This window comes from Anser anser (assembly GCF_964211835.1).
Source record: "Anser anser genome assembly, chromosome: 4".
NCBI classification, from domain to species: Eukaryota; Metazoa; Chordata; class Aves; order Anseriformes; family Anatidae; genus Anser; species Anser anser.
The window spans coordinates 68757960-69046317 of NC_139724.1; the positions used below are offsets into that span (position 1 = coordinate 68757960).

General features: G+C 39.5%; 4 protein-coding genes and 2 long non-coding RNA genes across 23 annotated transcripts; 1 reads left to right on the forward strand and 5 right to left on the reverse strand.

The window, feature by feature from the left end:
• Window positions 1-8366: 8366 nt before the first annotated feature.
• On the reverse strand, window positions 8367-76629 carry DOK7 (docking protein 7). 3 transcript variants are annotated; one of them, XM_083832749.1, is made up of 12 exons: window positions 75301-76629; window positions 75121-75166; window positions 72301-72531; window positions 68176-68376; window positions 59385-59504; window positions 51779-51886; window positions 48346-49220; window positions 25281-25323; window positions 18041-18106; window positions 16844-16915; window positions 12428-12580; window positions 8367-10997 (listed from the first exon to the last, which is right to left on the reverse strand). In XM_083832749.1, exons 1-12 carry the CDS (start codon window positions 75352-75354, stop codon window positions 10861-10863), a joined length of 2106 nt encoding a protein of 701 aa, XP_083688875.1. In that variant the 5' UTR covers window positions 75355-76629; the 3' UTR covers window positions 8367-10860. The 3 variants fall into 3 exon arrangements, with proteins under 3 accessions (XP_083688875.1, XP_083688874.1, XP_083688876.1); XM_083832748.1 differs by having other exon boundaries at window positions 72301-72546; XM_083832750.1 differs by lacking the exons at window positions 8367-10997; window positions 12428-12580; window positions 16844-16915; window positions 18041-18106; window positions 25281-25323 and adding an exon at window positions 33559-39078 and having other exon boundaries at window positions 72301-72546; window positions 75301-76183.
• Window positions 76630-76768: 139 nt separating this feature from the next.
• HGFAC (HGF activator) lies at window positions 76769-120661 on the reverse strand. Its single transcript, XM_083832751.1, has 14 exons — window positions 120311-120661; window positions 118801-118855; window positions 116890-116986; window positions 110947-111020; window positions 105388-105501; window positions 104209-104340; window positions 102721-102831; window positions 90999-91173; window positions 88580-88665; window positions 87406-87646; window positions 84708-84847; window positions 82416-82556; window positions 81213-81361; window positions 76769-79310 (listed from the first exon to the last, which is right to left on the reverse strand). Exons 1-14 carry the CDS (start codon window positions 120374-120376, stop codon window positions 79140-79142), a joined length of 1752 nt encoding a protein of 583 aa, XP_083688877.1. The 5' UTR covers window positions 120377-120661; the 3' UTR covers window positions 76769-79139.
• Window positions 120662-123142: 2481 nt separating this feature from the next.
• LOC310899353 lies at window positions 123143-126547 on the reverse strand. 2 transcript variants are annotated; one of them, XR_014584228.1, is made up of 4 exons: window positions 125688-126547; window positions 124978-125086; window positions 124374-124862; window positions 123143-123375 (listed from the first exon to the last, which is right to left on the reverse strand). It is a non-coding gene; the product is annotated as an uncharacterized lncRNA (long non-coding RNA). The 2 variants fall into 2 exon arrangements; XR_014584229.1 differs by having other exon boundaries at window positions 124978-126547.
• Window positions 126548-131363: 4816 nt separating this feature from the next.
• On the reverse strand, window positions 131364-221938 carry RGS12 (regulator of G protein signaling 12). 5 transcript variants are annotated; one of them, XM_083834763.1, is made up of 18 exons: window positions 221641-221931; window positions 214846-216788; window positions 198848-198967; window positions 177911-177932; window positions 169479-169648; window positions 166170-166262; window positions 164812-164955; window positions 161864-162043; window positions 160473-160626; window positions 159162-159238; window positions 158199-158399; window positions 156894-156967; window positions 154865-154991; window positions 153822-153918; window positions 152353-152432; window positions 151685-151838; window positions 148429-149007; window positions 131364-137109 (listed from the first exon to the last, which is right to left on the reverse strand). In XM_083834763.1, the coding sequence occupies exons 2-18, from the start codon at window positions 216700-216702 to the stop codon at window positions 136745-136747; spliced, it is 4494 nt and encodes a 1497-aa protein (XP_083690889.1). In that variant the 5' UTR covers window positions 216703-216788; window positions 221641-221931; the 3' UTR covers window positions 131364-136744. The 5 variants fall into 5 exon arrangements, with proteins under 5 accessions (XP_083690889.1, XP_083690887.1, XP_083690888.1 ...); XM_083834761.1 differs by having other exon boundaries at window positions 148390-149007; window positions 221641-221929; XM_083834762.1 differs by lacking the exon at window positions 221641-221931 and adding an exon at window positions 221202-221554 and having other exon boundaries at window positions 148390-149007.
• Window positions 198979-201329, forward strand: LOC310898960. The gene is made up of 2 exons (XR_014583875.1): window positions 198979-199194; window positions 200073-201329. It is a non-coding gene; the product is annotated as an uncharacterized lncRNA (long non-coding RNA).
• Window positions 221939-233012: 11074 nt separating the features above from the next.
• MSANTD1 (Myb/SANT DNA binding domain containing 1) lies at window positions 233013-283380 on the reverse strand. Of its 11 annotated transcripts, XM_083832998.1 has the most exons (7): window positions 283241-283380; window positions 282662-282846; window positions 279674-282081; window positions 268525-268617; window positions 254468-254732; window positions 243910-244194; window positions 233013-234052 (listed from the first exon to the last, which is right to left on the reverse strand). In XM_083832998.1, exons 3-7 carry the CDS (start codon window positions 279687-279689, stop codon window positions 233812-233814), a joined length of 900 nt encoding a protein of 299 aa, XP_083689124.1. In that variant the 5' UTR covers window positions 279690-282081; window positions 282662-282846; window positions 283241-283380; the 3' UTR covers window positions 233013-233811. The 11 variants fall into 11 exon arrangements, with proteins under 11 accessions (XP_083689124.1, XP_083689121.1, XP_083689127.1 ...); XM_083832995.1 differs by lacking the exon at window positions 279674-282081; XM_083833001.1 differs by lacking the exon at window positions 268525-268617 and having other exon boundaries at window positions 279674-282846.
• Between the last annotated feature and the right edge of the window lie 4978 nt (window positions 283381-288358).

Sequence of the window (288358 nt, forward strand, 5' to 3'; positions counted from 1 at the left end):
GAGAAGCTCAGTCACACACACATTGCAGAGCTGTAGCATGCCACATGAGGAGACTATCTTCAAGACTTGCTTGCCATACCTATTCTGTGAGAAATAGCAAAAAGATGGTCAATCAGAATCAACCACTGTGTGTGTTACTTAGATAAGTCCTGGGTCCATGGTGGGTTAAAAGTAGGATGATTTTGCATATAAAGATTATTCTGTAATGTGCAAGTGACTTGAACTGAAACAGTGGTAGCAGTCCTACTTTGAGATCCTGAATGTCTTATGTTGCATCAGTAAGCAATTTTTTTTTCTTTACCATTTGTTTTAGTGTAAGCTGTTACTTATATTCCAGAGAACTATAGCCCATCAGTAGAAACACGGGCTTAGTATTAATAGTAGCAGTGAGTCAGTAAGTTCTTAATAATAGAATAATTTGAGCACATGCACTATGTACATCAGCAGAGAAAAGGAACTAAGCAAGCACCGAAATCTGAAAAGTTCTATGTTCAGAGTTAACACCTGCTTGTGTTTGGATCAAGTGATAAAATGCTAGCTGGGTTGTATGTGAATGGAAAAAGCTTTTACTGAAGTGTGTTCAGAGGCTCCTGCTGGTGGAAACCTGTCGCATGAGGGGAAATGCAATGTTCAGTATCTCAGCCTGCACTGAAGGAGGGCAGAGAAGCTGTATGCTCTGCATGAGAACATATAGCACAAAGATGGGCTTCACCTTTGGGGTGTGCCTGAAATAGAATATGCTTTCTGAAGAGTTCCTGAAGAGTTTTGGAATAGTAGAAGGTGCTGGCTTCACAGAACGTGTAACCGGGGTCAGAGCAGCAGTGGTGATGGCTCTCTGAGTGCACAGCTGCTTCATCAGGCTAGCAGCTGCTGCCCTGGTGGGAAGGCACTCCCTGTAAACAGAGCTGATGCCTGTACCACCAGTGATCAGGCTCAAAGGCCAGGTAAGCTCCAGCAGAGAGAGAGAGAGAGAGAGTGCTTGGCAAGTGCTTCAAAGTACAAGAGACTGACAATATACTTACATGTCACTGTAATTTAAAACTAGGAACAAGACACAGGTCATTAATGGCACAGGTTGGAGATTGGGATTAGTATAGTCACCTCGCTTTAGTTTGAATGCTGCTGTAAATGAGTCATTGGACCCAAAGATTGCTCATACAAACCTGGAGGTAAAAAAAGACTAAGCTGCAGTTGTTGCAGCCCCCAAATCCAACTTCCTTCTGAAATACTCTGTAGCTGAATCATGCTGTGCAGTAGCACAAAGAAGCCATCAGGAATGGTTTCCGTTCCTGCCAAGGCTCTTTGATGCTTTCTGTACTTTTTGAGATCTGGAGACAGTGCACAGGCTAGTGAGTTATAAAGTCTGATTTCCCTTTTTTCTATAGTCTGTGCCTTCCACGTATCGACATATGTACATCAGTTAATTATTGCAGTTTTTAAGCCATCAAAACGTTTCATGTGGTAAAAATAACAAGAGTGGGTAGTCTGAGATGGTAAGAAGTTTTAAAAATAGTTTGAATCACCACTCATGTTTCTGTAAAAAGTAACAAAAATTCAAAGCCAAGAAAAAAAAAGGTATAAATGAAATATTTAGATCTACATCCTGCCTAGTTCAAGTATACAGTTCTGTGCTTGGTGCAGGAGTTCATAGGTGAGACTGCCTGGAAAAGACGACTGAATAGGAAAGCTCTAACAGCTTTTCCTGAGTGGTTGAACTTTCTGCTTCTTTTCCTTAATTGGTATTTTATCTGATTCTTTTGTAATTATTCAAATTACAGTTTTTCAAACCACTCTGAGAAACAATTTGTAACACAAAAGTGGGAGCAGAAGAGGGAGGAAAAGAACTGTATTTATTAGGAAAAAAAAAGATTGGAACGTTTTGTCCTTTATACAGACTGTCAAACTCCGCCCTGAAAAAGAACCTCAAATTAAATAAATGTGTCAGTGATTTCATATAGGACAGATTTTATTTATTAAGCAGGTTGGGAGGTAGGAAGTGAACAGGTAATAAATACACAAGGCATTGCATACAACAAAAATAACCAAGCCTTTCTTAAAACAAACACCATGTCCTGTGTGCTGGTAAAGGAGCTCAGATCACATCATCCCACCATGACAAACAATGGACATCCACTACAACAAATGTAATGCTGTAACGAAGTCCCCACTCCCCTCCCAAGGGGTTTTCATGCCTAAGAGATCAGGCAATAGCAAGAGTTTCTAAATTCACCACGTAGAGACCATTTGCATTTCGTAAGCTGCAGGTGAGGTGCCAATACCTCCCAGCCCCAGGGATCCAACATGCTGCAGTGCCCAGAAACCAGACTGGCAGCTCAGCTGTAAGCCATTCAGCTCAGGAGTAACCTACACAGAGGTAACACACAGCTCTCATGCTTGGTTCGCAACACACTCATCGTCCACAGACCTTCCCTGTCATCATTTGCTACTGCTTTCAGAGGTATATTTGGGTTTGGGTTTTGTTTTGGTGTTGGCTTTTGTGTTTTTTTTTAAGGTGCTGTTTCACATACAAAAATCTACCTGTAGTACATAGGCAGCTCTAAATGCATATTAAAATATAACTATTCTTTCCATAGTATTTAATTATATTAGAAAGTCATGAAATATGTCAAGACATAGAGTGTTACTTTAAAAACAGATCTATCCCTGTAACACAGAACAGGGAGCTATGAAAGACTAAGACTGCATTTTCTGTAGACACTGTTATCTAACAGAAAGCCTCTAAATAGCAGAATCAATGTTCTCAAATACAACACACGGTTAACATATAATTTCAGGCCATTCACGTCAGGAAGCAGGTCATTAATCTACAGAAAAAAAAAGATTTTTTGCTAGTATCAACAGTCATAAAATAGAAAAAATCCATCCAGTTGAGCCAAAATAAATTTATAAACTTTCATCCTCAGGAAATACTTCAAGTTGAGTCATATTTAGCACAGCAATGATTGTAACTCAAATGTTATCAATACCCCCTAATGCACTCACATATCCAAATCCTCACCTTTATTATCCCACCACTCAACAAGAGTGCTTTCCTAAATCAAAAAGAAAAGACTACACAGATATTAATGGTTAACTTGTGAACATAAAAATGATGGGTATGTTAATATAACATGTAGATAGTTTGTTACTTCACTGATGTGTTAACTTACCAGAAAGCTACACACATCTGTTTTAATAATATTTTTTATAGTCTCAAAAATTGCCTGTCAAGAATGGATCTACCATAATTTAAACCTGGTGATTTTTAAAGGGCAAAATGTGTGTTGAATTTCTTTGAAATAAACCTCTTACTAAAATAAATTGATATATAATGTTCTGCAGTTACAATTTTCCAGGCCAGTTACTCCAAAGAGGGAAGGGAACCGCATTGTTTTAGGAAACATGCTGAGAACTGGAAGCCCACATATGAAACCAAATAATTTGCAATGCTTGGCATCGGATCTGGGTGTCTAGCATCAAATTCAAATTCTTAGTTTCTAATTCAAGAAGACATCTGAACCAGAACCATTACCCAAATGTCCTTCAATGGGGAAAGAGTTCATTCTCCAACCTCAATTGAGATCCATGCTCTGGGACTCCCACTTACCTTGCTGGATGTGCAAGTGGTCAGTAGACCACTAGTGAAACAGTCTTCATCCGCACCAGTTCGTGGGGCCATTGCCGATCTAGTATTTGTTCCATTCTGAAGAAACCGAAGGGGGAGTGAAACGAACTCTGTGCAAAACCAGACATCTCCGAAAGAAGAGACTTCCATGGCAAGAGAAATCATGAGTTACTGGATTAGGAATCACAAGTTACTGCTCCTTTCAGTTCAACAGCAGGCTGCTGGCAGTGGGAAATGCAGCAAGTTTTGCCTGATTTTTGTTAGGAATTCTTCAGATTATACCTTGTTCCTAGTCCATACCAAACAGGCACAGATTCTCACACACAAAAATAAATAAATAAATAAAATTCCAACAATCTGAACAGCATCCACACAGGCAAATATAGCCTGGAAGACTGAAGTTGCCTTTTTCCAAGCCCTTCTTCAAACAGCTAATAACCATGATCTATACAGGATGCATACATCTTGGGCAATGTTTGCATTAGCCACGGTTTGCTGGTGTGTCTCTAATCCCTTGTTCCGATTGCTTCAGGTCTTGTGCAAACTGACCCTCATTCCCCGGCGGAGAAATGAGCCTTGCAGAACTGCAAAGCAAAGTCTCCATTTGTGATTTTTTTTTTTTTTTCAGAGGTGTTCTTAGCAGTTGTTTGCCTTCTCATTTTATTGCCATCTGTAGAAATAGCTATGCTGGATTTTTTGGAATTAAAAAAAAAAAAATAGCCAATATACCCAAATAGGGCAGTCAGAAGTTCAAATCAAAGCAGCTCTGCCACACAGAGCTAGGATTACAGAAGGAACAGGAGTGAGTGTATTTAGCTACAAGAATACAGTGCGATTAAAAACGAGTTCTCTTTAGCTCCTTCAAACCAAGGAAAATAAAGAATCCTGTTCAGCTTTGACCACCTACAGCTTTCCAGTAGAGCCTGAGAGCTCGGGCCTTTTCATACTGACAGCCTGAGAGCAGGGGGTAGCGCAGGCCTTTTTGTACTGTCAGCCTGAGAGCCGCGGGTAATGCAGGCCTTTTTTGTGCCGACAATCTTGCTGCTTGGCCACCAAGGTGTGTTTTATCCACCCGGTTCCAGCTCCTCCTGCGTTGCTCAGGGCAAGCACCTTGGCAATGTACAGACAGGGTTCCAGTGACAGACCCATGAACGGGAACCAGACTGAAGGTGTGAACGGCTGCAGACCATAACTTGCACCTTGACAGTTCCCCAACCAGATGGACAGCCGTGAGAGGGTCCAAACTCATCAAATTCTGTCTTGTTCCATCTCCAGTAAATCCCCCACCTATCGTAAACAGCACTGACATTGCTGACCGCAGAACCAGGTACACCTCAGCGTCAGGCCAGGCAGCTCTGCACCAGCACTCACCCAACATACAGACTAGGCTTTACACATACGCCTCTCCAAGGAGAAAAACCAGCCACTGAAGATGATTTTCTCCAAGGACCAAGCTGTATATTCAGGACAGATTTGAGCCCTTCACACGGCTGATGCAGGGACAAGGGGTCACATGTTGTCACACGTGCAGCATGACAGTCTGGCGTTTTAGAGTGGACGCAGGCATTTAACCATCCCACGGTTTCTACTCCATCTCTGGTAGAGATGTCACAGCAGATCTGTTTGAGGACACAGCCGCAACCTCAGCCTGATCCAAGAAACTTCACATCCTTGCTGCATCCACGAGAAGCAGTAATGCAAGTGGCAGACTCCAGCGCCCGTCCAAACGTGACGGTTCACAGACTTGAACACGCTCCTGCTGCTACACTACTCCTCTCTCTGCAATCACTAGCAAAGAAAAACTTGCTTTCCAGCTCTCTGCTGACACCTACCTACTTCTCTGCCAAACTCCCAGCAGGAATTTTTGCTGTGCTTCTGAATTTGTGGCCAGTACTGCGAAGTATCAGTTGTAAAAGGACAAAGTGCATGCAGCAGCCAAGGGCACACCACAAGGCACATCTTTCAGCAGCAGCAGAGAGACACTGATCTGTGATGAACCCGAGCAACTCCTTACATAATAAAACTGTGGTATCCAAAGGCCAGGTTCCCTTCTGAGCACACAATCTGCTCTATTTTCTGTATGTTGAACTACCCATAAATTGCTAGCTCAGCCCACAGGTAAGTAAAACTTAACTTATACAATAGCAAGTGCTAGGATTTTTTTTTTTTAATTTTTTTTAGGGATTTCACAACAGTACAATGTAATGTAGAGCTAAATTACTGTCAGGCTAAATCTGCTTTCTGATCCCACCCCCCCACTACACATTTCTCAAATAAACTGACACATTATTTCAGTAAAACGGTGATGTTACATACGCCTCGGTGTACACAGTGGGATAATAAATTTGAATTATTTCTAGATGCTCTGATGCAGACAAATGCTTAAAAGCAAGTAAATTTTAAAGTTAACTTCCCCTCACTCTGAAGTCCTTACCAAACTCAAAGTTCACTTGGCAGCTGCACTTTCCCAAACCTGCCCACTGCATATTTTATTATAATCCAGGATGTGAATTATTTGTATTCTAGTCTGTATCCACTTGATCATCACAGATCTAAGCATCTGAGTGAGGCTACCATGAAGCCCGTCATCTTTCACGGAAGAGCATGAAACCGCAATCATCAGAAAAAATCCAAACCGGAAAAAAAAAATAGTACTTTTCTTTAATTCTACTCACCCACACTGAAAAAACATGTTTACATAGCTAGTCCTTACAAAATTCCACTGAATAAATTTTAAGTCTCCCATCCTTACTCTGTTTTGTTTGGTCTTATTGCTGCATGATGTTAAAGTAACATTTGTTTTCAACCTCGACTGCAAAGTAATGCTCGTGTAACTGGCAGAATGATAGCTGAGGATCTTCCCAGGTAAACAGGGACACAAAAATGTAACACTGTCATCTAAAAAAATGCAGAATTTTCACAGAAATGAGCAGCTAGTAATCTAAAAAAATCCCATGTGTTCTTCCCGTGATCATTTTAGCAAAGAATGTGTATGTTGTCCTGGCCAAACTGGAAAAGGTACTGGAAAAGGAGCGTGCGTGTTGTATCACCATTTTTATAAAGTGTAATCATCCATAATTCAAATTCAAGTATAGTTTTCCAAGCTACAATAATTAAAACTTGTTTAAGTCTACAGCAGGGAGGAAAGTGAGGAATTTTTCCAAGCTATTTGCTAAAAACAACTCTTGGGGCAGATTTTCATGCACATTTAGATACCTAAAGGCACCTACTGGCATTTTCCCTGCAGGTGCCGCAGCGCTGTTAAAACACAGACAACTACTTGCGTCGTTCAGCAAGAAAATGCCTCCAAACCCCAGCAGCACGTTTTTAACTTGGAGAAATTCCATCATCCAAATATAAAACTGTTCCATAACGGCTTACGAACAGCACCATAAAGACACACTGGAGCAGTAGTTACATTTGGCAGTAACCTACAGAGAAAGACGACCAGAGCGAAAGAGGCACACACGCACACTACACACAGATGTGCGAAACAGATGCATGGCAGAGAGAGCTCGGAGATGGCATAGGCTGGTCCAGACCTAACTGTTATGCCCAGACACTTCGCTTGCTGACAGCCTGCTTTCTCATCCCTCAGAGCACTGTCCCAAAGCTGGCACTTCTGGCACGTTAATATACTTCAAGAACATCCTACAGAAGCACCAGCAGCATCACATGGTTTTGTCCTTCTGGTAGTTGATTCCCATACTCCTGGCAAGGGCAGGGGGAGAGAAGGGGAGAGCTCACTAAGAGGAGAATGCTAAATTAAAAATGAGCAAAGCCTTCATTTGTGCCAGCAGAAGTTACGAGTCACATTTATGACCAAAAGTATTGGAGGTTTTTTGTTCATTATTTTCTTTCTTTTTCTTTTTTTTTTTTTTTTTTTTGTGCAGAGTTCTCATACTAGAATCATCCTACAACAATCACAAACCGTATTAAACTGTATTTCAGACCACTTACACCAGATGTGTGAATAAACCCCCAACTATTTGGACATTATCAGCATTACTGGTGTTAACCAATGGAAGCTACATTGTGAGCACAAGTCTACTCGTAGGATTGCAATTTGGCTTTCATTTTTCCCGGTTCACCCCTGGAAACTGAAGGCACATTATTTTATTTATTTAGGAAAATAAAGGTTTTGCATTTCTGTGAGTTCTTGTTATTCCAGTGAGAAAATTGTAATTTCCTCAACTAAAATGTCAAGCCTGTAACATGATAGAGAGGCCTGCAAGGTACTATAAAAATAAAAAGCAACCATTTTTTAACAGGCACAACAGTAAGGTTTTACTTGCTGCTTCAGCCTCCTGAACATTTTGCAATGTAATTTAGTGCATGAGAATAGGAACCAAATTTAAAAAACAAGTGAAAGTCATCTTTTCTATTTGACTTATTCAAGGTAAGTACAAAAAGAGAAGTAGAAATCTGGAAAGCAAATTACTCCATTTGTGGAAAGCCTTATAGGATAATTATGTTAACATTAACAAAGACTGTAAATATATCCAACCATCTAGATAATCCTAGCTGAAATTACTATGGCATACACAAATACATACACACAGAGAACCACGTGAATGTGTTGATTCACACCCCCTTTAACCTGAAAAAAACACATTTTAACATTGTGACTCCTCCTGTAAGGCCAGGAGCAATCCGATGACCTTTAGCATCTCATCAAATCTCCACCTGTGCTGCAAAGTCCCAGTGCAAGCAGTTTTAAGCAATCTACAGAAAGGCAGCCTTTGCAGAGAACCTGGCTGATATATTTTCCTGGTAGATATGTTTTTACAATAGAAATATTGCAGCTTCATTATATATCACAATACTGTAACCATTACAAGTACAGCCCTGTAGATCGGTTGCTAAATGCTGAGTCCGTGCAGGTGAAAAGCTCTGCTCCATGCAGATGTCAGATCAAGGCCAATGTATGACTTGGAGACACTAGACAAGGGCATTTGCTTCATCCTGTTGTCACTCATCCTGCAACTATAGGAGGTAGAAAGCAACTCACTACATCACGAAAACAGTTTTGCACCGGCACAGAGGCTATGGTACAGCACAAGGAAATCCACTACTTACATCTAAACACCGGCCTTCTGAAACCCCAGCTTTTTACTCCAATATCAGAAGACAGCTCTGAAACACTGACTAAACAGACTGAAAGTGGAAAACACTGCATTTCAGTGCATCAGGCAAGCAACACACATTTTAAATATTAAGTATAAATAGGAACATCACAAGGCACATCACAAGAGTTTTGTCCCTGCCAGTCCTCCAGTGGGGAGCTCTTAATGGAACAGCAGCCTGGTGAGCACTGGGCCCTGGTAACCTGCTCCCAAGGAGCTTCAAGTCCAGGCTACTCCAGTTGTACCAAATGTGTGCTTATAAAGTCGATCACCACTGCCCATTTGTCAAATAATAATAATAATAATAATAATAATAATAATAATAATAATAATAATAACAACACCTCTTAAACTGGGAGTCTCATAAAAAATATTCCCTTTTTCTTTCAGAAATAAGCTAGGCTGATAAAAAGGAAAGTACATCTCAGCACAGAAAAGACGACAATGGCATTAGTCAACTCTCAAATGCGTATTTTTTTATTTGAGAGATTTCTGATATTTTACATTACTATTGAGACTACATTCAAATAAATTTAAAGCCATTCTGAATTATGAATATCTAAAAAACAGAATTGGGCTGTGATATTGTACCTTATGAAGGCGCAGTCAAAAAAATAATACCCAAGACATCATTCTTGATAACCTCTGGAAGCCAAAGATGATACATTATTACAGGCCAAAACTTTGTTTTCTTTGTAAGTACACTAATTTTTAGTGTAGGGTAACTGCCATATTTATATTCACGTTTTATGTAAATAACATTTTGTTTTGGGACAAATACACAGAAAACAAGAATTACATAGACAAAGCAACACAAGAAATTAAGTCAAGTTTTGTATCATACAATCTCACTGTACAAAAGCAAGTTGGCAAAGACTTGTGGATAAACCTATATTACAAGAGAACTTTTTTTTCTGTCAATTCTGTAGCATCTCTGAAGACATCATGCTCTTACCCAGAACTGTTTTTTTGCTATTTAGGGACAGTAGAGAACTATTTGACAAAAGTTTTAGCGTCAAGGTGGATGATTCAATTTTGATGCTGGTACATTAGGCATAGTTTTGGAGATATAAATAAAGAACTCACATTCAAAGTGACTGTTTCTTTTGAATAACTTGTTTTTCAGCTTTGCTGTATGAGAAGCCTGAAACCTCATTTTATAAGTCACATGTATGTTCAGATTCAGAAAAACTTGATAAGAAATATAGGTACTCAGCAGCAAAGAAATCAACACCCCTGTTGTCTAAAACAGAGCTTTTAAGAACAGAAGGACCCTAAACATCCCTTCAAATTACTAAGGTTTATAGGTATAATTAAATTATGTTATATTTGCATGTATGTTTTCTTGTCCGTGTGTATGCACCCTTGTCTGTATGCACCCCTGACACCACAGCTTTTAAAGCTGAGCAATTCTAGCCAAAGCGACAGAACTCTTGGTGAGGTATAAAACCTAATTACCTATAGATATTTTTAAGCATGTCCATAAATGAGCATATAAATTGAAAAAAACTGTGCCTGCAAAAAATCAGGCACTGAGTTTTCTTGCTTTTGTACGATTTCATTAATATATTAATAAAGGTTTTACATAATTTATACACTCAGATATATACATATATTTTATCTGTAATGTGTGCTTACATATATACATATGCACGCATGCAAACATATGTGTACACATACCACACACACACTCACATTCCCTTATCTGCACACATTCAAGTTCTTTATCTTTAAAGAAAATGCCACCATTTCATAAACACTGGAATTTGTTCCAGGTTCTTACATGACTTTAGACTTACACAAAAAGGTAACTTACATCTATTGTATATGGAAAAAAATCTGGAATTTACAACCAAATTTTAAAAAGACTGAAGGGAGAAAAGAACGAAAGGAAGAAAGAACGAAAGGAAGAAAGAACGAAAGGAAGAAAGAACACGCACACACCCCTCAAGCTACCAGCTATCCAATTAGGAATCAATATGTTGGAATGAATCTGGTATAAATGCAATATGCAGTGGCAGCTTTTGTATTTTTAACAATAAATGTGAATCTTTTGGAAGTTAAATTAGTACCAACTTATGGTGAGCAAAAAGTTCTTTGCCAGACAGGTCACTGCTGAGCCCCTTTCTTCTTTTGCTCCAGCTCCTGCAAGCGTTCCTCCCTGCACTGCGCGTGCTGTGTTCCCACTTTGTGGGCTGTCTCAGTGGCCGTGATGTCAATCTGCGCATATCGGGATGATCCACTCCCTGAAACACCAAACAAAATGGTATAATAGACTATACCACACAGTCCAGGGTAAGTGACCCAGGGTTAAGCTATTGAGAGACTTCTTCCTTAGATTTTCTATGTGGATCTTGGTCTGGCATTACAGCAGCCTATAAAGGGAGTAAGATGATAACCACAACTAAAAAAATCTCAGAAGCTTTGTTATCTACATATTTCAGGTATTTGCTTTTCATCAGATAAGAATCTGAAATGCTTGTATTTCTGCTCCAAGTTTTAATCTCCACCCTTGCTCCTCCCAGTAGACGACAAAATTGAACAAAATGGCAATCTAGTCCAATAATTGGCAATGAGGTAGATAAAAGCTGCTCAGTCTGTTCAAGAGAAGAACAGCTCTGTAAGGGTGCAGACATACAACTCCAGAAGCTGGGAAAACTTTGATAGGAAAGATAAAAATAGTTATTATCATTTGAGGCACCTTCAAAGTTACACAAGTTGACCATGGGTTAGCATTTGACATTTAAGAAAGTTCATGTCAGTTTATGGAAATAAATCTCTTCATTCTTAATGCCTTGGTTTACTGTCTTTAAAATAAAATTAAAATACCACTCTCATATCTCAACAGGGTGTTATACAGAGACCTATATTAAAAAAAAAAAAAAAAAAAGTGCTAGCATTTCAAAGTTGTAAACATGCTGATATTAAAGGTATTAAAATTAAAATGTCAGTAGCTGAAAATTAAACATGGAAAATCTATCAATACTAAGGAATTTAATTCCAAATCCTGATTAGGAGCTGTCTGTAAGGAATTCCTCCTTACACCTCTAAATGACCGTACGTGGTAGCTATAATGCACATCTATGTGCTAATTCTCCAAATGAAGCATTAGAAGTAAAATACCCATATCCAGACCAAAGAATCAGGGGGTGAAGGGGAATCAAATGCTTCTGCTAGCTTCCTCTCTGCAGCACATTCACATGGAAAGCAGACAGAACACCATGTTTCTGTTCTTAAGCATTTGCTGCATGGCTCTAGAGGCAGTGTCTTCTTCAGTACCTTTAGAAGCAAGCCTTGTACACCTACACCCACAACCCTGTCTCTGAAGCCAAGCAAGGAAAATTAAACAAGAGCAGTCCTAATACATGCAATGAAACTCTTGAGAACACGAAGCAAATTACTGTCTGTCAAACTCTACAGACATAGAAATGTTCACTTTAGGATTGCATATACAATGCACCTGTCAGAAGGATGCAACATCTTATAGAACCTTGTTAGTTCAAAATCTTTCCCAAAAGAGTCAGCAACTACAAGAAGTGCTTCACAAATGTACCTGCGTACAGCTCCTCAGTTAGCCAGAGGCTATGGGTAGATGAGAAATTAAGATTCCCCATACCATGTACATTCTGCATTACTGCATCCTTTGCTGTTTAAATAGTACTGTAGACTTCCTTACCTCTTATGCTTGTAGTAGGTTCTTGAAGTTCCAGTTCCATGTAATGAAGTTGTTTTTTGGAAGTCGGACTGACAGGAATATTAACATAGGTGGCTGTCTCGCTGTGGGGTCGATCTGACGCAGGGACATCAGCTGAATAACCTACTGCCCCTTCTGAAATAAATAACATGTTATTATAGACATTGTTTGCGATGACCAATGATCGATTTCATAAAACACACTGTTCTGTCAAATGTTCTGAAAGAAAACATTTAGCAGTAACAACTCAGCTCACCAAATAGTATATTTGTCAATCCTAAATGGGACATGAGAAGACGAAAGCTTCTACAGAAAATATTGTCAGAGACTGATCAAGTCAGGATCTATGAAGAAGACCACTGCCAGTGATCTCATTGGGTTGTGACAGAAAACAAACACAATGCAGAAATTTTCTAACAGATGCAAGGTATACAACATTACTCCACAAGGCTTTCAGCTCCAACTCAGATTAATAAAGCCTTACATGAAGCAATCTGTTCTAAGAAGATATGGGCTATTATAGCATCTTCAAGAGAGCAACCAAAATCAGTAGAAGTTCGGAAAGTATGTCACAAAAACAGGGACTGTTTAAGAACTGCTTAAAACAAGGGGAAGGCAAGCTTGTGCAGACGGCTTTCCTAACAAAAATGATGCCAAGTGGGCACAGACCAAGTAATAAAAGATTTCAACTGTAAGGAAAAAAAAAAAAAAAAAGTAAATTAGACAGTTGGAAAAATGTCTTTAATACTTAAGATCACAAGAACTCTAGAGGTAATCCCACAGAGGCTGAAGAATTTCTGCATCTAGAAATTTCTGAAAAAGACATAGATTAATGCCTACCAAGAAATAGTTCTCTATAGAATGATTGTGACTTAAAGCAGACTATATTATCTATTGGACGACTTCTCAAGACCCCTACTAGCCCTACTTCCAATTATTCTAATCTTGTCAGAAGTGAAACTATGAGAAAAGATAAAAGGTTAATGTTCCATTCACTGGCCAGCCAAGCATTTCAGCCTTCAAACCCTTCCTGAAATCAGGCACCTACATCAAGCTTTTCAATCTCGATGAAATACCAAGAGAAAGGCTTCCCAGAATTACTTGGGCTATAGGAGACCCAAATACACAGCTGTATTCTGTCTGTGCCTGGGCAAGGCTTTGAGTCCCACCCTTACTGTATTGTTCAGAAAGCTAGTAATCACCTGTCTGCCCAGGCCTGTTGGAGTTCTTACCATTAAACACTTTCTAGGGCAATGCTCAAGCTTACAGTACCATAGCTGCTACATTCTCACAAGGCATGGGTAACTTAGAATTTATAGTTCAGGTCAGCACAGAGAGATGACAAACTGCAAGTTTGCATGCTACATAAAAATGCTTATCACCAGGACTCACATATGCACACTCACTCCCATCATTTGTTTTGTGAGTTGTACCCAACTCAAGTCACCTTATAGGCCAAAATGGAAAGCCTGTTTTGAGAATCACAGAACGACTGAGGCTAGAAGGGACCTCTGGAGGTCATCTTGCCCGATCTCCCTGCTCAAGCAGGGCCACCAAAAACTGCTTGCCCTGGACCATGTCCAGACAGCTTTTGAATATCTCCAAGGAGGCTCCACAACCTTTCTGGGTAACTTGTGCCAGTGCATCCTCACAGTACAAAACACATTTCCTGATGTTCAGAGGGAAGGAACCTCCTTTGTTTCATTTTGTGCCCATTGACTCTTGTCCCATCACAGGGCACAACTGAAAATAACATAGTTCTATCCTCTTTGCACCGTCCCCTCAGGTATTTATATATTGATAAGATCCCCCCTCAATGCTGAGTAGAGGAAGGACCACCTCCCTCAACCAGCTGGTCATGCTTTGCCTAACGCAGACCAGGACACAATTGGCCACCTTCGTGGCAAGGGCACATTGCTGGCTCGTGTTCGATGTGGTGTCCACCAGGACCCCCAGGTCCTTTTCTTCAGCAAGTATTGGTGCCTGGGGTTGTTCGTCTCCAGGTGCAGGTCACTGCACTTCCCTTTGTTGAACTTCAGGTTTCTGTCAGCCTAGAATCCTGCTTCAGGTTCTCCAGATCTTGCATGAAGGCTCTGAGCAGCTTGCCTGTACCAAGAGGAACTCTCTACTTGCTGGGTTTTGTTTGTGACCAGCAGCATCAGGTTAGGTAGTCAATGAAGGAAGTCTGGGGCATAGAATTTGCAAGTAGCTGAGCAAAAGCCCTGAAAATATCAATGATATTTACACAGTACAATCACACGATAAAGATGCAAACATGTAGTCCTCAGTGTCCCAAGAAGTCATAATTTAACTAATTACTAAGTGAGTTACTGCCACTGCCTCTTACTTCGGTAGTTCCAGGAGGAATGCTTCACAGCCTGCAGAGGTCAGTAAGTACTTAACATTAAAATGCCTCTGTCAAGTGAGTTTCCAGAGAAGATGGGATTTGACTGTTGTTACTACCTAAATGCCATCATCCATTACATTTTATTTTTTTAAAAAGTTTGTTAAATATATATTTTTAAAATACAATGATCACTACTGATCATTGATTGCTATTGCATCTTAAAGCAATACATTTCTGATTTTCTTTCTTCCATGTTTACCTACGACAACAGTATGGGGAAAGGGAAAGATGAAGGTGGGTTGGTTTTGCTTTTTTAAACATTTTGGTCAATGATTAAAGCTAGCTTTCTTCAGAACCAGAGCAAAATAATTCCACAACTATATATTTACATATATCTGAGTAAGCTGGTGGAAAAATAGTTGTCATAAGCAAGCAGAAGACTTAGTGCCACAAGCTCTCTGTCATCACTTAAGAAAGGAGTACTAAATTGAAGAAGAGGTAATAAGATGCTTTTGTATGGTTCATCAGCTGTTATGAAGGGAAGAAACTTGATCAAATTATGACAACTGTAAAGTCCATCTCAAATGGAAATGTAAAATCCAATACCAAATAAGGCATCATAAATCACTCCTGCGTGTTCCCTAGATTGCAGGAGTGACAGCTTCTGAGTGCTAAGAACTAGAGAGAGGTCACTTTAAAATCTGCTGTTAAGCTGGGACAGAGGAGTGCAGAGGAAAAACGGTATCACTTTCAGGTTCTTCCTCTCCCTGAAGTTCCGTTCCTTGTCCGCACATAATACTCACATCAAAACTTTATTTGTCCAAATCACTATTTTTCTTTTCATCCAATCCAAACTTTGTTGGGATATAAATGGAAACGCAGTAGGTGGTCAAGTCCTTTTAGAGCACAGAAGAGGATGACTTCTTATATCCAACCAGCAGCAGCTGTTAATAAAAGGGAACTTTTTCTTCTTCTTGGACTGCATTATGAACAGCAGAGAGAGCTCGTACAATGTTGGGTAACAGTAAGAGTTGTCAGAGGTTACAGTAGGATCCAGGATAATGTAATCTCTCTAGACGTAAGCTATTTAAATCAAAGGAGTCTACTGTACATTCCAAAAATTTTAAAGACTTGAAAACTGACCGGTTTTCTGACAGATTTTCATTTAAAAAAACAAAACACACCCATAGGAACATTCAAGAAGTAACCAACCAATTTCTGACTATCAGACAAAGTTGTTGTTCCAAAGCAAGTGAGCAAGTGTTAAAAACAATAGGAAAACAAAAGCAAACTAAAAAACAAGAACAACAACAAAGGAGAAATCTTTAAGTCTGCACCAAACTTCATTATCAGAAATAGCTAAATGATTCTGTCTAAAGTATTTCAGAGGAATTTGGCAGATCCATAGCACTGAAAACCTGCACCCCAAATAGTTAAAGTCATAAGCAAATGACAATCATAAGGACTAATACAGCACAATAGCCATTAAGGAAAAGATAATTTTTGAAGTCTTTCTATACACTGTTAAAGTGATGTAGCAGGAGTTTAAGTCAAGTATCCTCAAAGCTAGCATGCATGAAAACTAGCAAACTCCTCTATAGGGGTAAATAGGTGAAAGACTTCAGGAAGCTGAATGTCATACCTGATGATTTTCCTGAGAAAGGGAGAAAAGGTAGAAATAAAAGAAAGATTTAAATCAGTAACAGGAGAAGAATAAAAACAGGAATTGGAGTAGCATTGATAAGAGTGAAAAGAAAGGAAAGGCAAACATAGGTATGATTGGGGAGAGAAGAGAACGATATTTGAAACTGGTGTTTCAGCCTTTCTTTCAAAAAGTGTTGTTCACAGAAAGAACACCAACACCCTGAGATAACTGTGTGCACATGTGTGTGTGTATGAACATACATGTAAAACTGACATGTTCAGAGGCCATCACCTCAAAAAAAATCAACATTTAGAAGAGATCACAACATAAAAGCAAAAAATAAAAAAGAAACAGGAGATGTTAGTGTAGTCCTCTGATGCAACTGGTTGCAAAGATCTTTACTCACCAGGTTCCTCAGGGCTAGTAGGAGTGCCAGGTTCTGAAGGAAGTGTCAGCATCTCATAACCACCTTTAGGACCTAGAATACAGGAACACCATCAATGGCTTCAAACGTGTGAATTTGCTTAATGAAAACACAATTTTCGGTTTGGACTTGTAGCCTTCTAATCTAAATAGTCATACTGAAAAAATCTGAGAAAGGATGAACAGTGGCTAGCATTGACTTTTCTGTGATGGTGATGTCAGAATTTTCTACGGAGTGCAACAACAGAGAAATAAACAATAGGGCGTTTTTAAAAGTATTCACACTGAAGGTCACTAAAGTCAACAGCATGTTTTGCTATACATCAACGTGGGAGCGAAGCTGTCTTGAATGCATGAATCAGGGAGAAGCGCGTGGGTTATCTTGGGAGCATCTGGAAGACTCTTGTTAAAATTCCACCTCCAGTATGATGGATAACTTCTTGATTTCTGACAAAGCTCTGTAGAAAGTGCCTAAACTAGCCCTTCCAAAGATAACTTCTCATTCCAAGCGCACATCGTCATCTTTGCAAGAAGCCAGGTTGCACAACATCACTGGTGCTTCCAGAGCTCTAAGCTGTAAAAAGATGCCGATGTTCCATCATGATCTCAGACTCCACCCCAGTTCAAGTAAGGCAAGCTGAAAAGCTATGCCCATAGTATGAACATAATGGTATTAAATCTGAATGACAAATGCTCACAATTTTACCTGCTAATGTTGGTTTTTCCTCCATTATCATGAAGTATCTTTAAATGTGTTCGTTTTTTTTCCCAGCATCTCTTTGCTAGGGTACAGAATATCTCATGGCCTGAGGTGGGTTTTTTGTTGTTGTATTGTTTTGGGGTTATGTTTTTTGGGTTTGGGGGTTTATTTTGTTTTTTTGTTGATTTTTTTTTTTGGTGGGTGCCCTTTGCTAAAGTGCTGGCAACATTTTACTGCTGTGAATAAAATTACTGCCTATGCTCTGACACTTATCTCATCTGTCACTGCCTCTTCTAAACTTATCCCATCTGTCAATGCCTTTCTAACAAAAACCTGCAAAGCAAAAAACCCAAAGATATGTAAGTGTTACAATAGGGAATCATACATTACTTTTTACATTTTCTGAAGTTTAAAATATTTTAAGTTGAAATTAATTTAAACTTACATGCACACACATACCTCATAACCAGTTGTACCTACCAGCTTGGAGACTGTGCCCTTTATGTAGTTTCAGAGACCCAGAAGCTGCCATGACAGAAGAAGCACCTGTTTTCAGAGAGATATTCACATTAAACCTAAATACCTGTTGCTATTATTAGATATCTGCTGTGCATCATCATTCTTAGTGTTTCTGAAACATCAAGAAAAATTCCAGTAAAAATTACAAGTCTCTGTTCATCCTTCAAGCAACATTTTTTTTTCCTTTTTTGCAAAATTCTTTATCCTGAGATGATTGTGGCATTATAATCTAAATTTGCTATTCTTTTTTTAGTTGGTTGGTTGGTTAGTTTTTAGAAAGAGAGGATGCCTTCTATAAAATTTTGAGGTATCTGGCCTCCCTATTCACAGAGAGCAGTACCTTACTCATGGAGATGGTCATCTTCAACCGAGAAGTAAAATGGCAGTAAAAAACTGAGGAGTTGCCTTTGCAATCCATAACATAGCTTTGGTAACAATTAAACATAAAGCTGTCATTAAGATCTCACCAGACTGGATCCAAAACCTAATAAAATTAATGGGAAGAACTGTATCCCACTTCAGTAGTCTACTGTCCAGTGATATAAGAATACATGAACTGGGGCAAGCTGAAGGCTAGGTGAAGGATCTAGCTTTAGAGTGCTGCAGCCAGGAAAGCTTTACCAAGGGCATGTCAGATGGCTCAGTCTTCTTTCTTCTGCCCTATTCAGATCAGCATGAATGTCCCAAACACAGTTCTAGATAAGAAAGCTTGAGGGAAGATGAGCTAGCAGCTTGGAAACATACAAAGTGGTATATGTTTCTCTGCATCCCCATAACCCTTCTTCAGGCAACCAGCAAAATAATCAGGATTATACCTACCTGTTCAGTTAGCATTATTGTTATCCAGCCATGAATTTCTTCTCTCTGCTGTTCTTACAATGGGCACCTTAATCAAGGTGAGTGGCATTTACTTCCTGACATGAATAATTTCAAGGGAACTTCTTGTGCAAGTAAGTAGTACTTAACAGAAATGAGGTAGGAGGCTGTGCTTATGAGTAACCCTGCCACTGGTGACAGGGCAGCTGTGCCATTTGCTGCTGGGTGTTTGGGATCAGGTACAAAATTAACACTGTCTTCAAAACTGATGAATAGTCTCTGAGCAGGTTAGACACTTCTCTGCAAATTGTTTTTAAAATAGCATCCAAAAATTAACATAATTCATATGCAACATGAAGAAATTATGTAAGATAAATACAATCTCAAGTGCTTAAGAAATCTGCATGACCTAGGAACCAAAAGAAAATGGTAATTCCTTATTTTTTCCCTGCATAAAGTATATATTCATTTATTTTTTTATATAGTATACATTCATTTATTATATAAAGTATACATTCATTTATTTTCTAATTCTAATCATTTTCATGCTTATGAAATTATTCCCACACTATTATAAAATAAATCTAAATAAAGTACACATAATTTCACTTAATGAGGATGATAGGTTAAAAAATAGTGAACATATTTCAAAAGCACAAGACTGAACTAAAACCTTTGGTTTTGCATTTTTTGCTTTGTACTCAAAGGCATGTCTAGGGTAATCCAAGGTTACAAGAATTTTCAAGCATGCCATCCTGAAAAAATGATTTTGTATTTTAACAAATGAGATCAGATTGTAGAATCTTTACGTATCCTGAAGAGAGCTTAAGCACTAAAAGTATTGTTTGAACTTTTGTTTTTAACAAGGCTGCTGATACAAATAAATGCAAAAATAGGACAGAAAAGTATGACATCCTGGACTAGCTGATTTACTTGTATTTTCACTGTGACTGATTTTCCTTTTTCTCACCTCAGAACATTCTGTCCCTGCATTATTAAGTATATCTGAATATACTTCATGCAGCTGAAAGTCTCATCTCACTTTGAGAAGAAGACTACAGCTTTATGCTAATTGCAGCTTCATCACAAAACTGGTATTTTTTTCCCTCAAAAACTTTATGCAATTCAATGGAAATCATTCTACAGGAAATATGGATTTTTAAGCAACATTTTTAGGATTTGTAAAGAGCACACACAACAGGAAAGGAAATTTACAACCATAAAATGTTCCAGTCCATTTATGGTCAAGTTGAAATTTTCCGATTTGAAGCTGCTTTAAAACAGTCATGTTAATGTTTCAGGATTTGACCTGTTGCATTTTCCTCATTTTCAAATCTGGCAACTAACAAATATTTACACAGTCAAATCTCTCATGGAATTCTTGTGAAGCTTTGAACTGCACTGTCTAAACAGACGTCAACAGTTTGACCTATTTTCTTCCTTCTTCTTTACAGCTACCACATATACTGGCTTGTTTCTCATTTGTGAATCCTAGGATAACACTTGCAGGAAAGGAAACGCTAGCAAGATACCCTTCTGAACATATGAAACATCCAGTAGGAGACAGAAAATCCCTTCCATCGCTGTTTTCATCTTACAAGGGACTGTTAAGAATAGATTTCTGCAGTTTCCTATGCCATCCAATTCTGTGGCTGACTCGCTCACGTCTTTGTTACAACTGAATAGTTCATCAAGAAAGTTATTTGTATTCTACTTCCTTCAATGTATAAAGAGACAATGGTATTCAAAATGTAAAAAAGTGAAAATAAGTTGCCTCCTTCCAGAATATTTTGCATTCCTATCTATGATTAGACTTAAAAATCCAGTGTAGCTCAGTGAAGACAACCACTATTTGAAAGTTTTTCAAACCGCATATTCATTTCTTTATGTCCACTCTTCAAAAAATAAGCACAACGTACAGCACACATATCACGAGAAACAGCCATGAAAATGGCTCTTATGGCTCTTGTAATGCTTAGCCGTGCAATGTATGGTGGACACTGTTCAGCACACAGCCCTTTACTGGCTCAATAAATGTATCATTGCGGATATTATTTTCCTACAGCTGAAGAACAGATAACATTTATCCTATACAATTTTTGTGAATTATGAATTATTTCCAAACTAAGCAACAACAACCAACTCAGTATGAGCCAAATTCTTCTTTCTCACCACTCTCAATTAATTCCTTGAAACTCCTAAGCTTGGAATAGAAGCATCAAGCTGAGTATGTTTGCAATAAAAGTATTAAAAATGCCTGGGAGAAAGCCTGTTTTTCCATCATAAAAGCTAAGCTGTCAGACAGACAAGTTCATTTTCAGCATCCATCACCCATTATATACTTAATTTTATTCTTTTTTCTTATCTCCCTACCTTGACTCCCTATCTACCTAAGAATAATGTAATAGAGATGCTGTGTTCATAATCAGCACCCTGACTTTTCAGCTGAATTCCAATCCACAGCATTGTTTTATGTTTATTCCTTAATTCAGCCTCTCAGAACATCTTCAGTCAAGCATTGTGTAGGTATTACAGCAAAGAGGCTGACAGATAGCAAGAGCATCTGTCGCAATGCTGATGAATTTGCTTGTTTACAATATGTGGAAAAAATGGAACTGCACAGCCAAAAAATAAAAATAAAAAATAAAAGAAATTTAAGAGTCACAAAACTGTACAATATCCAAGTACACAGCTTCCAAGAGAGGACATTTTTTGACTTATTTTCCTACTCAGCTATTGATTTTTGTAATACCAGAGCCTGCAGCACAGAACAGGGAGACCAGAGCTTTCACTTCAGATGTTTAATCTGGGTGTTGAAATGCCTGAGGTTGGGTCTAGCTCCTGGGAATCCCTGAACATTCAGATTCCCTGATGTTAATGGTAAGGGGTTAAAGTTTCTGAAAAATAATGCATAGAGCCTGCATGAAATGCCTTCTCCAGGAATCGCAGAGGATCCCTAAGCACATCTGCAACCCCATTCCCGTTCTCAATTTTGCTTCTCTAAATAGGAGGCTTGGGAATCAGACTGCTCAGTTGACTTGGAAAGGTTGGCATTGAAGGACAGAAATAGTGCCCCTTTTTTTCTCTTCCACAGAATAACCTAGTGGTTTAAACATAATTGATAAAACAGAAGATCTGTGGCTGACTTCTACTCAGCTGAGTAAAATTCAAATATTTTAAATGAGAGCATGAAGATAACAGAAGTAAGGGATTAATGTTCCCATCTAAGTTGTTACTATGAACTAGAAAAGAGCACAAGGATTAACTGACAGACCTCAGTTACAGCAAGAAACACCTCAACTATTCAGAAATACATTCTAAATGTAAGAACAGTAAAGGACTTCAGACAATTTAGATGGATTAAGAGTTCTCATTGCAGAACATGCTAAACAAACACCTAGCAGACACATGCTCAGAAGCGTATCCTAGCCTTGGGACAGAGATTTGAACTAGACAAGCACTTGACCCCTGTTTTTCCTACTCCCTATAAAACACATCACAGTGATTTATAGCACCAGAAGGACAACCAAGAAAACAACGAGCTCTTTAGCTCACCGTCCTGTGAAGAAAAGTGCTGTCCTTTGATTCCAGCTCTCAACACTGAATGTGCACTTCATTCATGATCCCTTAATTCAAAATACATATGGAGAACCTGAGAAAATGACCTACATACATATCTCTGACATTGCATCCACTAGATCAGGCTACAAAATGTCTTAAGCAGTCATGAGAAACTCTGTATAACCTCTCGAGAGCTTAGACCAAACTGTACTTAATCTAGGTGTCTCCACAATCCAGTGTTCTCAGAAATCAGGAAATCTGAATCAAATTCTCATCTCCTGTCAAGGTATTTTAATGTTCATAATGACCATAAATATAGCCTATTATACTTAAGAGCAGGCATATCCACATCATACAACTCCAAAGCATCTCTTATCTGGATTTCTATTATAAAGTTATGATAACAATGGGAACACTTTACTCCTACAAATGCAGGAAATCTATTTCAGTCTCTCTTTCTAATCAATCTTTATGAAGTTATTTATAACAAAGGCAACAGAATTATTTAAATCAGGCTTTAATGATTCACCTGATTTTTTTATCTAGTAATAAAATTCAGAATTGCTGCCTTATTTATGAACACTCTCCAGCTTGCCATTAGAACTAGACACATTTCTCTGAAGTAGCTTAGTCTATTGCCCAGCATACGTAACTGAGAGTAGAAGAATATCATTCCCCACATTCACAGACAATATACTGAAAAACGTTTAAACAATTTATCCTGATTCTGTAACTCAATTTGGTGATACAAAACTGAGGCACTCAAGAGCAAAAATTGCTGAACAGTTCATGTGGACACCTGTAGCACTAAAAGAGGTGTGTTGGCATTTGTATGAAAAAATAAAAAAAAGTATGAAAAAAAAATACACAACCCTTTATGTGATAGAAATAAAATATGCTTGTGAATACTGGTACTAGCAAACAATAAAACTGTGTTGGGTCACTATAACATTGCACACACGTTAGTAAAGGTAACTTGCCATGTAGTGTGCAAGCCAATTTTGAAAGTAGTTTTCTCAAATTAGTATGCTTCTATGTTATCCACAAAAAATGGATTAAAAAACATGAGAGGGACAGAAAAGTTCTAATGCTGCTCCTTTAGTCCAATATAACTGTTTGCATTACAGCTCAGCACCAAGGGCCATTAAGTACATGCCCAGAATTACGCAAAACACTGAAAGGCTACAGTATTATTTTGAAAGCTTTGCAACACCAAGTTTAACTACACTTGAAATGTTCACATATATAAAAACAATACTTCCAAATAGAACATTTGAGGATAATAAAATGAGACAATGAGAGAAACCATGTTTTTTCCTTCTATTCTGAAAAACTGTAAAGTATTGAAGAATAACGTTCTACAGGTATACAGAGTAACAGAATCACATGAGACTATTTGAGAGCTGAAGACCCCACAAAGATGGCTAAAAACTTCAGCTGCTGTATCCACCTAAAGCATTTTATATGCATTCCAACAAATATTTGTTTCTTTTCCTAGTGTACCAGATATGAAAAATGACCCGTTTTTTTCCAGTGTTGCATCTTCCCTTTTTGTTGATCTTAAAAGCTGCCTTCTATCTGCATTTCCAGTTTGCTTTTGATAAGTTTTTTCAAAACACCTAAATCCCTCACCTGCATTAATACCCTGAGATTAAGTTCTCAGCAGATCTTGTTTGCATGCACACTTAATTTGCCACTGACCTCAATGTAGAAATAATATTGTACCCACCACACCTAGCTATAGACGCAAGTTCCCCTACGTTTACACACACATCATAAGAATTGCTCTGGTTTCCTTGGGTTGATTAGGGGACTAGAAACCTGAGTATTAGATGGAAAAATAAAATTAGACGTAATGATCCAATTTGTGCTTCTACTTAGACCTCTATAAATCAAGAGTAATTCCACTGACTCGAGTGGAATAACTAGGAATAAGATCTGCTACATGCTTCTGGATTTTCTCCTGCTAAGGCAAACAAAGGAATAGAATTACTTACGACCTTCTCCAAAGACACCTCCTGATCCTAAGAATCTTACTGGATTTGTTCACACAAGCATCAGTCAGCTACTTTTTTTTTTTTTTTAATGTATTTGCCAAGGTTTTTAAATTAATAAAGAAACCCAAGCACGAAGGAGTGTTTTTTGGAAGTAGGGTACATGATAAATTTAGTGTTTCTATTGAATTATCAAGTAAATAGTTAATGAATACAAAGATCTTTAAGAAACCAAACAACTTCCCTGCACAGATCTCTCAAAGAATGAAATGGAAACAGTATACAAAACCAAGCATACTTAAAGCCTTACAAAATGTTATGTGTGAAGCAAAATGATGATATAATTTACTGACTGTCTGTCAGTCAGCAGTTTCATGGGCATAAGAGAAGCCACTCCATATTGCCTCTGGTAAGCATCCATTCCTGTGGTTTTGTGTTATTTAGAAAACTAGTTATATACACAAAACATATAAATCAAGCTTGCCTTTGATGTTAGTATAGCCTAAAAGAACTTCATCTTGACTTTGAGAATGTAAGCAGGAAAAGCAATAAATAACTTTCTATAGAAACTGACAAGTCTGAACCTCTTTACATTATAAAATGATGGGAACAATCAAATACATTAATCTTTACAACAGAAGATACTACAGATTACAATGTACTTCATAAACGTCAGTCTCAGGAATAGCAGCAACAAAACCCACCACAAGCAGGATGCTTCTCAATACAGTCTTTAGTTCTACTTCCATAAGCCTGCTGTTTTGCTGATCACCGTTTGGGACCATTTGGGCATCATTTTTTAACAAAACAAATAACTAAGTGGTTCCTACCTGGTATAGCTGGTAAGACTCCAGACTGTAATATTGCTGATCCCTAAAGAAAACAGAAAATTTTAGAATGAAAATCTTTACATGCAATAGAAATTTTACGAAGTATAGGAAGAATGGCAGAGAAAACACTTCACCGTTGCAAAGGCTTAACACATGCTGTTCAAACCCAGAACACATGCAAAAGTGTTCACACCTGAAGGTGTTTAGAACAGGAATAATTTGTGAAGCCCTCATGTACCTGAGTAAAAAGCAAACTAACTTTGCTTTGGTTGCTTTGCAACTGCTGCAGCAAGCTCAGTGAGGCTTAGCACAATTGGATCAGTCCTGAACCGAACTACAAAAAGCAAAAAAGTTTGGTATTCAGACACAGCTAGCACTGAGTTGGAGTAACAGATTAATGAATTAACAGATTAATTAAGGCCATGTCTATATTTGCTTAAAGTGGTAGGTGGTGTGAGCAGACCAAAGTTGGGTGTGCTTGTCCCAGCTGTATAAAACCAGCACATTTTATTTTGCAGCTCAGATCAATTTCAGACTGCCTACAAATCCCACCAGAGACATCAAGGTCTTTCTAGAAAAGCTTTGGGCCATCTCAGCTACTTTACATTACTGGTATCGTGGTGGTACAATGGCAGCTGAGGCACATCAAAGCAGGCAGCCTGAGTACCAGTGCCCATCCACACCCAACAGTAAGCACCAAAATATGCAGGCCAGATTTTTCTCAGCTACTCTACGCCATTTAAAGATGATCTGGAGGATGCTCTGGCACTTTGATCTCCAGACAGCATCAAGGCTGCTCCTGCACTAAAACATCAAGGTAGGCTGTGAAGCCAGCCCGCTCTATGCTGCAGATCACCACTCTGCCAAGATCTCTCTTACTTCTGGGATATTGGCAAGAGCAATAATTCATCATCACGAACTATTCTTTTTGATTAATAAATGCATCTTTTGGACTTCAAAGTGGAGAAACACTATATGCTTCCTAGAGCTGAGCAATAACACTGCTTAATTCCAAAGCAGTAAAATTTTGTTTTATGTTAACACCTGGCATCGGTTCTCTTAATCTAAACACACAGACTTTCCTGTGACCTCTGATATGTTTTCTGTGCTTTCCAATGAACTGGTAGCTTTTGAGAAGCTATCAGGACTTTATATGTACTACTTATCTTCACCTCTGTACAAGCACTGTGTTAACTTTCCCAAAATTTCCCAATAGAAAACAAAATAGTTTATTTATGTACTAAAAAGTTCAAGCCATACTAATTCCTGCACAAGGTCTTCTTAGAGCAAACATATTAAGATGTAAAGCTTATTACATAATGCATTGCTTAATTCAGAACAAGGTGACACCACTGAACAGCGAGATGGAAGGAAAAGAATTTCACAGGATTCATCCCACCTGAAAAAAATAAAAATAAAAATCTAAGCACAGAAATTCCCAGAAGCAATATTTTCTGTGAAATTATGTGTCAGGATGCTTTCAAGTGGTGATGTAGCTTCTGATTCAAGAATCAGAGATTATTTTCTTGATGGTATATTAATCACTTTAAGGCTTCCTTTTGTTTACTACTTCAAAAACTCTTTTTCTGAGCTGCCTTCCATTTTTCAGAAACTATAAATGTGACATACAAGAAAAACTGTCAGAGTTAGCAACTCTATCCAACTTCACTTAATGCAAGTGGAAAGACTCTTTGGCTTTGATGGAACTTGCACTGAAGTGGAAAAAGATTAGAAAAGATTACTGTGATTCTGCTTCACACAATAAAACACACATTAAAGGAGCTTCATTGGACCATTGGGGGTGTAAGGATTTTTCTGAATGCCATTTTGATATCCGCAACACAAAACAGCCTGGAATAGTAGCATAGCACACATCAGACAACAGACCAGCCGGATCCTATTGCAGACGTGGAATCTCCAGCCTCAGTGTTTATGCAGCTTTTATGCTAGCAGTATGTTTTAACATAAGAGACACTGAATGTGAGCAACTGTTTAGAGTGGAAAGGGGGCGGAGGGATCAGAAACATAGCCCAGATTTCATTTCTGAAACAACAACAAAAAAATCATCCTGCAGTATTTTGGAAAAAAAATATTAAAAAAAAAAATAAAAAATAATAATAATTTAACCATATGGGATGTTTTTTGTTCCTATAGTTACTGTATGCCATCACAGAAGATGCTGATTTCAGCAGGGGAGTATGCATACTTATCTGCTCAGGTAACATACAGAAGACTTTGTAATCCAATGTAATATCGTGTATATGTAGGTAACATAATATTTTTCTGTTACAATAGAATTTCTACATTTTTTGTCTCTTTTTTTATATCAGACTTCAAAAATACATTTCTCCTGTCTCCAATAATTTATTATGGGTATATTAATATAGAATACAAAAAAAACTGACTTTTTTTGTGTCTGTGGATGTAAAACAGATTACGTTGTCTTGAAGGAAATACCTGCTAGTTTAGTTAATGAAATAGAAAGTGGCAGGCTGCAGTGCTGAAATGCATAAAATTCAAATCTTGCTAATGAGAAAGGATCTCACAACTTTCTTGCAACTTTTTGCTTTGACAAACAAAGGAGTATTTTTGTAACTTGGGGGGTAGGGGAGAACCATATGTTTATCATTTCACAAAGTCAATCACAAATTGTTTGGGGAGGGGGAAAAAGTCTTTATCTTCCTCCCTTTTTCCTCTAGACTCATTATCTGCACAGCCTTGCTGTCATTCAGGGCTTGTGCTTGATGCATGAAACTAGATAGCAAGTCTGAAAATATTTTTAACTCTTTTCCCATAAATGCATTGCACATCAGAATATCATAAACTATGGTAAAAACATGGATAGAAATAAAGGATAGAAAGCAGAAAACCTGCAAGGAGATGGAGAGCTCTTTAAAGAAAGAAGGTACTTGGAGTCTTTGTTTATTCTTTGAGCCTTCCAGAGAGAACTCTTTCAGCATTACAGATCTTAAAAGCAACAGTGATGTAAAGAAACAAATATTTTTACTAGAATTGGTTTTCTCCTCAATTTATAGCAAAGTTATTATTTGCAAAATAGCACTGCCTCCTACTCGCTAACTATCTCTTTTCCCCCTGTAAGTCCAAATTGTAACTACTTGATTTACTTGCAAATTAAGTTTTGCTCTTTTTCCCTCCTCTCAACATTGAGTAAGTATAGTACTTCTGCAAGAAACAGAAGGATTGAAAAGTTAGCAATGCTGAATGTTTCAGCTGCAGAAACTTTGATTTTTAACTCACATTAAGCAGCACAATGCCAAACAAAATAAAAAAATCAACATGAAGTTCAGACCTCTGAATGTGAGTGCAGCATTCAAACCATCATTTTCTATTTATTCTGCACATCATATATCATGTGGAAATAGCCAAAAATTAAAGAGATTACACTTTGTTAACATATGTACAGTTTGTTCAACAATGGAGTCTTATTTCATGACTGGGATTCCTAGTCACTCTTACAAAATAAATTCTAAATAGTTTTTCATAAGAATGTATGGGTTAGGTGGGTAAGATGAGAAAACTGATGAAGACTAGACAAATAATATCAAACAAATATACCTTCAAACTCATTGTTACAAGATTAGATCACACCTGACAAAAAGATGCAAAAGGGCTGGCAGAAGTTAGATGTGTGAAATTTCATCAGATATGGGACACTGATAAAATATTGTTGGAATTATAGTGAATAGATGGAAGACAACAAATAAACAGAAGAATCAGATGTGATTAGATTAAAAAAAAAAAAAAGTCAAAGATAATAACAAAAAATAAAACCAATCTTTTGTTATCAAGTGATTTTTCCAGACTATAAAGTTCTTGTTTTCATTTTCATTTCACTGCATTTATTCTATTATTTCTGCAACTATGAGGCCTACTGTCCCAATCCTTAAAAAGAGAGAAACTCCACTAACTTACAGTGGCTGCTGCTGAGGCAACCCAGTAGAAAGAATGAGATTAGAGACTTAAAAGTTTTTTTCATTCTACATAACAAAGACAAAACATGCTTTGGTCTGTAGGAAACAAAAAAAAATAAATTATTATAGCATAATGTACAGGTGTAAGTGCATGGTTTTCAAATGCAGAGTATAATACAGAACTCAAACTACCATTAAGCCAAAGAAGAAAATGAGTAAGTGACCTCACTCAGATAACATGCTTTTGTTATGCCTGATATGATATTCAGACAATAACTAATGATGAGAGTATCTAAATCCTGGAAATCTACTGCTACTTATAAAATAATTTAGGTTAAACATCATCCTAATGTGGATTCTTTTATCTGTGACCCACGAGCTGAGTGCTGAAATATGTGATGCTTGGTTGTTAGTTCAAACAACCTCACCACTACAACACCCACAGTAAACGGATATGTACCACTTGTATATCACACATCATGAACTACATGTCCAGGGCTATTTTAACTCTGGTAGTGATCTGGCTGCTGTCAGATGACATTCATTTTTGATGTTCTGCTTCCAAATAACTTGGGTAGGGTTCAATGATAGATGTTAAGAGAACCACTAGTTTGATACGCTGGATCATTACTCATAGATTAGCTCTGTTGCCCGAAAGAGCTGAACAGAATCTAAGCTTTGGCATTTATTTGTGTGTGTGTGTGTGTGTGCGTGCAAATAACCATCACAATTATTTTTACAATCAAAAATGGATTATTTTTTCTTATGCATATTTGATATATCTCTCTCCTTTTTTTTCTTTGTTTTTTTTTGTTTCATTTGATTTTATTCAAAGTTTGATTCACTTTACATTCCATGAAATACATGTTTTTCTAAATCAGTCCTCATTTAAACAAAAAAAATAGACACAAATACTGTCCCATTTAAAGAGCAACACGTCTACATTTCTCTACATACACAAATCACTCTTAAGGCTAATTCCTACTACTACTGGCTCTGAGGGTATAAAACATATATTCTCAAAAAGCCAAAAGATTTTTGTTTCATATTTTTAAACATGGCCGATAAAAAAGGAGGAAGCCATGCTTCCAAGAAAGAGTAGATCAGCTTCTGTAGTTTGCAATGCTGAGCTGGTCTCCATCATCACTGGCAAGAGAAATGAAATGCCATTTGCCTGATTACTGTCAACATTTCAGACACACCTCATCAGCCACAGCTTATGTCATTCCCTTTGTGTATCTTTGGAACTAAAGCTTTGCTTTCAGCTCATCTAAGTTTTTTATAGCTCCGTTATTCTGAACCTAGTAAGAGCTAGATGTACAACGGTTTAAGTGTCATTTGCATTTGTTTATGCATATCTATGAAGCTTTGCCACAGCCTGGATCCTCAGGCTGGAAGAAAGGCTCAACATAAATGAGAAGACTCCATCTTCTTTTTTGGAAAGAGGAAGCGGTGATAGGAGCAATTATCTGCACTCAGATTTTTATCCTGCACATATCAAAAATACACTCATAATTGGAGAAGATGGATTGCAACACTGTCCAGCTGCTTACTTTTCAGGAAGATTATGATCTAGATTTTTTTCTCTTCTCCCTCCCCCTATTTTTGAAGCCACTGTGCTTTATCAATGCCATGCAAAACATCCATTTATTCAATAGAAGACCATCAAAATCATGACTCAGAATCCATGGGATGGTCACTGAAAAGAGAAAAACGAAGCAGACTTCTCTAACAATGAACATTCTCATGCCTGCTGTATACAGCTGATGGCCCTTCATCGGTATCCCTGTGATTGCTTCACATAATTTGTATGTAGAAGGAGGCAGCAGATTGCAGTTATGTTTATGACTATAGCATCTTGAGCTGTGGACAACTTCAAAAAGGAAGCAAAGGATTCAGTGGGAAATCCTGAGTGAGGATTTTGAAATTAGCATCACAAAAATACAAAATTCTAAACTGCTTTTAGAAAATGGAACAGAAAATGCCTCGAACGTGTCCAAAGTTCTGCAAAGCTCAAATACTTCAGCAAAAATAAATCAGTTCCTAATGAAACTCACAGCTAATGTACTTTTGTCATGAGGATTAAAGGCTATGACTTATTCTTGGAGCAAACCAAAAGAAATGTTTAAAGCTGAAATGCCTAGGCTGCCACAGGAAAAAAAAAAAGAGTTCCCAGGAAAGGTCAATAAATATGGACACGTGGAGCAACCTTTAAAGGTCATCTGCTTTGCTGGGCTGTTTCACAATGCCCAGCAGTTGATCAGGTTCTGAACAGACAATACAAAATTATTAAACTCTACAGTCTTTCGTAACAACTCCAAATGAAACAGAAACTCCGGACCATGGCATGCTTCAGGTGCAGGGCTCCAATTTCAGCCGCAAACTTCTGATTACTCAGCTTCATCTGTCGCAAGCCAACTGCTGGCTTACGGAAGGATTGCTGAAGTCAGTTCAGAAACATCTCAGTTTGCTCAGCCAAACCTAAACATCAGCTATTTTCTGAAGCATGAAGCTGATGATTTTAGTGGCACCGGCAAGCAGTGCCCTGTGTCGCGTTAAAATATGCCTCCTAAAACCTGCAGAACAGTCACAGCCCAACTAACCCACAGGTTAGAGGTGTCGTTTAAACTAAAAGAGATGAGAAAGAATTAAAAGTACTGTTTAGTGCTAGTCCAGATCTGTGCGCTGTTCTTATATTTTTACAGAGGAACACTTCAGTGGTGACTTCAAACTACTGTGCCAGTCACAGGCCTTTGTTGAGAGGGGCCCTCTGCTTCTTGCTGTGGGCCGTGAGCCGTTTGCCAGAATACGACCACTGACATCATACTGCAGCTCTGAAACAGCTCTGACACACTACAAGATCATAGAATATCCCAAGTTGTAAGGGACCCACAAGGATCATCAAGTCCAACTCCTGGCTCCACACAGGACCACCCAAAACTCAGACCGCATGTCTGCAAGCGGTGTCCAAATCCTTCTTGAACTCCAGCACCTTGGGGTCGTGACCACTGCCCTGGGCAGCCTGTCCCTGTGCCTGACCACCCTCTGGGTGCAGAACCTTTCCCTAACACCCAGCCTGACCCTCCCCTGTCCCAGCTCCATGCCGTTCCCTCGGTTCCTGTCACTGTCCCCAGAGAGCAGAGCTCAGCGCCTGCCCCTCCGCTCCCCTCGTGAGGGAGCTGCAGGCCGCCATGAGGCCCATGAAGGTACTGTCACCAGCATGCAACAGTCCAGCAGGACAACAAAAACAATCCTTCCCTTTATTATCCTCTGTTTGCTTAAGACAGTAAGAAAGCCTGGGCTGAGCCCTCTGCCATGGCTGCCACAAAAGCCAGTACCTGGACCCAGCTGCCCAGCTTCCACCTGGAGATGAAAGCCTTTCCCAGCTGGTGGCCATAGCCCCAAAATTCAGATGATAGGAGTCTGGGTTGCGATGCTGAAGGGTCAAATTTCATGCCCTGCTACCAATATGGTACTGGCACGAGGAAGCTGACACAGCAACAAGTAACATGGTTTGTTCTTGTTTTGGTATTCAAAAATGGACCTAGGATTAGTATATACCAAAGAGTCACACTAGTCCTGTGCCAAACTGGACTGTAATGCAATTAATTACATGGTCACATATCATCTTTTCCATGGGACATCTGCCCCATTCACTGCCTAAGAGAGACACGTGTTGGTAAAATCAAGACAGCAGGAGCAACTGTAAATCTGTCAATTCCTTAACAGTAAAGGGTTTAGCTTTTCAACCTAAATAACTTCCTTTTAACATCACACATTACATGCAAAAGTGTTTAGGCAGAATGCTAAAGGAGACAGCTATGCAATCCCAACCAGTACATATAAAATAGCTGGTGTAAACACATCAGTGAAGTTTGTGTCTGTTTCCAGGCACTACCACAAGTCAAGCTTGCATATTTCTAGGCTAGACCAAAAAAAGTCAAGGGCACGAATAGCTGACACAAAACAATAAAGCTCACCCTGAGCAGAGTATGAAGGCACACAACGCTAAACCATCAGAAATGGCCCTAGCACCGGTATCAGTTTTCTGTGCTTGTGGTTACAGAGAAATGTCCCAAAGCACAACAGCTTTTGAGATGTAACCAAAGACATTCCACCACCTCCCTCAAACAGAGATTCAGGGTATTTTTAGTCTTACATTTTTGAACTAATTTCATAAGGTTTATTTTTAAGGTTTATTTTTCTTACAGCACTTAATAATAATAATAATAATAATAATAATAATAATAATAATAATAAAGCTATGTTGGTTCCAGATGATTGAATTCCCCTGGGAATTTGATCCATCTGTCCTTAACCACAGGGAAAAATCAGAAGCACTGATTTCTATGCAGGTAGAAGCACTTCTTTCTCTCAGGGAGCTGTTACAAGGATGGGTATGGTACAGTGACAAGCTGCAGAGAGAGATACTGCAGTAGCAAATCCTCAAGGTGGATCTATATAAGCCACTCCATTCAGAAGGCAGACAGTAATGATTATGAGTATTCCAGAACATAGGATCTCATCTAAGCTTCATGACAGACCTCACACCACAAAGACATTGGATTATGATCAGGACACCTTTCACCTCAGAGGACGGCTTTCATAGCAGGAGCTATGGCCGGGCTGAAGAATTCAGCCAGCCAGAAGAAATGGCTAAGCAAGAGACAGCAAATTGCCTCTAAAATAATTTTTGTTCTCTGTATGTGAGAAACATGCCAAGAATTGATGCAGGAGTTAGAAAGCAGGAACTAAAAACAATTCTTCATAAGAAATAAAAACACCATATGCAAATGTCATAAGGTATATTCATCAAACACAACAATGGGGCATAGTACTTATCACCTCATTTCAGAGCACAGAACCCTGAACAAATACACCTATGAGCTGATGCTAGATATAGAATAAAATGCATTAATATCAGTCTTTACTGCCTCATCTTTCACCATTGCATAAAATCATTCTGCCATTCAGGACAAGAAAGACTCCTTACACAATTGCCAATAAAATAAACCATCAAGTACATTCAAGCTCTGAAACGGTAACTTTTTTTCTCCAGCTATGAGATTCCTCTCAAGAGACATTCAGATCTAAGATTCAGGGCGGATACTCCTGATATAGTCTTAAATTCAGCATATAATATATTCCTAAGGCCAAAATAAATACAGCAAATTCTTCCAGGCAGTAAAAATCAGGTATGTTGCCTTCCCCCTGACTTCTCAGCTGAGCTGTGGTGATTCAGAGTAGCAGAAGACCTGTTCTGGAATTTTATAAAAAAGAACACTTTTTAATTTAAGCATAAGACACTCAGCAGTTTTTCTAACTTGTGATAGTTTTGTCAACTTTTTAGGGATGTTTTCATAATAACATTACATTCCCTTTTCCCCTTTCAGAGCCTTGCTCAGCCAGCGTCTTGTTAGTTAAGCCACTCTCCTAAGCTACATACAGAAACTCCAGCTGTGATGTTTAAGCAAAAGAGTTCAAATATGTATTTGTTCTGATTGTTGAAGGCTCAGCAGTGCACCCACAGCATTGCTTTAACCATTCACACTGTCACGGGTGAACATGAGTGCTGTTATTTGTAACACAGCTGAATTACAGTGTGTACAGTAACTTCAGCCATGCAGAAAGACAGAATGTGTTTCTCTTTTAGAAGTGGTAAGGACTTTATGAATGGATGGATGTTTATGAACAACAGAAATCAACATGGCTATAGGAGGTTACATATTGGTGTCACATCTATCTTACCAAAAAAAAAGAAAGAAAAACACCTATGTTAACATGAAAAGATTATTTCAAAAAGGATTCAGTTCTGATGACGTGGCTTGGGGGGAATCTTCTATTTATGCAAAAAAAAAATCATATGTATTTATATAAGTTATATACATATATATATGTATATAATAGAGACTGGCACTTCTAAAGTCCTATCAAGTATAATAGACAGAAAGTCATACACACAAAGTCAAACACTTCCCTGTATTCCAGTTTAAATTCATATATTCTAATTTCCAACAGGGGGTAGCATTACACTACTGCAAGAATATTTTATATTTAAAATACACTCAATTTCCCCACATTTGCTGGTCTGAGCTTCCTTGTACAACAGATGTGTTAAATTCCACTCATTCTGTACCAAATGAAATCCACTCAGGGTAGAGACTCAGACAAAACTACTGTACCACTGAAAATAAGCCCCAGATGGGGCCCAAGTAGGTCCAAGTAAAAGCAGATTTTACTGCTCAGATAATAAGCAGTTTGGTCTCCTAACCCCATTCTTCTTGCTCTGTATGTAAAAGACACGGAAGAGGCAGGGCGTACACAGACAGGATGCAGCACCTCACACGATCCATCTCTTTCGTATTTTGAAGTTCACAAGATTGACAGTTCCACCACTGTGGATATCAGTAGCGCAGAAACACCTGTGAAATGTGGACAGCTTGACAAATGGAAAGTGTTTTTCTACATTTTCTTACAATAGCACATCCCAGAAATAACTGAGCTCTGCTGCAGCAGGAACACTATCCCATTTCAAGATTTTTAAAGTCAATACGAAAGCACTGCTTAGCAGGAAGCTTGCAGCAACTGAACATAAATGCAAAGGACAGGCATTAACATGCACACACAAAGGGATTCAGATATTCTTGCCTTCTCAATTAGGAAAGGGTGCCTTATGGCAAATTTACACAGGAAGAGATGTATAAAACAAAAGCTCTAATAATTCATTCAATTCTTGACCCAGAACCATTCCTTCTCTGATGAGGAAGGGGGATGACTTCAGCCAAAATGTGTAAGAGACATTTTACATGTTTCAAAGGAGTTCTTATGCAATGGCACTGAGAAGCATTCTAACTCACCACAACTATGCTTGTTAAAAAGTTCCCGATTAGCAGAAAATTAATTCCACATATTATACAAAAGTGCAGAAGGTTTTCCTTTTACACAGCTTTCTGCTTGCAACAGGACTGTAAAACCAAGTCATCTGTCCTTGAAGAAAATAAAGGGAACTCATGGATTCAAGTACACCACCGCAGCTACAGTGAAAAACAAACAAAGAAGGGCTGAAATATGGAAATATCTCAACGGCTAGCAAAGTAAAATCTCAAACATCTATGACAAATTAAACCTATGTCTACTGATTCTTACAGATGGAGAAAGTTTATTTTAAGCTGTAATTACCATTTTGAAATGTTCACCTAGGGACTGCCCTAAGAAAGCTCTGCTGCTTCTTCCACTTCCCTCAAAGTGTTCGACAGTGAGAGCTTAGCTTGTACTTGCACTAAAAATACACTTGGGCCTGTTCTGTAGGCAAAGGAACCATGCCAAGTTGCATTAGACTAACTATTTGATTCCTTCCTCCCAGCCCATTCCACATAAAGACATGAAGAAAAGAATCCTTGCTATAACCTGTGCATCCTGCTCCACACAAAGAGAGAACTAGAGTGGGCTTAATTATGAACCTATGAAGAATAAAGATTAAAGCCTTGCATACCATCTTTGCATTCATTTTCCTTCTTTTTCAATTGCAATCCCACATTTATAGCTAAGGTTAGTCAACTTCTGCCAGAAAAATGATTAACAAGATAATCAGTGATCAACACTAGAAAGAAATGGATGGAACTAAAAGGACAAACAAGGGAGAGAAAGCTCAAAATAGTAAGATTAAGACAAGCCCAGCCATCACTGAAATTATGGTTTGTCAAAGGTAATGAAACTATAATTAAACTGCACAGCTTCAAAGGATACAGATACTTAACTATGCATGGGGGCTGCTCACAGGCTTTTCCTACCTCGGAAAGCACTGCTATAAATTATTAGGTATAATTATTTCTGTAGCTTTCCAAAGCTTTCTATAGCAGTTATCTCCATAGCACATGTGTTCTGCTTAACTTTCAGTCTCAAGGAACGAGTTGAATTTGCAAACTTCATCTGGAAAAGTTTTGCCAGTGCTGCAGAGGATTCAGGTATACAGTTACGAGCCCTGATATAGCCCACTTAACATTTCTCTGTCCTTGCAATAAACCAGCTCTGGAAAAGGTTTATATTTCCTTAATATTTTCCGGTCTTGAATTTCTTGTGCATTCAAAATTGCTTCCAATCAGCATTGAATTAGCAGAGGATTCCACAGAATCCAAACTACTACAAAGGATGTGGCTAGGGGAGAGGGAACACGGCCAAAGCTCATGTCCCACTGATTCCCAGCTGTTGAAACAGTCATTTCAGTTGACTGACAGCTGGCTGCTGCAGTTTATGCTGCGAATAGCGCAATATCCTCATGTGACAAGACTTAGGAGCACAAAGTCCCTTTCAAAGCCCCTTTTCCATCCACCCTTTGGACTTGTGTGGGAATGTGCTGCATCAGACAAAGTCTCATGGACCACTTTCTTTCATCTGTCCTGGTTTAGGAAAGGCAGCATGGAAGCACATAAAAACTAAAGCAAAGGGAGGTATAAATGCAGAGCAACAGAGAGGCTTTACTGCAGCCTAGAATCTGTACATAACACTCTGGCATTCACTTACCACATCCTGGCTGTCATTTATCACATGGATCACATTAACCGCCACTTGTTTTGATCTTAACAGCCCCAACCTACCCCAGCAAGCTCAGCCTAACTTTTACATGCACAAAAAATGTGTGCTGTGGCAGACACTGATGCACCAAACTTCACTGGAGCTGAAGCAGATGGGATGGAAAAGGAACAGTAGTTGCTCCACGTAACATTTTTCCTACACTTCTGTCCTATGCCTGTGGGTGGGATTACTCCCTGAAGCAAGTTCAAGATTTTCAAGGGATCCTTCAACACTTAAGATGTTATTACCCTAGCAAGGATGGCCAGAACGCTGGGAAGTCCATCCCTCCATAACATCATTTAAGAACGGTACAGAAAGGTTGTGTGCAACTAGTAAAACGTGGGGTAAATACTATTTTTTTACACTGTAAAAGGATTTGCTCAGTTGCAGTAACTTTAAGGTTTTGTTGTGTCACCTTAGTTCTGGCTTAGATCTGAGTTTAACCAGCACCAAAGAAACTCAACAGTCAGTATCTACGTACTTAAGATGGGTCAAGCTGACTAGCTGAAATACTCAGCTGCAGACACCTTGAACTGCTCCACAAGTTCCCTGTGGCTCTCACACATTGGAGTTTTACCTATTCCCTAGTCAGGCAAAACTGCTTTTGACCTCAAAGAAAAAAAAATATAATAATAATTAAAAAAAAAAAGATGCAATATGCCTCTCCGTAGTCATTATAGTCATTTAAGGGCATGCGTCTCTAGATTCTGAAAAGACACAGTTCTCCAGAACACAGAAATTCTTTATTGGATAAGGATGTTGCCAGCTTTTATGTTTTTCTTTTCTTCCTCTGTTGTTGCAACTTTGCTTGAACTTTAGTCCCGTTCTCAAGCATGTTCTTGATATCTTAGACCTTTCTAAATGCTAAAAAAATACCTCAACCCTCTAATTAATCCCATGTTTATAAAGAACTGATTTTCAACAGCCATGTCCTCAGATTCTAAATCCACTGAGTGCAAAGGTTCCTGCATTAATAACTTCTTCCCAGTAATGCTGCAGTTCTTGAAAGACCCCATTCTTCAAGTTCTATGTCACACAAAACTTTTCTGTGGAGATAATATATTCGGTGCCACTACTCTGATCTTTCTCATTTACTAGAAAATGGCTCTGAACTATTTCTTGAAGTTATTAAAATTAGTGATAGACTTTCCAGCATGTCAAAAAAAAAAAAATGTAGAGCAGCTGCTCCATCTTGGCAGGTTGATTTTCTTCTTTAGTAACTCTTATTAATGAGTTCCTTCTCTGTTCACAGTTCACGTGAAAGGCAAACAACTTTCTGGCTCTCTCACTGCAGCCTGGAAAACATCAGATTTAATAATAGATTTAGCACTCAGATAGAATTGTCCATATTCAAAGCACTGTAGAAACACCCTCTGATCAATCCTGACAATAGCCTTGGTAAGCAAATATTATCCAGATACAGATTCACAGACTGAAGGTGGTCAGAGCCATAGTAATAAGACCATAATGCAAAATTTCTGGATCAGTCCAAATCTCAAATTTCTTCTCTCTCTTGCACACCCTGGGATTTCCCTCCTGTTAAAAGTGAGAGAAAACTCAAAACACTGTCATCTGCACTTCACCATCACAAAATCCTACCAGGAGTCTGCCTTAGACCACTGGCTTTACAGCATAGCTACCAAGTTTGTAAAACATATCAAACATTAAGCCAGGCAGGGCAAAAACAACAAACTTTAGGATGGTTTCCTTCTGTATTTCCTGAGGTCTGGAACAATAGACCCCAGCTGTCCAGTCTCTGCTATGTGGAATTTTGAAGAACTGCCTTTCTTTTCTCCTGTAGGCACATCCCCTAGCCTTTCAGCAGAAATATTTGTAACTATGATAATAAAGCAATACATGAAATTACAAGGCAACTTTAAAACAGTCCTTTTTGAAAACTGTTGGGGTACGTATTGGTTTTCTTCCTATACTAGAATGGCTTACCCACGTTTTCTGTCTGTTCTACCTAAGGAAAGTGTTCCTTCTGTTATGATCATATATACTCCAGTGATTCATTCTTCAAATTCATTTCAGTGCATTTTTTTGGTGGTGGTGGTGGTAGTCGATTTTTTTGTGTAGCACGTAATAATGTCATCTTCAGTAGGTTTGTTGGCACAACTGCTATCATTTTGCTAACCAATGCAAAAATCACATTGCCCATATGTTGTTACCATGTTATTAAACTTTGCTAAGCCAATATTAGAAAACATTATTTGCTCTTTATGAGCCAAGTAGTATGACTTGGTATAGGGTTGAACATTTCTATTAGAAACAGTAAGAATTTACTTATATCACAACCTCTACACGACAGATAGCTTATGGATCTAATCTGACCACTACAAATCTATATCATAGAACGATCTGGGTTGGAAGGGACCTTAAAGATCATCTAGTTCCCACCCCCCTGCCATGGGCAAGGACACCTCCCACCAGACCAGGCTGCCCAAAGCCCCATCCAACGTGGTCTTGAGCACTGCCAGGGACAGGGCAACCACAGCTTCTCTGGGCAACCTGTTCTAGCGCCTCACCACCCTCTGAGTGAAGAATTTCCTCCTAACATCTAATGTAAATCTCCCCTATTTTAGTTTAAAGCCACCCCCCTTGACCTATCACTGCACCCCCTGACAAAGAGTCCCTCCCCAGCTTTCCTGCAGCCCCTTTTAGGTACTGGAACGCCGCTGTAAGGTTTCCCCAGGGCCTTCTCATCTCCAGGCCTAGCAACCCCAACTTCCTCGGCCTGTCTTTATACAAGAGGTGCTCCAGCCTCTTGATCCCCCTTGTGGCCCTCCTCTGGACTTGTTCTAATGCATCCAAGTCCTTCTTGTGCTGGGGGCCCCAGAGCTGAACACAGGGCTCCAGGTGGGGTCTCACAAGAGCAGAGCAGAGGGGGACAATCCCCTCCCTCACCCTGCTGGCCATGCTGCTTTTGATGCAGCCCAGGACACAGTTGGCTTTCTGGACTGCAAGTGCACATTGCTGGCTCGTGTTGAGCTTCTCATCAACCAACACCCCCAGGTCCTTCACCTCAGGGCTGCTCTCAGTCCATTCTCTGCCCAGCCTGTATTTCTGCTATCAGATATCATCAGCCCACTTGACAGTATTTCCACAGGTATCATGAAGTATTGAGTGTATCGGGCATCTTCCCCAAACTAATTCCCCTCGTATGCGTTGTCATGAATCATGGAAGAATGTAAGCAGTTTGTGTAATTTTGGTAGAACACATTTCATCCTTTTAATTTCCATACTCGCAGTTTTAAGTGGCTCTGTGAGAAGGAGTTGGTAGGAAAGGCCCTACAAGTACTGAGCATCTATTTTCACTCCTCCTATCTACTGGCAGTGAGCTGCTGTCAAACCTCCAGACATCCCATCTGAATGATTGCTATCCAGCTGACACTCACCCATTCCTTCTCTGTCCCATGCAATTACTTTAGTATCAGTAACTTTTAATCAAAGCAGAGTATTTTCTGCTTAGCCTTCTTCAATCCATGATCTTAAAAATATAACATTGATAAAAATTACAATCAATTTACAAAAATGCAAGTCAGTAATTGAGATTTTTTTTTAAGTAAATTTTTTACGACGTTACAGGAGGAAATGAACCACTTGGGAATCAAAGGAACCACTAGGAATCAGTCTGGGGCTGACACTGGAGCTACTCACTTCCCTCTGAGTATGGTGCAACTTAATCCACCCTCTCCCAGTCTTTTTGTGGTATCTGCCTCCCCAGGTGAATTCTACTTTCACCTTGTAGAAAATGAAGATGGAAAATGTTGTCTGCTAACATTTTAGAGGATTCTCTAGACTTTTTCCAGAAATAAATGGATGTATATGAGAAAGAAAAAGAAAGCGAGAGAGAGAAACAAAAAGAGGGAAAAAAATCTTCCACTTTTCCATTTTGGCCACATTCCCAGCAATCTGCTGAGTCTCTCTACAACTGGATCAAAAACAAAAACCCTGCAAATCCTACATTCCAAAAGGAGTAATTTTTTCCAGCTTTTGTTGTCAGATTCCTCCTCCTTCAAAACATTTCTTTCTCTCTCTCTTCAGATAAGCTATTGCTCCCAACAGAGGAAGAAGTAGTCATCAGCTGTAGTAATAATAAAAGCTGTTATCCAGCTCGACTGTATTTAGGGGAGGAGGTAGATTTGCCCATTTGTTCATTCTGATGGGTATGAACAGTCAATACTGTGGTTTATCAGTATCTTCGTTGGCTCTCTGACAGAAAAGCAATCCAGCAACATTTCTGTTTGGTACAGAAGAATGAGTTCTGCTGAGCTACGTTGTCTACATTCTAAGCATGTAGGAAAGATGCTCTCTTCTCTCGAGATTATTAATACCATTTCACTTACCAGTGCTTCTCTGGCAGGTACCTCCTTTCCCACTGCAGACCACAGTGTGTCTGTTTCACTTTAGTGCCTGATCCCAAGAAGTGCTAAGAGCTTAATTCCTGCTATTCTGAATTCAGATTTCAATCTTTACTCCTAGCACAATGCTGGAGATTCTTTTGTGATAGATGAGATGCAGAGTATCTCCAGTATAATTTGTTAAATAAGAGGTAAGTGGCAAAAGCAATCTGCACAATTGTTGTAGGGTGCATATATCTATTTCACCGTAATATCTCAAATCCAGCGTTGTACCCATTAAGTGACCTTCTTAAGCAAAGCCATCTACATGAAAATCTCTATTCTAAAATAGAAATTTCTATTCTAAAAAAATCATTTTCTAAAGGTCATCTATATAAGCCTTTACCAGCAAGAACAAAGTAAAAAGGAAGCTTGGTCTCTGCGTTATTTGGGGGTGAAGACTGTTGCCAATAAGTGTTTAGTATTGTTCTATTGCCATTATTTTGTGCAAGAAAAAAATAATCATCATCCTTCCCCTATGAACTGCTAATAAGGAACATCTTAAAACAGTGCATAAGCAGACCCAACAGCACTTTGGTAAGATGAAGGCTGTTAACTCCATGGCATACCTGGGGTCCTGGCCAAAACCAGAAAAGGGAAAACAAAACAAAAGCTCTGAGCCTGACACTCCCCTCACATATTTTATACTCTTTCCTCTGTCAGTTTGAACTGGAGAACATATTTTTCCTCCAATCTTTGGTTTGCGTGGTGCTTGTATGCGTTTGTCAGGACAGAAAACCAGTTCCAAAAATGACTGCACTTCATTGTCAAGGGCAGCAATGATCATGGATTTCTTCTATTTCAAAAAAAAATGTGTTTTAAAAGAAATCAGTGTTTTTAAAGATTTGTTTAAATCTGTGAAAATTCCAGAAAATAACAATACTTTACTGTAAAAGTTTCTGAGCCTTTTACAATAACTGTAGTAGAAATAATTGTCAAATCATTGTTCAGTGCATACAGTTACTTCATAAAGTGGTGACCCAAGTTACGGCAGATGCACCTCACTGCACATTTAAGTGTCACAGTCAGGACTTAAAGAAAAACAAGTGGAATTAAATCTTAAAAGAAGCACAAATGCAAGTTCTCTAATTCATACCAAAAGCCAATAGTACCCGTAATTAGGGGTCACCAAAGCATAAGAGACCTCACAAACACATCATTACTGAGATCACGATATCTACTTCCACTGACTTCCAGATTCTTCTGAGGTGTGAACTGTTCCTTTTATAGTTTTGACCGTGAGTGTGATGCCTAACTGCCCAGAGCTCCGAGATTAAAATGGAAAGACAAGTAGGAACAGCACCACAGAAGATGACAAATGCATCCTTCTCAACTGAGGATTTAGACAGCCTGGAGCTTTTTGGAAGGTGGGAGGAAGCATAAGATATTACAGCATCACACGTCAATAATATAGAAAATAGCAATAATAATAAAACCTTTGAAAAGACAAGTAAAAGGCGTGTAGCTACTAATAATCGTGTTGCTATGCTTTAAGAGAAAAATAAGGAAATAAACACATTACAAGATAAACATAAAATGTTTGAATCTCGTGGGGAAAGAAGGTAATGGCTCCAGCAGGAGGAAGTAGCTACAATAAAGTTATATATAATGATCTACTGTGGTTCCTTTATTTTAATACTGCTTTAGAAAAGCAAAAATTTAAAGCTAAAAATTTAAAAAAATTAAAAGCCAAAAAAAAAGAAAGTATTTGCTGTTACATCAATGTGACAGTGTAGGCTGCAGCTGCTGTATCCCAAGTCCCACTACAGGAGCTTACACCTTACAGGCCTTCTCTTCTACCCCTTCCAGAAGTAGTGTCTACAGTGAAGGAAGATGCACCAGCAAAATCCACGTTTGGGGCTGTGTACAGGATTTGGAAGACAGAGGCCATATTCCCAGCCCAGTTACAGGCTGCTCGTGACCTTGGTAAGTGAGGTCAAGCAAGACCACAAAGCAGGCCTGGGCTTCTCTAGGCTTCATCTCCCTGGTCTGCAGAGCACGATGGAAACAGAAATATGCACAGCAGCTCTACACCTACCTACGACTCTGCACTCACAGAAGGTTGCATTTGTTTAAGAAGCTCTGCAGGGACCTTGCATGAAATGCCTACTCCAAGATCATAGCACAGACATGCACATGCCCTCTCATAATAGCTATAGTGCAAAATAAAGCAGTTTCTACAGCACAGACTAACAGAGGTGAATTTCCTATCAGCTAATCAAAGCAACTCCCCACGTAAGCAATGCCCCACAGCCCCCCAAGGCAGGTGCCAGGTCTCCCTGTGTTGTGGAGGGAGAGGTTCTCAGCCACTCAGAGCTGTGGTCCTGCTACCTGACAGAGTCCCTAAGCTCTTTTGTGCATGGTGACCGCAGCATCCCTGTGTTTCAGCTTGGTACAGATATGCTGGGCAATTCAAAGTCTGATGCACACAGTTACTGTGGCAGCAGGAACTACATAAATACTACGTAGGGCCCCCACAGAGGGCTTTGGTGGATCTGCTCCTAATCCGGGACCATTGTCTCCAAGGAGGCTTTGGTATTTTTAAATGATTAACTAAAATAGGTGGCTGAGTGCCAGTACAGGACTGATGACAACAGACACATACAAACTGATGCTTTCTTTTATCCTCTATCGTGGCAAGTTAACTACCAAAGCTGCAGTCGAGCCTATGTTTCTACATACGTAAGAACTCCTAACACAGGTATGAGTTTAGGTGAACCAGAAATACATAAAAGTAATTCCTGTTGATAGACACATTCTGAGCTGCCAACAGTGATTTGAGTACAACACTAAGCAGTAAGAAGAGAAAGCCAGAGTCATTCCATGTTAATTCAAATTGCAAGATGATGAAGGTCAGGGGACAAAAAGCGAAGCAAAAATATAAGCAATACTTGTCAGATGGAAAAGGACAAAACCAGTTGGAAAAGAATTTTATTTTTCAGAAAATTTACAAACAGTGGTGGTGTAAAAAAAGACACCCTATAAAAAAAGTTGACAGTTTCTCAAACTACAGCATCAAATGAAGTTACAGAGCAACAAACTTACAGTATAATGCCATTCCTCAAATTAGTATCAGCTAAGTAGCTGAAAATTAAGTCTAATAATAAATCTCTACACCTTACTTAGAAATCCCACAACAATTCAACATTCTGAACTTAAAATATTCTTACAATACACACAGAATTCATCTCTGCATTAATCTATGGCACTGAAATCACCTAGGCAAAAATTACATAGCAAAGGCACACCTTGAGAAGTTTATAATGAGGAACATCTTGTGCACACTACAATAACATAAGATAGAAAGCAAATCACCCTGCATGCTTGCTTATTAATCCCCAATGTCTAATGTGAAATACAATATAGAAATTAAAGAAGCAATATTTAGTGGTTTTATTCATGCTGGTTCTATTCTTCATCCAGAGTCAAACAGAAAGGCTTCCTTCCCCTGTTTTGTTTAAACCCCGGCACACTCCCAGGGTATGTTCTCCCTGTGTTCCTCATCAACCTTGTCATTAGGGGAGCAGGTGGCTCTTAACCTAGTCAATCCCCGTCCCAAACGCCACCAGCCCTTCCACATGTGCACGTCTTCATCCTGCACCCTGTCTCCAGCTCTTCACATGCTGAACTCCCAACACAAAGACAACATCCCCAAATCTAACTTCCATTTGCCAAGGTTTACATACAGGGCAGAAAATAAACGCTTCCATGCATCATTACTGCTGTAGGCTTTCCTCTGTTCAGGCCACCCACTCACTTGGAATAGGAGGCATTAAAAAACCATCAACACAGTTTAATTAACAGCTTAAGTTGAAATTGCAAAGGCACTCCAAACACTGGCACACTAAAGCCTTTTGAACATCAGCTCGAATAAATGTGAAAACCTGATGTCTTCATTAATTCATAAATCAACTCCTTTTGGCCCTAACCGTATCTCAATTAAATGCCGTTCAGAGCATGAGAAATAAGAATTGTTTTTTAGTTACAGCAATGGATTTCTGCTTTCAATGCATTTGCCATAAGAAAAGCCAAACACAGTACCTATTAAATACTGCTAAAAATAACTTGACAATGTATCAAAAGGTTATTTTTTTCTTTCCAAAGTAAAAATAAATTCGTCAATCATTCAATTTAATATAAATTCTTTCCCAAATACTTTCAACTGGGTAAGGGAAAAAAAATGTGCATATGATGCTAAAACAAGAGTTAGTAGAAGTGTTGCACCAGCGTTTCTCTGTCACTAAATTTGCTTACTGATTATTCCTGAGATTCTTGCCAACTGATATTAGTAGGGCTAGCAGAGTCACTGTGAAACCTGACAGCCCTTCACAATAATATATATCTTTTTATACATATACACACATTTAAACATATATATATACACACACACAAATAAAAGATGTGGGTTTGTATGTCATGGGGGTGACCAGGCAGTTAAAGAAGGAGTGGCACAATTTAGTCTTGAATAGCACTGAAGCCGTATAACAGAATGCTTACTTTCAACTGCCTGTCTGCCACAGATGTCCAGGGAAAGCATCGGTAAGATCATCTCTAAACTGACAATTCCGAGCACCCATAAAGATTTAGACCATATGAGCTAACCCCAGCCCAAAAGGTTCTTTCCTTGCTGCACCCCAACAAAGCCAAGCTGGAGGCTGACCACCAGGGAGCACCTCACTGCCCGCACTGCAGAAAGAGCAGAAGTGGGAGGCTGAGTCTCAGGCCCTTGCATCAAGCCAAGCTTTCAAAATTAGGCTAGAGGGCTCGCAGACGGCTGGCTTGGATGGCCTCTGAAGAACACTGATCCTAAAAAGCAGCACAGACACAACCTCTACCTCCTACACCAGCATTCCCCTTCCTCCCAAATGCCACAAGTACACCACAAAGAAATGTCCAAGGTGCTCACGCACTGCTGTTACAGAACCACACAAGCACCTCAGGCACAAAGGATGATCTAGTTCTCAGATGCGAAGGCAGCCAATGATGCAAATACATGAAACATCACATGAGAAGAAAACAGCCCCTAAAGTTTAAAATCTTTCAATTTCTTTCTTAACTCACTCGACATTCAAGTCCTTCTCACAGCAGTGATTTACGTAATCCCACATGCTGAACTAAGAAGTACACACTTCAACAGCAGTACTTAATTCCTCATACAGAGGTCTCCCTTGCTGAATCCTTACTTCACACATTCCTAATTTGAGCACTCCCTCTGACTTTACCAGCATTTCAAGAGCTCACCAACACAGCTTTACCTTCTTCTTGTTTATCAGAAAAGAAAAAAAGTATTCTCCAGAATGGATAAAAAACAGAAATATTTTCTTCATGCAATGTATAAAGCTTACTGCCATAAAAAGTCAAGAATTTAACGGTTCAGAAAACTTTTGGGAACAAAGTCATAGTAACAGATAGTGATAGAGATAAAAATGTGTTTAGGAAGGTACATGAATCTCCATGCTTCAGGTTTTAAGTTTTTCTGTGACTGCTGATCAAAAATAACTTTCCCTGCAAGTATACTGCTTCTGTATACCTCCTCAAAGTATCTGTCAGAGGCCAGTTATAAATACCATACTGGATTCAGTGATCTGTTATGGAGTGCCGCGCTAACTGTGCTATCTTCTCTTTCCCCAGTAAGAAGCTTCACTAATCTGGCTTCTTCTTGTGCAAGACTTGCTCACAAACTGCATTAATAAAGAGAAATATTAACAACATAAAAATATGCACTATGGCCACCCTAAAGAGCAGCACATGCTATTTGGCCTCCCTTCGTTCTTCTTTTGAAGTGCCAGCAGCAAGACATATCAATGACCTCCATACTAAATTATTGTTATTATATGACAAATTCAGCCCTCTCATGTGCCTGTAAAGCTTCCATCTCTGTCACCACAAGCCACTCACATACTCTCAAAGACAAAACTGGCCAATTTAAAAGCAATGATTGATGGCCTATATTATTCAGTGTTTTCTTGATCAGGCACAGATTTTGAGGAACTTGTGTACTAAGCCTCTCAACTCGAGCATAAACGACAAAAGTAAATACCTATTACAATTATAAAGGAAATAATAATATTTATGACTTGCAAGTTAAGCCATTTTAAATTAATCATGCTCTATTATTAAGTAAGGCTTGTTAGCATCTGCTCAGTGTTAGGTATTTACCTTCAGTCCACCACAGATTGGACAAGCGGAAAAAAGAGCTCTTGTCATCCCAAGGTGGGGGCTACAAGTGTCATAGGGGTCAGCTGAGACTCCACTAGGTGGTGCCAACTCACTACTTTTGGAGTCTGACACCTGTCCTTGTGGCTTTGTATCTGACCACCTCGAAACAAAATCCACATGTGTCTCATCAGTTGAGTCCTTGGTGCTTTCTGGGAGTAAGGATGAAGGCCACCCTCGGTCCTGGCTGTGCTCAGGCGCCCTCTGTGCTTCTAGGCGTGGTAGTAGCAGTTTCGGGTCACTAGCACCATGAGGCGGCAGGGTCTGGTCCTTGGGTAGCGTGGAATCTGCACTCTTCGGTTGCACATCTTTAGCAGCTGCCTGTAACAAACTCCTGGGTGTGTCATAAATATGTCTGAGAGAGCTGGGAATCTGATACTCTGATCCCGCACCTCTCTGGGGCTCACTGTGAGGACAAGTACATAAATTCTGATCTGAAGGAAAGTTCAATGGCAGGCTTAGCAACGATCCAAACTCATCACCGTGGCAAATGTCCAAGCTCCCAGCGTAGGAAGAGAAGCTTCCAGAGTAAGAGGAGTGACTACCAGTAGCAATTCCGCTGTCAGAAGAACTCTGACGACCTATTTCCTGTAGCTGTCTGGATCGGAGGGGCTTTGGAGGTGGTTTTGTGATGCCACGTGCCCCTTCTGGAAGGGTCTTTTCTTCCCCAAGATGAATGCCCTTTGCAGCTGCCAGTCCATGACTCTCTTGCGAGGTGCTGGCTGAAGACTGTTCAGGCCAAATTGTCAATCTGCTCCCCACACTAACATCCGAGTGGCTGGTATCCGAAGACGAGCTTGAAAGACTCCTATCGTCTCCTAGAAAAGAAGAAAACAGATCAACCCATGTTTAAAATACAATGGAGGGACTTAAAGCAGAATGAGTATGTACAGAAAAGACCCTAAAATTCTGTCTGCTTTGTAAGGGTAAGTTCTGTCAGAACGCCAGAATTCCTGAAATAATTCCTATCCCCACTGGAAAAATAAAATGCAATAGTATGTTAGCTCACCGTAACCCTAGCACGTTGTGGAATACACTGCATTCGGGGCTAAATTTTTAGAGTTGATGCACCCAGTTCTCCCCTTTTCAAACATATTTTACTCCTGTACAGTTAATTGGCTTTATTTTAAACACTCCTCTTACCGCACAAGCAATAGTCGCAAAGGCCCATATTCTCAGAATAGCAGAGGATGTTTTGAAAAAAAAACTAGTCACTGTATCCCAAAAGTATATAAGAGATTTCAGTATTTCTATTTTATCTGAATCAACCAAATGGTTACTTGTACTTTTCTTTTCCCTCCACTTAAATCTTCTCTGAATGACAAAGTGAATGTTAGAGACAGCAAGAATAAAATCAAACTTAAGACTGTCCTGTCCACTGATGTCTCCTACACTGTACTTCTCTGTAACATCCATACTAAAAGGCAATAATATATCACAGCCACAAACAAAAATGACAATACTGCCATTATGACAAGGCTTACAAATCTACATAGTAAAAGATCTCCCGTGATTAATTTATGTATACATTGCAAGATTTTTTTTGCTCAACGATACTTGCAAGAACACAATTACAGCTATCTACAGCTATCCAAGACAGAAGATGGAAGAAAAAAAAAAAACATTGGCATAAAAGGGCACGAGGACATTTTCAAACATACACAAAACACCACCCCTCTCCTGCAGCAACTCCACAAAGTTATTTTCTTCATTCTTAATAAAACCTATTTTATTAAGACACATACAACACAAGCAGACATCAGGATCACTTTGTAGGTACTAATTTTAATTAATTAATTTTAAATCTTGGGCAAAAAGTTACCAGATGGGGATGATATGTGAGGGGTCCACCACAAAACACAGCGTGAGCTTCAGGTGCTGCTAAACTGTTTCTATTCTTAGTTTAGGGGGAAGTGTTTAGAATAATTTTCATACTCTGCATGGAGTAATTCTTGTTAATACTATCTAATACTTGCTAATACTATCACAAAATAATAACATTTATTCCATGAAATCTAATCTTTCTTTTCCCACAGTGCCCATTGCTTGACAATAGCTTGTGACCCCTACACAAGTGTAACTCCTGAGGTGAAATTATGCTGCCACCTAGACAGAAGGCATGAATTACAAAAAAACTTTGGTGTAGTTCTCAGCAATATGCCCAGTACCTGAAGAAAAATACCTGCTAAATAAAACAGTTAATCTTCTGACAAAAAAAAAATACATTCTTAATTGAAAAAAAATATATATATTTTATTTGAAATCACTTCTCCTAGTCTAATGTTTTAGGTACTTTAGAACTTTGGAAGGGAAGCTCTCCCACAGACTTGCAGAAACTACAACACAGAGCTCCAAGGCAGTGGCAGAACCTAGATGTACAGATTCAGGCAAATGCCCTCCCATGATCTTGTTATTATAATATCCCACAAACACAAATGCTTAATTTTCCAGTGCAAAACTCGAAGAACAGTATATGAAAAAGCTTACTTTGATTCCTCATTCTCTGAGGATTATAACATTATTAGGAAAATGGTGGCAAAAATTCAAGTAAATCTCAAGCAGAGGATGTACATGAAGTTTGGCCACATGTTACCTAACCAGAGTGACTGGGTTGAAAAAAACATGCATGCTTCACTATCCAGTTTCATTTGTTGTATATCAATCTAGTAGATATATTCAAAGAAGCATTAGTGGTATTCAGTCACAAACCACTTTATTCAGCAGTGACTAAAAATCAAGACTAAAGTAGCCATAGACAGATAGAGAAGCAAATAACTAAGCTCTTGAGGTCCTTCACCAGCCATTTTTAGGCTTGTAGACTTTAGAGTCAAGAGCAAAGCAGATGTTTTGAGAATCTAACTTTTGTTATTAAGCAATTCAAATGGTAGTTCGGGTCACAGGCTCTTTTAACAAATCTAGTGTTAGACACCAATTCTTCTTTGATAAATAAATAACTCCAGAAAGGCCATGCACAGATACCACCAGAAAAATAACACAGAACTAAAGCGCAGGAGTCTTCAGATTTACTACAAATATCTGCTGTAAGCCTGCTGCATGCACTACACAAGTCAGTTCATCTCACAGGCTGACATGAGTCAAGTACTTAATCAGATACCAAACTTGTCACAGGCAGTTCATTTGAAGTTACACATGAAGAGTTTCAGCAGGATTCAGCATACTAAAAGATTCTCTTATATTAATACTGTTTGATCCAAAACTCACTCTGCAACAGCAGCTCAAATGAAACATCTTGACCATCGCTCTATTATTTTTCTTTTAAGCTCACCATCTTATAATTATATACACATGGTCATTCCTAAAGCCCAGAAAGGAAGGGAACACCATTTATCTTTATTTAATTAAAGACACTTCTCACCTCCACTGCCCTGGCGACTTGTATGGGACAGCAAGCTCAAGCGCTTCTCTAATTGCAAAGCTTCATGAGCCAATCTTTCTTCTGAATAGGCTGGATTTGTACTTGGATCTTTAAAAGGAACATACAATAAATAAATAAAAAGAAGATGACACAGGAAAATATATAAATAAAAATTTAAAAAGCATTCTTATGTTAGACACTCTATTCTTGTGTTACAGGAGATGGAAAATGCTGATTGGAAAATATATGGGACAATCTGCCTTCAAACACATCCTGAAGAAATGCTACATAACCAGTCATAATTTTAAATGTCAAAGACTTTTGGAGATTATACCCAATGTCAGTAAGATTTGCCACCAAGGACAGAACCCAGAAGAGAACTGTACTGGAGGAAATAGCTACATAATAATTAGCATCCAGCAGGTCTATAGGAGTTAAAAGCTAATACACAACATATAAAACGTGTCCTGGTTTCACCAAACTCACCAGGTATTTTATCATCAAGATAGAACAGAATTTGTCATCCTACAAATTTATAAATCTACTTAATAAAGCTACAATCATAGTGCTTAAACTATTTGATACCCTTACAACTGATGCAGATCACGTATTTGCAAAGACATTGCTTTAAAGTTTGATGTTCAGAACATCACTGAGTTCAGAAGTCAGAGGAGAAGCAGTGTGGTGAGTGTGTTCCTGTTCAATACAAGGTAAAACAGAACGATAAAAAACAATACTAAAATATGCTACAGGGACTTTCTCCATGCATTTTAGCGAATTTGCCATTCCAGCTAAAATTGCTTCGCTGCAGAACACTCTTTCCGTTCCAACAGAAAAACCAGAAGTTACACAGAATGTGGGAGAACTTTCATCAGAAAAACAGACCAGTTTCCTCTAAACCACTTGGTTTGCAACTAGGCATAGCAACAAAACCAGATGTCAAAAGTAATCATAACCATCATCCCAAGAGAAATCTTGCAGATTTCTTCGAACAGCACTAACAATTGTGTCATGTTCAGCAGTTGCAAAGGATATGGTCTGCTAACTTGCTCATCATCAGAAGTTTCAGAAGCCCTCAATTATCCAGGGAAAGGAATTAATGACAGATAAAGCAGATTAGCTTCCTCACAGCTGTGGCTCTTGTATATTTGATCAACTTTGAAATAACAGCACACCACAAAAACATTTAATCACTGAATCATTTAATAAGAAGGGGAAAAGGAAGAAAATGGCTACACATTGCTATGGTTGAGTTAGTAAAAGAAAAAAAAATAGTTGAAATGATGAAAGGACGGTTTCCTTTTCAGCCCAGGTCCTTCCATTTCTAAAGACTTGGGTTTGATGTCGTCAACATAGAAGTCAAAGCAAGCTCATAGTCAGGGGAAGTGGCTTTTCCAGATGAGCTGAAGCTACATACAAGTCCCTATATCACTAATTCTTTCTCTTCCCTGGCCTTATTCACACTTTCTGACCTGTCCTGGACAGATGGGACTGCATCACAGGAGCAAAAGTGACAATGCTGAACTTTCTTCTCCACATAGAGGGGTTTTCCGTATTTAGCTATCTGGATAAGATTAGCAGAACAAGCCAGGCATACACACAGTCCTGCTATAACAGCATATGTTGGAAATCAAAGATGTTCTAACAGGGACAGGACAACAAGGCCTGTGATAGCCTGTGACAAACAGAGTCTGCGACCCCTGTGTCTCCAAGCTGAAACAGCACTTGATGTCAGTGTCTGGCACCTTCCAAACCTACCTTTCAGAACAGAAAAGAGGACTGTTTGATATGGATTTTTTAATTATTATTTTGTTAGGTCTCCATTCCTATTTCCCCTGCAATACAACTCACATTAAGTACCGACTAGTTCAAACCTGCTCGAGTCACTGCTTACTCAAATGAAACCCCCAGTGCTTCCATATGGATCTCTGCCAAAGGCAGATCCGAGATTTGGCCACCAGCACCTATGGTGCAACTCAGACAGGTCTATGCAAGGATCTCCTCGGTGGCAAAATGCGTCACAGGCTGCTGCTTGAATCTGTTTTCAGATGTCCTCGGCTCCAGTTACTCTACTGTATGTAGCTAAATGCTCTCATGTCTAAAAAGGTTCAAAAAGGTTTCACGAGCACTTGGAATGGAAAGTTAGCATAACAGACCCGCAAATTAGTCAAACCAGGATGCAACAGACAGCAATCCTTGCAACAACAAAGAACTATCAGTAGGAAAGATCTTTCCCCTTTCCTCACAAATTTGACTGCTTGATGCATACTGATTTTCAGAATGTTACTAGAGCACATACACAGCTATAAGCTTTTTAATAACTGTTATCCCTCTTGCAGAAGGAAAAGGCATTCGAACTAAAATTAAAAAATAAAAAATAAAAATCACAAACTGGCCAAGAAATTGCTCCTGCAAAAATGGCCTTGAATAAAATACAAGATGGGGAGGTAGAAGGGAATTAGAAGTAAATCATTAAGTTCCACATTTCAGATGCTCAATTGCTTCTTGAAACCAACTTCCTAATCAGCTAATACACACCTACAGACACAGATCCCCTGTGTATAAGACCCTCCTTGCCACATCGCTCGTGAGATAGAAACTGCTATCTGAAAACTGGGTTCATAGTTATGTGCTCTGACCTCTCATTACCCAGTCTTGGGGAAAAAGGATTACAAGAACCCTTTTTCAGCAAGCACTAGAAGACACCTAGAGAAACAACTCAAAAGCCTACAATGTGTACGTAGACCTAAACTCTTAGGCAGATGTTATTAACATTAGTTTGTCAGTTTTACTGCAGTCTTTGTTTCACATTTAACCATGAAGTTCTCTGCTAATAAGCAAGACTTCTATAGAAAACACACAAAATACCATTTCCCAGGAGTGCATTCTTATACCAGAATTTTTTATTATAGACTACCAATCAGTCATCAGGAGGTTTTACTAAAAGATAAGGTCTGAAGTCACTGGCAGCCACCCAGAATAACCTATGCTCTGCTGTTGTATCAACCTATAAATAAGGTTAAGAAGAAAAGAAAAAAAAAAGTAGAAAGTTTTTTTTTTCCTCAACAGTTGTACCTCAAAGCTTCTAAGTAACTGTGGAATAATTTGCCATATTACTAACTCAGGAGGACAGCAGCAGCATGACCGGTACTGAGGCAGCTGTCCAAGGAAGTTCAGGCAGCTTCTGCCCACACAACATCCTACAGTAGTTCCAACGACTCAGGGCAATTTGGTACCTTCATTTCCCAAACTCTAGACAAATGCATCCTATAGTGTGATTTACTCCCATGGAATTTAAGCAGTTAGATTCACTTAAGTCCTTCAATTAAGAAAGCGCTTTTATCATTTCCCAACCAGAAATGGTTTCCTTGCTATAAAGAAAAATCTGTTTGAGGCAGTCACTGAAATTTTCGTAAACCCTGCTTTGGGGCAAAGAGGAAAGGATTACATCAAATTTGGCTGGACTAAAAATGTCTCTGATGGAGACTTTATTTTTATATTACGTTGGTGGTTATTCATTAGAGCCACATCAGCTGCTCATCGTGGGAGATTTTGAATACTTTGGTAATACACAAATAAATTGTCATTGTAATTCAAAGCTCCAAGGTTGTTTGGTAAGCACCTGTCAGGAAGAATGCATCATATCATGTTAAGTCAGCAGCTACCTAAGATATTTTTGATTATATGCATCCTTAAAATGCAACTGGTTAATTACTTTGCTAAACAAAGTTAGATAAATTAGGCTGAACATCTGTCCTTTCTTCCTTTGTAACTGCAGTCACATTTGCAAATCAGGCCTGGCCCCTCACCTTCATGCTAACATCTCCACACCCTGTAAGATGTCTGGAGGAATGCAAAGATGTCCTAAAAGTTTGAGGAGGATCCACTTGGTACAGATAGTGCAGAAGGCAGCCACAGAGCTGTCTTGCAATGGTCAAAGGTGTATCAAGCTTCGACAAAATGAAAGAGCATCAGATAGATCCTCAGCAAGCAGCACTGCACATTCTCCAGTCAGTCACAAAGCAGCCTGAAAAAGCTTCCAAAATTAAAAGAGAGCATCAAGACTATCGACATTACACTTGGAGTCTCTCCAGCCTGCAAGACTAGGCTGTCCCTGAGCCTTAGCCAGGTTTACAGGGTACAGATCTGCCCCATGCAGCAACGAAGGATATTACCAATAGATTGTTGGCCCTTTGCTATGTTCACCTTTGGAATTCAAGATGAATCTTGTTAGTGAAAAGAAGGAATTCACCACACACCTGATAAGCAAACAGTTCTCAGATAACATGCATGTAAATTCAGTATAGATTACAAACCATGCCATCACTGATTCAGTACTTTGTCAATACCTAGATTTCTGTCAAGACAAGAACAAAAAATTCTCTGGCCTGGTTTACTAAATATCCTCTCAAGGGAAAAAAAAAAAAAAAAAAGACTGTGCATGTAGCCAATTACAGCAATTATATCAGCTAGCAGCTGGGGAAAAATAAGCCATCCAAAGACCTCCTGTCACTCAATTAAGTCCTTTATTAAAATATTACACTGCCTAAAAACATCTACAGATACATACACTACCTTTGGATACCCGCTCAATGTCATGTCTTAAAATGTGAGACCTGGTTATGCAGCCTTTAACAAATCAACTGCGTTTTGGTACGCAGCTTCTAAATTGATGGGCTCCCAAAATAAGCACTATACAGTGGTAAACTGTAAAAGAGCTAACGTTCTTTTCATTTTCTATTTTATTTCGTAAGTGCACATAATGGAATTATTTTTATCATTATAATATTCACATTCATTTGCTATCCATTTCAAAAAGAAAATCACAGAGCAGTTCAGGTTGGGAGGGATAACAGGAGTTCTCCAGTCCAACCTGCTGCTCAAAGCAGGGTCAGTTATGAGAGGTCAGACCAGATTTTGCTACCTGCTATAGGGTCAGTCAAGTTTATGAGTTCCACTCTACAGTATTTTCACTTATATTTTATAGATGACATAAATACACACAGTAATCAAATGCATCTATATAAGAATACCAAGCTTTTAAAGAAATAGGGTGTATTTTTTAAAACTACAATCCCGAAATGAAGATGTGAATATAGTACTTGATCAAATTTCCTTTGCACATGCAGTGTACATGTATATATTTATATACTTCAGTGCTCCATTTAACTATATAGTTAAATGAGGTGTTTGTACGTAAGGAGCCACTGGTGTCATTCATTACCCTTTTCAAATGGCAGACTAAACAAATGCTGACTATATTTGTTATGCGTGCACTGGAGCCCAAGAATACTGTTAACATGACTTTTTTTTCACCGTGTTTTTTCTCCATAAGATTGGGTTTGTGTGTTTTCCTTTCTTGGGAATCCCTAATAGTTATTCAAGCGTATTTCATGTTTAAGTTGGAGAGGTACAGTCCAAAGAAACCAAATTCAAATGGCAAACCGTGGAGAAAAGGCTGCTTCCTATGAAAGCTTCTAAGCAAATTAAATTACACAAAAACAGAATATTGCATATACAAAGCACTGTCAAGGGTTTGTAGCACTCTGTACTGCAGTAAATATGAATAACATTGAATAGATGTTTTTTGTAAAAATCCCCAAACTGGGCATTCTATCTAGTTATCTGAGGTGTACAGATGACTAATTTATTTACCATATCCCTTTCAAAAGGTTGCGTGCATTCCAGTACTCTTACCAGATACAGTATGCAGCTGGTAGAAACTTGACCTTTTCAAGAAATACAGCAGGTTTTGTGCAGCAGCATACTTGATAAGTGAGGTTAGTTTATGGATGAATCACTAGTATTGTATATGTGTATGTGCCTTAAACAGGTCTGTGTAAGCTTCTAAATGGGACAATAAATGGAGGAGAACGTGAAAAATAAAAAGTTTCTACAAAGGAGAAGGTATTACTTGGGTAACAAAAAAGTGGAAGAGACAAGGTTAGAGATACAAGAAAATAAAAGTTAGATGGACCAAAGTAGCTTGGAAAGGGGCCACAGAGGAGTATGCAAGAACATGAGCACAGTTCCCTACAGAGCACTGGTCTTGACCAGGGAAACAAATGGAAATCCAATGGCTGACTACATCTCAGTGGCAGGTCCATCAAGCCGAGAAGACAAACGAAACAGACCCCAGAAAAGAGGTCTTCCCTTGCAGAAATCACCAACCCATCCTCAGGACTTTCCACATCCATTGGATGTACTCACTGAGATCAGAACGCTTGAAGGAGGGAAAGGAATGTGGTATGTAGCTATGTATAACAATGCACAAACGATAACTGAATTGATAACTAATGCAAAAGCAAATTTACTTCTACATGTCCCTAAAAAAACATTTTTCAAAGAATGTGCCATCATTAAAAAAATAGTAACAATAAATTTAAATGAAAAAGTCATTGTAAGCATATTTTTTCTGGATATCCATTTTTGTTAAATGAAATATTTGGGGAAAGTTTTAGAAATACAGAAGATACGCATTCAGTGGCAAAGCTTTAAGTATCAGCACTGTTTTAGGGGGAGTGAGGTGGGTTGATTGTTTTTCTGGTGGTGGTGGTTTGTTTTTTAAACGCTCCTCTTAGTTCAATGTAAACACATCGTCATATAAGGAGAATGAGGTCTCATTGCCTACTATGCCACTTGGTTGTTTAATTTACCTTGGTGTTACAATAATGGGAAGAAAAGAAAATGAGCCTTGTGGCTACTTTGTTTACCTTAACTAACTTTTTGCAGTTTATTTTCACAAGTTTCATATCCAGACCTAACATCTTCCATCATATTTCCTTCCTGAAATTGATTATCTTACAACAGTGATAAAACCTTGTAAAACACCTATTAAACGTCTAACACTTAAACAGAAACTTTAAATATTTCCTACACATCCTGCCTTGTCCTTCACCATTCTTTCAGCCTATTTCCACAATATCACATTGCCAATACATTTTTCTGCAATCTTATTTCCACACACTTGCCCTGTTTGACAGGATCATTCCAACTCAACATTGTATTTTTTTCATCTGCTGAAGTCAAAAGGCAACAGGGCTTACTGTGATTCTAATTTCCTCTCCGACCATTACAGTATGTGCAGCATTTACCATGAAATTAGAAAAGGAATTTAATCCTTGCACATCAGAAAAAAGAAAAAAAACTGCAAAACTGAAACTGATATGGAGACCTGACAAAGTTTAAGGTTGGCAAGACTTTTCTAAGTGTTTGCGATGAACTCAAAATACCCCAGAAGTTAGTTTTCCAGGATTCAGTTCATTAAACTATCAAAATAGTAATTCCGACATGGATCCAAGTTGCACTGTGCAAGTTTAAGACCAAAGGTTAGGAATCTTCTCAACTCAAATTGCTATATTTTAGTATCTTTAAAAAAGAGAAGGCTAAAGATAGCAATATCAACAGAAATCTGAATGATCCAGAGCAACGGGGTGAAACTGGGTACATTCAACTGATACATCTGTACTGTGACATTTCAGAATGAAAACCACTTTGCACTTTCTGCACCCTTAGTGTCTGCAAGCTGTTCTTACAATCAGAGCAGTAAGTGCTAGACATGGCAAGTTCCTACTTTGCTCGGTCACGCTGTACTTCCTATATTAACCTGGTAGGACTGGACGCAAACCAAAAGGGCCTTTCGTCGGGGAGATGCCACGGACGATACAGTCGAACAGAAAGCTGATCTGCTCCCCTTCAGCACAAGAAAGGAAAAAAACACCGGCCCCTGCAAGAAAACACAACATAAATACGTGTTTTTTCACCTGGATACATCAGAAATATATTTAGCTGAAGCTATTTATAACATAGCAATCAAAACCATATAAAGTGCAAGCCATGAAAGAAATCCACAAGACATTCTGCAAACAGAAAACCAAAAATGGGTCAGCATACACAGTATGTCATGAAAATACACATAAATTCAACAGCTAACTAATCATTTAAGCTGATTTTCTGCAACGCAGACAGTTAGAGCAATGACAAAACACAAACCATATGCTCTACAGCTGTCTGGGTCTTTTACTCTCAGTTACCCCCAGAATTTTGTAGATCCAATCTTAGCTATGCAAGTGTCAGGGATACTGAAAGTGTCAAAGCAAAATGAGCCAGGTTAATTCTACTTTTACCCAATTTTATCAAAGAACAGTGTTTTATATCCTATATTGATCGGGATTTTGTTATATTGCTGTGTTATATTATATATTTTTCTACTTGTTAAAACAACCTAGACTAAGTCCTATGTGCCTATTATTAACAGAACGTAACACGACTCCACAGGTTGTCATCAGATCTTTACCCTTCACTCTATTCTGATATTTTGCTTTCCATTCATTAAGAATAGCCCCAAGCAAAATTAGAATGAGAATCACTAAATAAACAAACAAGTTCTGAGCTGCATGATATATAGCTACATGGACAAGACACAAGACTAAAAATGCTCCACAGAACATTTTGTTTGAGAACCTTCAGCCCAAACCGTACTCGCATCAGAAAAGAAGTGTAGCTGGCCTTCTTGATGATCTGAAAACATTAGGCAAAATACCCTCCACCCCAGTAATCAGTGAAATTAGAAAATAGACTTTTAAAAAGTGCTGCCAGTTCACCAGAACCAAGCACACTAGACAACCAGAAATCATATCTTAGTCCTGCAAAGAATTTTACACATTACTCTCATAGGAGCTTGGGCCCTTAATCTGGGCATAAATTTGACTTCTATATATTTCTCTAGCCTCTTCTGAGTTGCATGGATATCTTTGTCAATTTTACTTTAAGCAGCAGCACTGGTCTTGACCAGAACACTTCCACCCCCACCACTTCCCACACCTATGCCCAGTCCTATCCAACAGGATATCCACATTTCACTTGAGCAATGGATATGCTTTTGATTGGTTGACAAAGAGCTATTGGATTCAAATAAAGGTGATAATAAAAAGTAGACCACAAAATATTTTAGGAAATTAGATATAGCCAGCAAGGAGTAAACTGTCCACTCCAGGAGAAAGCAATTTCTGGTCCACAATTGTGTCATTCCTAGTTTTTACCACATCTAAGTCTCTGCCTGCTCTGCTTAAATCTGTTCAAGACTACAGTGCTGGCAGCATCTTCTAATTTGCTATATCACACCATCAGATACATTCCTCTTCAGATCTTACTGATCAACACTTTTCTAATCAAAGAAAGAAATCCTGCTCCTGGTCCAGTTTATTTCATTTGGCAAACTGCTATAAACTCAACTGGAATTAGAATTCATTTGCTGGTACTCATTCAGACATACTAGAGAATTGGCTCGCCAACATTTCCAGAGTATAAGGTCTGAAACATTACTTGAGACTCAAGTTAGACAAATATTAAAACACAAAGCTATGTTTAAGCAACTGAATTAAGACTGACACACACATTAGCTCATGAAACATAAACCACAGAAAATCCTACTTTACATTTTTTTGATACTGCTATTTATTGTTGTTTTTAAAGGGTATTTGTCCTGCACTTTCTCACAGCACATACACACGCAATGGCTTCAGTATCAAAAACCATCTAGGAGATTACAACACTACCCATGCAGTCTGACAGGTATGAAAGTTTCAGGTGGTGACTCACACAGTTTTGTCTCATTTCCCCCTCTCCAAGAGATGACAAAGAGTCAGAGAACTCTGTGTTAGAAAGAGTTGGGTGCAAAGTATGCATTCAGAAACTTGAAATTCGGCTCTTGATCTGAGCTCCTTCCTCATTCCCCCACTGAGTAGAAATCAGTTTGCCTCATCTTAAAGGGTACGACTCTTCCCCCATGAATCACGCTGATGCCAAATGACATGCCTTTCTTGAGGAAGCAGAGTGGCACAAGGCTTTGCTGAACATGACCTTCTCATCCCACACACAAAAAGCAACCGGGATACAGAGACAAAATAACAGAGGACGTTCATATCTAAAGCACGGTGATGGACTATGTCGCCTAATATCCCAGCAGAATCCTACACAACCATGTTACCATTCAGGAAAATAAGATAGCTCCAGTGTTTCTGTACATAAAGATTACATCTGGACTGCTTGTTCTTTTATCACTATTGTTAAGAAGAGTCCTTCTTAAACTCCTGAGAAGCTCTACAAGCCTGTAACTTTAAACAAAAAAAGTAAATGTGTGAAGAAATTTACTTCTGTATGAATGGGCTACTTAACTGAAGGGATAATTTCTGTGGAGAACTAATACACATTTGGAAATTCCAAAAACAAACATGAATGCCTGTATGTAACTCATGCAAACAGTGTATGGACACGTGTCCATGGGTTCAAATCCAATATATGCACATATCCATCATTTCTTTGTAGATTCTGTTATTCGCTTGGTCACCATAATTGCTGATCAACTTGCATAAGACATGGGTTTTTTTGGTTTTGTTTTGTTTTTTAGACAGAACTAGAAGGATGGAAGAAGCTTATCAGTCCTTGCAAAATACATCAGGTGAGATGAATGACTAGGTAAGGTTCAAAGAAGTTATGCTCTGAAAACATACATAAACGCCAGCAATTACATTTGTTCTCTGCTTTCTTGAGAAAGTTGAGAAATTCACTACTAGAAATTACACATCTCAGTCATGTGCTGGAACAGATTTGGTTCACAAGCATTTGGAAGCTGAGGAATATGTGGTATGCATCACTGTAATACCATGCAGCTGTTTGCTAGACTGAAGAGCACTCTCTCCCTGTCCCCCCCCTTCCTCCCTCGGGTAAGAGACTTAGTGAAAGAAGTTGCTTGAATTCAATAAGTAAACTTTCCAACCACAGCATGCTATTTTGTACCACAATTAATATGCTCTTTGTCCCTTTGCCCATGCACAGGCAGAGGACAAGATGCAAAAACATCTGGCCCTGGCAACCAAAGGTTCTCAGCTATGCCAGGTATTGAGACAGACACTTCAAAACAAAAAAAGAAACATTATTATGGTGCTCAAAAATATAGTAGGACCCTTTTCAAAATACTTCATAATTCTGGTGGCCTGCAGCCAAAGATTAATTCATATTAAAAAACAGGTACACTGGAGAGCTACTGATAAGCTGCTTTATCTTACAGGGAAGATAAGACAGCTGGGCTTGCTTAGCCTAGCAAAAGAGACACGGAGCATAAATGAAGGCTCTATAAATGTCCTAGAAGGTAAACATCAGAGAGAGAGAAAGAGAATATGATGCTAAAGGGCAATGCCAGTATAACAATCTTGGATATACGAACAAAAAATTAGGCCGGAAAATTTTTAAAAAGAATTTAGAAGACCATGGACATAAATGGCTCTACAAGACTCAAGACCACATTCTAGCCTAATGCACACTTTGATTCTTTCTAAAGGATTAGAGAGTCATGACAACCCCGGTGTTCAAAACAGCATTGGACCTTCAGAAACAGTCGGCAGCCACTCAGAAATTAGATTCTTTATTTGGGTATGCCTCACCACAACTTCAAACACCACTTTAATTAAGGGTATATCAAGAAATGCAGAATATCTTCCTGAAACCAGAAAAGTTTCCCTTGAAAGATAAGGTATCTTATTTGTTCCTTTTTTCATCTGTACCAATTTGACTCATATTTCTGGGGCATACTCCCAATTTACAGTAGTGTAAAAAGGAAAAAAAAAAAAAAACACAGATTATTCCCTTGTTTAAAAGCAGCACCCAGAAATTAGGGTGAGCTTCAAGGGGAGAGGGAAGCTGGGGGGAAAAACTTCAGCATAACGTAGGTAATTCAGTGCTTCAAGCTCCTGGAGCAAATCCATCACCAATAGCTTCACATTTGTATCATCCATCCACATTTCATACCAGACATTCTTTACACAGCTGGCATCCTGGCCTATGAAGCAAACCATTTAGGTTTTCTGCAATGCGGAAATAAGATACAGCCGCAATCAATAAGCCCAAATCAGCTGAAATTCTTGGAGCACAGCAACTGCATCAAATCCAGAACTACTTACAGAAGATATGCCACAATTTAACTAAATAATGTAATTGGAGAGCTATTTATATATCCTATTACTTTGGGGCTTTCTTACACAACCAAGCTTTAAGTTTGGGAGCTAAGCATTTAAGCTTAGGAGCAGTGACCAGAATATGGGTTCTGTCCCCGTAGCTGTGCTCCCAGTTGCAAGGCTACAGAGGCATACTGCACTATTCTCTTCTGATCCCAGTGAGACAGCTTCCAGGCCCCGTACTGAACCTAGACCCTTCTTTCTGCAGGCACCAGCTGCTCCTCAGCGGGAAGAAACCAAAGATTTGAAGCCCTGAAGGAGGCCAAGAACCGAGGTTTCCCACTCCGTAGTAGTATGACAACCAGAAGAGACACGCAGAGCAACACAACCACCACCACTTCAACTGTTCTAGAGATGTTTCAGTGTCCTCTCCAGTAAGGCAACCCAGAAAAAAAAATAAAAAAATTCCAGGTTTGTTTGGTTATTATTATTTTAATGCTTACCTAGGGACCCAGAACATCTTCACTCCCACCTCCCAGAATCAGTCTGCAGGAGCAGAATTTAGCCTGTTCATTGACCCTGAATCTACTTGGAAGAATCCCAAGGTACGCAGTCCTGGAGAGAAGATGGATCCAGGAGAGCTGACTGATTTCAGCTGACTGAGCAACAAGAAGGGTGTCTACAAGTGTATTAGCAGAAAAAGGAAAACTAGGTCAGGCTTCAGCCTACTGCTGAATGGGGTGGTGGACCTGGTGACAAAGGACATGAAAGAGACTAAAATGTTCAACGTAAGTAAAGTAAATGAAAGTTCCTGTATGTTAGTAATGTTGTAATATGTGCTTGCATTTGCTACCTAACCCAATAAGAAAACTGAAACAGATATTCCCTAAACACTATAATGAAAATGAAATACAAACTGAAGGTCATCTATATTCACATACAGGCTACTGACCATTTTTGGTATCGCAAACATGGTTCATATTACTTACTGCTCTAACTTTATTTGGAGAAATACACGTCTTTAACAACATCACGAGTAACGCTTAGAATTACAGGGTGATATACTAGTAATCTAATATATTCCATTCCAATAAAAAATACAGATCATAACAGTACATAACAGTACATAGTCAATAACACAGACCCACTCTGTTTCATTATAAAAAAATCAAAGGAAGAGAAAAGGGTTTTTGTTTGTTTTGTTTGTTTGTTTGTTTTATGTTTGTTTTTTTTAAACCAGTAATTTAGGACTGAGGTCAGTCCTACCAAAATGTACCTTCTTTCTTTAAGCTGAGTATTCAGCAATACAGCACTGGAAACTAGGACTGAGGTGTCCTCAAAACAGTTGCTGTGGAGATACTATACTCAGATTTCTGGACACAGGCAACCCACCAACAGCAAATAAAAAACAAACACTATTTTGGTAAGCTGTACAACCAAGGAGCATGTATTATACTTCACAGAGCAAGGCTCTACAGGACCTTCTAGAAAGCTGTCGTAGAGATACCTGCAAGACAAGAGTCCAGCAGGCAGGAGAGTGGCTCAGGCGTCTAATTTCCTGTTACTCACCTCCTGCAGACCACCTCCTTTGTTGGTCTGCAGCGCTCATAAGGCCACACAGGCTACCAAAGGAGTATCAGTGGTACCCACATCCTCAGGGAATCTTGGCAGGGCACAAGGTCTTGTACTAGAGACACTTCCTTACTCATCCACAGCTCCTGACAGCACAGCATTCATAAACCCAGCCTCACCCCGTGCACATCCTTGCAGCCCTGTTACAAGCTGAGGTGGTCTGACTCTACCAGCAAACACCACAGCAGCAATTTCCTGGCTGGTTGCAATGTAACCAGCACAAATAAGTGTGCAAGTAGCGAACCACACGTTTCCCAAATTTGGTTCAGGCAGACACTAAAGAAAGATACTGCCACACAGGATAGGTGATAAATAAGTCAGCACATGCCATTTTGATCTGCAAATACCCCTTACTTTAATCCTTTCAAGAATGACAGCCAGAACTGAAGTTGTATCCATTCATCAACGTTATAATAAAAACCACACACATTAAGGGGAGCTAAACGTCTATTCTCTATACCCTATCACAATGTCCTCTCAAAACTGCAGTATATCTACAAAGGGACTCTTCAGGAATATGTGGCAAGTTCTTTGCCAGTCAGTGCTGAACAGTCCGTCTGGAAAAAGCACGAAAGAGAAAAAGCCAATTGTGGGGGTTTTGTTCAGTTGTTTTTTTAAAGGAGAACCTAAGTCCCAACATCCATCATTGTTTTCTGCTAGTCGTTTCTACTTCTGGATAGCCCTCAACATTATTTTGTCTTCTTCCATGTTCTAATGAAAGTCTGCATAAAACATGTGTGGGATCCACAGGCACTCCATTTGCCATCATTTATGTACTCCAAAAATTAAGCCATTAATTGAAGCCCTTATTAGTAAGAAATTACTGTCTTCTTTCTCTGAGGCACCTGCTTTAGGATTCAAGGGAAAAACAGAATTTACATATCACAGAAGGTACTGCTCTACCTTCTACTCACTAAAAATTACAGATGCTCTGCTTCCCAAGAGAGCCTCAGGACTACCAATTACCCCTGTAGTTAAGTTTTATATTCTCTCATTGGACAAATTATATAGATTACACAGATTATAAAAGTTATCAATCCATTGCCAATCTTACTTAAAGATTGCTTAGCATTTTTTTCAGCTGCCTATACTTTTTAAATATAAGTTTTCCACAGTTGAATGATCTTAGATTTCATTAGTTCAAAAACTACTACTCTAAAAAGTACAGCAGTGTTAAAAAAAAAAAAAAAAAGACAACACTGTTTTGGAAAGTTCTTCCCATAAGCACTCTGAATGCTTAGTTTAAGATTTTCTATTTTCAGTTAAGAATTCAAAAAGCAGACCCTAATTATGTCTGCACAGAAGTGCACACATTTAAATGCGAGCCGGAGTTCTGATAAAATGGCACTTGCATACAGAGATGCAAATGCTTTATTCTGCATGGAAGAAAGCCTGTTCAAACCAAACTGCAGGTGTTGGCAGATGTACACTAATTGCAGTTGACACAAGCTAAACTTGAATCTGCAGAATCACAGGAGAGGAAAAGGTGACTGTGCTGACTTCCCCTTACCCATTATAACCAGTCATCTAGCTGACAGTCTGAACCATGCCACTGGGGAACAAGACACTCATGTTCCTGTTCCCACACCTTTTAACTGAAACACAATAACCTTAATAAAAAACAGATTTGTTTCCTTACCAGCTGTACCTACAACCCATTCCTTCAGACACTGGAAACCCCTCTCCAACCCCAACCACTATATTAGGCAGGGAAAGATTTAAAGTAGGGTCTTCTGCATTGCAAGCAAGTGTCCTAAATCAGAAATCAGGATACGACTGTTCAGTCCATGCCAACCACCCCTGTAACTCAGCTCTGTGTTTTTCAACAGACAAAGCAAATAACTCTCACTACTGTAAAACAGACAAAACTATTCCCCTTTCCTACACAAATTTTGCTAGAAAATCAACTTGAAAACTTTATGTTTGTTGGTTTTTTTATTTTAGTAATTGAAGAAATCAGTTATTTTCACATTGTATTATGCAAAAGTCACACAACTTCACATCCAATTTGGCAATATGCACATCCATTTCCACTCAAAGATCATCAGTACAGCATAGCTTCAAATTCTGCCTTGGAAGTTAAAATCCGACATTTCCAACTGATGTATATGATATATCTGCTGCATTAATCATCTTTTCTTTTCAGCTCTTGCATAGTTTTTTGCATTTTACCAGAAAATTCCCAAATAAAACACTAAAGAGATTTCTCCCAAACTAAAGGAGTACTTTAGCTACTAGGCAACAGAAATTAGCTTCAGCTTGCTTGCTTTCGTTTTGACCCCATGAATCCTATGGTCCCATAGAGTGACAAAGCTACTAACAAGCAGAAGTTTCTAACTTTTTGGAATGAGTTCCTTACTGGATTTAGATATTAGCATTTACACAAGTGCCTTGATTCTGCAGGTAACTTCAAAGCTTCAGCATCACTTTCCCTCTGCAGGCAACAGGATCAATTATAATTTAATAATCTCAACATTAAACCATTTTGCCTTATCTCTTGGATGACACAGGTCTTAAAATTTCACTACTTTATTCTTGCTCTGAGTCTACCAGCAACAACTGACTGAACATCTTCTGGAGAGCCACACAGCAATGTTCAGCCACAACTCCACATGGTCACGTTGTTACTGAACGCCAGCGTTGAGGCCAGCAGAAACCTACTTACTTACTGGAACGGAACCTCTGACATGAAGCTGACTGTACGACAAAGCTACACAGCTGGTTCCACAAACTCTACATTGACAAAATGAGCATTTGCATTTCCACAAAATGGTTTCAAACAACGTTTAGAAGACAGGTTCCGTTTGTACTTACAGAAGCCGCACCTGGTACCCCCTTCAAAGATGAATCCATTTGGGACAGCTCCGTATCGGCGCAGGTCTGAGAGTTTCCATTGCCCCATGACGCTAGGAGGAAGGTCTTTGGCAAGGACCAGGATGTCATTGCAGAAGTGCAGGGTAGCAGGCCCACTCTCGAGTTTAGTGCCAGGTGCTACAAAAACCTGAAATCTATGAACTATCAAATAAGGAAGAAAAAAATTACTACAGAAAATATAAGTAAGGTAGTGTGATTTATGTAACAAGTCATTCTGTTAAGCTGTAGACTGACCCCTGCACACACCACCAGGCTCTAGCACAGGGATTCTAGGTAGAGCCTGAACAACCCCACGTGTGTAACTATAAGCTCATTATTCTATGTTATGTCAATTTAGTCTAAGAAGAAAACATATATTGGCTTAATACTACAAAAGATTAAGCTGTAATGCTACAACTTAATGCTGTATTAATTTATCTAAAGTCTAACAGAATAATCCCTACCTCAAATTAGTTATCCAGCCCATGCTTCAGTCATACCTCTTCCATCAGTACAGCAGTTTCTTTCTGTCTCCTCCTCCAAAAAAACAGCCTGTGCCTAGCCCTTCCAACTTGTGTGCACACAGACACATAACACAGCGCCCAAAGAGCCCAAAAGTCAAGGCTCAAAGAAGCAGCAAGTTCTAACCAGAGCTCTGTCACTGATTCATTTGCAACCTTTAACAATCTGCTTTAATCCTTTCTGCACTTTGCTTTCCCTAGCAGGCAGTAAAATGGGGAAAGTTACATTTTCCCACCTTTGTGAATCTTTTGCAAGTTGGTGATGGTAGATGCCCAGACATTTCGAATTATTAGGAAATGAAGTGATTCATAAGTAATGTACACTCTTACAAGTCAGTTAACTCTCCATGCTTCACTATCTAAACTCCAGCAGAGTAGGGGAAAAGGGAAGACACCTATCTCATTCGAGTTTATAAACCTCAGGTTCAAATCCCAGCTCCTGTGTCCCCTACACTGCAAGGGTCCTTACCTACAGCAGCAGCTGTTCTAGGCTGGTCTCCCATCTTCTCCAGAGTTGTTGCATTTTGAATTGTAAGCTATTGGGAGCACTTCAGAGGCTCAGATCTCACAGTGGAGATTCAAAGGGAACAATTTCAGTCAGCAAGCACCCAATTCTCAAACAATTGCTTTGACCTCCGCTACTCCTCCAGTTTCTTTCACCATGTGGTCAGACACACACACACACACAGTCAGTCTTGACATAGAGAAGGATTGGGGCTGTTACATTTCCAGCCAGATTTTCAGTAGAGCATTTGTCAGGAATCACAAAGATTTGGACTGTGGTTATTCATCAAAGATCACACAAACAGCTTCATTGCTATGACATCTAGAGGGTAATTTCCAGGCAGTCTGATTTCTTCCCTGCCTCTTGACTATGTTCCTTCAAGTATCATGAATTTCAGCCAGGTCTGAGCCTTGCTTCTCATCTGAATAGTTGCTATATTCTTAGTTACCATCTTAGCTGTAGGTCAGCTCCTCATCCATGACATACATTTGCTAAGTTCCCTAAGGCTCCAGCAGAATTAGCCACAAAGTCATTTGAGTGAAATGTGTAAGGAGCCAGAGAGAGATCTAACTAACCACAGCTCTCCTTACAACTTTGCCAGTGGTGATACTGCTAAGGAGCAAATCAGTAGTCACACAACATCCCCTTTTGGGCTCACAATTATGTTACACAACCTATCTAAACATAAAATATGAAAGAGACAGCAAACCACCTTGACAACTGATGTTCAATATGTCATTTTTAATATAATTTGGACACCACTGCACGGTTAACTTCAGAGGTACTTCACCAGCAATTAAAGCATAAGAGCAGAAGCATCAGCATCGTTTCTGCCTCATAAAAGAACAGACCATGATTCAACACAATCAGTTACAAGGTACCATAGCTGCCAAAAACAAAGAGCTGTTAACTCAGAACTCAGATTCTAGAGCACTGTTAGGAAACAACATACTCAAATCTGAGCAAAAACAAAGTAGAGGGAAAACCAAGTCTGGACATGAAGCTTTTTCCATATGCTGCTTTCTTGGTAAATTCCAATTTTTTCAAAAATCCTTCTCAGACATGTACTACTCCTGCTCTGGGGTAAAAATAAATAAACAAATAAATAAATCAACCACAAGATACCTAGCTCAATACACCTATGAGCAGAAGGTAATACTAAGGTTTTCATTTCCTTTAGCTATTTTTTTTCTCATCACAGTTATTCAGTGGCTCACAGTAGGCTAACTTTCTCAGAATGAGCTGTGGACATAAGCACTCTTCTCACACATGGCTTACGCCTCTCTCACCTAATTCCCCTGCTTTCTCTAATGCTGGTTCATATATTCCCTTGAGCTGTCCTACGAATCATATCCACCTGACCTGGGAAAAACAGAGAAAACAATGGGAATTTCAGTGAACACTCCTTCCATTCTGTGGTCCTCATTCAAGAACAGCATCAGCTCTTCATTTTTTTTGCCCTCTCTTGCTTCCCAGACTCTGAGGTCATCTGTCCACAGTCTATTTTCAGCATCCAGCCACTTTACTTCCAAAGCACATAAAGGCATCCCTACTAGTCTTTAAGGAAAAGTCTTTAAGAAAAAAAAAAGAGATCAAACAGTTGCCATCTTCTCTTTGTAGTCTCTACACTTTTCTCTTTCTCTCTACTCAAGCTAGATTCTGTTCTGTTTGACTTCTTTCACCTACCTGACGCAGCACAGGAGATGGAACCCTGAACAAGTTTTCCATACCCTGGTCTTTCCTCCTTCCCCTAAGCTTTTTTGCAATTAACATTCTACAAATTATTGTCAATTCAACCAATCATACTTGTTCCCTTCGTCTTCACCTCCACTCACACACTGCCCCCATCTGTCTCTACTCCAGGGCTACATGTGAAACAATACCTTCACCCCATAGGCTCTATTCGTCCCCTCATTCAGAGAATTAAAAAAAAAATCCTCACTTCTTCTGCATTTCATCCTATCACAACCATAATTCTCACACCCAGCTTGAGATCAAATACTCTCTCCATCCCAGTACTGCACCAGAGCAAGTTCATGAAAACTAGACCAACTTTGCCAAATCCAAATTCCCCTCCATGCTTTAGGACTAGCCTATGCTGTACAGAGACCCCAAAACTTGTAAAGAAGTAGAACCAGTACACAACACAGCTACGTTGTCAGTGTCCCCACTGCTGCAGCTACATCTGCCTGTATTGTTCAGGGACTCCCTCTAACTTTTCTTGTGCAAGGCTTCATATCTGATAGTTCCAAGCATCCATGTCTCTGATACTCTATATTTTATTAGCGTAAAATTCCCTGATCATCTTTGCAAAGCAACAAGTCTGTAACTACAACAGATGGCAAAGCATATGTAACAAATGATGATGACAGCTAATGAGCATCTCTCCCACACACCTACCCTCCTTTCCTAGTTATGACTTAAAAAAATATAAGACAGCTACTATGGATTACCAATGTTATCACTCTTTCTTCATCACTGTATATTTTAAGGCTGCTAACTAAGAAAAAATAATAGGACGTATAAGAATGAAGATACCTGTAAAGACCATGCCCAACAACATTCTTTATTGAGAGATGTCTCTTCCTGTAAGGAGACGCTAGCAGCAAAATAAAGGATCAGAGGCAACACCTCTAGGTAGGCTAGCAGGCAGCTCAGGAAACTGGGACTGAACTAGCCAAATTCTAATCAGGACTCTCTTTCTCTTAATTCGGACCCCCCTCTGAATCCTGTCATCAAAATCCCAAAGTAAATTATGTTACCAGAAGTAGAGCTCTGATCACTTTGCTTCAAAGCTACACACGTTCAGTACCAAAGTCAAAAACTAAGTTGAATGCTCTCTCAGTTAAACAATGGGACTGGGCACTACAGTAATCACAACTTGTTGGAAGGGTTTACGATTTAACGGGAAGCACAGTCTCTTCACTCAGATGAGCAAGTCTTCTCCTTAACTATACTTTTTTATTTGCATTTTGTCTATGTTTTTATTTGATTTTTTTCCTGGGTGGAGGGGGTGGGAGGGAGGGCGGAAGAGGGGGAGTATGAAAAGACAAAGGTTACCTTCCCCCAGACTGTAGCGGATTCGTACATCCCACGCATACATTGTTTCCTTGTTCTCAAATCCCAGCATCACAACTTGAGAAAGGCAGATGATTGCAAGCGTGTGATTCAAGCCCTCATAGGAGAGCCCAGGATCCAAGCCACAGATGTCTTCTAAGGTCACGCTGCTCCTCTCCTTATGCCCTTTCGCTCGCTCAGATTTATCCTTGTACACCAGCATGAGCAAACAGTCTAAAAGAAGCAAAACTGTCAGAGATGATGAGGCAGAACAGAACACAACACATTTCTTAGTACTCTGCTTCAATACAAAAGTGCTTTAGACAACTACAAGGTCAGTCTGATCAAGTCAATGCAAGAACTCAGTTTCCTTCTCCCACCCTGCACCCAGGTAGTTCGCAGTCCTTGTTTTCAGGGAGCAGACACTGAAGGCATGTTTCAACAGTAACCTGCAGGCTCAGAAAAAGGAAAATAAGTAAAAAGTCTTCCCAGATGTTTTTTATTTTACAAGAAGCCAGTGGTTTTTCCCAAGTCTGGATGGGACCCACTCATTAATTCTGAACATTGGGAGTTACAGTATGATAGCTGTTCACGTTACAAATGCTAAGGACTGAGAGGCTATTGTCAGCTATATTTCCATTAGAACATACTGAACCACAAATGAAATTCTTACAGTAGTTCACAGATTACTCAACTACTAAATGGTGAGCAGGCTGCACTGCCAGAGACTGTGTCAGCTCAGGTTTCCTAGTTAAATGTTACACAGTAGTCATTGCTAAATAATCATTATGTGCCACACCTTTATTTTTATTTTTTTTTAATATTCACATGTCACCATTTGTTTTTAACCCCTTCCTAGAGGTGTTTATTACATAGCAACTAGGCAATGGAAGAAAGTAATTCAAGCATGAGGGTGCCCTAGGAAAAGCACATTCCACAAGCAAACCCTAAAGACAAGAAAAATTGGAGAGCCTCTTCTTCAACCTTCTGCAGGTGATAACAAGAGCATTCATCTTCCCCCAAGTCCCCTTCCTATCACACAGCACTCAATAATAGCCGAAATTAACAGTAAATATCCAAGCTGCAGCATCCACAGCTGCTGCTGACCTGCATACCACGAAGGAGGAAGCCCCCTGTGCACCATTTTATGAATGTTGGGGTGTGGTGCTCTGAGCCCTGGCAAGGTGCCCTGTGCCGCTCAGCTGGGCAAAAGCCTGGCAAATCTCCAAAGAGGTGAAAAATGACTGAAAGACTGAAGCGTCTGCTAACCGAAGCGGAGCTCTGCGCACACTTCCAATTGTTTTCTTGCACCTGTTAGCATAAACAGCTGCAACCACGGTATTTACGCATTCTGTGATACAGTTGTGTGTCTGAAGAAAGAGCTACTGTGGTTTACAGACCGAGTAAAGCAAAGCACAGGATGTTTTCTGGTAGACCTGACTGATTTTGCTAGAACAGTATTTTTGAGGAATAAGGTATGTTGTCAGTAAGTTTTCAAAGAAGCCCCCTCATCTTTCCCGTTCACGCTGATGTTAGGAATCCAGACCCATACTTACATGTCTCGATACTAACTTTTAGGCTCTACAGATGCCCGTTCACGGATAGAAGTTTAACAGATGCAGCCAAGATGTAAGTCTCTAAAATACTAACATCTATCTGTAACTACCCACGCACCAGGGAGGTAGGTCTGAAGAGCTTCAGTTAGTAAAGAAACATCCGCTGTATCAGCAACAGCCTAGAAAAGGCTCCACAATCCAAACTGAAGCAATGCAGGTCCCCATTTTCTGAGTGCAGGCAGCAATTAGCCCTAGAAATGAATACTTTGGAGGCCAAACGCTTTCCCAATCAGAAAGAGACAGGAAAACCTGAAACTTACTTCTCCCTCTCCAACAGGCAAACGTCAACTCTGAATAGCATTTTCAATTATTCCCTTCAAAAACGTGGAAGCGAAGTTTTTAATCCGAGATGTCAGTTTATTTTTAAACCGAAATGATGCTTTATGTCAAAACACAGATCGAAAATAACTACAGAGCTCACCACGCCAGCCTTTTACAGCCACCAGTCACCCTGAAGAAGTAACACGCGCTTTAAACCAAAACCACACAACTACGCTTTGACAGGCCACCTTTTTCAATTGTTTTTATTCAGCACCTGCCCCGAAACGCCCGGATCGGAGCGCGGTTTTGGGGTAGTCTGAGGAAAAACGGACGTTTTCTTGCAGGACGTCTCCCGGCCTCACACCCAGGGCGCCGGGATCGTCCCGCCGCCGAGCCCTGAGGGGGCTGCGGGCTCTGAGGGGGGCACTGCGACCCCTGAAGAAGGGTTGAGGGCTCTGAGGGGGGACTGCGGGCCCCGAGGGAGCCCTGAGGGAGGGACTGCGAGCCCTGAGTTCCCTGAGGGAACTGCGCTGAGGGAGAAGCCGCTCTCCCGCCACCCGCCGCCGCCTGAGGGGGGCCCCCGGCCGCCGCAGCCTCTCGGGGCCGGCTTTCGCAGGAGGGAAGGCGCCGGCCCGAGGGAGCGAGCGGAGGGGGAACACGGGGGTGAAAAGCGAAGCCTCCTCCCGGGGGCTTTCTTATTTCGGTACCCGTCGGGCTATTTCTGGCCGCCTGGCTAGCTGCCAGCTGAGCCCGTAATTTGTGCGTGTGTGTCCCCAAAAAAAGGAAAAAGAGCAACAGCGGAGGGCCGCGGTGGTCTCCCGCAGCCGACAGGGCTCGAGGGGAGCCCCGCAGACCCCACACTAAGCCCCCCCACCCGTCGGCGGGCGGAGGAGGGAGGGAGGGCAGCGGCACCCCGGGGGCCCCCCCTACGCCGCCCGGCTCTTACCTGCCACCGGGGAGGGCTTGCGCAGCACCAGCCACCTACTCTTCCACTGCAACGAGAGGCGAAAAGGACAGGGTTAGGCAGGGCCGGAGGAGGGGAGAGCGGGCTCGCTCCCCCGCCGGCGGGACGCGGGGGGCGTCGGTCGGGGCCCCCCGTCCCGAAGGGGCGCCGCGAGCGGGGAACCTTTTTTCCATCTCTCAACTTGACGTGACCCTCCACCACCGCGGAATCCGTCATCTTCAGTCATGATTCCGGACAGCTGCGCCCGGCTGGCTGCTCCCTCCCCGCGCTCCGGCCGAGGGGTCACTTTCAAAATAGCTTCGGGAGGTCCCCGCACGGGCACACGGAGCGCGGCGGGCGGGCGAGCGGCCAGCGACGCCCGGCCCTCCCCGGCGCCCCCCGCCCCAGCGGGCTGAGGGGAAAGGGGGTCCCGGGGAGCTCCCCGCCGGTGCTTTATCCAATTATTTTATTGTGTTGTGCGCTTATGGTGTTTTTTTTTTAATTATTATTATTTATTTTATTTTATTTTTTCTCCAAGGTTTCAGCACCGCAGCGCGGCACCCCCGCTCCGCCCGCCCCCGCCGATCCCCTCCAGCCGCGACCCCGAGCCGCCGCCCCCCAGGCCGGCGATCCGCTCCGGGCTTTGCAGCTGACCGCGCGGCCAGCCCCACACGGCCGAGGGTCCGCTGGAAAACCCGGACCGGACTTTGGCCGGCCCCCTGTACAACGGAGCGGGGCCCGGCGCTGAAACATCCCCGGTCTCGCAGCATCCCTATAGCGCCCCAATTCTGCTTCCAAAAAGTGCAATTACCACTCCCCTTGGCTCCCAGAAGACATACAGCCAACCACCCCGGATAAAAATACTCTTTTTTTTTTTTTTCCTTTGCAATGCAACTGTCACGAGATAACAGCCCACTTATACCAAGCCCAGAGCTGCTACAATTAATAGAATAAGATGTGCTAATGATGTCCTTAGATTTATTTCAACGAGCGATGGACTAATTAGAGTCCATTATTCTAAAAATACTCCTACTGCATCTTATTTGATGGTAATTAGTCCTTCAGCTATTTTTTAAATGGCACCACAGCACATTTTTCTTTCAATAGCATAATAGAAGGGGTTTTTAGATGTTTGCATTTATTTCTTCTCTTTGAATCGGTCAGTTTGCATGGAATAACATATAATTTAATAAAACCATCTTTAAGCGTGTTTCATAATGAATTAGGGATGTGTTCGTTCAACTGGTTTTGCATTCCAATTCAATTTCAAACTAAACGTTAGGGGAAAAAAATATCAGAAAAACTTCCTCTAGTAAATTTTAGCCATATTTCATTTTAACCTATGTGACAAGCACTTACATACAGGGGGAGAAAGTAGGGGAGGGTTTCCATGGGGAAATGCTCAACAGAAAGGTAGGAGGCAGAAGGTGCTGGAGACCCCATAGGAATGTGACCGATGTCCTCAGGGGTGTGACAGGTCAGGCATGGAGCTCTTGGTAAACCTAAGCATTTGCTTGCCACTCAGGCTGGTGCTCACCACCTCTAGTCAGGGATTGTGGATTTAATGCAGGGCTAGTCACCATACAGCAGAACCCCAAATCAGGAAATTTATTTCCACCAGATTATGCAGTGACAACAAAAAAGCAGGCTATTTTGAAAATCAAAAATTCGATTTTAGTGAATTCGAAGTATGACAATTGAAGATTTGTCATTTGGACCTTTGAGGGCAGAAAACAGAGTTCCACTTATCAACATTCAACGTATTTTTTTTAAATATATATTTTTTATATTACTGTTGCTACATAGTGGTAATAACTATGCATTTTGAAAACAGAAGAATTAAAAAGCTCTATACAAATTGCCAGAAACACGAGTCTAACACCTTTCCTGACAAATAGCCACCATCTTTACAGCAAGAGAAGACAGAGAATATGTATAACACAAATCCAGCAGTTTGAAAGCATGCTCAGTGTGGATGGATATTAATTTCAACATGAAAGTGAAGTCACAGAACAGATATGGATGTGCAGAATGGCATAAGCTTTGTGTTGAAACCTGTTCCAAATGAATCACTTCCAAAGAAGAGTAAATAGTTCCTTCATGCTCATTTAGTACTTGTCTTTCATCAGCAGGTACAGTTAGTCTTGTGAAACAGTCACATTCATTTCACAGTGTTAAGCAAGCCAGACTCATACTGCAAATGGCCAGGAAGGCAAACCCAGACAACAATAGTGTTCAGATTGTTTTGGAATCAAGAACTAAAGACTTTGATCTTAGCATTCGCAGTATTTATAGCTGAAAATCTTACCTAAGCTTTGTGACTCAAGTTTCTTCACTCTTACATCTGTCTACTGGAAATTTTGTGTGACACTTACATAAACTGGGAGCACCACCAGCTGGAAATGATTCTTATGCAGAGCTTTTCAGATGCCTTCTGGCACAGAGAAGTGTTATTTCTTTCTTCTACCAGCTCTCAACCTGTTGAACAACCTACACAGTGATTCAAAGATTTAATTGTAACTATATACACAGCAGACTAAGTCTAAGAAACAGAGGGTAAACATTTTTATTTAATAGTTTATATCATTTATCCAGATTAGCAATGTTATATCTCTGTACTTACCTGAAATCAGATTTTGGTTATTTTTCCTTTCTAAGTTTGTTTTAACTGCAGAAATCATTCACTAATAAACCCATGAAGACACCACCAGTATTATAAAATAAAACACACATCTGAGTATCCAAACACCACTTTACATTTCTATATCTTAAAGAATAGCTTTGTTTGAAACACTTAAGAGAATTCAAAAATGTTTGCTATCAAAGAAGAAAAGCATTTACATCATTACTTCCAAATGTATATATCTGACATGGATAAAGATCTCTGTATTAAGAAAGTTGTAATTTTCTATTCTTCTTTATGAGATTAGACTTCTTTATGCTCAATCATTTTCTGCCTTTTTGCCAACACAGCTGGCTATACAGTCCCTAAACACTTGTATATTGTAATAATTTAATTGTTCTTATAATAATTCCGTAGACCATGTCAGCAGCACGTGGGCTTTATGATTATCACCAACCTCCCAAGGAAAATACCAAGCAGCTCCCCCAGCCATCCAGTTTAAAAATCTGCTAACAGAACCTTCCTGAATTATCTGACCAGTTAAATAACTTGTTAGTACAAAAACTAAGACATCTCCAAAACATTGTCAAATTTAAGAAATGTTTAGTCATTTATCACCCAAGGGGAAGTATTTCCACTGCTATCCTCAGGGTGAGGAGCAGCCGATAGTCTGCAAAAGGCCCTAATGCGTTCGTAGGCAATCAGGTGCACTGACTTTACGCATTTTTCAGCAAAAAACTTGTGCTTTCAGCAGGTGTTGCATTAAACTTTGCTAGAAAATTGCACACCAGACTCAGCAGAGCTCTGAAGCATGTTCCTAATGTCTATGTCAGCAGAACATAGAAATGTGCTTACATATTTTGTTGAATCAAAATCTAAATCCTCTGTTTTCTGCCCAGAGCTGGTTTGCTGTAGTTAGCTGAGGAGCAGCTTCACCTATATTGCTCTGCTAGTGCCTCTCAACCTGCACTTCAGGAAATCACTTCTGAAGGAAAGGGAATTTCTTTTTTGGTGCTCCTCCTTTTTATTTTGTTAAATCATCTGAGAATACAGAGACAACATTGTTACAGATTGGTTGGGAGGATGACAGCTCCACCAGAAACTTTCAAATAACTCTTTCCGTGTAATCCACCAAGCAGATAAACAGTTGTAGATTTTGGTACACTGTCTTGACATGTTTGTTTTATTAAGCCGAATAAAGACAGTCTTATATGTTGAGCATATTGCAGCTCAAAGCTGCTGGTATCATAGGGATGAGGTCTGTTTTAGGTGGTCTGTTTGAAATTTCTAAGAATTACCAGGACAGTTTTCATATAGCTTATAATAAAATATTTATGCTACTTTAATGAAACCAAAAGACTCCAGGACCATGCTTGAAATGTTATCACATTTAAAATGTTCAACTAGTTTTTCGGGGGGATATTTTCTCATTAATCCAATTTACATAGTTTGTCACTCGTGTATACACTCCAGGTTTGTTGACTCTGCCACAGCCATCTCCCCAGCTGATAACTCCATAAAGGTAAGAGATTTCATTTTTCTCACAGGCCAAAGGTCCGCCAGAATCTCCCTGTGTTAAAAGTAACAAAAGATGAAATAATTTGACAGAAAAGAGTTGGAAAAAAGATTATTTGGGGAAAGTTCCAAACTGAAAACGTTTGCATGTGAGGGTTAGATTTTAAAAATGAATATGGAAGCACTTATCTGCTGAAGTTTCGTTGTAGAAAACTATTTTTTTTTAAATTATACCTCTAATATAATGTCTTTTTTTTTAATTTCACATTAAAAAGAAATATCAAAATATCAGATTTTGTTTGAAAGATTTTCTGAAATTCTTCTGGATTCAGACATCTACTGAAGAGCATGAATAATTGGGGTCCCTTTCAGTAGGAGTAAGCAAGTCTTTAAGCTTTACACTACATTGCACTATAGGCTCCGCACAGATTACATAGGCCATAGAAGGTCTGGAGAGTTTCTCAAGACAGTTTATTGCAGCCATCAGAGATCGTTGCACACATACACATTTTTCCACATGACTGCACAATGCTATAATTTTGTGGTGTACACCCAGTTTTGTATCTATTGAATTTAATGCTACTGAGCATTACCTTGTCATTAAAGCCATAAACTGAAAATAAGGTCAAACTAGTATTTGATGACACACTACAGCAAGCATGAATTGGGAACACTTCTACTTATTTAAAACCTTGCAAATATTCAGGGAAGGGGGGGGCTTTTATTATTATTGTTCCTCTGAGAGTGGCTTCCTACAGAAACAGAAATGTTTGGAATGAAACCAAAATTCATGACTGGTGAAAGGAGCCACATCTCAGATATTTGGGACTAAGGATAAATCATTTTTTTCCTGTTTAAAAAGAAAATCCTTGAGATTTGCTTTCTAAACAGGAATGCTTTTGAGACCAAAGTAGGTAGGAAAATTGTATTGCCTTCCTATTAGGAGATTTCTCTGAGAAATCAGGGACATCAAATGAAATTCTCTATCTGAAATTAATTTACTTCTCAGAAACTTGCATGTGTCTCCACAACTTATCTCACTGATTGCAATTTCAGTACCCGTGCACTGATTAAAAAAATATAAAGTTTCCAAGAAAATAGCAGAACACATTGTCTACTTGACTTTTCTTGGTCTTTAAATATTTTTATACATTACAGATGGTTTATAGATAATTTCATGAGCGTATGTTAAGAAAACTCAGAGGTCAGCTACATTTGTTGTGACATTAAGAGGTCTGCACTGTTTTTCCTTAGACCACATTACAAGTTGGCTAACAGGGAAAAAATGATTTGTTGATTCACTAATAATGATTTCATGCTTAAAAAAACTCTCATCTCTCACCACAACAATTCTGAAACCTTATTCAGAGCCACAGTGTGTCATAACTCAAAAAGAACACGAAGTAGTCTGAATCTGAGATCCTTCCGTGAAGGATTGAAGTCATGAAACAGTTTCCATTGGACGGATATCCTACACCATTAAAACCCTTCCACTATAATAACCTCAGGGCATACCTCCTCCAAACTCCACCACTGCTCCCACCTCCTACCCAAGTATCCTTGTTTCATTCAAGCAAGAGGGTTGGGGATTTGGCTTGCCAGTGCATACCTGCCAGCATACCTGCCAACACAGTGCCATCCCTCAGCCAGGAGCTGAAGCACCTCCTCTCCTGTGTATAACCACTAGCTTTTATGAAGGTAGGAGGAATGTAATACCCTGAAAGTATTTTTCCCCCTCTGTAGAACTTGACATTGAATGGGTTAAAAAATTAATGTGGGAGCAAACAGTGCAGTCACATAAATATCTTTTCTTTAGGAACCTTTTTTTTTTTTTTTTTAGGAACCTTCCTTTTCTTTAGGAACACTGTAATGTCAAAAGCAAGCACTGTAACACTGCAACATTTCTTCCAATAATATACATTTATATTCTTCGCTTGGAGATGACTCACAACATTACCTGACAAGCATCAGATTTGCTGTCAAAGTAGCCAGCACAGAACATATTTTCACTTATTTCTGTTCCATATATTTCAGGGCTCTTGCACTTCTCCTCAGAAATAATTGGAATCAGTGTTTCTTGCAGGACATCCGAGTAACCAGAAATATCTTTAAAAAAATCCCAAACAGGGAAAAAAAAAAAAGTATTTTTTATAAAATGTGAAGAGCATAACATGGAAACACAATGCAAGATACAACGTATAAACACATTTAGCACATCTCAGTTGTGAACCTGTTTAAATATAATAATTATTCTAGTGATCAGATCACTTTCTGCTTCTACAGTCAGGTTCCCTGCCCTTTAAAACAGCAGTATTTCAAGTCCAGACGTTAACCCACTTTGGGTTCTCTCATTTCTTAGAGACATGGGAACATTTCCCCAGCACTCCTCTTTCCAGGTGTGATATTAAATCATAAATTTTCCAAGGCTCCATTACCTCTTTTTGCCATTAACTTGCAGAGTTAGATCAGGATGACATTTGCTCATTCTGTCTTTTACCAAAACGAGGCAGCCAGCTCCCTCATCCTTCTCATCTATCTGCATAGGTCTCTGCTATCTCCGCATCAAGGCAGCATGGCCAAGATTTATGATTCTGAAATTCCTTATCTCGAAGGATGGGAGAGAAGCAGTATTTCCTTTTGCTCACCTTTTTTAAATTATACGTAAGCATTTCTTAGCCTAAAGTCCCTCTGGCCCTCTCTAGTAGATGTTTCCAAAGTTTTCTGCCTGGTGAAGGCAAAGACCTCCTCCATCACAGACTAGTAAGTTGAATGTGTTTGCTTTGCAGTCTTTGATATCTACCTTGAGAAACCAGAAGCAGGATTCACTTGACAGTTGCTGGCCCCTACAGCTAAGCTCATTGCTCCAGGTTCCCTCATGGTCCATGGAGACCTAACTAGAGAACAACTTTTCTCATCCTAAATAGATACAAATGTTTGGTCATGGGAACCAAGTTCCAAATTCCAGGGACTACAAAGGAAGTTCAGAATGACTATCTCAGATGTTAACGCTGCAAATGTCTAAAGGCAGGTAAAATGAATCCCACCAGAAGTCCCTTGGAAAATATTTTACAAAACTGTCAGCCGTGTAACATATCCTTGAGCGTTATATTTAGTTATCATCAGGGTTTTCCACAGGTACCAACTCTGTCATTTTACTCACTCTCGTGCCTGTGTCCCCATCCAGAAATCTGACATTTGAACTGTTCGGGGAAAACGGTGTCACTTTCCGGCAGGCAGATGGGCTGAACAAACTGAGACTTGACAGCACAACGCTGGCCATTCTTCTTCAGCTTAATCAAAGCTGCAGAACAGAAAATACATCAGGAATAAAGTGACTGTTCCCATTCTTTAATGGGATTGGCAGCAATGGGTCTCAGATACAACTTTAATTATCCCCTAAGCCTCTCTTAATTAAGATATTTCAATCAAAGACAGACAGACTCATCTCAACAGCACCTGATTTCACACTAAATTGAAGGCTGAAATATTCAGCTACTCCCCTTGTGGGAATATTTATTTTATGCTGCACTCACTGAGCAGATTTTGCTCCACTGCCTTTGTAGAGAAGGGGGAAGATAGAAAATACATGTATCTCCTCCCACCCTGAAGTTAAATAACAGTGACATATCCACAATTTTCAGCTGAAATAAGTGGGATGTGCAAGTGCTCGCTGCTTCTGCAAGTCTGGCCACCTGCCTCATTCCAATTTGATTTAAATAATTAATTACTGCAAGAGCCAGTGTATTTCTGTATTTCATGTTCCTTGTTATCACTGAGTTCAGCAAAATTCAAGTTCTCGAAAATCAAGGAAAAGAAAATTAAGCTATTTCAAAACCAAGCTTCTGAAAGCTATCAAGAGTTACACAGCCTACACAACCTTTACTCTCCCCTCACGAGGCTGAAAACAGTGTAAATGTGGAGCTGTGCAGCATCGTGAACTCGGTAGTGAACAGGGATGTCAAAATAATCAGAAACTTCACTTCCCCTGTAGTGAACCTCCCGTGCTTAGCTGTAGGAAAAGCGAGGGGATGTTGTGTTGGTATAACATGGGCAGAGTGCTGGGTTTGGGCACACCACTCAGAGGACAGAGCTGAGGTCCTGTGGCTACACCTATTTAAACTTCCTATCATGGCTTTCAGAACGTGCAGGTTTTCTGAGCACAGCTGTGTGGAAAGCAAGAGATCCCGCTGAATAATCTTATTTCTCTTCTGACTACATTTCTGGCTTTGGTGGAATGTGTAAGCAGTATCTCACAGGTTGAGAAGCCCACACAAACCACTCCAACGCTCAGCAGCTTGCTCTTCCTCACCTGCCTCCTCTCCCCCACCAACTCTGCCTGTTTCTGATTCCCCCATACTTCCCAAAAAACACTTCTGCTTGTTTCCTTCTGAAAAGCAGTTTCAGCACCAAATAAATCTTCTGCTGCATCAGGAAAAAAAAAATCACTGACAGGGCAGAACGTGCCCACGCATCTTTGCCCCCCGTTTCTGCCTGCTTGTTTGTTTGCTTGCAGTGGGGCATGTCTTAGGAACTCCATCTGCAGCCAACCCTAAATTTGGACACTGTGCGTGTAAGTCATGCCAAATTTCAGAGCAATCTAAAAAGTCAGGAGATCCCAAAGTACAAACTGTGATTTATACCAGGATATTTCAGAGCAGAGCAATACCCCAAATCAAGTTCATTTCTTGGTATGCTCTGACAGAGTTCCCACCAATGTAGGACCTGAATGGTTTTTGCTACATAGTGAAAAATGTTCATCATCTGGGAGCAAAAAAGCCAGTACATTCCTGACCTAAGATATCCCTGCTGCCAGACGATTAAATAGTTTCATAGACAAAGTGCTCACACAGCTTGATACCACAGGGAGACATGCCAGCTTCCGTAACAGCAGATCAGAAAATAAGAAGCAAGTTTCTCCTCTATTGTCATTCTGGCTAATATTATAAGGTCAGTCAGAAGGGCATTTAACTTTTGACTGATAAGACAGCTGATATTTAAATCTATCTCCTTAGTGTAAAAAATGATTCTTAGTAACAGATTTTTTGGAGCAGATGGGGCTATTATATTCATCTAGTCAGATGCTCTATACAATACAGACAATAAAATTTTACCAAGTAATTCCTGCTTCAAGCCCACAGTTTCGGGTTTGGTTGAAAAAAATGCCTAATCGCATGAAGACTTGAAGTGATGATGAATCTGCCACACATCTAGGTAAATTGCTCCAAAGGGTAATTATCATAATTATTGAAAATTTGCAATTTATTTCTCATCTGAATTTGTCTAGCTTTCAGTTGCTGTTATAACTCTGGTAGAACTAAGAACCCTCTGTTCTCAGAAGCCTCTCCTAACATCTGTGATCCTTCCACTATGAAGGCAGCTTTCAACAGATCAGCTAAGGCTGAAACTAAGTCAGCTAAACAGGAAATAAAACTGTAAGAACAAAAATACTTACCAATATCATGTTCAGTAGGGCTGAACACAGAATACTGAGGATGCAAGACGTATTTCTCTATTTCAAATGTTTGTGTTACATCAGTTGTTGTATTAAATATATGCTGACCCAGAACTACTGTAATAGTGGATTTTAGAGGACTGTAGTACAAAAGAGAGAACAAGCAATTCTGTGATTAGAAGGACAAATAAAAACCCATTTCCAATGGCTGTGTGAGCCATGAACTGTTAATAAACTGAGATCCCCACCATGCCCGTTATTTACCCTCTCATTATGCCTTGATCTGTCTGTCACGCAGGCTTCTTACCTACTGTGGGCCAGGAAAAAGATGACTAATGTCACAGGGAGTCCCGTGCTCTGTGGGTCCTAATTAACCTCATTAAAGGCTGTTGCTCTTTGACAGAAGGAAAAGACAAGCCACATGCACTGCTGCCCAACTGTTGTCTGGCCACAAGCATCTTCAGGGTCTGCAACCACTTCTAGTTATATGAACTTAACTGGGTCAACCTTGACCAGACTTTACCAATGAGTACCAAAATAATTGAGGACCAAAGAACAAGTCAGAGGCGGATATCTCATTTCTCTGGGTAATTAAACTCTTAAAAATATTATAGGTATAGATCAAGATTTTAGAGGTGTTGGCAAACTGACAATTCAGGAGCATCTGCGCAGCTTCCACCTAATAACTATCACCACTTCTGTTCTGAGATTAGATTGATCCATGTTTAATCTGTCATCTAGAATCAAAAGCAATCTGATGGAGGAAGGTCCAAAAGCAGAGTGATCTAATGGGAAAAAACACACTCAGAGAATATAGGTTTTGTAATTCACACTGTCTTACTGATTGTTTACCACAGTCTTCCCATGTCCAGTGTCCTATGCCAGAGAACTAATAAGAACCAGTACAAAAGTTGTGAAGAATGGGAAAACTGTGAAAAATCAAGAAGTGTTTGGAAAGACAATAAATTCTCTAGCTTTGAAAGCAATTGAACTCAAATTTCACTCATGCTTTAAAAGCAGTTTAATTTGCACATGCATGAGTCTACAATGAATTAAGCTGGTGTCTTCAACATGGGGAACTCAGATTTTTTGTTATCCAGTGCAGAAGTGGAAAATATCTATCATGCACAGATCCAGTATAAAAGCACTGCAGATCCTTCTCCAGTACTGAGCACAAAGCATTCATCAACAGCTAGGGGAGAGAGATTCTGACTAATTGCAGTGCAGAGAGCAGGCAGCTACCCTGCAATAATTACTATGAGTATGGTTAATGAAGCTTAAAGTTTGGGATTTGTTTAGTTGTGTGTTTGTTTTTGTGTTGTTTTTTTTTTTTCATCTGGAAGACAAGAAAATGATAAAAAAAAAATGCTTCAACCAGTATGTAAGGCCAGGATTTTCTCAGTGTTCTTGCAGTAGTAAACCAATCCCTTTGAAAATCAGATCTGGGGCATGTAAAACAGAGTGGAAGTTTGCTTCCCAGGACAGTATTTAGAAAAGATTTTAAAAGCACTAAATGGTTCCACTGTGACTTACAGGTGATTTATTCAGGAAAAGAAATAAAAAGTGAGAGGGTACAGAAAAGGGAAAAAATAAAAAAGCTAGCTAGCTGCATAAGTATCTATTGTCGCCTAGTGGAAAACAGTTGAAATTGTGGCTAACTTAGAGGTACTAAACATACGGAAGAGTGCAAATTACAATGCAGCAATTATGGAAAATCTGTATGTACCAAACCACCAGCTGGAAGTGGGTGGAAATGTCCTGAATAGCTGCCAAAGTTAGTAGCTATTTCACAACATTTGAAAAACAAATGCGTTGTGGATCGAGCTCCAAATGCTTCAGTACAGCATTCACAATGGTATTATTAGCTCTACAAGCTATCAGTGCATGTATTCTGGCACGAGGTTTTCTGTTTCTCTTGGCTTCTTTACTATGCAAAGGAACAATGGGCATGAAATGATGTAATATTTTTACCATCAATGTGATCAAACCAAAATCAGGAAAAGTGTTCAGCATTTGTGGAAAATTAAATATTTAGAATAAAGTAAGACCATCCTATAGTCAATATTTTCCCCGGTGCCCTGCAGCTGGAGGGGAAAAAAAAAAAAAAAAACCACAACCAATTCACCCCTCAAGGAAATATGCTTCAAAAATTTAACAGCAGTTCAGTTCTTCCCTTTGGATTTTTGTAAAGCTCAGCCTACTCTATTTGTGTCAAACACTAATTTATTGCCTTTAATAAATCATTACTTGGCTGTTTCAGCCTTTTTGAACAAAACACAATAATGAGCGTAGTCATCTCTCTTACACCTCAAAGCAGGCATAAACTTGCAAAAAGGTAACTGAGAAGAGAAATTACTCCTATCCCCCTGCAAATAACTGCATGTGCAAGCTCCATTCCTTGTCCTCCCGTCCTTACACTCAGGGCTACCTTGTTACTTAAGTCAGGTCATTTAGCATCTTTGAGACTCTGTAGGGAACCAGATATGGGCCTGTGGGACAAAAGGACTCCATGCTATTTGTTAGTTTATGGACTGCACTCAAATTACCAGCAAATCCCTGTGAAATATTTGCCTTTTGTAATCTCATTTTCTTTCTCACCTGTTTCAATGCAAGTTTGTCATGATACACAAGCACACAGTGACAATGAGGAGGAGAAGACCTACTGTCACACTGTCACACTAATGGGGTGTGAGTTTACCTGTTAGCAAAGCAGTGTGCTGCTGACACAACCCAGCATGTCTGAATAAGGGTTCCACCACAGAAGCTCCCTCCAATATATATTGCTGCTGTCCAGGGATGAGATCCAGGCAAAGATGAAGATCCCCCAATAATCCTAGGTCTTACAAAACTTCTTTTTTTGTGTCTTCTTCCACATGGTCTTCTGGCAACTGCAAAAGTATCAATCTGGTCTGGAACTGGTGGCCTCCTTTCCCTGCTTTCTAAGATATAAAGGGAAATGGCATCAGACTAAATCTTGTGATTTCTAAGGACTAGAACTTTTAAAGGAGTTTAATTATCATTAAATGTTCACATACAAATGAATCTCATTCAGTTCCTCAGGAAAGCTGCAAGACTGAATGCTATGCCTATTCCCAATGGTCTGGCTACACATGTACTAGTGTAAATTAACTGTGCCTTGAAAAATTCCTGGACGCTGTTTCATTTACCAGTACAGATATAACCTTTAGTGATGGAAGAGGCCCAACACAATGCATAATACATCGCATCATCGCGTTCAGATTCTGGAGCTTTGCCACTGCCATTCTAACAGCAAGGACTAGTATGCTTGTATTAATGTCATCAATCAAATGTATTGGAACCATAAATGGAGAATAAAAGAACCATTTTATAAATTGACTTCAGATTAAATCTCTGTTCTAAAGGTCAGCTTGAACATTAGCAAGAATTTAATATAGCTTTAATATTAACAACTGTTTAATTTAGAGGAGAAACAGAATTTTTAGTTTTCAGAATTACTGTGTCATATGTCTTCAAGATCCAGTCCTCTATTTGCTCAGAGGCTCATTCACCTCTCTGAGCCTGCTTCACATTTGCAACAAAGCATCATTTATTTCTGATGTCTTGCATGTTCTAGCAGAAATTCTGTTCATATCAGGATGATTGCAGAGGAAAGCAGTAGTGTGACACTGCTTATACACACTATTGTAGGGCAAAAATCACAGATTGTATCACGACTCCAAAAAATGCAAAATAAACTTGTTGTTTTCATTGGATTTACTGCAAACAGTAAAATATTCTATACTCCTTGGAACAGTAGGACATTCAAAATTATATAATGAAAGCTTGTTCTAGTATCAATAACTCTTTCTTCATTAATTCATAACATGGATTTTAAGAGAACTTCTACATACCACAAGATGGAATTCTACAATACTCCCAAGACAAACTGTTGTCCTTCATGATGTAACACCATGGCTTCTCATCTTCATCTGGATTTCTAATTAATTAGGGGGAGAACAAATTGCAAGCATTAACCAGTGTTGTTCCAAGCTGCGTGGACATTTTCTGCATTTTCCTCTTGCACCATGCAGAGGACAGGACTCTTGGGTTTGAGCCATCTAACAAAGTGCTGAAGCACCTGCTAACTCTTAAATGGGTTAGTAGCCTTTCAGTAGAGTTCTTTATGCTTAAAGCTAGTAAAAAATAAAGCTCTTTAGGAACTAAAATACAGCCACATGACTAAACATCTGTAGAATTTGCCTACAAGTATTCAGATGCATGAGCATGTTCACTTGGTTTAAATACAGCCCACACTGAAGTGCTTCAACAGATACCAGCGCAGCTATTTTCAGGACTAAGTCCCATGGGAGAGATTCCTTTTTTTAGATGAATTTTTTAAGCAAGGAAATTCCACCACAGGTAGATTCATAGAAAATCCATAACAAGAATAGCTAGCAAAAACGAATTTGAGATGCTCAAGTTCACATTCCCTGGAGAGAGTCTGAGGAAATGAAAGACTACCTCGAGAAAATACTATGCTCCTCAGAAAGAAAGGGGGAGGGGTGGGAGAGAGATATCACAGTCAATTTAGTCCTTTTTTATTCTGATGTTAAAAAGATTTGGGGTAGATTCCACTAGGATTTCTCCATAGTACCATATAATTGTCTTTATCAATGATCAATGTTACTTAAGTAACCAGAAATTTGCCCAGTTTACTCCTCCAAGAATGTAGTGAAACTTTGAAGACCCAGAAAGATCTTTAGTAGGCCAAGAAAAATAGACAAGATAATTCAGGGCTCTGGATAAATCATAATTCTAATTTCAGTTGGATTTATCAAAAGCATTATGTATTATTTTAAGGTTCTTCAATATTTTTTTCTTTTTAACCTGACTGCTATTCAAAAAAAGATTAAAGCACTTTCAAATTTTCAGAACTGAAGAAGCAACACAGGTTGAGTCATCTTCCGCCAACAATGTTTCTAAATTAGACTATTTGAAGAAGAAGATATCTGCAGGATTATATAGTGCAGCAGAGATATCCCAAGAAATTATAACAAGCTGACAAAAAAAAGTGAAAAGCTTTTTTCTCAGCTCTACAGAACATGAACACATCAGCTCCTACACCATTTTATTCTTTGCATTTCAAACCTGCAAGTGAATATTGTGCTTAAATGATGTAAATTTGAAGGGATCGAGATTTATCAAAGCACAAAATAAATGCTGAATAAATTGCCATGATGTGCTAGGACACCAAAAATCTCATACTTAAGAACTTGAATCAGGATCAAGCCTTGGAAAGCAAGCCAATTTGGATTAAGGGAGGGTTTAGGAACTGGTTATTAATTTGTTTTAGATAGAGAAGAAGAGATACTTTGAGCGTGCATACATGCTTTTTATCACCAAACAAATCAGGAAGTGCAGTGCATTCCAATCTTCCTGAAATACTTGTCTAACTTCCATTCAAAAAATTAATTAAAAGAAAAACAAAATCCTAGAAATCAACCAGCAATTTATGGCTATGCATCTAAAGTTTGGTGTTTCTTCCTTTTGCTCAGCTCCAGAATTGTGTCTAAACTGAAACATTTATTTTATTTATGGATAGCCATTGATCTCATGAAGAAATCAGAGACAGGGGAACATAACATGACTGAGGAGAAAGCCTATATACTACAAATATTTTCATTATAAATGAACAGAAAACTTGAGCAGAAATGTAGTTTATTGTACATATGGTTCAATCAAAATTGAAATGCCAAAATTTTACTTTGCAGTAATTTCATTTTGGAAGAAATATAAGAAAGAATTTTGACATCCCATTTCAGCATTATTGAAGTACAGCAGCTTTGATTCTTTTCATTTTTAAATAACTTTTCACTCTTAAAAATGTTTTCCTTTATATTAAATATTTCACAATTTAAATATTTGAAATAAAGGTTAACCATTTCAGTTTGAACAGTGCATTTTTATCTCCTTTTGGATAATCATTTATGAACAATCTCAAAATTTTTGCACTATCGTTTGAATAATAGTCTCATAAAAAAAAAAAAAAGTCTCATTTGAAAACAAAAAAAATCCCAGGAGAAAAACAACCAGGATTTTCCAACATTAGATTGTGTCTAAGCTTCTCTTGACAGATCCAAGTTTTGATCTAGCCTATCTACCAGATCTTGCCTTCTGCAGGCTTACATCTCTTGTTTCAGCCTGCTAAGTCAGTCCAAGACAAGGTGCCATCTGCTCTGATATTCCTGCCCTTTCTCCCTTCCAAATATACTCCCACAATACATCCACCTTATGGTTTAGAAATACAGGGCAAATGAGAACCTTCCTCACCTGCAGTAAGAGAAGGGCCCCAAGCCTAGCTGTACTGCTTCCTCAACACCGTTGATATGAAGCTCTTGGTAGAGTAAGTCTGAATTCCAGGGCAAGCAGCTGTGTCCAGAAACAGTCATGTTGTTGATGCCTCTGTACCCTGTGCCATTGCCACGATAGCACACTTGGAAAGGAGCTGGCAAAGCATAGGAGACTGGTCAGGATTTGGTTCTAATTACCTGTTAAACACTTATTTCACATCTGAGGTCCTAGAGGAGAACCAGTGGGCCCAACCCTGTAGCGCCTTTCATCTTTCCCAGGAATTTGTTATATCAAATTAGGATTTTTACTCTTATTTTTAAAAAGCATTTAAAACTTCTGTGTAATAAGAGTAGTGAGTTAGCCTCGTTTTACGTGTGCACAAATAACTATTAAACAGGCAGAGAATTAGACCTAAAATTTTTGCTGTGTATGGAGGATTTTAGTCAGCAATCTGCAGTGAAGTCAGCAATATGGCTGGGATTCATCCTGTCTAATTTTAGACACGGCTGAGCTCATCACTGGAGATTCCCGTTTCAATTAAGAGAAACAAGCATTTCTAGCACCAAACTGATCTAGCTTGTTTGAGGCGACTTTTCTGAGATGTGATGAGTCTTGATATATGCCCTTGACTATGTTGACTGAATCTTCATTAAAAATAAAGGGAGCTTAAGTCAACCAGTTCAGAGAGAGACATCAGTGCTGTAAATTAGTGAAAACAATCCTGCCCTGCCAGAAAGTGCTTAAAAGTCTTGGTTTTGTAAAATACTTCCTTTTTGGCCTCATACATACCCATACATATATGTACCAAACCCATATATATTATACATATTTTTAGGTAGATACATATTGCAAAAATCAATTTTACAAAAACGAAACCAGCAGGTTGAATTTTCATATTCTAACCCCATTTCTTTGTCACCTGCACATGAGTTATTTCTTCAGATAGGTCTGACACATACTTATTCCATGACCCGTGTACTGAGCTGCCAAGATCTACCAACAGCACGTACCAGCATTATGGCTGAAAAGCATATGGGGATGTATTTGTATACAAATAGCTACACTGAGCAGAAAGTCTACACTTCAAAACATGGCTCAGAGTATCCCAAAGGAAATGCAAAACCATCCAATATACAAAGAGTATTAATTGTGACCAAGCCTGACAGGGTTTCTTATCCCAGCCATGCCAGTATGACTTATCCTTGACATCTGCAAGGCTAGTGGAAACTTCTTGCAAAATTATAAACATGCTGAAATATATAAGCATCACGATACTGCCTGAGTGTTGAAAAACACATTATGAGGATGATCAATCACACTGCACAGTGTGAACAACTACTGCCAAAGATCTGTTTATTTTGACCGAATAAGGTGACATGCGAACCGGGGCATGCAACCAGCACCGAAACAGTGAATTGCCGCAGCAAACTGCTGATGGCAATTATCCTTACAAGTTTTCAGTGTAGCAACAGACCTCAAAACCACAAGCAAGCATATGGCATAAATATGGGAGCTGGAGGTCAAGAAGTTTGGTGGAAGAATGTACATGAGTCAGCATAGAAATAGTTGGCAAAATCGTCTTTCTAGCTTGGCCTACCTAACAAAAGCACCTGAGATGGTGAGCCTACGTTTCCTCCTCCCACCCACCCCTTAAATCAAGCTCCCTTTATTTCAATAACAGGGGAATATTACATTCAATCAAACGAATATTTTAACAGCCATAATCTCAGAGCTCACAGGAAAGATTTTGTCTTCCATTTGTACTGTTAGCAATAGTACCCATTTCTTGGCAACCTGCCATTTATTTTCTGGGCAAGTTGCAAGTTAAGCTGCTTTGTTTGCCTGAAACAGTGTCACAAAAATACCACCATCATGCTGCATGCAAAATTCTTTCATTTATCCAAGGAAATGCCAGGTGCTGTTTTTATTTGTGGTGTATTTATTACATTCAGAAACGATTTAGAGTTGCTTGCTTTTATGAGGATGAAACGAGATTCTGCTTCAGTGCAGAACTGGGGCCATATTCTCCAAAACCAATGGTTTGGACATCTTGCAGATGGTGTTTACAAGTTGTGCTCAACCTTGTCAGGCTTAAAATCCAATGCATCTATGTTTCTGCATGTCTGCCAGTCATTGCTAAAGCTGCCAGAAAGTTATAACTGGAAGAATTTGGCCCCTTTCTAAATCATCCCTCATGTTTCCTCCTCTAAGAAGTTTGGATTACATATTGCACTTGTTGAGAGGCACAGTAATATCTCTCAGACACTTTTTCTTTGGTTTTGGTTTTCTAAAGGGTATTTTTGGCACAGGAGTAAAGTAACTCAATCTCACATCTTGTGGAGAAGCATCTGGGTTAACGGAGTTGTTGTTTCCTTGCATTACTGGCTTGCATTACCACCACAGCACCCCCATCACAGCTCATTATGTATCTAAGGCCACTAGGAAGTATTCACAAAGTTTAGTACATTTTATACCTATAATTCAGGAAAAACAGTTCTCAGAAATGTATTCTGGAATGAATGTAGTCTTATAGATCTTTGGCTTCTAATAGTCTTTTTAGAACTAGAACTGAAAAATCTCCTTTTGCCTCTGTCAGAAATGGTGTGTAGGTGGTCTGCTTTCAGCAGTTCTTAATGGATTGCTCTGACTGGGAGTTGTTCCTTCTGAATGCTTTATAGCTTCTGCAACTTCCCATAACTCTGAAATGTATTTATTTTCCTATGTGGAAGAAAGTAATGGAGGGCATAATATACGTATTTTTCTTGTTCATTCACTTCCCTGAAGTACTGCCAATCAGCCTTAGAGTAGAAGAGGCCTGAAGTTTCAGATGAAACTTCAGTTTGATGAAAACCTAGATCCAATTTACTCTGCAGACCCATACCACTATCATCACTGTTTCTTTTCAGGAAAAAGAAAATCATTAAAATTTTAAAATAATTTCCTCTTATATTTTGAAAATCCAAGAGGTTTAAATAACTCACATAAAACATTCTTATTGTGTTATTGTGGCATGTTTCATCAGCATGTCACACCAATTCATTGCTTTTTAATTTTCCAGTAAAAAGAAGTTTCGGGTCCTAAAATTAAAAGCAACCAAAAATAGCAGTTATCCAACCAGTTCTAACTGATAACTTCCTGAGAACATTTAACAAGACCTTTTTGTCACCAGACCTTGTATCAGGTTCTGTAGTTACACACCTGAATATTTTTGAGAGTTTCTTTTGGAAGCCTTTCTGTTGAAAACAATATAACTTTCAGATTTTTTCCCAAATATCTCATCAACAATTTTCTTAATGTTTTTGACCTTTGACTGTATTTTTCTTTCAGATATACCTATGTTGTTTCATTCTGTTAGTAATTTTTTTTTCCTATGGTGGTCCTGAACCTGGGGCAGGATAGCTTTAAGTAACCATTTCATTCAGTAATGCTTTATTCTATCCATGAGCAACCTATAATGCTTTTATCAAAGATAATGTTAGATGAGTTTCGTTCTATGTGAGCTCGTGGCAGGAAGGGAGAGAGGTAAGAGGACAAAAGTCCCCTCTCTGCTTTAACTTGCCCTTACAAGATGTCTTTTCCGGTGTCTTAAATATCAATTATCCAGACAGAAGAGATCTTTAGAAATCATAGAAAAGCAAAACCTTGGTAGAATTAGAACATCATCCATCCGGAGCTTTCCTGGAGCATATGCCCACTACTGTTTAAGAGTCTCAGGAAGCCCCAGAGCCAAATGCATGCTCCACTACCCCTGTGCTGGGCAGAGTGAGCGGTTTGGCACTCACTAGACAGCAAATTGTTTGCAAGACAGGGCATTCATACCTGTCTGAAAACTTTGCAGTGCATCTATCAATTTATATTTAAATGTCATGTTTCATCTATTAACAATGAAGATGAATAGCAATGAACGATGAAGTTTTATGCCTCAGCATAAATTTATTGCTTATACTGCCTCAGCATTGTTGCTTCCCAAGGAGTCCTTTACAGTCAAGTTTCATTTCAATATGAGCTCAGATTCATTGGATGCCTGCAGAAGGGCTTGTCTTTTCTTGATCCACCCAGAGGTTCCTCAGTCTCCTTTCCTGGGTAGCTGTGAGTTCCCAGGTTAAATGAATGTGTGACATAAAAGAGTCTCCAGCATTTGTACAGATTGCTCATACAGGCATTTCACTTCATTGTATAAAAACTGAAGAACTCTCGGGTGTTTTGAGAGCCACAAGGCAGACTTGGCTGGGTGAAGTGAAGCAAACACCATGCTGAGAGCTATGAAGGACCTGTATTAACCTGGCACTGTTCTTCGTCACCCTCCCAAAAGAAAGTCTGGTTCTTCTTCAGAACAAACTCTCCCTCCTTGTTCCATTGAAAATCTCTGTAAATAACTAAGAAGGTGCCAGGTGGGCACAGAAAGCAGTTGCCATCTTTTCCACACTATCATGAAGAGAATATGAAGTCTAATGCACAGGGGCAGCAGCCCCAGGACTAGGCTGTCCCTGGCTTCAAGCAGTCTGCTTCATTTTGCTATGCACTAATCCCTGTCTCCAAAAGTAAGAATAACAACAACTACTGTCGCTTTCAGAGTTTGCAAATTAATGAATATAAAACACAACAGAAGTATAAGGGAATTCATATTTCCATGTAATTCTATCATATATTTATAATATTTACCTACATCTCAATATTTCTATTTGGGCTTATGATTTAATACAACAAAAAACAATGCTTATAACAAATTTATAACAAATAATTGATTCGTATTATGTGCTGCTTTCCAGTTTGTTGAATAGCAATAAAACCTCCAGTCTGACAGCACCTAACACTGAAAAAAATCCCCACTGAAACCACAGCCTGATTATGAAACACAAAAACAATCTCTCTGAGCCAAAAATGATGCAGCAATGTAGAAAAATTGGCATCCCTTTGTAATGAATTAAATTTAATAGAAACTTACCATGTGAAACAAGAATGGATCGAGGACTGGAAAAACAGAGTGATTTATATAGCACAAAAGATCTTTTTAAGTTTCACCCTAACTTAAGGATTGTACACGCCATTTGCTGCAGCTGGACTTATTGTTTAACATACTTGTCTTTCAGCTTATTTTTGTAATCTTGCACTTGCAAATACTTAGATCAACTGAGATAAAACTGAAGGTTTTTTATTTTATTTTTATAAAACCTAATGTATAAATCTACCTTCTGCGGAAGATGAGTCTTTCTATATAAAGGTTTAAATTCAGAAATCTATACGGTCTGGACAGAAAAAGACTCTCTGGCACTTAATAATGGCCAGTAGATGAGCAGTTGCTCATTAGAGAGCAAGCAATAAGAGGGGGGTCTCTGAAGCACCTGAAGCACCCAGAGTGGCCCGGTGGGAGAAAGCAGGCAATAGAAGAGGCAAACACTGCAGTGGAGATCCCTGCAGGAATCCAAGGGGTGAGCTGAAAGCTTCTGAGCTCTACCACAATTCTGCATCTTCCTGCATCTTCCCCTTAACCACCTATCATAAGAGTAAGGACTAAGCAGCTGCTTCCTATTATCAGCTGCTAATATTGATCATATTATCTTATACTAGGATTATGACAAGACTAATCAACTAAAAAGGCACCAATGCAGGCACACAGAAGGTACCGTAGAAATTTCAATGCCCACCAACATCTGAAAAATACATTTATTTGTAAAAAATAAAGTTCTCTGTTGATCTCCAACCTACTCCTGTCTCCTCAGAAATTTTTGCCTAGTCCTTGGTATTTGCCTTATCACTTGATCTTCGTAAAGTTAATCTTTGTGATACCCTATACCACTGATAGCATAGCTCATTAGCTTTCTCCTCTGTAGCACAGATTTGCTATGCCCACTGTAAATGACTGATTCACAACCTCCATGCAAATGGTGCTCCCTTCTTCACTTGCATTTTCCTCTATAAAAGCCAAGATCTTTATTATAATTCTTAACTCTGCAAAGAAACCAGACATATCAGAGTAGCCCCTCTGTCTCTGCTCACATTCATCATCTCCATAAACAGTACCTTATAAATATTGCTTTGTGAAGCCACAGTTGTCACTAGTCTCCTGTCCACCATCTGCTACGTGTCTTAGTGCAGTGAATCAGAGGTGAGTTCTCAGCTGATAATGACATGCTCATGTACTTCATCTTCCAATTCCTCCTACCATTTACCATTTCAGATCTTAGCTTACTAGACCTAGTTTTTCCCCATGAAAGTGGCTCCAGCAACCTTTTTGGAAATAATTCAAAACCTGATAAAAATCCAAACCACCTTTACTCTACCAGTACCTTCTGCAACAGTACCCTAGGCTTCCTCTTCGTTATCCTTGCCTTTATAAACCTTGCCCTAACCTTGTACAACCTCCTAGGGAACACATAAACTTTATGCTTGCAAACCATCTAGTAACTTCTCCAAACCGTATCAAACCGTAATGATGCTTTTTTTATCTTCTATTCCATCCATTCACCCACAACCATGGAGGCATATTATTCTTCTCCATCCTAGTTTTATTACTAATCGCACTGCTCCATGCATGCAAACAACACACAGCATCCCAGCCCCATCTGTGAAGCCTCTTTAACTGTTAATAGGAGGCCTCAGCGGGTGACCAATTGGTTGAATACTCACTTATCCTCATCAGCCAACTGACCTTGTTATTATACTTTACCCTCTTTTTATCTCTCGGGATCATAGAAAATAAAAAATTAAACACTAATCTGAAAGCATTCCGGTAGATTATAGAATGCCCTTGGTAAACATAAAAAGTTTTCATTATCTTCTCGCTATCTTCTTCAGAAGGAAAGATTTAAAACTTTCCCTCCACCCTCCAGAGCTAAATTTCCTTTACGAAAGTACCTTTTTTAGCAGAAAACTGCAAACACACTATTTCAGTAAAACAGCCACTAAGAGGGTGGGTTTGCTGTCTTTTTTTTTTTAACTTCTTTTATTAACTCAAACACCCCCAGTTACTCAAAGATGTGGCCAAGAGTTTTTCTTGTATATAATTATATATTCATCTATTCTGTCATTTTACTTTTCTAAAATCCTTCAACCTACTTCTGACATAAACCAACACATCTCCTTATATAACCATAAACCTTCCACAATTAGCATTCCAACTCATACTTTCTTTAAAGCTATGTTGTCCCTCTAATTCCATTACCAATAGCCTACAGGGAAAAAAAAAAAAAAAAAACACCACTGGAAAACATAAGGGGTTTTCAGAAATACTTTCAATAACCCCACACTTTATCATGAACAAACTATCAGCAAACACCATTTCCGATTTTTTAATACACAGCTACCTAAATTTTGTAAATAATTCCACAAGAACAGACCCTGAATTATTGCTAAATCCTAATACAACAACAACAACAAAAAAAAACAGCCATCAAAAACACTGTACCACCTAATGAATAAATTATGCACCCCCAAATATCTAGTTAAAAGCTAACAAACCATTGACATTTGTAGTATGAAACCCACCTCAATTATCCACATATAACTGCAAGCTATTTCTCTGCTCAGTGTCAGCAAAACAAAGTCATGTGTAGATGACTTTTTGTGGAAGTGTTTCAGGAAAAGGCTTGGCAAATAGAGTATAAAGATAAAACACTAACATTCACCGATAAATTGAGAATACATTTAAAAATTCCAAGGAGACCAGGAAACTAACTACCAACCCAAACCCCAAAACAATACTAAAGCAAGCACTCCACAGTCAGACAGAACTGTTTCTGTTGCAGAAAGGGAGCAAAATATGCACCAGTTTCTACTTGCACGTCAACTAAGGCCTGCACTATGAATACAATGGTGCTTTTTCGACCACAGAAGCCTAAAGGCACCAATTTCTTAAAAACAAATAAATTAAAAAAAAAATCTATGTCTCTTTCCTTCACCCTCCAAGTCCCTTTAATACCTGCATAAATGCCAAGTATAAATGATTAATCTGTCCTCTGTCCAAGTTGCTCCTCATTCTTTAGCTGTGTGTCCCTCTGTGTTCAGGGAACATTTCTACCATGGCTTCTCTTGGTTCAAAGAAACTTGAAATATCAAAGTAATTTTACAATTACAACTTCATAACTGTTTGTCATGAGTTATTGCCTCCAATTAAGTTAATCATTTCTCAAGTTAAACATTTCTCAAGTTAAACATCACCCGCAGCATCTTCACAATTCCCTCCCTTCTCCCCTACTCTCTATGCCAGCTTGGGCCACAGATAAAATATCACCCTTACATGCCTCTTAATTTTCATTTCTTTCTCACATTTATCACTGCCAAAGTGCTGACTCTGAACCCTTTCTGACTTTCTCTGTACAGTAAGATGACCATTGCTACTCATGATTGGATAATTAATTGTGTATTTTCTCTTAAAGCTTAGATTCAGAGCTCCCTCATCAAGAGCTAAGTCTCCAAAGTCTCTTAATACAAAATACTCTGTTAATACAAAATCCTTTCTTTTTTCTTTTTTTTTTTTTTTAATTTACAAGGGCATATTTAAGTGCAATTATTATGAATTAAGCTTAATTAAAAGAGGATACTTGCATAATTTTAAGCAGCATCTGTTTGGGGAGGGACTTTTTGGTGATGTAATCTATTTTCCTTTCCCAAAATCTTATGCAGAAACTGTGTTAGAACATTTTTTAAATGTCAGGTCTTTCTTTAATAATGATAGTTTCTTCTTTAAGGGTTAGAAAATAAAGTATTATTACAAAAAATAGAAATCTATATTAGAAACTGTCTTTTGTATATAGATCCCCTTTGTTATAGACATGTCCTATGTTATATTTGTCACCACCTATTTTTTTTTTTAATCCATCTCACAATTTGCCAGGAACTGCATGGCCATTATGAGAATAGCTTGGCAATATGATTGTTTGCAAGAAAATGATAAAAAATTGTCAAAAATGATTTTAAGCTGTGATCAAGACCCCATAGTCTGAAAAAGAGACCATCAACAGATAGATAAATAGGTACCTGCAAAATCACAGAAGTTACAATTATTCTGTTACTCACAGTACAAAGTGGGGGGAAATGAAATTATCAGGGAGTAGGTTTTAAGCTAACAATAGAAAATACTGTTTCTCTTCACATCTATTTGAATTCTGGAACTTCTTGTCAGGGCACGCTCTGAAAGGTGAAAGCATAAAGTTCTATAAAGTTTAGACGAATTCAGTGGAAAACAAGTAAAGGCCTATTAAATATGAATGTCCAGTGGTCTGCTGAGAAATTCCTCAGACCAGAAGTATTTCTCAGTAATTTCCTGCTACTAACATTACTTCTTAATTATCCTCTACATTGCCAGTGCTCAAGGCACAACCATACTTACACTTGTGATCTCACCCAGGATAGCACTGCATTTATTTATATTTGTGCGTACGGTGCTAAGATAAATTAGCTGATTTTCTATTAGAAATATATGAAGATTGGTTATTTTTTGTTGAAGTCAAGGGCAGAAGACATCACAGAGACCTCAATCACATCACAGTCCAATAACATTTGGGGGTATTTATTGTTCATTAAATAGTTTTGTTTTGTTTTTCTTTCTTTCTTTCTTTAAGGCATCTTTGCATCACAACTTGGGTTTAAAGTTGCCTCTACAAATGAACAATTTAGAATAAAGTAAATTTTAGAGACACTGGAGCTTTCTCTGAATCAAGCATTATAACCAGAGGCTACTGAGATTAAAGTGTAACCTCCCAACTCAGTCCTGTGAGACAAAGGAAACTACAAGACTAAAAAAGAACAAAAAAGAAAAAAGAAAAAAAGCCAGCTGTGCTCACAGCAGCAAATTGAAAGGTTGAAGAATAAATTAATCCAACACATATTTAGAAATCTGTTCCATGTGCTGTGAGATCACAAACTCCTGGTGCTTTCACTAAAATGCCATTACCCTTGTGTGCTGGCACTATCAGGTCAGTAGACTCCAGCACTAATTTATTTGCATTAATTTAGAATGACTAAACCCTGGCAAAGAGGCTTTTTTTTTTTTTTCATTTTTATACTTCTTTGTAAGCCCTTGACACACAAACACAATCCTTCAGTACCCGTTTTGTGTGGGGGTGTTAGGCAGCTGAATGCAGATGGTTTGTAAGCATCTAAAGCCATTTGTTTAGCAAACCAAATGTTTGCTTTTATTATTTTCAAGTAATCAAAGAGCACCTGCTTATTTCTTGTTCTGAGCTAGTCTGACAGAAACCAGTGTTACAGCTACAACACTGCCATCCTGACATTCCCAATCCCAGCCATGCTGGGTGGATGTTTACGCACAGCATTGCAGCTCTGGCCATGGGAAGTTGATAACTAAATAGGAATTTGGAAAGTGATTTCATGTGAAACAGTGTGCAGTCCTCCCCAGGATGTTAGGTTGCCCTATACATTTTTGCCCTATACATTATGTTACCGTATACATGCAGTCCTGCCATCCAAATCCATGCAGCAGCAAAGCCCAGGAAAAATCTCACTGGGGCAACAGAAGGACAAAAACAGAGCTACAATGAGTTACTTCCAAGAGTCACAAACTTGTTTCACATGATTAATCAGGTATCTGGTGAATGAAGGTTCAGGACCAGTTCATAAACCATTCTATTTGCCAATTCTTTCCTGTTATTTGTTATTCTAGCTGTACTGCCGGTCTCCCAAGAGGATTTTTTCCAGTTTGAATAGATGGCTGCACCATTTGTTAACCACCAGAATAACAGAGAAGAATACCAGATACCAACTTATATATTAGTGCTCTCATTTTTTGTTTGTTTTTTAACTCAAGCACTCAGTCAGACTAACTAGGTGCCCACTGTAGCTGCCAGGAGACTTGTCTTAGATTCTGATGAAATCTAGTTCAAAGTCTTGGGGTTTATGTACTGAGAAAGCCACAGCCAATGAGTCGGTGGGATCAGAGGCTGGTATGACTGCAGGTCTATTACAAATTATGCCTAACATCTTTGGTATTTAAAAAGTAGCCACTGATACAAATTAAGATTTAGTGTTCAGGTGAGCTTTACAAAGAGATGTAACCCTTGCAGTGAGAAATGTTAAATCTTCTGCAGGGAAGTTATACCAAAACCGATGCAGCATCAAATAAGAAGCAACATAGAGCTAGCACACAGACACCAAAGGGCAGATTTCTCTGCCCTGACCCACCAGTACAAGTAAGGATTTTTTAGGTAAGCTGTACAGAGCTAAATGTGATATTAATTTGAAGTACAAAATAACCCAAACAAAGGGTGTACATTTATCTCTGTCTACATCTCACAACAGCCTCGTGCTACCAAATATAGCCAGCTGCTAGCTTTTGTCAGAGCACAACTCCTTATTTCATGAGGGGACAGCGCAAGATGCCTGAAGCTGCAGGGAAGCATTTGTATTGGATAACAGCTCTGTGACTCTGACCCTACAAAATGGGCACGTGCACTTAGTTTTATGGACATGAGTAATTAGATTAAAACTTCTGTGTTTAATTTTCCATAAAGTTAAGGACACGAACAAATATTTTTAGAAGCAGTGTTTCAGTGAAGAAGAGTGTGTCATGTTTTACACTGGAGGAATACATTAAAAAATTGTTTGTGAAGTTCTACATGACTGTTCTGTTATTACAAGAAATGTCTGCAAAGGTAAAATACAACAAAGAGATAAAAAAATCCCTAGGCTTACACGCACATGAAAATTCCAACCTCCCTGCCCGCCAGTACGTTCTTATACTTACCAATATTGCAGTACTTTCCTACAAAATTTCTTTTGCAATCACATACGATTTCCCTACTGAAGGTAATCATTTTACATTCTCCACCATTCATGCAAGGATCATGAACACAATCTACAAGCAGAAGACAAAGATCAAATCAAAGATACAAGCTATTCAAGAGAATCAGTCCATTTTAACTTAATTTAGTACATCTTCTTCCTGTATATATATTTTGGGGAAGGTTTTCCTTTTTACTCATCTCAGACCTACACCTGATATGAATTGAAGAAAAGGAAACTACGCTGATTTCTGCCCACTGAGGTCTGTCTCATTGCTTTCACTTTTATTGGATAATGTCAGCATAGCTATTGAAAAATATTATTAATGAATAATAGATAAAAGGGGGTGGTGACTGTTATTACCAGTGGTGATGATGCTGCCATTAACATTTTGTTCTGTACAGAGGGTTCTGCCAATTCCAAGTTTGCCACTGAGCTGTGCTGAAATTTGTCATAAAGTATCAAACAGGAAGCTCAGCCAAATATTTAGTGTGTCCAACAAGGAAATATGAAGTCCTATCGAATTTACAAGCTCTCCCAAGAACTCCCAGTGTCCTAAAAAGCCACCAACTCTCTCCATACTTCAATTTCCACTTCTGTAAGGTGGGAATAAAAGCACCTACTTACTTCAAAGGGCTTCTGTGAAGCTTACTCGGTACTCTAAGTTATTTGGGAGTCTAGGGGGGTGGATACAGTCAGCCGGACTGAATAACACAATAGCCATACTGGAGCACACACAGAGATGAGGCATACTGCTTTGCTTCCCACCATCTATCTTTTCAAAAGGGAGGTGCCATGATGGCTTCACCAGATAGGTGACAACCTGGAGCACATGCCCTGCAGCTAGTTGGCCAACTCTGTCTGGCACCTGAGAGACCAAAACAAGGTGGAGACTTCACAACTTAAGCATCACCCTGGCTGGGAATGGGTATGTTGAGCCTAAAGTCATGGGGACTCTGGGGTCAATGCAGGGCAATGGGATCCTGGAGGCAGGTAGTTAACACACTGGGATAGGCTTGGGAAGAAATCTCAGAGGAAACAGCAACTTCAAGTAATTGTAGGTGCGCAGGGAAGGAGTAGAGGAGGGTGTGCCTCTCAGGCATGTTACAGCTTTGGAAGAGAGAAAAGTCAGAAATTTCAGCGCTTCTACTGTATCATCTGTTGCATATTCCCATGCACCGCAGTTCAGGATTGAATCCCCGTCAAGGACAACACTAAGGCTTGTCACTAAAATTCAGCTTAATTCATTTAATAAAGATGGACACACTAAAGTGATTCCCTGGGTCAGCATTATTGCTCACACATGGAAGGATGCAACACTCTTGGGGAGGGCACGTGAATTGCAATAGCAGCCTGGCTGTGGTAACACCACTCAGGCTTTGATAACCTTACTATCATTTATCCCCACACCATGCAGGTCAAGAGCTGCAATACAAAATAGTGTGCTTACGTTCATGTTTGATACTCTGGCACTCAATCTGGCCGTCCACACACATGCACTGCTCCACAGCTCCTTGCTGGACTCTTGACCAGGTCATGCCCACATCAAAGTACTCATAGAGACTGTTGTCAAAACATTTCCCTAAAACACAGTTTTAAAAATATCACAGGCTTTCTGAGGTTATTTCTTGCAGGAGGCGGCACCACATACCCTTTCTCCCTTTTTTCCTGTTGAATTGATGTATGTTTGTTGACAGCTGATGCTTCTCAAAGAAGCCAGCCTCCAAGGTGTGGCTGCCCTAAGCCACAGCTCCAAGGACATCAAGGCAGAGGTGGCTTTCTCCTAAAGCTCTATGAATGTGACAGCATCCCTTTAGCCCTCCCAAAAGTTCAGTCAGCAAATACAAAAAAATAAAATCAGAGGTGTATCACTGTGTCTGTCACACTTTATGGTGTCAATCACAGGCGATGGACTGTGCTGGAGACACTGGAGCACCAACACTGAAAAGGGCATCCTTGTTTATGTTGGGAGACAGTCTAGAGCTGCAGGAAAAAGCCTTTATTAAACAACAGCAAGTGTAACTGAAAGCCCTTGTAAAAGCCAAATTCCTCTCTTGACGTGCAGTAAATTGGGAGTGACACCACCACAAAACTGGAGAAATAACCCAAGCAAAGTTCTTCACCTTGGCTCTCCTCCACCTTTGGGAATGACTCCCCTGAAGGTGGAGGAGCTGCACAGGTGTAAGGCTGACATCACAGGAGAAGCTGAAATGGCCCCATGTCTGCATATGCATCGGGGGTAAGGCGTCACCTGAAATGCTGCTGCTTTTTCATGTCTCCCTGCCCTACCTACTGGATGGTATTATTAGTGTTCTCCAAACATGTAAGTGATATTTAAATCTTAAAAACAGCAAAGGGAGGGGAAGAGGCTCTTTGTGTTTCCCATAACTTAATATCTCACTGGCTCAGAGCATGCTTGGATTTATAACTGTATAATCAAGCTATTTTCAGCTGTCCTGTCACTAATGGATTGTCTGTCATAACCATTTGGAAATCCGCCTACACAAACATCCATGCTGCAGTGGTCTCTCCCATCACAACAGCACTACCTTTTCATTAGGCAAACTTTAATGAGCTCTACTTACTGCTCGTATTTCATGTTGTAACACTCGTGTAAGAAGATACTTACTCATCTGGCAGTCCCTTCCCGTGAATTCCTCGGAACAGGCACAGTGGTACATCCTATGGCCGTGAGCGAGAAAACAGGTCCCTCCATTTTGGCAAGGGCTGTTTGCGCAGTAATCTAGGCAGGCCACATAAGAAGCTGCTGTTAATGACTGCCAGATAAGCCGTGCTTTGTTGTGTTAGGCGTCAGCTTGGTTACCTTAACCATTCTGGTTCGATGCACAGTGGTTTTAATACCACCTATGAATCTAAGACGGTGTTTATCCAAACAATTCACATTGTTCTTGTTTTAAGCTCCAGAGCAGCTATACTTACCCAGCTTTTTTAAAAAGGAGAGCAAACCGCTGTGCTGAACCTTCTCCACCAGAGTAACTTGCCCCAAGGTGGTGGGTTCAGGCACGCGTGAAGCTGTATGGTGAGGAAGAAGATGGGCTGAATGCCCACAAGATGGAGCTGTGCCTTTGCTCTGGGGAGGGAAGGCTGCAGCTCTGCCTCTGCCCGGATTACCGCCCTGCATGCTTCAAATTTCAACAGAAATAACCGGGATTATGCATCTTCTCTTTCAAATGACATGAAGGACGAACCTCGACGGAGGAATTTGCTATGGATTTTTGGATTATGTCTGAAATGAAAGGACAGCCGGAACGAAGGAAAAAACTTTTGAAGCAAAACAAGGGCACATCCAAATATATCAGGCCAAATGAAATTGAATTGGACCGGAGTTGTGTATCTGTTTGTATGGGAATTTTCTAAATCATGGGACAATAGGTTGGGAGAGGAGGGGGTGCACCAGGACGACTCTTAGCCCTGCGATGGAAGCTCTACTTCCATCAAAGCAAAAGTTGTGAGTCTTGCTGGCCACCTGGAGTTCCTGATTCCGTACAGTATCCACATCTGTATCTCCCCTGAAGTCAACCAACATCACATTTTACACCTGTGGAAGCACTGGCCCAACAGCTTGTTTGCATTTCAATTCTTTTTGTTAAAGCTAGTCCAACACTACAAGAACAGCTGTAGAGATACTCAATCCGAGTGCTCCTTCGGCTAGAGTGTGATCCTAAGCATGGGAGGTAACGTATGAAGACACAGGCACACGCATACAGAGCTGAGGTGAAGCACGAAAGGCAGATCCTGAATTTGGCTATGGCAGTGTAAATGTGAAGGTTCCCCTGCACTTACCAAAATATTTACTTCAGGACAGAGTGGTGTAATTGGTGTAAATACCAGCCTTGGGTGTATTCACTGGTAGTTTCACTCCAGGATAACATCAAGGGAAAGCAAGTAGAGGCAGTGATGATTCTCTTGTTCATGCTGCTTGATAGTTATGAAATTTGTAATGATGTAATGTTTCCTCAAAGGCAAATTCTGTATTTTCTATACCCGTCAACTCCAGATCATGACTTGGTCTCCAGGCCATCTTCTGGTGCAGCAGTGCCCAGTACCCTCATTAAACTTGCAAAGAGCATTTCCATCCCTTCCTTTCCTTTCCAGTCTGAGTCCTTCACTGTATCACACCCACACACTGCCAGACTTCCCCAGGCTATTCTGCATCCCTCCCCTCCTGTCCTGGAGCCTAGGACCAACTTCTACCTCTGAGAGGTGCTCCTAAACACACAGACAAGTCACACCTCTCTGTAAGGAATCCTGCCCACCAGTAACCAGGGAGCACCAAGTCCCTGCTTGTTCAGCCAATGTCTAAAGCCACCGAGAATTACCGCCCCACTCTCATGGGAAAAACACTTTTGTGTTTGCTAGCAGTCACCTTGACTTCAGCTTCACCACTCTGAGGCTCTGCTGAATGAGCAGCAGCCTTGTCTTGCCTTTCTAACCGTATCTGCCCACAAAAACTTTCTGTTTCTGCCACCCACTTTTCCCAGGGGCTGCTCTTCCTCACAGCCCCCCCTGCAGTGGTGCCTCTTCCTCCTGCCTGCGCAGCCCACACAGCACTAGTTCTCTAATTCTTCTTTCCATATCAGTCCAAACATCTCTTAAAAAAGAACTTGGTGTCTGGCTGTCTGACATTTTTTTCCAAGTCAGGGTTTTGGCCATTCGTCCAAGATTTCCAGACATTCAGCAGCCTGGGCAGAGCAGTAATATTAACAGACTGCCCAGGATCTGGAGGTCCCATACATAGGGGCATTGTGCCTTTATGCCTATATACTTGTACGTATATATATATATATATATATATATGAGCTATGCATGCACAGCCTGGCCCATGTCCATGAAGGTGCTCACCTCGGGCGGATACTACACAAGCTCTCCAAAGGATTTCCGGGGCAGGAAAGGCAGATCCTCCAGAAACCTGAACAAATATCTCCCAAAGGCAGCGATAAAGCTCCTGCTAATTTCAGGGGGTTTTGAACAAGCGCTCCAGGTGTTGTTTCTGTGAGCTCTGGCTCTGTACTGCGCAGCGCTAACATCTCCCTCCAGCAGAGCCTTTATACCCAAGCTTAACTTCACCCTGCAGCTAAAGGCTTGTTGGTAAAACTTTCTCTGGAAGTTGGCAGAAGTATTTTTCTGGATCGATGCCTCAAATGCTTGCTTAACACTAACTTGTAAGCAGCTTCAATGGGTTCAAGTAGACTCCCCACGTACACAGGGCATTCTGGGCCTGGAGAGAGTCCATGCTTCAGCCTTTGATCCTTTCCATCCCAGTTTGCACACTTCTCACCAGTGTCTCAGCCAAGGACATTTTCTCCCCCCAGAATTTCACTTTTTACTGCTTTTCGTGTGCCTATAAAGCAGCTGAGACTCCCCCAAAAGTGCGATTAGGTTAGATTAATGGGATTCTTTTCACAATAAAATGGTATACTTTCCATGTTTAGAAGATCAGCATTATTCAGTTTGACTCCTGCCCTCTTCCCAGTTATTTTCCCCAGCAAGTGAACTTCCCTCCCTTTGCTTGAAATTCCCTTCAGCCATTTTGCCACTTCTCCCTTTAGACCTCAACATAAACCTTTACTCTTTAACCTATGGCTGATGATCTGTTAAACCTTTTCCAAGTCCAAATACAGTGCACGCTGCTTAAAAAAATATATTAAAGAAATAAATACATACATACATAAATAAAATAGAACTATGCTAATAAATAAACATCTCAATACTTTTATATTTAATTTTACAAAATCCTTAATGCTTCTAGGAATAAAGTATTTTCTTTGTAACAGCCAGCAACGATCCCATCCCTCTCTTTCTTTTCCTTTTCTCTCTCACACATATAACTCTTGTTTTCTGGAGAAGAACCAGTAACCAAGGCAAGCCCTTACTGGAGTTGTAGTACGCTGACAGCCCTCATCAAGAGGCAGGCTGGTGAGGTGCCTTTCTTTTTGCAAACCACCCTACAGAGAGTAACAGCAGAAAATGAGATGGAGAGTCCCAAAAGGTTTGCTCACTTTGGAGACAGCTGCTCATGGGGCTGCCAGGACCACAGTGATGGGCAGGGAGAGGGACAGAGGTGGCACAAGGAACCCCTGGAGGAGCAGTGGGGAAAGGGGGAAGATGGAGGGCTCCCCAGCAAATCCATCCTCCACTGGGGATGGATGCCCCACCCTGGCCAAATGGACTATCTTGGGTCCCAAAAGGATGCATGTCCTATAAGCCCTGTGTTTTTCTGCATAGGAGGAGCAAGTGATGCCAGGGTGGTCTGGGACCCATTCACAGCAGTGAAGAAACAGCACAACAGAAACTCTACCCCCAAGACTGCAGAGAGAAATGGAAAAGGGCTGAAAGATAAGTCCTGAGAAGAAATGGAGGGTGGAAATAAACACTGTAAGGCTGGGGAGAGACAAGAGAGGGGCAGGAACCCTCCTATTATATTCACTTTAGGTAGGGCCCAGGGGCAGTTTTCAGGTGCCGAAGAATCACTGGTGGGGCTGGACCTGAGTTGTGCCTGCCGGGACGCTCACTAACATGGAAATGCAAAGCACAGGACTTGGAGAGCTTCTTCCTCAGTCACTGAAACAGCCTCCTTCCATCAGCCAGACACCACTGTGACATGGTTTCACTGGAGGATTAAAATAGTCATGAGTTACTGCTTCCAACACTTCACACTCTGGGAAGGCACCCGTGAATAAGGAAGTGGAGCCTTCATGACGTGACTCTTGCAAGCATGAACTGTCTATAAAGTCTGTGTTCATGTCTGGCACACTTGCATTACAAAGGCACATGCACTGCTGCTTGTTTTGGGTTAGGCCATTTGTCTCTGATCTACTGTTGATCTGTTTTAAAGCCAGGCTGGAAAATAATTTAAAGTTGTTAAGTTTTAAATGATGATGCTGCGTACTGCTTAATTTGAGACTCTCAGGATGATTCAGCCAGCATTGGCTTTTCAAGTGCTCTGGTAGATTGTAATATGTTTGACAATGAGTCTCCTGACAGGATGGAGAAATCCCTGCAAGGCGATGGCAGAAAATGTCCTTTGTTTGAAAGTGAGAAGGGAACATGCAAGGTTGTCCAGCCAGATTCCACAGACTAAACAAGACAGGTCACATCTGAAAGCAGCATCAAGGAGAACAGAGGAACATGATCAACATTTAAACACAGATCCAAAAACAGACACGGGGCATCAAGTCTGATCAGTGCTACACCTGATTTTTCAACACTGCTCTGTCACTGTATAAATTGAGAACTAGATGTGTATGTTCCTACAAAGTGAGTGAGTTAGATGCTTCAAAATGGATGTTAGATGCTGCCAAATGAGATCCCCAAGCAGCCAGCTTGGAAGCATGAAGTTGGGGAGACAGCCATGCAGGGGCCAGCCATTGAGGTAACGCTGAGGACATGGATGCACGTTCCTCACAGGAATGCTTGGGACGTGGTGATTTCACCCACTGTGTCAATTAGGAGTGACTTAGATAGAAAGGAGAGTTTACCACAGATCTTGGCTTCTCGTTTTAGGCAGACTTTCACAATGAGGTAATCATAGCACTTGAGTGGGGTGATCCACATGAAGAGGTAGCACTGCTCGGCTAAATAACCCTTTCCTTCTCCCTCAGTTCTCCTGCAATGAAGCATCCGTCCTCTTGTATTCTCTGAAGCAGCCCATAACCCAAGGAAGCCTGGTTTTGAAGGCCTACTCCTTACTCTGAGATCTTGAGGCAGGACAGCTGTAAAGTCATGGCTGTGTGTTGTACACAGCGTGAAATGTTTCTGTACCTTCTAAAAATTAATGCTCAAAGAGACAGAAAATGTAGCTGATTAGATGAGGGGGAAACTAAAAGGCACCTCCAAAGCATGAGGGAGAAGATGATCACCTCTGTGCTCAGCAGGAGCTCAGATTTCCATATTGGCTCTGCCATAATTTCTCTCCATGGCTTCGGGTTAGTCAACAGTGAATTAAAGACTCTGTGATATTCACAGCCTCATGGTTATGAATATTCAATGGCTATGAATTCACAGTTATGGTTATGCAGAGTCACAGAGAGACCCCAGAAATGGTTAGTGTGAAGGCTTGTTCTGTGTACACCAAATAAAAGCTTCACAGAAGGCACTGTCCCCTCTTACTGCAGGTGGAAAAGTAGGATGCAGGTACATGGTGTGACTAGGCAATAGCTTGCCTTACCTGGCTGCTCTTTGGACAACAACTTACAGTACCCCCACTTCCTGTCGCGGTCGTAGTTATGTGTTGTTGAACACCTGGAAAGAATTAGAGATGCAGCTTAGAGCAGCTTCAAACAGCGTGGATGTTGCACCAGATGAAGCAAGAGGACCCCTCACAATCACAGAGAATGAAGGGCAAGCATGGGAAGTTGTTTCACCCTGGCTGTTGTTGGAGCAATCTGTGCACAGAATATTGGGAATTTTGGCTTTAAATAAAGATCTTGCAGAGAAGAAGATGCTTATGAGGGTTCACAGGCTTAGGGCTACTACAGACCACTGTGCCCCTCAAAACATTGCTTCATTATAGCCAGGAACCTTCTTTTTGCTCTCAGTCCAGAAAGAGCGAGAATACATTTTTACATTGAAACTACATGGCCTTTGCTCTTTGGCGATAAGTAAATTCATACTTTTTTCCTAGTCAGCATCTGTTTCATTCAAACTCTCTCAACACCAGAGGAAAATATATGCCTTTTTGTTGTTGTTGTTAAAGATGCTCTGCCCCATCTGTCTCAAACTAAATACAGACTGAGATGTGGAAGCAGAACCTGAGATCCCCAATGAATCCTCCAGAAAAGGAAAAAAAAAGAATCTGCTTTCCATTTCTAAGATTAGAAAACAAAAGACAGAAATAAAAACCAAAACCAAAGCCAATAAATTGTGTCTCCTTTATTCATTACAGAACTAGCCAAACAGGACCCAACCCATTTCTGATGCCTGCCAGTTACCTTTAATAAACTGTGGAGGCAGGAGACTGTCCGCAGAGGGACTTTCTCTTGGCTTGCAGCAGCAAAGATATTTTGCACTCAGTTCCTTTAAAGTATTTCTAATTTTTAGCTTGCCTGACAAAATGAGGAAATAACTGACGTATGGGTGGTTTCCAAAGGCACGGATAAACCCTCTGCTTTCTGCAGAGCAGCACGTTGAATCCTGCACCCCACACTGCCTGTGAGAACCCTACCAAGGCACCATCCATCCAGACTTTGATGGTCACATAGTCTGTGCACTCTTCTTGCCCTTATCTGTCTGTTGCCTCCAAGACTCATAGCACTCCCACGAGCATTAAGTTCATATTCCCCTCTTGCAGAGGTAGACTTACAGGTTTCCCCAAGGTCATGCAGGGAGTGCGTGACTGAACCGAGGCTGAACCCCAGAGGTCCACATCCTGTCCCAATATTCCATCCACCAAAATATCTTTCTTAACTGGACATGGCAGTAAGGGACACAGTTTAGGGACATGGTTTAGTGATAGGGCTCGGTAGGTCAGGTTAATGGTTGGACTTAATGAACTTGAAGGTCTTTTCCAATCTAAACGATCAAATGGTTCTATGGTTCTGTAATAAATATTAGTTGTACCGTCTGTCACCACATAGGGAAATGTGTAGCTACAGGGCATTGGAAGAAATAGAAGTTTGCTTTATTTAACATGTCAAATAATCTGGCTTTATTATTTGTATTTTCATCATACATTGAACAGTTGTGGTATTAAATTATCTTTCCACCCTAGGACCCCACAAGCTAGGTCAAAATTTTATTGTAGAGCACATCTGCTTTTTTAACTGCCCTACCTCGCTTCTACTAGATGCTATGTGGTATTTAAAATGCTTTGGTTCCTATGGAGCGACTGAATAGGCCATGTATGTTAAGTTAGTTGACCTTAATCATATAAGGTACATAAAAAGAAAGGTGCTTAGTATTCTAATGCAAAATAACACGTTCTTAAAGATACTGCTTTCTCACAGGCATTAAGGTCCATGCAATTCTGCTGGGAGTTAATGGAAATTTCCCTGTGCTCTTTTGGTGGCAAGTGGATCATCGTACTCTTTTAAAGGATGGTCTACAGCACATGAAGATCACAGCGAGTTAAGTGCTTCTCAGCAGTGTGCTACTTGTGTTACTGTTGGCAAAATGGCCTCAGACTTAACATTTCATTTGTGCCAGTAATGACGGGGAAGGAGAGTTTTCTGACTGACATAATTATTGATTTAGCAGAGTGGTGTTACACTAGCAGCATGGGGGAGGCAAATGAAAAAGGTTCTGTATACATCTAAAAGTAGAACTGAGTATTTGTCATAATGAATTTGAGCAAATTCCTGTCATTAGGGGGAAAAATTATACAAAAAGTAATACTCTCTGGACTCTGTCCAGCAGGTGCCAAGTTAGAAGCAAATAGAGAACTCCATTTTTTTCTTCCTAAAGGTTTTTTGTCGTAAGAGGTCCTGCCATTGCTTCTTCCACTGGCTTCCTGCAACCCACTGATCCTCCCACCTAAAGCTCTTCACAACCTGTCCCTCATTCCCTATCACCTCACAATGACTACGAAGACATTGATCCTGCCCTGGGCAGCCGGGCTGCCTCCTCAGTGCCAGGCTTCTTGCACATTTGTATAAGCTTTACATATTATACCGTGTTTCTCTTACTGTTTGGGAGCTAGGCACATCCTCAAAGCTACCTCACTATTCTCCCTCCTTTCCCTTTTTAATATCTGTTATTCACTGGGAGGTTTTCCAAAAATGTGATAACATTTTGGTTTTTCACAGGCTGTTGCCTCCAGCAGGCAGACCAGCCAATATCAGCTTATTATTTCTTTGTGCTGGTTTTACTTATGCCCACTCTCAAAATTTATGGGATAATAAATGTCTTTACATCAACCTGTCACATAAAATTGTCAATGAAAAAGTGAAAACTTAAATACACAGATATTGAATTACACCAGAATCAGTAGTAGTACAACACTGCTAGGGGTTGATTAAACCAACACTTTAACCTATGTGCGATAAACAACATGGGAATGCAATCAGGAATGGACAGACAAAATGGTGGATCACAGATGTGGCCTAACTGACAGGTAGAACATATGGAAGAAGGGCTATTTTACCCATTGGGAGCATTTTGGGAGCCTTAATAATAAAACCTTTTGGAGACCATACAAAGCACCGAGCTGGAGCCAGATAGGTGCAAGGAAAGAGCTCCGTGGTCATGCCTGGTGCTATCACCGTGTTTGAGGCATGGAGGTTCCCTCTGGCCTCCTTAGGCATTGCCCTGGCCATGAGAGGTGGCCTGACTTTGCCAAGAACCACCAAAGCAACCACCACCAGCACCAGCAGAAACAAAAGCCTGATGCCTGGTGTCTCCTGGCTCACCCAGGATGTCCTTCTCCTTTCATCAACTGCCATAAACTTTCCAGCTTGAAATTCACTACCTTTTGCCTTCTGCCAGCTGGCCGAAAAGCCCCCTTTAGAGGGCTTGAGCAGGATCTCAGGGGAGCTCATCCCACCACTGGCGAAAGGGACAGGGTGCTGGCAGCAGCCCTGCAGCCTCAGGGTTGGCTCAGTCGCAGTTCAGACCAGCCACTGCATTTGCTCTCACAAATGTCCCTGGGACTTTCACCCCCATTTTGTCCATCCCTACACTGCTTTGTGTTTCTGGAGGTGGGAATGAGCTTCACCACCAGTTCCAGCTAATTTTTTTTCCTCTAACACAAAAGGCAAATTTACATGACATCTTTAGTACCTGGTAAGAGAATGCTAAATAGGAATTTATCTGTGAAAACAGATTATAATTAAAGGGGAATGCAATACAGGATGCTGTTAAAGGAAGTTTGTTATTTGAATACTGCAATTATTTTGTCTCCTTTCCTGTGTTTTCGATAAATATTTATAAAGATACAACATTGTTTGTTGCACTCAGAGTTAAGTAGGGAGAGGTTTCTGCAGTCAGAACTCTGACTTATTTTGAAATGTTTAATGCTAGAAATCATCAAGGTCATGTCTGATCTTCTTACCACGTTCAGTCCTTTTAATCAACATCTCAGCTTTCGTAAGTGAGATATTCTGCATTGTGTTGAGATAGACACTGATCTTAAATGCTTTCTGAAGCAGGACTGTCTTTTTATTAAACCTAATATGATGGGTTAGCACACGATACCTGTGCCATAGGTAGTGTAAGAATGCACGTAACAAAACTAAAGCCAATGGAAGCAGGCTTTGGCTCATGGTATAAAGTCTGGCCTTGAGTCATGCCTTAAGGTTTGACCTGAGGAGTATGAACATGTACTCATTAAGTGCATACTCTAGCACTCTCTTGGGCTTGATCAAGCACAGAAAGCCAATTATTACAGAGAACCCTTGCAGACTAAGCAAAATATCTAAAAAGGAGCAATTTCTCCCAGTCTGGTCTCATTCCCAAGAGGCAGGTGGCTCCCAGCCTCCCACCATCTCCATCCTTGCTTGCAGCTCATGGGCAGACAGGAGCAGGAAGGAGCTGAGCCTTGCCCTCGCCTGTCTGTCCCCTGGGACCAGTCCTTCACCATCAGCCCTGCGTGGGCTGGTGCCAACACACACAAACATGCACAGAGCACATTTCCCAGCTGTTCCTCAGGGCTCTGTTCCTGGCATCTGTGTGCCCAAAGTCACACGCTGCATTGCTTTTAGCTTATGAAAGAAGAGTAAACACTAGCCAGAAGGTCAGCCATGGGGTTAAATGGCCTGTCAAAACCAAACAGCTCCAGCTGCCCTCCTCGTCTACCCGCTTGTAAATGGCTTTTAAAAAAATAGGAAGTACAACTGCAAAGTGTCCAAGGTCAGCTCTAAAGTATGCTTTAACCTTGGATTCCATACATTCACAGGTTTTCCATTTCTGTAGCCTAACTGGCTAAAAACAAATACACAGAGTGTCACGTATTAACAAGACTCATCTTAAACATTGTGTGAGATTAAGTGGGTCCAAAGGTCAAGCTCATTGTGGCTGCAGTCCACCAAGGACAGGTTTCACACTAGATAATTATTCCAGTTCCCTTCCTTTAGCGATGACGTTCTTGAATCCTTGAGGTGTTTCTTGTCTGGATTGTATCTTTGGATGCTGAGGACAATCAGATATGCTCTCCTAACCTGAAGCTCTGTGTCCATTTGCAACACATGTTGTGTTGTTTGTATTACACCAGCCCTTGCACTTGAAACAGATGTGCCATCAGAAAGACAATAAAGATCCTAAAAAAAATTAGTGCAACATAAAACCTGCAAGTTCTGTCCCACATGGGCCAGCAATACACGCTCTGCAAAGCATCTTCATCCTGAAAATGTGTATGTATGTGCCTTTCACATAGGTCATCTGTGCATATTTTCTTACGTTAGTGGTGCCCATATACTCTCTGCTTTGTTGCCTTTGGTCTCTGTTAATACACTCATTAGACAGGTTTGTCTGCAAGTTAGTCTTGTTTATTCAGTGCTTGTTGCAGTAGGGTTCCCACCTGACTGCCCTTAACACTACATGAATAACGAATACTAACAACTTCCACGTGTGAAAGTACAACCTTTGCTCAAAATTAGGAGACCTGGTCTTAAACATACTAGTAGAATAAATGTCTACTCAGGAATAATGCACCATGCAAAAGGAGCCTGGTGCCAATCAGAATAGAAATTAGAGATATGGGGAAAAAGCCAACTTCCCTCAAAAATCAGCTTCAAAAATCAGCTTGTCCCTGCTGCACTACAAGTACAGCCCACAAAAATCAACCAATTCCTTAACAGAGTGTCACTTCTTACAGGTGGTCATATCTCTCCCTTTGCCTTCAGCAGAGGGTTGCTACCTGGTAGTTCCTCATGCTGGCTTGTTCTGTACCAGCTCTCCCCACTGATATAATTACAATTCCAATCTGAAGGCCAAGGAAAATAACATTTCTGCAATTGCTGAAATTTATGTGGCCCTGGGGACCCCAAAACTGGGTTCACCCCCCCCTTTGTGCACAAATATTGATCCAAGGACCATGAGTATCAGCAGAGGAACAGCATTGCCCTCAGTGGGCACAAGAACGACCCCATGTTAATTATTACAAAAACAAGATTAAAATACTAAAAGCATGACACTTTCATTTGAACATTGTCTTCATTTGTGAGCAATGTTAACTTACCATTTCTTTCGGGAAAATATATTTGATAAACAAGAGTGGTAAAGCCTTCCGCCATACCGGAAAGGAAATTTGCATAAATTTCCATCCTCTGTAAACACTGCAATACAAGAATAAAAACCTCATCATGCACTTGAACACCAGCCCATAGGTGTATATATACATATTGTATGTTATTATATGAAATTGTAAAGATAGGCAACTTCGGGTTTTTCAGCTGCGCTTTGGATTCTGTGTCTTTGCAACTTCCAGTGCATAAGAAGAGGCCAAAAATCCTACATAATGACTAAGTCAACAGAGAGCAATGGGCTGTGTGGTAAAGATCGCAGATCATTTCAAGCTCAAAATACATTACAATTTCTGGTACAGCAAATGCCAATTATATTCATTAATCGCAATTTTCATTTCTAATTACGGAGTATTGTAATAGCACATTACATTGATTTCTGAAGTAGTATCCTTTCAGGCTACCTTTCACTTTGTAACATCTGTTTAAAACAATTAAGGCACCAGGCAGTACAAACTGAAATAGAAACAGCCAGGGGAAAGAAGGTTTTAAAGGTTGTGGGGAAAGGTTAGGGGGTGATGGATAATTCTGTATCCCTTTGGGATAAATGGAGATAAATCAGTGGGACTGGTGTCTGAAAAGGGCAAGTTTTACGTTTGCCAAGTCAGCGATAGTTTTGTAAGGATGGGTGGTGGGAGTCTAACAGAAAAAAAATCCTTCAAGATGAGTGTTGAGAATGAAAGAGACTGAAGATAATAAAAGACAATGGAAAACTGTCAGAGCTTATTTAAACATTAAACTAAAAGCAATCCATTCTGAGAACCAGGAGCATGAATGGGAAGCCAACCGCTGTTGTAGGTGAGAAATGGGGCATACAACCAAGCCTGCAGCACAGCATGTTTCCATTTCTTGGTGACGACGTGCAATCGCTCCATGTCCTGAGCTTACCCTGCAGTCACGGCTGGAGCTCCTGCACACTCTTGCAGTATCTGTTAACCCTTTCAAGCCCTGACATATCATCTCAAAGAGCTGCTGAGGCCAGTTGTTAGCACTATGGAATAAAGTAACCCAGCCTTGTGGTCCTAGCCCTTTCTGGCCAACTGGAATTACAGTCACCCCAACACTTCTGCATTGCCAGTGCAAAATAGCTTCCACAAGACCATTTGCTATCACTTTTTGAAACTTGGTTTTCATTATCTGAACGAATTGGGTAAATGTTCAGATATTTACCTTAGCTGCCTGATAGTTCCCGTTACATGTAGCAAGGACAGTTGTGAAAACACATCCATCCAGAAGACATATTTCATCCCATAGGTTGTTAAAGACTGTTCTAAGCTATAAAGGCACCACTAATGGTCCAATTCATATAATCCATAATGGCAAAAGCACAGGGCAATAAAAGCTTTAAAACTGGAAGTCTGCAATGCCTGCACACAGCCAGGACATCTGATTTTTAAGGTGACATCTAAATAAAGGCAGTGCAGCAAATTGCATGGTACTCAAACCCTCCTCTCACACAGAGATCAAGGACTGTGGCAGAAATTGAACCCATACATACAAAGAGCTCATGTACTTTAAAGTGCAGGGCAGACACAGCTCTGATTAAAATAAAGGGAGTTGCACATCTACAGCCTGACCGTGTTGTGAGAAAACATAAGTCACACCAGCTCAAAAAAATGAAAATCCCATCAGCACCTTCGCATTAATCCCCACCTGAAGGGAAATTATCTGAGATGCCTGAGCTAATCCCAAATTCACCTCTATGCAGACATTAATATTGTCATAACCATTCCATAATCCTTATTCATGTTGAAACAAAGACAGGCTTACTACCGGCTTGCACAGCATGGATGCAGACAGACAGATCATTCCTACTGTCAGGAAACCTATTGGATTCGACTTAGTACCTTGTGGGTGAGCGAACTCATGTTTTGAGCCTCTTCCTGCCCCAGATTTGTAGTGCTACAAAGAGAAAAAGAGAATATGGATTGGAGAGAGAAATTCACTCTGGGAACCATCCTGTACAGATAAACATGCTTTCCAAGGTGCCCTCAAACTGTGTTTCTCTCAGTTCTTCTGCAAAGATCTCATTATTTGCACCTGATTTTAGCTGGGGCACAACCTGATGAACCAGGATACGTGAACACTGGTTAGTGAAAGGTCTCTGTTAAAACAGGAAAACACAGAAGGCTGAAGCCCTGCTCCATTTTATCTTTCTACTGCCAAGAGACACATGCCCTGTTTCCCTGCAGAACACATATATGCATTTTGGGGCCAGCTCACAGCTACAAATAATATTTTTTTTTTTTTTGAAAAGTCAAAATTCTGACTTTTCCTTCCGTTTAGCCGTATCCCCTGGGACATTAGCTAAAAAAGCAACCTCTGCTTTATCTGGGTTCGCCAATCAGCAAGCAAAGAACACTAGGCTGAGCTGATTTGAAGCCACAGGAAATAATAAGAAGGGTAATAGACCTAAAATGCTGCTGCCATCAAAGGTGCTGACAGTTGAACCATAGAAAGATAAAAATATAATGAAAGCAGTCAAGGAAGCAGCACATCACGAACATAGAGCTGTGCAGAAAATGTAGTAAGTAAGCAGTAAAGCCAAGCTGTTGCTAAGATATATAGGTAGGCTTGAACAGTCCTGGGGAAGAAACAATTTTTGCACTTGCCCTCTGCACTAATTCTGTCTGCACTGGGAAGTCCCTGGTGGCTTCAGCCAAGGCTGATCTTTGTCCTAGGCACCGTGAATGTCCCTCTCTGCTCCGACCTACAATGTCTATGGAAATACTTGTGGTGATAAAAGACTAACCGTGACACACACAAGTGTGGATGAGGGCTATCAGCTGAGCAACTAGGCCATGGTGGATGCCAGGCCACAGCGGGGTTCAAGCAAACTGGCAAAGCCAACCTGGCACGGCCATGCAGTGCCACAGCTGCCTTGCAGACATCCCCCAAAAAGGACACAAAATGTGTTTAAAACACTGATGGGCACGTCATGAAAACAGTAATAGGAGGAGATGGTTGCCATCAGGTTGTTACCAGCCAGCAGCAAAGCCTGGTGGGGTAGCACTCTCTTTCCATGCTATTGCAGGTAGCTGCTTGCGTCAACACACTTCTGAGATGCATTTTCAGAGTATTACAACTTTGGTAGTCCCTGCTCCCCCTCGCTCTTCCCCCTAGCAAGCATGCACATGAACAATTCCTTTAAATGTATAGGGACGAGCTATCCTACAGGCCCCTGGTTAGTCAGCATTGCTGCGAGCCCTGATCTAACAAACCCGTTTTATGTTTCACTCGAAGCACTCTTCCCTTCCGTCTGGCCAGCGGCATCACCCATTCAGCCCCTGGGCAACATCATCCTGCCAGGCAGCACGTAGGAGATCAGCCACTCCAAAGCAGAGGAATCACACTTACCATCCTCAAACAGTCACCACTCAGAGCCAGGGCCAAGACAAGAGCGAAAGCAGCACAGGCTTTCATCTTCGCTCTCCTCTCACGAAGGTTTTGCCTGGCAGAAGGAAGCTTCCAGGGCTGGGCTGGAGCAGGAGGGTGAATCAGCAAGGAGCTTTCGCAAGGCACTGTGATTTACTTGACTTTAGGGTATTTTAGTTTTCTAAGTAAGCAGAGCTCTTATCGTTAATCATTAATGTCTTTGTGGGTAGATGGGAATGCCATGGAGTGAGATACTCTGCCTAAACCACAGGGAGCAAAGAGGTTACAAAGTGCCTGTCCCTCTCTGATAGACAGCAGTGTCCTCCCTTCCCTCCCCTGGGCTCATTAAGTGGCTAAAGGCACCTCCAGAACAGCTGATCCAATGTTGCCTGTAACAGAAATCATTTAGCACCCAGTCACTTCTCATCTTCCCTTCACGAGCTAATTAAAAGCATGGTATAGCAATAACAGGGAGCTCCCAACAAGCCCACTCAGGAAATGACATTGCATTGCAAAATATGGAACAGATCAATGCCAGTATCAGACAGAGGAATTACTCATTAACAGATGGTTACCTGCCCAGCTGTGACTTACAACAACAGCCCTGCAGAGCAACAGACTGGGAAAACTAAAAGGGGAGAGAACACACAGCACTGACAAAACAGTCGGTGTACCAAAAATCTCCCTTCTGCAGCCACCTGAGCAAAACCATCTGTCCGGCAAGTGCTTGGCCACGATAGCTGCACAGAAGTTCTTCTAATGGGGATGCAGAGTATTGCTAAAACTGAGATTTCACCAGTAGAGGCTGTTCCAGCCCCACCTTGCCCCACAACCAAAATCCACAGGTTTGGCTGGTATAACTGTGCCTGTGCTCCAGGCTCTTGCCAGCCATCTGCTGTCAATCAGGGACCGCACCTCTTCACACCCTAAATCCACAGAGCCACAGCAGCAGAAGGAATAACATAGCCCTTGCTTAAGTTTTCTTCTGCCCTTTGAAGTTTTACCAGCTCAGCTATGGAAGGGGCATGATTTTTTGTTTTACCCCAACACGACAATGGCATTAAGGCCCTGGGACTGAGAGGCACGATTTTTCTATGACGGTTTATCATGTTGGAGGGAATTTCCACTGGATGTGCTATCATGCTGCTGTGTCTGTCATCACAGTAATAGCTCTTGTTAGTACAATTATGCAGATATAGAATTATAGACAAAACTTTCCTACTGTCAGTAAGGCTTCAAACAGCAGGAACCACATAAATTTGAGACTGTCTCCTTCAAAATCCAGCAAAGAGCAAACAAGCAGAAAAAGATTATGCCATTATGCACTGTTTGTTGGCTGAAGATTTGAAATTTAAAAAAGCTTCAGAATGGACTCACAGAACATATCTGTCTAATTTTTCTTCTTTTTACAAATAGGAAATAAGAGGTAGAGACACTCTGGTCTGTCTGTAGACACCTAGCAAAGCTGGAACACAGGTTTCCACTTCCTACCCTCATTCTTGACTTAGGTCATTAGATTTCAGTCTAGTAATTCCTATCCAATGACCCGCAGACATCTCTTAGCATCTAGGCTCCTAAATTGTGGAGGGGGCGAAGGGGGTAGAGGGGAGCCATTGGTTGGTGTTCCATCCAAAGTCCCCAAAAGCTCTGCAGAAAGAGAGGAGAGTGAGGACTGGACAGCAAGAGAAGGAGGAAGATGCTTCTTTAGCACTAAAAATCTCCTTCCACCCATTTCCAGAATAAAAACTATCCACTTCTGGAACTAAAAACATTTCAGTGGTGACCAAGACAGGTTGTAGGAAAGCTTTTTCATATATCTAAAAGGAAGAAAATAGAAAAAGAAATGATTTGTCCCCCTTCAGTGTGTCTGCTCCTGGTTGCTGTCTGTTGGCACTGAACTACAACCAAGAGTTGTAGAACGTCTTTCTGGGGAGTCACAACTCTAAGCCTTTGGCTGAAACTGGTTCCTTAATACAAGGGAAAGAAAGAAGCAACACCAGGGATGTTGCAGGCAGAAAGCAAAAGAAGACATCAAAGCAAGCAGTTGCCATGGCTGCTTCCAGGAGCCGCCCAAGGAGCACCACCACGTAATGGGAATCACCTCTGAGCTCTGAATCACCCAACAGTGATTTCAGGGTTCAGACAGATATGAACCACCAAAAAGCCCTAACTACTACAGGAACACTGCCTGCATTGGTTCAGCAGAGAGGTGTCTGAGCAGATCTTACTGCTACAGAGATAAAGCAAAATTTGAGATTTTTTTTTTAAATAATGTTAAGTGATTAGTGACCCTATGGCTTATTTATATCCAGGAGAAAGTCTGCCTGCCTTTGTCAGGCTTTTTCTAGAATCTGTAAAAAGCACTTTTTAAGAGGAAGAAATATTTAATTGGCAAGGAGCTACTCAGAAAACTGGAGATTCAATTTTGGTATTGAATTCTTAGAAACCTCACAGGGCATTGGGAACTTGAGACTTCATGAGAATGAAGAACATTGGAGGCTGCAGATATTTGTGTCTTTCCACCTGAAGTTTTCGGTCATGAGCAGCCCAAGAAGCATGCATACAGGGACACTTTGGGAACAGATCTGGGGAAAGAGAGTTCAGATGTGTTAACATCCATAATCCTTTACACAGTGCTGGGTGAACTGGGAAGGACCCCAAAGGCACCAAGGAGGGAGGACAGCCCTTCCCAGCACACGTTCATGCCTAACTCTTTAACTCTCTCCTTTAGAGAATCCAGCTGCACAGGGCTTCCAGCATGAAAATAACAGAAATGGGTACAAAAACAGCAGCACAGAACTTAGGACTCTCCAGCAAGTGCAGCCTATTTTATTTACTCATGTACATCGGTGCCGCAATCCCGGGTGCTCAGGCAGTTTACAGGAATTGCAGCGTGACCTCGGGACTCGACTAACCAGAGATGGAGGCAGAGCACCACACGACGACCCACGGGTCAGGCAGACCAGCCCGCCGAGCTGCTCTCCTCTGCCTTCTCAAACCGCTTCGTCTGTGACTCATCATTTCCAGCATACTGCAGGAAACTTTCCCTAAAGGGAGAAAACAGTTGTGTGTGGACAGAGCAGATATCATAACATCAACAAGAGAAGCAGTGATGTGGAAACAGTCCCTGCCACTCTCAGGATAAAGTCCCTAATGTTAAATTTCAGAATTCTTTTAGTGCCTGTTTCAGTTGAGGCTCCATAAAACACTGAGAATATATATATATATATCGTCAGTGTTTATGTTATAGAGGAATATTTATGTTATAAATAGACGAATAAATTATGTTATAAATAGAGGAAATCTGAAAATAGGAAATAGAGGAAAGACCTGGTGTTGGAGCAATGTTATTTGGCAGCTTCAAAGCATGGGGCCTGTATTGCAGCTCGTTCCACCAGTGAAACTGCAGCTAGAGTCTGGTTCTTGTTTTCTAAGAAAATTCCATTTTCCTTTTAAAGAAAGGCATGTCCTGATTCTTAAATTCACTGCACATAATATTGAACATTTCCTGTGGAGCACACATAATCCAAATGCATTTAGAGCCAGCTTCTGCTACTGCTGAAGTCAATGAAAGGTTTCAAAGAAAGACTGGGAAGTCTTTATCATGTTTGCAGGCTGTAATTCTTCTGTATCAAAGGCTAAAATCCCTCAGTTTCGGCAGTCATTTTCCCTTTATATTAACATCATCATGGGAAAATGAAAAGGCAAATAAACACACAATAAATGAGCAGAAAGAGACAGAAATGCTTGCTGCAGGGGGTATATCACATACTGATTATGCTGCCTCATACATTTGTCTTTTCCTCACTTCCCACATCGCAATGGCTTTTATTTCTTCACATTTAGCAATAATTAGTAAAAGCCCAGACTGAGCCCAGACTCTGAACTACTTAGTAATAATGAAGCAATGTTAACAACCGTCCTTAATCACTCGATACTAACAAAAACTAAATTGAGTCAGGCACCAGCATTAAATAATAAAATTGCAATTTTTTTCATCAAGGAGTTCGCTAGACGTAAATGGAGAAGACAAGTTCAAACATACCTGCATCCATTTACATTCACACCTGTGTATCAGGTACTGAGCTGACTGGGGGAGGAATGTCCCACGGCTGAAGGTTCATCGGTGTGCTCTGTTTTTACAACCTTGCTGTCACTGCTGGACAGGATTACCTTTATCTCTGTGGCTTGAGATCATTCCCATCACCTGCTTTTGGGAGTATTTACCAAAATGTGGCTGTCCTTCTTAATGACTATCCTAATCACCAAAACAGAGGTTAATGCTCCTAGGTTCCAAGGCTAGTGATTTTCTAAAGATTTTAAAGTAAGACAAGATGGGAATCCTGGTGCAGGGGACACAGGTCAAAGCTGTCTCAAGAAACAGAGTAACCTCAACCTGATCGCTGACATCCAAAACCAGGGTCTTCACTGCTGGGCAAGAAGTGAGCCTCCACCTCCTCTTCTCTGTTCTGGAGTGGAGCCCAGAGAAAAGCCATTGCTCTCCTTCGCTGAGGCCACGTGCAATGGAAGAAAGCTGAAATCATTTTGTTTGTTTGCTTACTTCAGAAAAAAAAAAAAAAAAAAAAAAAAAAGCTTTGGCTCAAACCAAGCTGGAAAGTGCCCCAGACTGATGAGCTATTCATACGGACCTTAAATAGCGTAGCACCTGAAAGGCACCGCTTTCCACATGGGCAAACTGCAACCACAAACACCCCTAGGTGTCACGTCTCCTCTCCTCTCCCTGGGAGCTTCAGGAATCTGTGGGAGGGGAAGGAAGGGGGAATGTTGAATCTACATGGTTTTGGCTTTTCCTGTTTCATCCTCTCCTGCAGCAGGCTTTGCTGTTAATATTTGCAGCCATTCATAACCTCAGGCACACTGTAAGAGAGCAAACCAATCCCTTCCCAAACTATCCCCCCCTCTACAAGCAGCAGCAAAGCTGGTAAAAGTGAAGCTGCAAAAGTCTGTTTTTTGGGCATCTGGGATCCAGCAAACACGGATTTGGAGCTGCTGCACTGTAGCAGATCCTGCTGGGATTGAAAGATACGCCTTCACCCAAATGTTTACTCCTCCTCAGCCCTCTCACCTCCCACGCTCCTCCAGCGCCTCTCCTGGCTTCCCTCACCCATGAGCTCACAGCTCTGGGGTTCTCTGCACCGTTTTCCCTTTTCTCTCCAGGGACTGAATCTGTTCTCAGATCTATCATGTTTATTTTTCATGTCAGTCCCTCACCACCCTCATTCCCCACCCCAACACACTGGCTGTGGATCTCCCATTCCAGACTGTGACCTCCCCAGCAGCCTCCACCACCTCCCCAGCACCCAGCAGGTAGAGCAAACATCTTCTGTACATGTGTTACCTGGTCTTCCTCTCACCGTTGCCTTGTGCAGGGCTTGAGTCTCTCCTTTGGAGGCTCTGCAGACCTTTGTGCTGCCGTCATGACTCCCCATGGAGACACATCTGTCCCTGGACTCTGGGATTATCTCCCTGTGGTCCTCTGCCTTGCATCTCACCATCCTTGGCGTGTTTTTGTTAAATGTCACACTTCACCAAGCCCCACATCCTGCTGCTTACCTGCCCCTTCCAGCCCTTTATCTCATTGGTATCCCTCAGAAATCACCTCTTTGGTCTTGCTTTCCACCAGCAGTGCAGTCCCTCCCCAGCCACATGGTTGCTGTGCTTGTCTCCCTTCCCCAGCCCAACCTGGCCAGCTCATCGCCTGCTCACATCAGGAGCAGGCATACAACCCTCACGTAGCACCCAGCAGGCCACAGCCTTCCCAGCAGCAGCGAGCACCCCTGGGTGCTACTAAGCAGTATGTAAACGCAATCCTGTGAGCACCACCTTCTGTTTCACTATTTTTCCCTTTGGAACACCTGGCTTTGCATTGGTAGGATGTGGTATCAGACAATATCCTGCTTGTGATTTTTCTCTTTTCAACTGGCCGCCTTTCTGTTTACTGATTTTGTAATGGCCTCAAGCTTTCTACTCTGTGAAATCACATTTCAGCCACTGCAACTGCAGCTATGTATTACGAGAGCCCTGCCTTTACTTGCAGCTGTACTTATGAATGTTTCTTTCATGCATCCAAAAAACATTAGTTCTGATCTGAAAAATCAAGTCATATAAAAGTAGCTGAGCTTGAGCTTCAAAAAGGAAACCAGGCTGGAATTTTATACCCTTAATCACACAAATCTGTGAGTGATTTAAGACTTTACTACAAGCCACAATATGCAGAACCTTCATTGACACAACCCAGACGTGAATCCAGTTGCAAAAACTAACCAATATTTTAGAAGTCCATTTCAAGATGATACTTGGATCTGTTAATGCAGCCAGATGCCACAGCATATCTGAAATACTATGCCTGCAACCAGTCTGGGATGTGTTTGCATGAAGACACTGTTCCTCCTACTGTTTGAGTAAGAGTGGAAAGTAGGGACTTTTTGATATAAACCTTTACTGATAACCCTGGCTGAAACAGCAGGTCCATATAGAGAGGCGTATGATTTTTTTTTAGCCGTGTACTCACAGCAAACTGACAAGAAGAGGTGTAGAGGCACCCACCTTCCACTGATGCCAACCCATTTAGGTAACTTCAGCACAGGCTGATTTGCAATTGTTAGGCATGTACATTTTTAGCTGTGCTCAAATTCCTGCTCTTCCACCCACTTTCTTCATTAGCATATTAGACGCCCCCATGGCGTACTTTAAAATGGTCTATAAGTCAGGCATGTGTGAGGGAAGGTGGCTCCACTTCTGCAGCTGAAGGCAGCTGAAATCTTCCCTCTCGAGGCTGGGGAGAGCACTGAGGGGTGAGGGACAGCCCCACAGGAAGGAGGCAAGCTCTGCAGCTTGCCTCAGCATCAGGGTTATTGCCTATGGCAGGATGGGGAGCAGAGGTCAACAAGAGCACTTTACTTATTCTGATTGCAGCCCTAATAATAGCCTGTATGGAAACCTACACACATACATCCGTATATATTTTCCATATTTTTTCCATATATATATATGTATGGAAACCAGACGCCTTATTAAGCATTCACTTTGTGCTTTGCAGGTAGCTCACGCGCCAAGCGTTGCAAGGGTTGGAGTGCCAGGCAACATCCTTTGGAGAGCCTCTGACTGTGCCTTTTGAGTACAGTGACCAGGCAAGGCCACGCAACGAGGTGTCCTCTGCTAAAGCCACGCACAGGGAGCACACCCATCATTCAGTGTCACTGTGGCAGCTGCCTAGGGCCAGCATGGATGCTGCAGTGTCACCATAAGGATGCTCGCTTTGGATTTATTAATCTGTATTTTCAACCTGCTAATTTAGCATAGTGTTTGCCTGGGTTTTCCCTGGGGTTTTTACATTACAAATCTTGTGGCAAACCTCTATGGGGATGTCCTCAGAAGGTATTTCTAATGATGATTTCAGTGACAAATTGCCATCTCTTTCCCCATCTGTTGTGAATGCCCCTTTTTTCCTTTTCTCTTCCTGCCTCCTCCTCACATCGTCTTTCTCCCCACCTGAGCTCTTGTACCTACATGGAAACACGACCCATGTCTCTCAGTGCCATAGATCCCAGTGCATTTCGGAGAGCTAGTAACATAATGGAAAGGTGGGGAGGGACATGGTTGCCCCTCAGCCAGGGCTCCCCTCTCACTGACTACTAAAAGCCCCCCTACTCATGGCCTCTCCTTCCACTGTATGACCTCCCTCTGCCATCACCTGTCCCCAGACTCCTTCTTTTGGAGACTGCAGCATAGTTGCTCATTGCCAGAGGGAGTGGCTGAGGCCAAAGGCCTGTGGGTTCAAACCCATCTACACTGGTGGTAGAAAACCCTGTTGAGGTCCACCAGCCCTCAAGAGGTCAGCAGAGGCAGAAGATGCCCCAGGGCTTCACATTGCAGAAAGCCCTGAAGGTACATTAACTTTCTTTGTTTTCATGTTTCCCCCTCATCATCTCCTACTGGTCACTCTCGCTGTTTGTTTTGTGACCAAAGCAATAGGGATTCTGTCCCTGAAAAAGCCTAAAGGACCCTTTTTCTGCACTCCCCCAAAAAAGGCAGGGACAAGCATACAAGGAGGAGATTGGGGTCCCTACCAGTGAGCAGCCCTCTCTCTGATGCACAACGCCTGACTTCAGAAATGATTTGTGTACCACTCACTGTCTCACGGCTTGCCCCAAGAATAGGTCTAGGCTACAGATTGCACGATGTGGCCAATATTCCTGCTGTGTTTCCTCCTCTCTCTTTTTTTCCCCTCATTTCCCTGTAACTCCAGTGCCACTCCTTGTAATTGCTGCAGAAATGTAATTGCTGCTCTGTGTAATTGCTGCAGAAACAATCTGAGCTGTCATTGACTTACATTGTTCACACATCAGGAGAAACTGGCAGATCAGATTCACCCCACCTAACTTCAAGGGACCTGCTGCATATGTATCTACATCTAAAGCAGGGATTGAGGTTCCAATGGAGACCTAGAAAATAGAAAAGAATGAAATTTAAGGTACAGATCACACATCCAAATGTATGTTTCAACTCCTTCATTATATCCACAGACAAGATGAACTGTACCTCTATCAAATACATAAAGTAACACCTGTGTTCAGGGCAAAAAGGCAGCTTTAGAGTAGACACCTAAAGTTAGGCAAGAAGATCCCAGACAGTGTCTCCTAGGAGGGAAATCATGACTTTCAGATCAGCTCTGTTATGCCTATTTTGAATTTAAGTGGACTTACCTTTGCTCTCACAAGGCCCAGTCCTGTTAGTTACGGAGTTGCATAGCGAGGAATAATTATGTCTTATGCCAAGTCCTTTCACCCTCTGCACTGGTGCGGCCTCACTTAAGTACTGTGTGCAGCTGTGGGTGCCACAGTGTAAGAAGGATATAAAACTACTAGAGAGTGTCCAAAGGAGACTAGAGACTGTCCAAAGGAGACTCAGTTACAAAGATAGTGCAGGGTCTGGAGGGGGAGGTGTATGAGGAGCAGCTGAGGTCCCTTGGTTTGTTCAGCCCAGAGCAGAGCAGGCCGAGGGGAGGCCTCACGGCGGCCTGCAGCTCCCTCACGAGGGGAGCGGAGGGGCAGGCGCTGAGCTCTGCTCTCTGGGGACAGCGACAGGACCCGAGGGCACGGCATGGAGCTGGGACAGGGGAGGGTCAGGCTGGGGGTTAGGGAAAGGTTCTTCATCAAACAGACAAGATGCAATGGGAGAATCGGCATTCTGCAGGAAACTGGCATGGTGTCAGTCTTGTGACGGCTGGTTTGGCCATCAGGCACCTTCCAACAAGAAGATTGGCACCTGTGTTTTTCTGCCTTCACCCCCTCGCCAGGGAGCACAGTTGTGGCATGCATTGTGCTGGATTTTCTAACACACACATGCACGCATTTTACTCAATGCTCCAATTAGCAAGGACAAGATCAAAGATATGTGCCCACCACCAATTATCTCCTGGTTGCAAATAAGTTTCAGCTAACTGCTTTACATACAGAGGGCTGATCTCAGCCAGGCATTGCTTCATCCTAATTGTAGGACTGGCTCTGGAAACTTTAAAATTGTGGAAGAGGTGAAAGTTATGTGAATATCATTGGTATGTGAGTTTATGTCATTCATAAAGTAGCAAATATAGTTACTGAAAGGGATTCTTGTGCAAGTCTATAAATGAGGGAGAATAGTAATTAAAGGGTAGTTTCCCCTTAACATGGGTTCATCTTTCCAGGAAAGACTCAAATCATTAAGACCCCAGTTCTCTCTCACAGGACAGGGGACAGACATTAGCTTCATTTTTGTGCAGTGATTTAAGTTTTCTCCACTCCAAGGGGATTAACTTAAATTAGATCTACTTCTAGCTGGCCTTTCATTTCTTTGCCAGCCTGCTCCAAAACTGAGGCTTGAGCTAAGTTATACACTGTTTTGAGACCATGAGCAGAGATGCAAGCAGAGAGATACAGGTCAGTGTGTCCTGGCAAAGCAGTCACAAAGTATTTAAGAATACCTGGTGCAGGCTATAGGTGCTTGGAGTTGCTCTTGTGTCTTTACAGCTGTGCGTACATGCAGGGGAGGGATTCAGCATCATTACTGGAAAGTGGAAACTGGTACCAGATTGTCATGCAGATAACACAGTGTTGGCATGGAATTTGAAGAATTACTTTTCATCCCATCCCCATCAGTCATTATTTTCTGCTGTTAGTACCCAAATTGCTGCACAGACCCTTGCTCTGGCAGAGTGTTCAAAGCACAAATGACAAGGGTGGTGAATGAGATGGGAACCATTTAAGGACTGTCACATCACTGATTAACATCAGTGTACATAAACACTGACCCTCTGAGCCCCAGGTTGTTCCACGCTTGATCACTGGTAGAGTAATCATATATTGCAGCTAGGCAGAGGAGTTTTGATGCATATGTCCATGTAGAAACTGCACAGCTGGACAACCCCAGGTCTATGCTAAAGAACAGCCAGAGGGGGATTACACTGTACCTGGAAAACATGCAGCCACAGCCATACCTTAGGATTGCAATTCCTTTGTCTTGCTAGAATAGAGCAAAAGGAATTAATTAAAGGCTAAAAATCTAACCCACTATTATTAAATTCCTGAAGATGAGTTATTTTTAAGGTATATAAATATTTGGAAGGAATTCTTAAAAACTCTCTTTTAAAGGAATATTTTTATGTAAGCCAGGTTTAAGGAGACTTCTTTGCAAGTTCTAATAAAGTGCAGTCTGCTTCCAGGTTGTCTTATACTTTCATTAAAGCTGTGATGTACGTAAGTGCTAGGTCCAAATGGCAGGAGGTCCCATCAGCTGGGCTGTGGGGACAAGAGCTCACTGTGCATGGCTGCCAGTGCCTGGCTCAGTCACACTCCACCACAACCAGTGTTGAGGACAAAATGCCAACTTTCTAAAATGCATCGACTTAAGTTAAAGTACAGTATTCATTATAATGTAGATTTTTTTCCTTGTGAATAACTGAAAAAAAAAAACCAACTCACTTTTTTTTTCCCCTGCATTGAAATTAGATGCCAACAAACCACTATCAGTTTCAGTGGTATAAATTATTTATTTAGTAATACACAATTAACATTTCAGATATTTGACACACTCAAGATCCTATAAACACATCATTGTGCGGTACAGATCTCTCAATACTTTGGAAAGACAAGGCGTGAGAAATTAATTCAATGTGCATTTTCATATTAGAAATCCATTATAGAGAAGTTTAAAGTCACAACCACAAATAAAACAAGAATACAAATCAAAATCTGTACAACACAATATTTAGACTATTCAACAGAATGATCGCTTAGGATGAAAAAATATAAACAATTTTCTTTCCTTATCTTCCACACAAGCAATTTGGAAAGCACGTTCATTCATGTCTAACACATTGTATTTGCTAACATTTTGAGTAATGCAGACAAGATTTGCAGACACCTGATCATCCAGCACTTCCCAGCAGATAAATGGTCTTCTGAAAAATATCAAGAGGGACCTGGCAAAAAATAACGGTGGGTCTACAGCAGGGAAATATTTTAGTAAGATTAATGAAAGTTTTTTCCTGTGTTTTAATTGGCATAGGGTTATGGTTCACAAATCCACCAGTTGTTCAGTACCCTGCTACCACAATGCTAAACTTGGGATGCTATTCCAAGAGCACAGGCAGAGGAGTATTTGGATGTGCCACTTGTTTTTGCTGCAGGGCAAACACCCACACCAGCCACAGAGAAGCCCTGTTGTCACAATGGCTTGTAACATTCTCACAGAGCTTGGAAATCTGCCTGGTGATACAGAAAATACGGCCGTTTCTAAACCCAGCACAATGAGCTGCGGTGGGGAATGAGGAGTGGCTTGGACTTGCAACAGTTTTGGCTTCTCACACTTATTGAAAAGGTCCTGCCGTTGGGCTGGGGCTTTTCTCTAGCAGAGCCTTTGGAAACTTTTCAAAATCTTTGAGAACTGGTGAAAAGATGCCTTAGGCTGTTTCATTGCAGATGCTGCAGCATGCTACCACACACTAGTCTGGTCTCCCAGCCACAGATGACCTTAAGAGAGATGATTTTTAATGACAATATTCACTAGCAATACCGTGTCAGAGATGGTATGGGCAGAAACACCCCTGCTGAGAAACAACTACAGTCAAGGATTTCAGTTTTGTGGTGAAAATCAGCTACTTCCAAAAAGGCAAAAGTGGCTCACCATTATCTCTGTGCCAATGAGACAAGGAGGCTGCTGGCTGAACCACTGTCTTTTGGCAGTTTTCTGTCAAGAAAGTAAATTCCAACACAAGACGAGGAGAAATCAAACAATGCACGTGACAGCAAAGGCAAGAAAAAGAGTCCAAAACTTTCAGGAGGGGAAGTAGTGCAAGAAGGACCCAGCATCCTTGAAAGACACTAAATAGACCCCAGAAGGGCATGAGAAAGTGCATGGTGCAGTCAGGTATTGGCTCCTTTCCACGGAGCAGTAAATCTCTTGCAAAGTCCCTTTGCAAATCCTGTTTATGTGCCTTCATAAAACAGCGGTTATTTGTCATGCAGTCCCCAAAAGCTAAATTGCGCAGCGGTTTATTTTGCATGTCTGTTATATCACAAATCTGTTGACAAGGCACGCTGCTAGAGTAATCCTGAGGGGAAAGTCCCTTTTCAAGTTTGCCTATATGTGTATTTTCTATTCTTCACAGAGCTTTTAAAACAATAAACAAGAAGACTGACACTGTTGTGGAGCCTGTGAGGCTGCAACCACTACAATTTGAAGCTCAGATGCCATGACAACGAGTGAAATACAAGAGAACTGGTATACTAAATAAAATTTAGAAAGCTATAGGATTTTCTAAGTGTTTTGTTTTGTTTTGTTTTTATCACTGGCATTACTATTTTTTACAGTTTGAGGCTATAGGTCAGTGGATCTCCCTCATCCAAATAAAAGGATGGGAACATCAAATTCCTCTTTTATGTGTCAGTGTGGCCTTAAGAGGAGCTCACTTTATAAGTGGAGTTTCAACAAGGGAAAACTGGGAAAAGTAAAAGAAAAATAAAGACACATAAAGCCTGATTATCTTTAAGAACTAACTGGCAAGATAAAGGATGACACTGTCAAAGAGTGCTTCAAATGGGCTGCTTTTTTACTTGCAAGTAGATTTCATTAGTAGTGGAAACCACAGGATAATGAGGTAACTTAAAGTCATATTATAATGCTGAAGTCACACAGTAATTAAAATCGGACAACATCCTTAGCAAAACTGGGGAAAACATCAGCCAGAGGTAGGCTCTCCACATTTGTTTTTGTTAACTCCATGATCTGTGGCAACTGATTCCAGCAGGTTTGGTTTTTCTTTTCTGCCAGATACTGAAAAGGAGAGCTAATATTATTATTTCTAAGTCCAAGTAGTGAACTTCCGCGAGTCCTACCTAAGAAGTCATTGTTTTAAACAATATGTCAATAGCTGGCATAACAGTGCAGAGCAGGGAGGAATGTTTTTCCCATGTTCCCTTGTTTACAGGATTTCCAGGCATTGTGCCAGGATTTTTCCCTATGTTAAAGAAAATTCCGTTCTTCCACATCCTTCATTTTCCTGCACACAGCCTGACTCTCCTTTGAATCCTTGATAGAGTCAGACCCAGTTTGCTGCACTCAGTATTTAAAAACAGCTTTTTTTTTGTTTGCCTTCTTTTTCCTCAGCTTATCAGCTTTCAGAAAGAAAACAGACCAAATTTCAGTTATCTGGAGTTTTCTTGGATCCCATGCATTTTGTCTGTTTAGAAACCCCCAGTAGGTCTCTTTCAACTGCTTGCTAGTGCAGCCCTTGCAACCTTCCCACCTCTTCAGTGTCCTTTGGAAAGGGTCTTCACCATTCTCATTACTGGGGTGAAGAACCACCTCTTTGAACTGAACCTTCTACCAGCGTCACCTGATGGCCCCTAACTCTTGTCTTAGAAGAGAGTGAACAGTCTGTCCCTATCCACCCTTTCCATAGCACTCAAGGTTTTTAGGACATCATTATACTTCCCCTCAGCTGTCTCTTTTTCCAGTTAAAGAACTGTATATTGCTCACCAAACACCACTTAGGCACACTTCCACAATGTAAGATGGTTTCATCTAAAACACTGATCAAGGATTTATATAGACAGTAATTATTGTGTTTGAGTTTCAAGCTTTTACCTGTTTGAGGTCAGGATTTGATTTTCCAAAACACACAAAAAGTGCAAAATGGGTCACAGGTCACTGAGCCCTCTCTTGAGTTTTACTGGTGTGATGTTGGTCTTGATTAGAACAAAGCTACTAATTTGCTGGAAGATAGGATAAATGTGGCCATTTATCTGTGCAAAGAAATAGCTTATCACAAGCAATTCTTAGCAAAATGTTACCAAAACAATAAGAAGAAGCAAACATGGGAAAACCACTTAAAAATACAGAGATGTTTTAAACATTTTCTCATAATCACTGTGCTATCGCTGCTTTGTTAAGTTGTGTCCTGCATAGATGATATACAGTATGATACGAAGCAACCTACCCTATAGATCAAAAGGAGCAAACAGTAGGAAGCTTTCCCCCTTTATCCCTTTATTCCCCCTTTATCCCCAGTCCAGGTACACGCTGAGTGCTTGCAAAGCCAACCCGCACACACTGCGCTATGGCTCTGCTTCAGCAGCTCAGTTCATCACGGTGTGCGATCCAGTTGCATCGGTTTCCAAGCCTGTTCACCCACTCCTACCTCTGATTTCAGTTGCTGCCAGCTGTGTTTCCCTGGCATGGATACCTGGCCGCAGTGGGATCTGGGCTCAGACAACCAGCTCATTTTATTCACTGCCATGAGAAAAAAATACTCAGCTACCAACTAGCACTGACAGCCTCAAAAATGCTATTGTGAATTCCCCTAATGTCCAACATTGTTGCACCACTGTGATTTTAGCATGGCTCTCAAATGGGTTTTAATCTTGAAAGTTTTTAAAATACCAGCTATTCTTACAGCACATATCCTCATTCAGTCACGCACTGTGTTGAGACTAATATTAATGTTTCCCTCAATAATAGGAGTAGAATCACTTAATCGTGAAAAAGAATTAAAGTTGTAAAGCTAATGGGTGCTATGTCCTTTTATATCACTGGAGTATGTAATGTATAACTCTTAAGCTTTAGGAACCACACCTTACTGTTGTAAAATTCTATGTAGCTCCTTCTCGTTTTACAAAAAGATATGAGTTTAAGAAACTGAGTAACACTCTCCAGTATTTTCTGGTGTTCTAAAACTTCACAGTTCTTGGTAGGTTTTAGTAAGAAGGAGCAAAGAAAAAGAAGCTGATGAATAATCACAGCTTTAGACTTCCTGCCTGTGCAGCTCTGCCACCTGGGAGCTATGCAATATGACTTTTTGAGTCCCAAAGCAATTTCAAAGCAGTGAACCACCAGAAGGTCTCAATATATATACTTGGTATTGTTTCAAAGAGCTGAACAGAGAGCCAGCACTCTGTGTACACTTTTGCTTGTCCAGACTCATAACCTCTTCTGAAGAAATGAAAAATGAGGAAAAGGAGAATGCGGCAAAGCAACATGTTCAGTAGTACCTTTTCTTCCTCAAAACTCTGCCCAAGGCTAGAAGATGAACTGAAAGTAGCATCAACGACAAGAAGAACAAGTGGCAATTAACTGCTTACTGAAGGAGCGGTAACAAAAATCCACCTTCCCCCAAAGCCAAGACACCAAGAGCAGCGCTCAGTAGGGACCTGGATGGCTCTCCCACCGCTGTGTAAATAGCACATACATTTCTGCTACGGAAACATCACCAGTGTTGGCAATGGGAGCAGCTATTATTCCCAGAACAGGATTTATTTTTTTCTTCTCACTGCTTGTGTAACAAAGGTTTTATTGCATAAAAGCCATGTAATCCATTAGATAAAAGTGAATTTCAATTTCACCTGGACCTCATCCCAAATGTTATGAGCCAGATAAGAAGATATTAATAAAATAATCATAACCTTTTTTCAACAGTAACTGATTTTACTTATACTTCAGAAGTCTACCAACACATAGGGAATCCTGCAGACCAGGAAAAGCATTAGAAGATTAAAATTAAGTCATCTTAAATAAAGAAATTGGATAGGGGAACTTAAAGTGAGTTTGTCTTTATTAAAGACAAGAAGGGTAGGGGTGGAAATCATCATTTTAATTGCACTGTGCAACAGAATCATGACAGGGAAAATGATATATAAACAGTAAGAGAACAAAAGCAAATAGTTCAATACTTTCATCAAAATACTTCTTTTTTCATTCTACAGGTTCTAACTCATATCAGAACAGACTGTCTGGCAGGCTTGTTGAAGGCAACAGGTACTGAAAACAACTTAAAACTCGCAGAAACATGTCCCTAAGGCATATTTCCATTGCTGCCAATGCCAGGTAAAAATACCAGAACTCTTAATTAAAAACAGAGATTTAAACAAAAGTAGCTTTATACTGATTCTCAGTGCCCTTATTCTTCTCACTCTTTACAGCAATCAGAGAGGGAAGGTCTGATGTCCGATAAACTCCAGTCCTCATCCTCCCTTGGCAAGATCTCAGTTCCGAGACATAACCTTCAAAGCTGAGGTTCCCTTCGGACTCATCACAGGAGCGTGTGCCGGTGTCTTCCAGCTTGACTCCATCCACATCAATTATCCTGTTCACGGGCAACTCCTTGCCGGGGTTGTCTCTCACGCCAGGAGGATTAACACTTCTGCTGGTCTTTGCTTTGAGAGACGTTTGCTCACAAGAGTTTCCTGAAGTTCCCTGTGAATCAGTTTTCTTTTTGTGGTTTGCACCTGATAGAAGAATTAGAAACAAACAGACTAACTAAACAAAAAGCACAAAACAGAAGAGTTAGCTATCTTCTGGTTCCTAGCATTTTCCGTGCTGTGACCTCCTCTGAGGTGCTAAAGGTAGGTCATCAACTGGGACATTCCTCCACCCCATCCAGGAGACTGCCGGAGGTACCCAGCAGGTAACTTAACAGTAGGCCTCAAAGGTACATATAGTGTCAATATAGATCTGTCTTACTTTAGCATTATTCAGAATTTAAATAAATAAATAAACTTCCATTAAAAATAACTACTTAGCATAAATTTGTACACCTTTAGAATGAAAACTCACATCAGCAAACCCAAACGTGAAGCAGGAGGATACAGAACTCCCAGTGGGGCAGAACAGGAGATGTTCTTTGATTTGAAATGACCTCCAACACCATATCCCTGCTGAGATATTGTTTAACTTAGCTAGAGATTAGTCTTTCTCCAACAGACTTAGGCTGATCTAAAGTCTCAGTTTGCTGTGCTGAAATGCAATCTAGCAGTTATGGGGGACAGTTCACAGGACAGGAAGAAAAGAAATAGCGTAGTTTGCTGAAGAGCTTAAGCATTAAAAAAAAAATAAAAATGTTATGTGTGATGTTTTAACCTTGAAGTTTCTTTTTGGTACAGCATTCCTAAAATCACCACTGTTAGGATTTGGGCCTACTGTCTAGAACCAACCATGCCAAGCCATTACTGTCCCAAGTCTTCCTCATTCCCAGCACTGGCTGCCTCACAGACTGTGCAGTGTCAAGTAGAAGCCCCTAGGAATAGACACATTGGGCTTGATATTCGAAGACTTGCATCAACTACAAGATATGTAATTAAACAAAAACATCTGTCAGTGTGCTTTGCCTCATACAAAATATATGACTTTCATTAGTAAAAACAGGAGCAGTTCTTTTCAGAACTGGGATGGGAAGTTGAGGTTAACCCTAGACTAAAACCTTCGGCGCCAAAAAAAAAGTCAGTTTTATTTTAGATATGACAATGCAGTCCGCTAGGCCCTTGTTAAAGTAATTGCAGATACGTTTGTTCTGGCTGTTTCAACAGGCAACAAGAAGGGAATGACAAAAGAACTGCTTCACGATTCACACCATGACTACCAACATGAGTAGCTGAGACATCCCTGTCATAATGATGGAAAGGGGGCAAAATTTGCAGGGAGAGATAATTTTTACTCTTTACTACTTTCAATAGACCAGTTGCTATCCAAGAGAAAAATAGAAAATCTTTCAAGATAAAGGCAGACATGAAAAAGGGCTTCCATTGCAATTTAATTTCTTTTTTTCCATGTGTAACAGCTGGTCTTTTAAAACATACCGTCTTATCCAACATGCCTTACCTAACACATTTTAAAATGTCTGACCAGCACATTTAGCCACACAGCCCCTATGAGAATTGCGTGGTTAAATCACATAGCTGGCTTGGAAATCTTTTGTGTTTGTTCCATAAAGTGATCTGTACTCTGCTCTTTGTAAGAAAAATAATTAATTAATAATACAATCATCATAACCAAGAACTTTTCAATACAGAGAAGGGGAAAAATGCAAATGAAAGGACAATAAAGCAATTTCATACTGTTTCAATCAAGTCTCTCTAGGGCCTTCTCAACGGCTAAAGCTTTTATTTAATGAAAATAAGTCAAAATTCTAAGTAACACAATTTTATTTCACTGCTTTTGCTATAGCGCAGCCCCGCAAGTAATAATGTGGATATTCCACATCAGAAGTACTTGCCTTTTTTTCACAACTAGAGGAGTTAGATCAAACTCCAAACAAATCAGCCAAGCAGTAGCAGAAAGAAGGCAAAAAGCTTTCTCAGCCCTGCTAGCCCAGCACGACTACCAAATTACAGCTAACATTTAATGGGCCTATATTACACCTCATGTTTACATCTTCATACTGCAAACAGAACATCAGCTTAATTTTAAGTGCTGTTTGCATGGCTGTGGTGTAAAATGCTATCCTTTTATTCTAAAATGCTTATTTTACATGACTGTATTGAATGGTACTCCTGATCTTTTTAATCTACTATTCTATGCCCTTTGAGGACATCTCTGATTCTCCTTTCATGTTGGTTTAAAAGAGGCACTCGTTTCTAAAAAGCTGTGCTAACGATGAATCACAACAAATAGTTGGCATTGACAGAGCATGAATCATCCGGTAGTCTTATTATTAAGAGTACGTCCTTCTACTAAATGTAATGCAGAGCAAAAACTTTGATGGTGGCGTCAGGTATCATAGCTCTGTCGCTCTGAACTACACTGAAATAGTCTCCACAGACACAAGACAGTCCACATTAACAGGGTTCAACGAAAAAACGTCTCCGGAAACTCTTGCTGAGGAAGTATTACTCTACGGAAGGCGTAAGTATGACTGTATTTATTTGGTGTCTTAGTCTTTCTACAGCTGCAGATAAGACACGCCATTGAAGTCTTGGATTATGGTGTCACTGAGTCACCACATGGAGCAACTGGGCTTTCAAGTAGTCTGTTAGGAACGAAGCAAAAATCAGGTCAATATTATCTCTCAGGCTTCACAGGAGAAGCCCATCTGAAGAGGAATAAACCCATACTATGGGCAGTTTTTTCTATTAATGGCCTTACCAGAAGCAATCCCTCTGAAGAATCTAACAAATTACTACTAGAGGCAGGACAGGAATGCAGAAGGCCTTATCTGAAATACCAGTTCAAAAGAACAAGGAATTGCTAAGGGATAATATTGTGAAGGTGGTCGCTCTTTTCCTGGCAGGGTAGAAAAGATCTTGGCTCATCTGTGCCAAACTGGAAGGTGATTTCAAGAGTAGTGCTACACTGAAAAAGGATTTTAATGTGATTTTTTCCACATTTCAAAACAAAAGATTTACAAAGGAAGTAAGGCTATTCAGCACAAATAATAGAGATTCCCCAAAGCAGCATGTGTTAAAATGTATCCCTCAAGTTTCAAAACAGACTCAAGATCTGCACGTACTTGGTGGAGCTTTGTAACAAGGCTCAAATGATGCTTGCAACACTTCTGTGCTGGTCTCCTCATAGTCTTGTTTTGAGTAACAAATGCCTGAGAAAACTCAGCTACACAGGGTTATATCTCTGCAGAGCAGAGGGCTTGCACAGATAAAATTTCCCTTCGCTTTTTATTCTTGCACTGAAGTGATGAAAACTTCCATGGTTCTCACTGCAGGTTGCTTTCCCTTGCGCAAAGCACATCAGAAATGGTATTTTATTTTCCTGAATATCATTTCTCAAGCACCCTACCTAACTTCAGAAGGGAAAGGAAGCCAGTTCTCACAGCAGTGCTTGCACAGACTGCTCTCCAGAGACTGGAGTAGCACAATCCCGTCTATGGGTAATCCTCAGCTCCCTCGCTAAGCACTCCATGCAGCTGTAAGGGAATCGTCTCATGCATCTGATCCTGTTAATATGTTCCAGCTGGTCTGCAGATTGGACAATGTGCTTGTCTTCTTCAGCCTTTAAGCTTAAGCTGGAGATCTGCTATTTCACAGATCCACAGGTAAATGAGTGCTTAGAAGGCTGTACATACATTTTTCTGCAGTTTTCAAAGGGTTAATGATTGGGCAGCATTTGGGCTGGTCTCCTGATTTCCTTTACAAATATTACTCTTTTCCTGACACTTAGATTTTGTGTATTTTCTCAAGCTCTCTGATTTTAACATTATGATTATGGAAAATCTTCCTCTGTCTTAATAGACAAAGGGAATTTTTGCTCTTCTGTATAAAATATTCTTCAAGATCTAGGTAAGATATAAGCAAGATATTGGAGGACATTATCTTCCAAGTAGTTTAAGACCAACAGAGTGTTTGGTCAAATTCCAGGCAAAGACGAGTTCAGAAGACCAGAAATTTCAGGAACAGCATTAACTGTCACATGTAGATAGGATCAAACAGCCATAACTGCAACGGAGATGCTTGGGATTTATAGGTCCACCCACATCTTCCAATGGATGCAATGCAAATACTGATAATGTTTCTATGCAATAATTATTAGGTCCTCGTACATTCAGTGTGCTAAATTTTATAGGTGTGAGTCATTTCTTTAAGTATAATTTAGACCAGGTGTAAAATTCAGCACCTGCATTTTTAAATGATCAATATTGAATCTAGTTCCACTCACACTATATTTATCTTAGGAAAAAAAATAATAAATAAATAAATAAATGTTAAGGTTCATTGTAAGAGGTGAGCTCTGTGTATTTGAAAGTCCATACTTAGTGAATTTCACATAGGATGGAGTGTTAAATACTATACCATAATTTTCCCACCACTTCCAAAAAGACACCTCTTTTGTGTAGATCCATCACTCCATTTAGCCTTCTGGCTTTACTGAAATCTTATTATCCTATAACTCTGCTGATTTCTATACCACTGATCCCAGGCATTCAACTTCTAACAGAGAGAGGATCAGATTTTCAGTTAAATATAATGAGCTCCAGTTTAATGATTTTATGATGACTTACAACAGATAAGAATCTGTTTGAAGTCTTACATAATATTTATATTCTAATTCTCATGAAAAGAATCACCAAAGTTTTCAGGAACAATTATTGGAACCGGTTATCTACCACCACCAAATGTAATCAGTCATTTTCAAATGACCAATCCGAATTCATAGACTCAGGTGTGTTCTTTAATGTGGGAGACTGTTGTGAAATGGCACTCCAAGATGTTAGGCTTCCCAGACATGGACTTGTTTAAGAGGTTGATCAATGACTTGCACACTTGGTCATGTACTGTTAGTTTCTTAAGTGATTCATGCTTCAGAAAGGAAAAGGATACTTCATGTTTAAGATTTAGGAAATTTTTAAAAGGAATTTAACCTGCAGAATTCTTTCTTTCACCTCTAAACTGGCATAACCCTGATGAAAAATAGGATTTAACAAAATGATCCTAACTACAGTTTACGCTTAATCTTTCCAAAGGAAATTTGACTTAATATTTCACTTGCGTGATAAAACACCAACTGTGTCATAAGCCTGGTGCCTTGAAATCTCACTCCCAAACTATGATGGCATTGAGCTAGAAATGGATTACCCTACAAAGGGGCAATCATCTGCATTATCAGCGTATTTACTTGTGTCGTGGGCAGTTCTGGAACACTTCTGCAGCATCAAGTTTAGAAACCTGGGACGGACAGAAGTTCTTCCCTTGCTCTCATCTCAGAAGAACTCTCAAGACCAAAGCACGAGACGTTACTTGGAAAGCCAAAATCTGAATATGACAAAGAAGAGGGAGCTGGTAGGACTGCTGCTGCTCACGTGCACTAATTACGTGTTCACGAGGGCTGTGACTAATTAAGAAAGGACACAAAGCACCCAGTGCTCCTGGGGGCAGTGGCCTCTTACATGGCTATGGCAGCAGTGGTAGGGAACAGCATCGCTTAAAAGCCAGGGGCAGTACGAGAAGAAATAAAAAGAAAAGCCCTGAATTTCAATCCAGACTGACCTACACGCCCTCAATAACTGGGCAAAGTGCTTAACCTTGCTGTTCCTCCTCTCTTAAAGCTGACATAATTGTCACAGCATGCTTTCCAAGCGAGACATGACAAAACATCTCTGCCCTAGTCTACAGATATTTGTCCCTCAGTTTGATCTTCCAGCGCTTATTGGTAACACTCGCTTTGTTTTTCCATCAGAACTTTTTAACAGTAGGTTTAATTATTGCTGAGGGTAATGCTATCTGTAGGAAATAGTGGATTGAACTACTTGAATCAGTTTTAATTTAATCTGCCATTATGTTATTCTTCAATTAAATTCTAAAATGTGGTTTAGCAGGGCTACCAGTTAGATTTAACGAATAATTACCAAACTCATTTCGCTCTCCAAATGTAAGTCGTGCTTTTGAATAGATCTGATTTTAGCATGGGTGCATTCGTTTCAAAGAGAAGTTGCAATTTCTCTAATGCTTTATCCAACCAGTGAAATAATTTGTTAATTCCCTCTACAACGTGTCTTGCTGTTTGACTGAAATAAGCTTGCCTTTCAAATAATTATCCCTCAAGTCGTTCCTTGCTTCCTGGTTGTCTACCCTTAACATAGCTCTCCTTCTCCTTTGTTTATTATTGATCTGTAATGTAGTACATGTAATTCTCCCTTTTAATCATACTCTGATTAAAAGGGGATTAACAGATTCTGGCCTTAACATTCCTGGATCCCTGAGTACTTCTTTATATTGTTCCAAAATCCAATTATCTTCTATAAAATTACACATAACCAATAAGGATATAATTAACTGCCGGACAACAGCCTTTGCTAGTAATCATGATTTACACTAATTTTACATCTTTTAACTAGAATCCCTTCCATTTCTTTTATTTATTTATGTTTTCACTTATGTGCTTATTTACATAGGAAACATCACTGGATTGTCTCTAAAATATGCTACCATGAATTAAGGGGTTATGCAAAATATAAGTTATATAAAGTATTAAAGAATTTATTACAAAAATAAGCTTATTTTGCATCCTTCTTGAAGATATATGTGCGAGTTTTTAATCTCTTTAACTATCCCAAAGTTGACTGCACTTGGAATTCATTACCCTTGAAGCTGAAAAGTTTAGTAGACAAAAAGTCAAAGTCACAGAAATACAGCTGCTATCATCTGATCGCTGTTCCCTGGCTACAGTGTCCTGCACCCTTTCTGTGAATAATAAAGAGCAGTTGGGATTTTATTTTATTTTTTGTCATCGGGAACAATAGCCAGCCCCAGGCTCTGAAAGCCCACACAGCATTTTATTTCTGTGCAGGCACTCAAAGAGAAAAATCCTAGCACTAGCACTAACTATCCTGCTTCTCAGAGTTCTTTCCAATAAGAAAGGAAGCAAGTTTATTTTGAGGATAATGCTGCTATTTCAGAAACAAGCAGCATCTTCAGAACAAATTAAGTAACTGTTTATATAGTCTAAATTCATGCTTTTCTTACATACCCATATTATTACCTTACATATCCAAGTATTATTCCAAACAGAGTTCACCATGTTTTTGTTTTCCCTAGCTGGTTCTCTCTCTTAACCAATGACATTATGTACGTACAAAAGGGATTTCTGAATAAACTCTATATTCAATTGAATTGCTCCACCCAGTCTATATATCTACTCAAAAAAATACTTCCTCATTTGGTAGACAATAATTCCATGGACTAAAATTTCATCCTAAGTATATTTCTCATATTACATTAAAAAAAAAATATTTTTTTAATAACAGAGAGAACACCACCGATGGAATGAAATCTATAATCGATGTGTCCTAATTATTGCAAGTTATCCTATTTAAAGATAAAATGATACTTCCTGAAAAAGCCCAATTGCTGCTGAGAAGAAATGCCCACCTAGGAGCATTCCACAACCAGAGAGTAGGAGAGTCCACAACCAGAGCAAACAAATTGCTGGCCCCATGGAATACCACCGAATATACAACCCAGCGCAAGGCTCTGGCCCCTGAGGGGACCGAAGGATTAAAAAACTGCCCCTTCCCACGACACCTATTTTTCACACGGATAGTGAACGTGCCTAACCACCAGGGAAAAACTTATGGATATGGAGGGCAACAAAGTACCTAGATTATCCCATGCAATTTAAAAATTAATAAATCCAAAGAGATAAAATCAGTAATTTAGCACTTTCAAAAACGAATGCACTGCTTCAAGCCAATTACACCACACAATAATTATTTCTTCCACAGCTGGATACCACCAGCATTATATGTAGAAGCATGAAGTTAGTTTTTCAGAATTAACTTTCCAATCCAGAAAGCCCCAAATTTTATAGTGGGAAATTTGCCAGAACTAGTAAGCTCGTATGAAAGTCAAGAAATTTTCTCTTGCTGAGTAACACAACTAGAATCAGTAATGATTCTTGTGTTGCAAACTGATTTGATAATGTGTACCTTATAGCTAAATATTACTTCAGTAATATTTGTTTCACTTACTTAACGTTAAGTTTAACGTTAACGTTGTGTTTGCAAAATTATTCTCAGAAGTTCTAAGCACTGCAAACCTCGTTTTGCTGGTTTTCACCATTTATTTTGCCTTCTAGATCTTCAAATGAAAACACCTCAAGGGTTCCCCCTTACAGGGAAATATTTAGAAATTGACCTGGCTTTGCTCCATCAGCCTGAGGTCAGCAAACTGCCCGCCTACAAGATTACTCACAAGGGGCTGCTTTGTACGGCCAATCTTCATCACCCTGACGCCCTCCCCGCATATATAAACCCAAGAGATAAAAGCTCAACATATAGTGTAAGCATGCACACCCTTTGCTGTTACAATCAATTTGAAACCAACTTTATAGACAACTTCAAATTATGTGGTCATTGTTTTACATTTTCTCCCAAGATTTCAATTTAATAAAGCAATTAAAAACGCGCTTTCTACCGATAGGACATTATGAACGGAGAACCATTAAAGCACTTAAAAAAGCAACCATTATTAATGATTTAGTCCGTTTAAAAATTGATCATTGACTGGAGATAGTCTCCAGCATTTTTTATTGTGATTGCTGAACGTCATTTAATAGTCTTTCCATGCAATCTCCATGAAATCATGAAAATAGAAAACTTTCAATAAAGTCAGGGTTGTTTTTTTTTTAGATTACAGTTCCCGTAAAACGGTAGTGTACTGCGAGAACAGTATAAAATAGACGTAGTGTATGCATCAAGTTTGTAAGAAGGAAGAAAGGCATTTTACATGTTATTTTTTTACTTCTAAGAAAGAATTTGTTACAAAATTAAGAGAAACGAAGAATTTCATTTTGCAAAATTATTTCGAGCACTTAAAGCTCTCTTATAGGTGACTATGACAGAAAAAATAAAACAATCACCAGAGAAAGTAGAGTAGACCAGTTGGAAAACATGAAAATTCAAATCTGTAAATGAAATTCTGAAATAATTCAACATACAGGATATTAGTTATTTAGTGTGTAAAACGCTGAATGATTTTAAAAGGGGAACTGCAACAGGACATGAAGTGCTTCATTTTATTTCATGGAGGCCCACAGCTATGTGGGAAAATTTTAGAAAAAATGTCATTTTCAGTGCCCAGAACACAAAGGAGGCCTAGGTAACAGCACTGCAAGCTTCTTGCTGGTTTTTTTTGGTTGGTTGGTTTTGTTTTTTTGTTGTTGTTGTTTTGTTTTTTAATTTGGCTTCACAGTACTGTTATATAGGACCTATCTCTAAGAATAAAAAGAGTAGATCAGTCTCCAGCACCCATCCAACCCTTCACTTCTTAAACAGAGCCTACCAAATCAAGATGTTGTTATATTGGTTACTCCACATCAAATGAACTGAGATCACCAGCTCATTTATCAAAGACAAGGGATGAATTGCTTGAGCTTAAAATAAGAAGAAAAGTGATGAATATAAAGTTTAGCCCAAGAGCCCAAAGACAGAAGAGACTCTCCTTTCAGGAGTTCCTGTTTTTGACTCATTTAAAAGAAATCTCCTGTCTTAACTGCCTTCTGGTACACATGTAAATGCTATGGATTTAACATGTGACCTATTGGCATCTCAAGACAGCATTTACCTTTGATATTTAGATTATTAACAAATATTACGGTTGCCAACTTTGTCTCATGGTAATTGCTAGTTCATATCAATTAAACTGTTTTTTATTAGAAGACAATTTCGATCATAATTCTTAATCCCAGGACTAAGAGAACTGCTTTTCAATAACGAAGAAAATCAAAGCTTAAAACCAGTTTGCATAACTAGGTCTAGAATTTATTACTCCTGAGAGAACAAAGATACAAAATACATGTGAAAACTACACAAAGATTTCTACAAAGTAAAAAGTAGAAAGCGGGAAAAGGGAAAGCTACAGTTCAGTGGTTACACAGAAATGTATGGCATGCATTAAAATACTGTAAATTCATGAAGTTTTCTTTTTTTAAGTGCAAATGGTTTTTTTTTTAACAGTTCTCACTGAAAGCTATGCAAATTGATACCTACGTTGTACACTTGTCACATTATCAGAAAGACACCAACACATATCTATGCATATACACATCAATACGTCTGAAGTACATTTTGTGGTTTTGTATTTGTAGGCACTGGTTACAAGTCTGTTCAATACTCAGTTTCAGAAATTAAGTAGTAGCGCTTATAGAACATTTCTCAAATACTACTAACAAAGGGATTTCTTTCTCAAATACCAAGAGAATGAAATAATTTGCATTGCCATTTATAAGCATCCAACAATCAAAGAAGTATTTACAAATCGTCAACCATACAGATAAAGAACAGTATCAAATACTCTGTGTAAAAAGATAAATAATTAAAATGTATATTCCCACATCACAAAGAAATGTGATCATACAAATTATGGCACCATATGTTTGTGAAACATCAAAAATAAATGTAGAACATAGATACCTCTTCTTATATTTTACATTAAAATGCACAGTACAATGACTGTAAAATGTCAATGTCACAACACCCATCATCTTCAAACTCTAGTTTCTGGTAATAGCAATTATTATTAGAGTCCGTGTTTATAAAGAAATGTCATACTTTAGCCTTGGGCTAATATTGCTCTGTGGTATTGCTAGACCATGAAACTCGCATCCTAAAAAAAGTTACATATTTTCTTTAAAATGATCTAATAGAAAGAGCTAATTCACATGTGGCTGTTGTGGGGTCAAGTGTGATAGATGCAGTCTATTTCTCTGGGTAGCAAACTATGGGTTAAAAAACTTTTAAATTTTTATTTTTAGTCACAAATATCTATTAGAGTTTTTTTTTTTTTTAATTAAGGTTTATCCACTTTGAATTTAAATTATAAACAGTCCTGCAATTTTCAACGCATAATTAGGGTTCCTGCTAAAGCATTTAAACTTCTATACCCTAATCATGCATCTCATTATGACAAATGGATCAGAAAATCTGGAATGCAGTGGTGTTATGCAACTCAAAATGCCAATATTCTGTTTTCTACTCCCAGACTAAAGAATGATATAATTATAGCATATGGATGTATTTTAAAGGTTTGTCTGCACGTGTCCAGTTTTGACCACATGCAAAATCCAAATAAATGCATGTTTTTAAAGGCAACCAGAAATATTACAGTTAGCACAGACTAAGGCAATGAAAATCTTTATTTTGTAAAAAATAATAATAATTGAAAAAAAAAAACTTAAGGTGCAGAGAAAATTGTCTTGCTTGCTTTAATGGGTGCCAAATACTGATTAGCAGTGCCAAGGAAAAGTAGTTTTACATAAAAGGAAAGACTATTAAAATCTAGAAATACCTGAATTGGATCTTTGATATCCAGATTTTTCCTGATTACCTGCAAAAGGAGTTGGGGGTGGATAGTTGGCTTCTGTGAGTTTACTGATGTCTGACGGTGGTGTTGGTGGCGGCGGTGGTAGCAAAGTGCTGTTAGGGCTACTAATATCTCCTTCAGCCACAAGAGTCAAGTCTGCCACATTCTCATCATCTACCATCTGTATGCCTTCAGCTTGTAACTCTCTTGACTGCCTTTTCCATATTGTTGCACTGTTTTCATGTGCATGTGGAATTGGAGACAACGTAGTATTAAAAGGAACACTGAAAGTCTTCTGACTGTGGAGTGCTGTCAAAGCAGATTTATGTTTATTTTCTGAGTAACCCATTTTCTTTACTGAATTTTCATTATAGTTTTGTACGGACTCCTGTTTTCCACTTGGTGATGTACATCCGTCCTTGCCATCATTTTTTGAAACTCGCTTGTTGAGGCCTTTAGGACCTGCTGGTGTAGATGAGGACGGTTCTGGTCCGGTGGGTGGTAAACGAAGAAAATCAGGAAGAATAAGGTCTTCTTTCCTTAGCAGTCCACGTTGGTCATCTGCTCTGTTACTTTGAGCTTTGGATATGAGTTCAAAAAATTCTATTGGGGAAAAACCCAAAATTGACAAGTTTTTGTCAGAAAGTGCAATGCCATTAAAACGTAAATTTTCAGCATATTTATTTTCCATGAAGATCTTCAATTCTTTCAATGCTGCCTTGAAATAAGATCCCATGTTAATTAGGAACTTTTTCAATTGCAGCAATGTTCACTAACATCACTATAATTAAGACCATCAGGATTGCTATTGTAAGAGTTTTGCAGTTTGGAACAGCTGCAATTCACTGAGCCTTGAACACATCTTCTATTTTTATTTCCTATTTTATGCATTTAATAAATCTGTACATATACAAGATTTTTTTAATTCTTTATACAAAGCAAGGCTCTGGTCTTACTAACAATGGGTGCACACTTTATATTCTAGATGGTTTTTACCCATCTTAACTCAAAAATAGCCATACCATTTGAAAATTCATAGATTCAAAATGTTGCAAACTTCCTTGTTAATATTGATTTCTTCTCAGTTTAGTAATATTTTATCACAGTTTAAATTCAATTCACGGTGTAGTTTTAATCCAGTATATTATCATCACAGGGCATGATCAGATGATGATTCAAGTAACCCCATTTTACTCTGAACTGCAATGAATCAGTAGCATATAGATAGTCAATAGCCATCAAAAGAGCCATTAGTAAGAGTGATGGGGAAGGTTTTTTTAATGGAGTTTTTAACACAATTAGAAGTGATTTTCTGATCACGTCCTCAATGATGTCCAATGGTTTAATATGCTTCTATATATAAATAATACCCAGAGTAAATCACCATTGTTCTAGAAAGCCTCAAAACTTGGCAACAAGAAACTTATCAGTCATAAGCCAAGAATTATACCACTCCTCAAAAAAGAAGCATTGCAACAATAGACAAACTCTTTGGTAGCAATGATAAAAATATAAAAATATGTAACTCTTAATATAGGGTCTCTGCATGTCCTAATTTTACAAGAAAAAAGCACTGAGACTATAGAATATTAAAGATGCTTAGAAACGCCATCTCCAACAGATGAATTAAAATCAATAGTTTCAACCCAGCTTATAAATAGTTTGAAGCGAGAGCCATTACAAAAAAGCACAGAACATTATTATCAGTGTTAACCTAGCATAATATAAAGTCATACACTTGCATTTGTATGACCTCATTTATAATCTTCTAATCATATTTGGCAGGCTTTGCAATGTATTTGTAAAAATGACTTCTTAAACATGCTTTGTCAAATGCCATATAATCTGAATGTAGCCAAGATGGAAGCTTCAAAATGCTTCTTATTGCCAAAGTTTTGCAAAATGGCGGTATGCATAATAAAACATGCAACATTTCTGAAATGTGTCATACAAAAACGTTCTTTTCTGAAATTTCAAACTTCATAGAACAGGGTTGTTTTTTTGTTGGTTTTTTTTTTTCATTAAAAAAACAGTCTACAACACTCAGTAAGTATTTTCCAAACTTAGACAAATTTCACAAAATTCAAAATAAAATGTGAAAGCCTCGAATTCTGAAGTTTTCAAATTATGTTAATGTTTTACTCAGCCCTAGGAAGAAAAATGAAAATATTAAAATATGGAAAACAATTTAACAAAATAGTAAGCAACAGAATATAATTTAAAACGCACTAACATTTTGTAATAACACATCAACAAACATCTATTTTGCAATAAAAGTTTTAGTCACAGCATTTTTTTTCATTCCAGTCAGTGGACAATTATTCATAGACGAACATTCATGTGCTCTATAACTGTGCATAACCAGGCTTTGGATATGCATATTAGTTAATATCAGCAATAAATTTTAATCTGTGGGTATATTCTCTTTATTCTTTTTTTTTTTTTTTTTTTTGTCTGGGGAAATTAATGCCCTAGGATAGAGTGGTGGTATATCACGATTTCTACTTCTACATCATTTTTATTCTTCTGTCTCCCAAAGACAACTTTCTACAAGAAAGTAAATTCTCTTATTTGTTCATTTTTGGTACTATCATCAAAACTCTATAAAGATTTAACTGGAAGTAAAAATGGGACTCAGAATACACAAGATGACCAATAACCCCTTTCCTCACTATTACTTGTAACCACCTTTTCAGAGCAGTTACTGATTGTCAGCTTAGCTTTTACTCTTGCCCATCACATCTCCACATTCACCATCAGATTGTACTACCTTGACCATTATAGGCTTTAGTAAAACATTTTCAAAAACTCTTACCTGAGTAAGTTGGTTACCTGAGTAAATTAGTTCTGCACAATTGTGCAGAACACCTTTCACTGAGTTACAAAATTTTATGTAAAAGTGGACAGAAAGATGAAATTTTACTTGGCTTGTAAAGTTGCAAGGGGTATCAAATGGGATATTCAGCTGCAATTGAGTAACTAATTCCTTTTTATTTTACTTGGAATTAGGCACTTCTCACTTTTGAAAATCCCATTAGACACCTATGTCTATCTTTAGGTACTTCAAAATTATTGTATCTGGCTTTTACGTAGTCTTAAAATTTTACTTTCAGTTTCAAAAACTTTACAATTCAAAGAGTATCAAACAAAAATACAAGGATCATGACTGATTTTCACAATACACTATTAAATACATGATACCTTTTCCTACACAGATATACAATTCTAATTTTTCCAAGATTATTTATGTTATTACATAAACTATATAAAGTTCACATACCCTCTGCTTCATCCAAATTTATTTTCTGACATTTTTTTTTCCCAATCTTTGCAATAGAGTCTTCTCTTTTTGACAGTCGAACTTCCCTAGCATTTTTTCCATTTTCGCCTTTCATTTTGATAGAATTAGACTTTCCTAGAGTTCTTCCCTCTCCCTGCATTAGAAGGAAAGTTAAGGTACTACTTACATTTATACTATATCATTGTGTACATAATATAGTCTAAGTTATAAATAAAGTTATTTTGAAACGTTTCTCCAACACCACCACAACAAATGTTTTAGTTTAATATTGATTATTGCAAAAACATTTGCCATAATACTCCCCCAAAATGTATAAAGAATATTATATTGTTTACTCTGAGGAATTCACATTACATAAAGGGTCTATGAATTTCAAAATAACTTATCATTTTTGAATATAGACAAGCCAATTAGATGCATAAATAAATAAATAAATACATACATACATTGACGGAGCCTCACAAAGACAAATTCTCACACATATATGCTGTTGACAGTGGAAAAATACTGAATGAATTACAGCTATAATCAATCTGGTTACATAATTTGGCTGATTCAAAATTATGGCTGAATGCAGCTTTACGTATACAATTCCAGAAGAAAACAAAAGATGAACTAAGGGACAAAAATCATTGCAAAAGACTTACAGTAGTAGACACTTGATTTCTTGAAGTAGTCACAGTTACACTCTGTTTTACTGATGCACCTTTTTGTTTATCTGTAAACACTGAACATAAACATTCTTTCTTTAGTTACAAATTTATAATTTCCCAAAGAAGTAACATCTAAGTGACTATGATGCACAAAACAGATTTTTTTGATGTAAAATTTCAAAGGTGTACTTGGAAAATAGAGTGATCACAGTTGATAATGCTGACACTTTTGAGTCAAAACCTACCATAACCTCCCTCCACCTCTAAATTTTTTATAACACTAGCAATATTTTTAAAGTTTAAAGATTCTGAAGTTTCATTTAAGTTCTCCTATTCTTCTGTTAATTTAGATCAAATCAAATCTCAATGTACTGTTCAGTTTGTATTTCTCAAAGTTAGAAAACTCAATTTAAACAAGCAAAGAAAATCCAACAGAAGAGACCGTTGAAAGGTCAAGTTGAATTTTCTCCAATCTGTTTCATGCATCAATTGTTTTCTAGACTTTGCCATATCCTCCTTGTCTATTCATACATTAACTAAACAGCTCCTTCAGATTGTCTTTGGCTACATACAACACATATACAAACCTAAGGCTGAGTCTCAAGCAGATAATCATAATCCTTTTTTTACTGGGAAATGTCACAGAATCAGCCTAGTACTGGAATGATCCTCTATGATTTAGGCTTTTATAATAACTGGAAGCACATTGGATTACAATTGTATTCATAATACCTAAACTAGTTATCTTTGAGAGTATTTAGATTATCTTTTTTTTCAAAATGACAATTGATGTTGTTTCCTAGAAAAATGACAAATCTGCTTCTCTTCAATAAATACCTCCAAATTTGTTCTCCTAGTTCTTCCTTGAAGAAGATCTCTGCTCTACATCAATTCAATTTAACCACATGTAACTTTATTGTTAAAGCTATATGTTGTGTATCTGTAATATCTTCCAGTGAAGCTGAACCTTCTGTGCATGGAAATCACAAATCATATCATTTTTAGCATTATCTCTGGAAATTATAGTTTTAAACTGGAGAGGTAAGCTCTGCTACTTTCTTATGTTACAGATTGGGTTATCATAACAATATATACAGCTGCTGCACAAACTGCATCTGTTTTATGCATACAGAGTGCTTCTTTTTAATTAATTGCCAAATTTACAGGAGTTATTTTGCATTTTTTTCTCATTATTATCACTAGACTGTATGTCCTTAAATGTGTGTGTAGTACGAAGAGTGCAAGTAATACTGTGTATTCAAATATTACTTGTGTAAAATTTCTTACAACAGTAAAGAACGTGACATCAACAGACGAATTTAAACTTCAATCTTTAAGTAAAAAGGAGTGAATTTTCTAAAAATAATACATGCTACATGTGACATATCAACAGAAGAAACTAACCAGTCACGGTTTATGAAACTGACTTTACATCATAAATAAAAGCTTTCATACCACCTTACCTCTACTCTTTGTTGGCTCTTTTTCATCTAAAACAACCCGCTGACCATCCAGATTAGATATAGGGACACCAAGGTCAAGTGGTTCCTGCTCACCATTCTAAAGTCGGATCACAGTTTGTATATAATAGAAAAAAAGCTGTTTTCAGAACAAATTTACAGTCTGACTTTAAAAAGAAAAAAAAAAAAACGAGCAAAGTATTTTTATGTTTCAGTATAGCCTCAATAAATCCTTCTTCTGCCTTCCTAAAAATGTTTATTCCATTAGTGTTAAATTACTTTGATTACAATAAGTTTAGCCCATTTTTACGAGGGGAATGGTATTTGGAGAGAAGAAGATTCAAGGAGACAAAAGTCATCCAATTTGCAAGCACACACAAATAGTCTAAGACTATTACTGTATGTGCTTAGAAAATCACATTTCTCAGAGGCAGTTTGAGATTATTTTCTATTCTACATTGGGCATGTTTTGTTAATTTTGTAATTCCATTACATGAAATTATCTTAAATAGCAATGTATTTTTCAGGTATTTGGAAACCATGGTGTGGCTCAGCCAATACATTCTAGAAATGCTACAAATTTAACTTTCCATTCCTTGACATTTCATCATAATAAAATAGAGGAAATGCTAGGTGAGTGTTTAGTCATGGACAAGTTCAGTTAGTCTGCTTCCACAGAAATATTCTCTGTAAGGATTTGAGGCAACTTTCATGATTCCCAGGATAACGGGATGACAGCTTTAACTAATCTCACTCAACTTTCCCCCAGCTTACAAATGGAAGAGTCAGGCTCTGGAAGAAGCTATGTTCAGGCTCCATTATTTTAGATGTTAGATTTATTCTGATTGAGAATATATAACATACAGACTGAAGCTTTCAGGTAGTTACTATTAAGCACAATGTTTATGACTACTATTCATTTTCATCTCAACACGTGGTTATAAATACAGATTTTAATGCCTACTTATAAGGATAGGAAAAATTTCAGAAACACTTTTCTCCAGACAGAAAATAATACAGCTTGAATTACATCAAAAGATACTTACTAGTCTTGCCACAAGATCATTAAGATTTAATCCATATTTTGCAACCACAGGCCTTAAGACCTCTGTTACTGGTTTGGTGGGTTTAGCCTTCAAACCAACTGATCGATTGATTGGAACAAGATCCAGCCTGAAACATACCGGTTGTCACAGTAAGTATGAACTATTCTAATAAAACATAAAAAATACATATAAATTCCAACTTACAGCACAGTTACACTGGTTTAAAAACAGTGACCCTGCATATAGTGAAACTTCACTAGCACAAATCTGTCCTTACCTGAAGGGATAAAGCTTATTTAATACAAATAAAATGTCCACTATTTCACGTGCCAGAGCTGAGTGAAGGCATTGTGATGGCACAGTGATCCTCAGACCAATTAAATGCATTATATGGAACTTTTCTTTTTCCCACTGTGATTGATCTGACCATTCTGGTCCGATAGCGCTTCCAAAATTACTCAATACCTGTGTTGTAGCAGCCTTGGATGCAAGAAATACATTTCTTCTCATTGTCACAATAGAGACTCACGATGTACTACTATTCAACTACTTTGAGATGGACATGGACCAGCTTTTTTTTTTTTTTTTTTTTTTTTTAAATGTGGGAACAAATACAGTGGAATTCTAGAAGATGTTAATTTCTGGTTGAATGACACCATATCATAAAAACTTGCTGTAAGAGGAACCCATATGCAAAAGATCTGTCCTGTATGCTTGTTCAAAATTGCTTCAGCTTGAGCAGTTAAGACTGAGATCATAAAAATATATAATTGTCCCTAACCTGGAATACTGGCATTTAAATTCCACTTGAATCTATGACAACAATCAAGAAAACTTCATTTTTCAGTGTTTGAAATTCACCAGTTGCTGCTCTAGTCAGTTCAAAACATTCCTGTAGCTCCATATTTCTCCTATTGATCCTTGCACTGGTTGCCCTGATCTGAGTTACCTTTTAGAGGCACCCTATCTCACTGTCACCTGAAGAGGAAGCATTTAGATAGTTCTAAATCTAAGGGAGATCAGTTTAAACACAGGCAGACCACCTAACAGGCACACGTGTGCACTCAGAGAATGCCCATGCTAAAGACATCTCTCCTGTGTAAGTTTTATTGCAACCTGAAGTAAAAATGAATTACACTTCATCCTGGTTTCAGCCAGGATAGAGTTAGTTTTCCTCCTAGTAGCTGGTATGGTGCTGTGTTTTGGATTTAGGATGAGAATAATGTTGATAACACACTGACGTTTTAGTTGTTGCAGAGCAGTGCTTAGACTAAGCCAAGAATTTTTCAGCTTCTTACACCACCTCGCCAGAGAAGAGGCGGAGGGTGCACGAGGAGCTGAGAAGGGACAGAGCTGGGACAGCTGATCCAAGCTGGCCAAATGGATATGCCACACCATATGGCATCATGCTGAGCAATTAATATGGGGTGGCTGGACTGAGGGGGGTGAACAACACTGCTCAGGGATGGGATGGGCATCAGTCCATCAGGTGGTGAGCAACTGCATTGTGCATCACTTGTTTTGCACACTTTATTATTATTACTATTATAATTATTATTATTTTCTTTCTTTTCTATCCTAATAAACTGTCTTTATCTCAACCCACAAGCTTTTACTTTTCTTCTGATTCTCTCCCCCATCCCACGGGGGGGAGGGTGAGCAAACGGCTGTGTGGCGGTTAGCTGCTGGCCGGGTTAAACCACAACACACTGAGAGTAAACTGCAAGACATGGCTATCAGTCATTTTCAGTCACAAATGCTGGGTCACCTTCCTTATTCAGATTAGACTATTTGCTTGATACTACTGCCTATTTCTTCTAGTGTGTCTGTACAATGGATTCTGGATTATAATCCAAAATATTGCCTTGCGTGGCTAACTAGATTATTATTTTTTTAATTCAGACTCAAAACAATTCTTTTAGGCATTAACTGCTGTTTCACTGCATAGGCAACTAACAATTTACTTTAGTGCACTTACAAAAAGTTGGGATGGAAAATGCCAGAAAAAGATAGCATTTTTGACTCTTACCGAAATAAAGTGCGTTTTTCTAAACGTAGGTCCCGAGACTCCAGGATGCTACTGTCTTGGTGCAATACAAGCGGCTAAAGAGCACATCAGGAGCAAAAAGAGAGAGAATAAACGAATTTTAAAATATGTAATAAAGAACAGCTATGAGATTAAAAAAAAGCGCTGTTCAGATAACTCAGAAAATTACTAGTATAGGTTGTATACATTCTAATGGATATTAATTTACAATAAGCAAATAGATTGAGGTCTATCTTTCTTTGTCTAGTTGCAAGACAATGACCAAACTTCAACTTCTACTGCAGTAATCACGTATTCAGGAAATTGGTGTTTTAAAACAATCTTAGATCCTCCAGCTTAAACTATTCCATAGAATGAATGACACATGAAAAAAACATGGAAAATTAGCAGTCATTGAAAGATTTAAAAAGAACAGGCACATAACTATGTACATGCATTAATATTTGCTATCGTAATCACCTAGATTGATCATAATGACAAATTCAAAAATATTAAATATTTCACATCCACAGCTGCTCTTTGAACTGCAGACACATCTGTTGAAGTGCTATCATCCCCCACCAAGGTAAGCTGCTGCCTTGGAAATTTTCCTCAATATTAAAATATGTACCTTAATTCTATTATGAATTTATCTTGTTTCAGCTTTGAACAACTGAATGTCACTATGTTTTTTTGTTTATTGTAATGAAGAACCATCTACAATCACATATGTTTTCTATGTGGATACTTCTACACCCTAACCCTTTTCCCCAGGACAAACTAAATGGACCAGATACCTAAATTAACCTATTATTGTAAGGAAATTAGAATCACAGAACTGTAGAATCATTTAGGTTGGAAAAGACCTTAAAGATCATCAAGTCCAACCATTAACCTACGTTGCCAAGCCTACCACTAGACCATGTCCCGAAACACCACATCTAAATGGCTTTTAAATACCTCCAGAGATGGTGACTAAACCACTTCTCTGGAGTGGTTCCCACTTCCACTGTTTCACAACCGTTTCAGTGAAGAAATTTTTCCTAATAACCAACCTAAACCTCCCCTGGCTCAACTGGAGGCCATTTCTTCATGTTCTAAATTCTTGCCATAAACTTGGATTCTAGTTTCACTAAAATTGTTCTTTAACTAACTAGAATTGCCAATGTAGAGCTATCGGTAGAACCAGGAGATATATGTTACTATTGGGAACAGAATTTCTTATTAGTAAAATGACTATGAAAACTCTAAAAAAAAAAAAAAAGGAAGGAAGGAAAAGGAAAAAGAAAGCACAAGAATATGCACTACCTTATCGCCTCCAACTAAAAAAAGGTCCACTGCAGCTATGTTAATGCCATGTTTCTCACAGAGCCCAGATAGCACCTCTTTGATAGAGAATCCAGATTTAACAGCCATTTTGCTGGAAGAACCATCTGGAAGGTTTACACAGCAGTATTTGGGGGATTTCTCTTTATCTGGTACAAATGCAGGTAATCTAGAGGTTTCAGACTTGACAAGAAAAAGAAAGAAAAGTCAATGCCCAATGGGAAAATACCACATTCTTTCATTTCAATGTAGGTAAAATAAATTCAAAATAGTAAAATAAATTATGTTCTATTATTAATTTTGCATTTGATTAATTTCAGACTGTGAACACAGAACACGATGGTTAGAAATCACAGCATCTTCATGGATTATTTCCCCACATACGAGCACAAAATCATGAGGTTTGTAATTCCCTACCTCTCTTCTCTCTAATTTTAGGAGCAAAATTAAGTCATGATGACAAGAAGAACAATTCACAACTTTAAAAGAAACAGGGAGGAATTCTGGTACCACAGAAATCAGCCTAACACGAATATGGGTCAAGCAAAGGGAAAGCTTTAATGGGTAGCTCTTCAGAAAAAGATCTCAAATGTCTGGTAGATGGAAAAAACTGTTTATAAAGAGCTACAGTAGCTCCCCTTGAAAGGTAAACTTTTCTTCTAGAAGTTTACTGGTGTCTGAAGTTCAGACAGACAGAAAACAGGATACATACAAAGGATATCTTTCTGATAAAAGGACAAAATTAGACACATTTTATGAACACAATCTCTATTACAATTCTAGCATTCTAAAATTGCTTAATACTACATCTTGTCCTCTAAATGTGTCACTTAAAGATGCTTTCCAATAGCATTACTTCAAACAAATTACTTCAGACTTCTTAAAAAAATAATAATTCACTGTTTTCACTGCTTCCCCACTTCATTATTAAGAGCAAACCATTACCAAGTCAAGACTAGCAGTTGATGACATGGAGCCTTGTGATTCCCGCCTGTATGATAACCCATTGGACTGAATAGAATCTGTTTATGGAAAGAATAAATGATCAGTAATATGTTTGTGTTTTTTTTTTTAATAATTTCTTATAATACAGAAAGTTATTGCAAAACATTAGCTCCTCCGGTTAGAGAAATCATTTTTTCATTAAAGGAAAACTCCAAATATTCATCCTGTGCACTGAAGCACAGAAAATTGAAACAATATTTGGTCAAGTTATGCAACTCTTGAACAATCCAATTTGTTTTTATGATATTTTTATATATATAAAATCCTGAAGTATTTTTTTAAATTTAAAAATTAGTTTACCTCTTCAGATATTGTAAGGGGAGATAAACATTTTCTTTAAGAGCAAGTATGGTGTGAGAAAACTGAGATTTTATACAATCACTAGTCACTTTCAAAAGCTTAGGTCTATAATCCTAGTAAATGTCTCTTATACTCGCATATATAAGAACACAAACTATTAATTTGATCAAAGGTATCTTATGGGAGTGTGGCTTTACTAGAAAATAGACAAGAAGAAAACACAATAATCACACAGTCTAAATTTGGTGCTTTGATGAAATTTCTCTATTATTTTAACTCAATAGAATGAGTTAATCCAACACTTTCATCTCTTCCTCTAGAGACCATGTACTGGTGCATTCTTAGTGAAAGTCTTCCTTAAACTCTTGAAAACAGTTAAGCAACAAAGCAGCAGATTACAAGGGCTTTCGCAACTCTGACTCTTCTTCCTTCATTTTAATCAGGAAAGGACTAAGCGGGAAAAGTCCTTTCCTGAATAATAGGAAACAGAAGTAGTGAGTGTGTTCAAAAGTGAATGTACCTGTGTGGTATTAATAAAAGACAGACTGGTAGGACCATGTCGATGGAGGGCTTTTTAAATAGCTGTAGCTACAAAACTATTTGCATGTACAGCTCCTGAACTTCTCTGTAAAGGGCTGAAATTATCTTACTATAAATATAGCAGTGTTCTGCTTTAAAAAGCAATTGCCAGCACAAAGAAACACAGAGGATACTGTAAAGCAGGAAAAAAAGTCTCTTGGAAGTCAATACAATCAAGTTTAAACATTTTCATACTTCTATTTTCACACCTGTTTCAATACAGCTCCCAGTGACACTATGGCCTTCTGATCTGACAATTTCTTTTCCCTCTGTCACACCTAGAGATGTACTTAGAAGCAAACTCAATATGATGTGATTAGTCATATCTACTGATGAAACAAGTGGGCAACAATGTGGAATGTGAACACTCACCATGTTGATAATCACCATTTTCCTTTCTCTTCTGTGATTTTCCCAAACTCTTACTTCTTGACCATGAGAAAAACGTCCCCCTTTTTTTCTTCTCAGTGTCCTCCTCTCCTGACTCTTCATTTAAGGATCTTCCTGACTTTGATTTACCACTTAACTATCACCAAAACACAATTAAATCATTGGTTGGAACACGCTTGTAAGCATATTACCTATAAAGCAAACCTCACACACTTCTTCCTAAATGAGTGTGATGGTCAGGTTAGTTGTCATCTTTACCCTATCAATAACTATATAGCCAGCACCCCTCCCAGCAGAAAAAAAAAAAAAAGAAAAAAAAAAGACAACTGTGGAAACCAAAAGAAATATGTGATGAAAATGTTCTACTAGGTAGGGACTATAATACAGTAGCTGAAAACAAGTCACGTAGAGCTCCTGTAAACATGAAAGAGCTCTTCACAGCTTACCAGTTACTGTGGAAAAGCCTTTAGCCTTAATTTTACAACACAGAATTTCCATTTAGATATTTCAGATATTTCTTCTAGGCTGGGCGTGAACGTGAACTGCATTTAAGACAATGGCAATGTACTGTTTCACACTTATAAATAAATACAAGTATTTATTAATGCTGAAGAATACAAACTTTAGGAATGCATGCTAATAAACTAAACTTGCTTTTAACACGCTATTCTTGTTAGATTATTAGACTATTCTTTAAAATGCTACTTTTAAAGGTTCCTAGTCATAAAAATACATGAAAGCAGATGGGCTAATGCATAGTGATTGACATGACAAATGCAAAGTTATAATTTACCCATGCAGTTATGTAATACCATGGTGGTATTATCCAGATGAAGAATAAACTTTCAATAATGTTAGGAGATCAGTAAGACTACAGGTCTATTTTTTAAGGAACTGTACCTGCTTTACACAGAATGATCTTAGTTTAGTATGGCATAAGACATTTAAAGAGTATCCTCTTCAAAACTGAGTTAGATTGGGTCAAGATTTCTCAAATAATTTCTGATAAAATCTCAGCTCTCAGCAAAGGTTAAAATACCACATCTCAAACCCAATATTCAATCAAAATAAAATTCTGAACTGATGCATGAAAATAATCCCCAGTTTTTATTTTTACACATATTTAAATTACAATATAGATTTAAAATTATACTCAGGAAGACTACAGCTAAAAATCTGATTCAAAGGTGTGGATTAAAACAATATAAGTGTTTTCCTGAGAACATAAATATTTTGTAATTTTAGTATTTGCCAGCATCACTAGACAAACATTCTAATTGTTTTTCATATATTATCTTTGCACTTCTAAAGAACTTGGAAAATGGTATTTAAGACCATAGTTTTCAGATAACAATAATGAAATCAAAAGTAACCTTTTTCGGTGTTGAGATATTGGACTTCTCTGAACTGATACTGTGTTTAGAAGTAGGACTGCTGGGAACACGCTGTGGATCTGGAAGAGTACGACCTTCTACTTCAGCTAGGATGCATTCTTGGTAAAGGGGGGATTTGAGAAAGCGAGTATAGCTATCAAACTTCATCAAGTTAAAAATCTGAAATTAAAATGCAAAAGATAACGGTTGCACAAGCTTAAATAACACGTTAAAAAAAAAAGCTATTTCACAACAGCCAATTTCCACAAAATTTAGTACACGAACCAGTAAACAGCAGTAGGCATGATTTTGTTTAGATCTGGTTAAATATATTATACCAATTTAGAAGGAAACAGAATTTAATCTCTTTCTTTAGCACAGGTTCAGAGAAATGTTATGATTTCCATATAGTCCAAAGTTCATAAGAAGTTGAGATGCACAGTCTTGACAACACCACCCTCATATCCATCCTTTACTGTATTATTTGTCTGCACATTCTATGCGAAGCACATAGCAAACTAGCCATTTGGAATATTTTTAAGAAATTATTGCATCAGTACTGTATATTACTTAGGATCTGTTAAATTATACAAGTGTTTTTAAGGTATCTGTAAACAAGAAGAATGTTTATGGTCTAAAACTCAAGAACATGATATAATCACAGTATGCAACAATATGTAATGGTACAAGATATACAAGGTTAACTACTGACACAGGGAGGAGTAAAGAGCCCTATACAGCGCTATAATAGCATTCATATACCCAATAATAAGAAACAAAGGATCGTTGGTTTTGGAGGATCCAATGATCAAAGTAATGTACATCGAGACCTTGAAAAAGAACATATTATATAAGATTGCTCCTCTGAGTGAGACCAACAAACATTTTTAACAACATAAGAAGGAAGAAGAACAACGTAAGAAGAAGAAAGCAACTCTATACCACACCTGGAGCAAATGTTCAAGGCTAATTTAGCCAAAGCTAAATTTATGCAAGTGAAGGAAGAAAAGTTCTTTCTTAGCCGCTAAAAGGAACATCAGATATATTGTTCCATTTTTGCAAACCTATAGTTTTAAGTGAATTCATACTTTTAACTTTCTGTCTTCTCTCATGACTAAGCTAACTGCACATGATCTGAAAAAAACGGTACAAATGCCTCCTCCTCTTTGGACATGACTAACTCCCTACAACAGAAGAATGGTACACACCACCCAACTGGCTACAGCACTGACAGGAGTCTATGGAGCAGCCCATCACAAAGCCACAGGGGCCCAACTGCAGACAGAAAGCATTCTTCAAACTGAGAGACAATCTCAACAAGCACTAGCCCAAAGGTTTTCTGGCAAACAGCAAGATAATGCAGAGAGAACTTGATGCTGAAGTGTCATGAAAACCTAATCCTAACAATGCTGACATCCACATTCTCACCTCCAGCCATAATTCCATTCCCTCACAGGTGTTGCCTGTTGGTTCTGTTCTATCTTCCAATAAATGGTTTTCCTATCTAAAAAATACTTACTTTTGTAGGGTTAATTTTACCAGTTCAGTGCGCTGAAACAGCCTAGCACAAAGTCTAGTGAGCCCTCAATTAGGTGTCAGAGAGAATTCAGTGTCAGTGACCCTTCCCATTAGAAAAACTGCTGACAATGGAGAATCTCTCACCCTGTGAAAAATACAATCCTTCTCACTGTTAACGTGGTGTAGTTACCGTGAGCTGAACTTGGAAAGTCTGTGCATGTGTTGCACAAACCAAACTCACCTGCAGTTCTCTGTTCCCAAGGTCACACCACCCACCAGGACCACAAAGCTGACCCACTGTTTTCTAACTTAGTGAAACCAAGATACACAGGGCCTTCAAGGCAGTTCCTTACCCAGCACTTGCCTCAGCCAGACAACACAACATTAGTAACTCGGCTAGCAGAAGTAACTGTCATTACATCTTCATAGGAGGAAGAAAACCTGCATCAGCACAGCCACCATACTAATGAGAACACCATCTGCTCCACCAAACAAGAAGGTGAAGAAGAATCCAGACATGGAAAGCCAAGATTAGGAGTGCATGAAAATGCACTTTGGGAGCTGCACATGGGGCAGTTGTATGATTCACTGTATGCTAGAAGCTGCCAGACCAGCAGTCAGGACTACCCTTGTCTCCCCATATTTGCAGATGGAGAAAGTTACTACACCCATCTGCTCTTACACCCAAAAGCATGCAATCTGAGGCTGCACTTAGAATACGATTGTGACTTGCTTCATTTATGCAATTAAATCTATATCCTTGGTTCCTAAAAAATATGATCTCAAAATTATTTCTACTACTAAATTATTAAGGTGGGAGTTACAGAAGAGTTTACTTGGACAAAAAAAAAGGAGAAACTTAAATTCTACAGAAAATGTAAAATATATCCTGTTGTTACAGAACTGTTCTGTTAGGAACATCAAAATTACTTAAAATGCATCTGCTTCAGAGGTCTTCAGACACCAACAGTTTCAATAAGCTCCTTGTTTGACAGTTCTGTTAAAGCATATCCTTCAATAGAACAGGCATATTTTACAAGCCACTTTTACCAAAATTAGATACTATTTGTGTACAGAGTTGTCCATTAAAGGAAAGAACAAGCAACCATATGCAAACACCATATGCAATGGTATTTCATCACATGGTACTATTTACTTGCACTAAATCTTCATTTCAATGATATTTTTCAGATGATTTAGTTAATGGCAGTTTTCCATACATCCTCAAATGTACAGAAGAACAATCAAGTACCAGTCCTTTATGTAGCCTTTTTCTGTACCACTAACAGAATCTCTATGATCTTGACTTCTCTGTGTTTGTATAGGTAGTAAAGTACACAGCATGTAAAAATACTTTTATACATTTCAAAGCACTTCAAAGGAAAAGATAACAGACAAATGTACAACAATGTTATGTTTTCGATAGTTACCTGAAGTTGCTGTTCCTTGAACATATCTGGATGTGGGGAATTGAGAATATCATCTGCCAGCTGTGCCTGGCTATCAATATTAACTGGAGTTGTAGCTTTGCTACACAAAAACTTAGTGAAGATCTCCCGAGCTCTGTAAGAAAGCTGTAGAAAACCAATGCTATCCTATTAATTTATATGCAACTCTGCAAATGCATCTTTACACAGCTATTTTTCATACCGATGTATTTCATCCAAAAACATAGAGCCATTCCAATTTCCTAAATATATATAACCTTTTTTCATTTAATGACTTTTGTTAGCTTTAGGAAAGAATCACTTTTTTTTTTCCTTTAAAATTGTAAATACTCATCAGATATTTCCTAAGTGGTAAAAGATACCATCAAAATAAAACTTAAAATAATTAAACTATGAAATTAATAAAGGCGAACCACACCAAATGCTATCTTGAGAAGGAGAACAGGTATTTTATATTTTAAACCTTTCAGATAATGGTTACTATTTACATTAATTCTCTAAGCTTCAATTTCTAGAAGTTAGAAAAATGTAAACATATATTTGAATATTTACTGTTAGAAAATATTCATGTGCTATTTTTATCTTTTTTACTTTGAAACACCTACATTATAGAAGGAATGAAAAAAGCACACCAAACTGAGCTCAGAGCCCTGAGTGTTCAGAAAATACATTGTTCTAAGACAGAAGAAAGTGGGGAAAAAAATGACGGTCCATAAAGGAGCAAAGAGGTACTAGGAAGCTGAATCCATTTCCATAGTGTAAACCTGACTAGATGCAGTTGTGATGTTGACAGCAGTTGTTGCAAACCTGCACAAAATTCATGTAACTAAGATTGCCTGACCAATGTCAGACTGTATTAAAAGAATGACATACAGATTCTCATAATCTGTGAAAAAACATTAATACCTTTGCTGCAGCAGATATATTAGTGTCTATACATATCCACATGTTAGTTACAAACACGTTATAAACAAATTATCTTAGCAAGTAGAGGCAGTTTAGCTGAAAGAGCACAACAGAGGCTAACTTTCACCTCTCCTTGACATGTTAAATTAATTTGCTCTGCACTCTCTTACACTGGGCTAGACGTTTTTCAACATCCAAAATTGCTTAGCTCATTTTTACAGAACTATCTCTGCACTTCACTGAATCCTAAATATTTTCAGCAACTTCAACCTGGGACAGTACTCTCAGGAGACTGAGAAAATTAGACTGAGGCTCTAACCCTAGTGTAGTGAAATCACAGTAGACCAAGCATAGTTCTAATAATTTCAATAATCTTGAAGAAGTAACAATTTGTAGCAAGCAACACCACATATTGAAACACAATATTGACTTACCTCTTTTTTATCATGTGCAGGTACATGGTTAAAATATTCACAGGCCTGCCAGAATAAAATATTTTCTTCACTAAATTCCTTCCGCAGAAATTCCTAGGGTGAAAATAAGCAAATAATTAAGTGCATCATAAAGAAAACAAGTTACTTGCAGTTTTGCAGTGATAATAATTCAGTCCAGTTGTAATGCAAGTCCAATATATGCCTAGTGCTTTTCCTCTCTCATTTCTTTTAAATGTATACAATTGAAAATAATGCATCGAGTTGCAATCATATCATTTTCACAAACAAAAATAAAATTTCACGGTAAGTAGTATATATACTAGTGAATAAACTTAATAAAAATTTAAATAATGTATAAGTACATTAAAAAATTACACCGTAAACTAGCTGCCTTTAATTGCAGTACTAATAATAGAATAGAATAAATGTTTATCAAGCAGTGTGCATAACCAACTGTGTATTCATTACAGCAATTTCCTGCATCACATGCCCACTACAAGAATATTTCATCACTGCCTGCTTTTGTGTTCAGATGGATTCTCCTTGGAAAAGACATTCTTAGAGGAAAATAAAATCTCTCACTAAAACACACAATAATCATGTTTATATTACAGCATCCAAAGGTCCAAATAAGGACCAAGATCCCATTCAGTTTGAAAATTGTACAAAGACATAGTGTTCTTGATTCAAATCTGTATAATTCAATTTTGTCTCAGCATATTTCTTGAAAGCATTTTACCCATTATTAAAAAAAAAAAATCACTCTAAAAAATAAACTTGGGCCTCTAAAAACTCTCCAGTGACTCATTTAGTTGGAACAATGCTTGTTTATGCTTTAGAGCTTTACCTATCTGTGTTTAAGTGAAAAGAATTTAGGTTATCACACAAGCCACAACCTTCACTCAAACATCACACTGCTATCACTCAAGTTTCCTTAACATTCAGGGCAGTCTCAGAGGAATCTTCACAGAAATACTTAAAACTAAACCTTATTGGTCCTTTTAGGATTTGCACAGAGTTCAGAAAGTCCAACTGTAAAAAAACGGTTGAGACAGACTACAACACACAGAGCCTAAATGCACTAGCAGCCTCTCCATTTAAACTAAAAGTTTTTTAGATGCCTAACCTGAAAATTAAAAAAATAAGTACAAAAAGTCCAGAGAGTAGTCAGGGGACACTGGTTTGTTTTACATGTAATTACAGAATAGAAGAGAATCAAACTAGTGAGCAGGAACTGGAACCCAACTCCCTATTTCCCCGCTCAGCGCCTTCACATCTCCAGAAATCTCCTGTTTGCCTTCTTTTTGGCCACATGATTTTGGCACAGCTGGCTGCACAACAATTAGGAGGACTGAATGGAGCCCCACTTGAAACATTACATAGCCTAGTAGTTGTCAAAATATGGCTGGGAGGCTGGAGATGTTGGTTTGAACCACTTGAGGAGGGAACTGCAATCAGGTCTCTCACTTCCTGGATGACTGCTCTCATCAACAGACTATTATGCAAAATGTGAGTATTTGCAAAACATGCAAAATCTCTTCTTCAAGAGTAATTTCTGCTGTGTCACAAAGCTGTCCTCAGGAAAGCCTCTGTATTCTGAATCGCAAATGGACCCAGATGCTACTATGCAATCGTAAATTACATGCTGGTGCTCCGAGGTTCTTGAACCCTGGTGGATATCTGCGCCATCTGGCTAGTTATAAGTGATTTCCTTCTGAGTCCATGGGCTTTTAGAATTTCCCTTTGAAGGAATGTTAACCTGTCACTTGCAAAGGCATTTCATTCAGCTACCATGATTCTACTTTACGCCAGATTTCGTGGCATTACAGTATCCAGGTAGCAGGTAAAGTTGAACAATGGCCCTGGATCTCTCCTGGGCCTCAAGAAAATGGTGGTGCACAACAAATTTCAGCACTCCCTTTCTTTAAATTGAGTATTTAACACATGTATTTTTGTAAAGTTGATAAAAATAATTTTTAATTAGAATGCGATAAAAGTGAAACTTCCTGAATTTAATATCTGAGATCACCTTTTGCTGAACTGAAGTGCAATTTTAACATTTACTCTGAAAATTCAATAAACACTAGTTACTTTCAAACTTCTTAATAAAAGTTTGAACATTCATAGTACTGAAAAAGACTGCAGCAATTTCTTATGTATACATAAGTAAGCCTAATGGTGGTTTAAAAGTAATGAGAAAGGACAACTAAACTTTCAGTAGAACTATATCCTTTTTAGGCGGACTCTAACATTCAATCAAAATTGTAATTTTTCTTTCATTATGAGGAGAATCTCAATATCTAAATAAAAATGCTTATGGCTCTTAAAATACTCTGCTAAGAAAAATGGAAAGACAGGGAACTTAATATCTAGGGTGTATCATTTTGCTTTTACGTGTTCTGTTTCCTCAAACAGGCATTCACTGTTAATCTGTTTTTCATGTTCCCTCACCATTTAAGCTGTAAGTCTGACTATTAATCATTTTAATGTACTTTCATATCAAGTAAAGGAGTTACTGCAGATTCCAGAAATCTACATCTCTTATACCATAAGTTTCTTTATGTTCTGTTTGAGAGAATTATTTGGGCAGCACAAAAAGTCCTTGTACAACATGTACAGAATCGACAACACTTTCTGAGCAACAATGCAAAACCATATACACCTCGATTTCCTTATATGTAAAATAAAGATGATACTATTTATGACTTCATAAATGTCCCATGAAGAAGTTTAATTTATGCTTTGCAAATACTCAACTCTGCTCCTGAAAACGGCAGCTTTAACCACTGCTCTAAGCTACCTAACTACTTCAAAAAATATTTCTAAAAAAGGTTTTGCAGGAAGATAAGCCACTGTATCGTCAAAAAAATCTTCTGCATGGTTTCCAACATTTAAGTAAAACTTCCAAACATTTCAGCAGGCAAATATGAGAGTAAATCATTAACTCTTAGAGAACTACTGAAACTTTGCCTTTTTCTTGTAAAAAGGCAACAGATACAAAATATAAAAAAATTGAAATGTTATACAAAATGTGGAATCTTACTAAAAATTCCGGTACAAAGAAAAACGTACCCTCCATTTTATCTGAATCTCAGACAAAATGGAGGATAATTCATGAAAATACGTATTCCTATGAACTCGTATTAAGCTGTGAACCAGTTTAAACTTAAAAGATGTTGAGATAACCACTGTGCAACAATGAACTCCTATCTCTTGTCCTATGTAAGGATAGCATCACAAAAGGAAAAAAAAATTACAGCAGCGATATCAGGTAGTTTGAAAGGCCTCTTACTATTTCTCAAACCTTACCGAAAAATATTTAACACCAAGAGGATCCTGAAGAAGACGCTCGAATGAAACTGCCCAGCTTGCAACTCTTCTGTCTCGAAGTCGACGACAGCTCTGTACACTGGGAAGACTAGCATTGCTACTGAGGCTGTTCTCACTGATGCAATCTTTCAAATCAGTACTATTCAGCTCTGTTAAAAAAAAAAGTTAATAAAATATTATTCACTTTTACTCTTTCCTCTGCAGCATGGTTTTCTTCATTTATCACGTCTCTTTCACAAGCTCATAGTAGTGCAGAGTTCAAAAGCTCTCTGCATTGCTTATAAGGGGCACCTACTTAGAAAATAATAATAATAACCATCTCTCGATTTTCTTCTGTTCAAAAGAAAATTAAATGAGTATCTTATCAACAATGCCCTACCAGAAGCAAAAGAAGCAAGCAGTGGATTCTGCTAACATTCCTCACCACATGGACTGCAATCTTTTGTAAGGTTATCCAAGGAAGATGGGTTTTTAAAAATCTACCATTCACCAGCAAGTGGGAAAAAAGAAAAAACTACTTGATGATAGGAGATTGAAAATTATGAAATTTTGCTATCAGTAGTCAGAGGCTTTCTGAAGTGTTTCATGGAATGAGAGATTCTTGCTAAATGCTGAAAGTTTAGGAGAAAAGTCAACTTAAAATAGTACTATCAATGAAAATGAGCTAGTAACAGATGTCCTCCTTATCCTTGGGAAGCAGATGGGTCAATCCATAAATCCTAATTTGATTGGGGGTTTCTGACAAAAACAGGGATCCAAGACTCCATTCCAAACTCAAGTCAACAATCAGCAACTATCTGGGGACCTCAATGTTCTCCTAGTCTGCATGATGCAGCACCCAGCGGGACACTTCTGAGAGGAGGCTGCTTCTCATCCTGTCCTTGCTGGCGTATTTGGGGGTCTTCTTGACATAAGTGATCACTAGAAAAATTCTGTAATACCTAAATTCTATAATACCTATATAGCCTGCTTTAGTATAATAATTTGCATATCTAAATATAACATTTTCCTAATGAAACAACCAAGAGAGAATTAAACTACCAGTGTTTTCAAGCTAAGCATAGGAAAAAAATTAAATATTCAAAATGGGAGACTACATACCACCACTACAGATTCATACACAAAACGTTGAGATGACACACTCATACACTCATTAGCCACCTCATACAAACAACCAAAAGGAAAAAAATAATAATAATATGATGTTGCTTCAATTTAACTACTAAAATGGTAGCTATAATAATATATGGAATAAGTGAGAATAACAGTGGCAGGCTGTGGTCAGCTCTTGAAGACAGCAGGTGGCAAGCAATACTGACTCAGAAACTCAGTGTTACCCTACGCTCGCTCAGTGCCCTCTTTCAGGATGAAGTTGAGAAATGACCCGATACTTTAAATCTCAAAAAGAACAGAAATGGCTTTTGTATTCTGAAAGACAAATAAACAAGAATCCATAGAAAATTTAGGAAAATACAACCTTGTGCAGCAGCACGACTGTTATAACTTCAAGTATTAAACCAAAACCATCTTTTTTATATATCAGTAAATACAGTACATACAAAAAATATTGAAGAATCAACCACTTGCTCACATAGTGGAAAACTGAAAGAAATGACTTTTCTAAGTAAAGAGGAAACTGTATACAGCAGGGAATTATTCACACACTTGTCATTTATTTGTTGCATGTCCTTCTACAAACCACCACTCTCTCCATCTCTCAGCTTACACAAATGTAAAATCGGTATAGAAGTACTCACAGTTACTGATTCACAGAGTGAATCTGAGGTTTAATTGTGAAGACATAACTGAATAAAGCCTTGAACAACCCTGTCTCAAAATGGACCCTGCTTAGAGCAGGAGGTTGGACCTGAGACATGCCAAACCAAATGAATTTGTGATGAAGGGATAAAAACAGGTAATCTTTCAATTCTTTGAAAAATTAGCAGTAACAGATGTGAGAAAATACTTTCCTCAAATAAAATAATGGTGTCTTCAATAATTCTATGCCAAATAGAAAAGCAAAGCTAAAGCTCACTATAAACGCAAGCTGGTTGAGGAAACTGAATTCACAACCCATGAAGAATGGCCTATTCTTCACAGAAACACTTTTATTGTTGTTTATTTTCCTCAGTTAATCTCCCAAATAAACTAAAGCAAGGAGTAATTTCACCAAAATTGCTATTCTATAAGATCTCTCAAGGTCTCCTTTTCCATTATATATTAGGAATGACTTTGCATTTCCAAACTCTATGTCACAAAACATTATTTTTCATCGCTGGAAGTAAGAACTTTGAAAAAAGGGCCACTCAAAGATGGTTACAAACACACCAAAAAGTTATAAACATAATTATAAAGATAAGAAATTTTAAAGACAAAAATATTTCTGAAACTTCATTTTTGTATGTATTCTGTAGCTTACAAATATTTACTAAGATGTGAAAGTTAACTACTGCAATTTTCTGTAAGCAAAGCTATTGTTTAAGCAAAATGTTGCAAAAAAGATACAGAATTAGATAAGGGGAAAACGAAAAATTGTATTTTCAACAAGGATAATATTTAAGGAGCATAATAATACATTAGGCATAAAAACATTTTTTATTTGACTAATGGTCATGTTAATCAAAGCTAATGAAAAAGACTCAGCAAATAACGCTAAATTTCCTTATAACAAATATTTATTCACTTTTTCCTGTAAGACATATCAAAGAGCATAACCAAGTCAACTGTTAGCCTCATTAGAGAATACCTGTCACCACAGTGAAACTATTGTGAAAGAAGCTAATGTGAATCTGAAGAGAATTACAGCTAAATTTATTACCAGGAGTATTTTGCTTTAACTCTGCAGGTGGATACGTTTTATTTTACAGTCCAGGATATAAATAGACACCCACTTCTCGATATATCTGGAACAGTTTCAGATGTTACTGCCTCACTACGAGAGGGTTCGACGCCCGGAGTTCTCCGGTGACGAACGATGAAAGTTTCCTAGGCCCGAATGATGAAAGTTTCCTAGGCCCACTGAGGCAGACTCCAAAAGGTAAACTCATCCCACATACCAACCTGCCTAACCCTACGTGGGTGACAGAGGGAGATTAGGGAGTAGCCACAGGAACTGCTCAGCCCTAAAGGGCAAGTCACAGTGCCGTAGGACTCCTGGGGATTGGGAAATGGTAGGCACAGCAGTCTTTACAGGAGCAGCTTCTCCCTCCTCCCAAGCGTGGCTGTTCAGCTTCCCCATGGTAGGGAGGAAGACCGAATTGCAATTACAGTCCGGGTGTTTACACCAGTCGGTAACTGCTAACTACCTCTAATTGCTAGCAGCTGCTCACTCTCCAGCTTGTCAGAGTTACATTTGCTATAAACTATGCTGGTTTCTCATCCCTCTGATATGCTGCCGACTCTGGAGGTCCCGTGAAAACAAATGAATCAAAATAAGACTGCATTTTCAACAGCTCTGAGAGCTACTGGCACCAGTCCTCCAAAGCGTTAGAGCGGCATTAAGGGCTTACTCATTCTCAGTAAACTGTTTCTGTTCTGCTGGACTTTATTTAGCTAACTCATATTTTTTTCAGAAAGTACCGTTAACCCTGGCACCGCTTTGTTTTCCCTTAAAAAGGAAATGCAGTTTGCTTTTAGAAGGAGTACAGATTTCTGCTGGAGTACCTGTTAACCTGGAAACAATGCAGAACAAGGTTATTCCCCCGGACAGGGCTTGGTTATTGGTGCTTCTTTAAGTACATGTATCAATGGTTGTAATTAAGTTACAGCATGGTATACCAGCGCGTAATCTAGAATCAGAAAGAAAGGGGGAAAATATCACCAACTCTCACACCAGGACATAATTTATCCAAATCACACTTAAATGAAGAGTGTGTAAGCTGTAACTCCTGTTCCGCTCCGGTTGCAGAGGAATGCTTCCCCTGTAAGCCTGCCGCATCAGGTTTCCTGACACACCACTCGCATTCCTAGCTACACACAGCCCACCCTGCAAAGGAGGAATAGGGCCACTTTCCAACCCAGTCACCTATTTCCTCTATGATCGCTCTGTGCCCTCAGACCTAGAGCCCTGACTCCTCACCCTCAAACACTTCAATCACACGGCTGTGCAAAGCTTCCAAATACCTTCCGTTCTTCCTTTTACCTTATTGTGCAGGAGCACTGACCCAGCTTGCATTACCTGTAAAAGGAGGCTCCTTACTGAAGCATCAGGAATCCAGGGGACCTAAATTTATTCCTGTTCTGTCCGAGAACCACCGTACCTAGCGAGGAAGTACCACTGCCTGTGCAAACTCACCGGTTCATTTATTGCCATCTTCAAACACAGAACTGAGAAAGAATACTTCCTAAAATTCATACAACCTTTTACACCTTTTGTGTTTACACAAGAAAGTGGTATGTAAGAAAGTACACACATTTAATCATCTGAAATCTTCAAAGTATTCCGGATAAGATGGCTTTGAAAGTTTTGATTTAAATCATGCAAAGCAATAAGTCTGAATGCAATTAAGGATATTTTTCTAAGCGTTTTTTCATAAAATCGATTTATATTTCTCAACCTACTAATACCTTTTTATTATTGTGAGCAGCTCCACATACTCCTAGTAATCATCTGAATGCACACACTCATATAATTAAGATATTCCAGTTAATCACTAAATACATTACCTGGATAAAGCTGATACGAACCACTGTGGTGCCACTTAATCAAATACTTCAAGGCATTCACTGAAAGCCATCCTTCTGAATCCATACCAAGTTCAGCTGTAACGTCCCCGAACCCATAGGGTGAAGGCTGGCCTCACTGCCCGGTACATTGTTCCTCTGCAACTTTGGGATACGGGAAGCTAACGCGTCCTCCTCCAGCAATTCCTGGTAGCTTTTTACACCATTCTAAACAAATCGATTCTTTACCCTCATGGCTTCAAGCAGAGGAAGCCAATAGTATACTTAACACAAAGCACTATAAAAATGCTCCATAAATAATTTAAAGAAAAGACCTTTTGCCACTGCTGCTAAAGGAGCTTGAATTATTTATGTTAGAGTGGAACACGGCTACAGCACGCACTGTCAACGTAACTGAAAAATAAGTTGTATACCTGCTGGAGGAAATAATGCCTCTGTATTTACAGTGTAAATGATAGTGGTTTGTTTTATTTTGGATTTCATTATGGATTTCTTGTGCTACCATCTTTAGTTACTTTTTAGAATAATAAATAACGTAAAAATGTATTTTAAACATCAGATTCCTTTCAAAAGATTCTTCAGGACTTTTTCCTTATGAAAATTATTTCTGGATGATGAACACTAAAACCAGAAGTGAGCTGATGCAACAGCAAAGTGGTATCTCAGGAAAAAGACATGCCTATAGTATCTGATACACTTCAGTATGTGGAAATAATAGATTTCAGCATTGTGGAACTGATCTCTGTAGGGAATAGCAGGTAAGAATTGAGTTAGAGATTCCTAATAGAGCTATTAAGATACCTCACCACGTGGGACCATCTGTCTGGGAGATGAATGACAGTGTACTTTTATTACATGCCCTTTGACCTTAAGGTTTGCCCTTTGTAAAGTGCCGTCTAGGTATCAATAGTGAAAGCCAGAAATTAGCTGGGGACTAATGATCATCCCTGAGATGATTTAGATTGCACTGTGCTCAAAACATCAGCCAGGCTGGGGCATGCTGTGTCAGCACTCTCCTACTCCTGCTCTAGCAGGAACGTATAGTTGCCAGGGTGGGAAGTAGGAGCAATCTGCTAATTACCCATAGTTGTAGTAACATAAAATGGTTTCTGCTGTTCCCACAGCATAGGTGCTGTAACTGATCTATAGCAGTGATCTTGCAGCAGTATTACAGTTTGCATTCTGATTGTCTGCAATTCATTAAGCAGGTCAGACACAGTTAGAGTTGCAGCAGGTCAGTATCTCTGGAAACACCGTTAGCTCAAGGATCTAGATCTTTTACCCCTTTTACAAAGCCCAAGCACGCAGTTTTAGCTAATGACAACATCGAAGCCTTGCATAAGCAGAGTTACCATGTAAAACTTTTACAAGGGGTAGATGGTTTCCAGTGCCTGTCTCTGATGCAATAAAATCCATGTGACATGAGGCTTAATTGACTTTGGGAAGAAAATGTGCAGAGAGCTGTTGTGTCTCCTATTATACGGAAAGGATGTGTATAAACACATTATTATTGCTTTTCAAACATCAATTTCCCTTCCCAGACTGAAGCTTAACAACAGTATTTATACCATATACATGTACAAACACTCTTAGTCTAGGGAGGGAAATACACACTGCTATACTAATAGCTACACTGGTGCAAATCTCTCTAATTTAGATGTTCTCTAAAATGTGCAAATCTGTGGATCTATTAACGTATTAGTGAAATTTGAGAAGATTGGAAAACTTTTCAGTGCTGTGACAATTTCAATAAAAGTGAAAGCCTGAAAACGTAATTCAGACGCGAATCAGAGCTTTTACTCAAGGAAATGGATTAGGATTTTCTTTCATTACAGTTGGCTATATTCTCTTTGGTTCTTATTTTTCCAAACTTCTTTCTCAGTATTCAAGCATTTATTCAATATTACTTATCAGAGTTCAACTACTGCATCTTACATAAATTATGCGCTCTCTTCCCTGGGTACCATTTAAGAATGAGGAAAGAGTCCATGTTAAATCTTCAGCACTGGCTGAAAAAATAGTAGGACATACAACTTGGCAGAAAAACACATATAAGTTCCTATCTGTTCTTTCCCCTCTGCAGCCTACAGGGCCCTCAGATCTCATTTCTTCACAAAACCGGATAGAATTAACTGTGAAAACACAATTACCTATGGAATATGGAAATGCAAGTAGCCATAGTGGAAAAACTGAAAATAAGTCAGATCTTCAAAATAAACTTTCAGCTGGAAGCTTGAAATGACTATCAGATGAGTAATATCACAGGGATCTCCAAGTTTGGGTAGGCAACAGGAGTAAAACAATTTTCATTAATATAGGAGGAGAACCTTCAAGGAAAAAAAGACACAAGCACATTCTACTTTTAGCTTAAGAAGATCAATCAACTTTTTTGCCCCTCAGCACCTGGAATTTAATCCAACTACATCCAACCAGAAGTCTGTGCTTTGTCTTCCTTGATGTTTGTATCAAAGAGGTATCACCCAGGGAAAAATACATGTTTTTCCCCACAAACACAACGGCTGTATTTTAGAAATAGGAAGCAGAACAGACAATTATTTTCTGTTTCATTCTGTTGCCACTTTGCAGATCAGACAAATACATTACAGAGTCTAGCTTCTCATCGGGACAGAAGTACTGTTACAGCAGTGGAGAAGAAAAATACCTTACGATGAGTCAGCCAGCCATTGGAAAATGGCTCTACCCAAAGGACTAAAACAGTAATATTTCTCAACTGTAATTTTAATATTGCAAGAAATCAGAAATTAAGACTTGATGGAATTTTGTGAAGAGTATTGCTACTTTCGCATTTACATTTGCATGTAATATAAAAAATTATCCTTACCATTTACAACATTTCTTCAGCTTTACAGCACTGATTAGAACAGTTTGTCTCCTTCATATCTAAGAAAATTGTCTTTTTAGTGTTGTGAAAGAATACCAAACATAATAATATGTATTTAAGTGAATTTCTCTGGAGGATCAATTGAACCAACTCCTGCCAAGCAAGACAAGTGAGAAAAACCATCTCTTTTATACTCTAAACTACACACATTTCTTTATTCCATTAAGGAAGCATACTTAAACTGTTTCAATTAACTTCAAAGATTCAGAGAAATCATCTTCTAATGTTTAACAAAGAGTGGACAGCCCTTTAAAGCATTAAAGCCGTTTTAAAATCAAAACAAACAAGCTTAGGTGACGCAAAGAGCTTACTTAGAAGTACTCCAGGACTGCAAAAGCTTTATGCTGGGATTTTACAATTATCGAATTACTTACCCCCTTCTCAAAAGGCATAAAGAAATTTCAACCTTAACCTTTTCGACCTCAACAGCTTACAACTTAGCAGCTAGTGCATCTCTCTTCAAAAGCCAACAGTGTATGTAAGGGACAATAAAATACAGAAAAAGCCTTTATCTAACATCCAGTTATATGGAAGACATCTAGCTCTGCCTCTTTATTATTATGAATGAAGAATCTTAGTTATAATAAATATGTGCAAATAGGGAAATACACAAAACACACACACAAAAAAAATCAAATCAGTGAAAGCATGTGAACATAATCCTGCAACATTTTCACTGGTGTAGCTCCTGAAGAAGTCACAAAGTGCTGTACCACTTTGGACTCTCATCTTGTAAAACATCACCTTATTTACCACATGCTACTTTGCTTAATGGGGAAAATTTGATTCTTTTTCATTATAAAAATAAAAACAAGCTTCAGCTTACCTCCATCAGAGACAGTTGCTGACTGCAATAAGAAAGAGAAAAATAAGTGTTACTTAAGTTTCATGACAAGTATTAGAGATCTCTGAGCTTCACATATTATTTGAAGGGTTAGTTAATTTTATCATCATATTGTTAATACAACAGATAATGTGAGAGATGATACCAGCTGTTATTTTCTCACAGGTGTTTCCTCCCCACCATGAAAATCTCCCTTGTGCTTTCAACCACTCCTGGAACTTGATCCCACAAATATTTACTGGACAAAGTACTTCCTGCTGTGAGTAGCAGCACTGATTTCAACCTTCTTCTTAGATGAATAAAGTCCATCAGTTGGTGTATGGGAGAAAGCAGATACCTTAAAAGTGACCAACGAGGACTTAAAGTTAAAAGAACACCTCATAGACCTTATTTTACTGCAATATATGGAAATAGGTGGAATCAAAATTAAAATTTAGATGTTTTGGCATTCAGAAGACTCTGAAAACTTCCCCTGCTGATGGTCTCTGACTTCCACAGAGCCAGAAAGGTGTTAGAGTGTTTCCAATAAGCTAGGACTGAACTCCTCACCATCTCTAATAGCATCTTACATCACATTTTCAAGGACAATTAGACTTCTTAGTGAAATGTTGAAGTTTGTGTGTTTACCAACCCTAACCATCTCACCTTTGAAAGCAAACTACCTCAAGGCAGCTAAGATTTCTCTGAAAATCAACAAGGTGAAAGCTTCCCAAACGTGTCCTCCAGAGCTGGCACCTCAACACTCAGCTGAGTGAAAGACTGGAAGGACAGCTGATTTTAAGACTGAAGCTTGTACTGATTTTCAATGGCTGTTAAAACTTACTATTATTTTAACTTGGAAATAATCTTGGAGAATCTTTCCTCAATGATTTAAAGCATCATTGAGCCTTAAATAACTTCCTAAATAGTTCAAAAATTAACTCTCCTATTCTGTATGGCTGCTTAAAGAACTAGGAAAGAATGCCCTATATATCTGTAATATTTCCAAGACAGAAAACACACAGAAGAAAAAACAGGCATATAAACACAGCTCAAGAGAAAAGCTGCCTATCCATAATTTGTCAACCTTGCGAACAAACATTCCCTCTCCCCCTCAAAATCCACAAAAACCTCTAGTAATCTTTAAAAGAATTATTTCTTCTCCCTTCTTTCTTTCTTTCTTTCTGTGTTTCACTGCAGCATTTCATCCTGCTGTTGATGCTGTCTGAAGAACATTGCCTTCTGTAAACTGCTGCAGCACCATCGTTCCCCTAATCAGCAGAGGATCTGATCTAGTTTTTCATAAAAGTATTCTGGAATTTTCAAAGTCTAAACTAATCTCTATTGACAGCATTCCTCCAGTGCTAGTTCAGATAAACACAAATCCATCAAGAAAAAAAAAATAGATAACCCTTCTTGTTAAACTACACAGAGATAAAGGCTTCTGAACCTATGAAACATAATAAGACAGTCAAATGTGTGTCTAGGCCTCTTGCTTGCTTAACAGCACTGTTTTGGGTATCAAAAATGCACTCAGTGAGGTGTAGGACATCTTTTCTACTTTTCTTTTGCATGAAGTTTAGCAAGTATATTACGCATTCATAACTTGTAACTTAACTCATCTTCACAATTTAGAAATTTTAATTTACCTTCCTGAAGCCTTTTACATCAAATTTTCAAGGACAATTAGACTTTTAGTGAAATTTTGAAGTTTGTGTGTTTACCTACCCTAAACTTCTCACCTTTGATCGCAAATTACCTTAAGGCAGCTATCAATATAATTGCTTCTAATTTCTTATTTGCATGCTGTACAGACCATAGAATCACAGAATATCCCATGTTGGAAGGGACCCCAAGGATCATCGAGTCCAACTTCTGGGTTGGACCGCCCAAAAAAAATCAGACTATGTGTCTGAGAACATTGTCCAAATACTTCTTGAACAGCTGATAAATAAAAATCAATTTTTTTTTCTCAAAGAACGAAGAAAATAAAGTAGTAGCATCACTTTACATAGAAGACAGAAAATTAAAAAAAAAACTACTTTCAAAATGTATACATTTTAGGAACAGTCATTTACTTTGGCAAGTTCCATGAATCTAGATAAAAACATCAAGTATGATTCTCCTCCTTCATGTTTGTGAAAGGTAAGAAGTAAAATTAGCAGGGTTCTCATGATAGAAAAAGAATATTTCCACAACTTTTAGAAAAATTGTGTGATTTTGCGGAAAAGCTGAAAAATTACAGTGATAGGACCACTTAATTACGTTCTGTGGACAGTGAGATGGAGTTTTACTTAAAGCCATTTAGCTTTAAAAGGCAGTGGGCCTCCTACACACCATGGGTTGGCTTTGGTGTTTGTTTATTTTGAATGCTTTGGCTAATGCACTTTAATTGCATGTATCAATATCTCAAAATTTCTCCAAGCAAGGCCGCCTTAGTAATCGTTATGTTTAAACATACCAAAAAAAAAAAATGAACCCATAGGAAGAACAGAATTTCTCATCTAAATACCAGCCACCTTTTTTTGTTCTAAGATATTCCAAATTCCCTTTGGCTCCCTCTAAAATTACCCAGCACTTTCCAAGGATATCACTTTACTTTTTTAGATCACAGAACTAAATGTATTGTAAGAACATTTCTTTAAATTCAGCTATGCATCTGAACTCAATCCACTTAATTCAACAAAGCCAGCTGGAAACTAAAGCTTGTAATTATTGTGCAAGAATGTACAGTACTATGTTCAAAACATGTTTGTGAATACTTAGAAATCTTAATATAAACCTGTCAGAAATTGCATACAGTCCACATTTAGACAAAGCAGTTTTTCTTCTAAACTGTTCAGCTGAAACTTGTCTAGATTTGTCCACAGGTGTAAGTTGCAAGACCAGATTTTTTTAAATACTATGATGATCTCATTTTAAAAATTCAGTATACAGTGGGGGCTGGTTTTCATTCTTCACTGTTCATGCTCACCACCACTGGAGGCTCTTCAGGACAAAATTTGATCTCCTATACATATAAAAATTGATTTTTCAATGAAATTTAACACTTACCATATACCTACTAAGAACTACCTATTAGAAAACATAACTATCACAAAGCAATAAAATGGAATGGTTCTTTTTGTGTAGCCATTTCTGAAAGACAAGGAAAGATACAGTATGAGCCTGTACCAGGTAGGGACAAGGTGAAGGTCAAAAAAAAGACTTCCGTTCCAAATGACAGGACATGTATGTATTCGTTTTGTGAACTATATGAACTATCACTCCGAGATAAAATCTGAATTGTATTCAACCCTCAAATCTTTCACAGCCAGATAAGAACTTAAATTAGTTCTTCAAATTACTCTGACTTCCAAAATGGTGTAGGAAAAAGCCCGTGGTGTGTGCCAGGAGCCTGATGGTAACAAGTACCAAAATGTTAAAAAGAAGTCGAATTTAGGAGCACAAAAATGTCTTCCAGGACGTCTCTTCACCGGAACTCTGCTTGCTCCTCCAGCTGGATTAGCAGCTGAGGTGTGCAGACACATGCCAGTGGTGAGGGATGCAAGTCTCTTCCCTAGACTTCAGGGCAAGATCTTGATCCCTGTGATCCAAGCGAGGAGCTTAACACCAGGGCGAGCAAGCTGAGCAACGGCTTCCCACTCAGTTAGCACACACCGTAACAGGCGTTTTAGGTCTCTGTAAATCAGCAAATGCTTCAGCATATATTAGATAGCATAAGGTTCTGATTAAGAGAAAACATGTAAGAATTTCTCTTTGGATCACCTCTCTTTGCTAGGTGGAAAAACCAGAAGGGCCCATGAGGTTTTTGATGTCATGTTCAGGATCTGCTTGCAGTACAGCTAAAAGAGGATTAGCTTACAATAATTAACAGGGAGAAGACTACTTTGTGAGTATATAAACTTCTTATTCCAGAATAGACCCAGACAACATAGCCTCTTGCCCCAACAACAGGGGAGAGAAGGAGAGAGGGCATAAAGGAAAATGCAATTCAAAAGGTTGAAGCAGCCTGTACCTGTTAGCTCCCATGGTCTATACCCTGCTAGATGTGTGCACCTCCGCATAAAACTACTTTGAAGACATCTTTCAGTTGACAAAAACTCTCATGTGCGAAATTTGCTTAGATCCAGGGAATGTCCCCCTTTACATGGATCAGGTCCCAGGTAATTAACTAAGTACCAGCAAGGTCTGCCACAAAACCATGCTGCCAAAAAACAACAACAAAAATACTCTATCTATATCCCAGACTATTCTGAAGAAATAAACCCATGTGTACAGACTACCCAGGTAACTCAACACAAAATGTCCTTTTTCACCTCCTCAGGATTTGTCATCCAAGTCAATAGTCATGCTCAAGTGCTCGAGGAGAACAAAGGGAAAGATGGGGGGACTGGGAGGGGTGACACACGCTAGGAAATGCCAGGCCTTAACAATAAAACGGAGCAACATGAAATCATCTCTGTTAATAGAATGTGGGTGAGTGCCTTCCTGAGGGGAAAAAAAAAAAAAAAAGCCATATATATTTTGAACTATTTCTGAGATACACAGGGATAAAAATCTTTAAACAGAGTGAAAAAATATTGTTCTCTGCTACCCTACCCATGACAAAATCACAGACTAAACAAATATCTATTTCTTTTATGGGCATCCAGAAAGATTCGGAGAAAGGGGGATTTGAATTATAAGTGACCTCTGCGTGTCCTTTCTAAAGCACTCTTTCTTTCAACATAGGCACTGACTTTTTGCAGCATCCAGAGCTCTCTGTCTGCTGCCTTTGGAGCCTGTTAGACTTGCTGATTACTATATTATACTGCCCTCTCCTTTCCAAAAGCCCCTCTAATTAGGCATTGGAATAGCTTCCCTAGCTCCACCGACCTTCTAAACTGATTTGCTCATACGATTTCAATATACAAAATAACTTTGGGACACTTGTCATGTTCTTTAAGAGACGAAGCACTGAAGATCTACAGACTCGATACGAAAGCCAACTTTCAAACATCCTGTCCCCAAGCTCAGGGAAAGCCTAGCACCCAGCCGGCTGTCTCCTGCAGCCAGCTTTGTTCCAACTCCTCCTCACAACACCTGAAGCAACTTCTCTTCTTGCCAAGGGACGAATTGCAAGCAGGTCCCTAGATCTTAAGAGACACTATTCCAGGACTTACATTGCCTACATGTATTGTTATCCTTTAAATGCATTATAGTATTAACATTGTACAAATGCCAGGAACTCTGATGACCTCTGGGAGGGGGATAATGCCTCAACATACAGTTAACATTGTCCTACATTTGAAATCAAAACAAAATCCATTTTACTTACATATTAATTATAGATTTTCCTTCTAATAAGTAACCTCACATACATATCTCTTCTAAACTTTAGTGTAATATTATTTTTATCCTCAGTTTAAAATATGATTGCAATTAATTTAGTGATTTAGAAATCTATGAAAAGGATGCCCCTTCACAATGCCTCTTAAAGGAGAACTCTTACATAATTTGGCTTTTCAATTCTTTGCCACCAAAGAAGTGCATTTACAACAGCTAATACAAAAGTATTAGAGAGGTACGAAATCTCAAGGAAAAAAAAAAAAAACAAAACTAGTGTACATTTGAATCTATAAATACAACACAGAACAGTAACGATGTGATATTTGGAATTCCTTTAAAAAAAAAAGACGTTCAACTTTTTTACCCCAGTCTAAACCAATCTTACGGAACACAGTGGTTTAAATGTCAAATCCATCTTTAAAATTATGTTGGTAAAGACATATACAAAAATACATACAGTTTTACCTACAGATATAATATTGATATAATGGTACAGAAAGCATGCACAACATACATTGCACAGAATTAAAAAAAACAGATTATAAACTCACTGATCTTTTAGCTTTATACATACTGGGCACAGTTCATAAATACATCACAAAATCTGAAGGTTAGCTGGTACAGTAAGGTTCCCTTTACTCTTCTATGATAATATAGCCAAATGCTTGCATTTAGAAAGGAATTTTAAATCAAATACTTTAAAGCAAAAAAGCTGAAAGGCTAAATAAAAAGCATTCTGAAGCTGATAACATTCTTCTCTGTTTTCTTGCCAATAACAATAGCCTCTTCTAATTTCTCACTGCAACGATGCCTTGCTTTAGCTAAATATAATTCATATCACTTACCCGCTCTTCATAAGAAACAGCAGTTATTTTTCCTAACAGTACTCTTCCTAAATTCATCTTCACTTAATATGGAAAAAGCATTTCCTTAGCACATCAGCTTCTCAAAGATTAAACTAAAAAAATCAGCCCTATTCCATGCCTGTACATGCCAGTAAAGTTTAAAGGCATTTCGTATGAAGTTCTATTTTACTCCCTTTATGTTACCCATAGCAACAGGCCAATGCAGGAAGCTGTGGTTCGTCAGGGATTCAGATTAGATCTCAATTATCTCTCACCAGAAAAGCTAGATCGTTTTATATAAATCGAGCTGATTGTATTTTAAAGCCTTTCCTATACAAAAATCAGGAAAATAAAATGAAGTTGAATTGTGCAGAAGTCCTGGGCTCGAGAAAACAGATTTCCAAAACAGTTTTCAGCCAAACATCAGTTAATCACCCTAACATTACTTATAGAAACATTTACGTTGTAAACCATTATTTTCAGAGGTTTACATAATGCAAGCCAGAATAAAATAAGACCTCGGACGGTCGATTCTGCTTAACTTTCCAGTGGTTAACACTGCCAATTGCAGGTAAAAATCCACAGTACAAAGAAAGTTGGCATCTTTGCCAGAGCTAGGTGCAGCCTGCTGCCACTAAAGACAAAATCCTCCTTGCAGAAATCAAGGGATATTCTGCCCTTCCTTCTTCGCTACCCCAGCCTATGCTTCACTGATGTCAAGGCAGCTCTGTGCACAGCGCCTTAAGGAGAGAGAGCAAAAGCAGCTACTTGTAATGCAAGAGGGAAGTGCTCCTCATTTGCTGCGGTAGTAGTGTCTTCAGGAGACTGGGTATGGAAAGTATAGGATATCCTGAAGTTTGCTGCCGTGCTCAAGTAAATAGTGATAGTACCCGACACATCCCTTTCTGGTACTTTTGAAGCGATCTGAATTCCAGTTTTGCTAAAAATAATTGCCAGAATTACAAATTAAGAATGATTAGTGAACATTTTTTTATTATTTTTATGCTAGTGGGATGTCCTTGAAGCCAAGGCGGACTTACGAGCAGTAGCTTAGTAAGAGGGATCTCCCTCTTTCAGGGCAGCACATGGAATCCCCCACATCCACCCATCCAGTTCCGAGGATCAGCCCTGCTATAAAACCACCAGCAAGAAGGTGAATATTGCACTGAACTGTCACAGAGAGAAACTGAGGCAAAAAGAAGTGAAGAGCCTTTACTCAGGATGTCACAGAAAGACTGGCTTGCCAAAGGCAGTCCAAGCCTGCACATCATCCTGCTTCCGAATTTAGGATAAAGAGTCTCAGTAAACTGAGCAACTCAATCTCCCAGATTTAATTTAGAGTGAGCAGAGAAGAAATTTCAAGGTAATTACAGATGCAAAGGGAGGAACTATGCTTTAGAGAAGCATTCCAGAGACACAAGCAATCTGCTGCCATGGCCAAGGCTCAATTATAACTGATTAGTTATCTGAATAGGCACACCATTGCATTTCACGGTGCTGTCTTTCCCTAGTGTTTGATACCATAAAGAAATGCAATGGAAACAAATAGGGAGTCTGATAGGAAGGAATAAGTTTTATAAAATCCTAAAATAACGATGTAGGAAATCTCCCGCGATACTTGCAGAGAAGAACAGTTTCACTGTGTGTGGATAAGCATTAAAACTATGTATTTTTAAAAGGCCACATAGGTCTGTTTAAATATCGCATATTGCTTGACATGAAACCAAGTGGGCTGCAGAATGTCTTTTCGCTGTCAGTCAATACCTTAAACAACCAGACAGCAACGTTACAAATATACAGGTGATAGCGTGCTTAGTAATCCTCACATCGGATCACTGAAAAGCACAAACAGAGAGCTGTCCTGGGAACTCCCCTTTGGGGCAACACAGAAAAGCCTTTCATCCACAGCATTCAGCTAACGATCAACCTAAGTCCTACAGGAACCTCCTTCAATGCCCAAATGTGCCAGCACGGTTTTAACAGGTGTGCTTTTTACCCGCAAGTACATCAGAATGATTAGGGGGAAAATACCTACATGTAACTGGATGTAGCAGCAAGACTAGCACTGCACCAGAGCACCTGTGGTGGAGCACCGTTGGGAACACTGTGTGTGGGCAATGTTTTGTACATCCTAGGCACTCCTGGTTGGCGTTATAAACCTAATGATCCCTTAGTTTAAACAGACCTCTATAGTTGTTAATTTTTTCATTGAAGAACTGAGCATCGCATGTCCACATTTTTTCCATACACTGACACTACTGACAAGAAGCTCTACCAATTAGACAATACCTGTTAATGATAATGACTGCAAAATGTCATGAGACTCTGAAAACCCTTGAAAAAAATCATTTACCTCTATATTCCATAGATTATTTTAGCAGCTGCCAACTTTGAAATCTTATGATTTTGTGTATCATGTCTGTAAACCAGGCAGGCAACTCAGAGTTCAAAGGTCGAAAGCAGAAGGAATGTTAATTTGCAAAGCTATTAATGGAAAGTGTTAAAATATGGCACAACAGCTTTAAAAAACTTATTCAGATATACCAAAGACGACATTTCTAAACCCACATCCATCTGCTTAGAAGCTAAACTGTGGGAAGGGGTAGAGACCCCAGATATGGTCGATCTGTTTTTCTCTTCCACCCTCCCTCCACTTCCTGCTCTTATTTTCTTTTGTATGCTTGTTTTCAGAGAAGAAAAAGCTCAAGAGAAAGATAGAATGACAGGAAGCCTGGATAAGTTTGAACTTGTCAAAGGATGAATAGGATTTAATGTATCCTTGACTCCTAAAAGAAGAACACACACACAAAAAAATATGAGGCAACTAGAAAGAGGCAACCCTCTGGATGAACTCTTGGTAACACAAATTCCTAAAGTAAATTTGGCATCAACAGACCACTCCTCCAAAAACTTAACTCTCATCAAGTATTTCTTTCTGCATCCCATGTTCAAGATAACAGCAGCGACTTGCACGAAAGCCCAAGTAAAGTTCAGGATTTAATTTAGCTCACTGACCCCGAGTTTCTGTGAAGCAGGAGAATCACAACCTATAAACTGAGACAACTTTTTAACGAAATAGAAATCTCTTTTCTAATTCTCCAAATTTTCTAGAATCTGTCCAGATGTATTTTGGTGGAGGATTTGTCAGCTACTCAGCAGTAAACATACCGCATATGTGCTACTGATTAAAAGAGGGAAGTTTCTCCTGTTTACGAGGTTGTGGTTTCCCTCTACCAATTTTAAAGATAAAAGTCCTTCGTACTGCAGGGTTATACTAAGGAAAAATATTTTCGAGTCAAACTATTTGGAATGTGTTCGTTTATAAATAACTGAGAAAGAAGCTACCTTTAAATACCAAGACTTTCAATAATACAGGAAATTCGGTGAAGAGACTGGCTGCAAACCGCTGTCCCGAGTGCCCCCTGCTGTCTGCCTGCCTTTCCGAGACTGATGTACACACTTCGAAATGATAAATTCGGAAAGATTCGCCATCCAGAAATCTCCACTAAAAACAAATAGTTGGTTTTGAAAGTCACATTCTGAAATTTAAAATATACTTCTGAGGAGTCTGACCACACATAGGTAATAAAAAATACACTCAGTAATCTTTCTGAGACAAACCTCACTGGTTTTCTTCTGTTGATCAACATCGTGTGACAGCTGAATTCCCTCCACTAATAAAATCATGAAGTAACAGCATGCATAACTTGTACATCCAGATAGAAAATGAATTGCAGCTTAATAGTAAACTAAAATTAAATTACATATTAAGGAGGATATGATTAAGTGACAGATCCCTAAGACACAAAGTCACTTCTGAATTTCCTATTATAGATGAAGCCTCTAAGAATCAATAAACTTTGAGGAAATCAATGTAAACCAAACATGAAAACTACTCATTTTTAATGAAACAGTGCAGATGGATCTTTCTAAGCCTTACGATTGTCTTTCCCTTTTCATTTTAAAAGCTAATAGTTTTGCTAATACACTTTCAGCATTAAATGAAATTATACGTTGGCATATATAAGGCTAAATATAAATAATAAGGCTAAAATGTCAAAATTTGATAACACATTTAGGTCCTTCACTTACAAACTGTGTGTTTTCTGAGCAGCAAAAAGCTAAAAGCTGTCTGAAGTCTTTACACCTCAAAATTCTATATTCTACCAACACTTTTCATTTATTTTAATAACTCATCCTATCTGGAGTCTGTTTTATTGGATAAAAATCCAGCTGGAAGAAAAATCAGTTTAGCTGCACACCTTAAAAAGGAGTGTAACAATTAGAAGGTAACTTACAACTTTTACAACATTCTTGCCTTATGGAAACACATCTACAAATACAGTGAAAATTAAGTGACTAATTTAAAAAAAAAAATTAGAGAAACATCGGTATGTATACTATACCCACTCTAAATTGTAAAAACAATATGTTATTTAAAACATGTCTATAAAAATGGTATATTCTTAATTTCATAATAGAGCTTATATAGAAAGTTAACTTAAATTCTTATACTTACGAACTTTGTCTCTTTAAAACTCATTGAATCCTTAGAAGCATTATTTATCACATTTCACTGCAAGATTTCTTAGCTTGGAAGACTACTCATTAAACCATACTCCTGTTTTCTGTTCGCTTTAGACAAACAAAACTTTATACTTACAGACACTTGACTATCAGTAAAAGTTTTCTCCATGTATAAATAGTTTAATAGCTCATTGTTAAGAAACAGTCCCTTCAACTTTATTATTAAGCTCTTTCTGAACACATATTTACTTCTTCCAGAGTCCAGTAAAAAAATGAAGCCTCTCTGTGTGTCGCCCTATCAACACCTCTCCCATTCTCCTCCCTCCCCAGCACATTCTCCGCCCTCAGTGGCTCTGTATCTTCCCATCAAAAGGAGCAGGCAGCTCGTAAAATGTTGTTTAGGCAGGTCCTACATAACAAAAAAAGCTTCTCGAAAGACAACAACGTGCAGCTGAGAAGTTTGCTAATGTAAAATGCATTTGGTAAAGGCCTACAGGACTCTGACTTAAACTTTTGTCCGAACTTGTTTAAGCATTGAGTCAACATCATTTTCTCTTCCAAAGTATCTTCAGTTTTAATACATTTCCCTTGGATATTATCCGAATGAACCAAGTGAATCAATCCCTATTAAAAATAAAATATAATCTAAAATTACTTAAAAAAAAAAAAAAAAAAGATGAAGAAGAACAGTTAAACTTGTAAGACTCGCAGTAATTTTCTTCCAGTTTCTGGCATGTAGGTGCATGTCTCAGTATGATTACAATCACATGTATGCATATTATGCAACCTATCTCATCCTACCAAAATGCTCCGTGTTCTTTTGAGTAAGCAGGGCACTGGCATTTACAAGGATCTTGTTCCAAGTGAAACATGATTCTCGTCATTTTCAATACCACACCTACACTCCAGACAGACCAGCAATATCTGGGTGTTTTCAGGAGGAAATGCACATATTTTCTGCCCAACAAATAATGCTTAAATACTAGCCTTTTGGAGTTCTTTGATCTAGAGGGAAGTAGAAGATGGGATATTTATTTCGTTTTTTTAAGCATCAGAAGAGCAGATGAAACATTTTGATCCTTTAATATTAAATAAAGAGCAGCAACTCATCTAGAAGAAGCTCCGCGGGTGACTCTTAAAGCTTCACTGGACTAAAAAAATCCATGAGGTCAGTGGAAATTAAACGGTACCAAGTCCTAGCCTTGGTAAAAATATCTCAGCACTTTAAACAAGGAGTGCAGAGTCAGAATCAAATCACGGCAGGCTACAGTGCTCTCTCAAATCTACTCTGTGACTATATTCTAGAAATGCCAATTCAGTTCATTCAATAAGGCCTTAATTCATCCCATACCACTAACCAGGTCTCACGGAGCAAAAATCCTTCCTCACCCATTAGCATTTGATGTGACAAAAAAGATGTATCAGGTGACGGAAACCGCAACCGAGGAAGGGCAGGGACACGAAACAAACCAGTCACCGGGTTCCTCATTCCTGCCTGGGAATTGCAGGGGCAACCCACTCTGCAGCAGGGAAGGGGCTGGTGCCCTCTTGGCCAGAAAGCAGAGGCTGCAGGCAGCTGTAGCACAACTGTGCGTGCTCCCGGGGCCCGCTCCCGTTAAACTGCACTGGAAGATGCTGTACTGAAGAGCCCTTCACGAAAAGGTCGCACCATCTGAAAGGTAACGCAGCTTCCTGTGCCTAGAGAACATGAACCCACAGACGAAGAGAAGCAAGGTCCATCCTTGACCCTAGGAATATAAGAATGGCCCCATCAGTTCAGAACACGTTTAACAAACCCACTGTTCAATTTCCAGTGGCAGCCATGGATGGATGTGTAGTGATGAGTAGCACAGGGCAACATACATTTCCTGATTACCTTGTCCCAGACTTCAGGTATTTTTAGTTCACATTTCCTGAACCTGGTGTGGCTTGTCTCCTTAATAATCCCCAGTGGCTTTCTTTTCCAAACATTTGTCCATTCTCCCCTAAGGACATGCAAATTTCTTGCAGCCACAGCACTCTGTGGTAAGACGTTCCCCAGATCTACTTACCTGCTGCATGAACAATCGTGTTCCTTTGTTTGTTTTGCTCCTGGCTCCAGCCACCTTCCATTAATGGTGCCTCCTTCTTGTCCCAAAGGAGACAGCAAGCAGTCAAACCCAACTACTTTTTGTATGCCACCCATGATTCTGTGCTCTTGTTATGCCTTTCTGAACCTTTTCCATTTCTAATATGCATCATAACATTTTTGAAATAAAGAGGTTAGAACACCATATTTAAGCTGGCAAAATCACACTGTGGGCACATAACAGATTCATACAGTAGAATTATTGTGTGGTTTATTTTCCCCTATTCCTTCCCTAATAATTCATAACAGGATTTTCTCTTTTGCTGCTACTGTACTGAGCTGATGTTTTCATGCCACTGTCCTTTATAATGCAAAGGCCTCAATTCTGAGAGGAAGCAGTCAGCTCAGAGACATAGCTACCATTTGATATATGAAGCTAGGATGATTTTGCCTCATTTGCATTGTTTTACATTTATCTACATACATTTTCATCTGCCATTTCGTCGTCCAGTCATTCAGTCTTATAAAAGCAGTCTGCTCTCATCTTCAGAGACTGCTCTTGCCCTTATTAACTTGACTAACTTTACCTCACTGCTCACCTTCTTGGGAGGAGCCTTCAAAGATGCTCTTGAATCGACAACAAAAGGAACTGAAGCACAGGTCAGTCTTTAGCAGCAAATAATTCTGGGTATTACACACGGCAGTGCCAAAACTATTATTCTGCCACAATGTCAGGGGGTTAACATGTCTACTGAATTAGACCCAGGACAGTAAACACTTTCAGCTCAAAGACAGTAAGCCCAACTTTAAAAGAAGGCTAAGTACCAAAGGCTATGGAGAAAGATGGCCCTGAGAGGCTGCCCACCTACTAAGACTCCCAGTCCTGAGAGCATTGGCTGATATGTTGCTACCCAAATACTGGAACCAAATGAAGCCAAAAGTAAGGTCTGGTACCTTATGTGGCTGAACTAACGGATACGAGCCCTTTGTAGCTTCAGACAGTTGCCTTAACTTGTTCACCCAGGCTGATCCTTGTAGTATCACAAATGTGACTGCGCCGGAGACGTTGACAGCTTATGAATTCACCAGTGTCCATTTAACCAAATAGCTCAAGAACGGCAGTACTGGCTACTGACAAGAAGTAAGGGCTGCTGTCTGAGGATGTAAGCAGAATAAAAGTTCTCATCTAGTCCCTGAAAGCATAGACTGTACCTCTGGTTCTGTGACAGAAACTGGCTTGTGTTAGAAAGCCAAGCCCAGAGGCAATAAGGTTTGGACAGTACTTGAGTGGCAGGGTCAGACAATTGCTTCCTGAGGGAGAAGTTTCTGCATACAGTGCCAATTGTCTTCGCACATATGGGGAATGAATTCCCGACAGAATCCATCCTAGGCAACACTGCTGATTTCTTCTCAGGCACCAAAGTACAGAAGGAGCACTGCTGTATGCACCTCACAGAGCAGAGAGATGAAATCCAGCTTCCAGCACGCTCTCTGACTACTTATTTTCATATATGCATTTTCTTCAGAATCTAAAATAAATAACCCAAAAGCAGTAGAAAATAGTAAACAGTAAAATTATCCAAGTACGGTCACTTTGCTACTTGCAGTGACAAAAGACAAATCCCCTTACTCTCAATGTCTGAAAAATCACACAGTTTAACATTTTTGAATATATCCGGAAATAAGTGCCTCCATTTCACAAGAAACAAGAGGTTACACGCAACTGTACTCATCTGTTGACCAAACCACCTTAGGCAGATACTTTACAAAAATATGTGAAGTGTGAAGAGCATAAGAATTTTCCAAAATAAATTTTATAAATGCAAGAAAAAAAATATAGCAAAAATTCATAATCTTTTCAAAATTATGTTACAGTATAAAATACCAGCACAGGCTTAATATTAATGCCAGTGCACAGTCTGAAAAAATAAATAAATGCATACTGCTAGCATTATGTTGTCCTCCTTAAAGGAGTAACAATGGATGTAACTAACAAACCTCAAAAGATCACACGTAAGAAATAATCTGAGGAAGATCCTCCAGAGTATGCTGAAAAGAGTTTGAAACTCTTAACAGAGCAGTCTAGAGAACCAACCATGAAAAAAATCACATTCTTTAAGACACAGTAAGAATGATGTCAGCAAAGCAAATTCTAAGGGATAACATAGCCATCGTTCAGAAGGAGATGATGGTGACCTAGAGACGTACTGGCTATGTCTTAGTAGTCAAATAAATAGTGCCATAAGCTGTTGTGTAGTTCCAAAGACAGCTGGAAGTGTCTGCCCACTGCCATACCACCAAGCCTCCTGTCAGTCAGGTTGGTTGCATCCAAACTGCCCAGTGGGAACAGTGATGGGAGCTAACTTCTAAACCACGTCCAGAAGTCATTTGTGAAAATACACTAGTTGGCCCAGGACACACCACATAACTGACAACTCCGGCAATGCAAGAGGACAAACATTGCACTCCAGTGCCTATCCCTGTGTCCTGGCCCTGTTTCATTGACAGCTCAGGTGTGCAGCCGTTATGCAGCCTCATCAGTAGGCAACTTCAGCCAGCGATGTAAGAGTCAGAAGCCTGAACAGAGCAGAAGACTGGAATACCTGGAAAGAAACCACTGGGTGCTTTTCAAAAGCCTTAATGAGCATCTCCACGACCACATATGGTACAGTAATTCAAGGTAAATAAATCCACGTTTAATTTCATGACCAACTTACACTATTTAAAGGTGCATATATTCTAGATCAGCAAGAGGGTTTGGATTTTACAGAAAGTGACTGTAAAATCACTAAGCTGACGTCTTCCACGTTGCACTGTTTGAAAAGCTGACACCTAGTGGCACGTCCCAAGAAAGAGGCTCTGCCACATACTGCTATGCTACTCCAACGAGCAGCACCAGGCAGTTTCTAACAAAGGGAAAAAAGAAACAAAGAATTTAGGATTTGGTCACAGATCCATGAGATTTCCGAAACAGCAATGTTAGGGGCTGGATTGTACTAGCATTCAGACTTCAGAATATCAGGATATTGACAGTGTATGAAACAGGAATAGCTCTTTAAAAATTCTATTATAAAAAATGCTAAATATACAGAACTACTTTTTACATACAAAAATTTAGATTTTATTCTTGCATGCTACTTTGCTTCACAACTGGCCTTTTTTCCACCTTCATGAAAACAGACTGAGGACAAAACTGTCAGTCAGTTCCATCTTAGTTAAGAATTAGGTCAAAATACATGCAGTGGTTAAAGGTAATCAATACATGGTGGAAGTTGTGTATGCCAGCAGGCCACAGTAAATTATCAAAGCTTAACATAATCAGTAAAACCTAAGACAAAAACATGCATTCTTTTCAAATGTTAAATTCACAAATCTAGATTCACAATGAAGAGGCTCCTTGATTTAAATCACATAATTATAGTAGCCATAGTGGTGCTGTTGAGGCCATGGTGATGATCTAAGACTGTCAGCGAAGCAAGCTTTGTGGAGAGTGTTAATACATTTTATTAGTTCAACTCACAGGGTGGGAAAAGTTTGGGGCATGTTTAACTCTTCTTGTCTGATTTTCCTACTATACTAGCTAGCCTAATATAAGCTATTATCTCCCTGTGTAAGCTTTGTCTGATTATTTAAATCAGCCAAACAAAGACAGGTACCCACTTAAAAACTCATTATTAAGTCAAATGAGCATTTAGGGTTTTTTGCCACCCACAGATGCCAAAGCTAATATCCAGCAGAGACATGTCATTCATTAGTATAAAAACCTCATACCGAGGAGATGTGTTGTACGCTTTCAATTAGCAGATGAAATGCAAAAAAGTTGCTTCAGTAGAATTAACAAAACAGAAAAAAAAAAAAATCGAGCGTTATTATCTATAATAACAGCTAATAGTACTAGATTATTAATGGTTATAATTAAGATAGAACATTCTAACAAGTTCTTAACACTGACTAATAAAAGGAATATGATACATTCCAACTTTGAAAACATTACTAAAATCCAGAAATTCAATACAATAAATGTTCTTTTTCACATGGGATATAGCTTTAAGGTTTACAAAATGGGATGGAGAAAAAAGAAAAATAAAAAAGGCTATCTTTTTGTTCTGAAGATCTCTAAATCAAAAGGTTATTTAACAATACTCAGAGTAAAAACACTCTTACTCATTAGTGTAAGACATTATATATCTCATTATACTATTCTGTCCTAATTTTAACCACAGAGAAATACCAAAGGTACGTCAAAATGATTTTCAGGAAACTCAACAGCTTTGAGATGTTCTCCCTGGCTAGGTGACAACCAAACCTGTTGAATTTGAGGGAACACTTACAAGGGTCCCCCATTTTTACATATTTCAAGAAAGTTTAAGATATGAATGGAAAGAGCTACAGTTGGAAGTGGCATTGGATCTGGTTCCAAAATTGATGCTGAGAAAAAAGATTATTCTGTTTAATGTAACTTTTTTTTACAAGGTGGGATTCTAGTTTCTGCAGTCTTACGGAGTCACTTTCAATGTGTTTATAAATCAATAAACAATGTTTTTGCCCCCACAAAATCCTACAAAACAGAAGATGTGAGTGGTGGCACTTACCTACAGGGACGTAAGAAGAAAGACAGGATCATGTCCTCTCCTTAGTCTAAATATTAAATAATTCTAAATCATGCCAAGTTCCATTTATCTTAAGCTATGCCTTGTAAATACGAACCAGCAGGTATTCTCTGAAATAGGATTGGTGGAAATCACAGAATTTTTGTCGTTGTTGTTTATTGGTACCATTACTTAAAAAAAAATGATTAACATAGAAAAAATTATTACTATTATATACAAAGTAGGAATTTTTTCTTAATAAGTACATATTTCTTGTAATTTAGTAAAGAAAGATCTCTGAATACATTTCTTGTGAAAACAATATAAATAAGGCATATACTGGGCACACTAATTTTCTGAATTGAGTTCTAACTTATAAGTTAATCATATTCAGCCCTGGTGTAAACAAGCAGAATTTTCACAGTTCAGAAATAAAATTGTACATTTTGTGCTTTGTGAGACATTTTCCTTATCTGTTACATCTTAGCACAACAACATCCTATAATTTTGCACTCTTATCCTATTTTGATCCCTCCGGATTTAAAACGAATTCATATACATGTTCTATTAGTAAAAACAGCATTTAGAGGTTAAGCACACAAACTTGTATTTATTTATTTTTAATGTACAGCAGAGCTTCTGCAGGTAAGAGGAAATGCTTAAGGTGGGCACTGTATCATAACAGCTAATTCTAACCTTATATGAATATTAACTGTGTGGGTATAGTCAGCCATTATATTCCTATTTGAAAGAAGAGGTGAAGTATTTATTCTCTTGCAATCATTGGTTTTATTTATTAAAATATATATTATATAAAACACATATATATGTTTTATGCTTGAATGGTTTTGAAAAGAAATTTAAAAAAACAACTGCAAAGAAACCACGCCACCTTATGGCAGAAGACAGCAAAACTGACAGCTGGTATTTCAGACACTACAGCTCCAAAGGCAAGAGGAGCAAGTTCATAATGTCATAACAAGTGCAAATGCAACCTTCTTCAGACCCATGAGAAATGAGCAGTGTTCACCGTATGCCCATAAAAGGAACTGTGTGGAAGTTCACTGCTCAATTTAGAAGACTACGATGATCTTAGCAGGAATCAAACCCACGAGCTTGGAAAAGCACATTCAGTTTCAGACTTAATGTTTGGGTCAGTACCTTATCCGTTCTGCTAAGATAGCTGGAAAGAATACAACAACTGAGTAACCTATATAATATGTTCATGATCATTATTCCAGGGGTGGAGTCTCTAAGAATTTCCTGCTATTGTTATTTCCTCTTCCAGCAACTCTAAATAGATGGCCTGAAATAATCTAAACATGCACTGACAACATTGTGTTCTACTACACTTCACATAACAGTAGTTGGGAATAACGCTGCAGTAGCAACATTAAAGTTAGAACCAAAACCAAAACATCTCATGCTATTTTACTTTGACTTGTCAAGTTTTGGAAATTATTCTCAGGGTTGGTATTTCACCAGGTGGCTGGGATATATGAAGGCTAGGTGTCATTCTCTTGTAGCATGCAGAGAAAAAAAGAGATTTTAAAGTGGAAAGCAGCAGCTGACAGAGAGCAGTCCACACCCAAGTAGCTACACATAATAATTAATTCAGATACAGTTTTTAGTACAGGTTGTTTCTACTTTGTCCGATTCATACCATGGTCTCAAATTTTCAGTTTCCCCATCTAAAGTAACAGCTTTGACTATTAGGACATTGTGTAACACAGAGACTCTCAGTCCCTCCTGTTGGTGAGACAATTTATATATATTAGTGAATACCGACTGGGATGCAAAGAGAGAAAAATGGGTTTCATAGCCCAGTGACTACGGTATCTTCCTGAAATTAACAGAGGGTAAGTACCAAGTCCCTATCTTGGTGATTATTTTTGCAATGCAAAACAGCTCCTACAATAGAAATTAAATTATAACCTTGGTGTTTACAGCTCCCTCAGAATATGACATATGCACATAAATTTCTATGAAATCTGAATCTGGAAGAATGTGGTGTGAACCCCCTTTCTCCTATCACACATGAATCACTAGTACCAGGCTCTTAGATATTCTGAGAAGGTTGTCTCTTGCTGTGACCAGAAATTCTGTCAAAACTAGCAATATGTAGCAGCAAGGCTTTTTAATTTAGAAAAACTTTCTAACGAAGAAAGATGTTCCTAGACAGTTACCAAACAGCTTTATCTAGAAGATCTTGCTCTGTTTGTTGAAGTTGTGCACTTACTATATTAAAGTCAAGTGCAAAGAAATGAAAAACTATTTTCAGTGACTAGTAAAGAAAAGCAAGACAACTAAAAGCTTCAGACAAGATAGAAATAGACCACAATGAAAAAAGGGTATTTTTTTCCTTTAAAACATCTGAGAAACAAGTAACAACAGATCCTACCTGCATTCCCTAAGCGCACCAGAAGCTCCTTCCATATACTCTGTTCCCTAAAAATCCAGTGCACCGAGCTCTCCCCTCCTTTAGTTCAGAGTTAGTGAAATGCCTTTCTTCCTACATCTTGCCACAACAGGAAATTCAGAATGTCTTTCTTTCCTCCTCCCATCTCAAACACTTTTTATACACCTCCTTCCCATTTAGAGGAATCAGTGTGCCACTTTCCCTCCCATGCCAAAGAACAGTGTAATATGTATTACATGGCTCCTGTGCCAAGAGCTCTGCACATAGTTTTGTTTCTGCCCAACCACAAACCTTCTTCCAGAGAAGCATGATAAAGGGGCAAGGGAAAAATCTCTCCATTTGCCTTCACATCACTATGGGTCAGGTTTTCAGGAGGAAGCACACTAGAAGAGAAGATATAACGAAGCCATATTCCTTCATCTTGAGAGAGGCTCTCAGCAGAGCAGGAGGAACAGCTTTTCAAATTCAGGTGACTTTTCATTCTCTATTTCCACCACAATTACTAAGTTTTGGCCACTGAGGCCCAGACATCAGCTGACGTTATACCAGATGTGAAATAGTGTTATTACATTACATTCAGAAAACCCCAAAATCACCATACCAATCACCAGCACCACGTTGATTAGGCATTTTCTTTTCCAACTGCTGGCAAATAGGGAGGAAAAACTTATTTAATCTGTTTAAACAGGATTTTTTTCCATACTTGGAAAACTAAATTCCTCAGGGAACTATGTAAAGAGCTTGGTCTTCGTATTCAACACCAGCAACATATGTAACCCCCCAAAACTTTCTCAATGCAAAGAATATCAGATGAATTAATAAAAGAATATGACGAACATTAGTTGTTTTTTTCCTCATTAGTCAGGATAACTAATTCAAACTACTGTTTTGCTTTATATGACCAGCTGTGATGGGTAAAATAAAGTCAAAATTCCCCAAAAAAGAATGGCCACTGCTAGCATCAACGTAAACTATTAAAGAAACACTGAGAAAGTCGGGTGATACCTGAAATCTATATTTCCCTCAAACAAATGTCATATTATGATTAGTAAATCTATTACATTACAGGGATTGCTTACTCTCCTTCATTTATCACCACCATTAACTACTATATGTTCTTCACCTGGACTCATTTCTAAGTTTTAAGTGAAAGTTAATTACCTCAAGGTCATCCAGTGAACGAGTGATACTAAATCTCTTAGATCTTCCAAATGATCTTCGAGCAGAAGAACGCTGGGGAGGAGCCTGATTTAATCCCACCGGATGTCCAAATTTTGAACCCTAAACAAGACAGAAAATACACATGATTATTTTACTTCTTTAATTTTAGTACATTACTGATCATAGTGACGGCATCTGAATTTTAAACAACTCTACTTTTGTCCAGCTTGACTGCATTGATACGGACGGAATTCCAAGGAGATAGATTTGCAAACCTCTGACAGGACACCAGGTTCAACACGAGCTCATCACTTACCCTGTAAAGTCATGTATTAAAATCATTACAGGTACGCAAGTACTTCTCCAGACTCAAGTCAAATATAATTATTTAGCATTAAGTTACTTTATCAACACAAGTCATCAGCTAGCTTGCTAAAGTGCACACATGCTACATGTAAGTATTAGAAGATAGAGTTTAATTAAAAGCCTAGCTCCTAGCTCTAGTCTTAACTAGCATATCCTTAAAATGAGAAAATATTTGTCCTTTCTATTTGAAATTACCATCCTAGAAGTCATCTCATACAGCTTCCGTTGGAATCTTCCTCCACTTTTAAAAATCTTGATTTCACTATGCATTTTTTTCTGAAGTTTTGCTACTGTAAGATCCAACTTTTTAAATCATACAGAACGAAATGCAAGAACAAAATGCATTATTCTTTTATTCTGAAGAAAGAAACTACCTCACTCTGATATTTCGTGACTAGAATTGGTACTGCAATGGTTTTCTGTTTTCCCCGTTATCATACTCTTTCTCCTTAAAAAATAACCAAAGGTTGGTTAAGCTACAACAACTCAGCATGTATATATCTAGTTTATGCCAAATGGAAAATTTAAGCTTAAACCTAACAGTAGGCACATTCAGTGACTGGTGCTAAGCAGATGTACATAAACTCACTACATTATGAAAACTTGTGATTATATGCCTGAAATTTTGGATTCCTTTCGCTGTAACATTCAGTGCGGGGAAAATTCCTTCCTGTCTTCTGATGTTCTCTTTCACTTGAGAAAATAATGGAGTTTAATTCAGGGTAAAATTTCTTCTAGTTCATTTCAGCATCTTTCTTCATCACAGTAAGCTTCAATAATATTTATTAGTACTTTTATAGTTGCTCGTTGGCAGCTTTGTAATATCTACTAAAATGTATTTTTCTGTTTCTTCCTTCAGGCTACTTTCTGTGCTCTCAGTTCTGAAACACGTGGGTATCCCTTCAATCCTTCGTTTGAATATCTCTGTATGTCACATCAGTGGAAAGAACAATCATAAATTTCACACTTATAACTTCACACTAACAACCACTCCCATGAAGCAGAGAGCATCAAGGACATTTTACCACCGCCTTGCTGCAATAAGAGACGAGCCATCCAACAGAAGATGTCTGCCTGTTTATTTGTTCCTGCAGAGTCATTACTATTCTTTAGCAACAGAGCTCTGACAGCCACCACTATTCACAACAGACTGTTTAAAAGTCCCTGGAAATGTCAAGACATAACACAGGGTACAGGAATCTGGATCCAAAGTATGTTGCAAGGTTCATCACTGCAACAAGGTGAGACTCCAGCTTCTTCATTCGACATTAGAAGTGATCCATTTTTATAGGAAATCTCTTTCCCTCCCATCTTTCAATTTAGTAAGATTTTTTTTTTTAATTGGGTGAGAAAAAAAAGTGGGGCAGCTTCTGCCAAGGAAAACTGGAAATCTGGCAACTGGAGATTAGCTTCTGAGGTTTTTAAGAGAACATTTAGAATTGCAGTATGAAAAAGCTAAGATGGCTTTTGCTAACACAGTCAACTAAATGTGAAGACAAGAAAGTTGCTATCTGTAAATTGTCACAGATAGCACCCACTGGAACGAGTACAGTTCCTAACTTTCTGAGCAGCTTTTGAAATCATCTGTTCCTCCAGGCAGGTATCGCTGAAGTGGTTCGCACTTGGCTCACGTCAGTCGCGGTCCTTCCTGTCCAAAATTAAAGTCTGCACCTAATGCAGTAATCAGTGTCAAACAGCAAGTTCCACATCAGCCCCTGACTAAATTCAGCAGTATCCATTACTATTACTGCCCAGCATGTCAGAGCACTAACATGGCTGCTCCTATATCAGTATGTTCCCGTTAAAGCAGCACAAATGCAGCATTCATTTACTTCATCACTAGTCATGTATGACCGGACCTGTTTTAAAATTCTTTATTTTTTAATCTGTAAATCATTGATAAAAATTTGGTGACTACGAACAGCTCAGCAAATTCTAAGGCTAGTGAAATTAATGCCATCATTAATGGGAATACAACTGGTATTTTGAAACTAATGAAACAGCTACCCATGGATTCTGCTTTATTGTCTCTCAAGTCTTTCCCAAAACAAGATGCAGCACCCAGAGGACTTCATCTTTCATTAAAAAATGGTGAAAGGAAACAAAGAAAAAAAAACATCAATAGTAGTCATATCTATTTTGGGTAATGAATGCATTTCACTTTCCTTTCTAATTCAGCCCAAAAAGTACATTAACTATCCAGTATATCTTTGAACAGCAGAGATTGCCATGTACAATTCTGGGACTGTCAACTAGCAAGCACAGAAAGAAAAAAATTTCGAAGCAGTGACATTACAAATTGGAGGAATAGGAACAAACCGCCTGAAGACAAAGCTAATTACATTCCACTGAGAAGCAGATTCTAGATAACATTAATTCTCACCAGATGCCCCATTTTAGAAGGAAATGCAGCTTACCTAGTTGTGGTCAGAAAAATAACAAAGAAAAAGAGGGAGAGTGGATAAAAACATTTGAAAACTGTGTAGTAGTAGAAGAGAAAACAGGAAATTAATACCCAATCAAACATTTTCTTTATGGTTTTTGACATTGTTTTGACGTTGTTATACAAAACTTACTACTGAGCACTGGATGGAATGGTAAAGATAAGAGCAGGAAAAAAAGACTCTGATAACAACACAGGGTATAAGAAATAATTATGACATAAAAATTCACTAAGCTAACAATTTCCTCAATCCATTTGGATAACAACTGCAATTAGAAAAATGTTTTCAGCTGACAAAAATCTCTTTCTTGCAAAAGTTCAAATTAGTAATCCTGGAAATTAAGAAAAACATTGCTAAAAAAAAAAAAGACTAAAATTCACAAAGTATTTAATTTCCTGGCAATGGTGCTCAGAAGTCTTCCTTTTCATCCTTTCTGGACTCCTTTCCAGATACTCAGACTATGAAGGTATACGTCCTTCTTCAGATCAATTCAATTCAATATTTTAAAATTGCCTTGCGTATACACATACAAACAAAACACTGTAACTTAAGCAGACAGCAGCAACATTTTAGCAAGTGTGTTCCATGGGACTCTGAAGAGCTGGAAATAAAAACATCCATGACTTGAAAAGGGAACACAGACATTGCAACTAGATTGTATTGACCAGCATGGCTACAGAAATCCACAGCTTTTAATCAAATACAGATTGCTGGTGCAATGACTGATATTAATGTAAATTTTGCAGTCTATTAGCTATAAAGAAATTATCATAGTTCTAAAAATCTTACACTATTAAATATTTAAAAAAAAATACTAAATGGACCTTAAAACACTCAAAACAGTATATTATATGACCAACGAAATACTGTCTCGTTCACCACTAGCTGCCCAACTAAAACACTGAAATTTGCTACATGAACAGTGGCTTTGGGTTGTTTTGTTGTGTTTTTTTTTTTAAATATAGATTGCCCACCTGCCCTAGAACTATTTCCTATACCTTAAAGATCCCCTTCCTGAAACAATGCTGCTAAATCTATAAAACAGAGCTCTCAAAATATCTAGATATTCAAGTCAATCTAAACAAACCCTATTACAGAACAATATTAGAAACTCTAGTCCATCTGATGATTTACCAGTTGGTTTCATTTTTAGGAGTCCAGAAAAAAAACAGAAAAGTGCAGAAATTTGTGAAAACCAGTTGACTAGTGGAAAGCATGTGCTACAGCAATACATCCTCTGCATTTCGCAATACAGATACTTACATGCCTGCTGCTACTCTCTATCATGGTCAAAGTACAAAAGAACTTATCTCCACAAGCCTTCACCCTATTACGATTCCGCAGATGAAGAGGAAAAACAACAATGTATTAAAGGAATTGACACAGTGATACTCTAAAAAAATCCATTCCTTTTCCTATTCTTGTAACAAAAAACAAATTACAATCTAGCACGGACAGAAATACAAGTCAAATGCATAATCAGAAGAGAAAAAAGAAACAGGACAACGAATAGGTTTGCATAATCTTTTTTAATATATAACTAGATCTCCCTTTTTTCCTTAGGCTAACAGGAATCGGTAAGTGCAAATATATTCACATGAGGTAACTATCCACCCGACCAAAGTGCAGGCTTTCTTTCCCTCCAAATACATTTCATATATATACATTATTATTATTATTTTAACATGTCTACTTGGCCTTGTGGGTGAGTTATGTCCTATCTACTTGACAAACACGGTATTAAAAACAAAATTCACCAGCAGAGAATTAATACAGCAGCAGTCTGTGAATGTGCCCAAGGTGAGAACAATTTCTCTGATAACAAAAAATGTGTACAAGAGAAGGACAAATATGAGAGTGGAAAACGTTGCACTTGATGCATGAACAAAAGAGAGGGAGTCAAGAAGCACAGGAGCCGTGCCAGACTGCAAATGGAGGGCCAGAAAGAGCAAGAATGATCCAATACAAGGTGACTTGCAAAAACCTAGCTCTTTAAAGATTAAGAAAGAAAATGGATGTGCTCTTAGAAGGAATTTTAACATAAACAAGTTAGGCACTAGTTCCATACAACCTTTTTTTTTTTTTTTTTTTGGCAGCTGTGCTGTTTTAAGGACTCTGACCTCTCCTGCCAGCTCCCAGGCTGCAGCAGGCTGTCCCCTCATCTCCACTAACAAAAAACTGGAAGCTTAAAGCTATCCTGTATGTAACTCAGATCGATCTACAGCCATGTCAACACAACTGACGATGGATACTGCCACTGCTGGATTGAGAATAACAGGACCTCTTTAAATTGGTAGCACCAACGAAACGCAACGTGAAACTGCGGTCCTCAATGTGATACTCTAGCCTGGAGCAGGAAGGCACAGTAGCAAGTTGATGAAACCTTATCAATTATTCAGAACCCAAAGAAACCAAACACCTTTAGAAACAAAACCATCTTCAATTAACTTAAAGAAATTCCTGGCTCTAGAATGAGCTGTACCACACCTTTCCATATTCTAGCAAATATTACAACTTTTTAACAAACTGTCACACAAAACAACTTGAAATTTCCCTTTTGTACTACATGGTCATTGCGTCTCTCTACAGTTAAACATATCCTGCCCTCTCATCCAGTACCTCGATATAAATAAAAAACAACGAGAATTTTCTCCTCTGATACCCGTTTAAAAGCTAGGAGGAGCAGAAAGGAGGTGGTGAGGAGAGGACATCGGCAGCTCTAGGATTACAAGAGGCTAAGCAAGTGGGAGAGTTTTGCTGGGTATTCAAGGCTCCTAGGCAACAACACGGGGAGCTGGGAGCAGGAATCCAGAAAGGGAAGAAAGGAGAAAGAAAAACTGTGAAGGCTAATGCCAGCTTCACAAGATCTTGCCAATTTAATCATTTAAAGGACAACACATTACAGTTTGTGATCTCAAGGGGAAACTAAATGGGATGAATCTCATCGGACAGAGAGTTTGGATGCTGTGTGGAAGAGCAGGAAGAGAGGGAGAGGTAAGCTGTAAAAAGGGGAGCTGACCTAAAATGTTAAAAATCTGCTACTCTACCAAGCCTGATCATCTACATCTAGAGAAGGATGTTTTCAAACACTTTCAAAACTGTTCCACGATGAAAGATAATTTCACAAGGCGACGCACAAGCACAAAAGTGAAATCATATTTTTAAAATGTTTGAGGAAAAAAAAAAAGTCACGAACAAAGTATTAAGAACTCTAAAACAAAAAACAACAAACAAACAAAAAGGAGTCACACTGATATGTAATTACTTTGATACAAATTGTTTTCTCCTTCTGAGTGGGTGGCAACTGGCCACCCTGCTCAAGAGTCAATTCCCCACATAAGCCTTTTTGTCTCCTAAAAAGTCCAATCAATTAGGTTCTTTTAACAAAACTCTATCTGTAAGTGCCTGTACAAGTGTCAATTGGAGTATTTATTTCTGATTAAACACCTCTGAAAAGTACATAACAAAAGAAGGATGCTGATATTCACAGAATTTGAAAGAAAAAGGAACACCACCTCAGTTAGGCCTCAGAAAGGCCTCAGTTTAGGGAGTTCAATTAATACAGAATTTACTACATTCTGTGTGTAACAAACCTTAATTATTGCCACTAAAAAATCATCTAATTTGAATTTGTCCAGCTCCTATTTCCAGCTATTGAAGCTTTTAAAAACTCTCTCTGTTTTTAGCTTTAACTCTTTGACTTTGTATGGTGAAGTGCATAATAAGCATTTTAGTGCAGAACCCACATGCACAGAGTTCACAAAATTTGAAACTTCTGTGGATATTCAAAACACGCCAAATTTACTCTTGGGTATTAAACAAAAGAAGGGTCAGGCCGAAGCCGAAGCAGGAGTTCATCTTTACATAACCATGCAGTTTTAAGATTTCAGGAGAAGAAAAGTTATGGGAAACACGGATGCCACAGTAATCCCTTGTAGATACAAATCTACCTTGTAGATACAAAATCCCAAGTAGATACAAATATTATTCTGCTATCAATATTAATCTCAAACCCTGCTCTGCAGCAGCTGTGTACTGTGTACAGTTTTGGGTGTCACAGTGTAAGTAGGACATAAAACTATTAAAGAGTGTTCAAAGGAGGGCTACAAAGATGGTGAAGGGTCTGAAGGGGAGGATGTATGAGGAGCAGCTGAGGTCCCTTGGTTTGTTCAGCCCAGAGCAGAGCAGGCCGAGGGGAGGCCTCATGGCGGCCTGCAGCTCCCTCACGAGGGGAGCGGAGGGGCAGGCGCTGAGCTCTGCTCTCTGGGGACAGCGACAGGACCCGAGGGAACGGCATGGAGCTGGGACAGGGGAGGGTCAGGCTGGGGGTTAGGGAAAGGGTCTGCACCCAGAGGTGGTCGGGCACTGGGACAGGCTCCCCAGGGCAGTGGTCACAGCACCAAGCTGCTGGAGTTCAAGAAGCATTTGGACAACGCTCTCAGACGTGTGGTTGAATGTTTGGGTGGTCCTTTGGGGACCCAGGAGTTGGACTTGATGATCCTTGTGGGTCCCTTCCAACTTGGGATATTCAGTGATTCTTAATCTTCCTCTGATGTTCCCTATCATCCATAACCTCCCATTTTCCTGATTGTGTGTCCTGGTAGTTGCGTGCCCCCGCACTACAGTGAGGCAAAGCAGTCAAGACCGTAGGCCATGACCTTCCTTCATCCCTCCTTCTATCAGCCAGCATCAAATGTTCCTCTGCCTAAAAACTGACAGTGCTGAGTTGCAGGACTTACAAAGAGAGGGTCTACGGGACCTGAGAACAAGATGAATTCAAAAATGAGGTATGTTGGGTTTGGATCTCTCATACCCTCAAAGGTAGAAAAGAATCTGTGAGAGAAATAAGAAGACAGCTTGATGTGGTCCAGTCCCCTGGACCATAACAGATACAGACACAGAAAGCCCCGGGGTATAGGTAGGCATGCTGAGAGAAAAGGCTCCGTATGATATGGGGGGGGAGAATGAATTAACACCCTTCAGGGTGCACTGCTGCCACCATTATGGATTGACATCACCTCATAAAATCAAATTAGATGGTGACAGGCTAATTAAAAGAGGCCTAGCATCATTCAGACATTACAGACAGCTTTCTGACAAGCTTTAATGACACTACAATTCTGGCTTTGGGGTTGTTTTTTTTCTTTGGGGGGTGTGGGGAGAAGGGGCAGCAGTGTGACAAAAGATTAAAACAGCATTAATCACCATTATTGGTCCATGGATTTGATCACGTTTAATCTTAACTCTTTAATAATGACACATTTCACAACCTTCTAACCATTACAGCAGCATTTTTAACTGCAGTTAGGCCCATACTATAACCAACAACCAGGTAAAATCTCATACAAGAATTCTACGTGCTTTGGGAAGACACCGAAGAGAGGCCGTCCTGTCACACCACAGCGCCAAGTAAATAAAATCTGTTGCTCGTCTCATTACTAAGGGTACTAGGCACAGAACACTGACCATCCAAATTGCAGCGCTATCCCTAATCTCTGTTCAAAAACACATACTGATGATACTAAAGCAGATGGAAAAGTAAGATCATTTTTTCAGTATAACCAGATAATAGTTTATTGTATGAGCTAGAAGCCTATCAGTTGGAAACTGAAAAGGAGCAGAAAGACCTGAGGATATCACGGGAAAACACAAAGAAAATTTCAAGTAGATACAGAATAACTGGTTCCAAATTATCATAAACATTAGCTAGGAACATTAAGGAACTATGGCCCAATGCTCAGTAACAACCAAAAAGGCAAATAAGGGATCATCAGAAAAAGAAAGGAAAACAATAAATCAGCTTTATATTCATAAATACCTACCAACACATTTTCAAAATTGCTTATAGTTCCGGTTAACTGATCTCAAAAACAATACTGTAGAAATAAGGGATGAAGATTACAATTCTGTAAAAACTTTTGTATGGGAAGAGACAAAGCTAACTTCCATCTCGAAAATTCGTGATTGGTGGGTGAGATTTAAAAGAAAATTAAATGACTAGGGATAAATAAACAAATAGGGAATTAGATTGTTCAGTATTTCTCATGAAAAACATTAACAGGTATGAAATGAAATCATACAGGAAAATACAACTGTCTCCTTTCCATCCTATTAAACTGTGAAATGTGTCAGGTGAAATATATCAGGAATGCCAAAGGTACACTTGAGTTTAAGAAAAAACAAATTCAAGAAAAAAGGCTTACAAAGGTTATTAAACACAATGATGTGGATTCGGTCTCCACCTGAGGAAAGCCTCTAAATCACATGTTGCTGAAAATTAGGATACGTTTTCCGTGTTTTTCTAAGCAGCTGCTCCTGGCTAGCATCCAAAATAGGATATTGACCTCAGTATTGGGTATCTCATCTGATAGATATGGATGTTCTTACTGATTTGTTCTTACAAAATAAATATTAACCGCCAGTGCCATATGGCTATGAAAAAAGTAAATAATATCAAGAGGTATTATATGAGGTATTTACAATAGAGATTGGAAAATGTACACTACAATTACACGAAACCACTATCAGGAAATTGGTGTGAAATTTTGGTCACCCATCACCCAGAATGAATTTAAACTAGAATAGTTTCTGAAAAGGCCTACTGAAATTATGAGGAGAATGAAACTTTACTTCCCAGAACCGAGAGATTTAGCAATCCCCATCAAACAAAACGAAAGCTCAAAGAGAATATACCTTCTATGCAAGACTTCAGACTGGAAGATAAATCAAAGTTTCTAACATCATAATAGTGATGTCCGGGAATAATTTTCCTGCAGAAGTCGGGGAGCAAACACAAATTTTTCAAAGGTACATCTGCTAAGTGTATGGGAGGAATGACAACACGGCTACCTTAAAGAGACAGAATTTGGTTTGATGATGCAAAATATCCTTCTCTGATACTCTCTTTGCAAATTTATTGTCTTAATGGCCATTTTAATGATGGAATGAATTTTCAAGCCTTTCTCTTTAAGCTTCATTTCTTCATGTTTTTACTTAAACACTTCAGGCGGGTTTTAAAGATTCCATATTTATTTATGTTAATTAAAGACCTTCATTCTACATAATAAAGACAACGGGTTTGGGTTTCTGTTTTTTTCAAGGTAACAGCACTTAGCCTACAGAGTAATTTTATAACTCTATATTAAAGCTTCTATGCTAAAAACTTTAAAAAAAGCCGTTTTTACAGAGTAATTTTATAAACTCTATATTAAAGCTTCTATGCTAAAAACTTTAAAAAAAGCCGTTTTTAAATAGTCTTCAATTCATTCTGTGCTAATTATTTTCCTCCACTCTATTCTCATATTTCTCTTTGTGTCTTAAGATGCTGTCTTCCCTTGTGGCTTCACAACTCAAATTCAGAAATTCTTAAATACCTTCTACCCTTAATTTGAAATGAGATTTCTACAAAGTCAACATTGCTCTGAAGACGCTTATTCTCCAGATTTTGATTTTCTTTTCAGAGAAAAGCACCTAGCGTTACTTTAGATTTTTATACATTTTAAAGATCCTAGAGTTGTCCATTTTTAAAAATCATTATTTTAGAAGACTACAATACAAATGCAAAGCTGCAAGAAATTTCTAAATATTCAATTGTTTTTCATTTTTAAACAGCAAAAGCTATCAGAGGTCTTATTGCACATGAATACCTCTGAGCAGATGAAATTCACATCACCACATTCTCAGATCTAGCTTGGTATTTGGGATTTCAGTTGTGTTGTCTTTAAGGTATATAACGTATATTTCAAACCAGATCAAATTCCAAAGGTTTACGTTAAAGTGTGCTTCATAAGAATAGCAAGCCATCTGCCATTAATTCTGCTTTATAAACAGCTGGGGTGGAACAATTTAAGTGAGAGAGCAAACAGAACTGTAGAGGAAAGGGAAAAAAACCACATGTAATTATACAACAAAAAAACAAATATGGGAACCACATAGCTTTGCCAACATTGTCTTTGCCTCTCAAATATCTGCCTCTCAGTTAGTGCACCACCCAGTTACCAACATTAAAAACTGCAGTTCTTGCATTTGAAGCAAATTTTTTAAAAAATCATCCAAAAATAAAAACGTTCTATTCTTAACTTGAACAGAGTGTCTTTTTAAGTTTTACTCGCTTTGAAGTCAAAGACCAGTTCTAAAGTACAGATAAATTTCGGATCAAAACAGAGTAACAGTAAAAGCTAACCCAGAAAATATATTAACAAGCAGAGATATATTAGTGAACTCCAGGACAGGTATTGCTACCTGTCTTCTAAGTTCTTACAATATTCTCAGTAACTTAAGTCACGGAGGTTACAAAGTAGTTGATACAATTTTGGAGTTAAAAAAAAAAAAAAGTAGTACTATTGTTCAGTGAGTCTCAGACAATGAATTTATGTATCTTTCCTTCCTCTAAGATCCACAAATACCATTAATTCAGAAATTCATACTCCTCACAAGCACGAACTGTAGCATCCTCAAGGTAGAAGTCTTACAACGAATGTAAAGCAGAAAAGGGTTTCTAAAAAGCAATACTCAAAATTTTAAAAGCCTTTTTAATAGATCTGTCATACTCACTCGGAATAGACCTGGTTATTAAGTTATTAAGCTCTGGTTGCAAAACCACTTGTGCTCTCAAATGTTATGTTTGCCTCCACAATATTAAAACAAACCTGTGAGAGGTCACCGCCTAGGTCTCTGTCCTCACAGAGAGAAAACTCAAAGTCTAAACTGACTGTTATGAGGCTTTCCACTGAAGAAAAAAAAAAAAAAGAGTATTTTCCCAGTAAAATTTAATTTAAAACAGTAATGGTTAGACATATTTTTGGCCAGGCCCTAGCCTGAAATCAGAGAGTGAGAGTTGAACAAAATCAAACGCATTAGATTAATTTAGTCTAGAGGGGACAGCATGTTTCCCTGTTCAGCAATTCCTTAAGTCCCTTGCCAATCCTAACATCCCCTGATGTTTTCATACTTCTTATGGCACTTTTCTTTTGTGTAACCCAAAACTGTGCAAAAGGATCAGTAGGTGGAATGCTGGAGGTGGAAACAACAAGGCAATAGCAACGGAAGCAGCACACTGCAAAAGGAGTAAGAAACAAGAAAGCAGGAATTATTCCATTCCCACTGAAACCATAATGAGACTTCATCTGCTACTCTTGGAGACCTCATTAAACCACACGCCCCTACCCAGTATCAGCCTTACAGTAATTCAGACGCTTCTCCCTACCAGAAATCTTCCTCAGTCATGCTGAGATTCAAAGCCTCCCACTACTTGTTTTAGATTGAGAGGCTTCTAAAAGCCTACAGGAGTCAATTAGTCCCCAAAAGTCTCACAGGATGCTTCAGTAGAAATCTGCTCATGTGAAACTTTTAAGGAACACGGGAAACATGAAGTTCAGTGCAGGAAACGATTGTGGAGGTGCATGGGAGCAAAGATACCCAAGAAAATATAAATCAGAAGATGTGGAATAGAACTGAGATTTCCCAGATGAATTCACAATTCTCCTCCTCCGTGTGTAACAACCATTTTAAAAAACAGGAATCGGAAAAAAATAAATACAGCCATTATGAGAGCATATATATTCAATAATTTAAGGATAAAATCCTTACAATAACATAATAAAGCAAAAGAAAAAACAAGAACAACAAAAGCTAGGCTATCTAGTGATATTTAATCAAATTAGGCAAATTTATTTTTTTCTACTATTTATACTTATATTGAACTTTAAAATGCTTTGTAGCCATATAATGATTATTAACATTAAAAGAAACTTGTGTTTTTGCAAATTATCACAAAATTAACTTTAATTCTAATTCACTAGCTGAAAAAAAAATCATCATTAAGGGACTACAACACCAAAGGGAAAATAAAGCTGAGAAAACTCATTTATGTCCTTGCAACCCAAAGTCAGAAACATCACATACGTTCCTACCCATAAGATAAACTTCCCACATCCAGTTCTGCAAGTGTAACCTCAAGTAGCTATACAGAGCTTTTTAACATCTATGCTTGTGCTTTATACGATTCACAAATATTTTATAGGTGCAGCTATAAAAGAGTTTATGCCCTTCTTTTTCCCAACTAGCACTGTACAGGACAGAGTATTTTGCTGTACGGCATGCTCTGATCATCACTGTTTAGCTGCACAGCAGTTCTGCTGGATCCAAACTGCACCCAGGGACTTGTGTCCTTTCCCCAGAGTGTAACAAGAGCGTGCAATGAAAGCTCCAAGGAAGACTGCGTGCAATAGGGATGTGCAGAGTCCAGCTCAAAAAACTCTAGCCTTGGTTGCCTTTTCTCCTTCTGGTGGTTTCTGCACATTCCTACTTGTAGGATATATTATCCTTCAATACTAATGTAAAGACAAAAAAAAAAGCACCCAATTAAAAAGCAATTTAAAGGCTGCTCTGACGAATTAAACATTAGATTCAGATTGGATTCAGCCACCAGGTTATAAAAATATGAACAGAATCCCAAGTGGCCACTTTATACACTTCATTCTAGTGCGCTGCGTCCCTGCCCACGGCAGGGGGGCGGAACTACATGGCCTCTAAGGTCCCTTCCAACCCCAGCCATTCTATGTTTCTATGATTCCATGACTGGAATGTGTCTGAGCAGGCTATGTAAAATTAGTCCTTATCCCTTAAAAAGGTCACAGGGAGCTGAGGACGTAGAGTTTTCTAGAATACAGCATCTAATCCATTTAAAAAATGTTTTGAAATAGACAGTCATACCCCTTCTTTCCACACAAAGCCAAAAGAAAACCCTGAATTTCTGGATATCATTACATTATGAAAGCAAATTTGTGCTCTAGTATACAAAACCGAGACTTTCCCTATTTCTGCAGTAGCTACCAAAGCACAGAGGTATGGCGATCAGTAACATGGCGTTCCCTGCCTATTTTCATTAAGGTGAGAACATAGTGCTACTCCATCTCTACCAATTATTCTGAATAACACTAAGTGCTTGCAACTCATGCTCACAAATGATTTCAAGACTTTCATGAGTATTCCTCATCTGTTTCAATAGCCTTCAATAATACCAATGAAAAATTAAAATGCAAAAGAGGTTCTGTTGCCTCAATGCGGAGACTAAAGGCTAAAGCCACACAGGAACATTTTAAACGTCTCTTTTGCAAACAAATTTATTGTTAATCAAAGAATAGAATACTTATTTTACTAGAAAATGCACTTAAAAGGGAAGAGTAATCGAAATATTTATGTTGGAACATATATTCTGGTATATGCTGGTCCGAGTGATACAGTAGGTGATTTATTATTTCTGTTCACACACATACAGAACATCTTTCCTTTTAAAGTGTAAAATTTTCAACGTGATTCTCATTAGTATATTCGTGACTTCAAGGAAATAAGTTTCGAGAATTTTAAAAATAATTTTTTGAGTTTTAATTCTAAAAAAAAAAAAAAAAAAAATCCCTTCCATATTACAAACACACGCATCGTGGCAGACACAGAGTTGTTGCAGAGACCCTCGAAGATTTTCACCAGCAGCCCGTGGCAGCTGATGCAGTACCTGCAGCTGAAAGTCCCCAGTTCCCGAAGACCGCTTGGGACCAGCATACACAACGCACCCGGAGTGGCAACTACGTTTAGAGAGGCCTTTTCCTTGACCCATCAACAAACCTCTTGTCAAGAAGACCATATAGTACGTGGTCTACAGGGTAGCAAATACAATTCGATGCTAGGTGGTTTTGGTGGGTGCTGCTTACAAATGAAGCGTTTCTGTTTGGATAATTTCTATTTGTTTGGGGTTTTTTTTGAAAAGCATGAAACACCTTGTGTTTAAGATCATTTGAAATTCAATTTGTTACTGCAGGTCTGGAAAACACTGGGATGCAGTCAGTTTATCTTAAAAATACTTAAGTACATAAATATGCACACGAGTTTATTTTTTCTTATCATTTTCAGGATGTTCGTGAAAGTTACTGGCTTCGCCATGAAAGAAGAGCAATAAAAACAAATCTCTTCGACACCAAAACCAAAATGTTCTAAAGTTCTGCATTCTGGCCCAAAAAAAAATCTAGGCCTAAGCGTCACAACAATGCAAAGATTTTGTCTCTAGCAGTTTGAAACGATCAATGAATCCCTACTGTCACTCACTTTACATAGAGAGCAACAGTTGGATATTTTTAATCAGGTGAAAATTTTCCTTTTTTCCATAAAGAGATTAGGGTAACATGATGGAGACTTGAATCAATTATATAAGCTGATGAAAGAACAATAATTCCTCAAGACTAATTTGGAGCATGAGGTTCTGTCTTTCCCTGGAGTCAGCAAATGTTTCAAACACAACTCTTTGCCATTAATTCTTTCAATGTAGCACTGATGACCTCCACTTTACTAGAATCCCAGTTATCAACAGCAGACTCCCATGAGATTAGTTCCCTCAACAGAAAAACGTGTATGTGGCAAAGGGAACAGTACGTAATTATACTGGATATCCCTTCCACACAGTTTTATTACTATTATTATTATTTTAAGTCTTCTTGCTTTGCTTTACAGAAGCCCAATGGTAGTCAAAACAAGTAGATAGAGCAGTAAGCTGGAATAAAATTTGAACTACAGTTTACTGGCAGTGTGTTAGATTTGTGACCTAATAACGGACACTAAAATCATCATTAATGACTATCCTTTGATGTAGGTTTAACACCGCAGAGGTGTGCTGGAGTGAATTTTCATGATCTTAAAATTACCTTCTTTTGTTAAAAGTTTATAGCAAGTCTTTGACTAATGATTAGACCACATATCTATAAAAATAGATATCACTAAAATAATGACAGGGGCAAGCCAGCCTTCTAAAAAAAAAAAAATCAGACTGAAGATCCAGACTGTTTCCATTCTTTTGCTGCTAGAGGTCAGAAGGAACTGCAGTTGCTAGAATGTCATGTCTCCTTTTATTGCAATGCCACGACAACATTTGGAAACAATGAAAAGACAAGAAGAAATGTGAGAAAGCTCTAATAGACAACACTTCCAGCAGAAGTACAATTCCAGAGCTGCACTCAATTAAACAGGAACATACAAAGCCTCTAAAAAGGAGAGGGAGCCATATTATTTTCTTCATCTGAAATGCTGTAAATGATAATAATATAAATTTAAAGTTTCAGTACAGAGATATCATGAAGTTAAAATACCACAGGGTTGGAGTGGTTTTTTGGTTTTTAGGAACCAGTATCAATATTTTCTTACCTTTTTATCTTCTTTAGACTTCCTAATACTGTGTGGAGGGCCAAATTTGTTTTGCATGCAAAACATCTTCTTGGACCACTCATTTTTATGAGATTTTAACTGCGGCTGACCAAAGCTGCCATCGACTCTGTATCTGTCAGCTGGAATCTTACTCATTGGAGGGGGGAGAGTCCCACAGTTAACACTTGACCAGCCGTCTGTAGAATCAGTGTAAGACTCCTGGTCACTAGCATTTCCGTGCTGCCACTCCTGTAAGACATGCACAGGCAACCACCTTTGATTGCCCACGCCTGCAGCACTTTTCTTTGATGGGGGTACTGAATTTCGGGAGGAAACCAGTGGAACTTCAATACGAGCAGAAGGACATAAGTGCTTGTTTAAATTTTGGGACTTATCATTCTGAATTACTTCTAAAGGAATATTTCCTTCTTGTTCGTGACAGAAGCCATTCCAATGGGAAGCAGACTGATTTTGTCCCCTTCCTACCGGATTTTCCCATATACTGTTAGGAATATGTTTACTTGGATTGCTCCCCAAATCAACCACCAGAACTCTGTTATTCTTTTCTTCTTGATTAAAATTCCCAATTCCGCTATCACTGTTACTGCTTGTGCTGTTATTCTGATGAGCATCTGCATCACCATCAAGAAAAGCCCTTGCACGCATTCCCTCAATCAATTCCCCCATATCCCGATACAGGACAGAAATAAACTGAAGAACAGGTAGAGATGATGTTGGAAACTCCAGACAGCCATTTGTGTCCGGATCTGCTGTACATTCCAGTCCAAAACGTCTCGCTATGCCCTGATGAATTTTATGATGAAATAAGTCCGGATCCACCATAAACACATGGCAAGATGTCCTCAGAACCCCTTCATCTTCCTGAGCCAAGCTCGCATCATCATTTGTCTGCATTGTAACTAATCCAAAGAATCTTCTATCGTCTGGGCAAACAGCGCTGAATGCCAGTTTCTCTGCAGGGTATTCTGCCACCACACCTGATTTGTCACTGCAGAGCTGAATACAATCGTGCATTATCTTCATCATCACTAACGAATGGATTTTTTGTTCCGCCCGTAGACGTCTCATGCACCCACGAATAGCCTGCAAACTCTCATTTTCCAAATTTGAGGTTGTTGAAGGAAGTTCGATTGACCCTAGGTAGCCTACAATCATGGCAACATTTAAAATGCTTGCATCTAGTCCAAAGTCTTCTGCACTCTCCAGTCCAATTCTAAAAACTGAATCATCATTTGGGACCTTGGACATTTCTTCCTTTGACAGTAGGTTTGGATTGCTTACACTTTCATTTCCAGTTTCATATTTAATAGCAGCAGAATCTGAAAACGATCTTTGTTTTGGTGTGGAATTATCTGAGTTACCAGCACAAAGACTAGGATTCTCGAAGATCATGTTGAAAATGCCACCAGACTGCATTTCTTCAACAACTTTCTCTGCTCTGTTTATGCCTAGAGCTTTTGAGTCGGGTTTAGGCTTCAGCCACCCCTTTCCATCATAAAAGCCAACTTCTTCATCGCTTGAACATGAATCTATATGACTAATCCCTTCAGCAATGACCATGTGGAGGACTCCAGAACATTTTCCAATAAGTTTCACTACATCTTCATGAGAGGCCTTTTTCACATTAATTTCGTTAACTGCAAATATCTGATCTCCTGCTTTAAGTCCAACATAATCAGCAGGGCTTCCTTTCATAACACAACTAAGAACACAAGGAGCTTGTCCAGAAAGGGTAAACCCATAGCCTGCTCTTCCTCTAGCAACTTCCACACTCCTTATTCGAGGAGGTGCATGCATATTGAGTCGACGTTTGACTGTCTCCCCTGGTCTATACATCTTGGGTTTTTTTCCTGAGACAGGAAAACTTTTAAATAGTCTGGGATTTTGTCATGTTTCACAGTATCACTCCATCTGATGAAGCTCTAGAGAAAGAAAGAAAAAGACGTTTTAATTCTCAATCATATTTCAGTTTTTTTAGCACCCAGCTTTCCCTTTACTGTTCAGAAACACTGCTAGTGAATTCTACCAAAAACTATTGCAAGAGGATTAACACAGCACTCAAAACAGCTTGAAAGAACAGTCATCATTTTATTAATGACAGAGCAGTAGCAAACGCAAATAAAGTGGTTGTCCAAAATGACAAAGTAATTTAATGGCAAAACTAAGAACAGGATCTAAGTCTTCGGACATACAGCCCAGCGTTCTTATACTGTGTCATGTTATGTCTTCCCCAAGGCTCCACCATTTTACCTACTATTCAGTTCACTTCTGGCTCACTGCACCACTGGGATACCACCACACTGCAGCACATTGAAAATCCTGGATGAAGCTCATCTGCCCCTTCCCAGGTATCTTAAAATTAGGCAATATCGACTGAGCTACAGCTCACCCCTCCTATATACTCAAGGTACAGAAACGAGTACCTAATGCATCCATCTAAAAAAGGTTAGATAAATTACCCCTAGAGCTGTCTGGCTGATTGTAAAGGCAACTTAAAGTACCTCAGACTTCACTGTTTGCACATGTATTTCATTTGCATATATAACAATAAACGGCCATTCAATCATGTAGAGACCAAAGGGAACTGAAATCAGATTTACCATTATACCAATCAATAAATTTACTCAAAAATAACTTCTCAGAAAGCAAACACTATAAAAACTGCATTTCAGTCATTCCAACATCCATATGTTTTAGTTTAGATAAAAAACTTCCAAAAAAAGAAGAAAAAAGAAGGAACTCCAAATGCTGCCAGTATTAATCTAGCCAGCAGCAGATTCATGACTTTATAATTAAGATAAAGCAGCTTTATAGGAACAGCAAGAAAAAGTAGATTTTATTACATTTTGGTGTTGACACTGAAGTTTGGATGTCTCGTCCACATTATACTCAGGTAAGTTCCACTGTTTTAGAAAGGCTTCCCTAAGCAGGTTTGACTTTACTTTGGGGGTTTAGTCTGTATTTTTTTGAATAAAGGGACATCAGATTTTATAGTCTCCATGGAGCAGCTGCAATTGGTAACATAGTATGGTTTCTGCAAATTGTTTTAATATAGCAATTATCTAGTTTCAATAACTAGAGTTCCTCCGTAATTTGAGAAAATAACTTAGCTTTACGAAGTAATGAAACTTCACACTTAACCTTTAGATGGAAATCATAACACAAGAAATGCTTTGGAAACATTTAACCAGGCTCACACATTGCTGTAAAAGACCCCTGTCAACTTGCATCCAGTCTTGCGTCTCAAAAAAAGTCTGCCTTTTCCTGTTGAGGCTAAACTTACGACCTCGGAGACCGCTGCGCCTTCAGCTCTCTACAAATAGGTCTGGCACTTTCTGAGGGTACTCAAACATCAGTGAACCTGTTCAAGATATACTTCAACAACAACAACAAAAGCAACCGACTGTAACAACAAATGCCCAACGATAAATAAATATCTGTTACCTACGAGTATGGACATATACACGTTTTAATTCATCTCTGAAAGAAAATTTCTGTTCTCCATTGTCTGGAAAATACCCTAATGTGTCCCTTGGGTGCCCCCCACACTGTGCTGCTAAACTGGTTAACAAAAAGCACCATGATTTCTGGCACTAAAAAGTGTGGTACTAGCTTGCAAAAGGAAAGGAAACAATTAGAAGAGTATTAGATTATAAATAATCTGATGAAAAATATATTAAAAGCAGGAGTCGCAAAAAAAAAGATTCAGTACCATAATACTGTAGGAGCTGATAGGAAAAAAAGAGTCTTCCAACTATCTTAACTATCTTTCTAATCAATAAAAAAGAACCCTAAATATGACTTAAAAAAAAATAAAATGTAATGAAAACATAGTTAGGCTGCTCTTGGGAGGAAGCAAACTGTCCTACCTCACCGTTCTGCACTTGCTGTGAGGACTCCATCTAACTCTATTCCGGAGTCGATTTATCTATTTGCCTTCCTAACCTCTGCCCCTTACACATCAAGCATTTATTGCAGGGGATAACAGCTGATAAGGGAATGTCATTCCAAAACCTACAATGACCATAAAAACAAAACAGCAGGCTGCGTATACCACGTTACTAGTCTCTAATGACGAGGTCCCAGAGCTGTGAAGACTTATAGCTATAATTTATTTGCGTAATTTCGAGTGTGTAAAGTTAAGAGCGAAGAGTCCTTTAACGTCAAATCAGTTCTTAATACAGATATAATACATATAAACACACATACAAACCATTAAAAGAAAAAAAATGTTTACATCACTGGAAAAGCTATCACTTGTTCACCTCAGTAGCTGAATATTATTGTGCATTATTTGTGGCTACTACAGCCATGACAAATAACAGCTCGCGGAATTTATCTAAGAAACTTGAGGACAAAGGACCAATGTGGCTCTTCTGCAAGAAACCTCAGCATTGAAATATGCTTTACTACAACAATGGTATGACAGGCAAATGGAAAAATTTCAAAAATAATGTTTTTCATAACTAGAGAGATGCCAAGAGAGAATGGTTGTGTTACAAACTGTTAACAAACGAGTTATAAAAATATATGCATCTTACAGCCTGATTTCAAAACGAAATTCTCTAATTGCCTAAGTTCTCTTTTTATTTCTTTGCAGACTTGAAACCTGGAGCTAGAGAGATATGGCACAAAATTGGCACAAACTTCCACGGTTTCAAAGCAACCGCACCTGAATATTCTTTTACTGTAATAGATTACAAAATGTGTAATGCACTCAAAGCACTGATAGAAAGCTTTGTGTGTCTGTATGTTTGCTAAAACGTGAAATTGTTAGGGAACAATATAACCTGCGTAACTTGTCATGTGTAACCAAAGATAAAATTGGGCTGTTGATTTTCAGAACAATACTGAATCTTACCAAGAATATCACTAATATGCTGCAGTAATTCTAGTAGTTATGGCACTGAATTTTATTACTTTGATAGCATAACCATGTTACGTGATTCAATCATATACAGTAGGTCAGAAAAATGCTTACACCATGATAAAACACACGGCCAAGCTTGCTTTGACTTTCTGCTACCACTAAGTACAACAAAGTAAGCCTTAAAGAATAAGAAAGCCTGTACAGTAACAAAACACATTAGTGAGTATCAGTCAGGAGGATATATGCATTTTAAATGAGAAAACAGGACTCAACAAAAGAAAAGCTGAATAATTTGTAACACAGAGTAACTAAAACTTACGCAAATAACATAGCTTAGTAAGTGCACTGAAATGTCACAAAGACACTGAAAATATAGAATTACTGCTATCATTTGAAAAACACTGAAAACAAAATTACTACTATGATTTCAGAAAGTTTAGCAAAATTTGTACCAACACAGCTTAGTAACAGGACACAGAACAAATAGAGCTTAATAACTAAAAATTATTTCAAAGGACATTTCAGACAGAAACACTAACCCATACAAATTAAGAGTTGTTCGAGTCTGTGTAATGACATAATTTGCCCATATACATCAGCTTTGTCACAAAGGTGTCAAACAAAACCAGCATACAATCTGGTCTACCATTGCAGCCAATTATTTTTGAGGTAGAAAACACCAAAAATACCAGTTACTGTTGAGCTGTACTTTATCCCCCAGACAGTGAATTTCTTTATGTAATGTTTTCACATATCCATGCTAGCTTTTCATGACATTTCTTGGGCTCTCTACTACAGAGGAAATACTAATTTGCTTACTTTCAAGGGAGAGAGGTGATTTGCTTCCTGCTCACTCATAGCAACAAAAGAGCAAACAGAAACAGGAGATATACTCCTAACTTAGCCTGCAACCTTAACGGTTACAGAGGGCACGTGAAAGCAGTTACGTGAAGAAGAGCATGGAAATTAAGACAACATTGCTGACCACCAGCTCATCTTGAGAAGCCTTTGGAAATGAGCCGATACTCAGCGCTGCCGTACCTACGTTAATGTGCTTTTGGGGGGGCAGTGGTAAGTTTTTTGGAGAGGCAGAGAACTAGTTGGCTTCATTTTGTTTCTCAATAGCGAGACTGTACGATGACAAACTGTGCAAAGTAGAAACACAGAGGAGAAAGACTGTTCCTTCACCCTTCACATGAGTCTTGAAGTACTGCAACAGACTCTTCAGCATCTTACTCTACTCATTAATGCAAAACCAACTTTCACAAACGATGCTATTACAAAGACCAAACGAAGCTGTAAAATTTGAATTCCACTCACTATTAAAATGCAGCATGTGTTTATAGACAAGTTACACAAGAAATATAACAGGACAAACTGTCGAAGACAGCTACCAGTTGTTCGGGAGCTTGGGCGGGACGGTGTTTTAATCACATATCAGCATTCCCCAATTGGCAAAACATACCATTATGGTTCCTGTGTGACCGCTCTGCCAGAAAGTGATTAAGCACACCTAGCGTGATCATTCAAGAAATGTCGACTTTAATTAGCAACAGCAGGCTGAAAAACGTTTGTTAACAAAAACTCCTCTCACGGCGAAGCCAAGGTGCGGAGCGTCAGGAACACGACGAGCGTTTGCTGGGCTCCGTGACAACCGAGGGCAAAGTTTTCTAAAGCTGCTGTACAAACAGACGCGCACTTAAAATTCCGGATTAGTTTATTTGTTGTACTTAAGAAAGCGAAAAGATGTTGGTGGTAGCTGGGCTCCTTTTTTTTGTTTCCTTTTTGTGTCGTCCCCCCCTCCTCTTTCTCCTCCTCCTCCTCCTCCTCCTCCCGCCCCAGCCCGGTCCCAAAGAGCCGGGCAGCAGGGCTGGGGGCTGCCCCGCCCGACCCCCCTCACTCACCTCGGTCCCCTCAGCACTCCGACCGCTCCGGGAGGCGCCACCTTCCCCCCCGGTCACCGAGGAGACCGGCGCCGGGCTCCGCCGCCCCGCGCCGCGGCCACTGGCTGCGAGGAGCCGTCAGTCAGCGCGCTCACCCGGCACGGCCGGCGGGCGGCTTCCCGGACAGAGAACCGGGAGAGACAATACCCGCCGCCGAAGAACTACAGCTCCCGGCATGCCCTGCGAGAGCCCGGCTCCCTGCTACTGCAGGGAGCTGGCCGCGCGGGGCATGCCGGGCAGCGTAGTTCTTTCTTCTCCCCCGGTCGAGGACGGGAGTGCGCAAGCGCGGGTCGACGGCGCCCTTTCGAACGGGGCTTCGGGGAGCGGGGCAGTGGCAAGACCTGGGTGGGTGAAGCGAAGTGAGAAGTGAAGCGAAGTGAAAAGCAAAGTGAAATGTGAAGTGAAAAGCGAGGTGAAATGAAAAGTGAAAAGTGTATTGAAATGAAGTGTGAAGAGGAAGTGAAGTGAAGCGAAGCGAAGCGAAGTTACACAGTAACGTCCTGGAGCCAGTTCTCATCTGAGGACACGAAATCCACTCCAGGGGCAGAGAAGCACAACCTACGGCTCTGAAATGGCACTGAGGAGTGGGGCAGGGCTCGGGGGATGCATCCAGCAGGAGCCCTGCATTTGGGGTGCCGAGGGAAGGCGAGGCAGGCCCTACAAGGGGTAGGGATAGAGCTGGGCTCAGCCATCAAGCCCCCCATGAGGAGGAGTGAGGTGTCCCTTGGGCAATCAGACAGCCAAAGGGCCAGCCTAGGCGTAGTTGGGTGCACAATTTCTAATTTTCTAGGCTTTTGGAAACCATCCGGAGGGAGCAGGATACAGCTGGCAAGTTCTCAACGTGCACTGCCATCAGCTCTTTTTTTGGGAAAGACTGGAAAAGTGTTACTGAAACAGGGGAAATGGGAAGAGGGAAAGATGATACAAGTTCCTGCTTGATCCTGCTCTTCCAATCCTACCCCCATATTCTCATTCTGCTGTTATTTTCCTTGTAAATCCATCCCAAACAGATTTCTACCAACAAGAAATATTTCAGTTCAAGCTAGATCCCAGTTTTGTTCTCACAACAAGTTTAATAAGAAAAGCTTCCAAAGAGGAAAATAATTGAATAAAATAAGCATTATTTCTTTTCTTCATCCTCTCAGAATACATTGCGGCAGGTTAGAGTAAAATTACATGACAGATCTGTTAACTTCTCCAGACTTACTATGTCATATAAAACTAATTATTCATCCTTTAGGGAAGCCAAAAACTCAAAACATAAAAAGGAAAATTAATTGATTTTAACCCTCAGATAAAGGCTGGTACAACAATTTTCAAAATATTCTTTAGAGATCTAAAGTTGCCCAAATAAGTGATAGTTACTTATCCCTTTGACTAGGAAGATTTCACAAGGAAAACAGTTGCCTTCTAATTTTGTAAACCGTGCTGGTTTGTCATCCCTTAATAACTCAATTATTTCCAGCTTCCATGTGAGGTTGTCAAGTCTATATGTCTTTTGCAATTATTTCTGCCTTTCATGCTACCTTAACAGATCTAGCATCGACTTAGCCCACCTGCTTCTCTGCAGAAGGGAAGATCAGTGACCCATGTAGTTCAGACTGACATTGGAAGCATTTGTAACAAATGAAAATGTGTTTGAAAGTGACAGCTAGAAATAAATGGGAATTGTAACTGTCTGCAGAGGTGTTTGCAGGTATCCCATTACGCTTTTGTTTCAGTTAATACAAAGAATCAAAATCTGCTTTATTTTTCAAAGAAGAGGGATACTAAGTGGTGTCACCCTTTACTAAGTATAAAGTAATTACTTCATGGCAGCGTTGGATTACCTCCTCAGCAGGTACTGAAGTTGGTCTGTTCACGATAGCAAACAGAACCAATAGGACTTTGGTAGTAGCACAGACGTATGTAATAAATCTGACTTTGCAGAAGGATTCTGTATCCGAGCAGAATTTCCTACATGAGTATTGCTCAGCAAGGAAGAAATGAACATCCAGACCGACAAGGAGACAGGTGTGCTCACACAGCCTGCCTGTGGTCAGGAGCACCCGACTCGTCGTGAATGAATTTAGTGCTTTTCTTCAGCATGGGTGGAAATGATGAATAAGCTGAAAACAATTCTGTGTTAGAATGTAGAAAAAGGTGATTAATGTACCCTCAAATGTCTGCACAAGGTCTTGGCTACAACTTGTCTTACTGCTTTTGCTGCTGTTGGAGACAATACAGGAAGGAGGAGTGTGAAACAAAGTAATAAGGATCTGTGCCTTAAAGACTTTGGCTTGTAAGCCTAAGTAGCTTACTGTTGGGTGTACAGATATCTCTGTCTAACCAAGGGTGGCTGTCACAAAACTACTTGTCAGATTTGCTTTGGAGAGATTTACGATGCATACTTTAATGAAGTATTCTTATTGCTGTTACATACACCAGATGAGAAGTCAGAAAATGAAAACTTAGTCCAGCATCTGATTAAAAGTCTATGAGTTTAATTACCATTGTTTAATTACCTTGGTTAAACGAACGAGTGTTGGTTATGCTGAAAATGTTTTATTTTAATCATACAGAAATATCCTTGCACAAATGTCAGTTTTCTTCATTTAATGTTTTCAACATGTTCAAAATAATAAAACTGGATATAAATGTCAGCATTAAATGTTCTTTCATTATATAAACTTCATTCTGATTTTCCTGGCTAAATTTTGTTCTTAACATCAGGGAAGATTGTATATCATGTACATTATAGTTAGCTTTGTGTTGACAAGTTAATATGCAGTTAGGAGCTAAATCTTCATTAAGAGCTGATTTTCTAAATTCAAAAAGCTAGTCCTTCTTCAGTCAACCTTCAGAGTCTGATTCAGAGGATCAGTGAAGATCGTGTTTCCCACACTGAGAATTGCAAGACAAATACAGCCATCAATATCTACCTTGTTTTACTAGTCAATCCAATCTTTAAAGATGACTTTTCCTTTCTTCTAAATAGTCTTCCCCCTAGCGGGAGACACTCTTGCCAGTGGGGAGATGAAGAAACTATTCTTATATAAATGCATTTCGGTTTGCATGATGGTGTTTCCCACCCTAGTATACTGATGTAAAAAAGTCTACTAGGAGCTGTGAAGACATAGAACTAATCAGGGACACTGATCTTGTTAAATCTTGACTGGCCAGTAGAGGCTATATCCGCTCAAATCCTATTTAGATATAAAAGGATTGATCTATATACCGTGTGCATCTACTTGGCTTTGTAATTGTGTCCTTACCTAGAATGTTATTTAATGAAAGATTACAATACAGTTAAAATACAGCCATTTGTGGGTGGAAGATTCTTGTGTATACTTACTCGGATATGTGAATGATACAATTTGCAAAACTGAAAGTTTACAAAGTAAACAGTCTGCAACATCTTCCTCTGTGTGAAAACAGGCACAGCAAGACCATGGTAATGAGGGCTCCTTTGGATAGCGCTGCAGTATAAATGAAGTCATTCGGTATTTTTAGAAAATGCATGTCACTACAATAGAACGTGCTGTGTTCGTTTTCCTAAATTTGTGAACATAAATCAAATTAAGCACTTTGTTGTAAACAAGAGCTGAAAATACAAATCATTTCTTGTTGAGCTCCAGTTTGCCTCCTTCACCTACGACAAGGTATGAGTAAAGTTGATGTCACGTTAAAGCTGCAGTGCTGATGAGCAACCCTAGTACACACATAACCAAAACATCTACTGCAAGCAAACATACATAACATACTTCTGCCAAGAACTGGAGACCCAGAAATTGGTTTTGGCACTACTGGTGTCAGTGGAAGCATACAAACCTCTATCCCACTGTTACTTGTGGGCAAATGGACAGCATGTCCTCAGCAGTCCCTGAGGAATACCTTGTTGAGCCAGAATGGTTTTAAACTTTTAATTTCATACTGCATCACAGACACTTTTTCTTCCAATATCAAAACACATACAAAAATAAAAAATCATTTTCAAGTATTTATTCTTTTTTCCAATGGGATATCTCTGAATACAGAAGATAAGAAATTTGTGTTTGATTGTTTTTTTCTTTAAGCCTTGGAGCTTTATTCTTACAATTCAGAATTAAGCTGCCATGGCCTTGCTGCTCCAGTTAAGCAGTGTCTTCTCTCCTGTTGGGCCCATTTAAGCAGAGTATCTTTTGTCCCATTGGGCTCAAAAATGTGTGTTATGCAGTGGCTAAGTTTACATGTTCTGAAGAGGCATTGTGTATTTTTATTTCTGTAAGGAAAATGGATATCTCAGGGAAGGATTCCTTGTGGTTTTAAGTACCGTGACAAAAAAAAGGCAATATCATCTCAGACAACAACAGCTTCTCAAAAGAGTGAGCAGGGCTATATCATGACTATGCAAGTGACTTATCAGGACTCTGATGGCTAAATTTATTACTAAGCACGTTTTTCTAAGCAATGAGGCAGCACAAATCTCAGTATAAAAGTGTCACTTTTATCCCCAAAGCTCAGGAAAACATGCAAGTGTTCTCCAAGCTCTTACACGTTACCATGAAAAGAATCGAAAATGAGAGCCTGAGGCACTTGAAGAGGTGACATTAGTAATATAGTCTCTTTGCACATTCCTGTTTAACATAACCCCCCGATAAAAGACCTTGTCTCCACAAAAAAAAAAAAAAAAAAAAAACATGATGCAGCATCAAAGTGAGGAGGGATCCGCTCCTCCTCATTAACCCTGGAATGAAAGAACACATTTAACCATCTCTGCACTTGGAATGTGACAAAATCAAGTCCAGGAATTTTCCAATTTCTCATCCAAGCTTTTAATGTCCAAACTTGGAGGACCAACAGGAGGTCCCTTGGGACCAAGTTCACACCATCTGCAGAATCCTTGACAGAGGCACTGCTCCCCTTGTGGGGGTCTCTTCTCCTGAGGGTCAGGTGAAAAGGCATGACATGACTGGTGACACTTAGCGCTGCCCTGCCTCTCAGATCTGACTTACTTCAGGCTGACTTCAACCTTTCCCACCTCACAACTAGATTCTGAATAGTTTTTAAGATTAGAAGACATCTGTTCCTTCTGAGCAAAAATCATGATTATGAGTATAGAAACTCATTCAGATACATCTACATAAGGTAGAACAATTTCTTTTTGCTCCACCAGAACTTCGGTTTCATTTAATATTATCCTCCCAGTTAATGTAAGTGACTTTTTGGAGTTGACAGAAATTGATTTCACTGTTTGTTAAGAGATTTGGCCTTGATAGCAAGTGTGGTAGTCTCCTCGGTACCCGCAGCATGGCGTCTTAAGTTTCTTCTCAGAACTAGGTTAAGGTCTTCCCTCCTACGAAAATTTCTATTCCACTGTAAAACTTGATTACTATACTTATGTATCTGATGGATTCATTCTTTGAACCAGTGACATTCAACTTCCTCCTTCACCTTTTTAAAGGATACAACATTTGTGGTGGTCATCGCATGGTGATCCAGGTGGTTCGTGCTGAAATCGAGATTATAGTTTATCCTCCACAACCAGCCTTTCCTTGATAATTGGCTCACTCCAAGATCTCACTCTAGCATAACATACTAATTTAATCTGAAATAGAAAATTGACCTATGCTTTTTTTTCTTTTTTCATAAACCGTATTTCTCCTAAGACTAATTCTGACCACACACCTGACACATCAAGTCAAAATCACCAGACCTAGCTATGTCTCCTGCTAAGAGATTCAGAGGCATTGCTATAGAGACAGACGATTGACTATAAGAACTATCAGAAAGGAATATTCTTCTAGCACTGAAGAACAGTGCACTGATGTTCAGGCAACTTAAACTTCCATCACACACCCTGCCATTCCTCTTGTTTCAGCACATTGGCTACCTGTCTTCAGCTGAAGACCAGTACACATCGGTAAACAAACTACAGAGCATATGGAATGTTGCATGGAGTCATTCTTTGCACAAACATACACACAGACAGACATTCAAAGAGAAGGAAAGTCTTCTTAAGAATAAAACTCTTCAAGGTATGTTGTACTTTTTTAAACCACCTTCCTATTCTGGTTTCCAAAGTTCCTGGGATTCTGAGTTAAGTCAATGAACTGGTGTAGGCGCAAACTGTCTAGGTAAATCAACACATGTGGGGAGCTGCATGCTTTTACAGGTATTACTGAGACAAAATTAGTTGCTCTCCACTGCATATGTAGTATGACCATATGCACAGACAACACATCTCCAAGGAGTCCAGCAATTGTCCTGCTATATATTTAAATTAACGCATCTAAATTAAGTTCGTGGCTCATTCACATGAGAATGCGTAAACCAAATCACCAGAAGTTCCTGCCAGCAAAGACATGTGAGTGAAGTACAGGGTTTCTGGTGTAATCTGTATTATGCAGTTTCGCCTGTGGTGAAATTCAGTCATAGTTTTTACTGCCTGTTAGCCAACATGAACCAGCCCTAAACAGGCTGACATCCCTGCATGCAGGTGGGATGTATGGATTTAAGCTCTGTGTGGACAGCTTTATGTTTTATAATAGATTTACCACTGGTGTATTTCATCTTCGTCTAGTGAAGTACCAAGTTAAGCTAACTGAAGAAGAAGTATTTAAAATCTACTCCTATCAGTTTAAAGAATGTATACCATTAGGGTTAACACCTGGTTCACGTGAACAAGGTTTTATGTGTCGATAAAGGAAACTGTATTTGATTTAATCATATTGAAGTAAAGATAAATTAATTATCATTAAATGGGGAGGGGAGGCATGGGACATGGGACAAATGAGGATCATGGAGAGTTTTTGAAGTAGTTTTAATTAATTTTCTAAATATATTTACTTTCTAGTTCATAAAAAATTATATTCCTATAGCTTCCCTCCATGAAACAAGCCTACATCAAGCTGTGATAAGTGCTTCTCAACATTTAAGTATGTAGAAAATTTTATACCTTTAATTTTATGCACCAACTCATTTTTTCTTACAATACACAGCAACTCAGAACTTACCCGAGATAACAAGATATGATCAGAAAGTCAGACTTTCACTGAAAATCTTACAAATGCATTTAAAAATCCAAATTCAGATACATATTTTTTAGCATTTTAAACATTTTAAGAATTAGTTGCCAAATTCTTAGAACCTGACGTTAGAAGCAAAATTCGAGACAACAGAAGTTAAAGAGAATTAAAACAGTGATTGATTTCCAGATGACTGAAAGCAATTTCTTTAAAAGATATTTTGGCATGTGCTGCTTTCTATTTCTTTAAAAAATGTTTTAAAGCTGGACAACAGATTTGGAATGCAAGCAACACCTTTCTCTACATAGCAAACATTTGACAAAGATACAGCCTTCAAACCAGGATCAAACTGAAATCTCATTTGTAGTAATTAGGCAGCTCTAGATAACTGGATGGTGTTTGCTGCAGATAACCGGTCTGTTTTTCAAAGAAAATACCTGAAATTATTTATCCTCGTTTAAAATGTCTTTCAGTAAGACACTTTAAAATAACACATAGGAAAATGAAATACTTCCAACCTGAAAAATTATGCATAAAAACAGCATTTCACCCCAAAGTGGCAAAGTAATTTAAATGTTTCTGTTAAAACACTTTAAAAGATCAATACAAAAGTTTAATGATGTAGTCTCAAGCTTGCACACACAGGAAGTATGCTACCCATAAAATCAGGGGAAATAGATTAGCAATCTAGAGACCAGATGGTTAGTATTTACTTGCTGACATAACACCACCAAATGTTCCTAAATTTCTTTTTCAAATTTGCCTTCCACATTACATTATCAGCATAGGAACTGATCCTTGAAACATATACACACACAGTTCATTAAATTTATTCATATGAGTAGTGCCATTGACCTTACTACTAGAGACTTAGTAAGGACTAGTGACAGGCTGACAACTTAGGGTACGTCTTCATAGACACATAAGCTCTTTTTGCCTATATTGAATTGGGCAGACAGTCTGGAAAAATAATTTTAAAAATTCTGTGCATGTGTTTTTCTGCTGGTTCTGTACTTTGCAAAAGAGATAGCCATTTATGGAGAAAATGATAAAGACATTCCATGTCCATAAATATATTGCATGTTTTGGTGGAAAACTATTAAACTTGGCAAGGTCTGAAATAAACTGCCCCTCCAATGTGAAATCAAGGATTAAAAAATATTTCAGTTAATTACAAAATATTTTAAACAGCAAAAGTTTCTGCCAAAGTGTGAAAATACTGTTTAATTATAATGGAATCCTCTTACAGATAATTTAACCCCTCTGGTTTGTGAACAATATATTTGCTTCCAAATATTCATCCAGAGATCATGAGAAAAAAATGTCCATACTTACTGTATGCTATTTTTGAGTTGTCTGACTCATCTGTAGATGTCTACTCAAAATACACAGTTTCACTGTTAGCTCTGTTTTTAAATCGAGTGTTTAAATCTAGTGTTCCCTCTCTTCCTCATAATTAGTAGTTTTATTTGGAGGCATTTACTTTGCCCCTTTACCCAACATATTTCATCCATGATGAAACATTCCACCTTTCATCACATCCCCCTTCTACTCAATTCTTCGCATGCTTCCCAATGTCTCTTTTTCTCGTCTGTCTCCTCAGGTTCCTCTTCATTCTATTTTTACATCCCATACAAAGTAACCTGCCTCCAGGCAGTCTATTTCCTCCCCTATTTATTTTTTCTATTTACACCATCTGAATGTGTGTATGTAACGCACGCGCTTCGTTTAGTGAAAGTGATATCGTACTGCGCTGACCCCAGTACTGCCCTAAAAATAACAAATTCGTTTTCCATGTGCTACAGCTTACTTGTTGATCACACTTCTAGAAACCATGAGGGAGTTCCTTTAATGTCATAGTTACAATGCTAGACTTGAGTAACCCTTTATATGCTCTCCTTGAAAACTTTTTACACTCTCATCTCCCTACTCCCGACATACAGATCCAGAAGCAGTGTCTCGCTTTTGCAAAAGTGGGAATTCTAACAAGCTTTTTAATTCCAGGCAGGTCTTTCAAGTTATAATTGGTCTGAACTTCTCAAATATTCAAATATTTTTACCTGCAGCTAACTGTCCCATATATCCCATATAGATGAGAAGTCTGTGCCTACCTTCAAAAACAAAACCAGAGAAATTACATGGCCCAATTTTTCATGTAAATGTTCAGTCATTACTAAAATAAAACAAACAGCAGCAAAAATAAACTATGTAAGTAGGGAATTCTTAACTTGCTATCAGAAAAAGCATTAGAAAAAATTTACTGTACATGAAACTAGTCAGATTTATGTGCAGCACTGCTATATTCACTCTCTGGACAGAAACAGGGCTAGAATACAGATAGTCTGCAAAAGATGGAAATAGAGTCTTTTGTTAAAAGATTAAAAAAAAATAAAAATGATTAAAAATGGTGCTTTGTACAAAAATAAAACCTCACAGCCTCCAAAAAATAACATTTCTTTTAGTTCAGTTAAGGTAGGACTCTTCAGAGTCTCATCTAGAATCCTGTATATCATTCAGGTCATTCATATCCAAAAAGGATGACATCAAAGAGAAAAAAATAGCAAAACAGTCATCAAAATAATCCCTACCACACAAAAGAAAAGAGCATTATTCTTCTGAAGAAAGTCTGCATGTAATTTGACCGCTGTCTCTCAGGATTAATCACTGAAGAAGCAGCAAAATCTGTGTACATACAAGAATAGGTATAAATTGACCTGGAATAATCTTAGAAACAGTCTTCTAAATTGCAGTTTACCCATCTGTAAGGCAGTTCTTTCATAATTCTGGAGGCAAGACTCATTCTAAGATACAGCTCCACACATCTACAGAAGGGATTGTATGACATGGCTGCTCATGGTAGCAAGCAAAGAATCAGATTTCCTGCATTCCTGTGTTCCTACAGTTCTGGAATTGTAATTCTTATAGCATGCAGGGAGAGGGGCACAGTACAAAGTTCAAATATGCTGCCACTGGCATTGCTGATTAATTGGATTTAATGGTTATATGGTTAGTGTAAATAATATCAGTAAATATTATTATTTCCCATGGAGTCAAGGGAGAGTTTCTTTACATCATATTGTAAACCAGATAAAGTGTCAGAAAACACCACAGAATTCAGACTACCTGAGTCTACAACGTGTCTACATCTGGAATATGCAAAAGCACAAAACATATTTTCCCTCCATCTCACATTCATGTACTCTCGCTAGTCTGATCATCCGTATGACACTAGGAACAGCCCTTCTTTTAGAAGTTGTGCAGGCAGATGCATAGTCAGGTTTCATGATTCTCTTTCAGAGCCAACTAATTCAATTTTAGGTACAAAAAAAATATTTGGAGTTTCACTTTTACTAAATGTAAGCTGTATAATTTCACCGTCTTAGCAGGATCAGGCCATGCACTTGCCCTTTTTTCTAGTCACCCAGTCACTGTAGTAGAGTGTGAAGGAGAATTATTTCATTTATCTTTGAGCAGCCACCATTTTCTGCAGGTTCTGTCTTCTACTATGTTTGCATTAGCCTTGTATGAATTAAACTCAGTAGAAATAGACTACGTTTATATACAATAATCATGTTTTAGAGCTGCATCATACTTATCTTCATACCTACAGCAGCCTTTAAGACATATTTCCATATATTATTAATTTTTTTGGTGAGTACAGCCTTTATCCTGTTCACCAAACAGAATTACAGATTAAAAATTTGGGTCTGAGTTTTAAAATAGTTTAGATAACATTAGTTTAGCTAACAATAAGTTAAAATATATAGAAAAATGCAAACGACTTCAAAAATAATGTTTCAAAAGAAGACATTATTTGATAGCGAAAATGGAAGATGGCCTTAGTTCCTAGCACTGACATTAATTTTATACTTCTATATCTGATTCTAACCTTAGGTTTTCAGCCTTGCAAATACAGTGAAAGCAGAAGAAATATGCTTTTAAAGGAAAAAGCAAAAAGAAACGTATATAGGAATTCAGCTGAAGAATTTTTGAAAGTATGTTAAATGTTATTTCAATATTACCTTTCACTAAAGGAACACTTTCTAGTACTTCATCTTAAAGACTTCAGTACAATCCTTTATGCCTTCAGCTCCCTCTTGTGGTGTATCAATGTTGATCTGCCTTACAGCCACACCTTAAACATCTACTTGTGTTACCAGATTTGCACCACCAGCAAATACTGGTGTAGAGGTGTTGAATGATCTTCATGACTTCCATCTATATATTTTGGGCACCAGCACAGGATATCTTTGTGCTGCAATTAATAATTAAAACCTTTGACTGTGATTATCTCTCCCAGTATTTTTCACTCTCCCAAAGCATACTGTCTAACCCAGCAATAATAAATGTTTCTTCTTTTCCTTTATTTCATTTGATATATATATATATATATATGTATATACACACAGTACAATATTTTTTTTTGTGATAGAGAATAAATGAGAGTTTTCATTGCTGGTTGTTCATTAAGTCAACAGATTCCAGTTAATAATGAAAAAAATTAAACATTTAATATCAAAAGCAACTTCAAGTATCTTCTATACATTTTAGTATTCAGTATATAGTAAGGATTTGTTCGTTTGCTTATGAAAACTGTATTTGAATAGACTATTTTTACCCTCATACTTTAGAGTACTATTCATACCAGGCATGGAGTTTAAAAGGATGCATCTCGTCGTCCCAAGTAGCTCTTCACAAGAACCATAGGTCACTTGAACAATCACTGTCCATGTTTCAAAACAAGGTTTAATCATCAGCAAAGTGAAGATGCAATTAGCATTTCTAGGAACACATTACTCTGTTCCCCTACAACAGGTCAGGGTACAGTCCTTGATGTGAAGAAATATACAACACATCTGTTTTAAAACAACACCTGACCTAGGCATAATAGTACCAAAGTTCCCAGAGCTTCATCCCTTATCCTTTCTGTATAAAAATAATTCAACTTAGGCGTATATTGCACTATTTTTTTTTCATGCCAGATAGCCCTCACACTGCATTCTTTTCTCTTTGCTTATCTAAGATTACACTAAGGTTTTATTTTCCATGGAAAACCAGGGAAAAGGGCAACAGACACACATAAGGTGTGTAGCAAGGGGATGTCTATAATATCAATAATAATCTCAGAGGCATTCACAAGGGGAAACTACACGTTGGATTTGGAAATCATTTTCTCCAGTAGATTCATCATTCTCTCCTGTAGCTGTAAGCTTTGAACTTGAATGATGTTTTGTTGATCCAGAATCCTGCGCACTTCTCTACAGGTTTCTTCCATAGCTCTGCTTAATTTCTTCTGTTCTTCCAGCATGGCCTCCATTAATTTTAGCTTCTTCTTTTGAAAGCTGCAGCTTTGCATTTTTCTTTTCTTAACTGGTCTTTCTTCAGTTCTGAAATAGGAGTATTTGTTAACAATTAAATTAGTATTTACGGAAAAAAACTATGTTAGGACATAAAATTCTGTACTACATTCTTGGTAAAGTTATACCTAAGTTCAGGGAGGGAGGGAGGGAGGAAGAAAGGAGGAAAGGAGGAGGGAAGGAAGGAAGGAAGGAAGGAAGGAAGGAAGGAAGGAAGGAAGGAAGGAAGGAAGGAAGGAAGGAAGGAAGGAAGGAAGGAAGGAAGGAAGGAAGGAAGGAAGGAAGGAAGGAAGGAAGGAAGGAAGGAAGGAAGGAAGGAAGGAAGGAAGGAAGGAAGGAAGGAAGGAAAAATTTCTCAAATATGTTTGCTCTCAGGTGCATGCCAAAACAGAAGTATTTACTACAGTATATTGCACAGTGCTATTGACTGTAAAAACATGTTTTAAAATCCCATTATTTTTAACAAGAATTTTCCCCACAGAATACCAGTAATAGTACTTTGTTTTTGTCTTGATGTTTCTTATGTATCGAGTCTACAAGTTGTGCTGGGAGAGGGGTTTTGCCCATCTGGTCATTATATTTATTATACTTTAAACTTCAATTCTAAAGCTGCAATAAACATTCCACCTAGGGAAGGCACTGCACTGTACTGTTTTGTGTAGTGGTAAGTTACAATTCTAGTTTTTCAAAGCATCATATCAGCAGGACTGATACTGTTACTGCATGCTAGTCTCAGAATTTGTCCTTGCAGGGAGAGACAGCAGTTGCAGTGACTGCTTATTTATATACTACATCATAAAACATTATAAACAACGTGAAAGTTGAGCAGGATACAGCTTTCAAGACTCCTTCATTTCTTACAGGTCACAGATTGATGACATTTCATATTTACCTTTAGAGAAAATTGCCAATTGCAGTTCAAGATTTTTTTTATTCAAATGTATTTGTCACAAATACAAGACATTATGGGTACCTTCTTCTCATTCTTAGGTTAACTACAAGTTCTATCAGTTAGGATAGAACCATACCTCCCTTCAAACCCCTAGCATTTTAACAGATATTTCAAGCACATTACAACTCCCTGCCTATAGTTTTCCCTTCATCATAATATACAGGCAAGACTTTGTATTCAACATAGCAATTAATTGATATTTGGAGTTTAAAAAAAAAAAAAGAAAAAAAAACAAGCAAATAAATGTTCTTCTGAAATTCAAAAAGTATATTGGTAGCCTTTGGAGAAAACCAGATTCCCAGACCCTAAGGCTGTCATGTTGATATTCCTCTAGCAAAATGTCTCTAAGCTATCTCAGGTGATAAAATTTAATACATGCTTGTCTACCTTTTATGTCCTTATCTGAAATCTGTAGAACTGCCACATGCAATTTGGTTCACATTAGGAGAATTTTCTCTATACTGCATCATACTGAGTTTCTGTTTTGGAAAATAGAGAGAAACCTAGCAATAAAGACTCTCAAGATGGATAGTTCACATGGCCATCCTAACTTGGGGTGACAGTGCAACAAAGGAATACAAAACCAGCCTACACGGCATGCACGTCAGAACACACACACAAAATCCATTTCTCTTAACGTGTAAGGTAAGAAAGAAGCGTACTAGACTGTGAAAGGGGAAGAAAGGCAAATACAAGGCAAACATGCGAGTGAACTACACATCTGAAAAACTTTCAATTACTAATGGGTAGCTTCTTTTCTAACTTAGAGTGACAGTCCATGCATTCATTCACACTTTTAGTAACTCAAACTGGAGCCCCCAACGTCAAAGTTATCTGATGATGGGTCTCAAAGTCCCTTTACACAAACAGCAATCTCAGCTGTGTTCTGCCAAACACAGCATTCTTTCTAGGTGAAATCCAATAATTAGATAGCACAGTTGTGACTAGCATGCCATATCAATACCTTGCAGATTTCAAGGTAACCTTGACCAAGGACATCAGCCTAACTCTTGAGGAACGTGCTTTTACTAATGTGAAGAAGTGGAGTGAGGAAGGAGGTCACTCAGCTGTGGCAGATTTGTGTCATAATTTCCATGTAAGTTCTTACCCTGCTTGACAGGCTTTGTACAACAGTGACAGTGACATTCAGATCTCTCAGCAAGAAAAAAATAAACAACCCTAAACACCTGAAAGACTTGATGCAAATATAACAAAACGATACTCTCCTTGACATTTAAGTGTGTAACGACCCCCAAATAGTGGAGTCTAAGGAATGAAACAAGTGGATCAAATTAAATGCTATTAAAATCTTAGAGAAAAAAAAAATAGAGTTGGTTTTGAGGGAAACTGTTTCAATACTGTTTTGTGATTTTAATGTGATGTCCCCTTGTGCACAGGTAAGAAAGAGCAACAATCTTTCTTTACAAATGTACATTGACATGGTGACCAAAGACCATTGGCTTTCAGATTATCCAGGTATTCAAAGTTACTTGTACAACTCAAAGGGTTTTGTCACTATTACACTGCTACCATGGTCCTGAGGAAAAGGAGAAACCATCATCTTTATGTTTGTTAAACAATTTCAAAAGGTATACAAAGTGAACTCACCTCATATTTAATTTTGGGTATCAAATAAATGCATGCTGCTCTGCTCAAACTGTGGGCCAAGATGATCAATGAGGTTATCACAGTCAGACAATCCAGCAAGAATGGGTCTTGGCTAACAACAAATTGTTTGCTCCCATTAATCTAAAGGCCAAAATGATTTGAATTGTGCTTCTCGAGGAGGCTGAACTGGTAGAAAAGGTCTAAGCCAGTGTAAGAACAACATTAAATCTGTTATTCCAAGGTTCCCATCACTGCTTTCACATTCACAAGCAATGCATACTTTTTGGCAGCTGGAGCAACAAACCAATCCACTTGCCAGAAAAGTCACCTTTTGAATTTTAAGTCCTCTGTGAAGAGAAGTTTATTACTGAAACCTGATGGGTCTCTCTATTCTCTTCCTTACACAGTATTACAAAGTAGTTGTGTTAAAACTTATCCATCTGAAACGGGTAAGAGCTGGCTTCCAGAGCCACAAGAGGGCTTGTGTCTTGTCAAAGCAAGCTTTCGTGAGAATGGTCCTTAATAAGGAATGAAAGAGAAAATCTGGGGCATGTAGAGGGTAATGGGCTGCACTGAGTATTGCATCGTCATTCTTGGTGGTTGTGACTGCCATTTTGTCTTTTTATTTCAATCAGCACAAGAAAGACAGAAAGACAGAGAAAGGCAAAGAAAGAGAAAGACAGAAAGACAAAGATAGAATGACAGAAACAAACAAACAAAAAAAAAGATGGAATGTTTTGAATTGAAAGATTTAAAATACACTTTATTTTTAAGAGAAGAAAATAAAATCTTTGAAGGGTTGTCCTAGAGACTGTACAGTAATGCAGGATGTTTTATGATGACTCACAAGTCCCTAATAAGGACAAGATTTATAATTCTCTCTCTTGCAGAATAGCTCTTGAAGGAGAGCTCTTGAGAATAGGGTCTCCAATAAATAAATAAGTAAATAAATAAAACATAAAAGGAAAGAAGGATCCAAAGAATCTAATTTACGAGCAAAGGACCCTCAGTGACATGAAACAACATAAAATGTACAGTGATTCCTGAATATCTGAATCTTGAAAAGTTTCTTCAGATACCAAGCCATCTTTCTTGAGAAGTTCTAGGTCTCCTAGGTAGGGCCAGAGAGACCTCTCCAACTTTTTCTAACAGGAAGTCAAGAGGGAAGCAGGGATAGGAATATGACATACAGGGTTCAACAGTGAGTATCCCATCAACATCAATATCCTCGAGTAGTTTCATCTAGGAGTACATCTAGTTTGGTAGTCTCAAAGCACCAGCATAAGAAACAATCAATATTTCATGTAGCAAACATCAGTTGGTTGCTGATTCTCCACGTTGCATTCCTGTGCAACCAACACCTCCATGACGATGGGAATGCAACAGATCCTGACAGCATCCTTCTACCAAAGAAGCATCTCCACTCATTGCCAAGCCTTGAGAGACTTCTCAAGGCAGATTTTGATCTGAAGGGAAGAGTGGTCTGGGAAATCCAGGACCTCAAATACAACTTGGTGGTACTTTTGGACCTCCAGTGTTTATGACAGGGAGCCTCCAGAGAAAAGCTCTGGCATTAGGACTGTGTTCCAAGCTGAACCTTGCAAAGCTATTTCCACACTATGGCCTAAAACAAAAAGGCAGGATTCAAAGAAATGAAGGGAAGTAATGTTTTCCCTCTTGTCTATGAGGCTGAACAAGAAATGACAGTGTGTGTAGGGGACCATGAGGAACAAAGCAAAACATCCAGGTATAACTAGGCAAGACATTTCCAGTCTCAAATGCATGTACTGTATACATATCTAAAATCATTTTAATTCACTGTCCAATTACAAAGTTCCTTGATTGATTGCCTACACTCACCCAATGAGGCTCATTTCAGCAATATGTGTGAAAAAATAATGAAACAGCAGTTAAACACAAAGAATAATCAGTCTACTACATGTGTTAACTCTACACAACCACAATAACAACTCTTCTTTTCTGACTACTTCATGGCAAATGAACTACCATCAGTTTCTGAAATTTATGCATCTCTAGAACTAACTACTGTTTGTGACTTGGTTGTGGATTTTTGTTTGTTTGTTTTGTTGATGTTGAGTTTGTTTGTTTGTAGCTATGAACAAGTCTGAGTAGACCACCCTGCCCCCTATCTTTATGAAACTAACAGAACTAACAATTATCTGGAACTAAATATGAGATGACAGAAAGATCTTCAGAGTTTGAGGACTGAGAATCAGAGCAATCTGGATCTTCTGGTAGACTAGGCTCATTCAAATACAGCCAAATGCATTCAGGAATTTACAAGACTCGACCTTGAAGTGTAGATAACAACCACAAAAAATGGCTTGGAGGCTGGGCAAAGCATCGTACTATGATAACAAGTCTGCATAATGAGTTAAGATGCACTATATAATGTGCATAGCCTAAAGCTCGAACTTCTTTGTAGAAGCTGCCCATTCAGTTTTTAAATAACTATGGCATGATTTTAGAAAGATTAAAGGACTTGACAAAACTGTTATTTCCTGAATTAGCATCCTTACCAAGTTTTAATGCACTTCTATTAAACAATACATATCCTGGTTAATTCCTGTTACCTATTCTTACTCTTTTGGTGTGTGTAAGCAATGTGTACCAATTTATTCAATTTACCTTTTAAAAATGAAAGAATAGCAAAGATGGTATCATGGTACATGACTACATCTAGATAGAAAGCAAAAAATACTAAAAAGATCTCAAATATAGTGGAAAGAAAGATAAATAGAAGTAACATCTGAAAGTTTATCTCACTATATTCAAATTAGAAAAAAAGACACTGTTTTAAGCAAGAGATAAATCTCTGGACCAGTTTATTACAGAGAAGAGTGAATTCTCCATCTTCTAAATATATCAGATCTGGACTGGATATCTCGTGAAAAATTTCCAAGAGTCAAACAAATCCTAGGAACAGAGAAGTGGAGGAGAGCAGAGACAGGGGCTTCAGAGTGCAGTAGTCCTCTGCTGCAGGGAACCATGCCACAGAATGCTCTCCGTAACATTCTGGGTTCCACATCAGAATAACTGAATTCAGATACATCGACGGTGTTCAACAGGAAGTCAGACTAGATGGCTTTGTGGTTTTATTATAGTCTGTTAATCTACGGAAGTAACTTCTTTTCACCCCCATTTTCAGTTTGATAGAAATGGCAGAACTGATGAGGTCTGAACCACATTCACAATCTGCATAATTATGTTTTGTCATTATTTTAACAATGAAGAAACAAGACTATAAATTATTCCACAGGGTGAAAAAACCACTGTTTTCAATTAGATAAAAAGTCATTTATAGCATTGTTATGAATTCTGAATTTAAAAGTTTAAGCTGCAGTACAAGATTCCATCACATCACATTATATTATCCAACAATAACTCTACAATTGTCAGATGTTTTATGGACACTGCAATACAATATAAGCTTTCTTAAAGCCCAAGAGCGGTGTTCATGCAATACTGAACAAATAGCAGGCATCCCATTAAAGGAAATAGGAATTCCAAATGTTTTTCCTCATCTGTGAATTGCCACAGAAATAAGAATTAATTTGATCCCACATTAATTGTATTGTCACTAACTAGGAAAAACAAGTTTTTCTAAGAAGCTCCCAGACTCCAATAAAATGTAAAGGAACCTAGCTTCAGCTATTTTTAGCTTGAGAGTGTGTATGTATTGATAGAAGTGTAAATTTTGACATTTTTCTCTGTCATAAAGGCTAAATATTAAATCCAATATTTTTTTTTTAAGTTGTAACTTATACAGCCAAGAATCCTCCTGCTATGATCAAGGATACCATGGAAAAACAGAAAGCTCATGCTTAAAAGCTGTGTTCAAGAGTTCAAGGGAATAACAGTAAAATTTTCAGAAGCCTAAAAGTTGGCTTAAAAAATAAAACATACCCTTTGAGGTTTTTTCACTGATCTATTGTTGCCATAACATCACGATTTTTATTACTGGAGAAAAAAAATCCCACAGCATAAGCTTACTTTGCACACTTAACTGATCTGTGTATAGTCTGCTTCATAGACAAATAAGGACTAAATAGTCATAAAATATATAGATGAAAAACACACTGATATTTTACATATAGATATATGTGTATGTTTTTCAAACTGAGTGTTTTATATAGCCATAAAATAATAAAGTTGAGAGGGAGACTGGGGACCTGAAACATTCTTTTGATTTCAAATCCCAATGTTGTCTTTAGTAAATTTTTTGAATATGTTAGATCAACCATGTACTGTTTAGAGTCAAGGACATTTACAAAAAAAAAAAAGCCAAGAGGGACCCAAATTTTGTATGCAAATTCTTTTTGCTCTTGTTGGTTATTTCAAAGTGTTTTTCACATACGGGATGACATACTAATTGCTTAAGCTGAAAATTGCTTCTCATTTCATAATTTTCCATTAGTAACCCTAAAAGAATTATCTTCCCTGTCTTACAATGGCAGCTTTAAGTGATTTTAACCCATCTGATACCATTAGCAAGTGCTGTATTTCCTTCTGGCCAAAAAAAAAAGGAGTCCATATTCTTTTCTAATTCATCAGACTTAACTAAACAGGTCAAAGCTGTACAAGCTTTGTAAAACCCCCTGTGAATATTTTAATACCACTTTTCTTCCTCCCAGGTACATGTCCCATTAATATCACAAGTACCTGCACATTTTTAATCTGGTCACGATGTTCACCTGAAATGTTATACTAATCTCTCAAGTGGTATGTACGGCTCAACTTTTTTTTTCTTTAAACACAGCTCAACATTTTTTTCCTTAAACACGGAAGAGCTGAATTTTAACTTGTGAATATGTACATATCTTGTTTTTAAGTGATATGCACAGTATTCCATTGCACAAACAAATTTTATAGTAGAGAATAAGACTGTGAGAGCACAACTACATTAGCAAGTTAGGGAGCAACGTATTATGGAGGTCCTACCACAGTGATGGTCAACCTGTCCTTCCCTGCAGCTCATGAAGCCAGTTGTGCAGCCGTCCTTACCAAGCATCAGCAGCACTGCAGCCTGAGCTACAGCAAGGACAGAGCATCATGACCTGCCATGTAGACTTGCAGCCAGCTGAAAACCTGTCTGCACCATTAAAAGCTAGATTTCAATGACCTATAGTTCCTAACTTGGCTAAGTTCAAATATTTTTCTTACTAAAAAAAAAAAAAAAGAACTAAAAAACAAACAAAAAAAACACTGAACCCAAAGCTGGCTAAAACGCATTATAGCCTAAATTTTCCAGATCTTATCACTTTTATCACTGCGGAGAGAAGGCAGAGTAGTTTAAGTCTGCTAAGATGAAAGCCCAACTGTAAATGAAAGCATCTACATGAGAGTGGGACTCTGCAAACTGTAAGCACAATGAATGCAGAGTTGTGGTTGATTAGCTTGACTTCTGAGATGGCTTGTCTACACTCTGTAATGAGACCTGGTGTGGTGACCTCTGCCTTCCCCTCACAGCCACCCACAGTACAAAACCGATGTTGTCTAGGAATTGTCCCTAACCTGAAGAAACTTAACATCTTGCAATTAAAAAAAAATACAACCTTATGTTATCAAATAATTGCCATCATTTTAGCTGGGATAGAGTTAACTTTCTTCACAGAGGCTTGTATGATGCCATGTTTGGGGTTTCTGATGCAAACAGCAGCGACAGCAGGGCGAAGGTCCAGTTGCTGCAGAGCAGGGCTCACCCCGAGCCAAAGCCTTCCCTACCCCTGAGCTGCCCCACCAGCAAGGGGCTGGGGGCAGCCCAGGGGCTGGGGGGGACACACCAGGGCAGCTGGCCCAGGCTGGCCCAAGGGTGTCCTGCACTGCAGGATGCCATGCTCGGCAATGGAGCCAGGGGAGAGGAGGGGATGGGGGGATGCTCGGGGCAATGGTGTTTGTCTTCCCAAGGAGCTGTTCACTGTTAGGCCTGCTGGTGGGCAGCAGCCAACCAATTCCTTGGTTTGCTTGGTTCTGCTGTCCCTGGTAAGCTGCCTTCACCTCAAGCCATGAGCTCTCACGCTTGGACTTTTCTGATTTTCTCCCCCATCCCACCTGGGGACATGGAGCCAGCGGCTGGTGGTGCTCAGCTGCCTGCTGGGGCTAAACCACGATAACAGCCTAGTGAATAAAATATGCCCCATAGTTGTGAAAAAGCAACCTCTTAACTATTAAAAAAAAATATTGCTGGAAATCAAATTATGAATTGGGGGAGCAGAAAGATCTTGCATAAGAAACATGATCTTGGCATTTGCAGATCCTAAATTATGAGAGACCATTTATCAGGGATATCAACCCCTTACAATGATCTATGATGAAAAAAATAAACTGTTGCTTGTGAACAAAAAAACTTCAACAGCTCAGAAATTACACACCATAATATATTTTCAATTGCCAAAAAAATAGTTTTAAAAATAATCAACCATTCAAAGACCACTGCTTAAATGACTGAATGCATTTATCCTAGTTTTACTCATCTAAGAGTAGGCCTGGAAACAATAATCCAGACTTGCTGGGTTGGTTCTTCTTCCAGCTTAACACCTTCTCAGTTGCATGACTGACAGATAATTTTACTGTTATAGTTAAAAGCTCACAGATTAATGAAAAAGATCTCCAGGATCAACTTTTTTGCTGCCATAAAACTGCAATCAACTCTTATTTCACACTACCCTGGATGAAAAATGAGACTAGTAAAATCTAAAGTTTGTATCCAGTGTACGACCCTGACTTTTGTTAAAATGCTGTCTTCCAAACTACTCCAGTCTTATCAAAAATGCAACACGTTTGCACTCTCAAACTAGCATTTACTTTGAAAAAGTGACATTTTCAATTGTATTTAAAATGGTGGCATTTTGGTGTCCACAGCAATATTTAGTTTGCTACTTTTCTCCACTTTAACAATAGCTGAAGCCAGGGAAATTTCACTTACTCATACCAAAATAAAACTAGAGCAAGCCAAGAGTCATCTAAGCAGTATGTTATATCTCTTATTGCATTCTCAGTACTGTCTTGAACATGCCTGTACTCCTATTACAAACACTCTACCTCATGTGAGCAGTGACATGCATGCTGAATTTTGGCAATATTACATGACATGGCAGTCCTCCTACCACCTTCCAATCTCTCACAAAGGAAGAAAGAAAATGCCCTAATTCAGCAGAAAGGCTGACACTGGGAAATATATCTCACTTGTGATTTACAAGAAAGATACAACAGCCATTAGAGGAAAATGTTCCAGGATTTCCCGTTTAGATATCTGATCCGGGTTCATTCTCTGAAATACAAGAAAGGGGAAAAAATTAGATACTACCTCAGCTTGTAAGAAAGTAAGCTTGATGAGCTCTCTGAATGTTCATCTTCAAAGCACTCTTCCCTTCCTTCGTACGTAAACTGGTTATATGGCAAATACAGAGGCGTTGACTTAGCTGATGGAGACTGTGAGGCCTCCGTCTGTGATGTAGAAGGACCTGGTTGCTGATTTTCATGCATTTTCACATCACTGTGGTCTGTCACTTTGGATAAAATCCTATCAATGGTTTTGTAGTAAGGCCAGTCAGGTGCAACGGTTTCACTGTCAGTCATGCATTTTAATTTCCTGTAAAAAAGGCATAAAACATTAGAGCTTGTTTTCCTTTAAAAGTAACTTTCATACAGATCTTCTATCTCAAAACATTTGTTCTGGTCGTGTTTGGGAGTTGAACTGAATGTTTTTAATGAGAACAAAATCAGACATTTTTTTTCTTTTAATCTCCAAGGAAGCTGTTAAGTTTCTTTTCCTAGTTTTAACCTGTGATTAAAAGACGAATTTCCTTTGGGGTTTACATGCAACACAAATAAAGGACATGACAGCTTCTAATGAAAACAGCACTGCATTGATCATGGAATACTTTTTCTTCTCCTTGCAGAGTGCCAGAGTAACCGATCTGACAGCAGCCCCTGGCAGTGTACTAGGACAGCCAGGGCAGGGAACACAGCACAATCAAACTACGGTCAGCACTGGCCTTCCATGTGTTGAAGAATGAATATTTTCCATTAGGAATACAAATGTCTATAAATATCTTTCATATTCTTTTCCTGACGTTGTCTATAAGCTCTGGATTGGCCTTGTGAAGATTCTAGTAACAACCATAAGATGTAAATGTCTGCTCATCTGTTACAGGGTAAAGATCAGTATAGGAAGAAATATAGTTCCATTTATGTACACACACACACGGAAAAAAAATAAAAAGCAGGCAGTTAATATTGCATTATAAACAGCATGCACAAAAACATTACAAGGAAGGACTATCAGCCATGACCTTGTCCTTCACTTGCACCTTATTATGAGCTCTGTCATTCAGTCCTAACACAAAGTTCACCACTAACCCATTTGGCATCCATTGTTATTCTATTTGCTTTTACTGAAAAATACAAAACTAAGGTGAATAGATGCAACTCAGAAACACTCCTTTACCCAGCTAACATCCCAAACTTTATTCTCATTTGCCTTTCCTGGTTAGGGTCTTGTTACTCTAAATGAAAGTGCAGCAAAGAAAGAAAACAGGAACGTCAAGATCAATGACAACTGCTCCACTTTCATAAACCAGATTTCATTTAAATGAACAACAACAAAAACCAGCCAACCAAACAAACAAATCTGATTCTCTTCACTAGGAAAAGGTTTCAATTTACAGGAAAAAAAAAAAAAGATAAAAACTATTCCTGGACACCTGGCCCATCCCTTTTTCTTGAAGCCTTCCAGGTTTTTCCTCCTTTGAATCCATCCTGCCCACACCGGTCTGCACAAAAGATAGAATTAAATAACATGTAAACATGATAAAAATGGTGCCAAACTTAAAGGTGGGAACTTAAACTTCTTCCTTTTAAACACCTCCCAGCCCAGGGTAAGGGGAAATCCACTAGTGAGAAAAAAAGGCAGAAATATTTGCGTAGATTTTGAAGCTATTTAAGGTTTCTTCTTTTTTTCTTGTCCTTGCAAGGTCTGATGAGCTTTGCCAGCTATTTGGGAAGGCACATCAGAGTCCTGCATAGCAAAACCTCCACAGCTGTCTGTATTTTTATGCCCTATATGCATTCAAAATTTTAATTTCATACATGTTTCACAACCTGCTGCTGCAATTTCATAGTCAGAGAATATCTAGTACAACCTACAAATACATCTATATCCATCAAGCCCAGACATAAAATAGCTAAATTCAGGGCAGACAGCAACCATCACTTGATATTGATTATTTTTAGTTTAATTGTTTAGGCTATTCACATGAAGAGCAAATCAATTATACCACTATGAGCTACTAGCCAGGTCTACATTTCACATTTGTTTGTCCATGTTGTGAAACACTAAATATATTCAAACAATTTATTTTAAAACATTACCATCCCCAGCTGTTCATTGCAATGCATTCCCCATGGTCTTGCCCTATGGGCAAGACAGAAAACCATGTGCGAGCATTTCTCCACCATGTCAGAGCAAAGTCCAACAGCTGCATTAAGACTTCACCAGACAAGGTTTGAGCCTTCAGAACTGCAAAACATTGTGCCAAAAAAAGACAAGAAATGCTCAGGCATGGTATTCTGCCTACTTTGCTCTTGGGGCAGACAGATGTCTTGTGTTTAGCCTAGTGTCAGTCAGGTCCCCCATGTCCTCATCTGCAGAGCTGCTGCCCGGCCAGTCTGTGTTGAGTTTCATGAGGTCCGTGTCAGCCCATTTCTCCAGCTTACCTAGAAACCTCTGAAGGGCAGCCTTGCCCTTTCTTGTGAGGGCTGTACCCTGCAGTTTGATCATTTGCAAAACCATGAGCATGCATTCCAATATCTGTTCCTTCAGGCTGTTAAACAGGACATTTCCCAGCATAGACCTTTGTGATCCTCTACCTAGAATGAGCCTCTTGGTAGAATACAAGCCATTAACCATCACACTTTGAGCGCAGTGATCCAGTCAGATTGTCATCCAGCTAGTAGTCCACCCCTTTGGAGTACACTATGGAAGCCAAAAGGGCCAGCTGTACTCTGGGGTGCATCAGACATAGCACTGCTAGCCAGCTGAGGGAAGGGACTGTCCCTCTCTGCACTGATGCATCCTCACCTCAAGCACTGTGTGCAGTTTAAGACCACCAGTATAAAAAGGATATAAACTATCAGAGAGCATCCAAAGGAGGGCTACAAAGGTGGTGAAGGGTCTAAAGGGGAGGATGTATGAGGAGCAGCTGAGGTCCCTTGGTTTGTTCAGCCCAGAGCAGAGCAGGCCGAGGGGAGGCCTCATGGCGGCCTGCAGCTCCCTCACGAGGGGAGCGGAGGGGCAGGCGCTGAGCTCTGCTCTCTGGGGACAGCGACAGGACCCGAGGGAACGGCATGGAGCTGGGACAGGGGAGGGTCAGGCTGGGTGTTAGGGAAAGGTTCTGCACCCAGAGGGTGGTCGGACACTGGGACAGGCTGCCCAGGGATGTGGTCACGGCACCGAGCTGATGGAGCTCAAGAAGCATTTGGACAATGCTGTCAGACGTAGGGTCTGATTTTAGGATGGTTCTGTGTGGAGACAGGAGATGGACTTGATGATCCTTGTGGGTCCCTTCCAACTCAGGATATTCTATGATTCTACAATCCCAGCTTGGTTACAAGGATGATCTTGAAAACTATGTCAAAAAGCTTACTCCTGTCAAGCTAAACAACATCCATTGCTCTACTATCATGCACAGACCTAGTCATTTAATCACAGAAGGCAAGTGAGTCAGTCAGATACAATTCACTCTGAGTAAATCCATCCTGGCTGTTTCCAGTCACCGCATTCTCCCTCGTGTGACTGTACATTGCTTCCAAGATGACTTGCTCTGTGATCTTCCCAGGAGTTGAAAAGAAGCTGATCAACTTTTAATTCCTCTTGCCCTTGCTGAAGATGGGTTCAACAGCAGCCTCTCTTCATTCACCATGGATCTCCCTCAATCTTCATAAATTTTCAGAGATGATCCCTGACTCAATAGTTTTCCACTAGTTGTATTTCCACTGCTCCTTGAACCCTGCTCCAGGCACAAGAGCCTGGGAGACCTGGACATTGAGGACCCAGCCAGAGGGTACTGAGCATCCTCAGCCTTAACACAGGCATCTGTGGTCAGTAGATAACCCACCCCTTTCAGCAGCAGGTCCACATCTTCCATGTTTATACTTTAACTGCTAATGAAGTAGTAGAAATGTACCCGTAAGCAACTTTTATTAAGAGAATATTTAGTCTAAACCCCAAATAAAGTCAGCTCCATGTAGGATTATCTTACTATTAATTAGAGTGCCCTGATGACCGTTCGGAATACGTTACATTTCAAGTATTAATTTATCACTAGAATGGCACTAAAAATAGTCTTCCATTATCATTATTATATCATCCTGAGCTAAATGCTGTCATCTTTACTTTAGCAAAAGTTTTCAGGAACAAGTATTTTCCCAAATAGGACAATACCTTTTTTATGTTTGAGGTCAGCTGTGCACCTAGACCCCATTTTTGCTAACACTCTCATGATTTTGAAGGAAGAGCTGTAGTTTATCATCTGCCCGTACAGCTTTAGGGTTGGAGCTGTATAAAACTAGATATTTCTATGGCTCTGAATGAATTGTATGGATACAAATTCTTCCACTTCTGACAACTTACCATAGCTCTGGGCTAAAATAAATAAATAAGTGATCACCACCAGGAGATTGGCAGGGGAATTTTGTTAGCTTAAAAGCAGCACCAGCAGCAACCATCTACCTGTATGGAGTCTGGCTCATTCTTAAAGAAAAAAAAAATGATTAAATAGATGGAGAGATGAGAAGATAATGAGAAAGGGAGTGTCTACTTTGGAAAAGAACTAGGAATGCTGCAGGTGGAGGAAAAGAGTGAGAACATTCACTGCTACAGTAGTGATGTTTTAGCTTTCTGGTAAAAAAACAAATAGATAACTTGGCAATATTAAGATTAAGTTTCAGGATTCACTGATTATTTTTAAATAAACAAGAAAACCTAGAGAAACAGTTGAGAGTTTCTGCCTGCATTAATGTAAGTAAAACCCTGGTAGAACTGAAGTCTAAGGCAAAGATGAGTTTACTGCTCTCAGTCAGTAATTACCGTAAATCATCACAGCAGGTCTCAGTTGCATCCAAAACGTAAATTTGCTTTTCTCTTTGTTTTGGTGTTGGTTTGTTTTGTGTTTTTTTTTGTTTTTGCTTTTTTAATGAAAAATGAAGAAGCTAGAATGAAACAGGGCAAGAGTAAGGTTGGGACACAAGATTTCGGAAATGAGAAAGGAAGACAAGCCAAACATTCAACTCTTTGAAAATATATACTGGGCAAATCACTGCCTGAGTGAGTGAGCCAGGCAGAAAAATTAGGTAGGAAACAGGGGTAAGTGAGAAAGTCAACAGAGCTTGCAAAATAAATTCCTGCTGAGTTTATCTAGACCTGTCACTGTTTCACAAGGCTCTATTAAAATCCAACTGAGAGCAGAAGCAACTGAGAGCCCTCTCCAAAAACTCAGGCATCAAAGTTTCCAGTGGACAAATATCTGAAGTATGAAAAACAGTGTTGCTCAGTTAGTCTAAAAGGTGGTTGCACATCTTATCACAGAGAAGTGAATAAATTAATGTTTTTTGAAGTCCTACTGCCAAAATGAACGGTCTGAGACACCAGCTGAGTAATTTGTGCTGCCATTGACCTTTCTTCAGACTTTATTCTCTGTGCCTATTACCAACCTTCTAAAATAAAATTATTGTATTATATTCTAGAGAGTTTTTAAAAATCATTATTTCATCAGTAAAAAAAAGAAAATGTAATCTATAACTTGCCTTTTTCCTTCTTTTCGCTTTGTTCAACACAATACTGCTTTTTTATTATTATTACAGTATTTGATATTACTACTTGCCTTAAGGAATGGATATAAGATTCATCTCCTGGGGTTTCTGAGAAAAGCTTTCAAAATAAATAATAAATAACAACTGTTCATGAACCAATCAACGGGGAGGGAAAGAAAGATGTATGAAAGTACAGTACTTAAGTTATGCATCTGCTTTGAATTATTAAAATTAAAGAGAAAGCTGGTAAAATATTCAAATTTAACTTTCTGCAGTAATTTGGATGCACTTATATTTCATCGTCTGGTGTAGCAGAGGTCAAATTTTCCACTTGCTTAATGTCATAGAGTATAGCAATGAATTACACAAGCAACAGTGTTTAATTGCTATCATGTACACATGAAAATAAAAAATTAGACTAATCTTTTATTCAAATCATGAGACTGATTCAAATTTACCAATCATTAACATTAATTGACTGTGATTCAAATCAAACAGAAACAGCTGCATCCTGTTTCCTAGGTTTTGGGGAGGGTGTTGTTTTTGAAAATAATAAATTTGCATTCACACTGTTCTTATTTTTAAACATCAGAGGGAATCGGTCAAAACTGAGGACCACTGTGTTAGCTTTGCAAACCCTATTTTATTTTTAAAAGCCAGTGCATATTATGTCAGTAGTAATATTACAACGTATGCAGTGAATTAATATTACTATATTAGCAGAGACAGGAAAGTGCTTTCCTTCAGAAGGACTAATTACAGGGTTATGTGTACTGAATGCCCCAAGTATCCTACAAACCTAAAAAACTGAACTGCAAGAGATGGCATACTAATCTCAGCAAAACTTTTGATACCCAGCACATCAGAAAGATAACTTTGAATTGCAGCAGGTTTGACTCAGCTTTTCGTTCTTCCACCAGAGATAAATAGGGATGTTCATGCAGCTCATTACCCAGGCGTCTTTAAAACTGAACTTTAAAAACCTGGTGGCTGCTCTATCCACAGCAAATATTTCAGGTTTCAGTTCAGTTCCTAAATGCAGAATCTTACCCAAATGCACCTGCAACAAATTTTTTCCTTCCACCTGTGCAAAATTTTCCACTCAGACAAAGTTAAGTAATTTCCACGGTGGATTAAATCGCCCTTTAACAGACTGAAACTGCAGTAGGAATTACTTCAGGATATGGTGTATTTTTCCCTGAATAGTTTCTTCCAAATGCTCTTGGACCACGGCAATGAAAAGGAATACAGGAGCTGCTCCCAGATCATCATCCCGCTGCCTCACTTCTGACCAAAGTCAGTACTAAATACTTCAAAAACATGTTGATGGACAGGTTTTTTGGATGACGTAACGATATTTCCTTCTTTTTCCATTGACTGCCAGTAATATCCTGAAACCCACTGTCTTTTATGACCCTAATTTGAAGACAAACAATGTCTGTATTTTTATTTAATAAATCTAATCTTTAGTAAGAATAATAATAATAAAACAACCTACCACTCTTGGTCTCAGTGATTTTCAGTGGTAATGAGTTCCACATGCTTATTATGCAGTGTAATACAAATTTGTATGGCTTGAACTAGTTTTACATTTCTTGCCTTACAATTTCAACAAATAACTTCTTGTGTTATGGCAAAAGGAATATCTGCTTTACATTCTCAAAAATAGTGCAGTATGTTTTCATGCACCCCTAGAACTCCTCCTAGTTCTTTGCTTTCTTTTCCAAGTGAGTCACAGACTTTTCCATTTCTCTCAATAAAGAAAGCTTTCCACATCTTATCCTAATCATGTTTTCTAAACATCTTCTCATTCTCTTGTCACCTTGTTGAAATATAGGGCAGTCTGAAATAAACATGAGAATTCAGGGAGGAAATAATGACATAAAATAGATTTATATAAAGGCATTTGAACATTTTTACGATGTTTTTACCACAGATGTGGAGGAATGGGATATGATCATCCTAAAATTGCTTTTGTGACAGAAGTTCACATGCACTGAACTACACCTGAACTAACTTTATCTGGCAGCACAGCATTCCACATAGGATCAAAAAATGTACCCACAAACCCAGGAGAACACCTGGGCTACTAGCCCAGCCTGAGCTCCAGGCCACCATAACCATGAATAAATTTGCATTAGCTGCAGCAACTGCAGTAACTGCTGGATAAGAAATGCTCCTCCCCTGCCTATGTATATGTTTGTCTGGCTTTGACTTCTTCTGCACCATGAGTAATGGCTTTCATTGGGCAATATAAGCAAAACAATATAGAATTGGATTTCAAAATGCTATGGGATCCTCAGATAGGAAAGCACATTATAAATGTGTTCACCATTATAAATGTGTTCCTTATAAATGTGTTTACTATTTTAGATCCTTTAATATTTCAGATCATTAATATTTTTTTCAAGAGATGTTCCAGGATGTGACATGCCAGCAGCGACACTTACCACTGAACTTTGCTAACTGAACTAGGAAAAATATTCAAGCACTGCTTTTCCTTTTATAGCCAATATATACATATATGTGTATATGCTTATGTATGTGTTATGTATGTTTAATGTATATGTGCATATGTACGTATCATAGTTTGTAGGACAAAAAATTTATTTTCCCTTATGAAATCATGGCTCACCACTAAATAACACTATTACCTGATTAAATATTCTAATCTGGTTAATTTCTGACTATCAAAGTAGAGACCATAGCACCTTTGTGACACTACAGAATTGTGTAAAAAAGTAAGAGGTCCTGAAGGAGTGGGAAGAAATAATCACTGGGGTGCAGAACACCCCCTCAGCCCTGCTACTGGTGCTCACATGTCACACTTGATAAATCTACGTAATCATTACAAAATATTGTCCCAAAATAGATCATTTTACCCACTTTCAGGATTTTCTTTTTCGCTTTATGCCACAGCGCAGCAGTGATGCATGGAAATACACTAAGGTAAAACATCTTCAAGTATCCTCCAGGCACCAAAATGTGGATTAAAACTCAGATGCTTCAAAGCAAAGCCAGCAGTCAGTGGCAACTAACATCATTTAGTTTCATCACGTTTCCTATCCTCACACGCCAACAAAAAGCCTCCAGAAAACTATGAGTTGTAAGTCACAGTTTGTGTTTGTCCCTATTCTTTCTATCACCTCGTCTTGAAAGCAAAGCACACAAGCGTGCTTTGGATGGGAACGAACAATAAGGAAGATGCATTTCAAATCCAAGAGTACAAAATGAAACAGCACAGGGATAGTCCAAGGCAGTTTTCTAACTCTCATAAATTTGCATCTTAATCAACAAGCAAGGAGCTGCAATTGACTGCACTGCACTATAGAAAAGCAGCATGACAACATGCAACAGAAGCAATCTCTGAAGTTCACAGAAACGTCATAAGAATTTTTTAAAAGTGCTATGTTTCCACACGCGCACACACACTGTATGGTTGTGAGTGATTTTATTTCTTCCCTTCCCCCACTGCAACTTTAAAGCAAAAACATTCATTAGAAAAACTGAGACAGTCTGACTGATGACAACATTGAAAATTTGGAACAAAGGCTGACAGAAATAACCTATTACACTTGGCAATTATGGCACTTAAATATTGTGCGGTGTTGCTAGACACCTGTAAAATCTCGGTGCTGTGAGATGTATTTCTCAGCAGGGAGGACTGCAGATTTAGCAGACTAAGCAAAGGCCTGGAAGCCAACAACTCAGGACTCCTAATTCTTCATCTGAGTGTGAATTGCTGGGTGATGCAGGGCAAAAATTTAACTTACTTCCAGCTTCCTCATTTACAGTCTGGGTGAAAAAAAAAACTGCAAGGACTGCAACAGGGTTAGCGAAACATTTTGGAGACATTTGCTACAAAACATGGATTTAATGTTATGGAAAATGATGTTAAAGATTACGCTTGTGGATCTTACAAATGTAGAAGAAGGACATTCAAAGTTAAGGGGTTTACAGGATTTTCCCTAGTTTTCTACATGATGAGCAGTCTCTGCATTAAATACAGGAGGGCTGCCTCAGAGAAAAAAGCAAGCAGTTTTAACATGGTTGCCTGCTGTAATAACCTTTTTTATTATTAATACGAGCTTTGAGGAGAGATTAAATAAAAGAGTCACATATTTGATTTTCTTGCATTACAAGCACATAGCAAAAATCACCACTCAGGATTTCCAGTACGAGGCAGTTTGTGCCTCACAGAGATAAGAAAGAAAAAAAAAGGAAAGGAAGAAGAAAAAAAAAAGAAAATTAAAATAGAGAGAGAGATGCAAATATTCCTGTTTAGTTCTGATTTCTTTTTCCCCTAGAAAAAAAAAAAAAAAAAAAGCATCTCGCATTTTTAAAGGCAACTTCCCCTCCTGAGTGACACTGCCTGCTCTTTATCGTCTCCTTGTAGCCACCTCTGCCCTCCCCCCAACTCTTTGGGAGCGGTATTGACGGTGCACATCGATTCCCTCGCTGCAGATATGATCGTTCTTTCACTGGTGCTGCTTATAATTATAGCAATGTGTGCCACTCGGCAAGAAGGCATTCAATTATTCTTGGCCCCGTGAAGTGTAACCCTTCAACTCACAGTAACAAAATCCAGGAGCTTCATTCCCCCAAAAACATTATTTTGTATTAAAAAAAAAATAATAATAAAACACCAAAAAAAAGAAAACTTTGCCTTGCAATGCCGATCCTCACTGGTCACTTCAAACTGCAGGAGTTTCCCTGCAAGGAGCTGCTGCCAAGCTCACACAATCGGTCCCCTCAGCAAAGAGAAGAAAAAAAAAAAAATCTGTTTTCCCACTAAATGCATTTCTATCCCTCTACACCATAACAATGCTAGTTAATTATAAAGAAACAAAGTTGTCCCGGAGTTTGAAATGAAATGGGGGAAAAATTAACAATGACGTAACAGCACTGGCAAGAGAGAATTTTAAAAGCGATATGAACAATCTTTAATCTTTTATCTACAGATTTCCTGAAGGATACTTCCTTCTGAAAAGCAAACACCACTGCGTTGCCCCTGCTAAAATCTCTTAAAATAAAAAGAATTAACTGAAGCTTACCTGTACTGGAATGTCATATTTGTAATTTTTATCTTTATTTCCTCTCCGTGGCGAATTTCTCCAGTCATTTCAAAGAGTTTGTTAGCCATTTTCTCATAAACTTTGGCATTCCTTTTAGTTTGTTTCAGTTCATCAAAAAATTCTTCCCAGACCAGCATTAAACCTCTCATTTCTGCATCAGTCCAGTTTCTGGCCCTTCTGTGTTTCTCAGTCTGAGAAGAGACAATGTAACTGGGAATTTCTGCTGCAGCCATTGCTGACTGACCTAAAAGGGTTTTAAAAGAGGACACTTAATATAGATTGAGTTTTTAGCTTAGGTTTTTGTAGTGCAAGACATGCATATGTGGATAAAGAATTTGAATGACAACAGAACATATGAAACCTTTTTGCAACAGCTTGAAGCTTGAGTGCACAAAATGGGGCCTACATCTGACAGGCAGGAATTTAGTTAAAAGCTTTTAAACAGAGAAACGTCATTTTGATGTCACGTTTCCATAGCAACAGAGCAACTGCATAAGCTACAACAACAAAAACCTTTTAACTGAAAGCCAAAGAATCAGGACAAAGTTGACAGGCCATCAATATTAAAGCTTTTAAACACTTTAGGTTTAACAAAAAAAAAAAAAAAAAAAAAAAGGAAAAGATCTATGCAGCCTTTGAGAAGCCACTTTTAAGTTTCTACTTCTTTTTTAGCTTTCCCTTACCTTTTAGGCAGACAATCTGCTAGCAGGGGGTCATGGTCGCCTGAACGAGCTTTTAAGTTGCGCCTTGACAGACTCTCTAGGAGGTTGCAAGGGCTGAGGCCATGTACACAAAAAAAAAAAAAAAAAGCTTTTTTTTTTTTGCAAAGATATTCTGAAAAAAAAAAAAAAAAAGCTTCAGCCAGCTTCATGGAAACTATACATCTCCAAGCTAATAAATGTTGAAGCAGGCAGCCTCATTAAAAAGGTGCCCGCATCTGTTTTTAAGCACATGCACAAAATGCTATTTAAGTGTTTAAATACGGAGAGAAATGCATGTGCAATTTTAACAGAAAGGCACTTTTTTTTTTTCCCTGAGATGTTTTGCTGCTGATAAGCACATACTGCAGTCCTGTCAGTATGAATTTGCCTTTGTAGGTATGTATTACTGTATGTGTATTTTGTATTCCTAGTAATTTAGATGCTATTTATGCAGCCTGTGTTCTGCCTTAGGACTGCAGCAGAAGCATTTCACCTGCTTTATGGAGAACCTAAAAGGATTATTCAATGAGTTAAAAAAAGGCTGCAGGATCCTGAGAACTGTGAATAAATTGCTTTGCTGTAAAACAAGCATTTTGAGCTGATTTTTATATAGGGCTACATTCTGCCAGCAGTTACACCAGAGAAGCACCACTTACTTATTCATCGTATTAAACATTGTGCAACACGAGCAGTGGGCCAAATCCTGCCCCCACTCACATTCGTGCAAGCTGACAATCCTTCACAAAGCGGTGAGATGCATGAAATGTATTAATTCGAGCAATACGAGCAGCTAGAGAGAAAGATGTTAATTCCCTGCAGTCCAAATATAACTGCGTTACGTAAAATATAAATAAATAAAACACGGACCTTTCTTATTATTTTCTGTTTCAGCATATAACAGCAATAACGACCTCACTGCAGGGCACTTCCTGAAGATTAATGGCAGGCAGGGGTTAATGGCCTGAGGCTCACCCAGTCAGTCGTTAATCCCCAGGAAATGTTCTGTGCCTCAATCCTTAATGCTTAAGTATCCTATAAATTGTAAGTCTTCTCATAACCACATCCTTGATCTTAACAATAGTTTAAAAATGCACAGCTTGGTTTGCATCCTGGAGATGGCAAGGAGAGCACATAATGTTCCTAAAAGGTACACCGATAAAATTTGTAGTATCGTTGCCTTTCCTTTTTATTTATTCTGCTGTTTATCACAAAAAGGCACAAAAGCATACCACAGAACAAGGTGTGGGGGGGAACTGTGTACAGTTCACTGTACACGGGAACTTCCACTGATCCAACCCTGAACAAGTCTCCGTTAGAAATATACCTGCTGAGTCACTGGCTTCCTCAAAAAGAAAAAAAAAAAAAAAGAAGAAAGAAAAAAGGAAAAAAAAAAAAACCCTAGCTTCCAAATAACTACTTTTAACTAGTAATATGACAGCCTAGCAACTATTACCTTTAAAAATGTGTAAATAGCAGCATATGTTGTGTGGATGATCTTGCATGGTTTGTCTCTTGGGTGGCCAGCTGGGAGACATCACATGATCGGGGGACAGATGGTGGTCAGAAGAGGATCAGCTGGTGACACGTTCATTTTATTAATTTATTGTTTTGTTTTGAAATTCCCATCACTTAACCTTGGGCTCCATGCATCTATATTAATAAAAACACACCAAATTCTGTTGACTGCGTCTGCAGCCAGCGGCAGGGGATCACCAGGACAAGTTTAAGGAAGAAATAGGGTGTCTGAGAGAGAAACACCGCCGGCTTCTTGTTACAGAGCTGGGTCTGGTTTGGGACCGTTGTACACTATTTGCAAAGACCTGGTTGCTTTTCAGCCTTTAGTAATCTAGTTTTGTTTGCCCCCTCTAGCTTTTAAACCCCATGGATTCCAAAAACATCAATTAACACTGCTGAAACCTATAGCATGTTATACATATTGGGAAGGAAAAAATAAAGATATGCACGGTCTCTGCTTTAAAGATTTTTTCAAATCCAGTTTCTAGCACAACCACCAGGACAGGGTGGGAGAGAACCTGCCCATCTGCAACGAGTTCTTCCCGTGATGGTCCACAAACATTCCTCTTCTCAGCCCCATGTGCCCAGCACATGTGCGACTGCTCCTTCCACACCTCCCCGTCTGCCAGGGCCGTGCCCGGCCCCCAAACCCTGCAGAAATGAGGCCGCCGTTGCCCTCTCCAACAAGCATCTCCTGCTTCTCTATATGCTGGTTCCTATTACGGTAATTGACAGATTGATATAGTGGCATAGTGCTATTTAACATTTGTTAAATAAAAGAAATGCTTTCTAATAATGCCTCCCTTATTCCCCTCCCCTCAGCACCAGAAGGGGATCTAAGTTTCCAGGACTCAAGTTTTTACCCCCTCCTCTGAGAAAGTCATTGATATTAATTATAGAGACTCTGCATGCCTCCTCTGCCTCGCCGAAGCACACATGTTGAGGGGTTGATAAAGTGGCTGCTTGCATATGTGAAGCTGAAAGCAAGAAAAGCTTTATTTTTATCTTTTTTTATCCCCAAAATCATCCCTACAGGCCTCACCAGAGCCAGGAGGAGAAAAAATACCTCTCCAGACTGTGCCTGCCTGCTGATGTTCTGCAGATCTGCACGATCCCTGGGAGATGCTAACCTCCTATCCTGACCACCAAGTCAGGAGGAGCCCCAAGGCAGGACAGGCAAACATCTGGGAGAAGAGACCCCTGTGATGGGGGGAGAGCTCTCTCCCTCCCCAGAACTGAGGGATTTGGAGGAGAAGCTCCACTAGCAAGTTTAACCCACCAGCCAGGTAAGATTAGTCATCTACCTCAAGATTGGCTGGTCACCAAATGCAGAAAACTGCTGGCAGGATGAGCTGCACCTCCGCCAAACCCAAGGCAGAGACGCACCGAGCGCCAGCACCCCTCACGTGCCCCACCTGGACGTCTCCGCTGATGGCAGAGTCCTCCAGCATCAGCCTCCTGGGGACTGAGGACCAGCCTGGCTTTAAGTGCCCTACAAACAGCTGAAGCTGTTACTGTTCTCCTCAGTAAGGATGTATTTCCTCTTGGAAGCCACTGAAATACGTACTGGAGTTCCTGAGTACTCCTCTGTAGATAATTTCCATCTGTAGGAGAAAGCTTTCTTTACTCTCCTGCTCAGCCCAGTCCCTCCTCTGATGGGTGCTGCACTGACAAGTCTAGAAGATATTCCTACAAACGCCCACCTCAGTGGACTTGAGGATGTCCCTCATGCCCCTCCTTTCAACACACTCCTGTTCCTAAGAACTCAGCAGAGCATGAATTTAATGATCCTCTCACAAACCTGTGCTTTATATCATCTCTCTAAACACCCTACCTTTTTCGCAATTATTATATATTAGCTTGAATAATAGCTCTCACAGCTCTCCCACCTTTCATGGTGATCTAAAAGACAACGTTGGAGAATATTGGGACTCCAAGCGTAAAGGTGCAAGTACAATCTGTGACAGGTCAGACAGAAGCTTTGTTAACTGTGATCCTAGTGTGAGAGCACTCAGCCACCATCTCCCCCCTCTGCTCCACTGTTTTCTGCCAAGTGATCACAAAAGCGTTTCAGAAAAAAAAAAAAAAAAAGGAAGAGGTGAGGAAGAACAATCTTTCCAGTGTGAACAAAGCCAGGTATCCATCCCTGGGAGGGATGGACTCAAGTAGCTAGCTGATTGCCACAATGCTAAGAAGAAATCAAACAGCGGACTTGTGACGATACGGAGAGGTGGCTCTTGGTAGAGCCTGTAGGAGCAGCACTTCCAGTAGTATCTTAGCTCAGAAGTAGGGGCTGCAAACAATCACAGACTGCTAACTCTTGGTCAAAAGCATCGTTCTTCTAGTTAGAATAAACCTCTTAGCCAGACCTCTCAAATCTTAGATAATTTTACCACCACATTAACAAACCGCAAGCAGGCAGAAGGGTTTCTAATTTGCAGATATAGATCTAATGAAGTTCTCCTATAGATGTTTCTATCACAGAGATCAGACAAACTCCTCTAATCCTAACATATCTGTTGACTATACTTCAAGTGATCTGTGCTAACTGACTGCACATACAGCCTTCAGCTTTGCAAGTGTGGACTAATGCATGCCAAATAAAACTTCCTTTCGCCAAGTTCTGGGGTAAGGGTTTTTTCCCTTGCATTTGCGGGGAGGTAACAGTTATAGTCAGTCAATTACCAGGGCTCAACCCACAAATTCTAAGTCATTAAACAGTGATTACACAAGAGCGTGTCTGATCCTGCTGTTAGGGATTGTGGTAGCAGAAGTCAGGCAGCACCCCGTGGCAAGTAAGAATTTATTCCATTACAGCCCAAGACATTTCTACAACTTATTTCTGAAATCCAGATGGATGGCTGCCTCTACAGAGGTGCTGACAAAGGTAGCTGCCTATCTGGGTTTCAGAAATGGAAGTACATTTCTTTGGGTTCACGTAAGTCCTTGGCCAAGACTGGTCCCGGTTTTAGCACCACTGGAAGAAAACACCATTTCAGGCCATTTAGGCTCAGAGCCTCTGAGCAGTGATGTTGGATGGAGAAGATCGCTGTAAAAGGCCATCAGAAATGGATTGAATCTGTTTGCACCCTACTGAAAGCAAGGTTGCCCAAGGCACAGGCTCGTCCCTGCTCCATGCAACCCTCCAGTCCGGGCCAGCAGGAGAGCAACACACATAGGCAATAACAAAACCTTGAAGCAGGATGGTCACTGCAGAGCATATGTTCATCCTCTGGTTACTTCAGTGCAGACACACACGATAACTGTTTAAAAGGGTATAAAAGTACGCATCTGTTTAAAAACAAAGGCATTTGGTGTTTGCATTGCAGTAGGATACTGCATTTTAAGCTCAAAAAGAGCTGTCTGCACATGTTGGGAGGGTGACGCCTCCCCACATTTTGCCATTCTCAGGGCTAAAATGCCCATCTTTAGAGATGCTTACTGAAAATTATGTCCTTAGTGTCTCTGATCACTGCACACCACAATTTGCAGAAAGGGATAAATGTAACGAGAGAAGAAATGCTCTTCCACTGCTTCTGCCAAGCTTGGCCAGAGGGGACAGGCAGGGACAGGTGATCACGGAGGATAAACTACCTTCTTTTCACCTCCATTAAAACAGCAGGTCCATGGAAGGAAAGCCATTGCTCTGGAGAGTGCTGGAAACCAGGTAGGGAAGAGCCTTGCAGGCAGCTGTGTGAGGTTTGGGATCTCACGAGGTCCATGCTCCCTTCACTCAGGCCTTGGGTTATGGTCACCTTGGGTTATGGAGTCATGTGGGTTTGTAAGGGATCAGAACCTTAAGAAAAACATGAGGCTTGTGAACACAAAGCCATTAGGTCAGTGTTGTAAAGCTACACACAAACCACAGCTTATGCTGTCCTAATACCTGTCAAGGAAGTTTAATAGGGGAACAACATGATGCTGTTTGTGAAGGAAGCAAAAAGCTATCCAAACTTCATGGGGTCACGTTACGAAGACAAAAATAATTTATTCAGACTGAGGAATTACAGTACATGTTTCACAGTCCCTTTCACCAGAGGGTCTACAAGCTAACTAGGACACACCACAAGGGAAACAAAAGAGTAGGAACAGGATAGACGAGGAGGGACAAGTGAGAGCAGTCTGTTACAGAGCAAAGGCCACCACATGGTTGAATAGCTTTTACGTACATCTGAAATAAATGTTTAACGCCCGCAAAGAAGTCAGACAACAGAAATGGAGAAAGCTGGCTGAGGGGAAGGCATACAGGGCTGAGGAATGCAAGCCTGCTTCACAGAGCAGACTTTGATGATTTAAAACTTACAACAGAAGAACAGGAAAAATGAACATTTCAAAGCAAATGCCTTGCTATGGGTCTGTGTGGCAGGTTTCCCTGATGGCAGTCCGGCAGGATCATGGTCTGAGAAGGTACAGGGGATGAGGAGGAAGCTGGAGAGGTCTCTGATTTTGTTTTGATAGGCCACATCTCGTTTGAATTTCTCTGCAATCAGAACATTTCCCAAAAACATTTTGATCTTGCTGAACTGGCAGATTCTGACCAAAAATAATCTCCTTTGCCTATTTTAGTTGTAACCATGGAAGCCAGCTTTGCACCGATCTTCAGTCAGAGACAGAAGGATGGAGCGAGGCAACAGAGGTGAACACAGAGAAGGTGGGAAATGGGGCTTCAGCAGGGCTTTTGCGGTGAGACCAGTCAGACCAGGAAGCATTAGCACAGACAAGGGGGAGAACTGGAATTACGTGGAGATTTAAAAGAAACAACTCATAGACTGAAGGGAACCCAAGGATCTCACTGCTTGGGGAAACCATGGTATGTTGGTAGTAATTAGATGAAAAATTACATTACTAAAATTTTGTTTTCTTTTTAAAGTTTAGCAGGGACACAAACACATTTCAGACTCTATAAGGGAAAAAATTCCCATATATATATATATATACACACACACACACAGTGTACAACTGTATATATATATATATACACACATAGTACACAACCTGGAAAAATGTCCAGGTTGTATACTAAAAACAACTACTCCCAAAATACCTGTCACTGACAACATACAGAGGCAGATGCCAGACGAGATGGATTAACAGTCATGCATGTTCCTAAATTTTCATGCATAGAAGGAGAGACAGACAATATTCTTTAAAATTTAGTTATATAGTACAGGGAGCAAAGACATCAGTTCTGTGTGTGTGTCATACTCCCAGTTCAATTTATAGCAAGCAGAGCATTTCCAAGGTTTGCTTACTCTTAAGAAACCATTTGCAAGTTCTTAGCATATGGAGCAATCCTGCAATATGTAGTAACAGACACGCTCCTTTTCTGAAAAGGAAGCAACAAATCAGATTACAAAGAATAAAATCACATAGTTCCCAATTTCCTGAATCTCCCTTGAAAGAAAAGATGTTGGTCCTTCTTATATGCAAGGGTTAGTCAATAAGCCCTCCGGACCATGTTTGGTTTCTAGCACATTTTAGCAAGCTACGTGCTGGCAACTGTCTAGTGCATTAAAAACTGCTCCTAAAATACTATGCAAATATTTTTATTTCAGAAGTAAATTCCTATGAAAACTTGTTCTAAACAGTTCAACTTAGACGTAGACCTTAATCTACCTCAGTTTTGATCTGAGATGTTTTTCAGAGGGGAGAAAAAGAAAAAGAAAAAAAAAAAGCCCTGTTACACAGAAGTCTGTCCTCTGCCTTGTGCTGAGTGACATTTCTGCAGCTCAGCGGAAGAGCAGCCACGCCATGAAAAAGCAGACAATGGCAGTAGGTTTGATCGTGGCTCTGCTGCCCACAGCCTCTTATCTGCCCCAGCAAGACTTAATGCTACAGTTGTAATCCCTTGTTAACAAGCACAAAAGGCAGCAATAGTTAAATAAATACTTTGGGAGGTTATCAGTCCCTTAGAGAGATGCTCATCCCCCGCCTTCAAACAGATGAGACTTGGCCAAGTGCGTTTGGGACTTGCACAGGATTCCAGCTAAGCAGGCTTTTGGTCGCGAGCACTACAGCTCTGTTGAATAAATGGGTTCTAGCTTGCTGCTCTTCCAGACAGGAGGGCGGTTTGGGCCCTTTTCCAGCAACCACTGGCCTTGGAGAAACTGCAGAGCAAGTTGCTGGCAATCTCCTGCCAGAAGCCCAGCCTCGCTGCTCAGGGCTTGCTACCGGCTTGGCAGCCTGCTGCATCCACCTAGCTGCCGTCTGCATCCCCTCGCCGTCCTCCTGACTCCCTGCCAAAGCCTGCGATGGGAGCGGAGCACAGGGAGGATCTCAGCCCCAGGTTCTGAAAATAAAAAGCATAAAATCACAGATGTATGCCAAGTTGAGGAACACAGGAGTGTCTCCAGCTCTCCTGTGTTGCTGCTTGGGGACCGCGGGCTATCCATAGTTATTTTCCCCTCGCAAAGTTTTGCTCAGCTACCCAGCCCTGCAGAGGAAGGTTTACGGGATTAAAAAATAAAAAATAAAATCTTTCAGATAAAATATTTAGGGCACAGGAGATTTCCATATCAGCTCATAAAAGATTTAAATGCTAAAATGTAAGTGGTGTTTTGGGTATTATTGCAAGGCAGCTTCAGGAATGGAAATCCTAGGAAAATGTTTCAACCCATAAAGCTCAGACAATACTCATAAAATACATCCTGATCCAAGAGCTGCCAAAAAGATAAGTAAAACCAAACTCACCAGCACCACCGTGATAGCCAAAGAGCTTGTTGGCTGAGGTGGCTGCTAGTGGAAGCGGAGATCTCACAAGAGTTAGCTGCCATTCCTGGGACAGACCAACAAGCAGTGCCAGTCATCTCAAAATCTCGTGCTGTCCTGGCACGGGGAATGCATCTGGATTTCAAGGGCCCCAACTGGACGCGTCTTGGGAAGGCCTTGACTTTATGCCCAGCACTGCGCTCTGTTTCAGGAGATTTTAGCTCCCCGTCAAGGAGCTACATGGAGAAGCTGCTATGCCTGGTGGAAACACCCGGGGTTTCCAGCAGGAGCACGTCTTTCCATGTCATCCCACAGGACATGCAGCCACATGGCCTGTGAAGTCAGCCCTGTACGGCCTGCATTTGCAAATGCCTCCCCCAGGGGTGACTTCTGCCTTATTTCAGATGATCTATGCAAATTCTTCAGCTCCCAACACAATGAGAAGCATCTCCAAGACAAACACAATACTGGGAACTTAAATACTAGCTCTGACATCGCGTGATAGGCAGGATGATGAGACATCTCAATGCAGAAATATTTATCACAATACGCATGTGATGGCCCTTTTAAGCAGCTTACCAGTGTTTAGAGTCTTATGAGCAGCTCCATTAGGAGAATACATTAAAATCAGTCAGATATTTTCTCTGGGGCATTCCAGTCTCACTCCCTGGACATCCTGGAGCAGTCACGTCACCCTTTTGCACCCAACCGTGCCCTCCAGCCAACCTTCTGCCCAGGGACACCACGCCTCCTCTTGCTGCCTTCTCCGTAAGCCTGGACTGCTATTGCTTGCATGTTCCCCATTGACTCCTGGCTTTTTCCAGCTGTTTTCCTTCTTTGTGGCTCTCTGCTCTTTACCACATACGGCTCCATTCCAATCACTCTCCAGTCACCAGGGCTCAGTTTATATTCCAGCCTTAACATGCTCCTCCGATTTGTGTATCAGCTTCTATTGTTTCAGCTATCACTAAACAAAGGACGGCGCACTCACTTCCTCCCTTGGCCTCAGTGAAATGCTGCCAGCAAACCCATCAGCCCATGGATCAAAGAAATATTTTCTAGCAGTTGCACCCAGGAGTATTCTGGCCAGTCTTACCGCTTAGAGTCTGAGGACGTCATTCTGTCTCCTTCCATAACTCTCCTGAACAAACGCACACCCACAAACCGCTTCTGCATGCAAAGTTTTCTACCTCCTACACCAGCTGTCCAACGCCACCAGTGATTTTAAAATCCTCCCTGGTGGTTTTCAATCAACACAGTATTCAGTGTTGTAAACTAGGGGATATGCCTTGAGTAAGTATAGATCTGCATGGGGAAAAAGAACACGATTTGCTTGCATATAAATACCCACTGTGATTTGGGTATTCAGAGGCAGAGGCAAGCAAAGCTGATACCGCTAAAAGCAGTGATGAAGGACCTACCACCACTCATTCCTCTGCTGAGCAGATCAAGCAAGTGAATCAGCAGGATTACTTTAAATTATGGACTAAATGGACGCTGTTGTCTGTATCAGATTAGTGAGCACTCAGATGACGTTCCAGGCAGCAAAGCTACTCCAAATACTATTGTGAACAGTAAAAAAACTGAGGTGCTAGAGCCAGCTTTCAGTAGTGCAAAGTCTCCCTATTTTCAGCCAGGCTCCACAGGAGTTGTTCACACCCAGCACAAATGAGAAGCCTCACCCAGATGTTTCAAGGGAGGGGAACCTAAACCGTATGGAACCCAAAACCGCACAGATGTAGGAGACATACAGTCTGAAGACGCAAGTGCAGACAAGTTGTCCGAAGGGATTCTGTGGCAGATGTGAATGGCACTGGGGGATTCTTATTTTGTTTCATCCCTAAACATTCAGTTGACAGATTTCTGCATAGCCAGAAGGAGCTCTTTTGGATCCTCATCTTCTAAGCAAATCTTCAATTGCTCAGAAGGCTGGGATTATTTGGTTATATAAAATAGCTTTAATGACTGTAGGGCCAGAGATACTTTTAACCAAAACAGTAACGAACCACCATCTGATAGCAGAGATGCAAGACTAAACAATTTAGAGAAAAGCAATCCAACTCACAAGGCAATATCTCATTCTCTTAAATTATAAAAGTGGCCAGTGTTTTTCATTCACTGTGCAAACAGAAAAATAATAGCGCATTTCCCACGGGAGGCACTCTTGTGCAGCTGTTTACTAGAAGTAATCAGCCAGCTCAAAAGGACTTAAGGAAGTCAGTCTCCTTCTCCCCCCACCTCGCAGTAAAAGTGGATAGTAAAAACTACTTGGACTGTCTTTAGCTCCTATTTTGCTGGGGATTTAAAAAGAGCTCGACAGCCTGATCTGTAAACCTCCCCAACTAAGGGCAGGCCAAGCATGGACAGCTTCTTGTCAGCATCTCACAAGCCGTATAAATGAAAATATTCATCTCTTCTAACTTACAGCATCTTGAACCTAACAGTGATGGTTTTCATGCTTGAACATATTGCTTATGCTGTCTTTTTCCCCATACTGTCTTTAATGCTCCATAGCAATATTCCGGTGGCTGAAGCCTCTCAAGCAGACCAAAAATGCATAATAGGCAGCAATCTAAAATATTCAATCCAAATGTTGTGGTTTCCTCCAGTTGCAACATCTTCCCTTTCTGCACCCAATGTTTCATGACACCTGGACAGGCAGATTATATTAAAGCTCATGCCTAACTTTTCAAATGATTTCTCATCAAGTCTCAGTGGGAAATAATTGAAGATTTAACTAATCATTCCTTGAGGCCTCTTAGAGAATATTTTATCATTTTTCGTGAATATATTACGAAGAACTTCAATGAAGTGCTCATCCAGCAGGACCACTGAACACGAGCTGGAGTGGCTGGATGACCCAACACGCACCTAGATGAGGACTTGGGACATCCTTGGTACATGGGAAAACACAAACCCCATCTATTTCTTCCATCTGTAAAAACCAGTCCAGTAAAAACACAATAGTAAATGTTTTCCAAAATACTATGCTGCCTTTCTGAATGCAAACCAGCAAGTCTGACACGAGCTGTTCTATGTGACATGAAATACTCCTGACTAACTCTCTGATCTTCACTGTCACCTGAAACCTGGAGGACACCACATTGCCCTGCCAAAATGCAGCCACCATAACTCACGTTGATCCCTGCTATAACCTGCTGCCACAACAACCAAACTCTTTCATCAACCAATCTGCAGCTCCTTTCTTTCCTGACCTCTGATCCATACAGCGCCTCTCTGGGTATCGTACAGAGCTATCAGATAACTACAGCTGACGTCCAGACTCCCCCCAGCCCCCGAGTAAAAGCCATAACGCTGGGTCATGTCAGACCCCGAGACAAAAAAAAATTAACATGTTTTTTCTGCAGTGTCTAGTAAGGTTAAGGAATCATTTAACCAGAGACAAAAGCCAAAAGAAAGGTCCAAAAAAGGTTTTGAAGTAACAGAAAATACCCCCAGGAATGTCAGAACCAGACGGTTTTTTCAGTAATATAATTCAGAGCCCTGAAAGCAGAATCAGATATAACCTTACTAGTGTTTCCTTTGGCAGAAATAAATATTTTCAGCTTCCTCCTGCAGATTCTTCTGGTGTGAGGTAAAAGAAAATCCGTAAGACTGGTCACGATCAATATTGGGAATATCTGGAGAGTATTTCATACATCTCATTACTATAAACATATTATAAACATTGTGCTCTATTCTACTCTGCCTCCATCCATCGCTTTTATCTCATGAATGAGAACTGCTGCAGGCAGGCAACACATGCAAGTTCCTGTCTCAGCATTTAAGATACTGCAGGTGTTATGAGTTACTGGTCTTAAAGTTTCTGGAGTCACTTCCACTTTTAAGATAATTCAGATATTTCCCACTACTTTTGACATGTTTCAATATGGGAAAGCAAAATCAGCTTCATTTCAGCTTACTAACAGGTCATAATATTGACATTGCAATGCACACAGAAATGTTCAAAATCAGTTCTCTTTCATTCCCAAATGCCCAACTCTGTATGAAACCATGGTAAAACAGTGAGTAAATTTCTGATTAAGGTTTTAGTTTACATTTGCCTAGCGTTAATTATCATCAGAGAGCCAACATCTGTGCCACTGCCTATTTATTTGTGGGCACACAAACATATACATATATACACACACACACATTTTGAGTGTATATACATCTAGACATAAATATATTATTTTACCTGGCTGCTTTCTAACTGGAAAACAAGTCATGGATGAGGAGAGAAGGGGACAGCTGAAGGAGGAAAGGGCCATTGCCTCACAGCACAGCCCAGGGAAAACATGCTACATGCAGAACAGCCCTCAGGAGGCAAAAGAGCATTATATTTTCCCTCCAAAAATTCAGAAGCATGTTGCATGTCCCTACAGACTCTGCACCATCTTAGGACAAATCTGAGACTGTCAAAAATCAAAAATATTTTTGTGTGCCACAAGTTGATCTTCTACATGGCGTAGTTTTGCATAAGAATCACTAAAACGAGAAAATATTTTATCTCTAAGTAATATTCTTGTCAGCAAATCTAGCACATAGAAGGTTGGGGAGACAAAGAGGCTGAGTTCCAATACCGGACTGTAGGAAGGCATGTCTACCACATGACACAAAAATGCTGGAATGTCAAGACCGTGAAGAAATGTTAAAAGCCAGTAGTTTTTAACTACTCACTCTACCAGCTAACATCTCTGATACAGTCCAGTCATGCAGCAACCTCAGAGCTAGTGTGTCAAAAGGAAGCAAACGGGGTTTAAGGACAAAACACCAGTCACTTAAACGTTATAAAAACATGAATCAGCAATCACAACAGAAAGCAGTTATTAGGATGTGGACTCCCCTGCTCGCAAAGTACAAGCCTGTGAAGCGACTCCTTGCAAGGGACTGCAACAGTGACAGCCTTGACCTCCTCCAGCTGAAGAGGAGGCAACACAGCAACTTCTCCACACTTGGAAATAATTGCCCAAAAAAATACTCTCCCCTGTTCCTTTGCCCTGCTTTTCAGAGGTGGAGCAGAGCAGAGGTACAGGCTCAGGGAAACAGGAGCGCACACCTGCACATTTATAGCTTGGAGGTTTTTATGTTATGGAAGAAAACCTTCAGTACCTGCTGTCCTAGGAACAGAAGATCCTCCATGAGCCTTGAAGTCAATGCAGGACTCCTCGCAGCAGATCACTGACCCGCAGCAGAACTTTGTATCTGGGGGAGAGAAAGTTTGGCAGAACAAGGTGCCATGTGGGGAGGGAAACGAGGAGCAGAGCAAGAAAACACTTCTGACCAACCAAGGAGGAAGGTCAGCCACACTTAGCCAAGGCTATTTTGTAAAGGTCTAGATGAGGAGGGTTCGGTTTAGTTTGCAAACACTAGCCTTTCAAACAGAGTGGACAAATATATTCCCTATACTATGTAGTCCCACCACAAATGACTTGAGTAGGGCCTTAAGCCTTCAACAACCTCATCCCTGCATGCTGAAAGCTACCCACCCACCTTAAGCCAAAATGATAGAACAAACATCATCATCTACACATCTTACTGCTGCCAGCAAAAGTTCTCTCTCTAAAATAGATCCCAACACCACCCAATCCACCAATGGACATAATTTTTCCTGACCTTTCTCTGATGTGCCAAACTCTTCCATTAGTGAGTTAATGTTCAATGGTCAGCATGTTGTCCTTCAAAGGATAACAAATCATTTTGTAAATGCGGTGGGTCCTGGAGGTACTGTTATCTCTAATTTACACAAGGAGAACCCAGAGACAGCAAGAGAAAAATTTTCAAAAGCTTTTAAATGACTGTGAAACTGAAGTAATTTTCAAAAGAGAATTGGACACTCTCTATCTGAAGTCAACCTTGCACGTCCTTCAGTCACATCTCAAAATTAAACACATTCTTAATTCACTTTAAGGCAAGATCCTCAAAGCAACATAGGTACCTAAAGAGCATCATAACAGGAAATTATTTCCAAGTCTAAGATTCAGAATTAGCCGTGACTTCTCCCCTCCTCCAATAAAATAACTGATAAGGTGCCTAAGACTCCACAGGAACACAGACTTTTCAGCAACAGAAGGTATTTGGGTACCTCAAGTTTTCTTCCTCCTTGCTGAGATCCCACCATTTTGGCTGAGCTGAACCTCTTAGCACTTATGCGCGTGGAAGCCCACTTGAGATTGGGAAGTCGTGAGCGTGGCTAACGCTCCTCACCACGTCTCCAGCATCGGTTCGAGAGAGCAGCTGCTCCGATTTTCATTTAAAGACATGGCTGGAGGAAGAGGGAGTGGTTGGGGTGGCATAAAAACAGCACCCGCCGCTATGGCAAGTTGGTTGCAACCTCTCCCTGCTGAGAGAGGCGCTGGGTTTGGACTATGCCTCCAGGGCCGGTTTTGATTTTTATCCAGTGCTGTTTTAACGCAAAGTGTGTAGTAAGCAGCCCGTGGAATGGTGCCAGATACCTGCTCCCCACCTCCGTTCAGGGGAGGTCCCTAGCGGTAGGCCGCAGTCAGGCTCCCACTTGCTTCTCCTCTCTGGCTCTGCGAATCCTCTCAGCGCCATGGCACAACTTCAATAGGAAGGGCTGAGAGGTTGCCTACAGCCTGGGAAGGGACAGGTGGATTTGAATATCCCTTAGGAGAAGGAGGACCCAAACCCGAGTTCGACCACTTCTGAGAGAAGAATTAAAACCATTACTTTATTATACGAAAACCACCACACCAGTTATTTGTATCTTAAGCAGCGAGCACAAGGCTGTGAGCCGAGGCCTCAGCAACAGGGCAGGTTTGACTCCCCCGGCCGGGTTCGGAGCTCGCAGTGTGGGAGCTGCTCGCGGGATGCAGCATGAGAGCTGGCATGGGGAACTGGGGGGAGAAGGGCACCCTGGAGCCCTAGCAGGCACCAGTGCAGAGAATTCAAAGGAAAAGTAATGGGAACAAGCACGGGTGCACCAGGAACTCAGGGGGTACTGTCCGGAGGGTGGAAGCTGTTAGACAGCAACACGGAGACAAGATAGAGGTGCTGACTCAAGTGCCAACAGCCTGACAAATGGAAATCGGTGACTAAGGCAGTCAGTCTTGGCTCTACAGCTCCTGCAGGAGCTCCGAGGATGCCAAATCTTCTACATGAGGCAGGCAGATTTGGGCACGTTGAGGAGGTGAAGCTGGAGTTTTTGTCAAAGGAAAGGAGAGGGCACACCACAGCCTAAGACACATCACACCAAGTTTTAGGGGGTGCATGGCAAGGCAGTGCTCTTAAAACAAGGGAACACTGCTGGGCAGTCAGGTCGGATGCCTCGTTTTTGTATTCTGAATTAAACTCAGGCTTTTCTCTTGCATAAACCTGGTGGGACAGATGTCCAAATGCTGTAAGTCAGCATCACCCTCTTGAAATCACCAGAGTCCTAACCTATGATTTAGGATCAAAATATCAAACTAAAATCTCTTCTATCACCACCAAAGTACTTTTAACCCTGAATTTTCAAGTGTTTAAGATGAGGTTAAAAACAGCCTAAGCTCCCTGACTGTTAAGTAGATCAAAAGTCTGCAGTCCAATAAGCTGTTGAAAGTTTCTATAGTTTTACCCTAGTCTATCTTTCTGCACCCTCTTCAGCCTCCAACTAAAAGAGTTTTGCTGCAAAAAGTTAACTAAAGGATTTCTTACAGGAATTTTTAGAGTAGCTGTTAACCAATGTGTTTTTATCACAAACTAGCACTGTAAAGTAACAGCTCATTTTAAGTTTGATTGGTATAAAATAGTATGTTTGTAATTAAAGAGCATGTATATACTTGTGTTTTTAAATACTCTGACCATGTTTTTCTTCAATTTTGTTGTTTCTTCCAATTCTTTAAACACGTATTTGAAAAAAGTGGAAGGACAAGTAGCACTTATTTAGAAGCTGCGAGTAAGCCATTTGAGAAAACATGCACATTGTAAACTCACTGAAATGTACTAACGATAAAAATAGAAGTTATGTGGTAGAAAAGTGACACTTTTTGATGAAATAGGGGGTATTTTGCTCTAAATAAGGATAAATGAGCAGGCTCGGTAAATGGAAATATTTGCAATTCATTTTAGACATTTGTCAAGATAATTTTGTAGTTAGGTGTGCATAAGAGCTGCAGAATTGGTTTCAGCTCTCTTTCCTCCAGGAAAAGAAAGTCTGACACAAGATTTTGACTTAGATTTCATACTGACCTCCGCAATATAGTCATTAGTTTATCCAACAGCGTTTAAATTGAGCAGCAAGCGCCCCTAAACCTCCTCCCACAAAATAAGAAAGTGACAGCTAAAATTCTACATTGTTCCACACCAGTGATTTTTAGACAGAATTTCCCACTCACCTTAACAAGGTGATAATTTAAAAATCTCTACCAAAGAATACAACCTCCTCACTGGATTCCCACAAGGCTGAAGACACCTGCTGGTGGAATTTAATATCCTGTAATCTACAGCATCAGAAAATGTTCAGGAAACTTGTATTAGGCAAAAGTACACAGTTGTACAGAGATTAAATTCCTTGGAGATCGTTTTTATTCTAAGAAAAAAAAAGTGGATCCTACATTTTAATAACACTGAGCACAAGGACACAAACATATGGTCCTTCCAGCCAAGCTCTGGATGGCTAGAGGAGAAATACCATATGGGCTATATCTTCACTGACTTGCTACAGCCATTTTTTTTTATTATTACTTTTTAACATTTGCAATGGTTTGGAAGCCTTACAAAGTTTAGCCTTGCTTTTGCCATTTGGAGAGCAATGCTAGCCAATCCTGCTTGCACTACCCACATTATTTAATTAAATATCCAAAAATTAATTATACAACATGCCAATACATTGTGTGCTCTTCCAGCAGGCCCTACTATCCAGCCCCATAGATAGTACCACCATAGTACCACCACCACCGCCCCTTTATTTAATGCTAAACAAGGTATCCTTGGCCTATTTCCCTCCTCTTTCAGATCTCACAGTCAATATTCTTCATCTGTGGCACTGCATTAGCTGTTTTCTCAGATCCACTACCGTCATTCTCCTAAAGCAAAGAGTGAAGCAAAGATCACATAATAATATCTACACTCTTGAGTTGCACTGCTACAACAGCCATAAGCCTGTACCTTCACGACAGCCTACATCCTCAAACACTCAAGCTCCTTCTCTCAGGGGATATGTTCTTGGTGAGACATCTGTTCATTTCAGCAATGAGACTGTCAATTCTGTGGTAGTGAAATACAGCCAAAATCTGAAGAAATATCCCCTCTAGACTTCTGTCTAGCTCAGTCATCAAAGATGCTTCACACATGCACGAGATCTGGTGCTGGTTGCAGACCTCAATAGCCCTAAGGACCAGAAACTCCCAATTAAGGCTAAAAACAACAACAACAAACAACAAACAAACAAACAACAACACACAAAAAAAACACAGCACCTACTCAGTTTTAAAATATGCTGAAAGCCAGCACCCCCAGTCTCTAGTCAGAAAATAGAAAATAGGGTGGTTCATCAGGAGATGAGTCTGGCCTCTGAAACTAATGCATCAAACTCCAAATTTGATTTGATCTAAACAGACGACTTTTCTGGGACTGGGGATCCCTGAGATAAATCTCTGTGCTTACGGAAGAAACTCTATGATTCTATGAAATGCCAAACCTGACAAAGTCTTCTCCATGGATCAGGGCAGTATCTCGGCTCCTGTCTTCTGACATGTTCATAGCCTCACAGCTGGAGACTGATCTGAGCCTTCTCAACAGTTCCTCTGACTCCCAGAGGAGTCTCTGCAATGTGTTTATTTTAATAGTACAGACATAAAATGGTTATGTGAATCACTGAAGACATCTACCACTACTTTGTGATACATTTTGAGAAGCTGGCAAACAAGAAAATAACATGCAGCAAGCAGACAAAATGAAGAAACTTTTTTTCCTTCATAGATTATGTTACAAATTTTGGCCAACTTAAAATAGACATCCTCAATTAAAATTATATTCCACTTCAAAATGATAGTGGACTAGTTATGATCAAGTCATCTTTGTGCAGACTTGATTTTTACCATGGAAAATAAAATAATGTAGTCTGTAAGAAAATTAATATAACAAAAGAAAGAACCCGATTATATCTAGATGAGGAATTTTGTCAGCAGTTATTTTGCTGTATAACAGAACTTAACCATGAATGATTTAATTCCTCTCTCCCAGTGATTACAGGTGGTATAAACAAGAGCAGCACAGTTAGCTACTGAAGCATGAGCAGAGTTTAACAAGTTTATTGCATTCAAATCAGACAGAAGAGACAGTTCTGTAGCAGCATTTGAGAAATATATGAAAACGTATGGCAGTGCCAGCAGCAGTAGAGGACTGAACACCGTGTCCACAGGTATCCTTTCCAATTCTATGTTTAAGTTCTCCTTGTACAGAAGCCACCAGGTATCTATAACCACTCTTCCAGCTCTTCTGTGTAACATTTCTGGTTCTGCTGTATTCAAGGCAGTTATCACACTGTGCAACACTTGAGTTTATCATGGATTTACACAATCTAATACTTTTTTTTTTTGTGAAATCTTTAACATCCTATTTATCTTCTTGATCACTACAAATGATTGAGTTGATATTTTCCAAGGACAATTCACCATGACAAAGTTATTTTTCCTGAGTGGTTTCATCTCCGTGGATGCATAGGTACAGTTCTTTTCCACTTATGCATTACTTTGCAGTAGTCTAGATTGGGTGAAAAAATGGAAAGGAATATTCAGTCATTTTCATGGACAGTTTTAATTTTGACTACCTTGAAATATTCTTGCAGGTAAGGCCTGTCATTTCTCCTTTTCTTCTAAAACATTAGTAGATAACTGAACAGTAAAGATACCGACAGAGACTGCTGTAGCTAGTGACTTCCCTGCATTTGGAAAACTGATGATTCAGTGCCTGCCCTCTGGTGTTGTTTTTCGTTGTTTTGTTTGTTTGTTTTTGTTTTTTAAACTTCTAACCAATTAGAACCATAACGAGTTCAAAACTGCAGGAACGTTCTCCCTTTTATTTTATTTTACCCTTGAGAACTTTGGGGTTTTGACAGCCATTAGTGAGGGACTTTGCAAGTCCAACTATACCTTATCAGCTGAATCACCTCTACCCATTGGCTGCTGGGCTTCAAAATACACAGATTCATGACAGCTTCCTTCTACAAAATCCATTTTGACATTTACCCAACATATCATATTTACTCCACAAATTCAAGTCTTCATTTTAGTTTTCATAAACTTGCCCAAGGAAGGTTAGATTCATCACTGTAAACAGCTCCTTAGACATCACATTTGCCACCTTCACTTGCCACAGCAATTATTTAATTCATATCAAACAAAACTGTTTGACAACTCCACATTTGGGACTCTTGGGTGGCTACCATGGATACCACCTATTTTTATCTATAGCATTATGCATTTTATCAGTTTGTTCTAAACCTGTTCTGCTGACACTTCAAATTAAAACAGTTCTTTAGACTCTTTCAGCTACCAAAATGCTCCAGAAGAGAACTCTCTCTAAGATCCTTTATAATGAACAGCAAAGCAAAGATTTATTTAGCCCTTCCATAACAACCCTATGTTCTTTGAGTGTTCTTATTACTCTGCAATCACTTATTAAGCCTACAGATTGACAGGCTTCCTACTCTTCATGTGTTTGAAAGGGGTTTCTTATTGTTTCTGAGAGTTTGGCAAGTTGTTCCTCAAAATTGATTTTATGGCCTTGTTTAACTTGCCTTTTTAACTTGACAGGATGTATGCTCTTTTCTATTTCTGCTCTTCAGACATGACCTCCATTTTCTGAAAGATGTCTTTTGACTTCTAACATCTCTCTGCTCTTCCATGTAACAATACCAGCTTTTCAGAGAGTTCTGCTCAAGACTTTTCTTAGAAGATACACACTTCCTTGTGCTCATATGATGTCTTCTTACTGGCTTCATGTTCTCTGCAAGTATCTCACTGTTTTAGCTGTTCCTTTTAACTACAAAATGGTAAAGAAGCATTCCACACCTTAGAGTTAAATTTCATTGAGCAGATTTTTTCGTTTGCTGGAGCCAAGAAAATTGTGCTTGTCCTGGTCAAGTCATTACTCTGGGTTAAAACGAGTGCTTTTTCCTATTAAGCAAGCTGTTTCACTCTGGTCCATCACTTTCACTGTTGTCCCTTACATCAAGTTCAGTCTCCTCCTCTTATAAAGCTACCATTACTTCCGTTGCTATTTCTCCTCTTTGTCTGCAGGCAAGGGCCTTCTTCCCTTGGAGTTCATTGAATACACTCTTGATAACAAGCGTCTCAGACAAATACAGTTCTCTCTTCCAAATAAAACTGTTCCATTTGCCAAGACAAGAGGAGCTTATATTTCCAAAACAGAGACCTCTGATTTTCTCAGCCTGTGTTCTGATATGGAGAATTTTCCAGGTGGTTTTAGGACCATGTTTCAGTCACCACACTGCAATAATGCTAATTATGAGCACACTCACCACCACCATCAACACACCCACCTCCACATCTCTCTGAGATAAGAAAAGTATTCCCCTAACCTTATTTTTTCTCTGTTTCCCACAAAAGCACTGGAGTTCCCTGGAAGGACAATTTCTTGACTCCTCTGTTATAGTTTGGATGACAAGTCTAAGAAGATTAGATTCTGTAATTTTTTATTATTATAAAAAAAAAAAAAAGACACTGTAAGGAGAATCACTGACACAGATGACTGATTTTCATCCAGGAGATTCTAGCATTGTTCCACTATCTCATGCATTTATTAGGATTTCATTTCCTTCTGGAGCCTCAAGGGAAATTTCATAATCAGCACACCTGGTATGTATAGTATAAATAATTAAGGGGATGCCCTCTCTATGCAGAAAGGCTGTTCTGCTGTAAGAAATGGCCTGGATCACAGATTCATCAGAAAAAAAGAATCAGGGCTAGGAGATACTCTCCATTTTCAGATTCAAAAGTCTCACAAACACTTACTGAACCGGAGAGCGGCAGGGCTCTACGCAATCTATAGAGGAACCTACTCAATCAGTGTATTTATGAGTTATTTCAACATTATTCTTTCTACACTGTCAGCATAGATGGTATTTTATCACCATTTATCTATCCCAAGGTATAATTTATTGCTTGCCTTAACAAAAAGATCATGACACCAATTTAGCTTACAGTCACATTAAGAAAAATACTTTATGTGACAAATTTGGCAATAACCCAGCACTACACAAACTGGTTTGATGACAAAAAACACTTAAGGCAAACCATGTTAAAGAAGACAGAGATAACAGCAAGCCCTCCGTACTTAGTTTTATTTATTTTAAAATTGGCAAAAGTTGCTGCTACAGCCCAAGCTCGAGTCTTCTTTGGAGCTTTTTACCCTGGCCATAAAGAGCACTGAAACCCTCAGACTGGGCCTTCTAAGAAGCACAAAATATATTACCCCAAGTGGACAAAGCGGTCAATACTTCCCTTGCACTGCAGGACATGCAAATTCATGTCTGATGACTCCCAGTGACACGTTGGTGGCATCTGCATAATTTTGATCTAAAAAGGGGTCAGTCTGTTTTTTCCTTTTTTGAGGGCAGAGTCCCTCAGTAGCTGGACAAGGATTTTATATCCACCAGCTTTCACTTAGGTGCTTTGCATCTGTTTTATTATCAGAACCCTTTGTTCTGAATTCTTTCTGCTCCCTTTGATTAATTCCTCTCTTTAATCTGTGTTTAATACTTAAACTGCAGGCCCACCCACTTAACTTTTTTTTCTCCGAACAAAAACTTAAGTTCTACTCTAAAGATTCTAAAAAGTTCTGTCATAAGAGTGTGCTTCACTTCAGGCTCCCATCTGCAACTAGCAATGTTAAAGTATGGCACAGTGAATGGCATACTTGTGATTTGGAATTCAGTTTTGCAGATAAAAGAGGTTAAATAGTTCACTTAAATATGCCTCTTTGATATGTAACTGAAATGCATTCAAACACTGAGATTTGCTCGCCATCATTACTTCCATTTTCCAACACATTAACTGGATGTTGACAGTCAGACCAAGGAAATCAACTTCTCATAAAGGGCTCTGTTCTAAATTCTGATGACTTTTTTCCAGCTTAAAAACTCTAATGACTAATTTTTGACCAGAAGATTAAATTTTAAATTAATAAAACCATGCAAACATGCAACTGTCATTATGTAAACATACTCCCACCCTTTCAAGTTGCTCAGGTACCTTAGGTCCACCTAAGTGCTTACACATTTTTCTAAAGCAATCGGATTTGAAAGACCTAGGGCTAATTAAATCCATTGCTATTAATGTGAGCAGGCCATGTTTCAATAGGTTACGAATCAAAGCACGTTCATTAGCAGAACTTCCACCTTTCTAAAATCCTGACACTGCGGTTAGATCTGACCAGGCAGCTCCTCACACTTATATGTTGGTTTAAGGGGACTCTGCTGGGCCGCAAGAATGCTCCTGCACAGGTCCTCTAGAACCAGAGTCATAAAACCTTTCAGTCATAGCTTGGGAAGCATCACAGGATTATATTAGCTCTCTTAAGACTACTAAAAAAACAACAACTCATCTTTATCTTCAAAGTTAGTGTGCATTAGTAACTTCAAGACCTTACCAGTCAACGTAGATAAAGAAAAACAGGAAGCAGTTATCGCATCCTGTGCTAAAATTCAGTATTTGATTTCAGTGCTGCCCTTTTCTTATCCTACCCAGAGCAGGTGAATACAAGTGATCAGATTACTTGACCCAGTTTCAGAACCCTGAGAAAAAGTGGATTTCAGCTGAGAAAAAAAGGGATAACAGAAGGGCTCTGGACATGTCTGAAGAAGAAGCCTGTTAGTGAAGCTTCACAAGCTGAGCAAAATGCTTTTCCCTCTTTGAGAAGCAAATGTGTGATTTGAAAGTCTGCATAGAACAGATTTACTTCCGTGGGACAAGAAATTGGCAGCTTCAGGTGTTTTGTGAAACCAGTAAGACCTTTCCTCATCTGCATGTTTCATCCCGCTCTAGCGGAAACTTGTACAACCATACCCTGCTCCAGTGAGTGAATCCGCCTTCCCTACAGAGCCACAGTGGTCTGGTTCCACTAACAGTAACAAGTGCTCTAAGTACTCCCTGGCTGCAGGGACTAAGGGGTTAATTCAACTCACAGGCATACATTAAGCCATGCTAAGAGCATTCCTCAGAAATACCATCCTGAAGCCAGCAGCTAGAAGGAACAGCTAACCTTACATACGCTCCGTCTGGGCAACAGACAAGTACACTTGTTTTTTTAAACTCAGCTTCAATGGGGCACTGGCAAACACCTAGAAACCCATGGGCATGGAAAATAAGCAGTTGTGTGGACAGCTGCACCAAAGAATTGGAAAGCGATTCATGCAGCGTTAGCTGTGGAAGTCGTACTTTGCTTTAAGCAGACTCATTTCGAGATTGCACCACCTGTCTAAAAGAGAAAACATTTCCTCGTTTATTTTAAAAGCTGAGGCTCTGCCCCCTCTTCTTTGCATGAGCATACCATATAGACACACAGGAGAATAAAGAGCCCACAGTCCTAAGTATCCTAGATATTGATCTGCATCAGGCTATATAAAACAGCAGTATTAGCAGTCTCTAGGGAGTTTGCTGTAAAAGCAATTGGAACTGCAATTAACAACAGCACATCTTAGGATAGGGTAAGACTTATAACTAGAAGCTAATTAGGAGGGCAAACACTGAAGCTTGTTAGCTGAGATGCTAATGAGAATTATACTTGAGTGGCAGCAGCCTAGCTATTCAGAGTTAATTAGAAACCTCAGCTGATAGTATATTGCTCTTAAGAGCTTTCAAAACAAACAACTGGAAAAACTGTCCTGCAGCTAAGGATCCAGCATGCCACGTTGGGTAATTCATGGGCACGGGGAACAGCCAGGAAATTACACTCAGGCATCGTGGTAATTTAACAGCATGTGGAAAAGGCAAAGGGAAGGGGGTTTCGTAGGAGCCGCATGCCCTCGTGGCTTTGCTAGGACAGTTTTGTCAGCCCGTGGTGCTCGGGACGCGCTGCCATGTCCAGCGTTGCTCACAAAGCAGCGAAGGCCGCGGGTTGCTCTCCCCGTGCCTGCTGCCCCCCGGGCACGGGCGTGTTTGACTCTCTCCCCGCTTTGTGCAGCAAGGAGGTAAAAAAAAAAAATATTAATAAGAAGAGTAATAAATCAAGGCGCTTCGAGGGAAAAATCTGTTAAACGTAACATGGCAGCAATGCGGATCGTGAAGCGTGGCCTTACCTGGGCTGAGTTGCATGGCTGGTTCCTGCTCTGAGCAGAGCCAGGGAGGCAAGGCAGAGGGGCTGCGTGTTTAAATGTTTCCTCTGTGCCTGATTGGAAGCGCAGGAGCCAGTCAGGGGCAGGGGAGAGGCTGCTAAACTCAAAGTAGGTTGATTGTTTCAGGAAAAGAGTGGATACTGGAGAACCTGCAGACTGGTTTGCAGCGAGCTGCTATACGCGGAAAGGGTCGAGTGTCACACAGGAGGGAAAGGCAGAGGAACCGAGGGGATTTTCAATCTCACCCAGGCCCTGTTTGCATTAAAATTTGTGGTGATTTAAGCAAAATCTGGATTTAATTCTATTTATTGAAACCAATTGTAAACCCATGTGGACACTCTTGAACGAACTCAGCTTTCCAAAAGAATATCAATGAATTTCAGGCTTCGGTTAAAGCAGAGAGAAGAGCATCCACCAATGGTTTTGTACCAGTGTAATTAAACAGATTTCAAAGTACGGCTTGAGCTAAACAAACGTGACTTTTAGCGCAGATGTGACCTGGCAGTCACTGGCTGATGGTGAGTGAGGAGAGAGAGCTTCACGTGCCGAAACCTCCCTGCAAGAGCCAGTATTTGTAAATCCACCCTCACATGAGCTTTTCAGTGCCTGCAGCTGAAGGGTGTGAAGGTACAGAGCACTAAGAGTGGACACTAAGATATACAATCCATAGAGCCATCCCCATCTTAACGCAAAAAATCCCATTGCATAAGCAGTATTCTGAAGAGAAAAATTTACTTCACTGCAGCTTTGGGAACCATCCTCTTCACCTGCTGCTTTTGAAGCAGAGTCAGGGATTGCGGTTATTCAGGTTTAACAGGACTTGTGAACACTGGCTGCAGCTGGAGGCAAAATTCCCCAAACACCAAAGCAACATAGCTCTGGGATTGACCACACGCTTCATTCAAGAATCGTCCCAGTCACAAGCCCAGGCTCGGGACACGGGACATGAAGACCAGGGTAGGCCTGGCAAAGCTCTTCTGCAAACCTAGGCCCACCCATGGCCTACCGGTAGCCAGGCCCCTGGCTGGTGGATGACCAGGCGGGGGGGCTCCTTGCTCAGCTGCATGACCAGCTGCTACACGCACTACAAGTCTATAGCCATTTGGCGACTCAAATCAGGCTAAAAAAAAAAAAAATGATTGGAAGATTCACTTGTAGGGAACTAAGAGTGTAGATAGCGATACCTGGCAGGCAGTCCTAGCAAGCTGGCTCGGGTCCTAGATGCAATCCAGCCAGAGATCAAAGGGAGCTGCCTTCATCTCCTTCTCAGGGCTCATTCCCTCCACCACCACCCCCATCACTTAGTACTTCTGGTAGGTTTTCCCCATATCAAAGACTGCTCATATCAAAGAGTTTTATGAAAGCGGCCTTCCCAGAGCTGCAGCCCCAGCTGGAAACAAACTGGGGCAAGACTCTAGGTGCTGCCAGGGTTTGCCTTGCTGACTGCAAGCAGGGATGGCCGCAGGGATGGCCACAGGCCCGGCTTGGATTTGGCCATAGAGACATTTGTGTCTTCCCTCCCTCGGCTTATCTCATCCTCCCCCTGTGAGGGCCCCTGTGCCTGCAGAGGCAGGCTGAGGGTGTCTGTGCAGGACAGTAGTGTCAGGCTGCGTGGCTTGTAGGGCATGGCATCTCCAAGGAGTGCTGGGCAGCAATTCCAGTGCCTGACATGACGATGAAAAACGTGTAAGTATATTTTATCAAGGGTCGTCTTCACCGAACTGAGTAAGAGCCTGGAAATGATTTTGCAATTTACAGAATTTGCTTTAAGAGGACAAGACCTTCTGGTGAGCACCTGTCCGATTCCGCCACGCATTCGGAAGGTCAGTTTAGCTAAGACCAAGCCTTTCTCACAGATTAACAGGGTGATTTTCTCTCTGCTTGAGCACATTAATGCTTAGCTTGCTTTGCACCAGAAGACCACAACAGCTCCTGCCCTTTTAGTGCTGTGACTGGGCAAATGTACACCAGCCCCCAGAAGCCTCACCAGGCGGGGCAGTCAGCCCTAATGCTGGCATCAGAAGGCACCTGCCCGTGTTGCCTTCGTCTGGCTCCAAAGCCGCTTATGTGTCATTTTTATACGCCATTTTATATTGGCTCACTGTACAGCGTCGGACTCTATAAGGGAATGCCAGGGTCACCAATTTCTGTGACATGAAAGCTACCTGCAAATGCTTTCTAAATGTTGCTTTCACCAACTTACCATCAGCCTTTGGTTGCTTTACCAAACTCCTCTTTGGTTTCCCAAATTCCACCAGGAGTAACACCTTAAGTCGGTTGGACAGCAGTGCTCCTCAGACGACCATGGCACGAGTTAGGTTAGACAAGCAGCTCCCAACATCTTCGTTCCAATTTCTCCATTCTTCCTGTCTCTTGAGACAGGCATGTTGTGAGGCTGTCAACTTTAACGTACTGTGCTGATACCTCACTGTACTGATTTTGGGTTAATTTGGGGGGAAAAAGAAATTGCACCAAAACTACTGCTGGATCATGCCTATAGCTATATTATTATATATGTATATGTATATACACAAAGCAAAACCCCTAACTCACAGCTCACACAAGCCTTAATCCCCTCCCTATCACCAGAAGCTCCTCTGGCTGGAACCAGACCCCGGTGCCGTATCTTCTCCACGAGCTCGAGGACCACGCTCTCAGCCCCAAACGCTTTGCTTCCCAGAGCAGCAAGCCCACTGACCACATCTTTCAGCCTCTGGGGAAAATACAGCAAAATTGGGTTCCCTGGATACTTTTTGCTGCATTGCTGAGCAATCTCCTTTCTTCCCAACCACAGCAATCGTTTTGCTTTCCCATCAATTCAGGAGGGCGAGATACAGTCTTTTAAAGTCTTAACAACCATGTGCTATTCCCAACTTGTTACATACGCTGAGTTCACTTCTTCCCTCAGCAGGGATAAATGTACAGCTCTAACCCTGAATTTCGTCTGTTTACCTTCCCCTGGCTGTGATTCTCTTTCAGTATGCCCAGCTTCACACTGGCTCGCACGCAGCATCCGGCTCAACAGGAGCTCAATTCCCCTTTCAGGCTGATGATCCCCTGCTGCAGCGGTATCACCTCCCTCTGTGAAGGATTCCTCCACGCTGTCCCTCCTCTCCTGGCCCACACCACACACCTGCCTGCAAAATAGCATCATCTGTTACACATTTTTACCTCTTTTCTCCCCCCCTTCCAAACAGGGCTGCTGCCTGGCTTGCATTGCAGCTCCCCGGGGATCAGTCTTTTAGCTCCGCAGGACACACTGCCCCAGGTCTCTGGCTTGTAATGGTTTCAATTTTTTATCATGCTCGGAGCACTGCCTGCTGTCTCTACGTTTTCATACGCACTGGGGAATTTCTTTTGCTTGGCAAACGTTCATGGGTTTGTCAGGATTATTTCTGGGTTTTCTATTAATGGGTTTTCTAGTAATGCCTCTGAACTTAGTTATTTTGTTCTAATTCACAGGCTGATCTCTCACAACTGACATAATACCCTCAAATTGCAACACTGTACCTTTAATCTTAGATCACTCACCAGTCCTCTTATTCTTCTGGGAAGGAAAAACAAAAGAAAAAAGAAAAAGAAATAGTATCAGGAGCAGAAGTCTCTCCTTTGTTGAAGCCTTTCGCCTTGGCTCAAGGCAGCTTTCACAGGAAAGTCCCGGGGTTCCCTGGAGGACTTGCACCAAACCCCACTCGCTGCTGCCACCTTGGCCCTGTGCCCTCCAAGCTGTATCTCGGTTTCTCTCTGCTGCTTCCTTCCCTCCGCATTTAAGTTTTTGGTAGCCAAGTACAGCTGTTGCATCCCATGGGTGAGGACTAAGGGAACTTTCAGCCTAAAGGAACTAGTGAGTCCATGATGCAGTTTTCCCTATTCTATGAATTATTTGGGTTTGGTTTGTTGGTGTATCTGTTACCTAAACAATTCGTACACAGTTTTATATGGGTAGGTTTCAGCTTTCACCTGCATTGAGTAGTTCTGTGCCTTCTGTGTGACCTGTAATCCAGGCATGCCGGCTTTTCCAAAACCCCTGCGTGCCATTTTACTTTGTCCCTACTGTACCACAATCACGCCGTCGTTCATTTTTCATTTGGTGTGGCTTGCATTGAGCTTACTCTTTTCTGTCACATCACGTTGAGGAATCCTCCATAACCCCGCGTGCTCATCACCGCATCCCTGAGGAGTGCTGGTTGCAGAAGTGTTGCTGCCAGCCGTACCTGCAAAACCTCATTGCGCAATTCACTGCTTGGGTCTCCATGCTGTGCTTAACATCTTCATGTGTTTTCCTTGTCTGCTGACTTTGCTGTGATTGCTTTTACTACAGGTATGCAGAACATTAAGCTTCTCATAGCTTTTTGTCTCCTCTTCTTTGCGTCTTGCCTCTGCACAAACATCGGTGGATTTTTCAATCTGTTTTTCATTAACATCTCTGAGCTAGTTCTCAAATTTTCCTCGCTTGCATACTTCCTTTACAGAAGCTTTACATATGTCCTGCAGGCTCTGGGAGATGGACAGGAGCATCTACGCATTATAACCTGGGCAGAAGAAAGCTGTCTGTGCCTATGCCCTACGAAAATAAGGAACAACTGCATTTGTGCAGTGCTGAGGCAGAGCCAAGGACCCTGCTTCGCACTTGGTGGGCTCAGCACAGCAATGGCCGTGCTCACTGTGACCTCTGGGGCTCCCACCTGCCCAGGATACCCCTGTACGAACGCAACCAGGGTCTGCCAGGAAGCCCTGCAGAGGTGAGCCAGCTTACAACACGTTCAAGACCCCTCCAGCATCTTCATTCAGCTTCTTTTTGTTCCCGTTACTAAACATTACTGAGTCTGTCTTCAAAGACTGGTGAGCATCATCATTGTGCGCAGCTTGGCCATGTATCGAACTGTAATTTTTCCTGATTCTCGGTAACACTTGTCAATACTTTTCCTATTAAACCTCATTAGAGCAGTTTTTTCCTTCATTTTTCAAACATAGCACTTTGCCTTAGCTTGGCAAGCCTGTTCCTGTTCCTGTCCTAATCCTGCTAGAGAATGCGTATTGTTCATTACCCTTAATGTAATACCCATCCACTGTTATTTTGCTTTTCCTTTTTATTCATGTCTGGCAGTGTTGTAGTTTTCCTCCTGTAAGCTGAATAAAGCCCAGCTTCAGCACCCGTTTCTTTCCATACACGTCCAGCCAAGGCAGAGAGCCCAGGAGCCTTCGCCATCCCGTCTGCTCACAAAGTCGTTCTTAATTTCTGATGGCATCTACCTGCTGCAGCCAGCTCATGCCTGCCACTGGCACAAGCACAGAAAGGCATCAGCTGAGGAGCAGCCCTGCAGTTTTATTCTTCTGACTGAACACACTCCTCTCCTCAACCAAGCCCCAAAATGAGAGCCCTCCTTCTCCAGTGCGCAATCCAGTTGCAGCCCTCCCCATCAGTATTCTCACAAATACTTCTGCCTTTCTCCTGCAAGATATCCCATACTGGGAAAACAAACAAACAAAAACAGTGCAGAACCTACATGGGCATCCATCACAATTAAAGGCTCTGTAAGCACCTAATAAAGAAACACCCATTTGGCATTTAAACCCAAACCAAAGGGCAGATAACAGCAGCTGATAACAGCTTGGGTATTGCTGCTTCAGCCCTTTAAGACCATGATTGCTTTTTTGCCCTGCTATTCTAAATATACGTCTACATTTCAAGTAAAAAAAAAAATCACAAGGAGTTTTATAATAATTGGGAAAGCTTTCAGGTCCCATCTGAAAGGAGTCCTTGAAACAGATTAGAAAAGGAAAACTTCAAGGAAGACATTAGGACTGTACCTCGCTCTTTCATCAGTATATATAGTACATAATGCACATCAGGTGCCACAGGAACCGCTGCTCAAGGTTAAAGCAAGGTCCTCATGAAAGCGACAATTACTCTCCAGCGACAGATAAGGAGAAAAAAGTCAAAGCTGAGCATCGGGAGGGGAAAGGAGTGCTCAAAGTCAAGTGAAAAAGCTACAAAAGCCTTTGCAAGGGGAAGAGATCACTTCAGAGCCTAGCTGCGAATCGAGGTTTTTGTCTGCCAGGAGGGGTCCCCCAGCAGCAGCAGCTCCCTCCCCACGTCTGAAAGGCAGCGGCTGCGCGAGCACTAGTGGGTGCCGGCGTGGAGGCAAGGGAGAACCGAAGCTCAGGTAGGACCTAGTACCACGCTTGGTGGAGAAGGGATGGCTGCAAAATTATTCCCATAAAACACGTGTGAAGGCTCATGATAAAATCTTTACATTTTTTATTATTATTATTTTATTTTGACATAGCCTGACTTGCATTGCAATTGGTGTCTGGAGACTTCCCAGACACCAAAGTTCTTACATGACTAGGAAGACAGGAGGAAAAGGATGCTCATGGACATGTCTCATCTTATTGTCCAGGAGCATTAGGTCAGCGTACCAGTGAATACTTAAGGTAGCACAGAAAACTTTTGTTCTGATCTTTTGTTTCAGGTTGTCATCAGACACACCAAGGGGATCCCAGTCCCTCCCAGGGGTTAACACTGTGCCCAGTACTGTTCAACATCTTCAGTACGGACCTGCTTGATGGGCAGAGCACACCCTCGGCAAGTTTTCGGATGATACAAACTGGGTAAGGTGGCTGGTGCACCGGGTGGGCATGCTGCCATCCACTGGGGCCTCAGCAGGCCAGATAAACAGGTCAGCCGGTACCTCCTGAAGTTCAGCAATGTCGTCCAACTGCAGAGGATTCATCTCACACATGAGTATACACTGGGGCTGACTGGCTGGAAAGCAGCTTTGCAGGAGGAGAGCTGGGGCCCTGGCGAACAGGTTAACCGTGAGCCAGCAGCCTGCTCTTGTTGGCCTGCTTTAAGCAAAGAGCTGGACTGGACTGTCTCCAGGGGTCCCTTTCGACCTCAACGATTCTGTGACCCAGTTTCAAACACAGCAGTTTGTGTCCCTGTCCTCTCCATCAGCTCCAAACTTGTCTTTCTCCACCACCTTGCCCTTTATCTTTCCCTCACCTTCACCAGGTGAAGCCTCTTCCTCCTTTTATGCTTCCAGGTCTCCTTAAATACCTGAAGATCCTCTGTTCTACGCTTTCTCTCACCTCAGCTGAAGTTCAGGGGTTGTCACCAATGTGGACACCAGCCAGAGGCTGCAACCCTCCTCCTCTTTCAGGTTGGCAGCATTAAAAAAAAAAAGGAGATAAAGGAGATGAATGGAGCTGTAAGAGTGCATGCTATGGAGGGAAGAGGGAAAAAGAGAGCACTGCATGGAGAAAACAGCTCTCAGGGCTGTGTTCAGCCCTTGGACAACTGTATTTACATGGGGCTGACAGATGAAAAGCTCAAGGACCAAGACCAAATCATATCACAGAACTAAGGAACTATCCCTTTCCCAAAAAGCACTTTGGACAGGAGCTGTCTTCATCCTATGAAAACTCTTTCATAATGATTTACCCGACAGCAAGGCTGCTAAGCACTACCCAACCTAAGCGTTTAGCTGTCCTATGCCAGTTTTTACAACTGATCTCCAGCCATACGTCCATACATACGTATATATAACATAGTAACAACAGGTCAGTGCACAAATCCAGAAACAACAAGTCTCTGATAAAACAACGTTGAGTACACTGAACATCACAGGGTTATAACTCAAAATAACAGCTTTTCAGGAAAGTGACTTTCTGGAACGTGATTGAGAAACAAAATAATCCAAGAATATTACCTCTGAAAACTCAAAACATCAAGCTGTCCCTAGAGAAAGTGCAGCAATAAAAGTGGATGTAACCATTACTAGGAAAAAAAAAAAAAAAAGAGGAAAAAAAAAAAACAAAAATTTTACTTTCATGGTTGTCAGGAGGGAAAAAACCACACTTGCTTAACTTAGTTAGATGAAAGGCAGCAGTACAGAAAGAAGAAAGATGGTTCTGGCTGACTCTGGAGTAGTAATTTACAGGGAAAACTGTAGTTCAAAGCACAAATAAACTATTTATTCCTTTTATAATACAATATAAAGGAACAGAAGTTAAAGTCTAATTATAAGTGTAAAAAACACTATTCAGAAGCAGTTTCGGGTTCTGCAACCTTCCTTTGCATTGCCGTCACAGCTCACTGATTTAAAAATGTTTTTCCTTTCCTTGCTGCTCTGTAAATACCCATCAGCCAGAGAAAACCAAATGCGAAAGCTGGGAGCAAAATGGAAAAACGCTCAGGAAACATCTTCAGGCAGAATACACAGCCAGAGAAGATGAAGAATAAGAAGATACTAAGAAGCAGAACAAGCGGGGCCCAGCACATGCCTAATAACAAAGCTACTGAAGCACTCTGTGAGTCACCTCTCCCTGCCAGCCCTTTGTCCCTGGCTTGCAGCTTGCAGCTGGATAGCACAGAGCCATTTCCTGACCCCTCTTCACCTTGAGGGCTGCCAGCAGCCTAGGAGCTGTCAGCCTGGCTCTGTCCTGCCATGCCCCTGGCAGTGCCACCAGTGCCTCCCTGTCCTTGGGTGTCCCACAGCTGCTTGGGCTCGAGGACCGCTCATCTCCGAGGTCCACAAACTGCCCTGAACATTTCTATCCACACGAAAGCTGCATGCAGAAGTAATGACATCCAACAGACAGCAATTGACCATTTAATTACTTGAGGGTAGGGATTGGTTGTAT

What these genes read in the sequence shown, in the direction of transcription:
- DOK7 (XM_083832748.1), bottom strand. Translation starts at nt 75,354, where the DNA reads ATGACGGATTCCGCGGTGGTGGAGGGTCACGTCAAGTTGAGAGATGGA. An exon ending in CAATCTGTGGTGGACTGAAG is followed by an intron (nt 25,324 to 48,345) that starts GTAAATACCTAA and finishes TGTTTTCTTTAG; the next exon opens with GGATCAGCAATATTACAGTC. An exon ending in AGGGCACAGTCTCCAAGCTG is followed by an intron (nt 16,916 to 18,040) that starts GTAGGTACAACT and finishes CCTGTATTCTAG; the next exon opens with GTCCTAAAGGTGGTTATGAG.
- HGFAC (XM_083832751.1), bottom strand. Translation starts at nt 120,376, where the DNA reads ATGAAAGCCTGTGCTGCTTTCGCTCTTGTCTTGGCCCTGGCTCTGAGT. An exon ending in ATATTTTCCCGAAAGAAATG is followed by an intron (nt 111,021 to 116,889) that starts GTAAGTTAACAT and finishes AATTCTTTCCAG; the next exon opens with GTGTTCAACAACACATAACT. An exon ending in ATGGGGACACAGGCACGAGA is followed by an intron (nt 81,362 to 82,415) that starts GTGAGTAAAATG and finishes ATTTTTTTAAAG; the next exon opens with ATATTTCTGGTTACTCGGAT.
- RGS12 (XM_083834761.1), bottom strand. Translation starts at nt 216,702, where the DNA reads ATGTATAGACCAGGGGAGACAGTCAAACGTCGACTCAATATGCATGCA. An exon ending in TTGGTGTTAAATATTTTTCG is followed by an intron (nt 166,263 to 169,478) that starts GTAAGGTTTGAG and finishes TTTTCACCCTAG; the next exon opens with GAATTTCTGCGGAAGGAATT. An exon ending in ATATCAAAGATCCAATTCAG is followed by an intron (nt 137,110 to 148,389) that starts GTATTTCTAGAT and finishes TTCTTCTATCAG; the next exon opens with GTGCAAACCACAAAAAGAAA.
- MSANTD1 (XM_083832991.1), bottom strand. Translation starts at nt 282,863, where the DNA reads ATGATGCTATTTTGCAGGCAGGTGTGTGGTGTGGGCCAGGAGAGGAGG. An exon ending in AGAATCACAGCCAGGGGAAG is followed by an intron (nt 268,618 to 282,661) that starts GTAAACAGACGA and finishes TCTCTCCCCCAG; the next exon opens with ATACAAAGTTCTGCTGCGGG. An exon ending in TTACTTTCTTACAAGCTGAG is followed by an intron (nt 234,053 to 243,909) that starts GTAGTATCTAAT and finishes CTCCTATTTCAG; the next exon opens with AACTGAAGAAAGACCAGTTA.